The sequence below is a fragment of the Leptosomus discolor genome, chromosome 7 (assembly GCF_034619465.1).
Source record: "Leptosomus discolor isolate bLepDis1 chromosome 7, bLepDis1.hap2, whole genome shotgun sequence".
Taxonomy (NCBI): Eukaryota; Metazoa; Chordata; class Aves; order Leptosomiformes; family Leptosomidae; genus Leptosomus; species Leptosomus discolor.
In genome coordinates, this window is record NC_141397.1 from 61,242,382 (window position 1) to 61,530,739 (window position 288,358).

The 288,358-nt window shown below is 42.3% G+C and overlaps 2 protein-coding genes across 3 annotated transcripts; one reads left to right on the forward strand and one right to left on the reverse strand.

The window, feature by feature from the left end:
- Positions 1-5,367: 5,367 nt before the first annotated feature.
- LOC104343032 (uncharacterized) lies at positions 5,368-194,846 on the reverse strand. Its single transcript, XM_086468615.1, has 35 exons — positions 194,701-194,846; positions 190,692-190,826; positions 189,946-190,055; positions 188,360-188,464; positions 93,755-93,877; positions 73,765-73,887; positions 66,796-66,921; positions 59,224-59,346; positions 56,456-56,593; positions 54,277-54,399; positions 53,594-53,716; positions 52,499-52,657; positions 49,809-49,940; positions 47,401-47,529; positions 46,924-47,052; positions 45,993-46,127; positions 44,861-44,995; positions 44,288-44,413; positions 42,044-42,172; positions 40,314-40,445; positions 37,107-37,235; positions 30,573-30,701; positions 23,493-23,621; positions 22,850-22,975; positions 21,684-21,812; positions 21,327-21,455; positions 20,130-20,261; positions 14,751-14,879; positions 13,762-13,887; positions 12,957-13,085; positions 10,615-10,743; positions 10,170-10,298; positions 9,376-9,501; positions 6,492-6,620; positions 5,368-5,447 (listed from the first exon to the last, which is right to left on the reverse strand). Exons 1-35 carry the CDS (start codon positions 194,844-194,846, stop codon positions 5,368-5,370), a joined length of 4,461 nt encoding a protein of 1,486 aa, XP_086324741.1.
- A 42,856-nt stretch (positions 194,847-237,702) lies between these two features.
- Positions 237,703-269,954, forward strand: GOLIM4 (golgi integral membrane protein 4). 2 transcript variants are annotated; one of them, XM_009949462.2, is made up of 16 exons: positions 237,703-237,889; positions 252,462-252,536; positions 253,986-254,035; positions 254,780-254,833; positions 255,332-255,482; positions 256,809-256,891; positions 257,481-257,564; positions 260,456-260,623; positions 261,433-261,765; positions 262,999-263,237; positions 264,461-264,540; positions 265,041-265,153; positions 266,348-266,515; positions 267,249-267,317; positions 269,361-269,441; positions 269,796-269,954. In XM_009949462.2, the coding sequence occupies exons 1-16, from the start codon at positions 237,703-237,705 to the stop codon at positions 269,952-269,954; spliced, it is 2,094 nt and encodes a 697-aa protein (XP_009947764.2). The 2 variants fall into 2 exon arrangements, with proteins under 2 accessions (XP_009947764.2, XP_086324389.1); XM_086468263.1 differs by having other exon boundaries at positions 265,041-265,152; positions 266,341-266,515.
- Positions 269,955-288,358: the final 18,404 nt, after the last annotated feature.

Sequence of the window (288,358 nt, forward strand, 5' to 3'; positions counted from 1 at the left end):
TCTCCCAGAAGCTAGCTAGCCATATCTGTCCACTTTTTCTCTGACAGCTTGATATACTGTCCCCCCTTTGTTACACATTTTGAATTCAATTTAGCATGCTACTTCCAATTAACCAGCACACACTTATTGCATTATTTGGCATTAAACAGGCACATGTGTTCCTTTAGCTCCTGCCAATGTGAGAAGACAATACCCTTAAGGTGAACCTGGCTATTTGTTCAGCGAGTATTAAGCTTTGGGAAGTGTCCAAGAAGGCTGATGGAAGCCCGCAGGTGTGTGGTTTCAAATGCCTTCAAAGTGTTTCATGCCCAAGTCTTCCAGAAACGTTACACTTCATAACCATCCTCTTCCAGCAAGATTTATGCTGTGTTTTGAATATTTCTAATACTCTGGAGTCTGAGTGCCAGAAACCTCTATTTATCAGGCTCGGTCACTGGACAAGTTGCTCTGGTCAGGGATCATATATAAACCCACTTATGTATAGGCCATTATTTATTCTATACAAACTACTAAAAGCAGGTGTGATTTCAGGGTGTTTGCTCTGAATGTGAATTAGTTTAACAGAATAAAGTTTAACCCACAACATAAGCCTATTGCTTCAAGACTATCAATACAGAGAAAAAAAGAACAAGTTTTAATGACGTTTATATAAAAAAACCCAGCATCCTTTCACTATGATACGTGTACAACAAAGTACAGTACAGTTTTGAGATATGTCTCACATTGTTTGAAGAGGGGTTACAAATTCACAAAGACAGAGTATTGCTATGCAAGTGCTTATTGAAAGCAATAAAAAGAACAGAATACACAATTTATGCTCTACAAGTCTGAGATTTGGTGTTTATCACTGAAAATTGCTTCACACAGTGTTAGAATTTAAAGCTTTGACCCCGCAAAAGAATTACCAGGCAGAGTTGCAGCTCATGCGTGGTGCTGTTGCAGTCAGCCACAGGTCAACGTGAAGGAAAAGTCCTTCAAGAACTGGGGACTGAGAAGGTTTCTAGCCCAACTATAAAAAAAAAAAAAAAAAAATAAGACAAGGACAGGAGGATGGCATTTTCTTGGGCCACCAGTTCTCTCAAGGACCCTTCCTCAGCTTCTCTTTGCTCTGATGAGAAGCTAAACTCTAACAGAAATGTTATTTGTCACTGTTAGATCAACAGTATGAAGCCACGATGGCTCCAAAATGTGTCTTTGGCTCTTCTGGGCAGGACATAAAGGTATAATTTCCATGTTTGTCCCGTTGGCAACTCCTGATACTATGATGGTTATTACTTACACAAACAGAAATCTGCAGCCAATCAAAATAATATGGTTGGCAAGAAATCTGGGCAAACTTTAATAGCTATGGTTCTTCAACATAAAAAGGATAAAAGTAGAATAATAATTTTTGGCAGGGGAAGCGGGGAATTTTTAAAATTCTGATTGTTTTCCTGTGAGGATAGTGTTATAAATACTGAAGTCTAACTTAAAACATGTTGTTCTGGTTTCATGAATTCACATTGAGCAAGATTCTGCTAGACCCACCGAGTTACACTCAACTCATTTCCAGTCTTCTCAAAATGAGGTTATCTGGAATACACAACAAGGTAAGAGAGTGGGATTTGGCACAGAAACTGCATGGTCGAAATAATTTAAACGTCTTTCTGAAAGGAGTTATCTGTGCATGCAAGTGTGTTACAGTGGAATACACAGAGCGCTCTTTTCAAGAAACCATAATTAACTTCAATCTTCTGGGAAATGGAGAGCCAAGAAAGGCATTTACCAAGTAGAAGATGGACATAAATTTAAATATAAAAAACATTTTCACTTTCATTTTCAACAAGCTCCAGTGCTATGTTCAGGCCGTATCAGACTGACAGTTTTTCACTGGAATCTGATGAAGCAAATAAGCAGAGTGAGATTATTTTAGTAGTAATTAAACTCACTTGCCACAAAATGAATCTGTGGAAAAGCTAAGTTAGTATCTTTTCCATTAAAAAGTACATGCTGCCTAATAAAGACTATTTTATAGGCACAGAATTAGATAAATCTGTTAATCTGTAGGAACAGCATCAAAACCTATTAATGACCTCACAAGCAGGTAAACTTCCTTAATTAATGGCTAATGATGTAAAGTTCTGGCTCCTCTTCTAGAAAACGACATCCTGTAAAAATTTTCCCTGCCTTCATGAAAAAAGTAAAAACCTTCACAAATTGAGAACGAAGAAAAGACATTCAGAACTACTCCATCAAAAATATTTGAAATATTTAATTTTGATCTTTACCTTTATACGATGACACTTGGTTTTGGAACAAAGTCATATTAAGCCCCAAATCAGAACGATGTGTGTAACAGCACTGAAGTGAACTTCTTTCCCCAAGGCAATAGCACAAAGAAACTAAGAAGTATTTTGAAGGAGGAATGAATAAAAAAGACTATTGCATATGGATGGTTTTGTATGACGTGGCATTTTCGGATTTTAAAAAAGTTTGCTGAAATATTTCCCAGGCAGATCTACTTGGGCCTCTAATTCATTGGCACAGGCTCAGTATCAGTCACTTAAAATACGTGTTTCATCATGTATCGAAAATTGTGACATTCTTTAAAAATACTCAATACAAAAATCTTTTATTTCCTTTATACTACATATTTACAATTCTATTATCAATGTACTGTGGAAAATGTAAACAAGCATACACAGGTGTAAATAATATGGCTTGAGAAAGGTTTCCCCTTCGATTAGCTGCTCTAATCACATATCAGTATACATAGATAAGAAAAAACCAGTACATTTCATAAACTGCTGTCAAACAGCAAAGTGTAAGGTATTGGGGTTTATGCATTAGCTGCTGAGTAACCATACCAGTCACAGGGCATCTTTCCCTAAACTGAAACATCCAACTTAGTGGAACGAGGCCAATGGAGGGTCACTGAGGTAATTGGGGCTGATACAGTTGGGTTTGAGGGCTCAGGGTTTGCTCAGTCTTCAGAAGAGAAGACCCAGGGGAGGTAGCACTGCTGTCTGCAACTGCCCCATGGGGGCTGTAGATGAGATGAAGCCAAACGCTTCTCAGAGATGCACACTGAAAGGATGAGAAGCAGTGGACCAAAGTTGAAACTTAGGAAATTCTGATTAGAAACTAGGGAAAAAAAATTGTGAGCACAAAATTTTCAATGAGACGGGGGCTCAAAGAAGTGGAGGGAACTCCATTCTTGGAGATGTTCAGAACTTAACTGTATGAATCTCCAAGCAACCCCATGTAACTTTGAATTTGAGCAGGCTTTGAAGAGAAGCCTGGACCTCCAGAGGTCTCTTACAACTTAATTTACTCTATACTCTACGAAAAATCTTCAATATAATGCAATGCTTGCATTATTATTGTAGTTTGGCTCTGTGGTAGATACATAGCTAAGATCAAAATATGTCAATTGCTTAACTCTGATCGTTCTTCTCCAGCAGTTGCTGTGACTCTATCTAATTGTCTCACATGCGATTTACCTTAACAAGTTCCAGTTCAGCGAAATTTGCCCCAAATTCATATAATTGTAGGATCAGACCCAGGCCATCACACTTCCAAAAGAATATGTAAAATGTCATAGCTGACAGTAAAGCCCTGCTGAAAGCTGCACACTTCTAACTAGTTTTGGGACAACAATTTTGTCACATTTACATTGAGTAAGCTTTCCAGTGACATTCACAGAGCAATAAAGCAGAAATGACAAGGGATCAGCACCAGCCCCTGTGATTTTCTGACTGAAAGCACAGTTCGTTAATTAATTTTGACACATTCACAAATATCTTCACTGTGTTTAGGATGCCTTTCAATACCTATGAAGTGATGAATAAGAACAATAAGACTTCCATGAAGCTTGAAAAATACCTTCCAAACCTGTATTGCTTCCAATAGGTCACAGTTTGAATTAAACTCCCAGGTGTTCAAGTGTTCCTTGCTTTGTACGGGACTGCAGATGTGTTTAAGACCTGAGGTGAACCACGAGGCAAAACTGTTACTTCACCTACTTGCTATCCAACCGCAACAACGACCATCTTTAAAAACCATAAGTTAGCATCAATTACTGTCATTTTGTCTCTTCTAAGACAACAATCTCCTCTTGCAGAGTTGCAGTTTGTTACGGTGTGTGAATGGCAGCGTGAACACAAGACCTGGCCCTGCCTGTAAAGCCCGTGGCCCTGATGCCCTTTAGTAAGAGCACTTTAGATATAGTCAGACTCGACAGGTTACTACATAGATTTTGTAACTCCTAACCTAAAGAGAGGTATAAAGAGGCACTCTGAAATCTTTTAGTCTGGTTAACTCAGAATATTAAAATAGAGAACATTATTTCTTTATAATGTCATGGTCCTATATTGAAGGCAACCTGTCTAAACAGGCAAAATAGCACCAAACATGTCTTTGTTCTATAAAGTGACCAACAGCAGCTGTTGAAAGGTATCAGGACATTTTAAAGCTGACAAACTACTGTGCAGTAAAGGCACATAATCCTTTATATAAAGGACACAGAAATTATCTTTAAACATCTATCCTTGCTTACTATCTGCTTTCTGCATCCAAGATAAAACTCTTTTCTGCAGTAGGAGGTACCGGTTGATGAGAAGCGCTGCACAGTTTGACTTGACAAACCACTGAGAAACTCAACTGGCAAGATGGGAGAACACAGAACGCCAGAAGAGTCTAACAGGCGACGTCATGGTCTTTGGAAGATGGATTCGGATATAAGCAAGATACAGATGGAGATCTTCCAATCAGCCAGCCCACACTAGAAATGCAGTACATATCCTTAAATTAACAACCTATCAAGGACTGTGGTGGATTCTTCCTCAGCTGCAAGTTTAAAATCAGATTGAATGCTTTTCTAGAACACACAATGCTCTTTAAAGCGGAAATAATTTGGTGAATCCCACTAGTTTCTGTGCAATGGGATTTTGCAGTGAATCCATATTGGCTTCATAATCCATGAAATGCTCATTAAACTTCACGCTGGTTGTCAAGTGGGTTTAGAAAGTCACTTATATGTGGTGTGGCTCACTGCATGTCGGTATGTTACCTATACTGCTTGTCCTGATACTCTTTGGAGCTGGTCTTATGAAAAACACGTCCAAGCTTTCAAACAATGAATTATATCATATCTCAGAAAGAATGTCCAGAGCAGATTAATGGAAGGGTAAGAGGCTAGGAATAAATACATGAAACAGATTGAACTTTTTTTTTTCAAAAAGGATCCAGCTACTAAACGGCCTCTGTAGTCTTCCATAAGAAGTGTGAATACTTTAGTACAATTCAAGCTGAATTGAATAGCTATTTTCATATCCAAATTCAAATACCGTCTGTGCATATAAAACAGTTCATTTATTAGTCCAAATGTTACTGTTGTAGAGCTCTTGGAAAAATATTCCCTCTTTCTTGAGTTTGCTCTTCATAAAAAGGAAGCTTTGGAGGGCCACCTAGAGAATTAAGTAGAAACATGGTTTCAGGTCTATATAACATAATACTGAAATATTATCTAGATTATACACTTTACACTTAAATAGTTCAATAAATGGTACTCTTCAAAAGAAGGTAGAGGATTGAGTTACACCGGCCTCCTCACAGAGGCAGAGAGCAGGCGAAACAATGAAACATCTCTCAAACGGGAGGTTCCCAAAGTGTTTCCTAAACTAAAGGCAGAATTATATGATATCATCATCAAGCCAGCTGTGATCAGACTACAAGTGGGAGGAAACTTCCACTCAGTACTATATCTCATCAAGAAGAGAAATGATCTAAATAAAAAAACCCAACCAAAACCCCAAACCCTTTTGTGATAGTGCGATGAGTGCTTTAGCATGCTCACAAATCAAGCTAAACCTATTTTCCAATGTTTTATCTACTTATCTGGTTTATCGCATCTCACCATGCTCTTCAAAACGTGACACCTCTACAAAAAGTAAGCAAACACGGTGGCACACACAGCAAGTAAACCTCCTTATTCCGAGGCTGTGGATATCAACAATTTCAGGGCAAGATTTCATACTGGCAGACGTAGAAGAGTGTACCGCTCTCTGGCACAGCTGTGCTGGAGGCAGCCTTGGGAATCCCTGAACAGGCTGTGCAAGATCTCCACAGCCTGCTCTGAGGGGAAGAGATTGCACTGAGTCAGTGCAGCTTGGCCAAGACCTCACAACCACCTGGAAAGACTCCTGGCATTTGCAAGGTCTGCTGGCATTTGCACCACCAGGCGCCCGGACCCTTAGGGGAACAGCACGCACCAACACAACCCTTCCAAGCAAAACTGTCACTATCGCAGGCTCTGAGTTTTTCACCAGAGATGGAAATGCAGAAAGGCTTCTGCCTCACGCAGCCCAACACAGAAGCTGTGGCAGCTGCTGCTGAGCACCACATTTGCGTGGTGGGTCGATACCCCTGTCCAAACGGTCCGCTGACCACTACCATGGTCAATTCCTGAGCTCTTCCACCAAGAAAGGCTGCAGTTCTCCAGCTCGTGTTACCTTCTTTGCAGGTTGGCCCCATCCACGTGGCTGGGCATACGCAGTTCCCGTTGTACGGATTGCACCGGGATTTGCGGGCACACTGGCATCGCAAGGAGCAGTCAGGGCCGTAGTGGTCCGACCTGCATTCTGGAAGGACAGAAGTGTTTGGAAGAGGGTGAATGCTCCCCCTAGTAGTTTCCCTGCTTTCTGGGATCAGGAAGCTTCTTAGACACCTACATCTGTTAACATTAAAACATGTCGTTTTGGAAAGCCTTGCAGTCTTCAAGTTTTGTCTACTACATTGGCTGCACAAACTGCAGCCCAGCTGTCCTAAAGAAGTTCCCGGAATGGAAATCATTACTGGTGTAAAAACAGGGGTTGACAGGCCAACAGAAAAGATCTTGGGGTCTGCTCTGGAAAGTTACTGTCAGCATCCTGGATCCACACTATCTCCTGCACCTCTCCACTACGCGGCTTGGCCGTCTGCGTGTGCCAGCAAAGAGCCTTCACTCAGAGAATGTGAAATTGAACATTAATCCCTTTTAGATATATATTCTTATGTCTTACTTCGATTGCACGATTCTGCTGCCTCCTGGCAAACTAAACTCTCAAAACGTCTCACTTCCAAATACAAATACATTTCATACCGAGGCTGATAAACCCTCACTGCAATTTTTTTATGCAGCCAGAGTACAGGTATGAAGGAAAAGTTACCAGCAGGTCATAAGGCAGGGTGATAAATACACTGTTAACAATAGCCCTCTCTCCCTCACCTTGCTAGAAAATCCTGTAAATAATCAAGGCGCTTGCTTTCTCACACAAGCACCATTAGGTAAATAAAAGTGCTGCTGAGCCCTGCATCAGCTGCAGCCCCAACACGTGGGAGAACTCTCCCTGAGCGCTCAGAGCTTGGCCTTTTCAATTAGGAAATGTTATGAGAAAAGGTCTCCTCAAACACCTCTGGACCTGATTTTAATTTATGTAATACCACATTTTCATGTTAATAACAATGTGTATTTAAGACATCTGTTTGAAAGTCTGCAATGTTAATTTACTACAGAAAAAGAGCGCCCATAAAAGTCTGTTATATTCTCTCTCTCTCTTTTTTTTTTTTTTAATTAACATTTTGCCTGTTTAATGGGTGCTTTACCAGAGTTCAAATTAAAATCAGGCCTTTTATCTTTATGGCTGCTGCACAGTCACAGCTGCTCACAGTTATATCACAGATGAACTGAGCCTAATTGAAAATAAAAATGCAAATAAAACCTACCCCATAACAGCTTTTCATGGATGGGGGCTACCCTAGCTGATTCAAGAAAAATAAAAATGACTCCTAGAGTTTGCAAGAAGCAAAACTTCGGTTCACATTTTTGGTGCTGAGCTTCCCCCTTGCGTTCCACTTCTGCCTAAATTTCGCTGGAAAGGCCCCTGGATGCTCAGTGCCATGCTGGCTGTGGGGGTGGCTTCGGTCTCTGACCACAGGACAGTGTGGAGAGCGAAGTAAATAATTTTCCGTTTTAATTTTGCAGGTTGCACTAGCACTTAAGCTCCCAGCAATTACTTTGCACTAATAACAGGCTGTTTAAAGCTTTTTCCTGCCCTATCCTAGAACAAAAGAGGAATTTTATTCCCCCACTGTGATTTGGGGGCTCAGGAGGATTACGGTTCCTGGTGTGAACCTACAATAGCAGAACATGGATGTTCACTCCTTTTTATCTTGTTTGTCAGAACTTTAGGATCACAAATCATAGAATCATACAATGGTTTAGGTTGCAAGGGACCTTGAAGATCATTTAGTCCAACCTCTCTGCCATGGTCAGGGGCACCTTCCACCAGACCAGGTTGCTCCCAGCCCCATCCAACCCGGCCTTGAGCACTGCCAGGGAGGGGGCAGCCACAGCTCCTCTGGGCAGCCTCTTCCAGTGCCTCACCACCCTTGTAGTGAAGAATTTCTTCTTTATATCTAATCTAAATCTTCCCTCTGTCAGTTTGAAATTGTTACCCCTCATCCCATCACCACCCTCCCTGACCAGGAGTCCCTCCCCACCTTCCCTGCAGCCCCCTTTCAGCACTGGAAAGCCCCTCTAAGGTCTCCCCGGAGCCTTCTCCTCTCCAGGCTGAATAACCCCAAATCTCTTCTTACACTTGTTTAAACCGCTGCAGTCCCTTTTACTCCCGTGATTACCCTGAATTCACTCTGCCATAATTGTGACCAGAGTCTGGCTCAAGATCCTTGCCTACGATTGCTGCCTCTCAACCCTGCAACCACCTCATCAGGGTACAGGTTACAAAATAATTCTGCTCTCTTGGGCCAGCCATTTCACAAACACCAAGTGCCTGTGCTGCAAACGAGGGTATTTTATTTGCATTAAATGTTCTGGACTACTGCTGAACCCCAGGGGCAGGCATAGCCACTGCAGCTCCGCTACCTTCATCCACAGGGATTCCATCCTGCAGGGATTTCACCCTGCTTCCCAGGGAAGCAAACCCGGAGCAGGACTGCGTTGGTCTGAAGAGAGGGACAAAAGTCCGTGTGACAAAACACTAGGCAATCAGATCCCTTTGTGCCCATTTGCACCCTCTGGAGTCTTCCCAACCACGTCTGTAAAACTGTGGGCTTCTTGGTATATTCTTCACCAGCACATGTTCTCTAAAACTCAAGGCAAATGACATTTTACAGCTGACCCATAAAGAGTTTTCCTATCGGTGTATCAATTAAATATTGACTGAATCAAGAGGTACAGCCTGTTGATAAAGCTGTTGATAACCCCTAAGAGTAATTTGCTACAAACAATGTGTTCTTGAATACCAGCAAACGTCCTTTTCACAGTTACGCTTAGACCAACAGGTCATATAAAGTTTAACTATACATAGTCCAGCCCTTAGAAGATATTACCCTTACCAACGTCACATTTGTCTCCAGTCTTCCCAGGTGGGCAGAGGCACTTCCCAGTTTCTGGATCACAAGGAGCATCTCCGCAGTCGCACCGGTGCCGGCACCTCTCTCCAAACCAGCCCTCGTCGCAGCCTGATGGCAAGAGTGCTTTTTTAGATGCACATTTGAGCAGCAAGACGTACATGCAGCCAGAGGAGTTTTTCCAGGATGTCTCAGAAGAAAGCTCATAAACTCTCCACTGAAGCGAGTGTAAATGCCAAGTTTAATGAAGAACTGAACATAGCAGAATAGGCATAATAGATGAACTCTCTTTATGTTGGGTTTGTCTACTCTAACCTATCAAAGGTATTTGTAAATCTATCCCAGAAATGTAACAGGCACTTATTTTCATTTTTAATTAGAACTCTCTAGAAGACCATACCATAACACTCAACAGGTCTGATGTGCTCCTATTTAATAATCTTATTTGGAGTTTTAGAAGCAAATTTAAAATCAGTAAAAGGAACTTATTTTTAATAAACGACATGTGGAACTCATTGCTGCAAGACAACATGGAGACCAGGACTTTCACCATATTAATTGAAACCAGATTAGTTAATTTATAAGGAAATGAGAACACCCGGCCGTATAACAAGTAAACAATCCCAAATCTAGTGTTATATTCATAAAGCTCAAAATATGGAAGATATTTGTAAAACAAAATATGGAAGAAGTTGTTCTGAACAAACATTTGAGTAATGACATGTGAGTTTTGGGGCTCTTTTTTTTTTTTTTCTTTTACATCAGAGGGTCACAAATACCTTTCTCGCAGTAGACACCTCGATAACCCAACGGACAAATGCACTGCCCTGTCACTGCATCACAGCTCGCTCCATTTTTACAGGCACATGCATGAAGACAGCTCAGCCCATAAAATCCAAGGGGACACCCTGAAAAATGAAAGTATCAGATGAAGAAGGTTTATGAAGAAAAAACATACATCCCTTTAATATCCTCTGATTTCTCAGCTACGTTCCCTGAGCCAACAAAAATGATATTTATCATTGGCTCTAATAATGCCATGTGCTTTTAAACTGGTACCACCCCAGCATCAGAGGAAGGAAGTTGCTCAGATCTGGAAGCAGTCGGGTGATTTGGGATGCCCCAAAAGTTTTAACTGAAACAGCAAGGTGTTTATGTGACTACTCTGAAGCCCCACACCCCATCACTGTCGGAAAAGTGGGCACCCGGGCTGCCCCCACTTACTGTGCTCACAGGAGTGGCCATAGTAACCCTCGGGGCACTGGCAGCAGCCCGTGAACCTGTCGCAGGTGCCGTTGTGCTGGCACGAGCAGTCCAAGCTGCAGCCAGACCCGTACTTCCCTGGGAGACATTCTGCTGACAGGACACAGACAGAAAAACAGGAAAAGAAACAAAAATAATCAGTGACTTCACTTAGAAAAGCTCTTACGCAATAGCTTGTATAGCTGAGGTATGACGTCCATGCAATAAGTCAGGCAAGGAGAACGTTTGTTACGAAGACACAACATTTGTGCACAACTACTATTTGCATAGTTAGATGAGAAATCTTTTATGTTATATGAGTGTTCGAACAGCAATTTCCTTGTACTTTTTATAGCCAACCTTTTTTAATCTGTCTCTTCATGTAATCAGTGTTGAATCCACACCATGTGTTGTAAAGCCACATAGTAAATGACATAAACGGTATTGTCTAGTTTTTCCATATCTACAGCAATATTTCCTTTTAGGCACTTAGAAAGTGTGAAAGAAAACACTAAGCTTTTCCTCCTCTGTGTTATCACTGGAGTTCACACTATTGCAATTCCTAATACAACCAGAAGGATCTCTTTTTCACACATAGCAACAGACTTTCCATGTAAAATGAGATATCTGCTTTTACAGAACTAAACACATCTCAAATTACTGAAAGCCAAGTCATGCAAAAGTGACTGTGCCAACATAATTAACCTAAGCATCATTTCTGCATAAGTTAACTTCCCACTGCTGTGATAATTTGAATCGGGATGGACCAACTTAAATGAGCGCGGCTGTCCAAATAATCAGATTCATAATTCTGCAAATGTCAGACAAGATCTTTCAAGAGCATCATATCTAACCACTAGGAAAAGAATGCCTGATGAGCTGTCTTTGATTTCTAGTCAAAACACACTCAAAACCACACTGTTGTGGAAATCAAGGCTCCAGTTTCCAATAACTTGACTCTCTCTGTCAAAAGACAAACAATGAAGCTCTTTCCAGTAACACACAGTCCCTTACATGACACGTGCAAGTCTGCCCCCTGTGCTGGACTTCAGAGACATTTTATCTAAGCACATCTATAAGGCACACCCACAATCCCCTACTCCACATGGTGACACCTGTACGACCCTGCTGAGGCTTTGCAGCCCAAATGCAGCCTATGGGTGGTTACAGAGATTTTTGAGGAACAGACAAATAGAGATGAACACAGGTGGCCTACGCAACATGAAGTTTGCCAGTTACTGATAAACTGGGATATTGATAAAGTGGGATTCATCCTGCGAGTGGCACCATATAGTTAGCGTCCTTCCTCTTCCCCCTGCTCCTTCTCTGCACACATGCATGCACAAAGCGGGTCTCTGAGTCTTCTCAGGTGCCAAGTCAAAGAATTGCACCAAAGAATTCTGTAAAAAAGCGTCATTTCTATATGACACTTTTATATAGGGACACTCCCCTGTAACAACCAGCTCTTCATCAAGATATGTACAGAGTTTGAGGTGGATATTCTGTAGACGTCAGGAACAGAAAGGCTGCAAATGAAAGCCCTGGGGTGTGTTGGGGAGACTGCATTGTGGCAGTTGTGATGCAACGATGACATTGTCTTGAATGCAAACTCAGAACTAACTATATATTTGATGTCAAACCAGTGAACTCATGGCTTCCTGAACATTTAAGTCCATAGCTATACATTATCTCTTCTTTGGAGAGATAAATTGGAACAGAAATGCGGAATGACTTTTGGGAGATGGACAGAAAGACGTGGAAAAAACTCTATTCTGGGCTGGCAGGAGGGTTTCTGGAGTGAAAACCGACCTTATTCTGTTTAATTGTGCTTTGTCTTGTGTATTGGAGAGCTGTCATGGAGAAGTAAGGGCGAGATAGCAGGACAATCTCAATTGCTTTGGATAGATATTGTCAGAACTGTACTAGCAGGGAAGTCAACACATGTGAAGTTCAACTGCAGTCCGATGTCAAAGGGAAGAGAATAAAAAGACAGAAAGGAGACGTGGGCTTCTGCTGACCTTGGATAAGCACATGAAGGAAGATAAAAACCAATGTTGTGATGAACAAAAGATCACAAAATTTGGACAGGAGAAGAAATAAGAGTATGCGCAAAGGAATTTATGAGAGTTACGGAGCGGGACTGGTGAAGAAACTGTCTCTGAAACAAGACTTAAAGCTCTAACTAGAGGCAGCCCCACAAGAGAGAAGCTACAGAGATGAATGCAGCTGGGAGGGAGTCTGCTTAAGCAAAAATTGTCCCCTTTTGTGGGTCTGTAGACACTGCTTGAATGCACACATCCACTGTCACCAAAGCGGAAAATTACCTTTCTCACACAATCGTCCTGTCCAGCCGAGCCCACAAGTGCAGTTGCCATCCACGTGGTCACAGATACCACCGTTCTGACAGGTACATGTCAGGTGGCAGTTGGGGCCATATTGTCCCTGGGGACACACTACAGAGAATTAACAAAGTTTGGAAAAAAAAAATAAATTAGCCTCCCAAAAAAGGATGAAGGTGACTGGGAATAAATACAAGAACATGCTCCCCACAGAGTATCCCAAGTGCCTGGTGTTTCCCGAGGGCTGTGGGACACCCTATTCCATGCTTATTAGCAGTTTCATCCAAACACTCTCTGTCTTGCCATATCTCCTCACTTGACTTCACCCCACATTTACTCCTCTTGCTCTCCTCCCTTTGTCCCATCTCTCAACAACTCCTCTTCAGCAAATTCTCTCCCTTCGCTTTTTCAGCTCATACAATTTGCTTCTAAATTTCGTCCCATCCATCCACAGCTGTCACACTGCTCATGTTGTGTGGTACCAGCTACCATTTTCCCCATCTTTATGTTCTGTCTGGACTGCAGTCTCTGAAGGAGTCACTTCAGCTTTGTGGAGAAACCAGTGCAACAGTACCGAGTGTTGTGGAGCAAAGTGGTGAGATGTGGGCAGGATAAAGGCAGGGTGATGGAGCGGAGAGGGACAGGGGCCTGAGCACAGCAAGCTGCAATGTTATCAAGCAAAAGCACTGGGAAATAGAGTTACAAACAATGTGTGGCGCTGAGTTTTATTTGCTGGTTGTTTTAAGTATGTGCCCAACTGACAAGATGACCTTCGGTCCCGCTTTGTTACCTTGCTGACAGCTGGGTCCCATTTGGCCAGGAGGACAGGTACACTTGCCAGTCCGTGGGTCACACTGACCTTTACCACATGCACAGAACAGGGTGCAGTCCTTTCCATATCGATTTTCAGGGCAAGCTGAAGGAAATAGAGTCTTTTGTTAAACACCCTAGGTATCCAATGCCAGTTTTCATTTTTTAAATAGGCAGGATCTTATAGATAGAGTTGGCTTTGCTTTTATTCCAGCTAACACATTTCAGAGCAAAAACTATGAAACCAAAACCCATCCAAAGTCATGACTGCTTCTTCCTCTGAAACTTTACTTCAGGTTATAAATATAATCTGTGGTTTCATATGGAACATTTAGTAGGTCTCCTACCAAAAAGGTGAGCGTACAACTGAAATGTCAGCTGCTCATCCAGCTAAACACATCTTTCCTTCCTTAATATTGATGCTGCCCTATACTGAAGAGTAAAGCTATAGGCTACTAAACATTAAAACACTGCCTTTCTGTGAATAAGCTGAAGAGAACTTCACAACTTTGGAAATAACACAGAAATTCAGCCACTCAATTTAGCTCTGAAATAGAGAAGTAAGAGTAGGGTTGCCATGGAGTCTTCACCAGCTTTGCCATCAAAAAACTTGTTCTTTTTTCCCATTTATTGAAACTAATGGCACCACAGTGTGAAGCAAAATATTGAGATAATTTCTCAACCTAGAAATTTTGGACAGGAAGTAGGAACTTGAGCAATTCACGCTGAGCTGGCTCTAGAAATAAATTTGGGCAAGCAGGTTGTAATCCTGGGATGAGCGTCCTTGCTTCTATGCACAGAGAACAGAGGGAAAATACTTTGCAAGAGAGTTTTTACAAAGCTAGAATTCTGATTTACAATTGAAGGAGAAGGTAGCTGGGATCTGTCCGTTTTTCTACTGACAAGCTCTTATGCAGATTATTCTCTCTGCTGATTTTTGAAAGAAGACGAACATGAACGCTGGCTTACTTTTACTGCAGTCGGCTCCAATGAAGCCAGGCGCGCAATCACAGGTTCCTGACGCAGGGTCGCAATGGCCTCCATTCATGCATTTACAGGGGTTTTGGCAGTTTGAACCATAAGTACCTTTTGGACACCCTGTTTTAAAAGAACAAAATAGCAATTAGGCCATGTTGCTACTGGGCCCATCGCATTTCATGTCGTAAGCACTTTGTCGCTTTCAACTGAATTTAGGTTTTCATTCTCAAACCCTATTCGCTTCCAGAGGGCCAGGAGTTGGCATTGACAAGCAGATGGTTGCCTTGGGCAATGCACTCCTTGGGGCAGCAAGGCAGCCCTGACTTGCTACGTCAAACCCCTAGAGAGCCAGACCGACTGCTGCTGTGGAGCCTGGTGCGACTACTCCTGGCTCTGCCGGCTCCTTCCTTTCCTCATATGTGATGGGAGCAAGAAAAGTAATCCCAGTTCTTCAGAGGTTTTCCTCTTGGATTTCTGTTCCAAAACAACCTGTTCCCCCTTTCCCTCCTATGGCAGAGATGGAGAGATGGAGCCCTGGTCCCTCTTCCTTTGGGCACCATCAGCTGGGTTTGCCTGAGATAGTGAGAAGCTGTGAACCATCTCTTGCCCCTTTTAAGCAGTCATTTTAGCTGACCGGTTATGGATACTGGGGCAGGTCTCGTCTTTTAAAAATGTTTAAAGTGGAGAAAGTTTTTTCTCTTGTATCATCTGCTCTTTCCATCCAAACTGCAGTTGGCATTGCTGTGGCACATCTAGGGGGCTGTGGATGGAAGACTATGAAAATGTGCACATGAGAATAACATGAAATTTCAGAAGACACCTTCTCAGAAGACAGATACAGGAGAGATATGCTTTAAATGTAAAGCCAGAAAAATCTCTGAGGAAAAAAACCCAAATGAGCTGTATTTTGTAATAACCAGAAAAAACATTAGATCTGGATTGATTGCTGAGCCAATATCACATGGCAATAAGCTGCCCACGAAGAGGTCTTCCAGGTGGTAGCAAGTATTTCTTGTTTCTTTTTGGACAGATAATATTGAAGGAGGGCGGAATATAGGTTCAGAAAGACATGAATGCACCTGCCACACTTAGCTCATGTCTTCAAGATACTCTTTTAGAGTGACGGAGGCTGGAATGAGAGCTGGGCAGAGCTGCTAGGCACGTGCCTCCATCTGTCAGGGTTGCCTCCAGCATGCCACCACTGAACTGTGGAGGTGAAGATTGCTCTCCTAATTTTCTAGTGTACTGGAAGAGTCAAAAGCTGGTGCTTTTAGAGGAACATGTTCATCATTGAACAGTTACACTAGTGCTACTATCTCTACATGTCACTTCTTCGCTCCTTCCTTCCTTCTCTTCCCCTGGCAAAAGGAAAGCCTACGGCTACTTTGGAAGCCGCGTTGAATATGTATTTGCACACGTCTCCAAGCAACAGACCACTCGCAATCTGTGTGTAAATAACTTGATGTATTTTCTCTCTTTTCTGAAGGCATGAAAGCATGGTCTGAGTGGCCGGAGAAATCTCTGGATTTTTTGAGCTATTCAATAGAGAGGGAGAGTTTATGGTGAAGCTTTAAAGGGATGCCTTTTAAAATAAAACTGAATATTGGCTGCTGCTCAAATCAGGATAGCAGATCATCAGGACTAAACAGATACACACTTTTATAACATGCAGATACTCTCCCCAGCCCTTCTCAACCACGGCTTCTCCTCAATGAATACTTCCTCATCAGTGCTTCCATCTGTCAGTATAGAAAACCTGTTTCATGTGCAAACCCTGGCATTAAGGACTGAGCCCTGCAACATCCATTTCATTTCCATGAAGACATGAAGTTAAGGACACACCCAGATTCAATGATTTAATTGGACTCTAAGTGAGTTTCTCTTTTCCTCCTCCCTTTCCTTTTGGTCATCATTGGGCTTTTCTCTTTTTTTAATTCTGTTTCCCACACTCCCAAACACATTGCTTCTCCCTGGCAGTTGTTCCTCAGCTCAAGACTAGAAAAAGCTGCTCCATTACTAAAAGGGATGCAGCAACTTCCCCCTTACCAATTTATTTACCCTTGCAGCATTTTATTTATTCCTATTTTATTTATTCCTGTTCAGCAGGGAGCAGCACAAGCAGGGCAAACACATCAGCTGCGACATTCACGTGATTATTAACAAGGCCATCTCATCTGTTACTACTTTGCAGAACAACTTCTACGCAGATAGCTAGGGCAATTTACACAGTGTCCTGCCATTTAAGTAGGCTTTGCCTTTATAAAGAGGGTTAGCCTCTAACCACCAGTTATCTCATAAAGACATTTTCTAATTTAACAGTTTCCTGTGCATCTGACTTAAGTTTTTCTGAGAACAGCAGGAGCAGAAGCCAGATTTCTAACTCATATCCTGATTTTTTTCTTCCTGGTTGGGGTGAGTTTGCCACAACCAAGAGCTCCTAAATCTTTTCATACCAACTGCAGACATTAAGGCTTTTCTTACCAATGTTACTAATTGCATTGTCAGAAAATCACTTCTGAAACATCCTGTTACCTACAGCTTGAAGATAAAGCTGGTGAGGTCTTTGTGGCTTAGGGTTCACCCAGCCCAGTAAGTGTCACAGAGACATAGCATGGGGTTTTTATCCATTACAACACCACTTACTGCTTTTTATTCATAATTTCACTCAAGCACATCTGGCCCATCCACCGAGTTATGGACAATTGATGGGAACCTTATTGCTAGTTTGTCTGCTTCCTCTGGAACCTGCCAAGAGACTGTTTCAGCTCTTCACTCCAAAATTTGAGAACATGAAAGCCTCGTTGCTCTTGGCTCCTGGAAATTTGACTTCCCAGCCAACTACACCTTTTATAGACACTTTCTTGAACCTTTTTTTCACAGTACTATAAATATAGCAACAGTTGCCAGAAACCATTTCCAGCATCATCCAACCACATGTTGACTGGACTGAAGCCCATTTCACATCTTTGGGAGTGGCTCCCTATGCTGTTTTTAATACTGTATCAAAAGCTTCTTCATCCTGGAGCCGCCCCAGTTCTCCCTGTAGTGAGGACGGTGGGAACATGGAGTATTCCTGCCAAGGCCACGCTAGCTATCCTTGGTTATCAGACAGTCACTTCAGAATCAGGTCCACAATCGCTCACTCCACTGACCTAAGCCCAAAAATAACTCACACTTAAACTGTTTTTCTTCTATTTTTGTGTCTGTGTATGCAATGGTCAGAGCGGCATAGGGGAGAATAGGAAAAAAGCTCCGCATAGATGCAAGACAAATTTATCTCTCTGTGAACCTCCACCATTCCATTATCTCTCCAGTAAACATTTATCAAAACTCTATTACATGAGAATTTGCTGTGCAAGATACTGTGTATTTTGGGAATCTAAGAGAACACAGCACCACGAAGGCTCATGTCTCATATGCTATAGGTTTAATTCTAGTTACACAGAAGTCCGTGGCAAAATCCTCTCTGCAACGAAACACAGATTTCACCGTGTAAGTAATTTCTTTTATATCAGAACTTCAGTGTAATTATTAATGTTTTAAATTTTAAAATTCTGAAATAAAATCTTAAGGATCTAAGCAAGCTGGAGGACATTTACTATAATCTATAGAGATTTAGTACTACATGCACAGGTAATGACTACTGAAAGATTGCTACATAAAAGTAATAGGCTAACCATGATTAAGTCCTTTAAAATGATGCTGTTAAATAGTTGATTTCCACTACTGCACTACTATAATATTTATTATAATCTAATGTATAATGGATCCAGATGGCTCTAGCCTAGATGTTGAAGGCCAGATATCGATCTCACAGCAAGAACTGATGTACAAAGGAGGATAGAATCAATCCTTACATTTACATTTATATTTTAAAGAATAACTTGTGATGACATGATGGTAGTACAAATGCCCATCTCCAAAATGAGTTTCTTTCCTATTTCTACTCAATGAATAAACCACAGGTTTAACGCTTACTAGAGCTGCATATATTGCAGAGGGACTTTGTATCCAAATTGTCACCCAAAAAAGCAAGCAAACCAAACAGAGCTGTGCTGGATTCCCAAGAAAGGAAAAATCAGCATTTGCCAAAGAAAGAAAGGCTGAGCTTGAAAGATGACAGCTTTTTTTTTTTTTTTTTTTTTTTTTTTAAACAAGATTATTACAAGCCATGGAGTAAAATCAAAATTAAAGTTGTAAATAAAAAGGTAATTAACTGTCTCCTTTATTGGACACTTTGGTACATGTTTCTTATCAGTTGTCACATTCCACCAGAAACAACTTTACAGATGTCCTAAAATACCAGCATGAGGCATGTGGATCTGGGAATATTTTTTATGATGGAGCGTTCGGCCAATTGGCATTTTGTGCTCTACGCTAGTCACCATTTTTCAATCCAGAGTAACAATTTGTTTGATTTGATTGTTCCTCAGAAGGCCCTACAACTTAAGTGACTTTATGAATCACTCAGATTTATTGCCAATAGCAGCTTGTTGTTTTCTTATAACCATTTGTCGTTACCACGCAGAGACTTCAGGAAGTATTTTGGCCTAGTTATTTTGAAATGAAAGAGCTACATAACATCCAGGTGTAGCTGAAGATGAGAGGTGTAAAATGCAGAGACTGATATTAATATTCTTCAGTGTGGCATGAAAACAGAAAGAATTTAGCTAGTAAATGAGTCTGGATTGTTTTTTTTTCCTCTTTTTTTTTTTTAACAAAAAAAATAATTTTTTTTTAAACTAATCCCTTGCAATAATATGGGTACTTGAGGCGCTGGAGGGAGTGCAGAGAAGGGCAACAAAGCTGGTGAAAGGCCTAGAGAATAAGTCTTACATAGAGCAGCTGAGGGAACTGGGGCTGTTTAGCCTTAAGAAAAGGAGGCTGAGGGGCGACCTTACTGCTCTCTGCAACTACCTGAGAGGACCTTGTAGAGAGGCAGGTGCTGGTCTCTTCTCTCAGGGAATTAATGATAGGACAAGAGGGAATGGACTCAAGCTGCATCAAAGTAGGTTTAGGCTTGACATCAGGAAAAATGTTTTCACCGAAAGTGTTGTCAGACATTGGAACAGGCTGCCCAGGGAGGTGGTGGAGTCACCGTCCCTTAATGTGTTGGAAGGTCGATTAGCTGTGGTGCTTGGAGAAATGGTTTAGGGGTGCACTGGGTAGAGTAGGGTTGGTGGTTGGACTCGATCTCAAAGGTCAGTTCCAACCTGAACGGTTCTATGATTCAATTTTTATTTTTGTAAAGTAAGCATAGGTTGGGTTAATTTATCTCAGTCAATGCTGAAGGTACCGACACAGACGACCTCAAAGCACGAGCACATGCTTTTGCATAACTCAGAAAGCGGGCAGCCCAAAGATACTCACGGAGGTTGCACTGGGCCCCGTAGTACCCTGGGCGGCATGCACAATCGCCGTTCACCGGGTGACATTCCTCATTCTCAGCAGAGCACTGACATACTTGGTTACAGTTCTTACCATACGTGCCCGGTGGACAAGCTTGGGGAAGAGGAAATGTAAACCAATAAATTAAATTTGTCTTGGTAAATATAGCACTCAAACAAAGAGAGAGCTCAAATTTATTAAATAAAAACCCTGCCTACAGAATGACGCTCTCCTCCGGGACTTTGGATTTATTACATTTACTTGGGAGTTACTTCAGTGCTTGATTTTGTTTCGTTCAGTCAATTTGTGCCCAACTGTCAAGGGCCAGATACAATTTTCTTGTCACTAGAAAAAATCATAGGGAAATGTCAGGTAAAATTGACTAAAATAACAGTATAATTCACAAGGGACCAGGCGCGTGGATAAAGACATTCTACTTTTTGCAGGGAGTTTAAACTTGCAAAGCCGCTGTAGCACCAACCTCTTCAGAGGTTTCATTTTGCTTTTTGACAGCCACATTGCTTACAGGTTTTGGACCTTCCACGTCTAATTCTTACATCTCACTTCCATTAAGTTGCCCTGATTGTGGGTCAGGATTTAGAGTGACCCACTCCCATACGGAGGATACGGGAAACCAATGTCAGTTCTTTTTTGCGGTGGTTTTTCTTTTTGCTAAAGCAGTGCTCAGGCACAACATTGTAAGGAAGAGCAAAGTCAGAATTATGCAGCTGGGGTCACAGAATGAGCCTGCCTTCAAAGACAGTTCCAGACGGCCAAACTCAACACTGAAGACAAACCAGATAATGACATTTCCATGAGCTCTGACAGTAGGAATAGACGGTCTCTCACGGGGACAAGGCCAACGGAAAGCAGAGCTGCTGCTTTACCCACGGCACAGTGATGGCTGCGGGCAGGAGCTGGGCTCTGCTGGCACCTCCCCAGTCTGTTTTGATCCAGTTTAGCCTCCAGATGCTCCCGACCAGCCAGACTGCACCAAGCGCAGGAGTCAGAACCAGCCAAACCATCTGGGTGAGGGACAAGCAGCCCTTGTCTATCTTCACTGCTGTGGGGTTGTTGTCTCCTCCCTCTTCAAGCATTATAGCATCAGGTTTTTATTTAAGAAATTCATTTCTTAATTAATTTACAAGGGAAGTATTTGCATTCTTATAACAAACTTACTTTTCTCACAGCTGTGGCCGGTGAATCCTGGAGGACAGCCGCACTCGCCCGTCAGGTGGTGGCATGGGGTACCGGTGGGACACCGGCACCGCTGGGCACAGCCCGCGCCGTAGCGGCCGGGCAAGCAAGCTGCAATGGTGCAACCGATCCTTGTTAGGACACGGGGCAGGGGCTAGGCAGGATGGTGCAAAGCTACCCCCCTCCAACAGATCTGCTGCACCCATCCCCTCGAGCACCTCCAGCCCAACCCCCATGGAGCAACAGGGGGGTGAAAGGATCCTGTCACCAGCTCTAGATTTGTGAGGAACGTATGCACCGACCTGAACTTTCCTCCGTAAACGCCCCGCAGACACTCACGTTTGTCACAGTGCCTCCCTCGCCATCCCCTTTCACAGTGACACGCTCCAGTTTGATGGTGGCAGGACAAGCCGTGCACGCAGTCACACTGCTCCTCGCACTGCTTGCCAAAAAATCCTGGGGGGCAGACTGCGAGGAGAAGCAGAGAGAGCAACAGTTCTTCCTGCTGCATGGAGAGCATCCGTCAGTGGCAAACGAGTCAATATGGTTCTTCTTGCACATGGCAATGGATATTTAGAAGATTCCATGCCCAGAAAATATCATTGAAAGAGAATATGTTAAAAATATTAAAAGCATTTAGCGTTGGCTATTAACGAATCTGCACATGAAAGTTTGCAAAGACTTAGTCATAGTCTAGAGTACAAATCCAGATGGTGTCTACAGAGATGGCGATGCCATTCACTTTTACACAATCATGTGCAGACAGAGGGACAGCTGTTTGAACAGTGAAAATATGCTGTGTCCACGTACTGCCTTCCACCTCACAGGTCTCTGCAAAGTGATCAAAGAGAAAGCAAGGCCTGAAAAAAAAGGGAGGTGGGCACTGTGAAGGCTTTACAGGCGGTGGCTGAGGCCTTGTGAGTCCTCAACACCTCAGGAGACATCAGAAAATTGCTTGTGGCTTGCAAAAAATCACAGTACCTCAGTGGCTGAGCCAAAAGCACTCTTCAAGTCATCTGATACCTACTGCTTACAAGATTTCTATTTCAGGGATTTACATGGCTCTAAGCATGCCAGACAGCTATGTCAAATCTGGGCAATCTGAACTATTACAGGCCAATTTTCTGAGCTCCCCTCAACAACCCACAGAGACGTAGCAGCATGTGGCTGATCTGGCAAACTCTCCTTACAACTCACTCCCTTTCGTATGTTCTTCCTTGTACCCGTACGACAGAGAAACACTTTCATTTTCTTAGCAGGCAGGGAACAGAAGCAGGAGGAGATAAAATGATTTGGACAAGGGCATGTATTTGTGGTTGGGCGGAGACTTGCCTGCGGGGCTCCCGAGACACACGGTGAGTGATCACACCAGCATTATTTCTTATTGGCCTACAGAATATTGGAAAATTAAGATACAAAAGAGAAATGGACTTCCTACTGTGGAGACAGAAATGTCTGATTATAGAAGAGGGTGTTAAAGCTTCCACAGAAGAAACTGCCCTTACCGACATCACAGCGGTCCCCAGTCCAGCCGGCACGGCAGATGCATTTCCCCGAGTGCTGGTCACAAACCCCATGGTGGCAGCTACAGTTCTGTTCACAGCCCTCTCCGTACCTCCCGCCCCGACACTCTGAAATGAGATGAGGAGACTGGTGGGGGGCCAGGCTGGAGGCGCTCCAGGGACAGCACACTTATGCCTCTGAAACGTGGTGAGCCACCTAAGCTGGTCCTAAACACCGTCAGTGAGAGAGATTTTGAAGCCTCCATTGACAAAATTCTCTAGAAACACATTGTTCTCCTCTTGGAGGATTTCTTTTACTTTTTTTTTTTCTTCTTAAATTGAGTTCATTACTTATCTTCCCTGTCCCCAAGGGACAGAGAAAAGTGTATTTGCCTCCTCTATCCAGCAAGTTTCTAGCAGCGTGGTACTTTCAAGTGCCAATACGTTATCTCCCCTGAGTCTTTTTGTTTCTGACTAAAGAACCCCAATTTTTCCAACCTCTCCACACCTGGTGCTCTCCAGCCCTCTACCCCTCCCTTCTCTTTTTTTTCTGGGCTGTCTCAAACCAGACCTCACCAGAACTGAATTTCCTTGCAGAGCGACTGAAACGAGGCACTGGAGGGTGGGAGAACATGATGAGACTCACCCAGCTCACACGCTATCCCCGTCCAACCTTCGGGACACCGGCACTCGCCCGTCACGTGGTCACATGTTGCCTGGCCATGGCAGACACAACGCTGTAGACAGCTTGCACCATACCATCCAGGAGGACAGGCTGCCAAGAGGAGGTAGGACAAAAGCTTCCATTAAGAGGTGCACGAGAAGGACACAGGTTAAACACAACCTTTCCCAGCTTACAGCCCTTCTTGCTCCGTTGGTCATGGAAATGCTGGGGGAGGTACAAGAAAAATTGGCCCATGACTGACAAGGAATATTGTGTCTGTCCAGCTCTGGAATCTGCAGAACAAGACAGACATGGAGCTGTTGAAGCAAGTCCAGAGGGGGCCATGAAGATGGTCAGGGGGCTGGAGCACCTCCCCTGTGAGAACAGGCTGAGAGAGTTGGGATTGTTCAGCCTGGAGAAGAGAAGGCTCCAGGGAGACCTTCTGGCAGCCTTCCAGTGCTTAAAGGGGGCTACAGGAAAGGTGGTGGCAATCTTTTTAGCAGAGTCTGTTGCAATAGGACAAAGAGTAATGGTTTTAAACTAAAAGAGGGTAGATTTAGACTAGATATAAGGACCACATTTTTTATAATGAGGGTGGTGAAACACTGGACCAGGGGTGCCCAGAGAGGTGGTAGAAGCTCCATCCCTGGAAATATTCAAGGTCAGGTTGGACAGGGCTTTGAGCAACCCCATCCAGCTAAAGAAGTCCCTGCTCGTTGCAGGGGGATTGTGCTAGATGGCCTTTAAAGGTCCCTTCCAGCCCAAACTATTTATGATTCTATGAATTACACAGACCAGTGTGAAACTCATCTGGGAACCAAATAGAAGTGAATTAGCTGTGACCCACCAAATGGCCTTGAGGTTTTCTGTTCACACCTATGAAAAAACCCTCTTGGTTCCTATCAGTTTTCTCAACACCAAGAAGTGGAGTTATTGATTTCCCTGTCTTCAGAATTTCTTTGTACAGTCCTCTTAAAATCACAACTCCTTTTCTAATTGATCCTGCTACCCACAGCTGGCTGATGACATTTCACAGTTGATCTAATTTTCATTAAGCAAATTTATTAATTCCCATCACAACCAGTCCCTGTGGATAGAACCTAATTTTTGGCACAAAAAAATACACACCTCTATCACGTCCCAGAGGGGCATCTTTTTAAGATGCTAGCAGGAGCAAGGTCTCACTCTGCAAAAGCACAGACACCAGAGGATGGCTCACCCAGACTTTACCTCCTTACTTCCAAAGAGAAAAGAAATCCCCAAACGTATCATTGAAGAGAAAGGGTATGTTTGACAATGTCTTCATATTTAACAACAGCTTTTTTCAACTTTTCCTTCGGTTTTGTATTTGAATCCTTCATGCAAACCAGAAAATTTGAAGTCGTGTCATACATGTCAGCAAGAATGGTTTGCTGCCTTTCCAATTTTTTATTCCTTCATGGAAAGAGCTCTTCGTATAGGTTTTAAAGGGGGACCTACTTCATTTATATATTCCTTTACCTCGGCAGCTTTCATCCCCTTTCCCTAACCATCTTCTTGGTATGCTGAAGGGCAGCTGCTACTTGTGTGGAGGTGCTGACTCCAAACCTCAGCTCACCCAGAAGCATCCGCAGCAGCGTCCCCAGCTCCGTGGCACTGCTTAGACACCAGGTACCTCGCAGGGGAGCCACAGAAAAAGGAGATTTCTGCAACAGGGAGGGACAGACTTTTTCTAGTGGCTTGGATGCAGGGGATTAGAGCGTGTAACGTAAGCCTCAGTGCAGCCTTTCTCTGCCAGCCTCTTTTCTTAAGGCTCCTTGGAGTTGGGCTTGTGTTTGAGTCACACGTATTGGTCTAATTGCCAAGGCTGGAAGTCCCAATGCCTTTCACATGTTCTGGATTTAGCCGATGTCTGGAACAGCGTACGGTAATGATGAGGATCAGTCGGGCGCATGGGACGGTAAAGCAGGCCGTGGAAAAGGAACGGTTTTGTTTCGCTGTCATAAATGAGAGTTTTATGGACCTTTTCTCCCTTAATCAGACAGCCTTCAAAACCAGCTCTCTTTCCAGTTTATGACTGCTTCAGCCCACTCTGCCTCGTGTACACCAAGCTCCGAACCCAGCCCCTGCAACGCCGCGTCTCAGATTTATTTAACGGACTGTGCTGCGTTATTGTGTGGATACAAATCCAATGACAACACAGGGCAATGAGCTGATAATTAACACACCAGCAAAGCCCCCCGAGCAGAAGTTTTATTTTTCCTCCTATAATCCTCTGCCAGGGGTTTGAATTTTTGACTGTACCTTCTTGGCAGGCGGCTCCTTTCCAGCCCGGGCTACAAAGGCATGTCCCAGTGATGTGATGACAGAGCGCTCCATTGTGACAGTGACAAGTGCGGCTGCAGCCTGGCCCGTAGCTGCCCCCCTGGCAGGCTGCAATGAGAGAAGTCCATAAAACGCCATCAAGAAGCATCAAAGGAGGCATCGCACAGAGCAAACCTGAGACGCAACCCAGCGCCAGGGAAACCAGTTTGAAACTGGCTTCCGACAACACACTTTTCACATCATAGGAGTGTCCGAGTCCATATATTAACCATGCCTGACACTAAATAATGTGGCTTAAAAATACGTATCATAGCACATTCTGAAGAGGTTTTTACCGAAGGGCAGGATCGCTCAGGTGATGGATCAGCTGTCATCCCCTGCCCCGCGGAATGTCTTTGTGCTAAACTAATGGTCCAGCAGAACCGCCAGCTTGACAGCCCAGGTATTTATTTGCATCCTGGTAAGAGAACTGACAACTTCATTGTTTTCAGTGTTCATTTTTCACAGCTGGATGCTTTCGCTCACCCAGAGTCCCATTCTTTGGTCAGAGAGGGGTGATATTTTCAACGCATTCGGTTAAGCAGCCGGCTCCCAGGTGAAAACTTAACGCAGCCATCTCGCAAATGTACACTTGCTGCAGCTCCGTTTTCAGTGCTGCTGCCTGTGAAAAATGGCGATAATAAAATTCCCGTAGACCTCCATTGCACTGGAGATTTGGATAGCTTTAAATGGTGGAAAACAGCACTGCTACCCTGCTTTCTTCAGATATCGCCCCAAAAATATGAAACAAGTTGATGAAGTTGGATAGCCTCCTTGTGCGGTTTCTGCGCCTGCCTTGCAGAGGCTCTCCTTCACCGGTACAAAGCTGTCAGAGCCTCTCATCGCTGCAGCGCTGCTGGCATGCATTGGAGAGCCAAAAAAAGCCCTGATGCAGAGGAGTGTCCTGTACGTGACATCTCCCAGGATCAGACCCAAATGATGATTTTTCACCAAAACCTCTACGCCTTTGAGGGTGACGCTGTGCAGAACTAGACGCAGTGCTGTGGAAGGACATCTCCCTGGGGTCCGAAGGGAGGTGTGAAACCATCCTGACCTCAGGGGTGAACTCGGTTGACAGTATCTGAACCATTCCCAGCCCTTTTCTTCCCATCTGAGGACTTCCAGCTTCCCAACACGGTTCTCACAGACACCATTTCCCCCAGGACTGCCTTTCAACAGTGTTCATTTTTGTCATCCCTTGGACCCGTTCCACAGTGAAACCACGAGAAAGTGCAGGAGCTTAGTCCCATCACAGTTAAAAGTTTGTTCTGCAAATGAGGCTTGGTTGCCAAGTTAAAAGTTCAGCCCATCCTACGGAGCTCTGGCTCGGTTTTGGAAGCAGAACTAAATATTTCCACAATACAGACCAGAACTATATCATAACCAAGCCAAAGGAAAAACCAGCTCATAACCAGGTCCCCTGATTGGTTACTAGTGGTTCGTGTGAGGCTTTTGGAGTATGTGTGCAAAGCTCTTGTTATGCTTACCAAGAAGATAAAAGAGTTTTCCAGTGAAAATTCTGGTAAGAAAGCAGTAATTTCTTGAGAAGAACATTTTAATTATTCTGTTGGGTGGATACAATCTTTTTTTTAGCTTCTTGGTAGGACAATCCTGATTATCAAAGTATTTTTCTGAAGGTTAAGATAACAAGTGATGTATTGAAGCTATTTTATGAAGTTCCACAACTGAATGTACAAATGTCCCTGGGCCCTTCCTCTTTTCTTCACGACGCATAAAAAGGGGAGAAGCAATAGGAAGGTTTAAATTATTAGACTGCTTCCTGCTTCAAAATTTTCCTCTCAGTGCCCTTCCACTATAAGAGGAGGAGTTACTTGTTTGCAGTCTTTAAAATCCCATTTTGCACACAGAGTAAGGAACGCATATGACTGGAGGTTTTCTTCCAGACTAGAAGTCAACACCCACTGAAAGCTTCAGGGAGCACAGGGAAATGGTAGGCACTAAGATTCTATAGGGTGCCCAGAAGCTTTGATTTCATGGAGCTCCTGTGGGTTATTCTCCCCAAAATAAAGTTTTGGCTTTAAAAGAACAGGGAATTTGCAAAGTCAAGTGCTCACACACCACGAAATATCAAATCCCTGGTTATCAGCACCCCTGAGCAGAGACTCTGGCAGAGCCAATCTTTCTGTACTCTTATTTTCCAAACCAGTGTGGTCTCTCTTTTACCACAAGGAACTACTTCTGTGAAGATCCTGCTGAGCCCCAACAGCTCCAGCAAGAGGTGTTTCTGACGCCTCTGACTAACAGAATCAGAGCAAAACGCAGATGCTGAATTGTATTCAGCTTCTAAAGACCACATGCAACATGAGATTTGGGGGGATTTGTTTTTTTTTTTTGATACAGCAAAATTTGGATAAGTTTGTATACCGAAAGGAATGTTACATCTCTGGCAAAGAGATACCAAGTGGCAGGTCCTTACTTCTGTATCGCTGAGGCATCACGACATTCATTTAAAAAAAAAAAAATAATAGGCAACCTAAACCTTTTTCTTGGAAACCTAAAATATCTTAGGCAGACACTCAACCCCAATAATAAAAAAAAAAAATCACCAAACACAAACTCAAGCTGAGGCAGAGCTTGCTTGGCAGATTTCATCCCAGATTAATATAATTCATTTACAAGTAATTGAAAAACAGAGTCTTGTAATGGAAAGCGTTAGGCAGCTTCAACAAAAGGCATTACTGTCCGTATCACCCATAATTAGGTAACAGTGTATAAAATGCACTGCATGGCCGGCTTAAGATCAATTCAAATCCCATGATGTCAAAATTATTCCTCAATATCCTCCAGCACATTGCCTGCAATCTGATTACTGGAACATGAGTGCTGTCCTTCCAGCTGCTAGAGCTGTAAGTCCCAGGAACCAGCAAGGTGAATATTAAACACCCAACAAGAGTGGGGAGTGGTGAGCTGGTATCTCCGACCCATGGTTGCCTTACTCCGAGCAGCTTCGGAGTGGCACGGCCAAGGTCCAGTCTTAAAAATCAAAATAAAGATTCAGCGTTTAGCCAAGAGAAAAGGAGGTTACTCTTTGCATCGTTAGCTGATCTCACTCTTTTATGTAGAGGCAAAGGAGACCTCGAAGGCTTTGGCATCTTCACCAGCATGAGGAATAAATCAACTCAGCATAAAGCTCTAAAGGCTGCGGTGCAAGAGAATAAATTGGTTTTTTTCTCATGCGAGAAGAGTGGGGCACAGAAGGCCTTTGACAAAGAGGTGCACTTCTTGATCGAATTTAATGAAATATGTAGGAAAAAAAGCTTCCCATCGCTAACGCAGTCTAAGGAGTGGGGCAGGGCCAAGGTGACACACCGCTAACACCGCGGCTCAGCTGAAGGGCAGTACAAGTGGGCTGCGATTGAGAAGCCAACATCGTACCTGTTCAGCAGCACTTCTTCTGCTCTGCCGTACGGCTCTAGGGCTCTGGCTCCGCATTTATTTCATGCTCAGCTCATTAACCTACACCCACATGGAGTGGAGTATTACCACCACTGTCTTCAGGAGACAGAGAGCCCAGCATTCCTAAGAGGGGGCCACAAGGAGGCAAAAAGGACTGCCACGGTGCGATGTTTGCAGAAATATCTAAAAAGTGGAATGATTCACCAGCGTTGACCCTCCTGTAAATCGAAAGAGCAGGGGATTTTGCAAGAGAAGCCCTTTCAGAAGACAGGCTGTGTTGCATGGTGGGGACAAATGAGGCGAAAACATGAAGAGCAAGCGCAGCCCTCAGGCAGGGCTGGTTATAACAGGGTGTGTGGCTGCAGAATAGAATTGTTTCAATACTATTTCTCCCTATTTTCTAAATTAAACCATTTTTTGTATTGCAGAATTCTGCAACCTATAGATTAAAAGAATCTTATGGAAGCGTTCACTAACAATGACAGATGGCTCCTTGTGGAGCTGCTTTGGACCCCAGCTCTACAGCACAGTCCTGCAGAGAGCAGTTGTATTTTCAAAAGGAAGTATAGACCATGACATCATCCTAAAGTGAAACTAGGAAGCTGAGAGGCTAAAACATGAAAATCTTAAAAAAAAAAAACCCGTATTTTTTATGCTCGGTGGTATCCATATGCAATGCCATGTAGCTAAAGAAAATAATATAATTGCCCATTAAATTTAGTGTACAATTTCTCAGAAGAGCCAATTTCATATATGCATACACACAAACATACAAAAAAACCCTTATTAGCTAAAAGACTGTGGGATAAGCCATACTTGTGAAAAATCTAGGAAGTTAATTTTTTTAAACAAAGAACTTTTCTAAGAATTAGTTTAAGAAGTATTTTGTCATGCTCAAATAACAGACTAGTCCCAGCTCTGATTTTTCTACTTTGTGTATCAGTAACCTGTCACTTCATAATTGACAATTAGATGAGATACACCAGATAACAGATACATCATTTTGTCTCTTCATTTTGCACAAAATAAAAAGCAGAGATTTATCATAAGGTAGAAGACAGCTCTGCTATATAAACCCTGATGCTTATAATGTTTGAGAAGTGCCAACAGCAGTTAAAAAAAAAAAAAAAAGTTGATTATTTGCACAGCTACCAAATATTGTTCCCTTTTTTGGCATCTTTGGAAAGGAATGTGACCTATCTAAAATTGTACCCTGCCAGGTCATCCTACATTCCCAGAAGGAACCCTCGTTAGTGCTGAAAGGGTTCGTGACCAGGGCTGGTGAGCACAGCCCATACTTACGCTGCTCGCAGGTCTCTCCCAGCCAGCCCGGGAGGCAGCGGCACGTTCCCAGGACATGGTCGCAGCCAGCAGCATTCTTGCACTTGCACACCTGGTGGCAGTCAAGCCCAAAGAATCCATCTGGACAAGCTGAAAACGCAAAACATTCATTTTTAGGGGAGTTCCTGTTTCTTTTTTGTATAAACTCTAGCTCAGAGATCTGAAGACATGGGGCTCTGCTTGTCTTTTCATGGATGCTTTGTCACACATCCGTGACTATGCTTAAGAACCCAAGTTGCTTCAAGGGTTAAGCCTGCACTATTCTGTTACATGCATCTCAGAAAAATGTGACCTGTTTTACACAAGCAACAGATTCCTGCATAGAAAAACACAGCTGAGAATATTGAAAAGCCATAAAACAGGAGGGAGAATGGATCTGGCTTCACACAAGCCAGTACTTGCGCTTCTGTAACGTACAGAGCAAAAAGGAAATAATCCAACATGATGCAAGACTATGGGACTACCCCTGATCATCTCCCTGCCTTTTGAAATGCAAAACTTATGCTCCCATTTACTCTCCTGACACTTTTCTAAAGATTTTTTTAGCAGCAAACACAAGCCATAGTGGTGTAGTTCAGTGCTGAAATGAAAACCTGACAGAGAGAATGAACAGAGAAAAGCAAGACAAATTAAATGGAGCAAAACAACTCCAGGCAGCTTAAGGAGCTCAGTACCTACATCTAGGACACGTAAGGGAGGGCAGCCCTATGGATTCGATTTACATCTGTACCAATGTTGACAGCAGTGAAAATAAGCCGTCGGTGCCTGTTAGTGGGCCACATCATACCCCAAATGCTGCATTACAAGAACGTTAAGGCTGCTATGCAGAGTTAGGAAAAAAATACTTAGGAATTATGTTGTCTTTGTGGCCTTATGTGTGTGCTTGGCTTACGTAAGTACATGTATAATTATGTTACACTACATGATAATAAAACTGTAGATATACAGTTGTATGTCATTCCTTCCACAGAACCCCTGAATCACTCAGTCTCAGGAGCGACGGTGCTCATGAAATGAGCAGTTGTTCAAAAAACTTACCTCTTTGTCCTCCTTGTTCAATATAAACTTATATTTAAAACCCAATTCACACAATTCTACCATGACATCAGAACAACTGACGTCCCAATAGAACTTTTTGATGATCATCATCATATATGCTACCCAACGACTCTCCACTAGTTTCACAGCTCTCTACCCGCTCAGAATAGTACCTTTATCCACATGCACCTTCCACTGCTGGACTCTTTTGTCCCCTTCCTTGCCCTGTCTCTTCTTCACGCCCAGGCTCTTTGTCCCAGTCTACTCGTACTGCCTCTTCCAGAAATGTAAATTCAGTCCTCTAACAGAGAGCACTGCCATCTGCTTTTGTTACAAGGGGGGGAAATTCCATATCCGTAGATACAGGCAAACCTGGACCTTCAGACCGCGACGGCCATGGCGTAACACACTGCTTTGGCTTCTCTACTCTCAGAGCTCCTGCTCAGCTTGTGACTACGCGATTCTTTCACCTACACAAACTCAAAAGGCTGCTCTTCCCTTCATCCTGTCCAGACTGCAGCTTCTTCTTTGGCAAAAGAGGCATTTCAGGCTTACACCACTTTCCAAATATGTGCTGTCTCAGAAAAACAGAAGAGTGCCTCACACCGATATAAAACTGTAACGCATCTGCCTTCCTCTGTTCAGCAGAGAGCTGTTATCAAGTTGTACGGAAGAGACATCAGCATGTGGTTTCCATCTTTATGCCCCTATTTATTATGGTTCAGTAGCATGTATGGCACAGCATACAAGAATGGACTTCTACTTAACCCTAGGCGACTTCAAAGGCTGACAAAGAGGGGTTTTTTTTTGTTTAATGCAGGGACTGCACAGCGTTGGCAGCTATGCCTACACATGCATAGTATTTATTTTTCCCTTTTATCTTTTTCAGACAGAAATCTTGCTGGGCTGTCTTACGATAATGATTAACTGCTGAAATCCCAAGAGAGGAGACCAGTTAGTCTGTCCAGCAGTGGTGCTGACTTAGACAGCAGTTCAAATGCAAACTTTGAGTGCTGCACTTCACAAGGGCTACATGTTGCTGTTATTCATGCACCAGTTAATAAACATACTGTAGGAAAAGGCTGCTGCCTTCAATTTGTGGGATAATTGTGTGGCATTTTGGGGATATTTGGTCATTCTTGATTCAACCCTTCAATTCTCCTGTTGGCCTGATCCCATAAACTGGACACGCGCCTTGAGTCATACGACACATACCAGAGCAGCAGGAAACGAAATTAAACAAAATCAGTGCGGTGAAGACACTTGCAACCTTCAAAGCGGGAGCAGCGGATGCTCGGCACTTCGCAGAATAAAACCGGTTCTAACAACTGCCTTCCCAAACAGGAGCAGAGCAACCCCGGGGCAGGGTGGCGCGACCCGGCTCGCTCAGTGTGGCACGGCACGCTTGTAATAGAGCGTGAGCCTGGCCAGCGGATGCCGGCACACCTCGATTCCTTTGGTTTTGCCAGGTGGGCAGTTGGGCTGCCTGACATCAGAAGCCTGTGGTCCAGGCTTTCTGCATTTATTTGAATAAAACATTGATATATTTAGCTATTTATTACAAGAAAGATTGGGTTTGGGGGTCAGTGTTTCTTGTTTTGTTTGGTTTTGTTTTTTGTTTTTTTTTTTTTGTTGGTTTTTTTTTGTTTTGTTTTTTGTTGTTGTTTTTGTGGGGGTTTTTTGGGTTTTTTGTTTTTGTTTGTTTGTTTGTTTTATTTGCCAATTTAGCTGTAAGTGCATTAAAACCAAAGCCCTGCAGCAGCGGGTGATCACAACAGGAATCTTTTCTGGAGAAAATGCTACTTTATCTCTGCTTTAACAGGATAGAAAAAGGACTTACAAAGCCATCTTTTGCTACAATCACTACCTTTGCACAGTCCAGGAATGCTGAGGTATTAATTGCTGCTTCAGTTCAGGAACAGGCAGAGCCCCACAAGTGCCTCAGGTACCTTCTTGTCCCTCCTCTCAGATAGGGAAGATATCTAGAGGCATTGCTAGCATCACTCTCAAGGAACCATTGAAAATGATTCATTTTCCATTGGTAATGCTAGACCTTGCGAAGAACCGTACAGTGCTTCAAGTTTTCTAGTTGTAACACTTGCTACTTTTAAGAAAATGCAAATGGAGCCTTTCCTAGGTTGTTCAGATGGCCTGCAAACATTTCTTAGTAGAGTATTTTGTTTTCAGGCTTAGATGCAAACATTAGCAAAATAGCTAGTTCTGCTTCTTTTTACAGCTCTTTTGAAAGAGTTACAAGAGTTACAAGATTCACAAGGTTCATTTTTCCAATGGGTTGAGTAGAGCTGAAAGATGAAGCAGGCAAGTACCACCTTCATAAATGTCCAATTTTCTTCCAGAAAGCGGCTCGATAGCTTTATTCTTACCCATCATTATTATTATATGTGATCACACCACTACTGGAGAGGCAGCAGTATGGCTGAATGATACCAGGCAGAGATGAAGAACAGCTGATTGAAGCTGACTCAGAGCAGAACCGAGATGCTGGTGGACAGACGAAAGTACTTTGAAAAGCGTGAGGTCTCTTGGCAGCATCCTGTGGCTGAGGGCACAGAAGGTCAGCCAACTCCTGAACAATGCACAGCAAGGGCTCACAAAACAGCAACCTGGAGCAACAGCATCTCCTGCTACTGCTTAGCTTGGAATCTGTCCTGTGCTGGTGGACAATGACCTGGCTTTGGGTGTTAATCTGTTTTACTGACAGGCGACGCGTCGGTACATATCAATTTGCAGTGAATATTGCAAATATCTTCCCAGCCACTGTCCCCACCCTTCATGCTCTTTTCAGAGAACACTGTATCACATACAAGGTCTTGGGTCACACCTCCAAAATACTCAAGTCCAGAGAATTGAAAGGTTTGCCTTGATTCAGTCAAAAATGAAATATGACCAAAGCATCGCCCCTGCCTCAATCACCACGGCACACTCAAGCATGATGGCTCTTTTCCCTTAGGTTGGCTTCCTCACTAGGGGATGAACACTGGTTACTGGTCAGGACACCGCAGCACGTCAGCCGGTAACACAAATGCTTGAAACGGTGAATACAGGTTCCCTTGACCATAATGCCATAAACCCTCCAAGAGCTTTTTACAGTTGCTAGTGTGCATCCACAGAGGCAGAGTAAGCTGGATAAGCGTGGTTAACCTCACCATAAAGAGAGATACTACAAAAGCCCAATGCTGAGACTTAGCAAGGGCTAAGATTACATTAACAATGCTCATAAATGATAAGAAGACATTATGGAAATTTGTGGCGAATAAAGGACTTGGAAATGGCCACTGAAGTGGTGTTTCACAACAGGGACTGGCACGTAAACCTATGAAGCCCTACTTCAAGCTGAAGGTGGCAAATTAAGGAAAAGGAATGGCTGTACTTCGTTCCCATCTGAAAAGAGAAATCCCAAAAAAAACCCAAAGGCAAATTTTGCGACTTCTGCAATTTCAGCTTGAACCTGTATCTCATGCTGCCACAACGCAAAATACCAGAAGCAACATCTGCAGGCTCAAACGTGCTCATTGTGCAGGGGTGATATTAATTACTAATTAATTATTAATATTAATATTAGATTTTGTAAGGTACTGTCTTCTTCTTGGACTTTGAACTTAGAAGGCTGCAAAAGTTCAGTTTCAACATTTCTGTGATGATGGAAAAGTCCTTCCCAGCCCTGGGATGAAGCATCAGCAGGAGGTGAGGAGTCCAAGGCAACTCAGGTGCACCGGGTCTCAATCTCTACGTTCCTGTCTGCATGGCACTGAGCTTGGCCAACGCGGGTGGATTGCCAAGAGGACGGCAAAAAGCACATTCCTGCCAGAAGGAAATCCTGCCAGTCTCCGAGTCACTAAAAACAGAAGCGCTACAGCTTCTCAGAGAAAAGGTGCCAAGAAGGTTCTACCAAGGGCAAACCACCCACATGTTTTCCTCCCTCTCCATCTTTTGGAAGCCACCAAAATGTTCTGGCTGAAATTTTCCACGCGAAAAGGTAACACAGATCAGCTCAGAGCAAACACCCTGCCTGCTTGAGAAAAAACACATGTAGAAAACAGTGTCTTATGAATGTTAAGCACTAAATTCTACTCTCCCCTTCAAAATCTTTTTTCAGGAATTTAAAAAGATAAAAATGTCCAACGTGACTGATTTGGAAGTTGAGATTTGTATTTCCCCCCCTCCAATAGATGTCACCTAGGCTTCTCCATGTTCCTCACACCTACTTTGGCAAAGGATATTTAGCCTCTTTGTCCTCATTTTGATTCCTGCTGGAATGAACTGATTTGCAACAAAATAAACCGTATTGCTTTTCCAATTAAAAAAAAAAAAAAAAGAAGGATAGATTTATGACAGCAGAGCTCAAGTACATCATTTTAACAAAGGGCATAGTGACAGTGGAGATGTCATAGATTATGAAGCACACTTTGCAGCACAACTTTGAAAAGAGCATTTATTTTGTGCAATAATTCCTGGTAAGAATGAGAGGGGAACAACAAGCAATATCTGAACCCCAGTCAGCAGGGTGCTTTGCTGCATCACCGGTAAGGCTGTGGACCACCACCCTTCCCATCAGAGGGCAGCAGCTGCCCGCGAATGCTGCCGCTTCCCTGTAAATTGGCTGATAAAGCTGCTTTCTAAGTACGATAATCGTGACTTTAGTTTAATGATAGTCATTTGTAGAATCTTCAATCATTTACACTTAAATAACTTTCATAGTGTCTGACTGACTACGTGATGTTTCTGTTGTATCCAAGACTGTATTTTTTTTTTATGATCTGCACAATGATGCAGCATGACAGCCACCTCCTTAGATGATGCCACAGACTGACTCACAATAATATATCTAGGGAATCCAGCTTGACGTTTTGAACACTTTACCAAATGATCAGGTAATAGAAAATGATCTGTTGGATTTATTACATTTAAAAGTGTATCTGTTCTTAAAGAGTTCCTTTGGGATGATGCACAGATCCACGTTTTTCTCTGAAATGTTAGAGATGCACTAGGAACAAGCAAGTGTAAGGCAGGACAAGCATCTTTCTGCTCACTTTTCAAGTGGTAGGATTCTGCTTAAAAAGACAATCTTCATAAAGATGTGATACAGGAAGAGTCTTAAGCATGTATCTAATTTTAACCACATTAAAATACGTGCCCAATGCTAGGCACCCAGCAAAATGCTTTGCTGAATTAGGACAGAAACACATAGTTCAGTATCGTCTTCTAATTAAGTTTAATGGTTTATTGGGCTTTGAGCAACCTGGTCTAGTGGAAAGTGTCCCTGCCCATGGCAGGGGGGTTGGAACTAGATGGTCTTCAAGGTCTCTTCCAACCCAAACCATTCCATGAGTCTATGACTTAGATCAGGCGCTGTAAATTGTAAAACCAGCTCTCTGCATAAAAGAAAAACCTCAACATCTGCATAAACCCGAAAGGGACCAGAGGGAGCAGCAGTACCTCTTCCACAAAAGGTTCCTGTCCAGCCTGCTGTGCAAGTGCAGGCTCCACTCACGTGGTCGCAGGCAGCTCCGTTTTGGCACTGACAGTTGTACTTGCAGCTCGGGCCAAAGGTTCCCTTGGGGCATCCTGCAGTGGAAGAATCAAAACCAGATGATGGGTTAATTCTGGAGCAGATGAGGGATCAACGGGGAATTTTTGGGTACATGGGAATTCTTACTATTTGCAAAAGAAGAATCAAGGCATAACGGTAACACCTTAAACTGATGGGATTAAGTGTTCTCCTTGGGGTCCAGGTAAATTCTATGATTCTATAGGCTGGGCTGTTTTTATTAAGGTCTGTTTTAGAAAAATGCCAGGATGCTGAGAGACCAAATTCTGCACAGAAAATTACTATCATCTGATAGTTGCAAAGGCTGCAACTTCACAGGTTCTGCTCGATGGCACTCTGCATGCTGGTCTGGAGTCGCTTATGTGCACATCTCCTCCGGGACTTCATCAGCCAGAAAAGGGAAAGCCTCCAGCTTCTGCACCTCCTTTTGAGGCCCTATCCTCCATTTTCCCGCAAATCCTCCTTCCCCAGAAAGCTGGAGAGAATATGAAATGTGGTGGCTTCCTTCAGAAAGCTCCAAACTAAACGCTCTGTATTTTACTTTCAGGCTCTGCTTTGAAAAAATCAAGTGAAAACATTACATCTGGGGGACAGATTAACAATTACATTTCCACAGCAGTTAATGTAAGGAGGTTTAAGAGATTTGCATGGTACTTACTATCTGAAGAAAGAAAACAACATTCGAGAACGAAAATAATTTCTTCCAGGATTATAGGAAAATCAATTAAGACTAAGGCCAGTTGCCTAATTCACATTAGATATTTTGGACAGGCTGAAATAGAGAGATATACTTGGCTAAACACAGTATTACAGGGCCTCTACTCTTGTTTGAAGGTCTTGTGAATTCCCCTTTAAATATGTAGATTATTGCCAGATCTCTTCTAAAATTGTACGATTTTAGCATTTACATCAACAAAGTGATTTTGAGGCAATCTGGAAAGAATCACAGAGAACAGAAAACAATGAGGATCCTCAAAGACAACTCTTATGTCCAGAATAAAGCAGTGGGTTTGGTGCTGCCTATCTGGTACCGTAGGTGGGCAGTGATAGGAGCTGGCATGCATTTGGTTGCTCCTTCAGCTTAGTGACTTCTCTACTAACTGGAGCCAACCCCTGGGTTTCTTATAGAGGCTATAGGTTGGGATGGGAGACAGAAAGATAGCAAGGTACCTCAAGTATGTCTTTGCCTTCAACCATTTGTGTTAGAAAATTGGATGTTGTTTAAATGCGGAGATATTTGAGTATATTTTCTGCACTTACAGGTGAAATTCAGTCCCAGTGTTGAACCAGTCCAAAATCCCATTTGCATCCCCTCCTATTCCCAGATGATCGTGCCTCATGCCTCCTATGCTAGTTTAACGAGTAAACACATAGAAGTGCACTTGTGCCTTAAAAGCTTGATTTTGCTCAGTGTTTACTTTTCACTTGAAATTTCAGCCAGAGTCCACAGAATCTACACAAAGAAAACAGTATTCCAGTGCAGCAATAGGTGTGGGGGGGTCTCAGCTGAGCTTTCTTCAAACCTATGGCGTTTAGCCTGGAGCTGAGGCTTTCAAGGTGATGGCAACGGGTCAGTACACTTCACAAATGATTTCGCAGTCCACATCACAGAGAATCTGCCCTCCACTCGAGCAGGAGCCGGCTGCTGCCGTGCATGCCGAGATACAGCCACCTGAGCTGCCTGCAAAGCCGCAGAGGGGAAGAGCCCGACCTGCAGCAAGAGGCTGGAGATGCCTCAGGAGCAGAGGAGCTCTCTGGGGATAGTAAAGATCTCACCTCCAAAGCAGCATAAAATGTTTAGGGAAGAATTACGGCTTTCATAATCTTACACAAACACACACACATCCATTTTTATACACGTGTGTGTGTGTATATATATATACACACACACATACACACAATTAAAGTGGGATAAAAAGCAGATGAATAAAACAGAAAATGCATAGCCAGAACATCATGGGTTGCCAGATGTTTTGTCAGTGGCAATGGCTTCACTGATTACCTTGCCAGAGAAGATTACAACCAGCTATTTGGCTCCTTTCTGTCTGCAGAGATGCTGTTTTGAGAGAGGTCAAGAGCGAAAGAGAAGTGAAGCTGGCAGCTCTTTCTCTGGGAGCTGGTTTTCCCAATTACCTGTGCTTCCATTCCCTCTGCGCCAATAGCAACAAGAGCTCTAAGATCAACTTTCCAGGGTTTTTTGTCTTAGGTCAGTGTTCCAGATTAATTGTTTTGACATTTCTGTGTGACACCAGCAGTTAATTCTGCTTACACTACTGAGACTGTTAGCTACATCCGTGCTACTGTAAGATTGTTAAACTAATAGATAAAATATTTTATTTAACAACATCTATGTAATCAATAATAATAATAATAATAATAATAATAGTAGCAGCAGCAGCTGCTTAACTATGCAACTTATTGCCACAAGATGTCAGCTTGCATGGAATAAAAAAGGAAATAAGCACATTAACTTGAAAAAAAAATCAAGTTGTATTAAATATAGAGATATTCCTTCTGTCTCAAGAAGCTCTTGAGTGACAAATTGATGAAACCTGGGAAAACATATCGAGAGTTATCTCTATGTCTGGTTTTATCCTCTTAAGGCATCTGCTATTGACCTCTCAGAGACAGATCAGCGGAGATCATGGGCCTCTGGTAAAACCATTGCTCATTTTTGTTGTTAATAAACAGATCTTCCCGATTTTGCTTCTGTTATGTACACGTGAAGCACTTCTATATGCCTGGCCTTAAAAAAAAAAAGATTTATGAGGAAAAAGTCCGGACCTAAAACTAGATAAATAAATCCAATATGGAAACTTTTATGCCACAAGCCAAATACACATCAATTCTATCACTCACACGAGGTCTTAACTTTAAAAATAGCTGTTGAGTCCAAAACAAGTCTGGAAATAACTTTTCTGGAATCCAAATTAGGGAAACTATCTAACCCCGATGAAACCCGAGAGCCCTGCGACGCGCCGGGCAGACCGGAGGCGGTACAGGCTGGAGGTCTTCCTGGAGGGAATTATCAGGAAAAACACAATTTCCGCCGCTCGGTTTTGCAATTTCCCCATGATGACAAAGCGGCAACTTACTCCGTTCGCAGTGTTTCCCAGTGAATCCCGGCTCACAAAAGCAAGAGCCGGTGACTGGATCGCAGCTACCGTCGCTGTTATTGCAGACACACGTGTTTTCACAGCGCTGTCCCCAACGGCTACTGCTGCAGGCTGCAATATAAAGCAGTATTCACATCGAGAATCAACTTGGAGCTTGGCGAACGGATTATTTTACATCTAAATGAGAGAATAGAAACGATGCAAAATGGCTCCTTAAGATAGAGGAGCTCTGGACTAGCTTCTCCACTGAAGCTCGGGGCACAAATCAACAGAAATAAATACAATTTTTGCTGATTTATTTCATCTGAAAGTAGGGTTCCGTAGGCAGAGATTATGCCATCCATATAAGACCAATCATTCATAGTCAACCCGCATCAATTAATCCACTGTCACAAACGCATAATTTCATGGAAATAAAATATGAGCTGTTGACTGACTAGGCAAAAATCTGCATAACCAGAATAGCTAATGGGTAAAACAAGACAGATTTGTGAGCATCCTCCATACGATTTCCTCAAAATGCTGGGAAATGCAATAAAGATACAGAGAAATCTCACAATCTTTATTAAAGCAACTTGCTGCTTTCATTCTAAAAAGCACTGACATGATTGCAATAATGTACTACAGCCTCTCCTTCCTTTCTTGCAAGGATAAAAACGAAAGGGCAACAGAAACCTGGTTTTGGAGTTGGGCAACTGTTTCATGCCTGGTCTGCAGCAGAGCTGCCTTACTGAGACATGTCTGCCAAACAACATTTCTCATACCTTTTCCGAAACAGAAGTAAAAGCTTTTGCTTTGCCATGGTCTCTTAATTCTTTACACAGCTTAGGGAGTTATGGAAAGCTACCTAAATGGCTCTACGCATTACCAACTGGTTTGATTTTTAAAATACTTGTATTGGTGGAAACTTCAGATTTTCCTGGGGTTTCCTTCCATACTGGGCCTGAGAAGCCGGGTCTAAAACTTATTGCTGTCAACACTGGCAATTAATTTATGTGATTTCATGTGTTTAAGACCAAGTTTAGAAAGAGGTTTGTATTCTGTTGGCTTTTTGCAAGAGGGATCATAACGAATCAAGCAGAAAAGCCATGAAGCAGGAACAGGAAAGAATCAACCATAATGGCTTAACAGTCATATGGTGCTACCCAAAAAGGGCAAATCCGCACTCTTCTACATGGCCACCAATACTGAGAGCGATGCTAAAGTCAACAGAAGGATGCTCTGCTCTTCCAGGGAACACAATTTCTCCCAGCATTTATATTCACAAGTTAAGAAGTGACCTTAAGGCACACAACTGTAACATGCTACTCACTTGTAGAATAAATCTCCCCTAAACAAAATGAAAAATTGAGAATTAATCTTGAAACTAATCTGCGCTGGAAATGAAAACCAAAACTGTCAGTCAAAATGCTGACAGGACAGATGGTATTGGGCAAAGGGATCCACAGTGTTGAAACAAGAGCTTATATCAATACTTTGCGCTTCATCAGCCATCTATTTCAATACAGTGAACTTAGATAATTAAGGATTATAACCACCCAGGCTGTGCAAACCCATAAACACACAATTTCAGAAGCAGCAAGATTAGCAAAAGTATATTAAAAAAAAAATGTAATAGACTAAGAACAAACAGCGCTGGTTCTTACATTTGCAGTTAAGTCCCTGGGAGACACTGTGTGCCCTGTGGAGCGAATAGGTGTTTGACTTACGGTGTTTGCAGTCGTGGCCAGTCCAGCCGGGAGGACATGTGCACTCTCCGGTGACGTGGTGACACTGAGAACTGCTGCTACAGCTGCATAACAGCAGGCAGTTCTGTCCATAGTAACCATCGGGGCAGGCTGAAAACAGATGAACAGACTGCAATTTCACCTAGGTAATAACTCAGGCACAGACTGGTCTTTTCGAACAAGACAGCAACAGCTTGCCCCCTAAAACATACATTAGTTGAATCCAGAAATTAAACCTGCAAAATGAATCTGTAATTTGTACACTAGGTGTCTGGGGCAGAGTCCTGTAAAGTGGGAATGGCCTGAGTGACTTTCGGGTCCTTCTCCTGCACATCAGGATCAATCAGAGGAGGAAAAAAAAAAAAAAAAAAAAAAAAGAGCACTGACAAATCTTCATCAAAAGCGATTTTGTGACTAACAATGAGAAAAAAACATGCCACCACTGAGGTCTTGCACGAAGCAGCGCTGTCCCTGAGAGCCTGTCTACGCCAGCACAACGGCCATACCCAAGCAGCCTTTCATACTGGGTAAGGAGCCGCGTCACAGTAGCACAGGCCAGTAGCCTGAGCATACCCCCATGGTCTCTGGTGGATCTGAAGTGACAGCACTGATACTACTCCTTCATCTTCACGACTATTTAATCCTGAATTAGCTACATCAAGGAGTTTCGTTGCGAACATAACCTAAGAGTGATGCCATAGGGGCCAACTGTCCAGCAACCAGAATTACAATGCAAGTATTGTGCCTATTAAACATTGTATTTCTAAGCATACATTGCCATAAATTAAGTCTAATGATACCATGGATTTGGGGTGCAGTTTAGCCGATCATCTGCACTTATCCGTAATCTCTGTCTGGTAAATAAGGTCAAATCCAACCTGGGGAATTCCTGAAGCCGAAGGGTACTTTATCTTGGATCAGTGTGTCTAACCTAACAAGCATCTCGCAAAACAGCAAGAAGGCAGAAATCAAACTTTCCTTCCATGGGGAAGGCCACTGTGAGGACTTACAGGCAGAGCAGGATGCCCCAGTGTAGCCAGGGGGACAGTCGCAGGCTCCAGTTTCTCCATTGCACTGTCCCCCGTTGGCGCAGGGCTCACAGGAGGACTGACAGTCTGGTCCCCACTGGCCAGCTGGGCAATCTAGGAAAAAAAGCACATGAGATGTCCACAGTGCCATGTTCTGTTTCAAGGCAGTTACAGATTTCTGCCGTTACCCTGAAGAATTTAAAAATAACCATAAACCTAAGCTGGATAAAGGGTTGTTATATTATCTTCAGAGACCTACAGCGCTGTCACATTAAACCTTCCGAAAGAGTCAACACGCCCCAGCACACAAGAACACAACTAAAGAGAGACCCAAAGGCTCTCTTCTGACTTCCATCACGGTCCATGTTTATTGGTTTGGTTTCTGATACAGTAATGTCAGGAGTATTTGGACACATCCGAAAAACTAATTATCGCACTCAGCAAAGGGAACCTGCAGAGGACAGCAATCTGCAGACAGATGCAGGACAGGAGGGCTCTGCTGTATTTTTCTTCGGCTCAGTGAGGGACAGGATGGTCATCCAGTCCAGAGAAATGTGAGGTGGAGCCCAGGTCTCCGTTCAGCTCCCCCTCCTTCACCAGGTTCCTGCTCTGCGGAGTGGTGAGCCACAAGGCAGGTCCACACAGGGCAGATGCTCCTCAGGCATGCAATACCCAGAGCTCTGCAAGGGGAAGAGGGGCATCCTGTGGCCCCTTGGTAGTTCAGGGTCCTTGAGACTTGTTTCATCCCCTTACTTAATCACCCACAACGAGGCTCTCCTTTTTCATCCCTTCCTCTGTTCCAGGTCCTTCGCTTGCTGGCTCCACAATAGCTGTCTTTGGCCAAGGCCCTTCCAACAGCTCCTGAGGCACATCGGGTGCATACAGCAGCGGAGACCCGAGCTCTGCTCTGGAATTCAGAGCTGCTGCAGTGCCCTGGCATCGCTGCCCGACTTGCACAGCCCCAGCCCAGCATACAAATCACTACGATTAATCAGAGCAGAGACGGGTCAGGGTAAACGAATCGTGCTCCCTCCTTGACAAGTGACCCCACGTGGTGGATGTCACATGTTCTGCACCAGGACTTACCCTTTACCCATTCTTGCATTGCAGCAGTTTTGGTGGGAAACAGAACAATCCGACTTCTTATTGCGTCTGTCAAAGCCAGACACTCACTACCCTAGTCCAACACCAAACACACCTTGCTCACACGTAGCACCAGTCTTCCCAGCTGGGCAAATACACTGCCCCGTCTTTGGATCGCACGGTGCTTCTCCACAGCTGCACCTCTGCCTGCAGTTCACCCCAAAGCTCCCAGGCTGACAAGCTGGTCAAAAGAGACCCAAAGACACAATTAGTGTGACGAAGCATTTTGAAGACATTAGAAGGCACCACCAGCCGCAATTTTAAACTGAGCTGTGCTGGTACCAAGAGATCTATGTTAGCATCAGTGTCTCAGCCACCAGTGGTCTGCAATTAACGGCAACAGGACTGCAGAAAATCTGTGCCCAAAGCTTTAAAAGGAACTGTAGGTTACCTGGACAAATGTTAGTCTTAGTAACTGGCCTCAGCCTTGTGCCTCGACCTTTGCAAGCAGAGTGACACTGCAGTTGCCAGGCTCCAAATACCAGTCTGGCTTCAGAGGGGAACTGCCAACTCGTATCAACCACAAATGTACCTTTTATTTCCAACTTCTCTATCTGAACATAAGTTTCCCAAGTAAGCTTTCCCATCCAAACTGTACTTCCCAGGGCAACATGCAGTGAGTACCTACACAAACGGCATTCTTCTCCATGAAACCCAGGTGGACACAGATGTTCGCAGACTCCTGTCTCATGATCACACAAGACATCAGCAGGACAGTTGCACTTCAGTTTGCAACCAGCCCCATAAAATCCAGGCATGCACTCTGGAAAATGCAAGTGGACACAGAAAATGTATAAGAGAAAGGAAGAGTTAAGAAAACTGAACTAAAGTCAGAAATTTGCAGAAAATCTATTATAATATACATTTTAGAGGTGCTGATAACGAAGTGTAAATACTTATTAAGCACTTGCATGGATGTTTCAAAGAGCTTACTGCTTAAATACAACCCAGAAACACAGTGGCGGAATACTTAAGGATATATTCAATTACAACCATTACAGAATTACTCTTCTTATCTGGCTGTACCTTCTGCTGCTCTCTGCCTTGGTGCAAAGCCAGTGCTGGGCGAGGGATGCTCTCCCCCAGAACTGAGCGTATCACCAAGAACGCTAAATATATTAAATATCGCTACTATTGTTCTCCACCAAACCCCCCAGAACTTGTGTCATAAATCTGACACGTTCCTGCCTGCCCAGAGAGGAATCCAAAGGCAAATCTTCATCGCGTTACTCCACGACTGTCTGGAGAGGGCTACTGAGACATGCAAACATGAATGTGGAATACAATTCTCTTTGAACTAACCCCCAAAACTACAAAGAATAAGTTGAATTCAAAGACCTGCAAATCTGAAGGAAAAGTAGCATTGCTGAAACAGTTTATAAATAGCCCTGCTGCCATAAAAGACAGGTTTTGCCACTTATTTATGGCAGAAAAAGGAAAGAAGAAAAGCGGAACCGCCCACAATCTTCATTATTAGGGCTGTATCAGAATTTGGTTTCTAGGTTTCTGTTGTCATTTGATCAGGCTAAAACTCCTGCATTCTTAAGCTGTATTCCCCTTGATGTCCCTGTAAGACCTGTGAAAGCAGGCACTCATGGCATTTACTGTATGAAAAAACCACAGACAAAGTAATTAGGAGAATATGAATATATTTGTAGCAGCAGCAGCAGCACCCGAACAAAGCAGATGGGAGGAAGAATGAGAAATAATGCTTGGACAAAGGAATAAGCAGACATGGGGAATCCAGCTTTCTATTATACCTTTCTGACACTTTTTGCCGTGATAACCAGGCTTGCAGGTGCAAGTCCCGTTCCTCGCGTTGCATTCCAGCGTGTGCTCTTTCACGCACTGACACTCCTCCGAGCAGCCAGCGCCGAAGGCCCACCTGGGACAGGCTGCAGCCAGATGAAAAGGAATCATTAGCTCTGTAATTATGCATGAGTTATTTGAAATTGCACACTGCTGCAGAATGCAACTGCTGCAAAAAAGCAAAACATTAATTTTACGTTCAGCCAATACATCCACGTTCCTATGACAGTGCCTATTAATGTGTGGGTGTGTAAAATATAGTTTACATGATTCCTTTAGTAAGCAATTAATTTCATTTCAAGCGATACGTGGTGAATGCAAGAACAAGAAATGTTTCAAAGCAAACTTAAGTTTCTGAATGAAAAAATGTTTGGATACACTCCAAGACAAAAGCTTTCATAAAAAAAACGACCCAAAACACATAACTATTTTTCAATCTTGCATAGACGTTACGAACAGAACCTGTAAGGGCAAAGAAACTTGACCATCTTTTTTGCAACATTTTTCTTTTGATTCTTTTTATTGCTATTTAACATTTCACCCTCACACCCTGCCCCAACCAGCCCTGCTCCTCAGCTCCCACTCCAATCAGACTTTCTTTAACCTCACCAACAATCCTAACGTTAGCCTGCCCATTCCAACCCAACCCTATCTACAGTCCTCACCATTGTGCATCAGTAAATCTCAGTCCTTATGGCAAAGATTAATTGCTAGAGGAAAAGGTTAATCAAGTTTCTGGGGCTTCGCAACAGGCGTCAGAAGTCGTGTCCTCCCGCTACTCCCAGCTCATGGCAAAGCCTTGCTCATTTGGTATGTGGAAACTTTTAAAGACTGTTCCATTGTGCATGTGTTAAAAAGATCTGAAAAATTATGGGGACTTACTGAGGTGGCAGAAGCGCCCGTAGAGCCCGGGGTCACACAGGCAGGCTCCATAGAGCCTGTGGCAATAGCCGTTGTTGGCACAGTTGCACGGTTTGTTGCAGTTCTTCCCAAAGAGTCCTTTTGGGCAACCTTTTGAGGGCACAAACACAACAGGGCAGCAGGTCTTAAGTGTTAAAACACAAACACCAAACCAGCTCTCTCTTAATTGGCGTTACAGAAAAGACCACGCTGACCTTGTGGCTGGCCCGGGGCTCTGCACAGCCCATCCTTGCAAGGCCCTTGCTTTCTCTCACCCTTTGTCTTTGCCTACGATTTAGCCAAAAAACCACTGCGAGGCCAGCCGCAGGGTTATAGTACATCTCACACCACGGAGACCGTTCTCCTACCACGCACAATTACATCTAGACAGAAACAAGGGGGAAGAAGGGGTGAGGTTTGAGGCACACGCCGCAGCCGGCAAGACAAGGGGAGCCATACCATCTTCACAGAGCTTGCCGTGCACGCCGGGCGGGCAGCGGCACTGCCCCGTGACGGGGTCGCAGGAGCCTCCGTTCTGGCACTTGCAAACGCTGGCACAGCCTCTGCCGTACGTCCCCGGGGAGCAAGCTGCGGAGAAAGCAGGGAAGATGAATGGGCCAAGACATCCTTGCCCTCTGCTAGAAACGAAGCAAAATAAGACTCCGGTCATCCAAACTGAGCAAGGAAAGAGGCCCTTTAGTCAAGCAGGCTCTAAACAAAGTGATCTTCTTTTTATATAAGGTAATGCGCATCTGTCTAATATTCACTAGGTAATTTTAAAGACATCTGAATTAACCAAGCTTACTTGTGTGAAGTACTAGGTGATGTATCCAAATTCTCCCCTGCATATGGTTCCCTCCACACAATGCATGAGGCTCAAAAACCATTGCCTATAAACTACAAAGCTTAACAACCAGAGCACAGTTTTGAATATTTTGAGATAACTATTTTAAACATTCCCCCCCCCCCCAATACTATTATAAAAATAATAGTGTGTTTTTCTAACATAGTCTCTTAAATTCCCCAGAAGTTCGTGGCAGAAATGGATCCACAACCGCAGGGGATTCTTTCCTAAAGCCCTCAGCGCTCTAGTGCAAAGCAAATTGTGAAACGAAGCCTCACTCCACTGTTTGCAGCCTGAGCTGGCTGAGTAAATACAGTTGCTGGAGTCATCTGACTTAACTGACATTTTATCAATGTACATTAAGAGACTTGACATTTCACATCAATTTCCATTCGGCTTCTTTGGCGCATTATTGTGAAAGATGTCCTTGCCCATGGCAGGGGGCTTGGACTAGATGATATTTAAAGGTCCCTTCCAACCCGGACCATTCAGTGATTCTATGATTATTACAGAAATTCAGTTCTAGTTTTCTCATCTTACCCTAAACCCGCGAACTATGCTGTATGCTAAGAAAGCGAGAGAAAAGAGTGAGAGCAATCACATATGGCCAATTCATACAGGTTATATATTGCATTTATCACTGTCAATGCCTACTTCATCCGACTGCAGGTTTGGCTCAATACACAGTCCCATTAAAGTTCTTTAAATTCCAGAGGCGAATTCCACCAGATTACATGCATGGATATCTACCGTAAATATAGAGCAAAAATGTTATTAATATTTATGAAGCGAACTAAAGAATTTGTATCCTGTCTTGAAATTTTTATAATCTATCCTGAACCACTAGAGCACCATGAATAGAAGTAAGAATATCCTAACCTGATAGCTTGAACTGTCTTAGGTAGACGAGAAATTAACATTTTAATCCTCTTCACTGCCATTCTTGCAGCTGTCCCCAGTGTTTACAAACCAAACCCACGATCAGTCTCCCAAAATAACTACGGGAAGACCGTTGGTTTTAATCATTCGCTGGTTTTTCTATATTTCTGTCCTTGCGATTATGCCTCCTGAACAATCTTGATGGTGATTAACCTGAAGATAGCTGCCTACCAATGCTAAGTAATAATCCTCATCTTCTCTTTGTCTCATCAGCGATAGCACAGACTTTCTGAGTGTGATGGGCCACCATGCCATACACCATGAAATGGAGGGACCCGTCTCAAACACGCAGAGGGACTGTTGTGCAAAGTCTCAGCAAAGCAACATGAGTTTTGCCAAATGACAGATGAAGAATGGTGCACGGTACATCAAGAAATGGCCGCTCTGTCTTTCCAGTTGGTTTTGACATGTATTTCTGAACAGAAAGACCTTCTGCCAGGAGGCAAGAATAAGAAGAGTAGAAAGCTATTACAAAGGGCACTGGCTGACTTGGCAAGAGAATTCTGAAAAATACCATTTCCAGTATTAAAAATCAGCCATCCCAAGAAAATTATGTTAATAATAAAAAGAATGAGAAGAAAAACAAAACCAAACCCAAGTTTGCAAACAAAAGGAGGGGGGGGGAAAAACCAAAAAAAACAACCAAGCAGCAATGTCTTGGGATCTTATAAAAGAAAAAAAATCAAATTTAGCATCTATGTCCACCCAGATTGTCACACCACCTGCCAGGACAGACTTCTGAATGTCAGCGAGGCAAGTTGTGCAGCAAAGCAGAGCAGGCAAACCTTGGCATTTTTCAGCAGGACAGCGAATAGGAATGAACACCAACACAAATACTTCGGCAGGGGCACCGTGCTGTACTGCACCGGAGGGCAGAGAGCTCGCCGTTTGAGGGTTCGTGTTGGATATTGTAGCATCCCTTACAGTTTCTCTTTAATGTGCCACATTACAGTAAAATTTTGATCTGTGCTCCTCAGAGCGCTTTACAATTTAAAAGCACAACAGGTTATTTCTATTTCCTACCTATCTTGTACTGTCACAGTGCTAGGACGACGTCCCCACCTTTCAAAAACACTGTACTCACTTTCGTTACAGATAATGCCGGTCCACCCAGGTGAGCAAACACAGCCACTGTGTTCACTGTTACATCTGCCTCCGTTCCGACAATCCTCACAGCTCAAGCTACAGTCACTGCCAAAAGTGTTATCAAGGCAAACTGAAATGAAAAAGCATACCGAAGGTTTAGTGAGCATCCAGACAAAATACTTTCACAAGATCTTACCTGTTCTTCCAGACGCACAAGTGTAAAAAGGAACCTGCACAACACTGAGTCTGAAAACAAAGTATTCATTGTTGTTAGCGTTAATGTTGGTAGTGTTGCAAATATCACTGAGTCATCCCAAAAGACGGTCCCGAATGGGAATTCCCAAATTTTTGTCTTCAAATTTGAGAGTCTAAAAGGAAAGCTGGGACTTCAGCTGGCATTTACTCCTTTAAATGCTGTAATTCCCCATCAAACAGCAATTAAGACTACTTTTTAAGAGCAAATATTTTGCCTTCAGAAAAAGTGAGTTTGCACCTAATGGTTAATAATATTGCATATAACTAAAAGTATTTCTTGGGAGAGAATCTCCTTTTCTCCTTCCTAGGCTCCCCTTTTTGTTAGTCTCTCGCAGTAGGTGGATGTGTTGCTATTTAAGCACAGTCCAGTGATATTTTTAACAGCATAGTTTGAGTATTATTCTGGGAAAACAAAGCACAATATACATTTATCACTTCCTTTTTTCTTCATGAATATGAAAAAATGGGTTAGTTTATATAGGAATCCTCATATGCAGATGCATTCTTCCCTCGCATTCCCCACCACACTTTTCTCCCTTGCACCCAAATACCAGCACACACACGGGCACCAGCCTGTTCTTGCTCTGTGGGGTCTATTGAGAAAGGCATAGAACATAAATGTTCCTCTCTGCTAAAACATCTTGGTGACATTAAGATCCTATCCACACGGTCAGTTTATTGCCTTCAAGGCTTTATGGTTGTGGCTGGAGGCTTTTTGGAAGGGGATTTTGAACACGACCTGAAAGCGTGCTGGCAGATTATTTCAGCTAACAGTAAGTCAGCAGGCTGGTTGCTTTTCACCAGCAATTTTCTATGTGAGGCCAGATTTCCTCTAGGTCTCAGCACCCAACTGTTTCTTTTTCTGTAGCTGAACAAATGCCCAAGCTTTCAGAGACATTCAGAATCCCCGTGCTCCCAGTTGGAACAGGTTACAAATTCATACTTCAGCAGATGAATACAGATTACCATTAAAAACGTCATGCTTCTACGTTAAAAAGTCATTCAATCTATAGGAAATAGTTAATTACTTGCACCAACTTATTATTTAAATCTGTATTTTTATAATATAGATAGCAGCAGGAAAATATGTCTGAAAGTATAAGGAATAAATCAACATTTGGGAGGTAAAAGAACTTACTAAACCATTAAAAGTTTCATTTCTCCCTCACCTTTTCCTATAAACCCTCGCGTGCTGCAAAGCCTTAGCTCTAGAAAAAGTGCAGATGCTCAGCTGTGACTGATAATACCCAAATTTATACGGCTAAACATAAATAAAACATGCAAAAACTGGTCAATAAATATTTGATTGTGGTTTCTAGGCCTGATAATTTTGCCTGTGGTTATCTCATTTATCAGTTTCCCAATTGGTTACCAGTGTTGTTGAGTCCGGCTGGATGCTATGTGATTTGGGAAATCTTAACAGTTTTGTTCATAAAAGTAAGTTAATTTTTTATTAAAGCCAAGACCAGTTCCTGATTTTTGCCTGTAGGGCACAGTCCTCAGATGAGTAATTAGAGCTCATACAAAAATCACGGGACATACATAACGAAACCAAGAAATCTCATGCCTACCTGGTGACCCACCAGCACGTCCTGCGCTCACCAGAAAGCACAGGGTTTCAGCTCATAATACTCTTTAAGTGCTGAAGTTTCCACCTTCAGGTGGAAAGACTGAAGTCACTCACAGCCCAGGTGGGGTGCAGAGCTGCTCTGCGCCCACTCCCGTGACTGTGTGTGCTCACACGCTCTGTCTGCCACGAGTTGCCCCAAGCCCTCGGCCAGCCTGAGCTCTGCATGGATAGGTCTGTGCTTTTCCTGGAGAACATACCCAAAGCATCAAAAGGGACCTGAATCTCCAGAGGGTTGTTTTTTCCACAAACAAGAATGCAAATATCTTCAGCAGAAAACCCTCCAATTATTATAAAAGGGCTTGTAAACAGGCACACGTGTCCCCACAGCCCCCTTTCCTAACTCTAGGAGAAAGGGCTTGCTCTCAGTAGAGCAGGCTTTGGTGGATTTTGTGCATTGGAGTAACCCACGCAATTCTCTCACCCCTGGGATGAAGAAGATCCCTCTCTCTGTGCCTCCGGGGCTTTATGCGGACCATTTTTTTCCCCAAGAAGCCTCCCATTCCTCGCTTGCTGTGCTGCTCACTTTTCCCCTGCCTCCTTCTGGATCCCTGCCCGTCACATCCAGGCAGCAGCAGCCACAACCGAGGAGCCTCCCTGTTCCCTAAACATGTCCATCAGGGATGGGGTGATGCTTCCTCCCTACGGATGTTCAGGGCAGGCAGCAGGACTAATGCTCACCCCTCCTCTGCTCCTCCTGATGGCTTAAGCCCAGCCAGCCCAGCATCACCCTCATCCCAAATCCCCTTTCGGAGACTATCTCCCCCATTTGCTGCGATGGCTAAAAGCAACGCCCGTTCACTCACCGACCCTGTGCACCAGGGTGAGCTCTCCTCGTGGGTCTTCATCCTCGTAGAGGGCACCGAGCGCGTAGCGAAGGAGCTGGGGGGCACCTCTGAACTGCAGCCCCGGAGCCCCGGCGAACCCCGCTGCCTCCTCTGCGTCCACCTCCTCCCCTCCTAGGGCTGACACACACACACATGCGCCATCAGGACCTGTCCCCAAGTCCTCCCCTGCGACACTTTTCCATATTTTTTTAAATTTTTTTTTAAATTATGTTGGTAGATTTTCCAGCTGCACCCCTGTGCAGTCTGCGCAGCAGTCACAGCTGATTCATTTTCTCATCTCTATTTATAAACAGTTTCTTCTATCCAAAAAAGAGAAAAGGGTGGGGGGAAAAAAATAATCTTTCCCTTTCCTCTCTTCTGGAAACAAACTCTGATCCTAGAGAGTCCAAAAAAAATTAAACAGGGAGTTTAATTTTCCTCACTTGAAGTTTGAGATTATTTTTAGTTAATGAAGGTCATTAGTCTAGCTCATTTTGGAGATGACAAAAATAGAGTGAGGCTGGCTGTCCAATTTATTTTCAGAAAAACTAAAATTTTAGCCTTAAAGTGATGGGAAATCAGCTGGCTTGCTTTTTGGGGTTGGTTAAAATATCAAACTCTGCCCAAGGTTAGCAGGTACTAAACTTGGTTATAAAATTAGGTTGCTAGGCTAAACCGTACTGGTTACACTGGCAGAAATCCAGAATTAAACCACTGACTTTAGTGGAAAACTTGCCTTGTTCAAAGCAAAATCTGGCTATCTTTCTTCCATGGGAAGTTCATCGAATAGTGCAAGAAAACTGCCAAAATAGTATCTGTTTCTAAAACATGAGGTTTAAGTTTTCAAACATGTCCAGGGGTTTAAGTGTTCATCTCCCACTAATCTTTGGCAAAACCCATTACTTGAGAATGAACTTGGGATCCACTGTTGCAAATCGCTCTACCCTGGCCACATTCAGGGATGGCTCAAGTGGGGCCCCTAAAATCCCAGGATATGTGAAAATCTCACTTGAATTCACGTTTTCAGTCAGTGGGGAACACTTCAACAGCCTTCAAAATGTAAAAATAACTTACCGATGCAGGACCACCTGTTAACACCAAGTCTGTAACCCTCCTTACATGCACATTCGTACGACCCCAGAGAATTAACACAGAAATGGTCGCAATTGCCGTTATCGAGACGACATTCATCCACATCTAGAAAAAACAGATATAAATGCTGATTAGGTGCAAGTACTTCTGCTTGGAGAGTGCACTCTGTGCCTGGCTGCATCTGAAAAATTATTCTGCGCATAAAAACCCCCTGATTTTCTTAGTGCTTTGGGGCTCTCCGTTTCTCACTAGTATTGGAGATATTAAAACATTTCAGGTCAACATGGAATAGATTATTTCACCTGTTTTTTCTCAAGTGAAAACAGCTGCTTTAAGCTGTTAAGCTCAGTTGATCCTTTGGTTATTTTGAGGGCTCTCCTTTGGTAGAAGCAGACTTTAACACACGTCAATATACACTGTCCATGGAGAGAGGAGGAAAAGTTCCTCTCTGCTTGCTCGTCTCCTACAGCCCTACTTCTCCACGCTGTGTTATTACTGTAATTCCAAAGTGGAAATTATACATTTGTAAAACCTTATCAGCAAAGTTGGCGTACGGTCGCTGATTCTCTTATTAGGGAAATGCCCACAAAGCCCTGGGATGAGCTTTGACAGCATTTCTTATGCTGTGCTTAGTTAGACCGAGCCACCGGTATCAAAGGACTCACCGTCGCAGGCGCAGCCGTCGGCGCTCAGCTGGAACCCCGCTTTGCAGGCGCACTCGTAGCCGCCCGCGTAGTTGATGCAGAACTGGGAGCAGCAGGACTCTCCGGTCTCGCACTCGTCCAGCTCTGCAAGGAAAGGGCAGCTTGCTCAGAACCTCAGACACGGTCCGGGCTGCCGCTGCCGTTTTGCTCAGTAGCTACCGCACTTTTCCGCACGTGCCTTCCTACGTCTTCCTCTCCCTTCGCCCACATAAAACACTGTCTGAATCCTGACAGTGACCATCTTCCACCTTCTCCCACAGCACCCAGTACCCTACTCGATCAGGGAGAGGTGTCTTTTCTGCAAGTCTTAGCTGCCACGAGGTGATTTACGAAACAGAGAACAACCAGGACTCACCAGCCCACAAATAGCATCTGTTTAACAGTAATTGACATTTAACCATGCGGACTTTTTTACGTTGAACCTTATTCAATGCGAGCTAAGAGTGAAACAACGCTCTGATCCAACAACATATTTGCTGGACATCAGCAGCTTGCTAGGTGCAGTTGTTGTTTTTGATAACTAATTGCCCGTTGCCTTATCCTGCCCTGTGTCCATCCAGAAATTGGTATTGTTGACACCGCTGTCTTGGTGATTAGATAGGAGAATCGAGCTGTTATCTTTTTACTGCAGGCTCTCAGCTGATCTCAGCCCTTGCAGCCTGCTGAGCAGGTCGGTGGCCATTCAAGGGCCACCTTGTCAATGCTGAGTCTGCAAAAGGCTTTTGAACGTTACCCAGACGAGCAGCCGGGGATGGGAAAGGTCAGTGTCTCAATTAACCTTGGAAGGAGTACCAACATTATTAGGAAACACCAACAGGAGAAAGAGGAGAAAGAAAATGTAATTAATCAATGGAGGTGAGGAGGTCAGCACGAAAATGATTAATGCAGGTTATTTGGACACAGTGTTTTCCAGAAATGTCACAAGCTGAGCTCCTCTGCAGTACATCAGATGATGCCTTGCTCTGGGGTCTAGCAACAGTCCCTTGCCTGTGCAGGAATGCGAAATGTACATCCAACAAAAGAAGATTTTTGCTGTTAAGAGCAGCTTTTCATGTCCTCAGCTTTGCCAAACCTTTCCCCTGTGCTCTCGCTTCCCTCGCTGTGTCCAGAGTAACCGCTTCCCTCTGAAATCTCCATCAGCAGACACTGAGCTGGGGCTTGGGCAGGAGGCTGCTCTGCCTCTTCTCACCCGTACACAAACGGGACTGCGTAACCCATCCCACCCCTGCAAGGCTCTGGGTCCAAACCTGCCTCACTGACTGACTTCTCTTCTGCTTTTTAACCTCCAGCATCAACCACCCCTGCAGACCGCAGCGCTTTCCTCCTCCCCTGCTCCTTCCTCTCTCCTGCACTTGGCTTTTTTTGTCGCAAGACTCTGCTTGTCTGTAATGCCTCTCACATTCACCAAAGCTCCTGCTCTCTACTTCTCCTCACGTCTCACTATACTGCTTTGTGATGCCTGCTCTTCCCCCCACCCCTTCTTGGCTATTCTTTAAAATTTTAATGGCATAGTGACAGCAAGCCTAAACCAGACCGAGATAGTCTGCATAGCAAAAGCCATAAACAACAACAACAACAACAAAATCACATCGTAAAGTTGTTTAAGACATGAATTTTTAAGCTCTTCTCTTGAAATAAAAACAAATCTAACTCTATTGCTTTCACTTCCTAAGTGAGACTTCTCACAGCCAGAAAGGCAATCTCATCATTGAGCAAAAACTCCACAAAGTAGAGTTTGCGCATGAAGCGCTTCAGAACAGCGGTGCTATCGCTCCCAGCCAGAGCTCCCACCCTCTTCCCAGCTGCTGGCTGAGGAAGGGAAGCAAAAAACATCAGGCAAGTGATGCTTGGCCTGGACAAAATGAGATACAGCAAGTGGGGATGCACCAAAGTGTCATCTTCCTTTTGCGGGGCACAACTCCTTCCTCTTCTTCATTACTAATCCCAGCCAACACGCAGAGCAACGCAAGCCGGAGCAGCGGCTGAAGAAGTGCCAGAGGATGGTATTAATTAAAAGTTGTAGAAGAAGGGAAGGAGATGGGAAGGTATTTCCTCGAGCGACAGCTCTCCTGCAGGCTGCCGTTGCGAAGAGACCCACCACGCCTCCTCCCTCGGAGAGGCAGCCCTCGCCATGAATTACCCGCGCACGTTTTGCCATCAAAGTCGAGGCGATAGCCCTCGTCGCAGGAGCAGCGCGGCCCCGCAGTCGTGTGCTCGCAGTGGTGAGAGCAGCCCCCGTTGTCGTCCTGGCAGCTATCGATAATTTCCATTTCGATGCCTTGCAGAGAAACAAAATCAAAAGGATGTTAAAAAGCAAGCGCAGGGGGAGAGCCACTGGAGGATAAGCCTTCTGTAAAAAAAGCATCCATAAGCCAACTGCTGTAGCAGGAAATATAAACTGAGCTCCCGCACACCCCCGAGAAGAGCGCATTTTTGAGTCACTGAACTCCGGGTATTTGTCTCCTTGTGTCATAACAGTGGATGTTCTTGACTTTGGTAATGTGAAGCTGGCTCACCGTTTCAGCAGTCTGCCTGCTACGGGAGCGGTCACAGGTTTCCTGAGATTTATGCTTTGTTTGAACGCGATGGCGAGGTTCTGCCCTTGCTCCAAAGGAGGAAAGGAACCATCTGAGGAACGCAGGTGATCCACCTCAACCCAGACTGCTTGTGCTTTCCAAAAAAGCAGCTTTTGGGGTTTTTTTTTAATGCAAATGGCAAAGAGTTGGATTCTGAAACATCCACCAAACAAAAACGCCTTAAAACTTTCATAGCAGAGTCCTGTTGGCGAGCCTGACCCCTAACCACAAAGCAACACCATCCGCAGGTTCTGAGCCTTGGACGTCCCTTCAAGGGGGCGCAGGGCAGCTCCTCTGCTGAGACTTTGTCCCCCTGCAATTAAGACAGGGCGGTGGGACGATGCTGTCGCCAGCCCCCTTCACCCTGACAGACCACCCCACCCTCCTGCACTTGACTGCAATGAACAGTCCTCAACATTTTGGCCAGGTCCAGTGGAAACCCTCAGAGAGGAAAAGGACTATCTGTCCATCTCCTCTTCAACCAGGTACTTCATTAGAAGATTTCTTCAGGATCAAAAGAAACCATAAGCTCGGTTACAAAGTTTCTCTTGAAGAATTAGATGGATTATCTTGTTACAGAGCTATTTAGAGAGGAATTAATTTCCCATACTATGTAGGAGAACTGAGAAACCCCCTCCCCGCTAAAGGAGCCATCGTACTTCCAGAAGCACCCCAGCTCAGAGCAGTGGCCATCAGATCTGGCACAGAAGGAAGGCATTTCCCCACTGCCGCAGCTCACAGACACATCTTTGTCGGTGACGCTGATCCCTTTTCGTGCCCCGAGGGAGCAACCTGCCTGCCAACAAGAAATGCAACTCTAGCTGGAAGAGGTTATAAATTAAGAGAACGTATATGGAGGGCTACATTCTCATGCGTGGTATGATTATTTGCACCAGGGAGAAGAAATCTACTCTCCTGTCCAGTGTGTTAAACTAGGATTTAGGAAACCCAGCAATCAAACGAAGAATCTGACTTTATATATTATCTTCATCATTTACTTTGCCTCAGTTCTTCATCAGTAAAAGTGGAATAACAACAGCTCCTTCCCATGCCACTGGGGAAATGAAAGAATAAACAAAGATTGTAAATTGCTCAAACACTGGGATAATCCTGATCATAAATATATGCAGAATGTTTTTATTTTTATTGTTTGCTCTGTAATATTGTACGTAAGGCACAGAGAAGCGCCATCCCCTGAGATTTGCTGAACCTCTAGAAAAAATATTATGAGAAAATCACAATGAAATCTAAGTGGTCTAAACTACTTTTTTATCCCCATAACAGATCATTTCATGTCGATATATTAATTGCATTTCCTCTGCCATTGCACTACTCACAGTTCCCCATCACCTATGAAATAATTCTCCAGGACATCTCTCACATGATTGGTTTTGGAGTGTAATGTATGTCAATGCTTCGAAACTGATTTTCATTCTCATTAAGTATTTCTTACATACACATTCTTAAAGAAAGCATTCATTCTCTGGCATGCAGCATATTTTCCTCAGGAAATTCTGCTGAAAGTTCTTGCACAGCATTATTAGACTGAACGATCTTTCCCCACCTCTTTTCTAAAACAGGTCATGCTTTTGTCTGCATTCCAGTGAGCTTATGTTAGGTCCATAATAACACCAACTCTTCCACATCACCTCCTTTATTAATCTAAATTTGCCCTCAAGGACAGCCCAGGGATCACCTATCAACTAACAGCGCTGGGAGTCAGTCTCCTTCTTGAGAAAAGTCGTGTTGATTAAGAAACCCCCGCTGGCAAGAGGTAAGTATGAGAGGGAAGACAACAGGGCTCAGCATCATTTTAGTTTGGGAAATTTTAGTTGTTCAAATATTTTTTCATCCCCAATCTTGGGTTCCCCCCCCCCCCTTTCTTTTTTTCAAGCATCTACTTAACAGTGTCAATAATCTCAGGAGAAACAAGTAAACCCAGCCAGAGAAAGACAAGAGCAGAACATCACGTTCGTTTTCTTTTGCATTAGATCCAGCATATTAAAAAACTGGGAGAAGGAAGGCAGGAATGAATACATTTAATAGAACAGCAATATTTTGGTCACTCTGGAATAGAATTCACCAGACTGAAGATAAACCAAGAGGGCTATTTGCTCTTTGAAAGGCAGTAATTAAGGTCTGTGAACACAGGCTTAGGAATGTTTCAACCTGCAAAACCAGCAGTAGCAGAAGATGAAGAAAACAGTATTGAGCTTGAGCTTTTGCATACATTTATTTTGCTGGGAGTGCTAATCCAACTGAATTAAAAATGAAGCACAGCAGTTTGCAGGTAAGATAGGCTGAAATGCATAGCTGTAAAAGTGTCACTTACGGTAGCACTGCTTTCCATCAGCCCCCAGCTCAAAGCCGGGATTACAGACACAGGTGAAGGATCCCAGAGTGTTCACACAACGATGAGCACACCTGGCTCTCCCTTCTGCACACTCATCAATGTCTACGAAGCAGAGAGAAAGGCAGAGACATTCATTTGGATATTAAAATAAAAAAAATAATTCTGCTCTACACACACTTGGCTGCATTTCCAATTGTCCACTGAAAAGAGCATCTTGATATTAGTGTACAAAATACAGCAGCTGATGAATGCAGGAATGCTGAACCTACAGCATTATTCTCCAAAATAACCTTTTTTTCCCTAAAGACTGCTGACCTTGTACCTCTCGATGTAAATACATACAATATCAAACACCCTATTTACAGCATCAGGAAAAGCAGTTTGTTATTCCTGTAGCAAGAGCAACGGCAAAAGCAGCCAGATGAAGAGCTCAGAAAAAAGTCCTGTCTCCCAGTACCCTAAAATTATCACTAGGTCCTCACAACTATTATATTTAAACTAATAGAGCAGGAAATAGCTGATTATTTCCTGAATGCCAAATGATTTGGATTAAGTGGTAGCTGGGTCTCAGCAGGTACGATGGGAGACAGATCTTCTCTGTCACATCTCTGAATCCTTCAGCTACCTCTACAGAATTCCAGCAGGGAGGTGCCTACTCTAATCACAGGAGTTTCACCCCAACTGTAAGAAAAGAAAAAGGCCGAAGAGCTGTAGATGGGGAGACCGTTCTTCACCCAGTCCTCTGTCAAGCAGTCTGTTCCTCAGCTTTACTCTTGCTAGTCTGTATTTCGCAGTTAAATCTCACCAAAGGCATCCATCTTCCTAAAAACTTGGTGGAAGTGCACGAAAATATTTTAAAGGAATAATAATTGGGAAAACAACAACAAAAGCTTACACTAAAGACCGCTGCTGTGGAGCACAGCTGCAGAAAACACCAGCCTCCTTGCAAAGGCTGGCGGGATCCTACCCACGGCAAACCCCGGCTCCTTTGCTTGTTCTGACGTTTTGCTTGCAAAGCACAGATTATTCATCGCAACGGTCCTGGGTCAGTCTTGCACACAGGAGACAACGCTCTGCTGTGCAGCTCCTCACCTTTTACCACAGATAACCGCTTTCTAACAGGATTTTTTCCTCCATATGTGCTGCAACCGGTGCTGTACTGATGGCCCCTTGTACTTGAACACAAGTAGCTTTATGAATGCAATCAGCCTACTTGCAAAAAGAGGCCCCAGGCAGTGCAAACACCACACACCAACTCATGAAAATTTCAGGATAAATGACAGCTTCTCTGAAGCAGCAACGTGAGTAGCTGCTGTTTAGATTAAAATGGGTTATTTCTCCTTTTTCTGTAATTAATTGTCACTTTGCAAGTGTAGTACGTTGGGAAATGCTGTAAATGTTCTTTTTTTCCCTGCTTTTTCAAGTAGAAAAATAAAAAGTTGGAAGACTGAACCACAGCCACCATCCTGCACATGTTTCTCCATATCTTGTCAATACAGTTAATAGCTAACGTACGACATTTTAGTTGCCCACTGCCTCCTCCTAGCTTAGTTTCCAAGGAGTCAAATACCAACTTGAATTTTGCAAATGACATTGAATAATTTCCAGGAGAAAAAAACAAACCAACAATAATTGCATATCCATGGTAAGTCATGATGCTTAATGATTCAAAAGACTGTTGCCATGAGGTCAGGAGGAAAATTTGTTCCAATAGATAACATGGCGGATTACCTAGTGCTTTAGTTTATACATAAATTAACAGAATTGTCAACATGTATCTGAGATAAAACGAGTAATGTGCTGACCCTAGTATTAAACCCACTGCTGTTTCCACCTATTACTCACCAGTGAAGTGTCTACGCTGCTTGAAAATACTTTGCTTTTTCAGCAACTTTACTCATGAGTAATCCCAGTAAGAGAGGGGAATCGCTGAGGTGTGCAATGCTACTCAAAGAAGGGCTTACAGGCAACTGAGTAAAATACTCAGGGTAGGAACTAAGTATTATGCAAAGCACCCAGCATCCTCCATACGTAAGACAGCAACTTAAATATTGGCAAAATGTTGACCAAGTTTTCAAAAGGAGTTTAAAATTAGTGCCTGAATACATATCCAGATCCTTAAAAGGCTGGTAAAAAATCTGTGCACCATGAAGTCCACAAGCGCTTTGCACTTCATAAAACTGATAAACTATCTAGCTTCCAAGCATGATATTGAAAGAGAAAAGAAGGTATTTTGGTCTCTAATTCCCCCACATTTTGGGTCAGAAATGCTTTAAATCCTTTTGAAAATCCCAGACTAAATACAGGACTTTGGACTTCAACTTTTTAAGCTCGTCTCTTTGGAAATCTTAGACTTCGTGATTTCTTCCTTCACAGTAGTTCCTCTATTAATATGGAAACAGTTCTCCAGCTAAAAAGCCCTTTGAATTCTAAATAGGTTTTCAGTGACCTGGTTCAGAGTGTTACTTGAACCAATTTTCCAGGAGCTGTATCTGGGGCATTATTTTAAAGGGACCCTACAAGAATAACACTACAGCATCTACAAATCCAGTTGCTAGAAAGCATGATTTAAGAGATCACAGAGCAATTTTCATTACTAAAATGGTCCTTCAAGACTATTGGCTGACATAAATATCAGAGAGGACTGCTCTTTCCAAATGCATACATATATTTGTATAACATATTCCTATTCATTCGAAGCTCGGTGAGCCAGAGCACTGATTAATACCTTTCTTCCCAATAAAGAGTCCACAGTTTCTTACCTAAACAGGACTTTTTGTCTGCAGAAAGATAATGCCCCGGATGACACTCGCATTTTGCAATTCCTCTCTCATTTTGACAGATTTGTGAGCATCCTCCATTCCCACTTGTGCAGGGGTTTATCACTGAAACCAATTAGAGCACACTGTCAACTTAAAGGTCACGTTTTTGCCTGAAGATAGTCTTACCTGCCATCGTTGCAACTAACAACAAAGATTACTGTAGCTGTAAGAGATTAGATTGGAAAAAAAAAAAAATTTGACAGAATTTGGTGTATAGTAAAGCCATTGTTTTTCTGTATGCTATTTTCTCTGTTACTGGAGAGTATTTTTCATTGAGCAGCAGCAATGCTTTAAACAGCGGGAAACTGGGCTTGTACTACACCTTGGAAGTAGGACAAGAAAAGCACATTTTATCCTTATTTTGCTGTAACTGAGCAGATTTCAAGAGCTGCTCTAAACAATAGCAATTAACACTCCAATATGTGTAAACCCATAAACACATACAACGGTGGAGTTTGCCATGGAACAATGTGTATTTAAAAGTCTCTAGAGGAAATAAATGCTGAAGAGCCCCAAAAGACCTCTTTCAGTCTGAAACCATATGCCATTCGTGTTGTACATCACAATTTTTTTCTTTTTTTTTTTTTTTTCTGAACAATAACATACCATTTCAAGGATAAGCCACTCTAAGTGGCAAGTACTTAGAAACACATTTATAAAGTGCCTACAGAAGTCTCCACCTCAAAGATTTCACTGTGTTTTATGGGTTTATTTCTGGAACACGTACCTGCTGGAAGCATACTGATGTATTTGCTGAAATAAAAACTTTGCACACACCAAACCAGGCCTATTGGGACTGTTTGGACAGCTCTGATTTGGGTTAAGAGGCAGAGTTTTCATGCCAAAATCTGATACTCTGCACAAGGTTGAGGTTTCAGTTCGGAATACTAGTTACACTAACACATTGGTGAATAACATTATGTAGGTAAATTTAGAGGATACCTTTGCAAACGTGCCCTCTAAAGTTCTGCAGAGTTTCAAATAAAGCTTTTTACAAGTTAGGCCTATTTCCTTACAATTCAAGCTCTAAATGAGTTTCAGCATTTTACCAATTATTGTCCAATTTGAGACATTTGACCAGTATTGCTCACTCGCCTCCAACCCAACATCTCCTTCGCTGGCCATATCAAGCTCTGTACAAGCCAACTTTATCAGGGCACCAGGAAGAAAGCCAACATCAGTTCAACAGCACTGGCAGTGGAGTCAGGGTGTTTCAGTAAACCTGGGGAAGGGTTGAAGGAGTTTTCCTCTAGACCTTGCTGCTTTGTTTTTCCAGTGGCTAAGCACATATAGCTATGCAGGAGAAGGGAACAGGAGAGAAGGACTTTATTTCATATAGATACATTTAAATATGGGGTGGGTATTTTTCATTTCCTCCAATCTTCACTTCTCTGTGTAGCCAGTGGCTTTTTGTGCCACCATTTGGCAAAGGAGGATGTTGCCCCAGAACACTTTCAAATTCTCTCATTTCACCTCCTGCCATCTCAAGAACGTAACCGTTCAAGTCTGCCGGCTGAGAGCTGGACTTGACAGTATTTTAAAAAAGAAAAAAAATAAATCACTGTTAAGGATGTAGAACTGAAATTTTCTGTTGGACTTTCAACACGATAGGTTGCAAATAGGTTTCCAAGGGACAGCAGCACTTCATCCTTCATGACACTTTCAAGGCTGACAACTTGGCTCTGCAGTTCGACAATTTGCAGTCTACAAAGGATTTAGCTCCAAGCAAGAACTCGTTCCTTGCCAATATGAAACATTGAGTTATTTGCTGATTCTTTTTCTATTTGGTTAAATTAAATGAAATCACAATTAAATAGCATCTGTTAAACCTGCATATGATGAAGTTTTTCAGAGCATCTAAAGCTTTAATTTGAGAATGATTACAGCAGAGTAAAACTCGTAATACTCTGTGACACGGCAACAAGCAAACAACAAATTAAAGGGTAGACGTTAGTAAAACATAGTAACTTGAATAAAGATAGCAGCCTTGGAAGTCCTTAGACAAGACAAAAGTTTGCAAAGGAAAGATCTTCAGGATATAAGGCAACCACCGATTGACTTGTTTTCCATTGACATATCTGTTCCTTCCTGTTACAGGCAGGTTTCAGGCAAAGCTAAAACCAACACATTAGTGTTCTTTTTTCGATACATTTGGCTTTCATTGTTTGACTTAACTTCAGTGGATAACAGACTCCCTCCTACAAAGCTCTATTCCAAGCTGTTAAACACTATGCCAAAAAAATTAACTGGAACTGTTTCATGTCCTAGATGCCCCAGGACATCCGGGAACCTCATCTGAAAAAGCCGTGGTGATGCATTGATCTGGGATGGCAGCAATGTTCTCAGTGAAGTGTGAGCATGGCTCTGCATGCGCTGTGAACCTTCCAGACCTTCACTGCAAGGCTGTAAAGAACAGGGTCTCCATTCCTCTCTGCCATGACCTCTAGAGCACCTAAAGAAAGAGGATTGGGCCTTATCAAGTTAATTTTCTTGCTTACTGCAACCATGACTTTACACTGGAGAAAATATAAAGTGGTAAGGAGCAAAATTTCCTTCTCATGCCAGGGAAGGTTAGGGGTGGAAACAGCATTACTTATAGAAGGGAAACTCCACGTGGCTTGAGAAAGATAGCCATTCTTGCCAGCCCTGGGTAACCCAACGGAGGAATAACTCTAGCACCCGTCCTGTACAGCCCATCCCCTTCTACGAGTATCACAGCCACTGCTGACCACATCCATACATGTCTCACCCCTGGAAGCCGCTATCTCACCACTTCATCTGATGCCACACCACTCCATCCCACCAGTTTGTCTCCAGGCTGAAGGCTGCACCACCCTGCTAGGTTTGGCCATTTCTGTACGGCCTTTCAGGGCTACGGGTTGCAACTCTAGCTCCCAAGGAGTCGTCGAGGATGACTCCACACCTGCAGCACAGCTACACCTGCTGTAGTAAATACCCTCATGACTCCAGTTTCTTCATCCAAACTAGAACTACAGCAGCCACCCTTTCTGGTTGGAAATTAAAAGCAGCCAGGCTTACCTCCTCCCACCCTTTCTATTTAAAACATATCTCATTGCCAACCCAAATGCATTCATGGCTTTATGCTCGTTTGCTCCCGTAAAAATCGTGTCTACAAGCTTAACCAGCACTTTTCTCTCCCAGGTGTTTATTCACTAAGGTATTTCTAGGAGAAAAGCATCCTATTTGGTCTCCATTTTGCCAGCCGAGCTCCCCTCGCAAGACAGATTCCCCTTCCTCTGACCACAGGTCTCCTCCTGGCAGGGTTGCGCTACCATATTCTGATTTACACCATCTTAAACACAGGTAACCAGACATACACGTGAACTCCAGATAAGATCTCACCTGCAGACAAAGCTGACCTTGCCCCTTCTCCACTGTTCCGTAATTATGGGCTGGTGACGAACGGCTGCCTTCAGTGGGTGGCTGACCCTCATCAGCCCCACAACGCGAGGGAGGGAACAGCCACAGCTGCCCGTGCAGCGGCAAAACCTCAGCGATTAGGGGACCGAGACCGCTCGGTTTGCTGCTGAGCCGAACCAGAGCACAAAGGGGCACACGATGGTTTGAACCGCTCCATGACCGCCCAAGGGACAACTTCCACCTGACCAGGTATCATCACACTCAGACCATGTCGATCCAACAATCCCAACCACAACGCTATAAACCCCCCCCCAAAAAGCTTTACGTGGGGGTCTGCAAGCCCAGCTGGCTTGGCCGAGGACATCTTGAACGCCGGAGGCAGCGGAGGAGCGGCGAGAGGTTTGGAAACGGGCTGGAGGAGTGCAGAGGAACGCCTCTGATGTCCTGGCCCCACTAATGCTCTCCTTTCCCGACTCTTTCTGACAATCTCAGGGACAAAAACGCAGCCACCCCGCGAGAGGCGGAGGAGAGGTGAGGTGGCCGCGGATGCTCGCTGAAGCGCAGCGGGCGCAGTCTCTGCGGAGGGCGGGACTGGGGGAGGCCAAAACCAAAGGCCAAGCGCTCGCTGCACACAGCATGAGCTGGAAGCAAGCTGAACAGCAGGATTTACTTACACTTTATACACAGCATATAAAATCTCCGAGCAGAAGAGAAGCCATATGGAAACGGTTTTGTGACAGGAATTTTAGCGCAATAAATCCATAAATTTGGCCCTATCTGTCTCTGGCATATTCAAGGGTACCATGTGTGTGCGCTTGTGTTGGGGAAGCGGGGGGTTGCCTTAAAAACTGATGAATATGTTAAGATATATGAGAATAAAAAAAAAAAAAACCAACCAACAATCAAACCCAAAGGTAGCATTTCTGCTCTGCTTATGAGAGTGTTTGCTTAGAAACCTGAAGGGGGGAATGAATAAATCAGACTGTGATTAGGAGCAACACAAGCCAAAAGCAGATAAAGAAAAGGCTTTATGTAGAATAAAACATGGTATATAAGCCAAGTCTACGTACAACCTAATGAGTAATAAAACATTAGAATTAAACCACGATTAAGTTCTTAACCTGTGTCATCATTGTCAGTGTGCAACGAACAGCCAGAGGTCTACGAGGCCAAAATCTTGTGAACCAACGTGAACATGTGTCATTTTAATTCTATTAATAAGTAACTCCTAAAGCTGCTTTTGCCACTCGGGGTGAAATATGAATGAATACAGAGACCCAAAGCACTATCCTGGGGTCTTTTAAATTGCCTTTAACGTGTGTCTCCAGGCAGGCAGCGCAGGACTTACCTTCACAGGATTTGCCATCCCTCTTCAGCTGGTAGCCCGGCTGGCACTGGCATTTATAGCGGTCTTCAGCGAGCTGAACGCACTCCTGCTCGCAGCCCCCCTTGTTAACACTGCAGGAACTGATGGCTGGAGCCAGGGAAGCATTGAAGGAATGCATGTCAACAACACAAGAAACTTATTTCCTATTTTAAATACATAAATGACAGTAAAAATACGCGAACCTGGGCAAACAGCTTTCATAAATGCACATGTGCCCGTCCCCTGCGTGATTACTCCCCCTTGCATTCCTGGTGCTTGTTTGACACAGCATCCCACGTCGGTGAAAGCCGTGATTCCAGCGAGAGGCAGGTGAGATCTAAGAGCTGTAATGCTGACTGAAGTACAGCCAGCCTTTGATCTGACAGCAGCAAAGCACTCGAGAATCCACTGAGGTAAGGAAGGGGGGAAAAAAGAGCGGCCCTACTGTCACTTACTCATTCACTTTTCTTTCCCTGTCCCTGCTATCATTGATTAAAAAAAAATTATAATAAAAAAGTCTTTCAGGCTGATTTCCTCAGCCCTGTGCATAGGAAGCTGCAAGTGACAGGAGTCACAAGCTCCGCAGGACAGACTTACAAAGTAAACCGTAAGGAACAAGAGGCTCTTTAGTACATCTCCAAAGCTGCTGCTTCTTTTACCTAGACAAATTAATATTCTTTTTTTGTTGAACATATATCCCCGGCCTCTGGAGAAACGTTTCTCCTCCTGCCAAAATACATTAACACACACCCACACCTATTCGCACACTGCATATAAAAATAAGATGGATCGTTTGAACCTGTTATTGTGCTGTACGTATGGAAGTGTGAGCGTGTGACTACATCTATATATATTTTAGCAGCAAGGATGTATTATGTCCTCTATGAGAAGCTGAGAAGACTACTTGGTCCTTCACGGAAGGCATGAAGCTCTGGACCCACAGAAGTCAGCAAAGAGATTTGATATTTATTTTAGGAAAACTAATATTGAATCATTTCTCTATAATAGACATTGAGAAAACATGAGCCACAAAAGCTGATGCAGGACGCGTTTCACCCTGTGCTACCAATTAGCAAATACTTAGTTTGTGCAGTCAAGCATGTGTTAAAAAGACAAAAAGAAAAGCAAATTTCTACATTATCACGGGTGCATACACAGCAGTAGCCAGGAGGCACCTCGCTGCACGCTGGCCCCGACCCTGGCATCTGATCTCCACCTGTGCCTGCAAACCTCCCGCCCGGTTAGCGACGTAACTTGAAAGCAGCTCGATTTCTACACAGCAGACCCGACACGCTCAAAGCTTCCTGCTTGCTGCACATTTGTATCCCAAGACCTGTTTTTCAGCAAGAATATTCAAATTGGATGAAAACGCTTCAGAAGATGAAAAACGCCTTAAATCGGCTCTAAGTGACAGAATATACATCTCGGTTTTTAAAAGTGCCATTTCCTTCCTCCTTTTCTGGGCATAAGCCAGTTTGGATGTAAGGGGAGATAAGCAACAACCTGCCGTACCGATAACGTCGGAGGCTTCGAAGCCAGAAGGGGATGGGCGTGAACTCCTGAGCCGAGAGCCGTGCAGCCGGGCCCGGCGCGGGGCTCTGCCGGCAGCCGAGGAGCGAGGGATCACGCCGGAGCGGCCACGGCTGGGTTTGTCGCGCCCGCTGCCGAGGCATCGCACGGGCTACGCGAGAGGAGGTGCCAGACTGGATGAGAATTGCTGCCGGGGAAGGAACAGGATGAATTGTGCTTGTGCTGCCAGGCACCGGCAGCGCATCTTTGATCAGAAAACAGGAGAGACTTGGCACGTCACGAGTCTAATTCCAGCTCTCGTAAAAGGACTCGTGGCTGGAGGCCTGAGGGCGTGCGCGGGGTTCAGGCAGAAATACGCGATGCCCTCCGCTTTCAAAGGCTTAGCCTTGAAGTTTGGTAGAAAACCAGTGCTGCCGCAGGGTCCTGGCTCTTCGCCGGCGGCTGGGGATAACGCCTGGCGATGCTGAGCAGGGAGGCAGCATCGCAGGAGGGGGGACGGCAGCGGGAGGCATCGTGCAGGAAAGACAAGGATCTGCCAATGGTTAAGAAATATGCATTTCTTAACCCTTTGTTTTATATAATAAAGGCCATATTTATACAAAAAACGTGAGTATGAAGCCATATGTATACGTGGCAACCCTGGGGTTAGAACATGCTGTATCTTCCAACCCATGTTTTCCACCACCTGAATTCCAACCTTATCAACGTCAAGAAGAGCAACTTCAGGCATACTGTGCTTTTACCTATGTAGAAAAAACATAGATTATAGATTTCTAAAGATATCCACTTTGTTACTTCCTCTAATAAGAGCCTTAGTGTGCAAAAGTCTCCATAAAAACCTGCATTGCCACAGCTTTGCTACATAAGACAGACATCAAGATAACAGCTGGCACCAGAGATGAATCAGGGTCTAAAGACCGCACTCTGCTTTCACTTCTAGGAGTTAAAATTAGAATAAATTCCAGCGAAGACAATTAATTTATGTCAATCCAAAACCACAGCCCGATACTCCAATAAACATGTTCTCTGTCTGACTCTCTGCTTTCCAGACACCAGCCAGTTAAACTTTAATGAAGTTAAATTCATTACAGTAAGATAATCAAGGCATCAAAACCAAACAAAAAACCTGAACAGTGTTAACCTTTGGTTATTCTAATTACCTAATATGTAGTGAGCGTTCAGTCTGGCACATACATCTGAATATGAATTCAATATTGAGCAAAATTTGTGGAGCCAAAAAGCTAAGAAAGAGAAGCAGCGTTGAAAAAGATGGGATTCCAGCATGGCACAAAGCAAATCAAAGGATTCAAGAAGAAAGTATTTTAGTTCCACACACTAGTTACCACTGAACAAGGCAACCCATTTTAGAGGTTGTTTGCCTTAGAGTACAAGCAGAAGTCTCTAATGAGAGCAGGAGGAATGACAAACAATAAATAGGTTTCTTCAAACCACGCATATTTTAAGGCTTATACTAGCGGTGGAGGAATAGACCCCCAGCAGTTAGTCAGGATCCCAACCACACTGCAACGACGCGGTAGGAGGACTGGACTCGCTGGAAAGAGCTTGTGACAGAAGTTCAGCAATCTTCCATGCAATCACACAAGAAAGCAGCTTATCTCAGGTTTTTGACTCTTCAGATGTAGGCTGAATATCTTATAAGAAGATAGATCCACTTCCTTATGTATGGGAGACTTCCAAGCCATCTAGGCTGCAAAATCTGCTTCCCCTCAAGTGATGTTGGCACTTTTGCTCCCACAAACATAGGGTTGCCAAAAAGAAAAAGAAGACATGGAAAGAAGGAACTTAACAGGAATCTGGGCTGGGTTTATCTGAAAAACCTGTCTAAAGGGCGGCTTGTTTACTTCTGCAGCTGAGACAATCACCTTCCATAAACGGCTCATAGTCCCTTTTTATTCTTAGTATGTGGGAGAGATCCTTACATCCTCTAAAGCATCCACAGAAGAAATATTATTGCTAATGCAAACCCTGTTTGAAATGCTAGATGTTTTGTCTAGCTGCACTAGGTCAAAAAAGAGCTGCATTATTGGGTTTACTTCCTGATCGGATGAGTGCTCAAAGCTGAACGTATAAACTGGTGCAGCAGAAGAGGCAAGCTCTACAACCCCAACAGTCAGGGCAAGCAGTTAATGCCCAAATCCCGATGCTGGGCACTCCCTAGTTACTGGTTTATATGAAATGCTTCTCTCTGTCCTCATCAATTACCGACTGTCTTGTGCTCCAATGCATGAGAGCTTATTATATCCATTTATTTTGGTGTCCTGTCTAAACAGCTGAAACCGAACTCAATACCCTCCGCTCGGTATTGTGTAAATCCATTGCCATGATAGCAGTTCTCTCTCAAACTTACTCCTGCCTCTCATCTTATGATTTATTTCTGTTTCTCCTCGATAGTTTCTAAGATACTGCAAACAGAACTGAACTTTTTATTAAGTATCTTTAATAACTTCTTGTGAATATTTACATTTGTGAAACAAAAGCTCGCTTTCTGACAATGTTCATAGCTAGGACAACTCCAAACTGAGCTACTTCATTATTATTACCATGAGAAAACTTTATTGTTCTATGTTTACAGAAGGTTTTACATATTACACAGGTAAATTAATTTAATTGCCATATTACCTACTTTTTGTGGTTATCATTCAGTTCTCTCACCTTTTTCCCCCCAAAGCCAATTTAGCCCTTTTTTTTTTTGTACAAAATTCCCTCTCCACCACAGCTGAAAATGAGACTATTCAGAGCCAATGACATAACTCAAACATCCCATCTTTCACTTCTGGGTCTTCTGTGGTCAGATCTGACCAGAGAGAGATGAATTTCTCTCGTTTGATTCACAGAAAAACACTAGTGTTTCTAGTTAAATACGAACCACTCTGCTTTTACACTATTTTTTTCTCTCACACTAGTGTTTCCTTACCCATTCCTCCACCAACTAAGGTAATCAAGAAAAGATTGAGACTGCACTATTTTTAATTGAAGTTAATTACCAAAACACTGAAAGTCTCTGTAGGTGGTAAACCCAACAAACCTGAAAGGTTAAGTTCCTTAAGTAAAAAACATTTTTCCCACAGCTTGAGCACTGGTACATCTTGTATTCTAGTTGCATCAGTAAATTTATTGCTGTGATAATACCAGAAATGATTGATGACATATTTGGCTAATGTTAAGTACAACCAAGGGACTTTGTGTAAGAACCGAGACAATGACCAAACTGTGAGTGAACTTATTCTGCAGATGTGGTCTGACCATACTTGACTGTTCTTCTCATATTACCTAAGATCAGGCTTAAAAATTTGAACAAATGATGTCCTTTTCTTCTTCTCAAACGACAGAACATTTTAATCCTTTTTGCAGAATTCAACAACTTGACTTATGTACTGATTTAAAAGCAACACAAGGACAGTATATTTTATTTTATTATTACTATTATTCTTAGCAACACGCCAAATTAACACTGCATGTCTTGTTTCAGGGCTCAGAGTCCAACCTAAGAAGCACAGGGTTTATTTGTAATGGCAGAGCTGCTAATCCTCTCCGCAAGCACATCAATGGCCATTGTGTCACGGGCTGAACTGCCGAAATCCGCAGCGCTCTCATTTACATGAGCACACAACCATGCTGTAAACCTGTGGCTTTTCACCCGAATCTGAAAAAACCATGGTATAACAGCCTTTGGGATCATATCCACCCTCTTCCTACTGCCTTCTTCTAATGCCTGTTTCTTGGAATGGGATTCCTCTGACCAACAGCAGATGTCTGCCAGGACAACTGCGAGCATCGTTCAGCAGAGCATCTGAGACGGGACCTGCAGCCAGCCCTGCTCTATACTTAGCATCAGCAGAAAGGGGAACGCACCTGCAAGCAAGCGTTCATGAACTAAAGCTCTTCGACATGAGAGCTTTAAAACTGATTTAAAGAAAGGCCATCAGCTTGGTCTGCGACTTCTTTTGGTGTTGGCTTTCATGTGTTGTCTTTTGCTCGGGTGTGCTGCGGAGGAGCCCAGCACGGGTTTTGCCGGCTGAGCAAGGGAAGTTCAGGATCAGTTGTGACAGAGGTGTTACAAACAGGACTGCAGCGGATGAAGATGTAGCCCTGATGTACAGCAGCAGCGCGACCTCTTAAAGACCGATGTAGATAAAGGAATGGATCAAAGGGCATAGGACTGCTGTGGGAACAAGGAGCTTTCGCGAATCTACGGCGCCCTAATTACCAGCCCACAACACCAGCAGAATCTAAGGGGAAGTGCTCAAAACTCTCAGCTTCACATGCATGGGTGCCTCCTGCGTGAGCTAAAAGGATTAGCTCAAGCTAAACATTCACGTAATGTGCCTTGGAGGAGAGTTTTCAGCTCACCCCATCCATACTTCTCACTGTGCTTAATAACTAAAATGTAAAGCAGACCCAAGCAGACAATTCTGTATTACTGTTTTAGCTAAAAAATTCATCATACAGCAAAGGCTGAAGGGAAGAGGTGAAGCGTAGGGCTGCTGCTCTTCACGTGCTCTCTGAAAACCAGAGAAAACCTCTGAGCACATACTCAAATATTTCACTAGTCTTTTAGAGATCCTTCTCTAGCTACCAGTCCATAGCATCATATTCTGAAATGCACCCTAGTAAGTCACAAATTTGGCCTCTGCTCTTGATCCTCCCAAGAGGATTTTCTGCTCTGCTCACTGTGGCACAGTCACAGAGACTTTACTTCATCATCTCACCCTTCGACCCAGTTAATGATATCCTCCTGCTTCTGCTCATGCCACCACCTGGGAAAGCTCATGGGGTCCCAGCCCGGACAGTCTGACGGACACGCTCACCCACTGTAGATTGGGTTAAAACCAACTTCAGGGTGGCAACCACAATCTTTTATTTTGTCTTTGTCACTGAAGACACAAGCTGTGTGTTTTGGGACTGCTTGGTCAGAAGAGAAGCATTCTCTGCCAGGAGATTTCACTCTCCACTGTTTGTACCTCTTCAGAAAAAACAGGCAAAAAGACTAAGTAAGAGGAAGAGTAATGGGGGCAGGAAAGCCCAGGGCAGTGCTGGAACACGCAGTGAGATGTGGTGCAAAGAAAAAGTGCTCAGAATTCAAAAAAACATTTTCATTTCAAATGAAGACCTCTTATTTCTTTAAAGCCTGCTGCAAAAACAAAAGAAATTTTCACAAGACTGCATCACAGAAACAGAGGACACTATCACGGCTTCGTTCACAAAAAAAACAGGAACAAATTCGGAAATACCTGAATTCTCAACAAGCTGCTTGAACTGGAATGGATAACGATATCCTTTGTGAATTAGTCAAAACTCACACTGGGGAAAGTCTATGAACCTTTGCACTTGTGCAAAGACAGGTTTAGCAGAGAAAAACACGTCTAGAAGTATGTGAAGTGCTTGTTAATGTTTACTTACCTATGCAAGTGCGCCCATCGGCATGGAGCCTGTATCCCACCCGGCACTGGCAGTGGAAGGAGCCGTACGTGTTGACACAGCCTTGCTGGCAGCCACCGTTCACCACCGCGCACTCATCCACATCTAGAGAAGGAAAGCAGACGATGAGCATTACAAGACATACTCTGGTTCTCCTGGATGGCACGTAGCTCATACATAATGCAACCATCGCGCTCAGACTGGGTTTGTGTTTACTTCGCTTCTGCGCTGTAAACGGAGCAAAGAAAATTGAAATTTTATGGTGTTTTTCAAAGTTCCCGCAGGCGCTGCCTCTGTAATCTCTACTTCTGAAGCCCTTGTTAATTAGAGTGATCTGTGACATGGCTGTTTCCTTGAGGCCAAGAGAAAAATACAGGGAAAGAATTAAGGTAAGATAAGGCATCTGAGCTTGTAGGTACCACTGGTCAAACATGTGGCTTTTGTAAAAAACTGCCGTATGAAGATTTCCTTTTGCAATCAGGCCTTTAATCCTATTAGCAGGTGCTCTTGAGGGTACAAGCATGTACAACTGGCACAAATGGAAAAAAGCCAAGCAAGAGCCCACACTTTCAATCAACATTATGTTTTCAACCACTGAGTACACAGACAGCTTTTAGACATTACATTTAAAAAGAATGTTGATTTTATGCTGCATTTTTTGTGACTTTTGTCCCTTGGGCTTCCTTCTGTTCACCTGAATTTTCCATAGCATCTTCTCGGACGAGGTCCTGGAAAAATGATGTGATTTCCTGATTTCCAAACCTAAGCAGGTATCTTTCCATATTGCATGTTTTAGGGGATTACATTCAGTCAAATGAAGAGGGAAACTAGCATTAAACCAGCTTGAGAATGCTGCTGTAACATTTAATCTAAAAATGATGGACAATGATGAACAAAAAAGATCAAGCACAGTTTAAGTAAACAGGCGAAGGTTTAAAAAAGACCCACAAAACTGAACTTCCAAGAGTACCGCCATAAGCAGTTTCTGCACCTTTTCAGCAGCACTAGGCTACTGTAAATAGCATTTGATAGGCATGTTGACACCATTACCTTAAAAAAACCAACACAGAAGTCATTAGAAATAAGGGTCAGTTAGTCCATTCCCTGTCAAATTTCCACCCAGCAGATGTTTGCCTAGAATTTGTCTGTCCTTTCCTCAACAGTCCCCAGGGATGGCAACTCCACCTTCCTCCATCACACTCAGGGATGATGCTGGTACGAAATTATCCTGACCTCCAAAGTCATTCTCCTCTTGCCGAAGCCAAACCTCCCTTCTGCAATAGGCATCTATAAAGAACCCACCCACCCCGCCTTCAACACCAAAGACTCCCATTGATTTATTCGCTCTTTAGATCATGTTCTCAAACCATCTCAGGGATTTACCCACCCAAGCGGGGGTGGACGAGGAGACTGGGATTTAAAGAAATAAAGTGGCTGCAACGAGAGACAAGTCTGCTGTGGGGAAGCAATTGCTGCTGCGGGGAAGCGAGCTGGCTGCGGAGCAGAACACAGCAACACGAAGAGGTTTCCCCCCCGTCCCGTATTGCACTTGAGGAACAAGCGGTCTGGCTTTCATGTTTTTTGCTGTTGACATATCTGCTTTGCATTTAGCTTTCATGGTTTACGTTTTTTTTATGCTTATTTTGTTTTAGAAAAATCTAATCAAAATTATACGAAAAAGGAAGTTTTAAAAATTACTTAGAAGTGCACAATGTCCTGGTCCGAAGGAAGTGTATTTATAAAGTTAAATTTTACTGTGAATTTCACCCACCTAAAATGAAGTGGCTAGTGTTTAAATTCAGACCATTTGCTAACGTGTACCACTTTTTAATCCTTCTGCTGTATTTGCTGTTTTATTAGACTGTATACTACATACATTTCCTACTGCCTGCAGACATCTGGAATACGCTTTTTTTAAACAGAAGTTTTGCTTTTTTTAATGTAAACGGTAAACAGAAAATGTTATTCATCTTGTTGAACCGTATACTGTTAAGAAATAGCCTGCTGAAAAATGCCAGGATGAAATCAAAACCAGGAAACTATTTATCTTGAGTATCACAGAAATAAAGTAAGGAAAAAGGCTCAGAAAAATACAAGGAAGCAGCTGAACTATATAGTACGCCACATTCTAGTATTTATACCTCAATAAACTCAAACACTGGGAGCTTCAATGTGTGAATTTTATAGGCTACAGTCAGTTACAGAATTTCTCTAATATCCAAAATACAGTTTTTAAGTTAGGATATCAGCACTTACAAAAGAGAAAAAACAGTCCAGCTAATAAAAACAAGCACTTGAAGTTAGTTCTATTTGTTAGTCTCTATTTGAACATTTAAAGAAGTGACTTAGTTTACAGGGGAGCTCCGCACCCAGCAGCTCCAGCACCCGCTGCAGCTCTTCTTTCAACAGCCTTTCCCTCGCACCGGCACATCCCGAAAGGCCATAAGGCAATTATATATATTGCTGAAAGGCAATATAATTAGATGAAAAACAAGATCCCCTAAAATACTTGTATATACGAACTACACCTAACCCCACCCCGAGACCCTGCAGTAAGTGGAGAGGAAAACAGAGGTGAGACCAACAAGCCTGCCACACAGCTCCACACCCATCTTCCCAGGACGCCACTTGAGCAGCAACTGTGACGACAGACAATCCTTTCTAGTCTCGGGCTTTGCCTGCAAGATCAATATTTTAAGGATTATATGTTGAAAGATTCCTTCACGTGCTACAGATACAATCAAGAAAAATGCAGCACAGTCACCTTTCAATGTCTCTGCATCTTAAGGCCAGGAAACAACTTTGCCCCCAGTTACAGAAGAAAAATACCTTAATTATTTTGTTTGGGGAGCAGTCTGCAAAGTAGAGACTAATCTAAATGCTTGAACTGCACTTGAAAGTTTTAAAAGTCTAACCTATTTAGTCTGTTATATTTAAATTGCTATACTAGTGAAGGACATATATACCAGGAAAACAACAGCTTATGCTGTTCTAGGTACAGAAGTAGCTGTTTCTTTTTCTACATGGGAATAACTATAGAAATATAAAATTACTCTGGAATTCTGAAGTTATAAAAACACAAAAATATTCTAGAAATATAGTCATTCTATTGTAATTCTAGAATATTATGGGATTACAGAAGATTGTATCTGTCTAACAACACACTAAATTTGGATTAGTTTCCACTGCAGATCAAACTGAAACACCTTCACGCTCAACTTTGTCGTTACGATTTAGGATGCTTATCTGAATAAACCAAATTTGGAGCCATTTATGGCTTGCTTATCACAAGTCAGACCTCGATATCAGCAATTCCCACAAAACAGAGGGAGAACAATCCGCTGAGACGAGAGGCGAGAAGCAACGTGAGAATGGTGTCCCGTCCCCAGGCCATCTTGTGAAGGGGACTATGCGGCTGGGTGAGACGAGCAGGGTCAGTGTTTTAATATCCTCCTTCTCACCTATGGAAGACTTCAACAGAGACGCACTTTTGTGGGACTCCCCACTGAAGGTATCTCTGCTTTCCACGCTGTCCGTGTGCAGCACGTGCCCCACACACAGGGATTGTGTCCCCATTTACCCAACTTCCATCAGGAACAACTGGCAGGAATAACCTTATGGTCAGCCCTACAAGCCAAAAGCCAATGTTACGTGTTTCCAAGAAGTTAAGTATTTTAGCCACTATGGCATGCACCTTTTTTAGCTCTTTATGCTTCTGAAGTCTGTGCACTTGGACTGATCTCCGTGCACCACAACTGCACACCGACCTTTCCTCCACCCCAAAAGTCCTGAACATGGGAAAAGAGGATGCAGCATACAACTGCACAACCCCCTGCCAGCACCATACCCTTTCCAAGGGCAGCTCCTACTGATGAAGTTACAGATTTTGAAGTCCTCCATACTCCCGAATAAGGGCTCTGCTAATCCACAAGGAAGTTTGTCCCCAATTGATTTGATAGGCCACGTTGGCAATAGTCTGATTTCCCTGACCAAAACCTGTTTAAAAACAAGAGCTGTATGATTGCTTGTTTGGAATTCAAGGTCATCACATTAGTGGCTTTTTTCATATCATAACTGAAACGTTTAGGAACGGGTATGATCAACCAGTTCCTTAAAAACAGACAGGTATGTTAAACACAAGTAATTAGCAAACCTGCAATCACGTTTTTATAAAGGAAAAATACAAACAAAATGTTGCCAGATCGATTCCCTACTAACAAACAGCTTAGCTTTTTAAGCCATTAAGAAATGTAAACAGCATGTAAAACTAAATCTGAAAAGAAGGAAAAAAAAAATAGTTCTGGTGGCAGCAGGACTGAATGTTTGCAGAATCCTCTACTTTTTAATGATCTTTCCCCTCTTTTCTGGCCATATTGTGCAAGACAGAATTGTGAGCTCAACGCCCAGTTTTTAAGTTGTCCACTTGCAACACCCCAGCATCCCTCGCAGGTCAAGAGCAGGCTGCAGCCACAGCTCCCATGTCTCCAAACGGAGGGGACCTGGTGTTGCCAAAGGCACTCGTGCTTCTACTGCAGACTGGGTACATCCTTAAACCTGCACGTAACAAATACCTGAACAGGCCTCCAAAGGCACCTAGAAATGTCTGTCTATTTTAACCACTGGACAGCCACTTCACACAATCCCAAGTCCTCTTTGCTTTTAAATCCTTTTCTTCCAAGGAATTTGTCTAGCGATTTCAGCAATGACTGCTCCCACAATTAATGCATCACCCGCTCTCCCATAGGTCTGCAGTGGTGCATGCATGGCCCTCTGTAGGCATGTACATGTATTTGGGCTCTGGTGCAGGACAACTGCCGCTTCACATCTCATATTGTCTGCAGAAATACTGAAAGGCAAATCTGCTTTTCTTTCTAATTCAATTTATTTTTTAAAGCACTGCATTCCTCACAAGGCCCTTATTTGGAACTTTCATCGCTTTCCACATGCCTGCCTTCTGTGCACGTGTGTGCAGCTGCTCCAAAAGTATAAGATGAAACAGTTTTCTAATACTAAGTTTATTGCACACATTTCCTGCTCATATATCAAAATACAGCCTCTGCTGCAGACCTGAGTTCCTTTCTTTGGGCTGGCCAAGCCAACAACTGCACGAACTTTCTGAGAATCCCCAACGGAAGGAGAGATGATGTGCCAAGGGTATCCCAGGGACAGCATTCACATCGAGGACACTCTGTCCAGAGCACCAGGTGAGGTCTAAGCAGACACAACGTGGCAGAGGAAGGTTTACCTCTCAGCTAGCTTCACGGAGCCAGTGGCATTTCTTCTGGGTGACAAGTGAACAGGTTTGCTCTCTCTTGGCTATAAAAACATGCACAGATTGATAACTGTTCAAAACCAGTACTTTCTGATAGATAAGCAGATAAAAAAATTCCTCTTCACAGTGCCCAGGCACTGCTGGAGAAAGAAACCAGAACAGGACAGTACCAACCCTCATCACTTGAGGACTCTTTATTTTAGTTTTGGCAAAAACTAAAGTAAAGAACAACATGAAGAGAGGCAGAGGCCAAATAGTTGTGAGCATCAGCCATTCCACAAACACCAGAGATTTCATATGGATGAAAAGATTTCTGTCCAGTTGGGAGCTGGTGTAAGAAACATGTTCTGAGTACACGCTAGAACAGTCACCTGCATGCGGAGACCCAAAGCACCACAAAACCATCCGCGGATCTGGCCCAAATGACTTTCTCAGAAGCCTAATTACACCCTTTGTATCAGAAGAGTAAGAAATGCTACATGAAATTGGAATGAACGACACATGCACTCTTCCATTTTCCAGTCACCACAAGCCCCCCCAGCTCACCGCAGAAAGGCTGCAACCAGCAGAAGCAGGGAAACACAAAACTCTACTTGCATTTACCTAGAGGATGGTTTATGCCAATGGTTTTGAAGTCAGATTATAATTTAAAAAATTATAGTAATTATTTATTAAAAAAAGCATGAACAGAAAGAGGAAGCATGGTCTACTCTTTGCAGCATTATTTTAAAATTCAGAAAAATCAGGGGTTTGCCCCTCCTTTACCCAGGGTCGTTGCTCTCCACACAATATTAGGAGGATTAGTCAGTAATGATGGTGATAGAGAAATAACGAAGGGAAGGTTGGATCTTCTATAAAGAACAAGAAGAAACCTTGAGCAGCTATGTCTAAAATTATTGCAAGTGGATAAACTGTTCAACTCAAACATTTATTTGGAAATAAGTTAAAAATCTGGCTCACCACTCCCTTGCTCTGACTGGCTCTCCTCATCTCTTCAGCTGCAGATCATTTAGTACATCTGACACGAAAACTCTCATATTGTTTACTATTTAACACGATATTTAAAACCAACAAAGATGTACGACAGTGCTTTCCCTTCTGTTATTTGTAACAGTACTGTGATTAGTCTCTTTTATATATTCCAAAGGATGTTTAAACCTCACACAAGTTATGAAGTGAAAATATCATATGGTCTTTCCCCACTAATTTACATGGTGGATGTTACACATTAATTTAGTGTGTTTCTAAATTAAATAATTTAAATACTTAAGGGAAGGAAGGGAAACAGGCTTGGTTCCCAGCCATTCATAAGCTGAACACAAAAGTCAAATTACTTCTGTAAAAGCAAAACATAAAATAAGACCCACTTTTACTATAAGTAGATAAATTTGACAGATTCAGCTCACAGCTTCCTTTAAATCACATAGTCTCCCCAAGTCCCAAGTTTGAAAATGTTCGTAATTTGACAACCAGCGTGAATCGCTCACAAATGTGCTCACTATTAAGCATGACAATTGGCTCTTGAAGCACAAGTTTTAAAAATTCTCTCTCCTGTTTTACTAACAGTAAAGTGGTTTTCAAGGTTTGAAAGTTTGATTGGAGGAGTTTTGAAACTCCTGTTGCTAGAAAAATATTTGTTCAATTTTTCCACAACGAAGGAAGTTTGACATTAGTGTCGACTCTAGGAAGAAAAAAGACAAGTTTGAAGTCTGGTCAAAAACAAAGCCTAAAATTCCACAAAGAAAAGCAGAATTTCTGTTCATTTTAATAGAAAACATATTTCTGTTTCATTTAACCAAACTGAGCAGCAAAGAGGATAAAGAGCAGTTTTTGATAGCTGTGAGATTTTAAATTGCAAAACCCCTAGTCTAGGGCTTTTTTTATGCTTCACAAAAACCCCACAAATATGCTACAAGCTCTTTTGAGTAGTCTGCTAGAACCTGATGGTAAAACACCTTCGTGAAACAGCTTTCAGCCCAGATAAATGTGCTCCTGCGGAGCCAGCTGGGTCATTTTGAACTGTTAGCGCTCCTAGGCTTTTAGTTTTGCTCCTCGGCTATTTGTTTCTGCCCTTTCCTGGCCCCTCCACTGGATTATATGAGCATCCATTGTCTGCTCCGGTTCAAAGTCACCCAGGTTACCTCCAATCGCTGCTGAAGCTTACTTAAATTTCAGTAAGTCGCAGGTGTCCAAGGCAAACCTGCTACAACAAAATTAATTAATGGAATAGCTTCAGCAAACTGTACTGAAAGGAACACGCCACATCTGATAAAAGACTGGTTAAAAGGCATGCCTAAGAGATTCCTCACCCAATTTAGTCCCCGTGAACCGACTCCACAATGGAAGAGGATCCTTGTTAGAGAAGTGTGTTTTCCTCTGCGTTTATTCTTTGCCCAGGATTAAGGACAAAGCAGGTTGAACCAGCACCTGTTTTGGCAGGGCTATCCAATTAGCCATGCACAGAAACGGGCTTTCCAAGTTATCTGATTATTTACCTTCCCCTGAAAATCGATGGCACTAAAAAACCCGAAGATTTCTGTACCAGGTTTACTGCCTTTCAGTCTGTCACCCTCCTTCAGACCTCCCTGGTGATTCAGTCACATCGGGGAGAGGAATTTTCTACCCTGTAGTTGGTACCTTGCCCTTGATTTCAGATGTTTTCCAGGTAGCTACAATGACTTCTAGCTGTGACTAGGTTGGGTTTCCTTTCTCTTACATCTGGTTTATCTGTTTTTATACTGAGAACACCAAAGGACAGAGACCATGGCACTGTGAAATGCTGAACAGCACAGCCATCTATGGGACTACATCTGTGTCGGGTAATAAATATTTATGCCCAGGTCTGAAGGGAGATGCATTTCCCGATGACCGTTTTCAAGGAGGGAAGAGGACAGAGGCAACGCTGAGGCATGGCTTTTTGGGGGTATTCACGGAGCAGCTGGGGAGGAAAGGCAGAGAGCTGCTCCCAGCACACGCGCCCAGTGCGAGCTGCCCTACAACCTGCTTTCGGGGAGAAGACTTCTCTAAGCACTGAAAGGGACAATCCACCCGATCAAGCCTTAAAGACCTGGATTTAATTTCCTGATCTGTCACTGGCTTTATTGGAAAATAAGTACATGAATAAATTGCTGTGAGATGTCACGCAACCCTGTTAGTGGGGGCCACAGGTGATTTGAAAGAATGACATTGATTTGCCAAAGATCCTGGTAATTTGAATTCACTGTCGGGACAGGGGAGGAATATATCAGGGAAAAAGGTGCTCTAAGACTTGGGGTTTTTTTTAATACTGCTTTCGTGTGAGGACTGGCACAACGCAACCATTGAAAGTGGTAAGTTTTTCCTCACCAATGCCTGGATCCTGCAATCACATTTCATTTCTCAGATGTTCCTCAAGAGCAGATCTGGACAGAGTGATGTGCAAAGACAAAACCGGCCAGTATCTGTACTGCCAATCTCTGCTGACTTTCAATGCCTGACATGCCAATCTCTCCTGAGATATTTAACAGTGGTTTAGCTCAATAAACAGCCAAGAGCCCCTCATCCACAACTCTATATGCAAACCATATGTTGCAGTTGAAAACTCTGAAGATTATAATTAGAACTGTCCATTCAATTTAAACAAGGTCAAGAATGAAAACTATTTCAAATTCAATAAACAAGCCTTTCGAAAGTGTAGACTCTGTGAAGGACAAGCTTAACAACTTAATTGACAGGTAAAGCTTCATTTCTAATCCTCATTTTGATATCGTCTGTAGCCTCAGGAGTCAAAACACATCACTGCTCAGTTCTCAAAATATGCAGAGAAAATGAAAATGTCAGTGGAATGAAAAAAAGGAGAAGCATCTGTTTGATAGCTGTGTAAGCCTGTGATATGTAAACTGCTTTGGAGTCAAGCAGCCCTAATTAGAGTTTCAAGGCATTCTTCATTAAATATATGCACACAGCCATATAGATATAGATATGTATGAGTTTTGAGCAATTAATTGAGGCCAGATAATTTGCAAGAAAAATCAAGGTATAGAATTAAAGTAAGGAACATGGTAATTTCATGGACAGACCTCAGACAACACTGTGATGTTTTCACGCAGCCATGAAGAAATACTTTTCTCCACCTTTCCACAAAGCAGATCTGTACATTTTCCTCCACTCTCGGTCTTGAAAACAAAAAAAGAACGATCCATTTCTGAATCTCAGAGTAGCACACAGCATCTCAGCAAAGTAAAGGCAAAGAGAGGACTGATAGGGTTACCAGCCTGCACAGTGGGGTTATACTAATAGATATTTTGGCAAGTGTACACCCTTGACGACTCCAGTTCACATCAATGTGAAACCCACACAGATGGACATAAACTCTCAGTGGAAAACTGGTGCCAGGATAAGTGAATGACCACATGAAATAACAAGGGAGTAGAATCTGAAGAACGACAATCCAGACAAATGCATAACTTATGACCTTAAAAAATGTTTATACACTAAAGAAAAAAGCCTCATTAATTTTACTGCTTCCTGTAGAAACAAAGTGAATGTACCAGCTGTAAACAGTGAAGTTGGAAGAGGACATTTTGCTTGTGCGCTGCAGCAGTGTGGGCTGAAACACAATGATTAAAGTTTTATGTAATTTCTGCTTAGGAGAAAGGCTTTGAGATCACTAGCATCAGCAGCTTCACCGCGATGCTCCTGCGAGTTTTTCCGACACGGGGCAGAATAGCAGAAGGAAAATTTGTTATGGGCTATCAATTTTTAAATACAGCTCCTCAGCACAATTCGTTTCAGCCATGCTGGGAGGCAGGAGGGTGGCAAAGGAGGAAAGGATGTCTACAAGGAGACGTACTTAAGTGACAGCATGATAGAGCCCAAACTCCTTGCGCAGATTCAAATCTGAGGTGTACTAAGGAGGTTTATACGTTGGGCCATCAGCATCTTCTCTCGGCAGGAAATGACAGTTTGAAAAAAACAGTTATGGAATAAAAAGAGAGAAATGACTGATCTGATGGGAACATCTGGTTTTTGTTAACAGCAATATTAATGCCCGCTTGCTGAGCTCAGTAAGGGTCTTTACTACAGTAGAACACAGAGAAATGCCTTTTCTACACCCAGTAGGTAAAATATGCAAAAGAAAATTATAATCATGCAAATACCTTAATAATCTGATGTTTCCAGCTTACAGTGCATATGCTCTGCTGGTCAGAAACATGAATGCTATTTGTGACAAATGTCCTACTTGGGATGGTAAAAAACTTTAAGACATCAGATGGATAGACTCGTCTGGCAAACTGACTGGAACATGAGCCAATCTTGGGAATAAATGGTTTGGGAGGAGCAATCGCCAGCCAGAACTGTACTGTTCAACACAAGACAGGCGTGCAATGCTGGCACTGCGCTTGCGGTGACAAGACTGTGCGGGACCGGGAAAACAGGGAGGGGAAACACACCATTCAGCCACCAAAGTCCATCTCTCTGCCAAGCTCACCTAGACAAGACCACAGCACAATTCACTCCATTTCTGTAAAACCAGCTCACTGCCATTGCTCTACAGTCATTAGCTCACAGGGTGCCTCCTCAAGAAGCCGCCACAAGCATCGATGCCCCGCTGGAGCTATCACAACTCCAGGCTGACCTGCAAGATAAACCAGCAGCAAGCAAAAGACAGCACGTTACGCAGATTTTCTTGCTCTGCTTCCTTATGACATACATCAGCCGTGACTCTGCAGAGATGCAACCACAAGAAGAAAGAATTGGCATTAACACGTCCCAAACCTGCCCATACCAACTTCCAGAGCTGGATCCTAATGAACAATGTCACCAGGCACAGAAGATTTTTTTTTTTCCCCTCCTTTTTTCCTCTTCCCAAGATTAAAAATGACACAAAATTAATCACTTGATTGCTCCATTGTTATTAGCTGGTTTTGAACTCCTTGGCTGACATTGAATCTCTTTCGGGATAGTAACTATTAACAAGGTTCTCAGGTGGGTCTTTCAAAGATTCGGTATGCAACAACAGCAGGTTTATTTCAAGTTGGTCTTCTAATAAATCCCAGTCAAAGCCCTCAGGTACTCATGTAATTGAAGTTTGAGTAATCCAATATGATGTTGATCAAACTACTGATCTTTTAATAACGAACCGTGGCCTCCCAGCAGTTGCTATCTTGCTGACAGTCATGTCTGGATCGCTTCCTTTGGGCCAATGCTTTGAACAGAGAAGCTGACAGATTTCTGTTTGGTTTAGATTTTATCACAAATTGTTTTAAAGCTTTTTAAGGATATATCAGATAGCTTGTAAAATCCACAGGCATTTCAATAAAAAACGGGATTTCTATTAGTTGTTCCAGTGAAGACTGGTATTAAATGCTTCTAAAGAGGAATGTAAACACCACTCAGGAGTTGTACTTCTTCCTATCTCTGTATCTGCTGTTAGCCCTTGTTTATGTAGCCCGTGGGCCAAGCTATAGAAAAAGCAGTATTTACCCTGCACAATACTCTCCACTGAAAGGCAAATGCGCACATTTTTCCTCTCATAATTTCCATTTAAAGTATGAATTGGAGGTTTCCAAGCCTTGCCTTTCTACACAAGAATAATTCAGTTGCAATTTACATTTTCGTGCGCTCAAAATGAACACCAGGATGACTCATGTGCTGTTTACAAGATGTGTGTATTTGCTGGTAAATACCTTGCTACAAACAAGCTATAATTTAAGTATTCAAAAATCTTGCTTCTGCATAAAATTACTACGAACCATAATTTTGGAGACCATGACCAGAGCTTCAATTTCAAGCTTGCAAAGCTCTTCCTACACAGTGATTCTTAAAAGTACGAGTGTATTTTATTCTCTGACAACGGCAATCATTGTATCTCTGTAATTGCGGAAAAGATTACCTAGCTCTTAATTCACATTAGTCAGCTGCAACAATACCATGCTCCTTTCTTTTCCTCTGAAATAAACTAATTATTGTCAATCAGCCCAGTGGAATGTTAACATTCTCCATAACCTGTCTTTCAGAGGTAGTCATAAATGCTAGAAAGTAGCTGATATAAACTAATCAGAGCCCTAGAAATATCTCAAAACATATTTCCACTGCAGTCTATCATTTTTGTCATATTATTTCTAAATATTATATTTTGTCTGGACAATAATAGTCTTTTCATATACTTCTATAGTGCTTTTCACCTAACTATTCAAAGCTCTTGCATTAATTAAACAACACTGAATCCCTGAGTGTTGTAGCAATTACTATAATATTTCTAAACCTTAAATGTTTTCACGATCAAAAGCTGATCAATAAAGCTTCATGCATCGAGCAGTTTGGACAAAGAAAAGTTTTCAGGCCACTGTATTTGCTCACGCCCAGCTTTCTCCACAAACTCACAATTGCAAGAACTGGAGTCACACGCAGAGAAACCGTGAAGGGGGTGACTGTCATTCTCCCTGCACTTCAGGCAACCGCTCCTTTCCAAAGATAATAGCAAGTTACAGTTCCCACTTAGTATTTCCTTCCAGCTGGTAGAACCCATATGAGGCTTTTCAGATCCCGGAGGAAGACACGGGAGCTGGAAGCCTTGGGGAAGCAGCCCATGTGCCGAGTCTATAATCAGCCGTGACGCACGGTGAGCTTTCAAGCGCCATATGGACTAGACCAGCAGACGCCGCAGAGATGGGACTCTTCGTTTGTTGTTACCTGGGAGGCCTGTGACATCTAGAAACAATTTTTCCCTTTCAATCTGTGTCAGATCAGCGATCAATAATTCATCTGATAGCTGAAATGCAGAATGGGGTACCAGTTTTCTGTGGTTTACGAGTAATACTGCGCTTTTTAAAAACCAGGCTGCTTTGGAACACAGCAGAAGAGGTGCTGCAGGAAACGTATGACATGCCGATAAGCTGCACTACACCCATCCCTGTATAATCCTCACATAACCTGAAAATTAAACTGCCAGTTTCATGGTTTGTTTTTGCAAAAGGCTGCTATTAAAATGCTGCAGTTCAATTAAGGATTCGAAGAGAGAAATCTAGACACTAAAAAACCTCCATGGAAAAGAGATTTTTCCTTCATGGAAAAAAAAAAAAAAAAAAAAGCTTTTTCCTCCTTGGAAAAGAAGAGAATTACGATGATTATCTTGAAATAATCATTGAATTCTTGAAATAGAAGTGGCCCCAGTCTGCCCCAAGAGCCAAGGCAGGTAGGACCCCTTCAGCTATTGCTTTGGAGCCTCAGATCAGGATACTGCTCTTGACACCGGCCGTTTCTACTGACGTGGTCTGCGTAAAACTTCTGCTGAAGAAGTGACTGAAAACTGACTGTGCCTGTCCTCAGCTCCGATCAATAAAAACATGCATCCAGGATAAAAACGTGCTCACTCTTCAATGGCAATATTCACTTCGGAGGAGGCTGCCATAACTGTTAGTTCCTCTAGCCTGAGGGATATCAGATGTGAGAAATTACGTGGTTTAGCTCGCAGACGTCTTTGTTCAGCGTGTGAGAGAGGAGTGGGGAGCCTTCAGCAATCCTCAAGCATGACTCAGGAAAAACCTAAACAAGTGCAATTAAAACTCATAAATAAGTAAGTTATCAGAGAACCAGATGCTCTTCTCAGCTAAGACTGCCACAGAAGCGCTCCGAAAATAGGCTGGAAGTGTCTGTTCTGGTCCGAGTGATGCGTCTACCCTTCCCTGATTGAAGAGAACCAGGTCAGACAAAATGACCGTGATTTTGCCGAGTTTGGTATACGATACATTTTAATAAGATTGAAAGGGTTCACGTGTCCCCAGCGTGTAATTGAGCGGATTAGGCTTGGGAGGGCTCACAAAATGAGAGGGGACTGACCAAACCCACCCGCAGCATTCGCTACGTGCCGACTGCCGCTGCGAGCCTCAAATGAGGCCACCGAAATTCAGCTCAGGTTCCTGCCTGCCTTGGGCTTGCCATTAATCTGGGTTCATTTAAAGAGTCCAATAACCTACAGTTAACGTTACCTTATACTATGAACCTGCTGTAATTCTCACTACTTATTTTGAGCACATTTTTTTGCTGTAGTACTGCCACGACGAGACAAATGTAGAAAGATGACACTATTTGCCTCGGAGAGTGCAACAGCTTCTCGCAGCTATTGATCCCAGCTGGCTCCGAATGCAGCACAGGGGTGCGTCAGGAAGGTCAGACCAACGACCTCCAGCCTTCATCTCTTCTCGAGAGCCGGAGACAAACGCCTAAAACCGAGAATTGGCAATTTCAAATAAAATTACTCGGGAGTAGAAATAAAATTACATTCCCAATCAAGATTGCAAATGTAGCCATGAGAGTCTTCAGTAGTTTCTGCCCAGATCTTCTCTGCAGTCACGCACAAACATCAGGCAGTTCTCCTGCCCAAATTCAACAGTCTCCAGAAACCCACAGAAGTCTGACTGCATAATGCTAAATAGTGTTCAAAATGCACAATTAATCCTTAATCTTAGTTACTGTATTTCCCTTTATAAGAGGAGTAAGGCAACCCTTGATTTTTTATCAGCTGGAATCTGAAATCAAAAGCAGTAATTATGCTTTTTATTTGTGACTGAAGATAGTGATTTGACAGGTAGGAGCAACCATAAATAAACAATATTTTAATACAGAAACAGTATTGCTTCTTGTTGAATTCACTTCAAATGATCAGGCATTTAACAGTGTTCTAGATGTACAAACTAATGCAGAAGAAACTGTTTATTCTTTGGCTTCTGACAGAATGCTTCACAGCTTTTTTTATATTTTGAAACTTCAATACTTGGAGTTTTCTGGCTTAGCTGTAAGAACCCTTGTTGGAGTCCCCGGGTACACAAGAGCAGCTAACAGCTGGTTGGAAATACCAGAAATGAGGTTTTGTCCTCTTTTCTCTCACAATTTTTCTTTTTTTGCCTATTTTTTTTTCTCTTCCTTTCTGAATTGTTGTAAAAAACCAATACATTAAAATATCTTAGTTATGACAATTGTTCACCCAGGGTCTGTTAAGGTCACAGGATGGAGTTGTCTGTTCCCCTAATTCTCTGAGGTGGACATTAAGTGGGCACGATAATTGAGTTATTAATAATTAGATAATTGTGATACAATTCCTGCAACTGCTTTTATTTCCATATCTCAAGACAAGGTTTTGAAATAGAGAAAGATGAAGAAGGCTGGGTGGCTTCACCTCATCTAGCAGTGCCTGCTCTTGATTGATTTGAGTTCATGCGGAGTGGTACTTGTTGTACCTCTAATCAGAACTGATATATTTTTCTTGTTGTAAAATATAATTTATTTTCCTGATTCTCCTTTTGTTGAAGTATTCCTGAAAATAACTACCTCTGCGTCATGGCATGCCATAGCATTACGAGTCAAATGCAACTTTCTGAGACAAGACAAAGCAAAAGCATCCCGAATCCCTCCGGTGGACTAATTCATTCTGTTTTATTAAAAAATAAATTCATTAAAAATCTCCTTGGCATTTCCCTAGAGGTGCACGGTATCATGTCCTTCCTTTTTATTTTATTTTTTTTTTTCCACAGGACATAGCAGAAGCCTGATGCATTGATTTGTTGGGCGAGGGAAAGAGTCCAAATGCAGAATTAGCACGCTTGTTCTCTTTGACAAGAACACACTTTGACAAGAATAAGTTAAACCTCAGACCTACAGACTAAATAAATGCTAAGGACCTTTTAACAAACACTTTCTCTTAGACAAATCCCTCAGTATTCCTTTTAGCCCAGCTATTAACTCTTCTGTGGCAACTGTGTTTGGAGAGTTCCCATCTGACCTGGGATCAGGCTAAACCAGTGACACTGGTGACCATTACATTACTGGGGTAAACAGCCGTGGCCTTGCAAAGTCACACACTGCCTCTGGCCGCAGCTGCTCCAGAAGTCCCTCTGGCAAAAGTCAGGAAACCTGAGGTTTGACCGGAGCCCCCAGGGAGGGCGTTGCAGTGACTGCAATATTACTCTAATCAGTAAAATAAAAGCTTCTTTTCATCAACAGCTAATCACAGGACTTCATTTGTCTCTGACTTCCTTCAGTTGCCTTGACAGATGAGAGCACAATAATATAAATAAGAAATGACAGTTTACCAAAGAAGGTTAACATAAGGTCGTGCCTTTTTTTAATTTGACTTCTGGAGCTTATTCATGTGTGAAAACGTACTTTTGTAGCTGTAGTCTCAGCATCCCTTACAGATCTGGACTTGTGCCAATAATTTGAGTTTTTAAATGGTATTTATGTTCAGAAAATACAATTTCTGCTTTTTCTGATGTTCAGGTAGAATTGTTTCTCATTATTATGAAATATTAAATGAGAATATCGACATGTCTCGCAGCATATCTAACTGAAGTAAGTCAGTGTTACCTCTGCTTAACAAATAAGGAGGTCCTGCACACACACACACACACGCACATTTCCTCTCCCTTCCTCAGACCACATTACAGCTTTCTGAGCAAACCCACCCACCGACACTGACCAGACTGCCCCCAAAACAGTGACCACCGGTACAGACGCATAGAGGACAGAATCAGACTGACAGTCATACACTAGCAGATGTCAAATATTAATTTGCTGTATTATTTGTGCAGTGATTTAAATCCAAATCCTTTCTCATCATTAATTTTCATCAGACACGTGAAGAACAAGAGGTAAGCATGAGCCTTCTGTCAAAATCTGCAATGCCTACGCAACTACCTGCCAGAAAATATTTCTCTGTCAGATAAGAAAACTGAAGTTCTGTCTCCATGAACACTGGAGAGTAAAATCTGCAGTACAACATGCAAATAATTAGTTTTGAAAGGCTAATCAGTTCACTGCTCTGAAGGACCAGGCCTCAGAAGGAGCGCGGACTCCACAGCGTGGGGTGTCCCAGCCTGTGCTGCTCAATCCCCTTCCCCATCTGGCTCTAACCAGCTGCAGAACCATCCGAGAAAGGGAAGATTTAGTCAGTGCTGATAGCAATAACTTATTTTAAGATTACCCTGCCTATTTTATGCTGTTGTCTTGTTCATATTCATGAAGCTTGTGTCTTGCACACACCTTTGACACCCTAGAAGACAGAGATGCTGAGAAACCTAAGCTCATTGTAGCTGTGAAATTAGGCCTTTGGGTCTCCTAAAATTGCCCCCCCCCCCCAGCTATTATTGATCAAATCAGCAGTACACTTCATTATGTTGCTGGATCAGTGAATTTTTATCCACTTTCCCTTCCTTAGCATTGAACAGCTACAAACGGCTAAACCCATTTTTTTTAACAAAAAAATTTCCAGTTATTTCCTGACAACATCTTTTCTTTCTGTCAGAAGGATGCTCTACTTTGAGTCTGAAAAACAGGATCAATCTTTGCACTAATAATGACTTACTGAATAAAACCTGTGCTACTACCATGGTGCTTTTCTAACGATACACCTTATTTGTACCTTAGCTTCTAAAAAAACCTGTACACCAATTGATCATTTCAGTCACCAGTGAAATAAAACCAGCCATGAGACGGATAATGGAAGCAGAACAATAGTACACATCTATTTAACGCTCGAGTTTAGACTAAGGGGTAACATAAAGCACAATGATGCTATAAAGAAAGAAAGAATGTAACCGCCCAGAACAACTCTAAGCCTTATTCCTCCAAAACCGCTGGCTAACCTGAATGAGAAGCTGTTTTACTCTCATCTGCAAAATGACCCCTTTGAGCAATGCAGAGGCATCAATAAAACACCAGTTCAGTGTCACGTCCTGAAAGACCAGCACCTTCCAGCAGCACACACAGTTTTGTTTGGAAGTTCACTTTTCCCCTACGTGGTAATCAACCACTCAGTTACTTATGTTGTAACATCTGATGGCTACAAGCTGGCTGAAGTTAGCCTTCTCGCAAGCCGGTATGGCCACGTACTCGTCGTCATTATCATCTCCACAGAAATTCAGGCGCAACTAGAGTCACCACCACGTTCACTTTGTTCTATGACTTCAGTGTTTCCAGTTTACTGTGTGTTTCCATTTTTGTCTGAAGATTTCAAAAAGCAGCTTCAAAACAGCTCATAATATATTCCCCTGTAATTCCTGATTAGACAGTATATAGTACAAGAATCAAATATCTTAAGCTCTGTTTGAGTTTTTAAAGAATGTCAAAATACCAGAATTTAAGGTATCTTTTAAGAATAGAAGAACCCTGCAGATGGAATACTAATGTAACTAACTTATTAACACAAAACTATTTTAAAGGAAACGGGTCTCTTGCATGCTAAGCAATTTAGGATTACAATGAGCAGGGCCCTTGCTTTCAAAGACTTTGGTTTTGGACAACTTTTACATAGATCTGAAAGCAGTAAGTCGTCATCAACACACAGACCTGTACACTGGTTCATGGGCATATCACCAGCCAGATCCCAAAAGAGGTAAAAGAAGGCTGAGGTGAAGTAGCAGGAATCTGAATCATGGACAGTATTTCTGGCTTGAGCTCCCAAAAGACCAAAATTAAAAGCATGGAGAACCATAATGAAAAATGTCAATCAAAATAGAATAACCATCTACAGCTTATTTACACTGTCAAGCAGATATCAAATGACAGGTTGCTGTGGAAAATAATTCTACCACCTTCTAGCGAAAAAAGGAGTGCAGCCAAATAAATTATAAAGTTTGGATAAAGCATATGACCACAGCCAAGAAATACATTGCTTTGTACAAACCCTAAGAACGGAGTTGAAGGACAATGGATAAAATGAAATCCCGGAAGAAAAGAATTTGTTAGATACTACACAATAGGAAAAGCCAGAGAAGATGGTTTCTTGTGAAAAGATGATAATACAGTTCATGAAAACCTACCTAGCACCTTTCATCTTGAGATAATCAAAAAAAGGTCAATGATATACTCACTGCAGCAATGAAATGCTATCGAGGGTGCAATCCAAGCACACAGCCAGGGCCCACAAGATCAAATGGCAGCGAACATTCATTACCTGTGTTAGAGGAGAGTTCAAGAAGAAGGAACCGCTCTGGCCTGCAACACAGCACACCTTGGCTACTTCACACCTCATCTCCTCTACCTTTTGCAGCATCTGGTGATGTAAAACTCGTAGTGACTGTAGGTCAACAGATCAGATGGGCTTGTTTACACCCACTCTATGTTTACCAGTGCATCTTTAAGAAGTCTAACCATATTTCATTATGTGTTCCAACACAAGCTTATGTGATGTTTTGCTTCTGCACAAAGTCAAGCTGTTGCATAAGAAGAAATTTTACCCCATCATGCGCTAACTAGACTTATATTTCCCTTAGGAAGAAGACAAATAGGTTTACGTAGCATGTGGTTTTAAATCCTTTTTTATTCAGTTAATCTCTAGCTGTGGAACTGTGATTGAAATGCAAAAATGTATGTGTATTTTCTGATAAGAACCATTTTGTTTCACAGACAGACAAAATATTATCAAACATATACACTTTCTTCAAGTTTTTAAATTGATGATGGAAATTCCATAATCAGAACATGGCACAGCCAATCCAGGTTAAGTGATAACATTTTTTAAAGAAAAAGAAAAACGAAAACCCAACCCTTTGAAGTGTTCTTACAGTTACATCTTCATAATCCAGACATGAGAAGATCTGCACTCTTGACAACTCTGAGTATACGCTCTTCAGCTGGCTCCAGATAAAAGCTAACATTTCCTTTTCCTTTACAGTGTCCTCTCTGATTTCTTAATAGCAGTGAAACACAGTACCAAAACATTACCTCCACATGATTTTCCATCTTCCTCCAGTTTCTGGCCAGCTGGACATTTGCAGTGGTAGCTGCCGATGGTATTACAGCACTGGTCGTGACAGCCACCGTTCTCTGTGGTGCACTCATCTACGTCTGTCAGAAGAAAATATACAGCAGTCAGTAAAGGGTGGGCATTGACCACGTTGCCTGGTTATCTGAGGACAATCGTGTATGATTCTGATGTGAATGAATGAGAAAGTTACCGAGACATCCAGCTAAGGACCCTGAAGGCAACTGCAGGAGCAGTGACTCCCAGCTGTGCCCCCCAACTCAACCAAGAGGTGCAACAGTGGGATTTTCCTCCCCTACTTCTGCGTAAGGTAAGCTGCAGAGTCCACCCAGCTCCAGCTGCAGGCTCTACCCAACTCGCCAACTTCCCACTTCTGTGCAACAAGGCCAGGAACAATCTTTATACTGTCATTTCCACCAGGCTCACTTGTCTAGCCATCATGGCAGAGATGAGAAACCTCTGAAAAATGGTAGTATTTTAAGTCAATTAACGGCCTTCTCTCCTTCCGATACGTGTGCACCAGCATCTACACACATTACTTATTCACCTGATCAGGTCAGTGCTTGCCTGCATGCAAAAATAGACCTTTACACATTATAAATGAAAAACATTAAAGAACCGCATAAATAATTAAGTGAAGAGGGTAGCCAATGGCAGAGAAAAATCAATAGCAGAGACATTTGCTTTTTAACCCATGTACTCATATACCCGACGTAAGAACGTCTGAAGAAATGTGATAGAAATCATCAGGCCAGTAATGCCGCTCTGCTGAACAAGATCAGAGACAACAGATGGTGTGGAAGTATTTCTAAGCTAGAAAATTTGTCAAATGGGACAGTAAATGTAACAAAACCAGTGGGTATTTGCTGCACTGATTTCACGTGTTCCGAAACGCACACTCGTGCGATGCTTTCTTGCTTGCTTTGCTCTCTCTGAAGTGTTAATGTCACAGAGTCACATAATTCACCAGTGCAGGGGTAAGCAGGGACAGCAACGGACCTGCGTAAGAATAACGCGCTGTGGGTGTCCTTCCTTCAATTTTTTGACAAATATCTTGCACTGGCTTTGTGGCAGAGCCGACCTTCTTGGCATGTTGGAATGGGAAAGCCAGGGCTAAAGGGACACCCCACGTTCTCAAAGCCCGGCATGAGGACGCAGGTGACAGATCTCACATCTGCAAGGCCTTTGGCACTGGTAGAGATCACACATCACGTTTAGGCTAGAGAGCAAGAAAAGCAGGAGGAGGAAGATCAAGCAAGAGCAGATAAGCATCATCGTGACTGAAAATCGCAGGCGATTACTTCACATTAGCAGCACTTTGCATCCGCAATGGGGAAATGAGTTTTAAAAAAACTAATTACACTCTGGTCAAAAGAAATACAAAGTGCTGTAAAGTCAAATCTAACAATGAAAGAATTTCGCACTCAGGCAAGAGAGATGAGAGCCTTTCAGCTGCAATCCTCAGCTGTTAAAGTCTACAATTTACCAAGGTTTGCTAGTTCTTCCATGGGCTTGTGCTTAACTTCTTCAGCTCGTTTCTGATCCTGGCTAAAAACAAGAGGTTAAAAGAAATTTTGGGGGAGGTTTAGACTATTAAAAAGCTAAGAAAATTGTATCACGAAACACCAATATTTACTAAAAGGCAGTTGAAGAGGCACAAACTCACTATCCCCATCCAATTTCTCTAAGGCTCTAAATCCAAGTGTGATGACTGACACAACAAAACTTTTTCCTCAGCGATACTGAAAAACACTGGCAAGCAATATTACAAAAAACAATAAATTCAGTTATCTCAGAGACACACAACAAGCCAAATTCTAACTTGCATGAAGTCAGCAAGGCTCTTCTTGATTTCATGGGAACACAATTTAGACAAACTTTTCAGAAGAAAAACACTCCCCTCTGCCCAAAAATGCAAAAACAAATCGTACCAAAATAAGACATTCGTCTGTTCGTTTCTCTTCAGCAAGAGACAGAGAGAACATATGACAAGCGACAGATTTTAGACATATTCCTCAAAGCACTGGAAGAAGGCACGCTAGCGCTGAGCATCGTGCAGAAGATCGACAAAACAGGCGTGTTCCAAATGATTTACTCTCTCTGACTAGCAGACATCTTGATGTGCCTTGTGGTAATAAACAGTAATGAGCCACATCATAACCCTGCTCCACAGCTTTGACTTCTACTTATACTAAGGGTATTGAAAACCAAAATATAATCTCTTGCTTTTTTTTTAAACAAAATATTGGGAAGAATGACTTCATTCTTCTACGCTGTGTTTAGCACCTACAATGCCACATGGCCACCTAGCATGAAACATTGGCTAAGTGGTGCGGTCTGTGATATACAGCCAAACTTATTAACACCAGTGTCTGTATTTTGAACCAAACTATTGGAAGAAAACCTTTCTAGCTGAGGAGCTAATCATCATCCTCTTGATTTCACTAGGCTATAATACATTTGGAAGTGTATAGTGCTATTGCATACTAATGTATGGAATGTTTTTCCTCTGGATTGCAGCGTGTTTCTATTAGCAATCAGAAATCTTTTCCTTTCTTGTTCAGCATAAAACGCTGGGGATCACTTATGGCATTTGTCCCCCCAAAAGTATTGGTGCTATATGACTGATAACCTCATCTTCTTCTTCGTGCTCTTTCCAGGATTTCCTTGTCTCTGCCTCAATACTTCTTTTCATCGTCTGATGACATGTTTTCATCCATTTCTTTGCTCCTTCTTATATCGGAAATCCACTGCTTTTTCTATTATATGCCAAAACCATGAGTTTTCATCCACATGTCTCTTTAAAATAAGTATCTCGTTTAAAGCTAATCATCATAAATCAGAAACAAAATGATAGTTTATTTATAGACACCAAAATAAGCTTTTTGATACAGCTTTATCCCTAGTATAAAGCACTCACATTGGAAGGAACACACTCACTAGGTATAAATTGCACCAGTTTTAACCTTAGTGTTATGAAAATTTGCTCTCTAAGCATCTGCATCCTTCGCTGTACTGTCTCCTGTACAAGACCATCTCCATTGTCTGTACCCTGCCAAGTTGTTTTGCACAACTCAGTAATAAAGGTCAGATGTTGCCTCAGTCCAACACCAAAATAAATGATCTCAATGTGAAGTAAGAAAGAATGTGTTCTACATTTGTAAAAAGACAGTTCCTACAGATCTTATAAGCTGCAATCAGCTGTCCTATATTCCTAAAACACAGAATAGTCAGAATTTTAAAATCCAATACAGCTTTGCCACTGTAAAAAAAGGGAAAAAAAAACCCAAGATAAACAATTCTGTCAAATGATAAATTTCTGTCTGCTTTTCGTATTCAATGTCACTCAAGGTTGCAAATATATTTGCCTTTTGAAAAGCAAGAAAAACGACAGAAAATTTCTGACATGTAACAAGTCTGCCAGGTTAGGTCTGACAAAAGTTCAATGTTATCAAGACTATCAATCCATCTGTAATGACATGCTGTAGGCACTTCAAAAAAAAAAAAATGAATGTGATGTTTGCTACTGCAATGCTTCACATTTATTTATAGAGCCAATGTCGCAACACAAAAACATTATCCATGGGACATACACTATGTGAGCTTTCAATCCTGCCATGTGAAGTCTTAAGGAAAAAGAAATTGAAAAATCCCTTCATCTAGATTAACTTGATATTAACTTTATATATGGTCTGTCTACCATACATATGGGGGGGAAAAAAAAAATAAAAAAATCAACAGCATATTTTAAATCCACTGTTACTCCAAACTGTGGATTGTAGACATGTGCCTGCATCCCACACTCCCTGCACATGTGGTGTTACAGAACAGCGCTATGTGAAAAGGTATTCTTTTGTCTAAAAATCTAGTCAAGTAATTGATATGTAGGGGAGCACGAAATGGACCGCCTTGGCCCGATTAAACATGCCAAGGAGCTATGTGCTAAATGGAGAAGGACTGATTCCAATCCCTTTACTTCTCTACTCTTGTTTAACACAAGGCACTCCCTATCTGAAAACATCACACAGCAGGGCAAGCTGGAGACATCCTCAGCTCCAGGGAAAACAACCCTTCACCACATTCTTATGCAAGTCTAGATGATTTGAGATTTCCTACAAATAAACAAAAACTTGATATAAAAGCAGACACTGGCCAAAGTGCTTTTCATTGGTAATTCCAATTTTAAATCTAACAGAAGTGACCGGCACTATCAGCAGCTCTCAAATGCAGCAAGTAAATGCCAGGAAATCAGTCTGAAAAGCAGAAATACCTTAGGGCAGAAGTGTCCTCTACACACCTCTACGCTGAGCTATAGGTGAGGGCTGCAGCTCTGCAGGTTCTCCATATGGAGCTGAATTCAGCATCTTTAAATACCAGTAAGGGATTAAGCCTGCCCTGACCCCAGGACTGGACAGACTTACTGAAGGAGAAAGCATCTGCACCGAGCACCAACGGCCCTGCAAGGGGAGGCCGTTGTCCTGCAGCAGAAAAACAGTGGAGTGAATCACCACTTCATTGTGGCAACAATTTGTAGGTTTAGGTCTATGGGACACACCGGCTAACACTCTGCCAACAGGTTAATGTATTTTTAAATATATTTTACCTGTACAACAAGTTTATGCAGCATGCATTAGTATAAAGATCCCTTTTTAAGGTAACAAAGAGAATCTCATAACCAAAGTCCAGTATTTAAAACCTATTTTCCAAGGTTTCTACATTTGTCAGCTGTATATGAGCAACAATTTTATTTACTTAACGCAGCCACATGCAAACTTGCCATTTCAGTGACCAGCCTTTGGGGCTAACCTGTGCTCTGACCCGTAAGTTGCTGACTTCAGTGCATGGCAGAGCTCGCTGGACTTGTAATAAATCACTGAAGCGGAATAAAATCTGCAAAATCATTCACATTGTTATTGCAATACAACATGAACAAAGCCCACCATCATGGAGAGAGGAGGTTATTTTGATTAGTTTAAAAGCGTTAGGCTAACACGCCATGCTTCAATTAGAGGTCAAAGTAGTGACAACTATTTATTTAGCAGGAAGACAGTATTTCGCTAATAACACTTCTCCCCAGTTGGGATTTTCTCCTGAAGACTATGATGAAGATGGTCTGATTTCAGGAAATCTAAATGCTAAATATCTTCATCTAAGAAAGAATTTTGATTACTCTCGCTAACAGGCACTGGCAGCTTCTATTGACTTTAACAGCAATTTAGAGACGTAAATTCCTAACTCAGAAAACGTAACTCAAATACTTTCAGGTACAAAACCCTCATAATGGTTAGAATCAAAGCCTAAATATAGTTTATAACGTGCAACAAATGCACCTATGCGTGAACCTTAACGTATTTGAGTGCCTGGTACGCGAACAAAGGAGTACATATGCAACTGTATTACAATTTGCTTTTATAAGGAGGTGTTATAGGCAAGTGTCTGCAAATCATAATGCACACTTGACAACTTCTTATTTACACATCTAAATAATTTGATTCAATTTTAAAAAATTGCTAAAGATCCAGCGAATAGGAAGCTCCTTAACTTACGGTTTTAGACACCGTTTTTTAAAATTATGGCCCAGATGGTCTGCAACCAAAACCGTATGTCTGAAAGAATCCTGAAACGGGAGAAAGTTGATTTGAACTTTAAAGGCCGCTCACTGCTATGACGCAACACAGTCCACGCGAATGCACACGCGCATACGTCATACGTAAATACAACGTAACGAGGAAATACACTGGACAGGCCGTCGAGCACAACGCTCACACCCCAGAGACAGCATTTCTCTTTTTCCTTCGTTTTGTGCCAGAGCTTTGTAACAGTTGTCTTTGAACAATAATTGTCTCTAAACATAAATTACACCCATCACTTCCAGCGCTAACCATAAATTATCTGCCTGAATAGAAACAAAGCTGCTCATTCTGATAGTCAAGCGCAGTCCTACACATGTATTGATTAAGCACTCTTAATGCTTTATTAGGTTTTCTTCCTCCACAAAGTCAATAACAGGATGAATATTTCTTCTTGTGCTGTTATGAAGTATCGTAAATCTGAGCTGTTATTAACAAGCGTCTGATTAGTGGAGCAAACTTATCTGAGAGTTTGGCACAGCCTCTTCGTGCGTAAACTCCCAGAAGACACCCATCATTGCCACTGTCTCCACTGGCAGCTGGAGTACTTGTGCTTTCACAAGTTATCACCTCCTCTTTTTGTTGGCTTGGTTTTTTGCCCTTTTTTAAAAAAAATAAATTACTGCTGCACTCATTCCTCTCTATCCCCATGTCACACTCATACACGCAGAGAACATCAGTCACGTAACGAACGCGGGCATGGCCTGGTTTCCCGGGGATGCGGGTCTGTGCCTTGGTTTGCTTTCTTCTGTTACTGAGGCACTAAAAAATTCCATTTCATGAAACTTAGATGCAAACCCAAAAATCAAACAAAGCCCCTTGTTAAACATACTTCACTAGTATTAATTTTTCCTTATTAAAATCATCTGAAGAAAAAACCAAACAGATTCATCAATCATTTGCACTTGCTCACATTAAGAATAACTCCTTTGAAGTCAGAATAAAATTCAGTAGAGGAAAAAAGAGGCTGAAAGTTTAAATAAGTGAAACAACAAGCTCTTAAAACCCAAGATGCTGGCAAGCACTGCTAGGTTAGACTAGACCCATAGTTCTCGTGCAACAGCAGAGAACGCTTAGTGCCCTACTGCAGGCACAGAGATGGCCTGTTCCACCCCAAACTCTGCTCCTCCTGCTCTCTCCTAACCAAAGACTAGACTCAGTTCTGAAAATTGGCATTTAAAAGTCCTTTTAAAATCTCCGTCGTTGGTTATGGCTCCTCCATAACCATACACATGGCTGCTCTCTCTTTCCCCCCCTCCCCTTTCTTTTATTCCTAATGTCCTGATCATCAATAACATTTTGCAACACTAACTTCCAAAAGAAAATTGTTGTGTGAAAAAATGCCAGCTTTGATTTTTTTTTATCCCTCTTTAAAATTCTCTATCAAGCAGGAACAATTATCTCCTAAAAGTGAAATACAGGACCCAAATCATGCACAAAGTTTTCCTTTCTACACCAACTAGAGTAACTAAAATGAGAGGTTGGGGTGAAAAGAAAAAACAACACAAAACAAAACCCAAAAACAGTCTCAGTACAATGAAATCCTATGAGTGCTCATTTTTAAAAAACATTTCACCAGACAAGGTATGAATAATGCAACTAAACATCCCAGAACATCTGAATTAAGCAACAACAGACTAACGGATGCTAATTGACAATGATTGGAGATGATTGTGGAGTACGGCTGGAGCTATGATTACAAACAGAGCTTATGCATCCAGCCCAAACCTCAAGTACCATTGCTGCAATTAAAGATATTTTATCAAATTAGACAAGTGTTTGCCTTTGCCTGCTATGATGGTTACGAGCAAAACATAAAAGAAAGCACCGTTTGCTGTACTGCAACTTTCCTTCCATCAGAGCTCTGCCGAGATGGATTTCTTTCTGCTTCGACGTTTTATGCCACAAAATGGAGCCTTTTTAGAAAGAATTCAAGACCCTGCACTGACATCCTTAAAAGCTCTTGCTTTTGTCTAAAAGTGCTTTTGCCCTAAACCTGCATTCTCTTTGCAGCACATAAGTTCCAGTACCAACAAGTGCTGGCTATGCACACACAAACAAGAAATGAGTTTGAACTTCAAAAGTTTGATTGTACAATATAAGCCCTTACATATTTTGCAGGCAGGTAAACATTCTTGAAAGATCATTTCCAAAGCAGCAATTATTAGCAAGACTTCAGGACTCTTAACAACCAGATTTCTTTTATGCTTCGAGTGCTAAATCCCAAGCATAAGCTGCAAGCACCAGCCAGGCGGTTGACTCCAGCCAAGCCAAGTCCTGGTGCCTAAAGGGGAGTTCACAAAGTGCACCCTGATCCTCAGACAGGCTTGCATCTCACTGCCTTCTGCTTTCCTGAGTAAGAAAATCAGTAGAAGATATCAGTCACTTGGTCACAAACCAAGGCTGGTTCTTTCCCGGTATTTTCTACTATTCCCAACAAGAAGTCCAACTTTCCTCTCTTGCTCCTCTAGAAAATTTACATGCAGAACTTCTGCCTTTCCTCCAGCTTCCTACAATCTCCTATAAATCAGGTCATCAGAATTGAATAAGGATACAGAACAAACAGGTATGCTAGGTCATTTTGAAAAGCTTCACATTTACAATCATTAAGTCTTGTAAATCTCCATAGGAACTAGTTGCTTCCATATTTTTTAAAAAAAAACACCACAGCTATGCAAAATTATGGAACTTCTCAGGCCAAGACAGCTGGGGAGTGACAGCCAGTATATGTAGGTGTAAATAACATGAAGGTACCCATGGGTTGGCTAGTGCCAACATCTTCAGGACCAAACAGAAGGTCAGAGAGACACAGCACTGGCATCAAAGAAGGACATCAAGGAAAAAGGCGGCAGCTCACGCATTCGGTTCAACCTGTATTTTTAAGAGACTGAAGATGTCACGTCCTAAGAAGAGCACCGCGATAGTCCACCACATAAATAACAAAAGTGGAGATAAAGACAGAGCTGTACATTGCTGGTGCCTTTCAGACTCACCAGGATAAAAGGTGAACGAATAATTTCAAACAGAAATAAATACACTTGCTCCAGGTAAAACCTGTAATGATGGGCCAGATTCTATTAATTCCGTGGCAGCATACTTTGGTACCCATGTGCAACGTGGGGTGTTTAAAGGCTCTGCTATACTGGTACTTGAAAATCTGTGTATAGCAGGAGTATGAGCAGGGCGAGCTCCAGCCCGCAGGATGCAGGAACAGGGAATTGGGCACTACAAGAAACTGACTTCCAAACGTTCATGTAAAGGAAATTCAAAGCACCATTTTAGCTTCTAGTTATAGAAAAGATGTCAATACATCTTTTTACAAGTGTAGAATAAAGGAGGTGTTTATTCTAGCTTTGTCTCTCTATCTTTATTCTGTACTCAGAAAAAGAAATGATCAGTCTAAGCAAGTGTATGGCTCCTTTTCTCTAAGCCTGTAAAATAAGTGTCTTGAACCCAGAGTGCCCTCGTTTCCACTGCAACACTGTGGAAAAGGGACACTTGAAGCACTCCTCAGTACGTTTGGGTCCTTCAGTTCACCATGGGGCAGGCTCTCACCCGGTACCAAACACGATCCGACGCCACACCAGCAGCGTGGCCAGAAGTGTAGGTGCAGAGCGATGGGTGGCACCACAGGAGGAACCTCCCCAGCAGGCGACCTGTCAGACCAGACCTGCCTACAGCCCCTGGTACAGGACCAAAGCCCCAGGTCCAGAATTCGCTGCCTAACGTACAAAAGGCTGTTTCATACAATACTAAGGTCTGAGCAAGCCAACAAATCAAGCAGCTTAAATTTCAGGGCATTCCTATTGTCATAAACCAGTTCCTTACGAACTGTTCTTTTTCATAATATAATTAACCCCAAGACTAAGCATGTGAGCAAATTAGTTCATTTTTCACATGAATAATGAAAAACTTTTTCTTTCCTTTTTCTTTTTTTTTTTGTTCTTTCCAAAACCGTTATGAACTGAAATGAATGTAAAAGATTTCTCAACGGAGAAAGGATGATGTGTGCCCGGCTTCTGGTTTAGAATTGGAATTCATTATTGAGATTTAAATGGAAGCTCTTATTTTCTTTTCTTATTTTTCTTAATAGTTGTCCTTGCCAGTCAATGTCAATCACGGGTAGAACAGACTCTACTCATCATCAGATGTATCCTGGGATTAGATCAAACAGCAACGAATGGCACTCCTCCGCTACCGTCTTAAATGGGTTAAATATTTCTTTCTTCCCATGTCCTTTCGAACATTCTCTCCCACCTTTTGTTTTCCATTTCTAGAAGATCTTCCTAACAGTTATGTGGGCAGAATTACTCACTACCCTGACAAAAATCCTGCGCTAACTATAGTTGTAAAGTCATATCACTTTCTACTACAGAAAATAACTTTTCTGTAATCGTTCCCTGCGCAGCTGAAACACAACCGTACAACCAGGTCACTCGTTTACAAGAGACATAAATGAGAACTCATTATTTGCTTTACACAGACATATGCCATTACCACTTAGCTGCACTCAGTCACTGTGTCTTCTAGTAACTGATCTTGTGTGTCAAGGGCAAAGGAACCCATGGAAAAAAAAAAAAAAAAGATTAAATCTTAATCAGTTTAATTTGTAAAGAAACCCAAGGGAAGTCATTATTCCCAGACTTCATTGCCTAATTTGTCTTCTAATTCTTCTAACTTATCTGACACCAATGGGTGCCTGTTAACTATTGCTTATTGTGACTGCAGGGCAGGTTTGCTAAGGAGCCCAGCACGCCATAGCCTACGTGCACAGGGAGCAGCGCTGTTCGGGGCCGAGCACCTCGACGAAAGGGAGCCACTGGGTGCAGCCCTTTCATTTAGTGCTAAACAGGAGCTAAATATTTCAGGGAGGTCTGGATCCTTCTCACCAGAAATGGCAGTGAGGTGAGCATCCTTTAACTGGAAGGGAATTCCCACGAAAGAATTCAAGCAGGACACTTAAACTGGGTTAGGGGGTTACATCAAGCTTGAAAACAAAGAGACGGACAAACCACTAACTTGCATACAGTTTTTACCAGTGACAAGCTCAAAACAAGGGACAGAGAAAAGATTTTCTTTTTCCAGTGAAATTAACAACGAGTAGCAGAGAACAGCTGCGATTTCTTGGGGCCTTTCCTAGCAGAACAGCACAGAGGTCTCCTTTAAAACAAATAAATCAGGCTCAGTGTGATGGTGTAAGTCAGACACTCTGCAGAAAGAACAATTTGGCAGAAAGCTGCCTCAGCCTGACACCGGCATTTGAACCTGGGACCTTCACCAAGCACATGTGTTCACCACGTGTAGCGGCTGTCGTTAGCAGAGGTAGCAGACTTACTCTTACAGCCTGGGAGTTCTGGTTATGAAAATATGTGATCTCAAGGTTTTTAAACCGTCAAATGTCAAAGGTGATCACAGGCAGAAATTAGAGGGCTGAAATTGTTAATCCTGCATTGCTAAAACTGATTCATACCAGAGCCAGAAAGAGACAGTTTTATGTAACCCAAACTTTACACACTGATTCCCAATACAAACTAAATTTATCTTTTTAATCTATTTGGATGTCAGGCATCTGGTTTTGATGAGAGCCATACCCAGGTTTTTTTCAGGGGGTATAATCAAAAAGAAATTTGCATTTGTGTTTTCAGCAAGGCATCAGTGAGATGATGTCATTAATTTAAAAATTCAAAGTTACTACATCAGTGGGTCTTTTCAAACATGATCATTTTACACTTCAAAACACGCGTTTCACTACCCCTCTCCCTGCAAACAGCAGACCTAATTTTTTTCATGTTCCTCATTATTAACAAAGGATATACCACCGTAAAATCTTAAACACCACCACACTCCTATAAAATTGTTGGGTTTAGGATAACCAACCATATTTTTTGAGCAGCAGTAAGGTCAAAGTATTAAATCTAATACTCTTAAACAGAACACACTATTAGAAATAAATTCAAGTTCTTAAGGTCTTCTGTAAATGTTCAATAAATTAAAGACAGACATCAAAGGGCAAACACTATTAGGGGCAGAAAAATCCAAACATAGAGGCTGTGCAGAAATAAATACATATCTACCCAGCATTTTCGTGCAGCACACGTAACTTAGGCAAAGACAAGTGTATTCTACAGACACATGTATTGTTTGGAGTCCAAGTCCTGTTTTCAGAAAAGCGAGGAAATAAATCAATAAATATGTTTGCCTTGATCTTTAGCTCACTCTTACAGACCACGCAAAGTGTCTAATTTAACCAAACCTCTTCAAACCAAACATTGCTGGCTCTTCAACACACAGAAAAACAGTCGTACAACATATATCAGAAGAACACAAGGCTGAACAGCCTGGCCTGAACGTTCCCGAGACTGGGTGGAGCCCTACTTAAAATCAAGACCTTTCTTGCTATATGCATAAGTCCCTCTCCTACCCTGCACCTAGGCAGGAAAGCGGGGGTGGTGGGGCTATAGGTCAATGCCAGTTCACAGCTCAAGTTTCCACATTTGGAATTTCACCCTTCGGTTCCAATCAAAAAATGAATTCCTCACATTCAGCCCAAGCTAATTACTTTTTTGCATGGAAGAGACAGCCAAATTCATTCTGACGCACAAAAGGAAAGTGTGATATATGAGCAAAGTACATGTAATATAATGTTATGGATGGTTCTGAAAATCTAGCCAGAAACATACGTCGTTTCTATCATCATAGCTGTTGCCAACAGTTACCACCTAATGTTGTCTGAGAGACTGCAGTGATTTTGCGTTCAAAGGAAGAGGCAAGGACTCCGGTATCTCAGATCCCACACTGCCGTTACTGATGGCAACAGTGAATTTTTAACAACTGGAGAACATTCCTAGAGAAGGCAGCAGTCATCTTCATCACGTGGGATGCATTCACTGCTTACGTGGATTCCCTGCATCACTTAAAAAACAACACACTGCCCCAAAATCCTGAAAGTCGGCCGTGAAGCTTTCTGGTGAAGGAATTGATGCAGCGAGGCCATCAAGTTGACCTTCAACTACAGGAGACTTAAGTTGTGAATTTTGCTTTTTCTGTGTTCACTGTACCATCTCTTTGGCCCACTTAGAAGCTTAAAAGGCTTAATTTTGCTAAATACTTCTTCTCTAGGGTGCCCACATTATGAGCATTAAAAAACAGTGAAAAGAACTGATAACATGTGGATATTTGATTTTTTTTTTTTTTTTTAATGCGGGAAAGGTGTCAACAGTGACCCACCCAAGTAAACTAAAACCTGGTTACTACACTAGAGCAAAAGACCACAGGTTCAAAGACAGGAGAGGAGGAAATTAATAGTTTAACTTGATAGGCAGTCTTCTATGTAACATAAAGCTAAGAAAGATTATCTGGGAGTTTTAGACAACCTGAAATCATTAATGGAAATTGTTCTAGCAACTGGCCTTTTTACCCAGTAGCCAGCCATGGTTAGTACAGCTCACAGTTCACCTTCCTACTGGATATTACAGGGGTTTTAGCAAGATATTCTGTGGTGACAAATCCTGAAGGCTCAAGAGACCCAGCCCCAGCATACGCCTCTGCCGGATCTGTCCTGGCTCTACGCAGGATCAAGTCAAACGTCCCCACTGCAGTGCAGTCACCCAGATCCAGGTGACTCTCAGTCTTTGAGACAGCGTGGACGAGCAGTCAGCAGAAGCAGGAGGATGAGAGGACAGCCAGAGCCCAGAGAGGAAAGACAGCAGCAAAAGCAGCCAAGCAGAGGAGTAAAAAGGGATTTTGGCTCATTTTCTGTCACTTCTGTCCTCCATGCTGTGAGACCACTGATCCAGCTGCAGGGAGGCATCCCAGAAACCTGAGTAAGGCCATCTATGTACTACTCTAGAAGAGCTTTGCAATGCTTCTAGATGAAAAGCAATACTTAAGACACCTGCGCCTGATCTACTATGAGAACACTAACACTCAGAGGTGGCCTTGGCTCTTCTGACACGCACATACCCAGCAGGAAAACTCACAAAATAAATGTTAATAAACATGCTTACCAGAAGATACAAAATACCTTCAAGAAATGCTTTGTTATTGCTGAAAATAATTTCATACTTCAAGTGATGAAAAAAACCCAACGTTCAGATCTGTCTGCAGGAACCGCACCAAGAACAGGAGCTCAAAAGGCAAACCAGAGCAGTAAGTGTGGCACAAAGGAGATAACGTGGTGGGAATGTGGCTGCCTGTCCCTGTGGAGTCCCACCGATCGCAAGCTAAAGGCTGGATGGCAGCAGTTGCACTGGAGAAAAGAAAGGAGCTCAAGGAAAGATTCCCCTCCATGATGATTGTTCTGACTTTCTTTTGAGTTTGACCCACCATGGAGCAGATGATTGCTGGTGTAAAGCAACGAGGTATGCTCTGCACCCATGAGAGATGCTTGGACACCTAACAATGCCATACACCTCTGAAACACACATTTTAAAACACGGTTCTTTTTCCTCTACTTTATTCCTCTTTTTCTTTTTTTAAGGGATCATTCCTCTCATGCATTGTCAGAAAAACCAAGAGACAGCTTTTCCAGGATGAAATCAGTGGATTTAGGAGAAGATCAACAATTCTTGCGAGGCCAATATTTGGGCTGTGACCCAGAGAGGCAACATTCCCCTGTAATACAGACTTCATGCTTAACTTGCAATAACCTTCTCCATCCTCAGGCAACAGTTCTTCACAAAGCGCAAAGTACTTTTGAGCATTTTTTTCCTTATTTCTTCCTTTCCCCCCATCTCGTCAGCCATACACCTCTGATAAATTAAAAACTGTCCAACTATAGTTTTGTGGGGTTTTCCCCTCAAATGCTAAAGTATAATTATAAGATGGGGGGAATAAAATTACAAATTCAACCAAGGTCATTAATGTACAAAATGCAAATTGTCTCCCATTTGTCAAAGACCCTGGGGAAGTCTAGAGATAATTGAAATGATAGATGAACAGAGGAGACTAACTGCTAATGGTCTGTATATCAATGAATCAATGTCACATTTATGAAGGGCTTTGGGAAATTATTTTAAATACTTCATCTATAGCTGAAGTTTTGCCTACTTTTTCTTTTTAATGCTGAAAAATTAATGATAAAGTTCAGTTTATAGTTACACGAGTGTAAACCTGCAGTAATTTAAGCTCAATAGCAAGATATTGAAAAACTACTTATGTTTGTGCCAGAAATGACCAAATTTCTCAATTACCAGGGCTTATGGTGTAACTAAGGCAATATATATTTCAAAGATAATCAAATATTGGACCAGCCCTCACCCTCAAAGCATTTAAACTAATCTATTTTCCTGTGCATCTTATTTCCTCCAGAATTTGAATAAATTGGAAAAACAGGGAATATACATAGCACTGATTCTCATGCTTATTTGTTTTCCTTGTATTTTCAATTACAAACTGAACTGCTTAGAGCAGGGAATATTTGCAGATGTATTTATGGGGCACCAACCAAACAGGAACAGGGAGAGGAGAAAGAAAAAAAAAGAAATATTCCTTTTTTGAACAAAAAGTGAAGTGAATCTTGGAGGTAACTCTGGTACAGTTGCACCGAAAATCGTATTTTCGCTTCAAAAGAGGAACTACTACAAACCAGCAAGTCACTCTGCAGAGTCTTCTCCCAGTTGTGTAGGGAGCCATGGGACATTAGTAATAAATAGGACAAGGAATAAATAAAAAGGAAGTTTCAAATGTTAAGACACCATTTTGGTTGAATCTGTAAATAGTTTGGGGAGGGGGGACATTCAGAGGGTTTTATTTTGTTTTTTATTATTCCATCCCTAGTACTTTTCTGCTTTTCTTCCCACACAACAGGAAGGGTTCAGATGAAGGAAAACCAGTAGGACACCTGCAGGCTTTTCTATCCAAAAAAGCTTTTTCTAGCAAAAAGAAATAAATCATCACATCCCATCTAAGTGGCAGATAGCAGTACACTGAAACAGGTAGGCAGCATCACTACAAAATCACCTGAATTAAACTCCTTTTCATTCCCGCTCTCCCCAAAAGAAATCGCATGGGGAGACACGGAGAAGAGGTCAGATTTTATGAACATTCTGTAGGATTAAGAGAGATTTGCTTCATCTGAAAATAGTACCACGATTGCTCAGCTTGTGGAAACATGAACTAATCTGGAAATTACATCTGGATTTCCCCAGAGTTTGAATAAGCTGGGTATATCTAAGAGATACAACTGATTCTCCTATTACAGGATTTGGCACACGAAGCAAGCAAACGAATAAGGCTTTCAAGAAAACATTGCCGTCAGAGGGAACTTTGCTGCTGTCGGAGGAAATATAACACGTATGCATTGCAGGTAAAGAGTTCACACTAAATTTTCTAGTCATTACACTTACAGCCACAAACATTTATAAAGAATCAAGAAGTCCCATCAAGCTGCTGAGAAAAAGAGCAGGGATTCCCATGTGTTGGAACCAGCCTTCTCGATTATAAAATATCACTGGGGATGATGGAGATCTGGACCAGCTTCCTTTAGGATAACAACAAACCTTGAAGCAAAAAAACTGATCAGAAATGCATGATCCATGCAAAAAAAGGACCCCCCAAATCCATCCGCTGAGAACCAGCACTGGCCATGCTGACTGGTTTTTCTAATATTCTTCAGAATAAATACTCAAAAATAAAAATCTCCATAGAATGGGGCTAGTATTGTTGGGTAAAACAACATTTGCAGCGCCTGTTTTCAGGAAGGGAGGAAGGGAGAAAAAGCCAGCAGCACAAACAAAACAAGGTATCTTACTAACTACTAGATGGTCTTGGGAAGAAAGTCTGATCTGGATGTTGCAGTTGGCTGGGAAGGCCTGAAAACACATAAAAATAGTGTCTGCTCGATGCTGGTTTGTTTATATAGATGTCCTTTCTCCCCTCACCACCCTTTAAAAAAAAAATCTTCATTTCTCTGTCAGTCTTCCTTAGTGTGAGCTCAAACCACTCTAAAAACAGTAATGTAACATCTTGCCCTAGTTAAACATCTATTTTTCTCCTTCTTATCTCTTACGACAGATTTACCAATTGGTGACTAGGAAGGGGAGCAGGAGCGAGTGGAGGGGAGCAGGAGCGCTCCCTCTCCAAGGCCTCAGAGCTGCCCTTCCCTCCTGCAGCCTCCCCTGTCCTCCCCAAATCCTTCCCCCAAGAAAGAAGCACAGAGAAGAGAGAGCAAAAGGTCTCCAACAAAGAGTAAAAGCTCCAACAAGGAAATGAAGTTGAGCTTCACAGAAATAACAGCTTTCCAGTGAAGGCGGACATCAAGTGATTTCTCCGAGCATCTCAGATCTGCTGCTTTCTATCTGTGCTGAATTTCCAACTGGGGCTTCATGGAGATGCTAAAGGAGCAAGGAACTTGGCCTTTTCAGGGGAACATTAACTCTCCACCACCACGGGCTCTAGTGCTTTGCAATCGGAAAGGGGCTATCAGTCAGTCATTTCACCTCGCAGGTGAGGCTCAATTAATGACTCTCTTCAAAGTGCTGCCTCTCTCTGCTGTTGTTGTTACAGCTTACTAAGTAGCCAATTAATAAAATATTCAATTCCTCCCTTTGCTGAAGCACATTTGTTCTGCTAGATTTTAATTTTTTGAATGAGTGAAATACAAGTAAGATAATCTACATGAGTTGATGATACAGTACAAGTTAACTGATCAGTAATTCTGCGTGAGGAGATGCCTATTCGCAGGGAACAATATCTACACAGCCTTTCAGGGACATAATTACTCGCAATACCAGAGTCAGCACACTCTCTCATTTTTATTTTTTGCTGTTTTACAGATGTGTCTCTCTCAAAGTCCTAAGTGAAAGCAGATTACCTGCCGCTGATTACCCAACGCATCCACAGAGGACGGTAGGGGAAACGTCTCTCCAGTAACAAGTTTTGATTTGTGGATGAAATTCCCCTCTTAATTGAGCCACGCTTCTTTCACTAACCAAGTCCTGCCGAAACCCTTGGATAAATTTGCCTCTTTGTAGCGTAAGTTTTCCTTACGTCATATCCTCCACTTACTTTCTTCTTATTTCATTAAGATTTTGAGTTACATCTAAAAACCGTTCATTTCAAATACTCATTATGGAAATACTGCAAACCCAGAAGATGTCACAGTCATTTCTTTTACAGCTTTTCTTTTTGTAGGCGACATTCATATTGCAGAATAATTTAGACAGTAATTTAATCACAGGGTTTTAGAGGTCCAGCAAATGTTACATTTACATAATGTCAGTCTTTCAGCAGATAATGTGGTCCTTTGCGTGTGTTAAAAAGACGACATGGCTTGTTAAGATCATGTTAGTACGTTTAACCCAACAGATGAATGGCTGGTTTGTTAATCTGCCATATATTTCTAATTTTCCTAAGGATGATTAGCAAATTCTATTTAGAGTAAATTCACGAGCACCCTCATCCCATCAGAGTAACAAATCAAAAAGATTATTACATCTCAGGGTCTAGAAACTCCATAAAATGGTCACAAGTCCTTGCTACACAGCAAATACCAAAACTTCCCTTATATAAATACTACATTGGTTAACGTTTTTGCTTATGCCTGCTTTACATGTGACTGAAGTTATTAAAATGTGCCTCATAATCTAAATTTTACAACATTCTCATAAGGAAGTATGAGTATTTTGTAGTTTGAAAATGTAATATTCTTCTTTCTCTTGTCAAATTCTGCTAAAGAGAATGAAATGGGATAGAAGAAATATGATTAAGTTTCAGTGTGGTAATGCTACTGCCCTGGACCCCCAAAAGATAAAATAAAAGGTGGTAAATCATCATTTTACTCAAAGAGAAATAGCATGTCTGCACAAGTGATTTTCAAAAAGTACTACTGTGTATTTAAGTTTAGAATAATAACCTAGTCAAACAGCATCTCACGAGCCTTATCACTGAATACTTGCATTTAATACTGTATTTCTGCCTTTTTATTTTGAAGTTGCACATCGTATCCTTGCTACTTACATTAAAATTGAAATCTCCCTTTTAATTTGTACAAGACCAGGATTTACAGCAAAAAACCTGTTGCATCATCTGGCAAGCCCATGCCACTGTAGGATATTCCCTTATTTGCCGTTGCCTCACTGGTCTGTTTTCAAATGTACTGTAACTAACCACAGACAAAAATCAGTAAGCCAAATATCACACCTGGACCTGACAGCACATTTTGATCATTTACTTGTATTTTGGAACACTTTCACCACCCTTTAAAGTAGAAATGTGTTTACCTAGAGGACAAATTCATACAGTCTTCAATCAATGAAATACATAATAGACATCCAGAGCGAGAGAAGCTGGACAGCAAGGTAGCAGAACAACATGAGAAGAGAGGCGCTCATTATTCTCCTTGATCCACTGAACTGACAATTGTTACCAGTCCTACTTCTACAGCGCAGAGGAACACACACTTTCTCTCCTGGCATGAGATTTTGAAACAGTATTTCATTCCTAAAACTATTTCGTCTCATCATACACTTAATAATAAATGGAAGCACTGCCCCTTCCCCCATACCTTTGTGGTATCCTCTCTCTGCAGGATATTGGAGGTACGGCTGCAGTCCTTGCTGCAGGCTGGTAAGGGACCTAAGTTCAGTTGTGATGCAAGGGACAGTATAAGGGAAAGGAAGGTACAGCTGTTCTGTAACAAATTTGGAGAACAACGCATAAAAATGTCAAGTCAGTAGTTTGCAATCTGTATCCTTTATGAATTATTTTTATTTATTAAAGTAACTGAATTGGGTTTTTTTCCATTCGTTATTATTTTTTAAATTAAATCCAAACAGCATTCAGAAAAATAAAGAAACTCTACCCTTTGTTAGACAATTGTTTATCATCTTACCAATGAAAAATGGAATTGGTTAATTTGCATTAATACTTAGATGACAAAGTTCTAAACCCACCAGCATTAAATCACATAGAAATGTAATCATCACTAAGGTTAAAAAAAGGATTATTTGCTATTGACACTTAAACACAGCAAGTTCCAAATTTAGAGTTAAGACATAGCACCGACAGGCAACTCAGAATGCACTGATAAGTTTGTCATCCAAATGATAAAATTCTAAGCTCAAAACAGTTCCTTTGTATATTCTCTAACATAGTTTGTGTTATGGCACTAAGACTGAATGACCCATCACCAAATGTATTTCCTTACTCCCGTCCTTAGGCAGTTTAAGGAAATAGCCTCCCAGCGAGAGGCTGGATTTCCCTGGGTCAGAAGGTCCCACCAGTTGACCCCTTCGTCACAGGTATCACAACTTGTGGGTCTGCACTAGGAATGCTTTGGAGAAAACATGTGTGATGTCAAACTAGTCCAAAAGTCAACATATATATTGACGTAAAAGGAGATCTTTAGTGGCAGAATCCTTAAAGTTCTCTACATCAACCAAATAATTACATTAATAACTAAAAGTTTTCCTAATTAAACAGCATGAAGTGGCAAATACTGATGTATTTTCATCTCCAACATGTTTTTTCTCATTCTTCTCCTTCCAGCCCCTGATACTCACCTGAAGAAAAAAAAAAAATCTCATCTACTTGGAGTTATAAAAACCCCCTGGTTTCTAAATCCAAACAAAACCTCCAACTCTTATACAAGAAAGCAGTGAAAAGTTACACAAGTTACTGCAAAATGTTCTCATTAGCACTTCTTTAGGCAAGAATGAGAATCAAAAAACATTCTCTGTGAGGAACGAATGCCACAGCTGTTTGTGGAGGCTATTATAACCGTATCAGTGGCTTCTTGAATTTCATAGCCATGGTTATACATCCTTCACTGACAACTATCAGTGAGCTTAACTCAAAATAAAAGCCTAAACCAGGATGAAAGCATACACACAATGTTCTTACAAACTGAAGAAGAAAAAGTCTCAAAAGGTCAGATTTACTTCGTGGTGAATATACTCAACACACAAAACACTCTGATTTGTATTTTAACCCTAGTGAAGCCACGAAAGGGTAAGATGTGAAGCGCAGATGTTACTTATGTATTTTCATTGTATATCAACACTGCACGATACAGCATAACAGAGAACATTTCACCACTTCTACTTTGCGAACAAACCTCTCCAGGAACAAGGAACTGCTTTGGTTTCTGGTACCAAACGGTCACACCACGTTATTGGGAGCCAGCTCCAGCCTCCACCAGTGCCGAAGCTGGGATGGGCAACAACGATCTGCCAGTGCCAGGCACAGGGCGTGCAACCCGCCTGCCTTCCCCGAGAACCCGCAAGTACGAATAACTGGCAGCTGGCACCGAAGTAAACCTTGCACAACGCTCGCTAACACAGCTAATCTGCCTCTCACTGTAAGAATGAGTCACACAGTGCAAAGTGAAGCAGCGCCTTTATGACGTATAGGTTTTTCTTACACCCAGGTTACACATTTAATCTGCTATTTACTGAAGCCTCCAAGCTTGGCAGTAGAGGGAGACTGCACGATTGCCAAAATAATTGGAGAGAATTAAGACTAGACAGTGCAGTAATGACAAAAACCTCAGGAGAGATCATACAGATGTTTCCTGATGCTAAGCATAAACTATCTGCAACCCCAACTAGTAAACAATAAACTAAGTGATACAAGTCCCCACCCAGCGCAAAAGGGGAATACTTTAGTGAGTCGATGTGTAAAACACCTCCCCTGCTTGCACTGTCCTGCACGAGGCACACAAGCCTCTGGGCTGGTGTCACAGCAAAGTCTGGAAGATGTCAGTCTCAAATGGGCAAGGCAACAAACAAGATCTGTGATTTAATTAGGCCACAACTTTATTAACCTATTTCTTCAGGGAACTACCAGCGATAGCTCACACAGTGCAGACCATGATTCATTTTTTAATCATTTCTGTCTGGTAAAGAGCTGTGTCAACGTTTCCCTCCCTCCTCCTCTACACAGCCGAATTCCTCTGAGTAATACCAAAGGGATCTAGGTGTGGGTGGGTGCCTTTACTATTACCAACCCCGTGCTGTACCCCACTTCTTTTTAAGGACAACACCGGTCCCCCAGAGAAGAAGTACTTCCACAGGCAACATGCAGGTATCACATAGCTGTTCAGCTCCTCCTTGATCCCAACTGAGTGTAGAGATAATTAACAGTTCCCTCTACAGAATTTTCCCACTGGGCAGGTAGACATTAATAACTTAAAAAAAAAAATCACACAAAATGCATTTTATTCAGAGGGCAATTATACATTCATATCACTCCTGCTGCCTTCTGGTCCCGTCACCGCCTGAAGGGCAGGTCTGATAAATCCCAGGAAGTCCTCCGTGTACAGTCCCCTTGTCAAATCCCAAATTAATCTTCTTTATGTGGAAAACAAACCCTTCACAGGGCTCTTCCTGGGGGGAATTAGTCCATCGGGTCTTCTGCTGGCCAACCAAGAATTGCTTTACCTTTGAGGTACAGCTGCAGATTTCCAGATTTCTTCCATTTGAAGACCCGGTGCACAGTAGGACTAAACATTAGCTCTTATCGTAAATTTTTTTTTTTTTTTTAATAGAAAGGCTACAGCCCAAGACACATTCAGATGAAGACATGATGATCAACTTTTATGGCACTTGCAACTTTTGGGCCAAGTACTCTGCAGGCAGAGCTCCAAAGACTTCAGAGTTACACCAACAGAGAATATGTTAATTGTCTGGCCAAGAGCATAAAAAAAAAATGTTCTTGTTATTGTTGTTGGAAACCTAATGACAAGCAATTCATTATTGCACTGTAATTCAGTGCAATTTATTGGTTGATTTGCTGTGAGGGATTCTAGCTACATACTAATACACATACTATAAAAAGAATGCAAATTCAGTAACGCAAGTCTAAATGAATGAGAAGTCACATTTTCTCACAGTTTACAAGAAATTAACCTTTAACGTCTTCCTCTGCTTTGGGAACAGCACTTGGCCAAAAGCTCTTACACTAATAAAGCAGTGACCCATAGTGAAGAATAAATGTCAGAGTGAAATGATAACAGCAAGCCTATTTGCCAGAAAGTGGTAATTTATAAGATTTTAATTTGAGATCATCATGGGGGGTCAGCCTTATCAAATAATTCAAAATGTAGGTCACAATTATAGCCCTTGAAGTGTAGTTCTGCTCTGAAATGTGACTGTAAAAATGGCATGTTTATTATTTCTAAATGATTTCTTTATCAGATATATTGAGTTTACAAGTAAAATGGTAATGGCACAGATTTGCTTTTTGCTTTCTCCAATTTTTACACTTGTGCAGCTCACTGATTTCAGCACTTATTTCTGATTTACATTACCCTGAAAGGGAAATCAGACCCCTCAGTTTCCCACCTTCCTGCTTAAAGTTCTGCAGAGACAAATTATGTCCTTGTTGTTCCCAGTGTCAGCAAAAGCTTTCAACAAATTTACACATTTCTAAGCTAACTGGAATGTAAAAAACCCAATTCTCTCAATAATAAGGAAAACAAAATGCAATCCACCTCTCACTTCAGGCAAATTCCTCGGGTGGTGTGAGTCAGAGTGGCTCCAACAAAATCAATGGAGTTTGTTAATGTACAGCTTTCTCTACAGCACTGTCTCGTGGCTTTGTCGGCTCTTCACAACTAGCAGCAGAAGGAGAAAAGGCATTTAACAGGTTTTTAAGTCACCCTGCCCAATCAGTAATGGTGCAACGCTAATACCTGTCTGGAGTAGATCGCTAGGAATGGCTAGAATCCAACACACGTTTCAGAATGATCCATACATGGTCCAAGAAGAAGGAAAGAACCACCAAACACATTTCTTTTTCTCACAACATTTTTCACATCTATACCTCCCGATTCAAGGTGGATTCTTAAGATAACACAATGTAGTTGCTTATTACTCCCAGCTCCTCAGTGTGTTTTTTCAGAGGCACATTTGGGGCAGCTCTCAGCCAGTTTCCAGAGAAACGAAACTAATTCTAATGAAGCAACAGAATGAAACAAGAGAAGGGTGAGCGAGGCCCACCGGCTAGAGATAAGTGGTTTTGCTCCACCATCGCCTGTGCAGAGGTATGGAGACAGGAATGCTGTTTATGTGCAGGAGGGACCTTGCCTGTCAATAGTACACACAGTGAGTCAATTTGATGTCGCTGCTGCTGAGAAGCAAGTCCTATCCATCCTGTCACACCTTGAGAACTTGCTGCTTTGCTTCTTTGTCCTTTAAACTGCAATGAAAGTCATAAAGGCTGAAAAAGCCCTTACTCCTCTCTTTGGCAAAACAAGCTGTAAGCATAGAGAACGAACCCATCAAGAACAAGGGGCTGATTCTCCTTTCCATTACACAGCTTAGAATCAATCAGAGTTTGAATAAATCAGATCTTAAACACAATGTAAGTGAGAAGATCACATAAAATACCTCCACAGCCTCCATTCAAAATAAGGTCACATGCTACTTTTGTCACGTCCTCAATGTTATTGAATATTTTTATTCAATAATTATATTTCCACAGTAATTCCATCTTTTGACATACTTTTTCTGTCACAACTCTCTGTAAACCAGCATATGCATTTGTAAAACTCAATATTGACATGCAAATAGACAATCAAAACTGAAGTCTGTATTTGTCTGTCCTAGAAATTGTCACGGACTAAAAATCAAGGCCAACCATTAGAACGTAGATTCCATGGGATTGCTGAACTCCACAGTTTCAACAAGTAAAACTCTGCTGTTACTTCAGAATACTTTTAAATGGATCCCACCTTCTCCAAGGTATATTCCCAAGAGAGGTAATAACTGGGCAGTTATATAGACTGAAGAGCTGGTGGTCTGGGGGTGACTACTGAACCCAGGGAAGCAGAGCACTAAGTATAATACCTTTCAGTATAGATCAAGGTAGGAGAAATGCAACAAATTATTCCTTACAGACAATTTGTTGCTTAATGGCCTAAAGCAATACCCAGGGCTGTTAGAGCTGATAAGGCAGTTCTTAACCATAGTAACAATCTATACATTGGGATTAATGCTACCATAAAGTTCAAGCAATGGTTTATAACCCCAAATATTGGCAGAAGCGACCAATTTTCTGTCTCTTGGAAGGCAGAGTATCTTGCATTAAATAAATCATAATTCAAAAGCAAGGGAGGGTGGGGAGAAAAACTCCTGCCCTCCAAATGAATAGGTTTCACTTATAGTACACGTGTTTGAAAAGGCATAGTTACATGTCAGGAAAGAGAACATGAAGTAACACACTGAAAACACCTTTCTGCTCCTTTCTCCCAGGTTGAGTCAGCGTTCAGACAGCACTTTAAGGCTGACGTGCATAGCTGAGCAGACACAGAAGAACAAGCCTGCTTTTAGGAGGCAAACGCCTGGCAGTACTTGTTCTTTCACAAATACACACGAAACGATTGGAGATCTTCCAGAAGAAGCTGGTATTTTGCCTAATAATCTACCAACAAAAATAGTCTGAAAAAAAACCCATATCCTCTTTAACGGTACCTGTCTCTTCAAAGCTTCAACGTACAGTCCAAAGCTCTTGAAAGACAAAGCGTGAAAACCCAAAGGTTGACAGTAAGAATCAAAATAAGCCCAAATTCAGTCCTAATAAATATTGCGCACTATTCAAAGCTTTTAAGAAACTCCATTGGGGTGCCAAATCCCACAACAGCAAGCTATCTCATTAAATTTTTAACATTCAACTTCTGATCCAGACTGGAAAGAACTCAGTAATCATCTCTCTCCAAGTCATCTACCCCATTTGAGTTTCCAGATGGGTCTAGAGCAGATGCAAGTTCAGGAGCAGCAAAGGCTGGATTCCTATTAGAACAGCTTGCTTTTTCTTACAAAGGATCAAAACCAGGTTAATTGATATTAAAACAATCTTTTAAGTTCTCCCATGCAGTAAAAACTTTGAAATGAAAGCACAGTCTGTTTCAATTAGCACATCTGAATATTTTGTATCTTTGCTTGCTCTGGAGAACAACAGAGAGGGAGTTGGCAGCGTTGCACCATTTCATTTTATCCCTACTGCCTCCTTGGACAGTGCTTGCACTGGTGTTTGTCTGTGATCAAGGCTTCTATGTACTGCTGGCATACAAAAAACACCCAAAACAGCACGTGGGGTTTTTTCCCCCTTTTCTACTGTAAGATAAAAAAAAAAAAAACCAAAACCAAAACAAACCCAACACAAACCCACATTTTTAGTAGGAAGCTTTCAAAAAATCTACTGGCCTTTTGGCATTTCAGCACCTTGTGGATCACCTTGCTACTTTCTTCTTCTTCCGTGGCTACACTACTCTTGCAAACCAGCAGTAGGTGTGGAAGTATTTATTATTGTATATTTTTTCTGTACTGATCATCAAAGGATAGTGAAAAGTGTCTGTGTGCAGAGGGTGAAAGAGAAATGTAATTACTCCTGCTTGATCTGTTTATTTCAGAAGTGGGACACAAGTCATTGCCATGACATTTTCATTTTCCTGGATACACGACTGGATTCTAATCTCATTTGTGCTGCTGTAACTGCAGGAAGATCAACAAGCTTTCCCCCCATTTACATTTTGGTAAGTAACAGCAGGAATCAGGCCTGTAACCCTTGATCGTTAATTCTGGTTCACCTCTTGCATGTAACAGTAGCTGTCAAAAAGATTTTGGAAAACTGTCAATCTCTGGTAAGAGATAAAATTTTGATTAATAAAAATAATTTAAAGCTGAGTTTGTTCTATTGGAAAGAGAGGTCATTGGCACTATCGTGTCAAGAAGCCAATATTTTTTTCAAACACATGGTATTCTTGGGGGAAATCAAAGCAAAGTCTGTACAGGAACTCCTGCCAAGAGAGCTAACAACTCCATTTAACAAAACAAAATCATCCTGATGCTGAGAAGAACTCTTTCCTTAACAAATAAAAATCAAAGCAAAATCCAAACCAAAGTAAAAAATTACCTCCATGATCAAATCAGAAGCTAAGGACCAAACTGTGCGTGTTGAGGGAAGGGTAGTGTGCGTGGGAGTTTTGCTTTTAACAAGCAAAAAGACTAATGGAAATCATCAACAGTGAAAATTCAGTTATCTGAGCTTCTGCTCAGCTGTTCCGTGATTTACCGCGAAGTTGCTTAACAGATTTGTGGCTACAGCTCTGCTCAAACTGAGAAAGTCAAGAGAAAGACTCCGTAGGAGTTGAGATGATCTTACTCAGCCTGACTGTCCCTTTATTTGCATCTATTTTATGTAGGTGCTCTTTCTCTGGTACCAGTTGTTTGGGTAACACTACTACAGCTAGCGCGCCTGAGAGCGGCCAAAGACTCGACGCAAGGGTTGCAGTAACCAGGTTACCGCACATGCAGATCTGCAAAACGTCACTGGCCTTGGCAGCTTTCATTGATGGCACCTTTCAAAAACAAAACCAACCCATAGAGGGCATTCCTGTACCGGGCTAAGTGTGCTTTGGTGGATGCTAAAGATCCTTTCCACCTCCGACTAGCCATGCTGTTATACCAGTGCAATGCACAGAGAACAAGGTGGTGAAGTATCCCATCAGTTCGCAGATACACCTCTGTACAACGCCCCTCCTCAGTTTTTAACTTGTGATAAATTTCATGGAGACACAGAGACATTTGCTCCGTATTTTCATTTGGGCTCCCACAGATGCAACGCAGCGTCAGTGAGGGTCACCTCCAGCTACGCTCAGAGCGCGGCTCTTGTACTCCGAATTCTCAGATTGAAACCTAAAATGCCTTTGCGTCAAGTTTTCCTTGTTCAAGTTACTAGAGGCTACGCCTAAGAAGAAGAAAAAAAAAGTCAAGATTCATTCTGTGATTCTGTGCTGCTACGGGTATGAGTATGTGTACATGTTGCAGATAACTAACTAGCTACATGACAATATGCATTGGAGATGAAACCAAAGCAAATGCCAGCATGATATATTGTGTCAGTAACATCAAAAGAGAAGGGGAGGGGAAGTGAGTGTGAAAATCAAACAGAGTGCTTGGGAAAGAAAGCTAATTTTGAGTTTGATGTGCACGAGTGACACTCATTAAAAATTGACGAGTGCATGTGAGAGGATGCCACCTGGGATTATGCAACTGCTAATTAACATTTAACACCATTTTCTAACCTTATAAAATATTCTTAGCCTGCTGAAGGCTTCTTCATAACAAGCACAATGAAAAAAAAACTACAAAACCACCCAGCACCTAGCAACAGCAAATCGAATGGGAAAACTTTATGAACTTTTTAAAGCAACACAGGAGACATGAAGGGCTTGCTTAAAGGGCCACTGCCAAGGCAAGCACAGCCTATCAACAGGTGAATGAACACCCGCGTCTGTGCCCCTGCTCCTTCTCAGCTGCAGGCACACAGCTGAGCCCAGCAAAGGGACAAAGGAGCAAAGGGACAGGGCACTGGTTACAGGTACCGTTGGGCGAACGCACCTCCTGGTGCAAACAGACCCCGGACTGGCAGGCTCCCGCTGTCCTGCTGCTTCCACAGTTGTGCTGATGCTCCTGCCCGTAGGATTCACTGGAGTTTCATAGAATTATTTACGTTGTAAAAGTCATTTAAGATCATCAAGTGCAACCATAAACCCAACACTGCCAAGTCCACCACTAAACCATGTCCCTAAGCACCACGTCTTTCCAATATCTCCAGCAGATATGAATAGTAAATATTTATATTAAATTAATATAAAATCCAGCACATAGGAATAGTAAATATTTTCCAGCACAGCACCTGATTTCACCCTGAATAACACCCTCCTACTTACTCTAAGCCACAGCTGAGAGTATTATGCAAGGTCTCTGACCCTTGAGATTTAGCCTGAGCCTTGCAATAGCTGCTAGTTCCTCCCCCCCCAAAAAACTGTCTCCCAAATTCATGCCACTACCCAACAGCCAAATCCTGGTTTCTAGTCCTTTTTGTAACAGTGGTCAGAGGAAATACGGACTCCAAGGCACCTAGCATCTGTCCTTGCTGTAAGTGCACATGGCTTAGGGGTCCCAAAAGAGTAATTTTGAGAACCTGGGTAAAAAGTACTGGAGAAAAGAGGAGAATAACTGAAAAGAGCAGGAGAAATTAAGAGAGAAAGTGGACAGAAGGCAAATAAGATGACAAGACCTGAGCCTGGTGGAATGGATCATTGTAGTGAGATGAAAGGGGCACATTTGCTGATTCAGCACCAAGTTTAAGGAGCCTGAGAACTTGCACTTCAGAGCATTTAAAAAAAACCTAAGCCCAAAGCAACAAAGTTTATAGATGACATTTGGGTTTGGCTATTTGTGCTGTATGTTTACACTGTGCACTTCATAGTTTCAACAAAGAAAGGAGACCAGATGGACAAACCCAAACAGAGCTCGCTTTTACAAAGCCCAACGCTCAGCCGTCTCCGCAGATCTCGCTGTGGTAACAATATGGTTCTTTGCAGTTACGAGACATTTGTATAAACCCAGGAGCCTTCCAGACTTTTATGTGTCCCAGAAAGAAAGTGGGTTTTTTAAAAGATAAACATCTAATGCTGTGTGTGTACACTGTAACTTTATGAAAAAAAGATGGCCCCACGGTATCTTAGATATGGCCCTAACTGCAGAATGCTGACATATTTAGATAGATTAATTAATACATTGGTATTCATACAGCATGCCCAGGAGGATTCTTGTGTCTTTCTTCACATGCTTCCAGATGAACTTGCTAATGGAATGGTTAAATGCTTTCCACAGAGGCAAGACAGAGATTCTTCCTCTTTTCACTGGGAAAAAGAGAATAGGATTAACTCTTACAAATAATTCTTCACCACAACCAAACCCTTTTAAAACAGAGTAATACCTCCAGCACTTTCACGTGTGTTGCAGTTTAACCACGTTCCTTAAGTTTCATAGGTACCAACAGCTATTGATGTAATGTAATTTATCTATGCCCAAAAGGTGTGACGTGTTGCCTTGCAGTTCTCTGTTACAATTAACAACTACTGCGGTACTTCTGTCCTGGGTAATGGATAACAAGTACAACATGCAGTCGGGGAAGACTGAGCATACAAATAAAAAAAACAATAAAGGATGTTTCTCTAAAGGAGAAGTGTAAGAGGGAAGAAAAAGGGCTCAGTAAATAAGCAGGAGCGATGTTCCAGCTACAACAGAAGACAACATGAAAGAGCAAGACCAACAGAAGATAGTCGGGGGGCAAGCAGCATTAGGTATTGGCTTGGCAGAAGCAAAGCCCGGAACTGGCAGAAAAGCAATTTTTTATTTAAAAGGAGAGGGTGTTTTTCTTGCAGAGTTTGAAGCAGTGCACTTCCAGATGGGGTTGTCTAAGCCTGCACCTGCAGCTCCTGCCCTTCTGCTTTTATGGGGCGGTGTCAGGAGCAGGGACAGCTCTGGAGTTCCTAGAGCTGTACCCGGAGAAGGACGTCACTGCACGTCCAGCCAGAATGAAAGGCTGTAACTATATAAACTGTACAGCAGATTCATTGTCTAAATAAAAGACAAAAGGATGTCAACACACGGAAGAACAACGAAGGATGCCTAGGATAAGTGTTCTCTCTATAAATAAGAACATTTGCCTTTATCTAGGCCCAATGCAAACCCCCCCCCCCTTCCACTGTATTACAGTAAATGGGTTCCTGGACTCAATGAGAGCACTCAGTTGGACCCAGGGCAGGACTGTGCTTCATGACGAGCATCCGTATTAATTTCCGAGTGTGCCTGCCCTCAAGTTCGGATTTACAAACCCAGATATTTTGCTGGCTTCCTCCTTATGACTTGCAAAACCCGCACGGAGAAAACAAAGCTTAGATTTTATTTATTTAAGATTATTTTTTGTCATTAAACATCATTGTTTTAAAAAGTTAAAAAGTATGGCCTTTTCTGAAATGGTCCCTTTTTAAAATGTAAAAATATACTTTCACATAAAGAGATAGTTATTTTGCAGAAAACCCAGAGAGATAAAGCTTACTGATTGCCATGAACTGTCATCTTCATAGTGAAAAGAAAAAAAAAAAAGATCAAACACAGACTTTAAAATCTGCCCAAAGCTCCTAACCCTTAAGCTAATAAAAGAAAAACAGTAAATCAGCTTTAAAAATATACTACCCAAAACTTTATATTCCTAGAAAAGCATGTATCTGAAAACTATTACACTGCAAATATGAAGAAAAAAATAAAGACCCTATCTTATATGCCAGAAAGAAATACAGTAATTAAAAGAAAAAAAACAACAGGCTTGAAAAGCCTATTCAAAGAATAAGGGAGTAAGTTATTTTGATTGCCAGTATGCAGATGAGGAAGGATACAGATAAGTGGCATGCAGGGATGTGTTTGTGTTGTTGTTTTTTTTTAAACTATTGCCAGAGCCTTCCAATACATGAACTTTCTGGTTATATTAGAGTAACATTTTAGGTTTTTCTTATTTCTTTATTTTCTAAGCATTCGAGTTTAGAAAGCCACTGATAGTGAATTTTGGGGCACTCTTACAGCAAGTGGCTTGTTTTGTTTAAGATTATTGTCAACAATTGATCATATAACCGATGCTTATACTTTCCATACTTCCCTTATTGATATGTTTCTGTCCATACCCAGAGGCAAACCCAAACCCAAAGACAAGGAGTGGATTTTCCTGTAGCAAAATGCTGATTACTTGGTCCACCATGTTTGCCATCTGCTCCAAGGGGCACCAAATCCAAGATCCATTGGAGTAAGAGATTTAGAGAGCTACACCTGCACATGCAAATATGATCAGATTCACAACCAGGAGAAATGCTAACATGGATTTACTGTATTCCACAGGAAACCAGAAAAATCACATTCACTGGGGAAAAAAAAACACCTTTCCAATAACACTGGACAGGCACCGCGGACTCCGATGGCTTCCTGCCAGTTTTACCTCTGGTTTATTTGCAGTTGATAACACGGCAACAGTTTGTTGGAAATTTCCATGCTAATTGGGTAAATGGGAATTTGAGTAAGTCTCTAGCTGTACTGAATGAAAACTCATATGATTTGTCCAGCAAACTTAAACAGTGAAGTTTTGGTACTGGCAGACAAAAAAAAGGTACAGCCGTTACTGTAGGACATTTCTTGATGGACTTCTTGTATAAAACCAGCATTCTCAAAAGGAAACCTCATTTGAGTTTTCTAGTCTTCCAGAAGAAAATTTAGGGAAAAGTAGGTGCAGCATAAAAAATGTGACTCTCTCCACCTCCTAAAATTACAGTAACACTAAAACCAAAACATGATGAATTTATAAAGCAGTAGGTTATGTAAAATTGCAAAGGAAACAAAGTTTTTCCTATTTTTACAAAGAAGCTACTCCCAATGAAGCCAAGGTGCTTTCTGCAAAAATATATATCATCTATGCAGCAGCAGGAATAAATTTCATTTTGTTTCCAATCACTGTGCCTTAAAATCTCCCTCAGATTTATGACTAGCATGACAAAAAGGAGGGCGAGACTTTAAACCCTCTCTGCTTTACCTCCACAACAACAAAAAGTAAGCTTGATATTTGCTAATGCAAAAGGGCCCTTACTACATTTTATTCAACTTTTCGCTGTCATACAACTTGTTGCGAGCAGGGGAAAAGCAAGGTTGTTCGCTGCTTGCCGTGTGTATAGCATTTTGTGTAAGGAAACAAAGCACGTACACAGACAGGGGCGCGCATCGATACCCGGCGGTGACGGTAGCCACACAGCCCCTGAAACCAAGTATGGGTCGCCTTAAAGCTTGCTTACGAGGTCTTACCCACCCTTGATTTCTGGAGCCATGGGGCGGCTTTGGGCGAGCTGCCTCATCCTCTGTGGAACACAGCGCGGGGCGAAGATGATGAGTGTGACATCTGTCTGCGCCGAGTCCTTATGGATTGATTATAAAACAAAGGGGTTTTGGCCAAGAAACACATATGCCTGATCTAATGACTTATATTTCCTGCACAACATTCCTCTTACATCATTTGTACTGTCTCCGCTGCACTTTACTGGGACTAATAAACATTCCACACTTACTCTGCAATGTATTTTCTCCCTGCAAGACAGCCTACTTGCTATTAGCATGTAAACTGCACACTTGCCAGTCAGGCTAACCTCATCAATCTTGTCTAAGGCAGAGGAGCTTGTACACTCTTACGATATTTCTGGGATTGCACTTTTAAGTTATTCATCCATTTATTTGAAGAAAAGAAAAAAAACCTTCAAGATTTCATCTCTAGGCTTCAAAAATAGGACATATTAATGGAAAGAAAAAGGATCACTTGAGTTATTTTTAAACCCACACTTGAATTTTTTAACCCAGAGGAATCCATTTTTGTGTTTCCCCAAAGAATACACTACAATTTCATCCCTGCTTTGAATTAAGAAAACAGACTGAAGGAATTAAGATTTTTAAAACAACTATCAAAACCATGCCTTGGATTTCTGCGTTTATGCGCTCTCTCAATAATGACTAGCAACTCACCCCCCGAGGAGCAGAATAAATTAAGCGTGTACCATATTAACACTGCTTCTCATTCTGGGGCTGACTTCAATACTCCTGCCTGCCCCTGCACTGCGTGGAGAAGATGATCTGCTCCACGCCTTGAAGAACAGGGCTCTAACCGCACGCTGCCAGCGTGCCCTGCGAGAACGGCAGTCTCTGCCAGGAAGAGCTTACAGTCGAATCAAGATGAGGAAAGAGGGTACCCAAAGTGTCCCTGATGCTCACAGTCTGACCTGGTTCAGCACCCTGGCTGGCTGATGGCTGGGGAACGAGCACGTCGGGAGGGGAAGGAAGAAGTCCCCTCCTCTCTTCATATTCTGTTGGGATTTCCCCGAGACAAAAAAATCGCATCTGGGCCACAGGATACAACCGTTACTGATGGGCACAGGATTCGCCTAGTCTTTCTGAAGTCATTTGTACTTTTCTTGGGCTCCACAGCCAAATCCCCTCATTTTGCATTGCTTGAAAAAATGTGATTTTTCACTTTCTCTAAGAAGGAAGCATGGGTAGCTTTGTTTTGCAGTAAGAAGGGAAAGACAGAGACAGATTATGAGCCTTGCTCAAGACTGCACAGGAAAACCACCAAAATAATAAAAAGACCTGCTTAAATTTCACCTCTGATATTTTACAACCAGTTCCCAAATTCCTCTGGAGGATTTGTGAATGAAGAATTTCAATATGTTGCCCATGCCTGAATTAACATGAGACTTCATTAAGCAGAAGCAAACCCGAAACCTGAAAGATTAGACCTCAAAAATGCAAAACCAGTTGCCATTTCAGAAGCTCCGTTCTTTAGCAGCGCTGCTTCCTAGCAAAGGTTTTCCAGATGATACTTCACAAACCGAACATTGCTCACAATGCGAACAAAAGCTTTCACTAGTAGGAGGGGGAAAAAAAGCATCCACATTATTTCATTCTGAGGAGTGGCTGTTGTACAGCAATTACTTTGCATAAAATCTTTCATAATGAATTAAGAACACCGCGTTAGTGCAGCAGCCAGTCTGACATAGCAGGCAATCCATCACAGAAATGATTCATAAATTAAATCATCCCCAACTAAGGCCTTCACATATCACTGTATAATAGCTCCTAAGGAGTCATTATGGGTATTCTGTCAATAATGCATAAACTTCACGACCCTTTTAACTCCTACCGCCCCTCAGATCCACACCATAATAGCCCATCACTCCTTCCCCCATCCATGATTGCTGCACACTGTTTTCTCACCCCCACGGAAGTCAATGAGAGTGCTGTCATCGATCTCCAGCAACAGAACCTCTCCTTCCCCTCACCTTAATTTTTACAAACAAAGAAACTCAAACTCAGCAGTGCTGCCAGGGCTGGAGCTGCATGCAGAGGACACTGAGAGACAAAGGAAATGAAGGATTAAATACCCACCTTGCTTATGTTGCCAAAGCTCTGCCCAAACCATCGTTTGTGTGATCCACAACACGAATACAGAGGTGGGTTTGTTCGGTCAGTTTAACTGCTACTGATTTTGTTAATCCTTCTCAATTTTCTGCTTTTGCGTGCAATTTAACCAGTAAGAATTGATAAAGCCAGAAGAGAAAGTCCCATCTGACATGGCCTACGTGCCTTGGTGGTTTTCTGAAATGTTCCACCATAGCACCACAATTACCAGACAGAAACGATGAACTATCTGCTAAGCACCAGCGCTGCCAAGGCAAAACCAGCTGGAAGGCACCTCCTGTAGTGTAAAGAACCTCGGAACCATTTCAGCAGTTACCACCAAGGAAAGGTTCTTTTCAAGTGAAGTGTTTTACATCAAGAAGCAAGCAAAACTAACTTCAAATCTGAAATGTATTGGTTAGGGAACAGAATATGAAAGAAACTGAAAGTGAAATTCCGAGTCTGACATTTTACAGCCCTTGTTTAAAGAGAGCTGTTGTGAAAAGGTTTCTTTTGGTAGAGGAAATATCATTGCCAAATTCAGAAATGAGTGTATCACTACAAAATAACAGCAGAACAGGTTATACATTCACTAGCTTAAGCACTACTTCACAGAAGGAAACTGTTCTTTCTTTTAAAAACCTGAGTAAGTTAAAAAACCTCTTTTGTTACGTACAAGAAACCATCCTGCAACTTGGTAAGAAACAACACAAAAGCAACGGTCCAAATACTGCAGAGTTTTTGCTTAGAAGGAAGATTTATGAAAAGAGAAAAAAAAAAATCCTTTTTCAGCACAACGTGTGTACAAGAGAATTTGTATTTCCAATAAAACCTCTGCCCAAAACCACTAAACAGTTCGGAGGGCTAGTTGAAATAAACAAAACCTAAAATTCTGAGTTTACATTAGGGTGCCCTTTACTATGTAGCATAGCGTAAGTCGGTGTAATCTGCAGCTGCATACATCTAGTAAAGCAGACTAAAACACAGCCTGCCTCATTACTGTAGCTTTTGCAATTCCATTGCTATTCATCTTACACCTTGCCGAGTTCACTCGCGGATCAGTCACATCAATTACTGCTTTACGCTAGGAGGCTCTGGTATTACCTTAAGGAAAGCTCTGTACATCCACATTCAAAGGCTGCCGAGGTGCAGTCGTGACTTAAACATTGTCATTTAGTTTTCACACACAACAAGGAAACCCATCATTGTGAAAATGGGTAATCAGCCAAATAATCTTGCATTCACTTCAGTTACAAGTCTGCAGCTTATAGTTCTAACAATGGAGTGAAAGTGTTGGGGGGGGGGGTTTTGGCAGTAAATCTTATTTTCAGTTTAGTGGAATTTTCAAGAAAAAAAAGAACAAGAATGAAATGAAGAATACAAACTGTAAGGAACCACACATATGGAGGTTTTCTTCCAGTATTACTCTTCGGGATGGTTTAGATATTTCTCTTTCAGTGATTTTATGCATGGTAAGCAGTAACAGTAACCAGAAATATTTTCATTGCACCAGCCTTCTGGATCCACTGGGATAAATCACTTCTTGTAATAGTAGCACCAAATACTTCATGTCATTTTAAACCTCTGGATGCCTAAACCCATCCTTTACTTCACTAGTAATTACTTTTGTAGAAAAAAAAGAAATATTACCTGCTTGACAATTTAAGCCAGCACTGACACATTAATCTTTCTCTTCAGGTAGTGTCTCAGACTGAGTGTCCCTCCTAGCAGCAAAGCCCTGGCTTGGGGAAACGCAGGCGGGTGAGGAATCCTGACACCCCTTTCAGTCTGGTGCTGGGGAAGGTCAAAGACACGACTACTCGCATTGTTTCCATCTAAGAGTTGTCAGATTCGGTACAAGTTGGGTTTTTTTCCTACCACTTTACAAGACAGAAGAATTAAAATAGTTTATTTTCATTTTTTCTGTGTTGTTTCCATACCTGAACACCATGAGCCTTGAACTCTCCCACAGCTACTGTCTCTGTGCCAAGGCTGTCCCTGATGCTCACGCTCCTTTGCATATACAAACACACACAAACGCATTTTTCACAGGATACATTAAATCCTGAAAACCACCATTTCCACTAGCGACAATTCCAAGAACTCTGACTTTTTCACCTCCTTTCATTCCCATAAAACCAAAGTCGGATTTCTGTTGTGACAGGTGTGGCACAGAAGCTGCCGCCGAACCACAGGATACACGAACAGGACGGTCACACCAACACAGCACCAGCAGTGGGTGCAGCAGGGACACATCCTCACGTGTGGAAACAATGACTGAACCTCAACAAACGGAGCCAGAAGGATTTACAGGAGGCGAGTATCTTCCCAACGTTGTGCAGCAACGTGACAAACAAGGACACGGCCTTGGCTCCAGCTGTCCTGTGGGAGGTTGGCACCAGCATCACAGTTCAAGTGAATTTGTGTGCTCCCTAGGACTCTGGTTTTACACCTGACACAGCTGCACAGGCACTGAAGTCTCTCCATTGCTGCCCTTAGACTATCAAGCTGATGTCAGAGTACATGATCAATAACTTTTTTAGGATTATAAGTGGTGGGAGAAGCAGCCGGGCAGATGGCCACGCTTCAAGGGGAGCAGGTTTGGGTGGAAGCGGGGGAGTTTCTGTTGTTCTCTGTGTGTTTTTTTAATATACAAATATACAGACATGGAGCCTGACTCAAATTCTAAAGCCTCACAGCTCCATAATCCTGGCTGCGCTTCTGCCCTTCCTTCAATCACCTCTTTGTCACCTGCCACTCAGCAGCAACTGTTCGGGTGTGAACTGTAAACACCGGAGCTGGCACCGCACAGCCCGATGCAGCAAGAGCAACCCTGAAAACTATCCCTGTGCAGCCGCGCACCGATTTGTATGAGGAAAAACAGCTTCATAGTCAATATAATTTCAAGTGTACTTGGTGAAAAATTACATCCACAATTCAACTGCATGTTAAATTGAGTTTCCTGCAAACTTGGATCAAAGAGGTATTTATATCTCTGAAACAGAAGACAACTGATTGCATTGGAACGTAACCACTTAACACACACATACTACTTGGGCTACTTAGAATGAACTTGCCCAGAATAAGAATTTTCCTTTCACTGAATTTATTGTGTACCCAGATGCATGGCAAACCTTGCTTGATCTCTCACAAATGCAATCCACTGGCTTCACATCTTTACTTCTTATGTATTGACTTTTTTTTTTATGCCCTTACCTGGCCTACTTCCATTTATTAGGAACATATAAAAAGTGATTGCTTTCTATAACTCTTCTTTTAACAATGCCTCCAGCCTGAAGGCTTCATGAAGCTAGAAGAAAAGATTTATATGTAATAAATTACTTAAATAAGTTCTGTCTTCAATAAAAGAAGTAGTATATTTCGGGTAACAATGACTTTCCTAGTGAAAGGGAAGATAAAAGTGTATTTAATAGGTATTCTGATACCATAAACTAGAATACAATATTTGCATGCTCAAACATATTACAGAACAAGATGCTAATTCAAACCCTACATTAAGAAATTACTTACTATTGTAAATTGGAATGCCAAATAAAACGACAACCTGCGCTACTACCCGCCTGGACACGATCCTGTGCAACCTGCTCTAGGGCAAACCTGCTTTAGCAGGGGGGTTGATCTCCAGAGGTCCCTTCAAACACCTACCATTGTGTGATTCTGTCACTTATATAGCTACACATTCTGGTTGGCAAAGAGAATCCACTTAAAGATTTAATTAAAAACCCCAAAACACACACACGCTTATTATTGTTAGAAGAGGAAATACTGGAATGAGATTTCCTGCCTTTGTAGCACATACCTTCTCTCTCAAATATCCATTCACAATTTTCTCACAGGAGCCCTACCTCCACACCCCATCGCTCAGTTCACAGAATGGTCTCAGCTTTCATACAGGGAAGCTAAGTGGATTAAAGCTTATTTTTCCTGCATGGCTTCACCGCGTCTTGCCAAGACTCTTGCTTGAACAAAGTTGACCTAAATCATACATATTTTTAAGATGATTTTATGTGCACAAAGACATAAATAGATCACAAAGCTATACTACTTAGATCCATTATACTAGAAAACAACTTGAGATTCAAACTCCATATAAGGTTCTAAAAACTACTATCATGTATGCTGTTATGTTTTTATTTCAAATGACAATAAGTCCATTTTCACTGTAATGGTGGGTTGACTTTGACCAGACAGTTTAGGATCAGACTAAACTAAATTTAGACTAGGTCTTAAGTTGCAGTACCTTCAAATGTCCAAAAAACTGTCCAAACAGAGTTTATACTCACATCACACAAATAGCACAGCAAGCGTGGAAGCCAAAAGGACAACAGCGCTTTCCCAACAACAGGAATAAAATAATATTGAAATAATCTAATACAAAAACTTCATGGGCAGTTTCTCCTAAATTATTATAAAAAGCCTCAGTCTATTACACTGATAGAAAAACTTTCTAAAAATTTGTTTTAACTTTCAATACAGGGAAGGAAGATAATGGTAATAAGACAAAGGTTACAAGACGGCTACAGTAGGTTAATTCCAGTATTTAATTCTCTTAAAAACAGTAAGTTAACAATCTTATAACTGCTGAAGATCAATTTACCACTTCTGGCCAGGCAAAAGGTCTGAAAGCGTGTCCTGGATCTCTGGTCACTTGTTTACAAATCAGGAAAGGGAAGAGAATGAAACTGAAAATACAATGGTAGTCTGAAACCAAAAATATGTAAGGACTTAGACGACATGGCTGGCCTACGGCAGCAGAAAATTGAACCCGGTTACCCAGAAAATTCTCACAAAACAGGCACTTCTGGTTAGCCAACATGGTCCCAAAAGGTCCCATTCTGTCCTACCTCAGTACACTTGCATGGTTCCAGGAATACATCAAAAGAAGCAGGTTTTAGTTCAAGGCTTAGTTTTCCTTCCTAGCCTTGTGTACTGCTGACTAGGTGTGGCACAAAATTCCCTGCAAACCAGATTTGCATTTGGCATTTAAAAAAAATTATCACAAACACCCCCCTCTCCCCGTTTTTCCCTACATTTTTGTAGCAAATAAGTATATTTTTCTACTACCAGTAACTTTTTGAATGCTGAAATACTGTTTCTTTATATAAACACAGTGCTCTGGGAGATGCCCAGGAGATTGCCCCATTCCCAGGAGATCTTTAGATTTATCTTGATCAGTTTATTGGCTTCCTCCCATTGATTTCCATCAGCCTAGCAATTTCATTTTGAACCTAAAAACCCTGATGATTTCTTTTTCTTGCTGAATGTGTTACTGGCCATACAGATCCTCCTATCAGAGCTTTCCTAATGAGTATGGGTGGATTTGCTTAGCCCTGAGAAAAGCCCAACTCCCATTTCCAGCAGTGTGCTGACTGCAGAGCTGCCAGCAAACAGAATCTATTTTAGTTTCTTCCATCAGCAGGTTGGACTGTAAATACATGCAGGAAGTAGGTCTGCAAGTAAGAAGGTGTCATCATTACATACTTATTTTCAGGATAGCGCCAGGCTTTAATATCTTCATAATCATGATACCATTTAAAAGCTGCCCCAAGCTATTGCCAATTTCTAGCGGACACCCATGCTGAGCAATAATGGCTTGTACTGTGATAAAACAGATTTATTCTCAATATAAATATACTTACTGAAACAGCTTTTCTTAAATCTTTATTTATGAGACACATCAGATAGCCCAATAAATGAAAGGAAGTATTTCTGTGTATCAGACTTTTCACTTCATTTCCTAGGAAGATTACATAACATCATCGATACAAGGATCACATTAAGGGCTACATATTCTAAACAATAACTTCAGAGAAAATAAAACACTACGAAGAAAGGTATCTCTACAGAAATCCACGCAAATATCAGTCTATACGCCCATTTTGGCTCTAAATTGCACAAATGTAGCTCAGACTTCAAAAGGAAAGGAGTCTAGTTGATGGACCTTCTGAAGACATTTATCTGACAAAAGACTTTCAAACTAGCCCCCTCTCCCTTAAGATATTATCTTTATAATGTACTAGAGAAGCCCTAGCCTTCGATATTCACCTAGCAGTACACTGGGTTGTGTTGAAATTAATAAATAATAGAGCCACTAGCAACACACTATTGATTTTTCTGCCGGATTTGTCTATCTCCTCAGAATTTTAAGAACTGTTTAAACAGATATATCCATTATGTGTTGGAAAGAATTTCAAAACTCCCCAGTAGGGCTGTAGTTGATGACATATTGACAGTATCTCAGACTGAAATAATTTTGGACACTCTGCTTATATAGTCTGCAGATACAGAGCCAAAAACACCCAGTTGAAGGGTAAAGCGAAGGTCAAATGCCTAAAGTGCTCACAAAAAGCAGCTATACTACAACACTAGTGCTTTAACCCTTCGTCATCAGTTCGTGAAGACAGAAGCAATTCCTGTTATCAACTGTACAAATAAAATTACTAAAGCATCAGACTTTTTCCATCAAAAAGAGTGCCCTAAGGACTGAGATTTTAACTCTGCTGCTAAGTAACTGAGGAGTTCTTATCTTCATTTGCTAATATAAACAGAATACCTTCACTAATTCCCCAAAGCAGGTCCCAACTCCTCTGCAAAGTGTTCCTGAAGTTCTTTCCCCGTGTTCTGCTTCTATTGTGGTACAGTTTAAGAGAACATTTAATGCACTCAATCTTGAAGGCTTCAGATTTTCCATTTGAAGTGCACCAGAACATTGTCACCTTGCTAATAAAATGGAAAGATGTGGTTTCACATCCATTTACCAATCCCTTGGAAACAAAAGTAATTTTTTTTTTACGTTTTAATGCACTAGTTTATAGAAGAGCGTATAAGTTTTCATTCAACTTCGACAGGAGACTAAAACAAGAACATGTTAATCAGCTGCATAAATGCTCCTTCTTGTACTGTTCCTATTTTCTGCTCTTTTGCTCGAGTATAAATGTTTTCCTTATTATGGTCTTGATTAAGAAGTTTGATGTGCTGACCTTGAATATCAAATTAAGCTCCACGCTGCAAGCAAAGCATCCTATCTTCTCTAGTGGCTTATAAACTCATTAGACACTTCAGACAGTTTTAAAATTTGCTGACACTAAATTCATTTAATATGGAACAGAACCATTAAGATTTATGAGGCAAATTTGCAGTTAAGTGAAACATGCAATCTCCAGGTGATTTCCGCAAGGATTCCCTTCCATCGAGGTTCCGCCTTGTTTTTAAAACAATGCCCTATTAATATCAGTCTGTTAATTGCCTTTTCATTTTCCAGTCAAATGATCAATACAAAAAAAAAGACAGCAGTCTGACAGCTGTTGGTATGAATTCGAGCCAGAAAGGCTACAGCACTGAAAGACAGCGCTCACTTGGTGCCGTATGGCTCGAGACAGTTGTGTTGCACACCATGCAGAAGTTCAAAAGGAATAACTTCAGTATAAAAGTTCACTTGCTGTTGTACAGTGAAAATAATTTATTTCAGGTGCCATGATCTTGAAGCTGCGGGATCAGAATTTTAAATCTTCTTGCCACATACATTCCCCAAGGGCATGCAAAGTGAATCAAGGCTCTTTTTTTTGCTTTCATGAATTCTAGACTTTAACAAGAGTTCACAGAGGAAAAAAAAAAACCACACAATAAGTTCTGAATATCAGTCAAGCCCTGTGTGCCTGGTCTTTGCTTAACATGTTTTGTTTTCATTTTGGTAGGATGTGTTTTGTTTGCATTTAAAATGGGGCATTTGATATGAAATATGTCATCAGCTAAAAAGCAGCTCCACCAACAATGCCAATCTCATCTAACAAAAGAAAGTTAATTCAGCCATTTGTAAAGACCCTTAAAGGAGATGCCAGGATGTAGAGCCTCCTCACAACGGGAAGGAGGGATGAGGAGAGGGAAACATAGGGTAAAATTTATTATTGGAATACTATTCTCACCAGATTAATTTATCTGATATAAGGAAAAGTATATGTCACATACCTTCGTGCTGACAAGATTTAACTAAGCAGATACACTGCAGAGAAAGGGTCAATATGGGGACACAGAGGCACCTACAATACCCAGCAGCCTTCCCTAAATACTCAGATGAAATTATTCTCTCTCATCTTCCACATGGTGTGCGACACAACAGTCTCAAGCCGTATGGCACCAAGGATGCTGATGTGCACTTCTGCTGCCATCCTGGCCAGGAACCCAGAACAGCAGCAGCTGCCACAGGGATGTCTCTTCTTTCACATTGATCATTTTGCTAAATACCGAGGATCAGTGCAGCTGTACGCATCACAGCTCCAGGGTGGAGGCTGTGTGGCTCACATCAAGACTTTCTTGGAAGTCTGGTATCAGTCTGTGGGTTATTTGTGAGAAGAGGATCCAAAAATCAGAGTGGTAGACAGGATGCTTAACCAACAGATGCAACCTTGAGCACAAAAATACTTCTTTTTTTGGCGGAGTTTCACTTAGAGCCAATTCTGCCTCAAATAACTATTTCAAAATGGAATACAAATAAGCAAAAATCTGATATGCTGCTAAAAACCATGTATAAGTGCTTGGGGCAGAACGTTTACGTAAAGAGTGATTCAAATTGGCCTGAAGAAAGAGGGTGGCATCAACAGAACTTGATATCACTGTGCAGTTGACTTCTCTGTTCTTACAGCTGTTCGAGGGGAAGCAGATATATCTAACGTCGGCATTAACTGCTGGAGCTGCAATTCAAACCAGGATGGCAAGGTGGAAATAGGGGTCATGCATTGACCTTGTAAGTAAAGAAAATAGGGAGTGTAATTTCAGTCCACAAAAGACCAACATGCAAATATGGAAGGACAACAAAAGGACTGTATCCCACGTTCAAGTTGATATTTCTAAGACTTATTACAGAAATGAAGTTTTTTTCAAGAGTGTCACACAGCTAACGACATCAGAGGAGCGTGACCTTCACTAACCCAAGTAAAAGCAAATCTAAACATAGCAAATTAAAAGATGAGGTGAGAAACAGGAAGAGACCACCAGCCATTTCTGCTTCCTCTTGAACCAGAAGGTAAAAAAAAAAAGCAGAAAGAACTGCACTCAACCCTGAATGGGGGAAAATACATTCGCTAACATCTTCTATTATAGCTAATCTTTCCCTGGGCAAATACAATTAGCTTTAACATGCAACAACAAAGAAGTCTGTCTTTCGGATTTTGGCCGCTGCACATTTGATAGAGTACCCAGTAGTGTTCAATTAATGTCACAAATCTACTTTCTGAAAGGTAGAAATAATGTATTGTGGTTTAATTGCATGAAAAAAAGAGAGCAAAACAGCAAAACACAACATGAAAAGTTGCACCTTGGGTCCATACATGTCATACAAAGCAATCAAGATTTTTGCCTATATTTTTTTTTTGATATTTTACACTTCATCTACAGCAGCATGTCTAATATTTTTAAATGAAATGTCACCGTAACCAAAAATACCATCTTCAAATAGAGTGATATATTTGTCCTTTACCCCTTTTTCTTCTCTCCTGTTTAACGTTACAGTGCTTACATTTGACACTCCTGTTAATGATCATCTGCTTTTTTTCTACAATAACGTCACAGGATTCACCTCTCCCATCGCTCCCCTTCCCAGATTTATTGCAACTTTATTCCCCAGTCACTGCCTAGTGCCACACACAAGCTGATCAGTCACCTGTAGGTGTTCTGCCATGGCTTGCATGAGCATGAAGTTTCCTTTAAAATTTTTAATTGAAACGGAGATACAAAACAGGATCCAAAGTGGAGTGTGGCAGGCTTAAGAGACACTCAACTTTTCATCCTGTTCCGCAAGGGAACAGCAATTGCCCAACGCTTTCCCCCCTGATATCAGAGGGCTGCTTTGCTCTATTTCCAATAACTTTCTCCTTCATGGCCAACTCTATGCAGAGAAAAACGTTCCTGTTGGCATCAAGGCAGACAGACTGGGCAAGAAAAGGAATAGGATTTCTTACCTACTTACTTTTTCTATTTTTTCTGCCGATTTCCTGAAAAAAAGCAGATACTTAGGCATAAGAAGTCTAAGATCTATAATAATTTGTGCTCTGAAATGTTTTAACTAAACACAATGAAAAAACAAGACTTCCATCACAACAGTGATGTTCAGTCTCTGTTTTAAATGAGAGCTGCCTGCACATGGGTCATAAAACAAGAGAATTAATAGTGGTTTAGCCCCTCAACTCTTCATTTCTTTGAATTTATGTCTGGTACTAAACCAGGAAACCAAAACCCAACAGGAAGAGATGAGGAAAGCCTTGGAAAAACTAAGGATCTGCATCCACTGCCAGATGGTTTAACAGCCACAGCACTGAAAAAAATATTTAATGACAGTAAAATCTGAAACAAAGATACAAATACTAGAACATAAGGTTTTTAAAGCAATTGCTTAACAAGTTTATAGAGGGATTAATAAGACACATCTGCTCATGCTAGCTGGAAATCCTGTCAGTGGCCCAAGGGCTTTCTTCCAGTCCTAAGTCTACATTATTTGATGGGAATCTCTTAGTCTTCAATGCATTTACCATCAATGCTGTCCTGCAAGACAGGGAAACACCAGTCTTTCCATTTTACCAAGGAAAAGGGGAGACTGAGGGCCATGTCTGGGCTCACAGAGGAAGGAGGGATCTGCTGCCCCAGTGAGTAGACATGACACACTGTGATCTCACATGGCCTCATTTCAATCTTTCACATACTGCTGAATGTTTCCTCAATTAAATGCCTCTTTTCTCTACAGTGAAGTCTCAAATTCCACACCTACACTGGCTGCTGCTAGACATCTGCATACCATGTGCATTCAGAATTATCCATCATCTTCCTAGAGTGCTCGAAACTAATAGGAGTTGTGCTTTCAAGTTCTCCCAGGCCTTACAACCTCATTTTACTATTTGCTTTAGCAAATACCAGCTGCTTGTTTTTTTCCTTCCTTGAGTTAACACATTTTCAACCCCCTCCCAACCTCTCAGAGGGATGCTGTGTCCCTCTGTAACAATGTGATCCCATGAACACTAATCTCATCCCACCACCCACTTTCCCCTATGTGGTTTAATCTTCTCTGCGACGAAGTAATTAACTATTCTCCTACCTTTTCCAAGATCAATGAATCTCAGTCAGCCCTCATTAGTGTAACTCTTATCATAGCACACAATATGACTCTATCAAAATTATTTCCTGAATCGTTCATACCCTTCTTAACAAGTCAGCAGAAGCTTCTGGATGGAAGGGTTTCAAATACTGCTATGTAATGTACAGTCTAGTTTTGCCAAATCAAATTCTTCCTTTATCCATCCAAGAACACAGATGTATATAAAATTTATGGTATAAATTGTTTTTAAGTCTGTAAAGGTGAGCTGCCTTGGCTTTTTTTTGGGAGGGGCAACACTCAACAAGCAGGCATTGCCAAAAAAAAAACAAACAACAGAAAAAGAAAACCAACAAGGACCATCTTGAAATGGTCCATATCTTTTAAAACCTGGACTTTCAAAAAAAGTCATCTTTTTATATGAATATCCGGATCTTGGGTTAATCTACAGCCAAGTCTTAATCACTTGAAATTTAGACACAGACATCACCAGCTGGGTTAAGGATGTACCACAGCATTCTTGAACTGTATCCTTCATCTTAAAACACTAAACAACAACATACTGAAGGGGTTCGATTTTCATTTCATACTCCAATACTGCTGTCCTCCCAGGTTTCTCTCTGTTCTCATCAGTCTGCCTTCTACAAAGGTACGTTCATAGGGGGAATAATAGGGGGAAGGAGAATCATGCTAGATGGGGCAGGTATTCAATCTCCAAGCACAAACTTCAGAAATCTTCAGTGCTTCGCACGCTGCTTTGCAAATCCCCAAAAGCCTGAGCCAGCCTCCATGAACTTACGTACACCAGGTTCTGTGCTCAAAACCACTTGCTTCTCTCCCACCCCAAAGGAAGACAATTTTATTAAAGGAAGTAGCAGAGTGCCTTAAACTAAAATTTAATTCTAAGCTCTTTATAAGGTAATCAATCAGGCATTAAACACAGCAGAAAAAATTAGCTGCAAAATTATCTAGTCCTCCAGCTGCTAAGGATTCATAACCGCCTTCCTGTTTTGCAGCCTGATTCAAGCAGTGAGCTTCAAATCACAGAAATCCATCTTCTGCCACTAAGGAATGTTAAAGCAAACCAGCCGCCACGCCTGCACCCGAGGGTGGCCGCACACCGGGGCAGCCCTCCGGCAGCGCTCACCTTCGCCTCCCCCAGAGCAACGCTCTTACGAGAGGGCAGAAGGAGATGGAGATTTTTAAGAGCTGGCCCTTTTTCACTGCTGGGTAGACCTGAATTTGCCAGAAAGGTGAAATCCCCCATTTAAGTTACTAGAAGTACACAGGCTTTTTTTCTAGAAAGTCCTGCAAGGACGTGCCGTCTGTCCGCCATCCTGTTACTGCCCGTGTCAGAGACCCCTTGCAGGTTAATGAGAGCCATGGATCTGACATTCCTGTGTAGCACAGTCCCCACTTTCTTCAGCAAACTGGTCCAGCACAGCCAGAGCAGACCCCCAAAAAGCCACAGAAATTTCAGCTAGCAAATTCCGTTCTGATCAGAAACAAACCTGTGTTTATCTCTAGTTCATTTTAATCCAGACTAGATTTCAAGGTGCCTAGTCACACTTTAAATGCAACAAATATGTTGTTCGTTTTCTTTCTCCCAAAAGTATATTAAAAAAAAATCTGGTAAGGAAAAAAAATAATCAATTTTTTATCATGAGGCAACTTTAAGTTAATTTAACAATATTTCATGATGATTGCACATGGATTCTCAGACTGCCAACTACACAAGTTACATTCCCTTTACATTCTTAAGCTGCACCTTGGGATCTGCTCATTGGTTTAGTCTCTTCAAGTTAGGTTGGAAGCCTTGCTTGCACATGATTGTTTTTTCTCTGTTTGTCATATTTTTACTTGAAAAATTAACCCATAAATGCTTCTAAGTGTGATCAGTACTTCTGATAAAATCAGAAGGTACTTAGTTCTATGGTGGTTATTGTTTTATTTTTCTTTTAAGACCTAAACTTCCCTCTCCTAATTAATTCAGCAACAGGATTTTATAGTTCTCCTGGAGGAAGGAGGATTCCCGGTAGCTCTCTGTCCTGCAGAAGACAGAGATGCCTCTGTGCACACTTTGTGCCGCTTCACTGCATCTACAGCTACTCTTATCTACAGCTTAGGAGTGTGTTTTATTTAGAACTACGAGTAATGCAGACCTCAGTCACCATATCTGCCTTTCTATTTTTTTAGAATCATGTATGATGCCTTTAGGAGCTGACGTATAACAAAGAAAATCAACTTGAAAGATGATGGTCCCACCTATGCAATAAAAGAGGGAGTTTGAGGACATTCATTTCTTCCTACATTAGTGACAAAGGGATAGAAAGAAAACTCTGCCAGCAATCAGCAACGGAGAGCTGGAGGGAAGAGCCTAATTTGAATCCTCAAGGGAAATTAAACATCCCAATTTAGATTTTAGTTAGTTAACAGCATAAGAGGGCAACAAGAATACAGTTTGGGGTTTAAAGGTGCCAAAGCCCACCACCTACTATCTTATGCCTTTTACTTCCAGGACTAGGCTTTTGTTCAATACAGAACGAGACATAATCCATGCTCACCACACTACCTTCAAAAGGAATTTCTGCCTCATCCTGTGCCTTCCCATCTAACTGCTAACCAGATCTGACATAATTAAGCTTTAAAACCAAGGCCACCGTTAGGTTGTCTGCAGCAAGTCTTCCAAGCTTATAAGGTAAACTTCCTTCTGTTCTGTTTATTTTTTCTAGTCTTGGAATGTTTTGTCACATTATAAGTTTTAAAAAACATATAAATTTTCGCTGTGGGACAAAAGGAAGAAAGATTCACGTTACATATTGTGCACTGCTTTGGAGAGAAGAGGTTAATCACTATTTTTCTGTTAGGAGAACACCAGAGAGTCAGTGCCTTTCAAATGCACTTAACAGCATGATGGACATATCTCAGAGAGAACAGTGGCCAGTGAAGAAATAACGAGAAGCAGCAGCCTACAGGCTAAAGGCAGGGTGAGCTAGTGCTTGACTAGAGATCAATACGTGCTGGAAATCTGGTGACAGAGGAATAGATGTCAGCAGAGGAAAAAAAAAAACATAAATTATTTAGACAGTGAAATGATGTGCAGGAAGACCTGAAGACTTGGCAACAATCATGCAAGAGGACAAGTGGAAAGCCACTAACACGCCCTAGAAGTACCAAAAGGCATTCTGGTAAGCAGGGATTTTTTCCAGTCATCGTTAACTACCCACTCCACAGTTCCGAGATCTTCTAAGCACCTATAGAATCTCTCAGAAGAAAAATTTCAAAAGGACAACTGGAATTGTGCTTTATCAGGATAATACTTCCAGACCTGTCAACAGCCCCCTCACATACTACTCAAAGACTAAGTTTTCTTCGGAATTTGCTCACACAGCAGTGGAAGAGGTGGCATTTGCTTGGGAAGTTTATGTCCCTCCCCCAGGAAATGTTACTGAAATTATTTCAGAAGATGCAAACGGGTGTGAGACCAAGGAGAAAGGAAGCGCACACAAAAATGACCGTATTCAATTCTGGGTCAGCAAAAAATCAAGCTAGGTTTTAAAGTTTTAGTCCTGAAATAATTAAGATCTTAAAAATCTTTTCTGCCTTGACGAGAGAAAAGGTTTCCAAGTAGCTCTGTAGCAAGGTGTGAGTCGCTTTACATACTGATGCAGCATTAAGCCTATTTAACACAAAATTCACAATTTTCAGGGAGCAGTTGTAAGTGCCAGCATTCCCACAACTTTTATGTTCTTTTACGTTCTGTAGCACTGGCTCAGCTCACTGATATAACACCAACAAGTGCATGAGAAAATTCTCAGGAGTTATTGCAGAACCATACCTAGAAACCAGAAGCTGGGCATAATGGTTAGCCACAGACAATTGAGCATGTTTCACTTATCCTGATACTTAAGAGCCAGAGACACCGAGTGTGCTGGTGAATAAAAGAACATCTGCCTGATAACATCCATTTCATGTGCGAGTTACAAGTTTTAGAGAGCAATTACACAGCATTTTTGTTTCAAATCCAAATCAGATGTTTAAACCATTCTGTGATTGCACAATTATGTTGTTTTACGAGGCAACTCAAACATCATTTAACAAGATTTGAGTAGCACTGTGTATTTTCAATTTATTAACAAAAATACAGAAGTCAAGCCCCCAAACATGACACGGAGAAGCAATGGAAGGACTCACATGGGAAGGACCCATGAGAAGGACTCATGTCAGAGAAGTCCATGGAGGACTGTCTCCTGTTGGAGGGACCCCACGCTGGGGTAGGGGAGGGCTACAAGGACCCCTCTCCCTCAGGAGGAAGGAGCAGCAGAGACACCTTGTGATGGACTGACTGTAACCCCCATTCCCTGCCCCTGTGCTGCTGGAGGGAGAAGAGGTAGCCCGGGAAGATGGGAGGGTTGGGTGGAAGGTGTATTTTTTAAGACCTGGTTGTATTCCTCATTATCCTTGCTGGTGGTCATTGTTTATTAAATTGATGTTTTCCCCAAGTTGAGTCTGTCTTTTGCCCATGATCACAGCTGGTGAGTGAGCCCTCCCTGTCCTTTGTCCTGACCCTCGAGCCTTTTTGGTTGTATTTTCTCCTCCCCATCCCTCAGACGACAGGACAAGGGTGAGCGAGTGCCTGCAGGGGGCTTTCGTTGCCAGCTGGGTGGGCTCAAACCACAACAACACTGGGCCAACACCACTCCCCACCTCAACAGGAATAGAGATGCTCCCAGCTCTCCTGCTTTGTTATTGTATGATTATTAAACCTGCAGTATCTGCTGACGAAGCAGAGGCACAAAAGGGAGCCGAGGCAGCTCATTCCTACCAGCTTCCCCCTGACTCTCATCTGGTGAGGCAACAGCAAGGGGCAGAAGGGCCCATTGCCACAGTGCAACACAAATCCAAGTACTAGGAGAAGCAGCTGCAGTGAAAGCTCTCCATCTTTGGTCCAGACTGGGCCTGTCATCTTCAAATCTAGTCAAGCCATGCAGTGAATTGTCATAGAAAGTCGGAAAGGTAGACACAAAACCATCAGCCCTCTATTTGGGTACTCAAAGACTTTCCAGGACCTGTTACAGCAACGAGCCAAGAACTAGGAAAGGATCTAAGCAGGACTGAGTCCCCGAGTTACTTGAACTGCAGTACAGCCCAGCGTTTTCTTAGTCGGACTTTATCCAAATGTAAAATTGGGAAGGAGAATAAGCCAGATGCTGCCTTGGAAAGGATAGAGGCTGAGTAGACAAACATAATTCTGTTACTCAGGAATTAATTCTCACCAAAACATATTTCTGCCACACTGAAATTGTAATATTCATCTTCCAAATCCACAAAACTCATTCCAAGAGTATTCAGTACAAATTACAGCCTTAAAAAACACTTTGATTTATCACGTCTCATTTATATAACCTCCTTCTACAGTCTAGAGCTAATTTAGTGTTTTCTAACAGAAGATTTCCAATATTATTGTACTGAATTAAGCAATAGAACTGAAAATTCTGAGAAGCCAGCTCTCAACTCCTAAAGCAGTGCTGCTGAACAGACAAACAAGAGTCCAAATGCTCACTTGCACCTCTCAGTGTTCACTCTAGAAGCCCAAACGATCCCATGCAGGAAGGACCAGTCATACTTGCAGAAGGATGGGGGCTCCAGATGTTCACTTTTAAGGTGAACCTCATCATGTCCTTCTAGTCTTTAGCAAGATATTTTAAGACTAGGCTTTTTCTTAAGAGGTCATGAAATACATCATCTTTGCTATATAACTTGCACTCTCAGCAACCAACTACTCAGTGCAGGTTTTAGTCTTCCATCCCCACTAGGACCTCTCTTTTGTTCTCATGACTCCCAAGGGCTGGCAAACCAGAATTCTGAAAAACTCCACCAAACCAGTCATGCTTGCAGTGAAAGAGCAGGAGAAGCGAGCAGCAGCAGCTAGCAGACCAGACTGAATAGTGCACTGTAAAAGTCTTGGCAAAGTAGAAGGATCACCACTAAAATCTGGCTACGGCCTGCCTAATCACTTGACAGCACATGGTGGGAGACAATCAGGGCTGCTGCGGGGAAAACGTGGCAGAAATTGAGGACTGCAGACATACAGCATTCGGAGAACAACGACAACCCCAACATCAAAGATAATTATACTCAAAAAAAGTTGCTCGCTAATTTGTCCGCCGCTAATACTCTTAGCAAAGAATCATTACTCCATCCAGTTTTACAGAGCAAAAAAAAGTCTTTAATAGAAGCATAACAACTTAATGACTCCTCTACATTTAGGAGATTCAAGGTCCAAGGAACAGTACCAGTGAAATACATACTGTGTTTCCTTTTGTTTCTCCACCAAGTACATTTTCATGGGCAGAGTATGCAGACCTAATCTGCTTTCTACAAGGACTTAAAAGATATATACCATAGGAAATAATCCTGCATTAGTACAGGGACAGACCAAATGACTGAAAGGTCATCCAGAGCTCTAACTTTTAACACTGATTTTCTGGACTTTCAGTAGAGGCTATATGAGCATACATAATGGGAAAACTCATTTCCTCCCGAGTCATCTTTTATTTACCTTTTTTCTCCTCACTGCCTTACAGAACTAGCTTTGCGACTAAACAATTTTGGTAAGCCTTGCAATCAACAGGATTAAACAGTGTGTGTTGGGTGAACTACAGACAGAATTCATTTGTCAGATCCCCAGTGCCCTGACTTTAATCAGGGGTAATAAAGCCAGCAGTATTGCTAATCCAATCAGCAAGTCCAATGAAAAAATAAATTTGTAAATGCAATTCAAAAACTGCCCTTTCACTGTGCAAAGCAAAAGTGCAACGAAAATATCTCCCTTTTTCTCTCTCGTTCCAAAGGACCCTAATGAGCAAAAAAGGGAGGAAGCAGAGGACTTGCATATCAAAGCCCGGTTGTCCCTTGAAATCCAGCTTTAATTATTAATATATGTGATGTGCTGAGCAAAGACAACGTGTTTCAGGTCTTGCAAGCTTACATTGCAAAATGGTGTGGTGCAAAGTTACACCACTTAAAACCAGGTAGACCGCCTTTTCAAGAAGTTTCTCCTAATAAATTGTTTATCCGAATACTGTCTTTTTCTGCTCTTTTCTGGGAAACGGTTTCAAAACTTAAGATATTTCTTCTCCCGGGAAATTGTTCTCAGTGAACAGCTGCTTCTGGATTCCATTTGCAGAGGGGCTCCAGCTCAGAGCACTGGAAACCACGGAAGAGCTGCAAGGACTGAACAGGCGGCAATGATTAACGGGTGCTGCTGGCACAGGCTGATGCCAAGGGCTTCTCCAACTCACCTCCAGTGGATGCTTATGGCAGCACAGATTTAAAGCAAAGCAAAAACTGAGGCGTGTGTACATTACGACTCTAGTTCCCCTGTCCTGTTCCAGCAGTTGTCACTATTTTAGGAAGAGCTATAGTAAATATTTAAGTTAGTAATGATATGCTTGCTCCAATTATTTATTACATGCAAACCAGCCGGTTGAGGACTAAAGCAACTACCTCATGGGGGGCCAGACTCCCAAATTTTATTTGAAACTGGGGTTTTTCCACGCGCAGCAATCTCACATTAAGAAATTCCTTATCTTCTTAATGGCAAGACGTTAGCTTCACAGGCAAATCTTAACGAGGGCAATGACTAAAATAAGAAACATTTTAGATGTCATACCTTTATGGTCAGACTTCTGCAGCACCACAGCACTGAATGAGCACTACGGACCTCACCTACCTTGGCCCATGTGCCTCAGCCTGAGCTGCATCCCCGTGACTATTAACTTTTGAAATCTAAGCTGTAAACAACATCCCCGTGGCTTTTGCATGGTCAGAAAATCTGGTCAATGCCGATCTCTTTCAAAGCAGGTATTTCCCTTGAAGCTCCTCCTGTTTTTATGGCCACAGCAACCCTAACTTTCTTCCTCTGGCTGATACTATTTCAATGTAAAACAACGCTTCATAAGTAACATGTAAAGAAGTCTGGCAAAATTTGAGACACTTGAATATGCTTGTAGGGACACCTGTCACTGTATTATTTGGCTTGGTTTTCTTCCTCATCAGGCACCGTATCTCCAAGCTTTGAAAAAAATAGAATGAAATGGATGCCTTTCTTTCAGCCTCACCTTCCACTTGTCTGTGAGGGTTTCACTGAGCATGGTTCCACAGGTATGTGAATTGCCTTTGTCTCTCCAACCATTTTCAAAATTATAGACTCCAAGAGTGTGGCTGAGAATGGACAATTCCTTAAAAAATCGCTATCTAAGCCTCAATAAAATCTCCCCAAAAAGCACAGATATCAACAGGAATGTAAAAAATACATGCCAGAAGTAACATGGGTCAGGAGCAAACCCACACCTCACTACAACATTAGATGCTCTGAGACCGTCACGAGAACCATTTTCTGGATGAGATTTTGAAGAGGCACGGTAATTGTTCAAAATCGCTAAAGAGTGCAAAGAAATGCTAAGATGAGTTTAGTGACTCATCTTTTAGTGACTTGTCATTAGTGACAAGATGGTAACTGTAATGCCTTCATGTGTTGTTTTTATTATTAGAAGCTACATTCTCACCTATATGATTGTTACTTTAGCTGGACAGGTTGTTCTAGACAACTAAGCAGCTGCTGCAAAATAACCACTGCTAATACTTTCATCATAGCAATATCATCAACTTGTGCTCTCAATCTGTTGCCTCCACCTGTTATTGTTAAGTTTATATTTATCTTCTTATAATATCTGGGAAAAACTATCTTCCTGTTACGTAGTTGTACATTGCTCAGCAAAACGGGGCCCCAAGCGTGACTGGGACCTTTACACACTTCCAAAAGAATAACATTTTTGAAGTTCTCTCTGTTGCTACTGACATGTGATGTTACAACCGAGGAGCTCCAGCCTGGGGGTTAATGCATTTTCATAATGAGAGAAGCAAAGAAGTTCATAAACACTCCATAAAGCCCACAGGCACTGATGAAAAGCAGAACATACATCAAATATAAAACGTTATTCGGGATGCCAGCCTCTTAGCAGGTAGGCACTGCCTATCTGAACCGATATTTTTTTTTTGTACTGATGTTGGTTTAATGAAGCAACTTTCCCTAGCTGTTAAAAGAAAAAAAATCACTGTCTCTTCATTCTCCCTTATTATCATAGCCTGTTGATCACTGCAGTGGATGCTCTTTTGGTCCTCTGAGACACAGCAGGAAGCCAACACACAAGCCATGGGTTGCTTGAAAGTCTGAGATAGGGGCTTTGCATCAGCTCTTGAACAAAGGTATGTAGTTTTAGGAAGAGTGACAGACTGTCTAAAGCTGAAAAAAAAAAAAAAGTTGTCACACATGACAACCCCAACCCAAGTCCATGACACCCAGCTTACCTGTGGAGCCTACTCAGAGACAGGGAACATTGAGAAAGGTTTCTGAAATTCTCTCTAGACAACAAAATTATTTCAAATTTTCCCCAGACAACGAAATGACTTCAATTAATCTTTACACTGATAGACTGTTTCAGGGCATATTTGTAAATGGCCTAGGGAACAATAATTAAGCACTTAACTTGATGAACAGCAGCACTTTTTTGAAACCAGTCATTAAAAGTAAGGACAGAGTTACCTGCCTCATTGTTTAACAAGATCTATTAGAATAAAAACATGAAATAGTAACCCTAGAGGAGAAATCATTCTTCATAAAATATTAGATGGTTACATCTGGTTTCCCCAGAGTTTCTTTCCTGGCTCTGAATTTCTTTGGGAAGAAGGCGGCATCTCATTACCGCACTTGCTCTTTTAAAAGAACAATGCTGGTGATTTAGCTGAACGGAAAACATTCCAAGGAAGTGGGTGACCTCTATATCCTTCTTGGGCATAAAAATCCAGAAAATATACATGTGGGTCAGAGTTTCTTGGAATTCCCAATTAAAAAATATTACCTGACGTGTTAAGGTACATAGACACCACACAGGTGTGTTATTCATAAAGCATTTTTTCTTAAGAGCGTTTTTCTAATGCTAATCTATAATTACTCAAAATCTTATTCGTTTATAAAAACCTATACGTTCATTAACACACACAAGTTCTCCAAGACCTTTCATGTTGTCAAGCTTCAACAAAAAAACCCTACCATGCTTCAATTTTGAAAAAAGTTGGTTGGAATAGACAAAGAAATATTTCAGTCATTTAGTAGCCAGTTGCCTTACCAGTCTGTTCTAGATCAGATTGAAGAAAAGTATCTGAAGACATAGCTCATCCTTATTAAGCTTCATGAAAAATTCTATTTGTTTTTTTTGTATGACCTCAGTTAGGTTATGGGGAAAACTCTACTGACTTCTACTTGTGATTGTACCAGTATGTTCCTATAGGGCCCATTAAAAGCAAGTGAAGGAGAGAAGCATTATCATTATTATTTTCAAATCTCAGTTCCCTTTGTATAACAAGGTCACTCCAGTGGCATCCGAAGTCTCTTTTCAAACACAAAAAGAAATTAATTCAGCACAAGAAAAAATAATCAGTCAAGAGGTCAACTTTCTCACTAAAGGGACAATTAGAGCCTGGTCTATTCCCAAAGTAGACAGTGGTAAGACCTAAGAGTATTTGGATCAAGCCAAAGACAGGAAGAGTAAAGAAGGCCTGACCTGAATACACATTTCAGATTTGTTTCAGTTTATAGCATCATTAATCTGGAGGGGGGAGGAACTGTATTTTAGCTTCACGCAGGTTTGGCCTCTAAGATCTCATTTATGCCACACTGCATTTTACTCAATCCAAAGCACTTTGACTGAACACTGAAATATTTACTACTGCCATAGCACCAGTAAAAGACAAACTGGTTTTCTGGAACTGACTGAACTTTGGAAGACTGTGGGCAACATTTTACAACGCACAAGTTTTATTTTCAAAGTTGTGAAGCTCACATACACCGAATCACTTCCCAAATGGTTTAGGCAGCCAGCATTTCTTAAAAAAAAAAAAATATCAAGCTACAGTAGCTACCTGTTCTTCAGGAAAGTGAGCAAATCACCCTCAAATTAGATATCCTTTGATGGCATAAACAGGCACAAACCCTGCATAAACTGGCATATAGGATTTAGAAAAATAGCTTAAGATTGGGAAATTTAGCTTAATTATTGCCATTTTTACTAAGTCATTGTATATCCACAAACGTTGTGCCTCAGTTTCTCCTGCTTATTACAAAGTCTATATAACCTAACTGCCATGTGCTTAGAGGTTAGGCGGTAGGGAGGTGTCATTTAAAAAAAACAAACCACATTACTGTATTGATGCCTACAACTTGCCCCCAAGAAAGAATAGGCAGAGAAAACCAATGTGGCGGTCAGCCCTGAAATTTCAGTGGCTCTGCAGCAGTTTGTATTAACCGAGGAGCTGCACAGATGAAACTATATTCTGTACTTTCCTCATACCAGAGCTTTTAGTGGGAAAAGCAAAACATCCTCGAAGCTCTAACCTTGTGTAAGCGTGAAAGGTTAACAGCCAAAAATCAGGCCACGTCATGACAGACCGAATGAAGGGAAAAGAAACTTCCTGGCCAAAGTAGTTATCTGCTCCAGAAGTAGAAAACAGCCAAATGTAACACAATTTGCCCCCAGAAGATAAAGTTTCTGGTGTCTGTTCAATGCAAAGGCTTGTGCTTGTTTGGCATAGTACTTTTTCTTGTATTTGTTTCCCTTAGACCCTGGTGATCTTTCCTGTATTCAATTGCTTGGCTCTATTTCTCATCATGCTGTGTGCTACAAAAGCAACTATTCAGGACTTGGAGGTGCCAGAACTCCTTATCTTGAATTTTAAGGACAGATTGCACTAACCTCACTCACACTGAACAGTATTTTACACAAAGTCCCCAAGACAACCAATGCTACAGAGTATGGCCCAACAGGAGCAGAAATATCACAAGTGATCAAAATGTTTTCTTGGCACTTCATGCTGGCTGTTAAATATATCAATGCAATACAAAAGTTTTATTGATAGTGGAAGTCTCTCCCATTTATTACCTAAGAAAATTTACCTAAGAAAATCCACTCTTACATCAGAACAACAGGGCAAGCAGCGCTTGTAGAAATCTGTTTGTATTAAGTATTCTTACAATATTTCTCTCTGTCTGGATTGAAAGCTCTTGTAATATTCTGACCAAAGCCAAAAGGGGAGGCTAGATCTTTCTTGCTTTGGAATAGATTCAGGTACCAAACCACAGCGGTTGCTTTTACTCCAGAGAACCAAGTCTTCTAAATTTCCCTTTGCTGGCAAGAATTACAAAAAGTAAATCAACCTCTACAGAAGAAAAAGGAAACACAACGCCATTTCCAAGAAAACAAAATTGCAGGACCTCATCTGTCACGTATCAGAAAGCAAGATGAGCAGAGTAAGCGTCCATGAGCACACAGACACACACAAACCTTTCTGCCTCACAGATGGGGCTGACTTGGAGCTTGCCATCCCCAGCAAGGTCAAGCTGGCAGCAGTCCCTGTGATGACTGGACTACAGTCCAGCCAAGCATACCACGAACAAGCTGCCAAACAAAACACAAGCTCTGACATACAAACTGTGCCCATCCGTTGTTTGCAGGTGAAAAACAGAAACACGGAAATTTTGCAGTGAAGTTAACTTGTTCATATTTTATTCAAGTCTGTCTACAAATTGTTTCTTCATCACTCTGTTGAATCAAAGGCTACAGCAACTTATTATGCTTAAGATGAATTTCTAGAGACTCTACAGCTGCAGTGCACCTTACCTGCCCCTTAAATCCCATCAACTCCCTCACAGATGTTCCTCTGAATGCCAACAGGAACTAGGGCACTTACCAACCCCATACAGCCAACAAAGCAAAGGCTTCAGCTAAATAGAGTGAGCTAAAATTGACCCAGGGGTCCTAGCAACCCACAGCAGTGACAGAAAAGCTCTGTAGGCTACCTTTTAAGTAAAACCATCCATGAAAGTATAAACTTTGTCATAACGTTTTCCCCCCTCCACTGGTTTTTTGGTTCTCAACTTCAGAAATCATCTTAAGTAGAATTAGTGCATGTATGTGACCCAAGAGCTTTTTTCCCACCCCTCATGTTACTGAAGAGCATTTGATGCTATCTCCACAAGATTTTTCAGCTCCAGAGATGAACCTTTTTGTTGAATCAAGGAGATTAACATCAGTATTCCTTAAATTCATTTGAACATTATTTTATTCAAACATCATGCTGGGGTTAGCTTTATCATTTATGATTTTCAGTGAACTTTAAGTAGGATTGTACGCGACTTCAGAATCACAAATTTTCTATTTCTCCAGAAGTATCATTTGTTTAATAATGTATCTTGTGGCTTTACAGAAGAGAATACATGCCATTAATTTGAACCACCACATTTTATTTCTTTGTATGAAATAAGTAATGCTGAGAAGTACCTTTAGAGACCAAAGAGAAGCACAAAAAGACACAACCTGACTTTAAGTTAATCAGCTTGTCTAAAACCAGCACGAATATTATGGTATCACCTAGAGGTCTCAGCTGTGACAACCTGTACAAAAGCAAGCAAAGTGCCTGACAAAAGCAAGTGAGGTGCCTACATGGCACAGCAAATTGCCATTTCCAGCGCCTCCTACGAGCTTTGAGTAAGTTAGCTCAGCTACCAGATGCAGCGTGGCTAAATTAGTTAGAAAAACAGCAACAGGTAGTCTGGGGGAAAATCCAAGCAAACACAGCTGAGAGCACATAGCAGGGTGAAACTGTCCCCATTCTGAATTAGTTCAAATGAACCTGAAAGAAGTCGTAGGAGGTGGAAAGCAACGATACAGCAAAGCAAAAAGAACCCACCAACACACACTACGCAAAACAATCCTACAGAGCCAGGTCTCCTGACTCCCCTTGCTTGTCCTATGCATCACTCCCACAACCTACAGCGAAATTCTGCTAATGAGTTATAAAAAAAACATGATTCTTGAAGTTAATGTATTTCTGCACTTTGCAGAAGGGGCTTTGTGCTAGCACCTTCTGTGGGACCGCAAAAAAGATCATAACGCTCTTCACAGCTACAGATCACTATTAAAGTCGTTCCACAGATGTTGCTTTCCGATGAAAAAGGGCTTTCTAAAATGCCAACTTTCTCTTTCCCCTTCCAAAAGGAGAGGTTTTGGCTTGCAGGATTAGCAACCCCTCTTGCAACTGCCTGGATCCATCAGGCAGTAAAACCTCTGCTGGACCTGCCCCTGCCCACCTCCTCCTCCATAGTGCCTGGGAGCTTTCCAGGGGCCATCACCCTTTCTGCAGGGTCTGCCCACAAGACAGAAGGCTATTCTGTTTCCACTGCAAATATTATTCGTTACTTGTCAAAGGACAACAATATTTGGTACTGTGTAAACACAAAGATACTTTCCTGAACAGAGAATGTAGACTCACTGGCTCTTTACGGATAGGAAAGATAAATAGATTTACTGAATATAGATGGTACCCAGAACTAACCAAGCATTAATATCATGAAATAAGAACAAAACAATACCAAGCAATGGCCTATACAGTTTTTACCTACCATAAATAAGAAATGAAGGTCTTTGATATGTAAAATATACAAGAAACACCCTTGAAGACTTGAATTAATTTAAAAAGGATTTTGTTTAGAGTCACTTTCAACTCCTACTGCTTTGTTACAAGCCTCAGGTCTTCATTTTTAAACAATGAACCCTTTGTATTCTGTCACACAGTCACAGTAGTAAAAGCCAGATGTGAACTGCAGAGTCTCATTAAAAGCATCATTGCAAAGAGGTGATGGAAGCTTAGAGGACTTACGACCAAGCGGGGAGGTCTGAGATTTCACTAATTTTTTTGGTGCAAGAATATATTTTCAGACAATAATGCTGTCTAATGTGAAACAGCTTTTGAGGTTTCAAATAAGTACAGTGCTGAGAGCACCACTGTTTGTAACATCGTGGTGAGAAATAAAGATAACCAGCATTCATTTTGCTGACTTTATTCAACACGTGCTGAAAGTAACTGCAGTTCCTAGTCAAGTAAGTCCTGTACTCCCAATGCTAGTTCCAAACACAAACGGCTTTAACCCAGGTTACAGCTAACACCTCACCACACTGCAAACAACCTCATTTTACACAAATTCCCTTATTAGAAGCCTGAAGTGGGAACAAAGACTGCTCTCGGCTTGGACAGCATGATTGAGGATCCAGTAACTTAGAAAGCAGCTTCCCTACTCCCACTCTGGGACAAATAGAAGGATCCAGAGCCGATGTTTCACAAGGTTTTATTCTCTTTTCACAAGAAATCATGCTTACAAGGAATATAAAAAACGTGGACTGAGTAGAGTCAGGGCTTTAAAATGTATCTGGGATTTGTACTTGTGACCATTCTGCATATTGCTTATAGGGAAACTTTTGTTGGTAATGAAAAGGACGCCCTCTTAAAGATGGTCGTGAGATCCTCGAGAGCACTTTCCTGGCTCAAACGCCTAAAAACTCGAGGCGACATTTAGCTGAACAAAAGCGTACACAGTCAAAATTACCATTGTACATTCAGATTCAGACTAGGTAAGTCTAACTTTGTGCCTTGTAACAGTCATTTCAGTAAAATAGCATGTTACTTTCCTAGAGAACACACGAAAAGTAATTGCACCCCTGTTTTCCTAAATACTCATTCTATTTTAAACAAAGCCACGTCTCCCACCTTCCCTCTATCTGAGGCAAAAAGAAGACAACGGACTAGAGAGAAACTGGGCAGATTTAGCAATTCAAACTTATCTCCCCTTTTAGGAATAATAGAAGTGAATTTAATCGAGAAAAACTGTATCGTTAGTATGTGCTTACAGGCATTCCCTTGAGCTTCCAAGCTTGGAGAATGGTATGAGTAATCATATCAAAACTGTAAACGCCAGACAGGGAGAACGGGAGCTGCAAGGTCTATGACTAAACACCAAGATAAGGAGGAAAAAAAAGTTTCATTTTCACATATGTAAGTCCATTTTTCTTTCAAAAAAAAAAAGTGTTAAATTTACCAGCCTTCTCCGCGCCACTGTTTGACTCTTCCTGTGTTAGTTCTATTAACCATGATTAGAAGAGATGAAGTCCAATTCCATTCTATGTGACAAACAAACAAAAATAAGTGAGGAATGAAATATTTCTATCTGGTAAACAAACTGCCACAAAAACATCAGAACCACCGTCAGTGCTAGCAGCAGCAGCAGCAAAGCAGAGATTTCTATTCAGCCTTTAGCTTTGCTGTAGCTATCTGCAATACTTAACATTTTCTTTCACTTTGTAGTAGGCTGCTTGAAAGTTAAAATAATTCAGTGTTCTCTATGCAGAAAAACAACAAAACTGTATCTTATTATAGCAACTTTTTTTTTTTTCCATTAAAATGACTGCCTCTTAAGTTTCACATAGAGAAACTGTCCTGAAAGTACCACTACAGGAGTGACAGAGAAAAAAAAGTTATAGGGATTTAACTAGCAATTCAAATCCGAGGAAGATAGGACATACAAATTTTAAAATGAAACCCCTCCCTTTTAGTGAAATGTCATCTAGATCATCCTTTTTTTTAAAAAAAAAAAAAAACAGAACAAAACCAAAACACAGAAGCCAACAAACAGTTTACTGGCAGATGTGGATCAGGCACCGCATCGGTATTATTTGTTATTTACAGCTTGCACAGGCAAAGCATATTAATAAATATCCCCTTTGTTTACAGCATGTTACACCTTCCAGTTTGCAAGTGTTCGCATAATATTGCAGTAGCTGGATTGAAAACACTGCACAGGGAAGAGATCCCTGACCCAAATGACGGGACAAATTTCTCCTCTGAGACTTCCCACACAACACAGAATAATTCTGAAGCACCTGATAAAACAGAGAGGCATCCCTTGGTATGCAGAATGAGGGAACACTGCTGACAAAGACAAATTTCCTACAGATAGCACACGAACGGGAAAGCTACTTTCACCGGGCTGATGATCATAGGGCAGATTAAGAAAACACTGAGCTACTAATTTCACCCAAGCCAGAATCATACTCAGCTAAGAAAAGGTACATTTGTTTCTGAATAAACGAAGTGTTAGGCACGCAACCAAAGCTTGCAATTAGCTACCAATTATAACACCTAGTAATGGCATAGTCGTTGGACTAAGCAACTGAGATCATCATCATTTCAGACAACAGTTCCCACAGAAAAAATGTTTCTGAAAAAAAAAACAAACAACAGAGTATTGGCACTTTCCAAGCAATAGCAATTAAAAGCAATTATAAACACAGAATTTGCTTTTCTATATAATCATATTCATTCAAATCTGTATGCTCGCCATATGAGAGGAGGGTCAGGCAAGAGACAAACACGCAGAGAGCTGCACAGGTCAATTCAATTTATTTGAAAGTCTCAGTGGACTTCCAAACTAGAGAAACCTTATGGAAGGGGAATGTTTAAGCTGCACAGGTCTGAAGCTAAATGTATTTTAGCTTTAGAAAAGAAGATATAAAAAAATTAAATGATGAGGCACAAAAGATTAATAGTTCTGATCATTGTCGGGCATTTGATTAATTTTCTCAAACTGACAATGCAGGGAAAAAAAGTGAAGATCAAAAAATTGTTAGCAACTGAAAAACAAAATATTAAAAGGAGAAATAAAATGTGAGGACAGACCCTGCTGCAGATAACAAAAGGGAGCAAACATCTGCCAGTGAAGAAAACGCTAGATTAAGACCCACTCAAGTACCCAGGGTAGCTTTTCCAGTTAAATGAATTGCTTGAGATTTGGTTTATTGCTCGCTTCACCTGTATTTTTCTGCTTTTGAAATGGTTTTGCTCAAAGCAGGAGCTAGTTTGCCCCTTGCTCTTACGTGGATTTAAAATTCTAAATCTGCTTCTCTATAAATCTGAAATTCCAGTTATTCCAGTCCAATTATTTCATCGGACTCCTACGTACATACTTTTGAATGGACAAGCTAATTAACAAATTGTTTTGATGCTTTAATGAGGTAGTCTCCAGGTCCTTTAAGGATTAATTGCAGCGGGGAGAACAGGGTTGCCGTGCTTTCTGTCTGGGTGGTATCTGGAGTGAAAAAAGTTATTGCTACATCTTCTCTCGTCTACTGGGTACCACATCACCATCCTGTCAGGCAACCTGCTAATTTGCACATCATCTGGGTCTGCCTGCAGATCCCAACTGCCAGATCTGGTCTGCCTACCAGCTTCGATAACAGAGCATTCATCTGGATCGCTTAACTTCTCTTTGAGGCTCTCATCATTCTTACACATTGACTACTGCAAAAAGATTTTATCGCCTTTTTTTTTTCTTTTTTTGAGCTCGAGTGTTGCTATTTCCCTTGCTCACATTCATACAGATATGATATGTATCCATACCAGTCCAGAGGAGTGGTATTTGCAGCCAGATCTCAGCGCTGTTTCTTCTCCTGGCTCCTCCTCTGCGACATCAAGCATATTTTTTTTGCCTTACCTTACGTTCCAAAGTCCCCAGTAGCTCTGTCACATCAATCAAGATGTCAAACTTCATTACCCATACAATAAAAGTGAAACCAAACATCTCTCCTTGCATATTGTCTTATGTTGTCCCTCACCTTGCAGGACCAGACAGGGACGCAGCTCTCACTGAACAAAACAAAATCATCGCTCACCTTCAAAAATCCTTCCAACAACTTACTTTCTTACTAAAAAGCTCAACAATTAGGTCATGGATATGACAAAGCCACACCTTAAAGCAATAAATAGTTTAAATTCTCATGAGTTTTCTAACTCCCTATCTGTTAGTGTCTGTTGCCTTTTAAAGTTAAGGTGTAATTTGTGGGTGGGGATAAGCAAAACTCCGTTGTATTTTCACCACTCTGAGGACCTCATCCATGACTAAACTTCACAGTGATAATGTCAAAGTGAAATACTGTCAAAAAAGTAAAGTACTTCTTACCACTGCAAGTTAAACAAGCAACAAATCTACCACATTTTATCTGTAATTTCAACATTTCAATATAAGCCCTGTATTTTTGTCACTCTTCTTCCTCAAATGATGAGGAATATGCTCCTCTTCCTTCTCCTGGCCTCCACCCAAACTTTCTGCTTTGTCACTACTGCACATTGATATAGCATGTATTGTATTTTCCAGCGAACCAGCTCAGCCCTCTCCAATATCATGCTCTGAGGGGCGGCGTACTTGCTTATGCTAACATGGTTTTATTATGCTTATGAATATTTTCTAGTCTTCTAGTGTTACTAACTATGAAGTAAATGGAGTGTGCTGGACAGGTAGGGTGCATTAATCTTGCTGCCAGAAAGAGTCAGAATTTCTCATTGGAAGCATCTGGTAAAAGCACACTAGAGGCCTTGAAATCATGACTGGTGATCTTACTATCTTCAAAAATATGAGTAAAAATACAGACTAACTAGATTTCCCAGAACCTGTTTGCCCAATAGGAACCATCTGCTATTTATTGACTCCTATATACCCTGATCCAAAGCTCATGAATCCAGCAGCAGTCATCCACCCTTTGTCTGCAATGGTCTTTGCACTAATCCAAAGTAGAAAATGAAATAAAGAATGTTAAAATGGGCTTTAACAGCCTATAAAATTCTTCCATTATGCAGTTTATGGCAAACTATTATCACTACACTTTGGATTCCCACAACGAGTTACTTTCTTAATAGCCTCCTGAGAGCATCACAGATCAGAGTCAATGGTTGAAAGTTATACAGCAAACAAGAGACAGCTCCGAGTCGGCATTTTATATTCAACAGCAGCAGAGGTGCAAGGGAATTGACTTGGGCTCTGTATCCCCAGATGGTTTCAGTAACGAACCTAAGCAAAAGTAAGAGAAGAATTAAGAGTTCCTCTCAACTTGACTCAGCAACGCCTGTATATTTTTGTCCTCTGAAAGCGTATATTTGAGACATTTAAATAACAGCAGATGTAGCTGGTGCAGAGCAACAGATTTTCACAAAGAGGAGGAGTTGTAAAAATCCTATGTTCTGGACAGCACACCGTTACTCATCACAGACAGCAGTAATGGAAATAAGGACGACATGAATCATCTAAGCTGCTCTCCAGGAACACACTGGACCATCCTACATAGGCCATAATAACAACATTTGTTATTCTACAATGGACTTCTAGATTAACTGTCTTATCTGGTTTTGTGATGCTGTGCTTGGTGCATTTCAACACAGCAGTCCTACAGAAGGTAAATCATTTCACCAGCTCTCTAAAAAGAACGCTATAGCGTATCTTTAAAGAAGTACATACTGACCAAACCTCTGTCATAGTTACAGACTCTGCAGAACACTTCATTTTCACCAAGGAAATTTTGCCATTATTGGGGAAGACTCTGCTTGAAATCCGCTATCTCTGAAGATTAAATTGGAAGAATAATTTCAACTGAAAGTCAGGTTAGTATGAGTGCTGGCCAACATTTATTACAGCTCTAAATCACATTCTTTTATAACTGGTAACCAGCGATGAGATGTAGCATTATCAAGTCAAAGCACAAAGAGGAAGAGGCTCCAATATGCATAAACTCTTTGGGAATTTAGCTTAATGATCTTTATTTTTCCTAGAATTTGGGGGAATTTGCAGATGCAATGCAACAAATGCTAACATGCAGAAAACTGTTTTCTAGATTTTTATTTATTTATTTTTAAAGGACGGCAGCCACAAAAGTACAGCCTTTGAAGAACCACAAGAACCTAAGTACATTAAGCACAAGGTTACTAGAGTTTCTACAATTCTTTCCACAACTACCCTTTCTCATTCTGGTTAGCTATGTAACAGTTGTCAAACATCTCATTACAAGATAAGATCAGATTTATTTCAGAAACTGAGGAACAGACAAATTAACTGACAAACCCAAGAACAAATAGGCAGTAAGAAATGGGATCAGAAGCTGCTTTTTATAATCCGATGAAACACATATCTCAAAAAAGCATCATTAATGAATTTTCTCAGAAGAGCCTTTGAAACTTTGTTCTAAGAGGTGAGCAATACAAACAACTAAAAATAAAAATAAGTGGGTATAAAACCTAAAATATCTTCAGCTATTTTCAAATCTCTGGATACAAGAGAAGAACGACATAGGAGGATAAAACATTACAAGAACAGCTCAACAGACAAATGTTTCAAAGGAGTTAATAATTTACAGAATGTTAGAATAATGGCTTGTTGAAGCCACTGGACAACTTTTAGAGCCATCAGTGGGTTTGGTTTTTTTTTTAATCCAATGTATTGGCTCAGCTCTCCTTGAAAAAGTAATTTATTTTACTCAGGAAATAAACTGCAAACATGATGCTCTCTTTGAAATCCAGTACGAACCCCCCCATTCTGCTGCAAGAAATGCTGTGGGGGCAAAGCTACGTTTCAAATTTATTAATGATTCCTCAAGCTGTTATAGAAATGCAATTGTAGCAAGGCACTGTCTAGTGACACGGGTCTCATGCACACTTTCATAGGAACTGGTTGCTGAGGTTACCTAACAAAGGAGTAACTTGTACATCCAATTCCCTCTTTACAAAGGCATTACAAAACCAGGGCTTTAAAACACAACAATGCTCGCTAAAGCAACTACTGTGCTTTATTTACCGCATCCGAATTTAGAAAACACTATCTCGTTTCTTCAAATACCTGTTGGCCATTGTACGGAGAATCAGTTCTTCAAAGAGCACATAAAAGAGCTTCAGCTGGGGAAGCAGAACACTATAGTTATAAAACAGGCTTCAACTCTACCAACTACTTAAGAACTTATAGCATATGCTAAATTCATCTTTAACTTCAGTAGGGCGATTGAGTGCCCAGTGAGACATCGAGGGTGACAACTTACAGACTTACGTACGCTTTAATACCTCTAGTCGGGACTCTAGTCAGACTATAATGTCCTTTGGCTTTCAGTAGCAACTCCAGAGAGGAACAGATAACCTAACTACATTTTTTCAGACTTGTTTAGCATGTTGCACTCGCTGTCAGCCTCAAAAACCATTGGGCTATTTCTTCTCTTCAAAAGTACAAGAATTAATGAGGAAAGCTGATCATCCAAAAGAAATAAAAAGAAAGGCAAGTAAGAGCATTGGAACATGATGCAAGTGAGCAGGGACGAAAAGTCAAGCAAGGAGAGAGGAGAAGGCAAAGGGAAAAAGAAAAAACGAAAAGGTTTGTTTCCATAATTAAAAGCAGATTTCAGAAGGAAATCTCAGTTTCACTACAGTCAATGAGAGTTTTCCCATCAAGTTTAAGGGAGCCATGACTTCACCCCCAGACAGTTATGAAGTACAACCAGATACTACTTTTTTTAAAAAAAAATAAAAAAATCAGAGGAATAAAGTGAAAAATCTTTGGATCTGGCAAAACCCGGAACAGCAGTTGAATATAAATGAGGAGATAAATGATGAAAAGTGTGTTAGAGCAATTTTTCAATAGGTTGGAACAAAACAAAAGTTTGCAATCTTACTGCACATCGCCGCCATTATTTTTGTGAAACAAATTAGAAAAATCATGGTTTGGTATGGGTAGGTGTCTCTCTGGATGACTAAGCAATCTGAATGGATTTGATGAGCGATTCCTACAGCATGTCTGTGAAGCGTACACATGTGTTTGTGTTACACATAACCACATTTGCTAGAAAGAGACAATATTTAGATAAACAATGTCAAAACAAACAAAGCACTTCATTCAGAATTTATCTCTTTTTTTTCCTTAATAAATTCTCTACTAGTATTCTTCGAAAAAACTAGTTGCAACTGTATGTTCTCCTGCTTTGGCCTCTTAATAATTTCAGTTATGACTGCACGTGTTGTTCTTGTGATAGTTTCACAGATGGGATTTCTGCCAGCCTTTAACTAGACCACTTAAAAGCATTTCTGCGCCTTCTTGGCCTTTATTCGAGGCAACTATGGACAGTAAGGCTATGCTGCCGTGGTCATTTTGCATCCAGCACCTTTTCAGACACATTCAGATGTGCTGAATATAGCTTACACTGGGTCCCAGCCCAATATACATAAAGCAGTACTGGTCCCAGTATAAGAGTACTGGAAGAACACTGTGTACCTATGCAGTTAAAGGAACTGGTCCTACTTCATTTATCTGAAGTGCTCGAGTCTGTATACAAAGAAGCAGCAACTTTAAAACGAAGAAACAAACATGGTCAATAGAAGATGTTCTTACTATATTTGGTTTCAAAACCAAAATGAGTCTTTTCTCTCTGTAAGCCTTCTCTGTGTGGTATCTTTTTTTCAACATTTGTCATTAACACAAGCCTCCTGGTACATGTCACAGTGCTTAAAAACTCCAGTTCAACACTAAGGAATGTGTTCTCTATTCAGAGCTCTAAAAGATTATAGAAAAGGCTATTTTTCAAAGGAGTGGTATAAAGAACACTCAATAATTCCAAATACATGAGTTGTGTATCATTTATATGATTAAATCAGTAATGGCACATATGTTTAGAACTGGCAGGCTTCACTTACTGAAGGAAGATATTAAAAAATTAAATACCTTCATTTCATTGTGCTATTCAGAGGGTGTTCTTGCCTCTTCTTGCCAAATACAGTCTGAAATCTAGATTAATCTCATAAATCATTTCCTGTTGTAAACACCTGAACCATGGACCAGAAAGGAAATTCATCACAAGCTCTTCCCACCTATTGTGGCATTCTCAAGCTCTCTAATGAAAAGATCTCGGGCTCCGAGAACAGCCTTTTATTTTCTTTAATGGTTATAGTTTAATAAAGCAGATATAATCCAGAAAGGCTTTAGGAGAAGATATCCCCTGGATAAGATCCATGTATATTTCAGTTTTGTCTAATAAGAAAAAAAAACTGTTTTCACTCTTACATGACAAAAATTTATGATGAACCAGTCTTGCAAACCATTCCTTACCAGAGTCTTACAGAGTCTTGACAGCATGCCCGTAACAATTACGCTCTCATCTGCACAGATGACTGATGATCACAAAGGGCTGCAAGTCCAGTGCGTCTTACTGAACTTTATTTAAACTCATCACAGCCATATAATCGCTCTGGAGACCTCATGGAATTTCTCTCATTTTACTTCCAGATGCTTATCAATAGGGCTGAACCAGTAACGAGGCTTTCACTGACTTTTGCTGCTTTATGCTCCAGATGATCAGGGACTTTGGGAATGCAGGTCTGCCAGAGCACTAGGCAAAACGGTACCGGACCCTGCTGGTTCAACCAGCAATCTGAATTAGTGGGAGGTATCAGGTCTACAGGAGATACTGAGGTATAAATTAACTGGGTGTCTTTCCTTGTTCCACAACATACAAGCTAGGTACTTGACATAGTATCTCCACAGCAGAAGGAAAAAGCTCCTTCTCTTGAAACAATTTCTGCCACAAAACCTTTTACAGACTGGTTTTCAAACTCTCCAGTTTCAATTACATAAAGTGACTTCAGACCAGGGCCAGTAAAGCTGCTCCTGATTTACAACGATGGAAATAGAGGAAAGTTTTGCCGGAGAGTTCACAGAAAGTTAATTGGCTGAACTTACAGGCAGAGAGTCTTTCTCCATCAGACAGCTACAGAAAATATAGAATTAAGAACAAAATGGTCCTCTGAACTTTTGAGCACTACTAAGGCTACAAGACAACAGAAGGGGAGACAACAGCAAGTGTTCAGCTCCAGCGCTGACCAAGTCAATCCCCACAACGATCATCCCCAAAACTAAACGCAAAACTGACTGCCAGAGGACAGAGATTAATGTCTATTTTATAGATGCTCTCCTGTCCCTGCTGCATTCTCCCCCCATCCTTCCAATGTTTTCTCTTCCTTTGCAGCCATCATTGCCAGGTCCTTAAGGTTTCCATGACTGCTAGTGAGCCCGAGGAAGAGAAGAGGGCCTGTGGGGCAAAGGGTGAGTGAACGACTCACATGTAAGTATGTTACGGAGGAAAGAAAGCCACCAACCTGACAGACAGGAGCTCCAGACGTCACAACAAACTCCCGTTCTTTGTATTACGGTGCACTACGCACAATAAGGTTGGCAGCAGTGGGGCAGAAGGACAATTGAGAGAACTGTCTTAAGCATTAACCTTTTTTGTCCCCCCTCTTGTAAGCCAGGACAGACTCAAAACCTGCACCCACTCTGCTGCCATTCCCAGTACCAACCCCTGGAAAAATGGATAAAATCATATTCTAAAAACCTCACACACGACATTGAGGATAAGTGTTTGAAGTTCCCACTAAAGTGAAACAGATGTTGGAATGCAACAATGGAACTAAGAGTTGCATCACAGCACAGAAATTATTTTAAAGAATTATTAAAAAGTGTTTGGAAGACAGGATATTTCTAGAATTATGCCAATTTATAATAAGTTGAACATTTAAACATTAATATAGAACAGAGCTGAAGGCTCAACTCATTTCTATTGACTGCAACACACACTTCTCCAGAAAATGGGTGATGAGAGAAAATGTGTTTTCTTTCAGTGCCAGACATGCACACGGATCTGACACTGAAGAAAGTGTTTCACAATATTCCCCAGAGGCTGCAGGCACGATCCAGAAACCAGTCCTTTAAGAGCATTTAGTCATAACACTGGTACTTTGCAAATAAATCAAAAGCAAATCAAAGCGGCCACAGCATTAGACAAGACGCTGCATAATTTTGCTTAGGACCATATTTACAAGTGCTGGGAAGAGTCTACTCCACTCTTACTACAATTTCTTTGACTTCTAAGAGGACTGGAGTTTAGAGGGAGGGGTGGTGGGTTTTTTCCTTTTTTAAAAGTGATGCTGTAAATTCAAATCCTGGTAACCTTGGAAACAGCCTTTCTCCTCAGATATGTCTGTGTCAATTAAAGTAATTGGGACACTCCAGCTAATAGCGCCTAGATTTCAATATCCAGGCTAGTGCTGAAGCATTAGTCCTAAAGGACTCTCAACTGAGAAACAGATCCTCTGAAAAAAGATTGTCTCAGAAAGACTCTTCTTTTTTTGTAAGCACATGTCAGAAGCCTAGCTGGGAAGAGGCTAGCTTTAAAGATTTTCTTTGTATGTATACAGGTTGCACAGGGACTATTTAGACGTAGTGAACTTGGAGTTATTTGTACATGTATGTAAACAATGCTGCTGAGCAAAGCAGAGAAACATCATTTACCTAGCTTTAAGATCTTTCACTAAAACTCCATGGATTTACATAATTAACCTTCTTTCTTACCCTTTCTGTATGTATGTGCACATATATGTGCGCACACACACACTCCCTCCCCTCAAAATTACATATTCATTAAGACAATTTATACACACAGCAGATTCATGAACAAACAATATTGACTTCATTAAGCATCTTGGGCAATCCTAAAAATTGGACTAAAACTTACAGAATTAGCACCTTGTAACACAGGTGGCTGGGGAAAAAATATAATTAAGAAGCTGTTTGGAATTTCTCACGGCATCTAAAAGCAGCTTGTTCCTTCTTCCTTTATCGAAACCAGAAAGACTTGTTTAAAAAAAAAAAAAAGGAAGATTCTCTAATGGAATTTGAAAGCCACACAGCCACCAATCAATCACTCAGTTCAATGACATGCATCACCACCTTTCTGCAGATCTACAGGTACACTCTCAGAAAAGGTTTTTGCTGAAGTAGATCTTGAGACCCACTCCCCCGCACCCCAAAAGAAGGCATTAAAAAAAATTCTTACACAGAGGATACCCGCTGCAAGAACACTGACACGCAGCATTGCCAATTAAAAGGTACAGACATTTTAAAGATATTTGCTCATTTTTGCATACTAAATTATTGTGCGGCAGAAAGTGAATTTTAGTAGATGCTTTTGGTTATTACGCAAATGGTAAAGCGACTAGACCACATCTAACGTCTGCCCTTTCCATCCCTATTAATAGCAGGGAATCAGAGGAAGAATTAAGCAGTATTTGGGAAAAACTATCCAAATAATGATGGTTTGAAACTATTATTATTGGGTATTTCAGTTGTCACACATAATACTGGCAAAGGGAATAAAATAAGAAAGTCCAAGCTTCAAGGAATCTTTTCCTATATGAAAGAGCTACTTTAAGTCTTTTCTAAAGCCTAGATGATCCAGACCTTCCAGGCTGAAAGACCAAAAGTGACCAGCAAATACTTTATTCAGACCTAGGCTGAGGTGATTAAGCGATGCTTTGATACTGTTAATAATGGAAAAGGAAAAAAGGCGGCCAAAGGAGTGCAGTAGCTGCGTCAGGACTGATACATACATGCGCTGCCAAAGGCATAAAAAGATCAGAAAAATAAGTCCAGAATTGGCCGCCACAACTGTTGTTTCAGTCCCTTTGAGATTTAAAGTTGTATAAATAAGAAAGCTGTAATGCAATATGGAATAACTTGATCAACAAGATTTAAAATGAGAAGCGTACAAGCCTACAGTGGAACAGCTGCCAAACTGGACTTGGGACAGCTCGACTCTAGAAGGCCATTTTTCAGTTTAAAGACTGCAGTAAGCAAAATCCTGAAATATTATGCCTATAAAACAGTTTGGAAATATGCTGTAATAGTCAGTAAAACCAGTGACGGTAATGCAAGTTTCAACTTGCTACTCATTACAGTTTGAACGTGGAAAACACAGCCTAGTCACTGAAAACCTAGACAGGAAAGTTTTCTGTCACAATTTATAATAATGTAAAAACTTGTGTATGTATTCTCACTCGTAAGATGTAAGCTAAGGGTCCAATTTTCCTTCCACTGAAGGAAGTTAAGTTTGACATTCACACCAATAGCAGCAGAATTAGGTTATGAAGCTACAATTACATATAAACAGCTGCCTGACAATTGTGTTGCAGAATAAACAGAAACTCAAAATTAATTCAGGGTAATTATTTACATAGGCTTAAGTGAGATCAGCATTGTGGATTTTTTTTACTTGGTGAAGATAATTTTTATCTTTGTTTTACTACCGTCTTTTACATGAATAGATGCCGAATACTGTATATTGCTTAAAAACATTTCATATTTTAGCCTAAATATGTACACTCAATTTCATTCTGAGTCAAAGTGCTTTACTTGGTGTTTTATTTAACTAGTTTTACATTTAAAAAAGAAGTCATTCTCAGCAGAAGAGATTTTAATGCTGTACCAAGTCCATTCTGTTAATCATCTAAGAGGCCCACTACAGTAGATCACGCCAATCAGATCTTCCAGAAACATCAGCAGAATTAAATACACAATAAAGGCTATTGAGAATTTTCCAAGAAAAACAAGCTTGTTTATTTTTAGATCATTCACTGAAATATGTATCTTCGAGAAAACCCATGAGTTGACATCAGATTCTGATAAAACACGGAGGAGGCCTGTGCCAGCGAAGAGCATAGCTGCTCAGCAGCTCATGCAGGTGGCTGCTAGAGATCCCTGGTGGGCAACAACCCATAGGAGCCCACGTGGAAGGGTTATAGACCCAGAAACCACAGGATTTTCCTTCAGTCACAGAACTGGGACATTCTTGGGAGACAGATGTCCCCTGCATCTAGAAGCCACGCTGGCCAAGGCCCTGAAGCAGCCAAGCTGGAAGGCTTGTGCAGAGCCAGGGACACGTCATGCTGTGTGACTGCACAGCTCTTCATTTTACTGATGGGTATAATAGAAGTGGCAAAGATCATTTCAGGTTTATTCAGCAACTGCCAGAGCAGGTGTCTGCTCAAGTTATACATGTACTCTACCCAAAGCAGAACGATGGAGATCTCCAGGTCCATAAACACTTGAATTTTGGTGCTCTGTTCTGGAGTAGAGCAGGATCAAACCAAAACAACTCTCTGGTCTTGAAAACAATCACAGAACAGAAATATTGTTGCCTGGCCAGCCATACACTGGCACATTTTCTCTCATGCTATTTGCAAAGGCATCTGCAATCTCAGCCCTCACTGTCTCTAATATTCAGTATTTTGTTCGCTTCAAACCAAGTACAGGATGATGAAAACTCATGCAACATGATGGTGCCAAACGAAAATCTGCACCACCATTAATTGCTACACGAGTACATCAGATCTGTCATGAACAGTGACATGCCAGGCATAACAAGCATCTCTGAAGTCAAACTCCCAGCTTCACTCTGCCACAGAATAAAGGATGCTGATGACAGATGGGCAAAGTTAAGCAAGCCGTTCGGCCAAAATCCTAGATACATGACTGTAGCTGCATTTCACTGCCAAGACCAGAACCTTGGTTTGTATCAGAAACCACTAACTTTCTGGCTTCAGTCAGGAAAAAAACTATAAAAAATTAATGTTATAAATAATAAGAATAAAAATGAAACAATCATCCACTCTCTCCTGGCTCCTACTCCTAGTTTTCTCCTCTGGCTCCAGGACTATTCCCTCTGCCTACATAGTCCCAGATCCACGTAATTGCAGAATTGCCATTCCACATCACTTATCACTGCTATCTACCAAAGTCAAAACTCTTTTTTTCCCCCCTTCTACCTGATTATTTTTTTTATCCACTCCACCTGAACTAGCTTGTACATTTATTCTGCCCTGCTGACTGGGCACCAGCTTGGAGTCACTGGGCAGAAAGGTTCAGCCATACCTTCTGCCTGTGAAACCTAGCATCACTTCTACTAGAAGGTGATCATTTCTCATTTACTCCACGGGGACAGCACATCACTTGCCAAAACTATACTGAAGCTTCAAAACTTGCTTAGGGTGCAGGCAGTCAGGAGGGACCCTGCCAGACGGGTCCATCATACAACGTGTTATTCTACCACTTTGCTCCTGCTCTCCCAAATTCTGCTGGGACACTTTGTTCCAGGTTCACACACCTTAACCTGATGTTGCATTTTCTCATTAAGAGTTCCCAGCGATTTCAGTGGGAGCTGCAAGTAGCTAAGTATCAAGAAGATCCCCTATTTTACTGAGGTTAACTGTGTGTCAAGTCCTCTGCTACCCCACATCCCTCCCTCAAAGTCAGCAGGGCTGAAAAGAATAAGTCAGGGTAATTTCAGCCAAAGTCTCTTCAAGTATTCCTACCTGTGAATTGTAACAGCAAGTTGCAAAGTACTGCCATTTATATAAACTTGCATTTTAAGCTTAAATCTATTCTCAGTAAGATGAAGACAATGATTTACTTAAGTATGAGAAAGAATGAGATCATTACAAGTACACTACAATCGAATAAAATGGCAAGAGAGTTTTCAAATGGTTTTTTGATATTGGCAACTTGTGTAGACTTACTTTGTTAGCCATTACCATCTGGTCAAAATGAAAACAATCAATAATACGTTTCTACTGCAAGAGAAACCTACCATAGCACAATACCATATTGTGGTGTGCATTAAATCAATAGACCTCCTCAGTTTTAATGTAGTTGTTGCAGTACTTTAAAGAGAATTTTGAAAGGAGTGTTTTTTAAACCACAGAGTCTTACTTCATTGTGAACACAATAGGCTTTTAACAAGTGTTTCTCCATACAGATGAAATTCTTTTTACAAAGGAAAACATGAAAGATTCAGAAAGGCTTTGCAATTATTTAAAAAACCCTCAAAGTTCTCTAACACGTAGCTCATAGATGGGTAAGGTGAGGAAAAATCTGGGGGCTGCTTGCCCCCAGACATCAAACAAGCCAAGGACAGACCCTTAAAAAAAAAAAAACCACCAAACTTGGATGTTTTAGGAAATAATTTCAGCCCCTCTGTGCTCAGAAATACAGTTTGTAGGATCAGTCATCTATTTTTCAGGAATATTTTTTCCTGTCTGTAAGCCCAGATGCAGGGACCTTTATGCTACTCCATGAAGTGCTGCAAGAGTCCTAAGACCTACTAACAGTTCCTTCAACAGAAAGCCAAGGAGGACAATTGGGCTAAGTAGGATGTGGAAAGGGTGCCCTGATGCACAGATAGGACAGTCAGGAGTCTGTCTAGAACATGGTTTGCATGTCAAAACCTTCACATTTATCCCAAACAAGAACACACTGTTCATCAGAAAAGGTCAAAAGAAACTTTGAGGAAGACTGGTTTATATTTTGACTTCTAAAAGCAGTACTATAAAAAGTAAGGAGCGGGGATTAGTCTGATTCAGGATACTGAAGGAAGAGGGAGAAAGATACACATGACTAGAACTAACAAAGTGCTTTATTGCGCTCGTCTAGCAACATCAGACAGCAATAAGACAGGAGAAGGAAGAAATACTCATTTACCTTCTCCAGATTTATGGGTTCAGAGTATTTTTGGTTGATATCCATCACTGTGTTCATTGTAGGGAATGTCTGATTTTCATCACTGGTTTCAAATTTGCTTTTTATTTAAAAAAAAACCCCAACCACAACAACACATGTTGCAGTAGAGTATTCCTACTAAAGGTATGCCAATACCGCACATTAATCCCAGCCACTAAAACCTGTAAATCAGAATGAAACTGAGCCAGGGAAAAAAAACCCTACAGTAAAAAGTCCTTAAACTTGCAGAATTGCCTCAGACTCACTCCTAGTGACTTAGAGAGACTGTCTGTTACTGGTTCAGCTACTTATGTACAACCCTGAGTCTTTCTGTAACAATCCATGCATGCACAGGTAGGAGAAATGCGAGGAAGAAATCACTTTAGGAAAATCTTACTGCCCTATTAGCCACTACTGTCTCTGCCTCTATCTGGACACATGAAGAAGCTTTTTTCCATAGACAGACTTTCCACAAGTTGCTTGGGGGGTCTCTAGATGAATACCAAAGCATTCACTCTACACTTGAGTATCTAATTTTCAAAGGACCTGGAAGAATGAATCATGACACTATTAAGATGATCCACCACCGTCCTGAGGAAAACAGCACGGGAAGTAAACCAAAAATACGCCACCACCCTAGTGATGCTCCTTAACCTTTAGATGTGGATTCTCTGCATAAAGTGGATTCTCTCACAAAAAAAGCACTGTCAACTTATCCTTCCCACACCACATTTGGACTGCCTCTTCACTGCCTCCATTTGACACAGGCCTGATGTGCAACCAAGTCAGACTTTCATTCATGTCAGTATGTGCATAAGGTGCTTTTGATCATCGAGGCATATTTTTGCAATCTAAAAGCTGGCTGCAGATTGCAACTATCAGAAAAACATACTGGTTTTGATCTAATTTGCCTACATACAATTTGTTGAAAGGTTAAGTGCTCATTTTCTCCAGACAAATAAAATAAACGTGATGTAGAGTTTAAACATGGCTAAATACCTGCCTCCCAAAGCCTTCAAACAGAAGGTATGAGAGGCCAAACGCAGTGCAAATAGCTTCTGCTAGGCTGTGGAAAAGCAGAGATGGGACAAGTGCTCGTACAGAAAAAGTGCTTCCACAGTTCTGTTGGTGGGTACACTCAAAAGCCATTTCTTCCTTAAAAAAGCCTGTTGATTCTTTAAGGCCTGGAGACCTATAGTAAGGCCTATATAGTTCTCAGCTCCTCTGAGGAAGCACTTATGCATTAATCCTAAAGAGCTGAGTCAACAGGAATACAAGAACAGGACAATCTTTTGTAGTGGAAGGAAAGACTTGGGGAGAAACAGGCCAGAGGACATCATGCCATTTAGCATTTGGCTTTGCAGATTTGAGTTGCTGGCACAGCAACAAGTCCTTCCTGGCTCGGGAAGAAGACTAGGTGCTTCACATATGCTCTCCAGAATTTCTGTACTGACTTTAATCATACTCCAGTGCAATAAAAATGCAACGCAGAAGACATATGTTCCACAGGAGATTGCAACACACTCTGGCCCATGTCCTAGAGACTCTCAAATAAACCTACCACTGAGCCTTACAGCTTATGCAAGATTAAACACAGAAGGAAAGCAAGGAAAGACAGTGCAGTGGATGAAAAGGTGATCCTGAATTGCATTGGCAGCAAAAGGACTTTAGAAAGGTGCTGGCTTTCTGGACAGTGATGGACAAAGAAGGGACACTCCGTGCCTCTACTGGGATGACAACACAACAGCATCAGAGCAACCCCCAGTCACTCTGCTCTTGTACGATGAGGCTATATTTATTTTCTTTTCCCCAGGAAGGTGTACAATGCAAGACACGTGAGCCACATTGCTGTGGACAAGTGTAATAACCCATCCTCTGTCCTCATGCCTCACTGCATCAAAGCTGTGTAAGTCATCAACTAATTTAGCCTGTAGACATTAGGCTGTCATTAGGGAGAGACTGGCACATTTGTCAAGATAGCATGCTACGTCGGCAAGAGTTCTTCACCATTACCAGTTAAAAATCTAACAGGTTTCCTGTTAGCACTGAATAAGGTTAATAACGACCACACAGAAAACCTTTGAAATGGTGACAGAAATATAGGCCGCCCAACAGAGCAAAAAAAAATATGACCCGTTTAAAACTACTAAGTCAGGAAATATGATATTGGAAGGGAATAAGCCCAATAAAATAAATCAGGTGATAGTTACTAAGTACCTGTGTCAGGATAAAGGGCAAACGAAACTCAAGGCATTATATCCAACAGACTGTATAGACAGAATGAACTGCATTGCAGGCCAGCCAGAAATGTTTGTGCAAGGTAACTGGACTGTAACCTTCACTACAACGAACCATACTTCAAGCACATTCAACTCCTGAATCCCTGAGCACAATGCCACCCTGACAGTGTATTCTCATGAGGCTATAAATTTGAATGTGCTGTTCCTACACACACTTTCCACTTGATACTTTGATATGTCTATCAAAAGTAAAAGATACTGGCATTGAATATCTGCGTCTGAAAGCCTACGTAAATGAACATTCATAAAGAGGGCATGAAAGCAATATATCAATTAATAAGGAAAATTTGCTCTGACAGAGTAGCCCTGTTTCAAGAACTTCTGGTTAGCCGAGGCCGTGCCAGACCACATTTAACCTCACAAGGTTCCTTTCCTGCGAGTTCTCCCCCACTACAACCTGCACATCTGAAACTTCACAGATATGGGGGATCGGATATTTTGGGGTAGTTCCAGCTTTTTTCTTTAGACAGTTTTCCTTATTCATTTTAAGACTGTAAAGCATGCAGAAAGTCATTCCTGGGATGCAGTAACTGAACTCTGCCAAGTGTTGGAGTTCACCGACTGGCTAGCTAGGCTTTTACAGCAATAGCATGCATGTAGCATACTGTAAGTTAGACACAACTTTTTTCTCTAATTAAGACAGCATGTTTACATTACAAATGCTTATTTAAGAATATGCAGGAATTTTGAGCAAATGAGAGAAGAGTCGGGTACTGACCAAACCTCAGTTTGAACTGTTCTAGACAGAAAACTACAGATTTTTCTGAAATCTTAGTGAGTTATGTCACCCTTCATACACTTTTCTAAATTGCTGGCTAGCTTTATCCTTCATCTCCAAAAAGCTGTCCATATTCCATGACAAGACTGATGGCATTTCAGTTGTTAGTGAATTGTTTCATTTGCCACCCCATTTTCCTACAGAATTAGATGAAACCAAAAGAAAATGTTTTCAGTGAAATTGAATTAGTTGCACAACCCAAAAATCCTAAAGTATTTATTCACATATACAGTAGTTCATCAGCTCTAAAACTCTCGGCTTTATTATGTGCTTGTCAGAATAAATGATAATGCCAAGTGGCTGGCAGGATAATGAACAACTGCCATGATAAATGGATCGTCACACAAAGCTATCTGAAATACAAAGATGATGATGAGAGGAACACTTAGAGCTACACCTACAGTTTCTCTTTTTCCCAACTTTTCCCATGTGTTGTGCAATTTTCTTGTGTCTCGAATTTACTTGGCTGGAACAGAGGTGGAACATGAAACAAATTGTGGCTAAATTCTCTAGAGATGTGAAGTACAACTCCACTGCAATCCATGTATAATTGTAGTCATGCCACGGATGAATTTGCCCTCCCTGCAAAGAATTTAGCAAGCATTGTTAATATATTCATTCACTTCACGGTTATCGGATTTGCCCACTGATGAACATCTGTCTGTTATCCATCATCTTCCTGTTGCTTCACACACCATATAAAACTAAAGGAAGATTATTTCAAGTGGAGATCGTTGCTTTACTCTGCTAAAGTCAAAAGTCATTCCAAATTCACTTCCCAAATACATTCATATAGTACCACCTTCAAGTCAATGAAAGCAAGTTTTAACCACAAAGCAGACAAATCAGGGAAAAGACCATTTAATTGAACTCTCAACTTCTTTGACTGTGCAAAGATCCAGCAGTGATACACAGCAGACCCCAGTTTGGAAAACATCACTTCCATAAACAGTCCTGATTTATACCAATACCACAACTAGCAGACAAGGCTATTCAGTTAAACAAGCATAACACACACTTTCAAGACTTTGCTGCACAGGGTACAAAGATCCAAAATGAGAACAATATTCAGGAGGCTTAACATCATATTGAGTTTGACATTCTTCCCCACCCCAAATAAGTTACACGTACAGTTTCTACATTATTTACAGCATAAACATGGATCTTGAGGCCATAGGTGGGGGGGGGCAAGCATGAGGGGAAAAAAAAAAAAAAGAAAAGTCTTATTTGTACCTGCAGGTACATTGCAGGTTGGGGCAGGGGTGCAGGAAGAAGAGATGGACGGACAAGTAAAAGACTAGCCCCAAAAAAATCTCAACTGAAATGGGCTATTTTCCCTCCCTTAGCTAGCGTTATATTATATACTAACGGGATCTCTAGTATTCACATGTGAAGTAAACTATGTAAGACATCTACCATCTCACAGACCAGTATTGCCTCCCCTAAGTCCTGTCAGCTTTTCCAAGCTCCAAAACAGTACGAAATTACAGTGAAAGAAAACAGATTCAGGTCAGCAACCCTGAACACAAAAGCTATGCTTGCAGTACGGGTAATAGTGAGAAAAGCAATTGCCCGTGAATTCTTGGTGAACCAAAAGCAATTAGATTTTACAAAAAAGGAAACAGTTAGAGATATGTTTTCTTTAAAAGGACAGCACAGACATAATTTCCATCACTTCAGTACCTTACAAGTGATGCACACCATCAGAATCTCTCAAACATCTTAAAAACAAGAGTAGCCACTTTTATTCCAGGTGGCCATGAAATAAGTTTGGCCTTCTCAACTTAGAAGAGGTTATTCGAAAGTACCTGAAAAAGCAGAAACCAATTTTGAAATAACTAGATCTAAAGTTTAAGTCACAACTTCAGGCTTAGAAAGCAGCAAGGACAGAAAAAAAACAACCACCAAGGAAAAGAAGAAGGAAGAATGATCAAGGCACTCAAAAAAATAAAGAATTTCAAAGAATCACAGGGCTAGCACCTCTAGAGACCACCTCATCTGTAGCTGCTTCTTCCTCCACACGGCAGGTAACAGAGCATAAGTAACAGATATCTGCCTAGGCAAATAAAAGCTGCACTTTAAGCAGTGTAATTCAATGCTTCATTATTGGGGAAATAAAGGGGACACCTAAGAATGGGCCTAAGAAATTCCATGCAAGGCTCAGCTCTGAAACAGTCAAGTCTGGAATTTGACCAACTTCCATAGGTTTTTACGTGCCCAACAAACCATACCTTAAAACAGGGCCTACTTTCAGGGAACAGCAAGTCTCACGGCAGAGAAAACAGAACAGGATTTCCAGCATTCCAAATCATTAGTCGGCCCAAAGTTTAGGCAAGCGTGGGAAGTCTGTCAGGAAGCGACTGTGACCAATGATGCTGGAAAATGACAGGAGGGAATGTCTGAACCAAATAGAGTTGAAGAGCTGCTCCACCATTTGAGACTGTGATTGGGGTTTGTACTGTAGAGTTACAATCATTTTAGAGATGCTAGGAAGCCTTTCTGAGAAGCAGAAATGTAAGCAAGAGTAGTTAAGCTTGCATCGCCCAATTAACATGCTGATAGTCACATAAAATAAAGTCCTGATGTGTTTTCTTCTAAAGCTAACTTCTAGACTGATCATTACCTACAAGTAACACTAACATTAAGCTTATATCACAACTTTCAGAGATTGATCAAGAACATTATAGGTTACATGCCCATATCACCATTCAAATACCACCAAAACTGCTGGGAGTAAAATAGCAACTTGTCAGTGATACAGCAGCATTAGAATGGAAATTTTTCTAACAGCTGCTAGGGCAAATCCTTGTGTTATAGATGACACTCAGAGTCTGTATACATACACAAAATAGTGCAGGTTTGATCAATAATGTCTTCTCCTGAAGACACACCAGCAGGCAAATAATCCAGTGACACAGAAGATGCAGATTTGCCTTCCTGGAGAAAGAAGTCATAGCAGCAAACAGTTTTTGAGGTGTAAAGTGCCATTGGTGAATGGCACCAACACAGCCAAGTCTGAAACTAGGCATAAAATTGACATCAAGCTTAAAATTTCTACGTCATTTAGATCTAGCTCTTGTTCCAATCTGACTTGGAAAATATTTCAAATTGCCTGTGGAGGTTGTAGCTTCTAGTTTTAGTATTTCAAGACTCAAATTCACTTTAGAAATTGAAATTTTCCATTCTGAAAAATAACAGCTTAAAAAACGAAAATATGAAGTTACATATTTCAATAGGCACTACTTATTCCATAGCATGTCAGTCGTGGTAGTCGATTACTGACATAGCATTGAATAAGATAGCAAATAAAGTGAAACTTCAAGGTGCCTTTAACAAATGTTTAGCCTTCTCCCATCCCTCTCCCTCTTCATGTTCCAGACAGGGAGAGTGCTTACTTCATAGGACTGCTACAGAAATACAAACAAAATCCACTAAGTATTATTTCCTTTCTAACTTGTTTAGCCACGTGTTAATCACAACCGCTACCCAGCCTAGACTGCTCAGCATTACAGAAACTACTCATAATACAAAACACACATGCACACATGTTGCTGTTCACTATGTTCGGTCATTAGACACTCTAGGACTTTTATTTGTGAATAGTCTCATATTTTTGGGTGGAAACACAGAATAAAATACTGCATGCCTGACATATCTGAGCAAGAGCCAGAGAGACAAAAAAAAACCCCACAAACCTCATACCGCAGCCTCCCTGGGGAAATCTTTGTTCATTTTAATACTTGTTCAGTCAGCTGTCTCCGTGAATGACAAGGTTTTATCTCTAATGTGAATGGCTTCGAAGGCTACTTGCATTATCCATTCTTCAGCAGCTGCTGCTGAAACCACAGGGTTGCAAACTTATAATTAAATCCAGCTGCCACTACTGTGAGTTCAGTTATATCGAAGTGAGCAGTAATGCCTCATGGTTGCTGGCAAGATTCGGTCTCCGTTTCTAGACAATGCAATTAACTCTTTTGCCCCTTTTAGATGAAATAAACATCAGCACTGAAGAATGCTGTTAAATGACTGTAAAATAGTATTTATATAAAAAGAATTCTGTTGCAGTCATTAGACCCGAGAAAACAAATTTCTAGGTGGATGATGGCTAACAACAAAGAGCTGTTTCCTTAAAAGCAGTGAGAGGACACCCATGGAGACACGGCACAGGATGGAAGGCATTTCCTGAAGAAAGGAGGTATGACAGGATACACATTAACAGATCTACTCTTAAGCCTTGAAACACAGCCTAAAAATAAAGCCAATATCAAGATCCAGCTTGGGAGAGTTACAGACAAGGGCTGGAAAGGAATCAGGAAAGGTCTTCCTTCCACGCTAAGATCATTTCTTGAAGGCTACTGTCCACATCTTAAGTCAGACTTAGAGATACAGTCCTGACCAAATAGCTGTAGCTATTCAGCAAAAATAATTAGCTACCTAAATTTGACTTTCTCGGTGATAATCCCTGCAGTGCTGCTCAAGAAGGCTCCATTTCTTCACTTTTAGTGAAACATTGCAATGACCATGCCTCAACAACATTTCATGGGAGTCAAAGCAATCAGCAAGGACATGCTAGACTAATGCTACTGAAGTAGAAAGCAACAGCCAACTGAGCTTTGTGAAGAGCTCTCTTATTTGTACCTCTTTGGAAACACACAGCAGGCCACTCGCTTCTGTGGATGAGCGAGAAAGCACAACAGAAGACAGAAGCACCCGACCTCTGACTCCAAGCGCAAGAAGATTAAAGAAAGGGCAGAGCTATCTGTTGAGAGGAGAATGAGATGCATAGCAATCATCTCAAAATTCACTCTGTAAACCTCCCAAAATACATCAATAAAGATTAAAAAAAAATTGCTGGATCTTCTGCCAAAGCAGTTAAATCCCTAGGTTCTCTAGATGCTTTTTTAATAGAGGGGTTGCATACAGGGCTACATAAAAGCTGCATGAACTGGGTGTTGGCAAAAGTCTAGCCACAGTACCATGGGCTAAACTCACCTGTATTACCTGACCCAATCGATTGTGGTCTAGCTCAGATACCTCTGCACTGAAGCAGGCAGGTTGGATCTCCAAATAAGTTTGCCCGTGGTCACAGAGGCCAGCAGGAGTCATGAAAGAGAATCCAGATGTTTCTAGAGACTCAAGGTCTGCTCACTCCCCTTTTGATAGGGGAAGGATGGGTGGGGGGGGAACGTACCTGTAAGCATCTCTGCACAACGTTCATCTCTGCTACGGTTTGCAACCGCATTTCCTGAACCAAATAACGGCTAGCAGCTAGAAAGTAAGTTTTCTTCCATTATTTTTTACTTTCACTTTTTTTTGCAGCAAGTAAGAAGTAAACAGCCTTTTCTACCAAAGACAATAAGGGTGAATTTGCTCTCAAGTGGTTATTCTTAGGTTCATTTACTTTTGACATCTTTGTTGGCTGTTTCACTTCTGCCGTCTGTCTACCTGTCGCTTTGTACTAATGGCTGTGAAGCCCAGGCACTCAAGAGCATTTCAGCAAGATGGGCTGATTATTATATCCTGTCAAATCTAGGTAAGAGCCAGTCATGATTTTTCAATCAGTGTTTCACCATTCCCATTTTAAAATGACAAAGCTTTTATTCCTCCTAGCTTCTTAGTGGCTACTTTAAAGGGCTTTTTATCTGTAGAGGTTCATATCTTATCAATGCCAGTGTCACCAGCTGCAAAGATTAGGTGTGTGCAAAGAGGGAAGTGCATGCAAAGGGAAGGGCAAAGAGGAACAAACAGAAAGGTTGGAAGAAGCCATGCTTTTCGGTTTTTGGAATCCTTCATAGGATCTTGTTTGCAACTGTAATTAATCTCCGAATCAACTGTTATAACTGTTATCCATCATTAGAACAGATAATGTCATTTTATCTTAACCATAACTTTTCTCTTGAGAGATTATAGATAGCTTGGACCTTCTTCAGCGTTTTGGGCACAACATTTGTCTTTTGCAAGTCTCTGCACAGAAGATTCAACTCATCTTTCTCACGGGTTTCTAATCAGCTCCAGCTCTGCGACATTTTATATTTAGGTCCAGTGTTACATTTGTATTAATTTGTGACTATATATATGTCTATAATTTATTATTCAAATCACAATCTGTTTTAAGTGTCAGGATATCTAGCAGTTGCCAGCAAAGTGCAGAATACAGGAGACAGATTATAAAGGCACATTACCATGAGACCAAATCCAGAAGGTATTATTCAATGACAGCAGATGACTTTTTTGATAGACCTACATGTAAGGGTTGACATTGTACATTAGAAACAGATTTTTTTTAAAAAAAAGAAACTTAAAATAGTAATTTTTTCCCTTTTAAAACATTTAAAAATCTAATGTGAAATTCATACGCTACATTAAGGCTTAGGGGGGGGAAAAGAAAAGAATCAATCAGCACATATTTGTTTCTCAGATTTTTCAAGGCAATTAGATCACTGAAGTGCTGAAGGTCTCCAACTATCCAGCAAGACCAAAATCTGCTAAAAGATGACATTAGAAGACTTTGCTATGGCTAAAATTTCATTAAAGTTGATAAACCAATTATGGACTGAAAGAACAAGACACCAGTGTTTTCCCCTTTTTCCTACAAGAGAGGATTAGATCGATTGGCTCTAAGTAGTGCAGGACATCACAGAAAAAAAAACAATCAATTCAGTTCAACTATAAATAACTGCTCTGATTAATATACTAATTTTAAACACCAAAGCTCTGTTGGCATATTCTCTCATGCATATACTTTTGATTAACCACATAAAATTGCCTAAAGCATTTGGTTTACATGAAATCCTTTCTAAACTCAATTTTTATCCAAATTTGCTCCTGCTAAAGCATGAATTAAAAAATCATGCAGTAAAACAACAACAAACAAAACTCATCTACCATTTCCAAGCACAAGAAACATGAAAGCATACTAAAGTATTTGCTTAAAAAACAGTCTACATATATAGTGCTTTTTGCTGGTTACTGAATGACCAAGTTAAGTGTCAAGCTCTTATGACAGTTCAAGGGAGGAACTGGCTTTGTGCCTATACTTTCCTATTGTTCTTGTGAACTCTCAAGCTGCTTTGACAGAGTTGAATATCCCCATCCCACTACTTCAGTCGATTCTTACCCTGATACTCTTCCAAGCCATGTAAGTACTGTCTGTCTTTTGAAGAATTACACCAACCATGTTTATGAACGGATATGAGACCTGAAATGGTTTTTGAAATGCATGGACTGCGTACTTTCATCATTCAAACCTTCCTCTCTACCTTTTGCCTCTGTGTTTATAGAGACTCTGGATTTCCATGCCATCAAGGAAGCTTTTAGTGCCGTCAGGCTTTTAGAATGCTTCTGGAAGGGCCAAACCTGGATTTGTAGACCCTGTGAGGCTTCACAGCTCCCACCCGAGGCAAGAAACAGCCAGTGCCGTCACAGCAGCTTTCACAGTCACCAAGCGGCAGATCGCACAAGCGGCACTGGAATGAACACAGTGGTGACACCAGGACACCGACTCAGCCTTGACAACTCCAGGCTGACAGAGGCCGATTTTACACTGAGGATTACACCGAGAAACACAAAGGCTGCGTTTGGTATGAACTCACCTGATGCCAGCGCGCTACAGACCACACCAAGGAAGGCGAAGAGATGCAGACTAAGAGGACTAACACAGTATTAACAGCAATATCTTAATAGGAAATAAGATACTGATTTTTAGTTCATGAGAGGGGAAACTTGGAAAGGTCGTCCTTTTTTTAGGCTGAGCATTTTTCAACACCTCCTTTTGGGTTGGCTTTCTTGCCCACAGGACCCCTCTACACAGGTTAAGCATACCACTTGCTATGCCACACAAAGACACAGCTAGCAGTTTAAGCAAGGGCAGAGCTGTCTAGCCAACTGAAGTAGGACTTTAAATCCTAAACCATCTGAAATAAGTTAAATAATGGGGATTTTTCGAACGCATGTTGGACAATAGAACACTCAACAGTGGGAAAAAAAAAAATCACCCAAAACACCTTTGAAATATTTTTAAAGAAACTGTGAAGTCTTCAGTGTTGGAAAGAATTACAGCAAAGACATAAACACTGGATTCTCAGATCACTTCATCTAAACCAAGGGCTTCTGCATTTGTAATATGACCAATTTATATTAAGATTGTTTAAAACCTAGACTGCCTGCTACTTCATTGAATTAGAACAATTTACTTTAGAACTGGCTGAGATGTCAGCAGCGTCTACTTCCTTAACACAACATCAAGCATTAGTTGCTGGCCACAACCAACCTGCCACATGAGTAGTACAGACAAAGCACCATCATACGAAATTGCCTCATGCTGCTTGTCTCTCCTGGGTGGTTCACTCGTGACAAACAGAAAGGAAGCACCGCAGTCTACTCTTTGCTTCTGATGAGATGAAACACGTCAACACACCTCGTTAGCTGTGTTTGTTGTTTAAAAACACACTCACATTTTCAAATTTCACTACTTGGAAGGGTTTCAGATACTCTAGTACAACGGCACTGTTATTACTTTGACAAGTGCTAAAAGACGCTCATTACCACAGCCCCTAACGCGGGCACAAGCAGTTGCACAACTTTGAAGTGCTTCAGCACGTACCAAGCCAACAGGATGCTCTCAAGCTGCCAAGAGCTCACACGACACTGGTGCCATATAAAGGACCAAAAGCATCTACATCTTCATATTTGCTGTCAGCCAGCGCTTCTTAATCACAAGAACAGAAGAGTATGGCAGCCAAAGAAAAAAGGTACAGGATTGATGGATCACTTTTCCCAGGAGTTGAAAAGCAGCAGAGGAAGAACAGAAAAGCAGGTCCCACTAGGAGTGGAGGATGATCACAAGGTTTCTTTCTACCAGAGGATAGGCACCTTTCTATCTTGAGCAACCTAATCAGTCATTTCTGCTTCCCTTGCCATGACTGGCTCACTAGCATTTCACTAGTGAGAATGAGTCATTTGGAGCAGGAGAATGACTGTGCTAGGACAGAAAGAAAATCCCTGCTAATCTGCAAGGGATAAATTAGAGCAATCTGAACATAAGTTATTTCCACTTTCCCAATGGGCTAACGGGAAAGTTTCACATTAACAAATTTTGTCTTTGGTAAAACTGCATGGGACTCGTAGCGAAAATACAAAAACAAAGTGCCAGAACCCCTGGCTAAAGTGAAGGTCTTGCTATCAGCAGCACTGCATAAGCACGTTAAGAACTGATCTACCCTCACAACTCCTCAAACGTTACCTTGTTCCATCAGGAAACAAAGATCCATGAAAACTAAATCCATCTCTGTGGGTGTCTACATTTAACCTGTACCTGAGGCTGAACTGTAACAGTTGCTCTATCACCTGACAGCCCCTCACCAGCCAGGGAGGGGAATTGGGGAAAAGGGAGAGCAGACCCATGGGTAGAAGTGAAACAACTTTAATGAAAACACCACCAATACCAACAGAGATATACTTAGCCACCTGAATATCCAGTCATCACAATTGACCAGAGAGCAGTCCTCAGGAGAAGCCAGAGGAGCAGAAGGAACTTCACAAGAGCCTCCATTCCTCAACCCCCCCCACTTTATACTGACTATGACAGGATGGGATGGGCTACCCCTGTAGCTCACTCAGGTCATTTGCCCTGGCTGGCTGGAAGCTGCTAACACCCTGCCCGGCACGGCTGGGCTGGGATTCTGTCCCAGTCAGACCAGGACAAGAGGTAATAGATCCACAGGAGTTTTAAGTCTCACCATTTGCTATTTTAAGGGACTTACAAGGAATGAAAATTTGTAGCGCTGTTCATGGATACATACTGCCCTGCAAGGCTTGTCTAGGTCTTCAGTCTCAAAGAAAAAGAAAACAAAGCATCTCTACAAGAAACCAGAATGGCAGACAGGGCATTAGTCAGAAGTTTTATCAAATAACTCCTTGCAGGAAGAAATATTTCCTAGAGGAAAATGGAAGAAAACTTTTTCACGGTGAATGAGAGTATTTTCAGTTGCTAGAAGATACATCTGAATTCATGCCATTTTAATCACTGGTTTAAAAAACCCCACACCCCTTTGTTCTAAGTATTTCTGCAGTGTTAACTCTGATCTACCTGGACTAGGAGGTGCTGACATTTTTGTTTACTAGAATCTTTATATAGTTCAATATCTTAATAGCGTGTGACCAGAGCTAAGGAAGAGATTGACAGCTAGTCAATGAACTGATGAATATCTATCTCATAAGCATTTTAGCTACCCATGCGGCGGGCATTTTGCCTTTATATACACATTCCAATGCTATTATCTTATGCTTAATTACTTAGGTCTCAAAGCACTTTACAAAGGAATGAGCCATCATCATCAACATTCCATATACAAAGAAATTGAGGGATAGTGGTATAATTTGCTAGAAGTTATTGAACTAATATCCAAGGTGAGTGGCAGGTAAAAAACAAAGCTCATGTATCAGGTGAGCACTGTATTCAGCAGACCACACTGCCTCTCAAGATGCGGTAAATGCTTCCCAAGCACACCATCTTTAGTAATCTACATCAGGCAGTGTAAAAGAATTTAAAATTCCATCTGTGTTACAGCAAACATTACAGTGTAAAACTTAAATACATTGACGCTTAATCTGTTAAACCCTGGAATATTGTCTCTAGCTTTCTTCAAATGATTAAGCTAAGATGACAAACATCTTGTCGTCGTAAGATGACTTTCCTGACAAGTCTGCCCTGGTCATTCTTCACTTACTTTTAAACATATTCTGATAATATCCATCACCTCAGAGATGCTCCATTGCAGTTATGGTAGTCTCTTGCAAAACCTTTGTATGCTGGGATTTTGTTTCAGTCATGAAATCACAAGACCTGTTCAGTTCTCACTCTTGCTTTTACTTAGGTACTAAAACCAGTAGGACACACTTGGTAAAACCAGTAATAACTTGAGGTTTGACAACAAAAATATTTAAGAGTCAAAACCAACCCCTCGTTTCGCATTGAGTAGTTTTACGTACACGAGGAGTAAAGTTACCCTTGTTTGGAGAATTTGGAATGCTTTCACTAGTTGCACGTCCAAGTCCAAGTCCCAGGGCTGAATTAAACAAGCTAAATGAAATTAATTTACTTCCATGTCCAGCTCAGGTGGCTAGCAGGCCTTGAACAAGATTACCGGGACAACTAGTGAATAGCAATGAAACCAGCACTGCAGCAGACTATTCTCGGCATGGGGTTTCACCATTTCTCTTTTTTTGTTACAAGCCTTCCTTCCCTTTCACCGGGCTCAAGAGAAATGGGAATCTCAACTGCCAAACAAGTTAAAAAATAGAAAGCAATACAGCTTGCAAGTTTACATTGTAATTGATATAAGTCCATTATTACAAGACAAATTGCAGCAGACAATGAAAGAGACAGCTCAATCTGTTACCGAATCCTTGTAACGGCTATATGAAGAGCTCGACCACTTCACTCGTAAATCTTCCTCCCAAGTTTTTACTGCTGCTTGTGTGGGTAAAATAATAAAACTATGGAGTGAAGTATACAAGAGATGCGGTAATGCATTTCTAGTCACAATTACATAAAGTTTGTTACAGAAGCCATACCCCTTTCAGCATCTAATCAGAACTAATGTCATGTTACAGGCTGCTAAAACACCACACGAAGTCGTTAGATGTGATCATACCTATTGTGAACCAGCATCTCTGCTACAGATTGTTACGATGCACTGGGCTCTCCTAAGTCAGTCCTGAGGATCTGTCACAAGCTTCCTGCAGGACAGACCAGGACAAAGCATGTAGCAACCTGATTTTCAGGAGGCTGACCTACTTACTAACTTAATGGCAAATATAAACTCAAACAGGAAAAGGCAGCTTAGAAGATTCTCAAGATGTACGTTCCCATTTATTTTTTAGAGCAACTAATTTTTATAATAATTTCTTGTCTACTGTCTGTGGATTGCAGTGCCCAGCAGGGAGATCATGAGAGCCACTGCACAAGTGTAACTTTAGAATTAGCGGTCAACACAATGACAGAACCAGAAAGATGGTAAGCAAAGAGGTTGGAGAGGGGGAGATATAAAATAGGATACATGCAACAATTTTGCTCCAATGAGTGCAAGCACAGTTATGAAATGCCTGCGGTTCCTCCGCTGTCAGGAGATTGACAGGGAGGCCACAACACCAAAAGCGACAGAAACCAAGATTGCAACCAAGGATTCCCGACAGGCAGATTTCTGCCAGTAGTTTGTGGTCTCATACCCAGTTAGAGCCTCTTGTCCCCTGTAAAGCCCCTGAGAGAGCTACCTGAACACTCCTGCCAAAGAGACAATTGAACAACGCAGTCTAGAGGCACAAGCAGCGTGCCTCTGTACCAAAGGCAGCCCCCTTTGATAGCTTCACATTCCATAGTATAATCTTTTCCACTAACATTTTATAGCATATGCTCCAAAAACAAACTGTGGCTTTCCTGGCACTCATCTGTTCCACCAAATCCTCAAAGCAGAAGATGCTGGTAGGGGAGATTCCTTTTCCTTTGGGTTAAGTGTTGGAAGGAAAACAGCTTATTTTACAGGAAGGCTACACAGGCAAATAGGGAGAAGGGGATGGACCAGCTGTAATTATCATTTAAAAACCACAATATATTATCATTAAGTAATGCAGTCACATTCAATTCAAGCTTCTTTAAGAGTACAATATTCCAACATTAGACAGAAAAACAGACTATAGCTGCCAGTTCCACACTACATTCTCTTTAGTTTTGCTTGCAACCAATATGATACAAACCTCACAAGCATCTGACTGGAGACGCCTGTAACAGTTAAGAGGCCTTACACTCTAAATTACCTTGCTTTTGTTAGGCAGCTGAATGGTCCCATAACACTTCTTCTGAAAAGGGGTTTTTTCCTTCAGAATTTAATTTATAAACCCACTCCTGCCAGGCTGCGATAGCAGCTACTGTATAAACCTGAAAGTGATGACTACTGAAATTCCGTTCAAACCTCAGGAATCAATAGAAAGCAGACAAACCACCAAGATAAGAGTTCCACCCAAGAGCAAAGAGCAAGAACTGCAGGATACCTTGCATTGTTTTTACAGTGTCCGGAGTCACCAACCTGTGAAATGGAGACAGCGCAATCTCATTTCAGTTCGAAAATCTGACCTGTGCTATCCACGTGCTGCACTCACACAGTCTGCCTCAGTGCCGTAGGCATTTCCAGGCAACAGAAGGAGACTCAAAAGACTAGGGAAGCCAGTTTAGAATTTGCTGAGACTTACATTGCATTTGGTAAAAGCTTATTGTACAGGCTCCCCAGAGATCCTGATCCTGCTTACCTTGAAGCAGCAGCTCTTCTGTAGGTCAATAACAAAGCGACCTGCGTTGGTGTCACTCTGGTTCATATCAAGTTACATATATAAACTCGTTGCTTCTAAGGGCAGTAAAGAAATACACAATTACAGCAGCTCCCTTGGAGTCTGCTTAACTGAACTGATATTGTCTGGAGGCAGGTGTGGGCACACTGTGGCCTGAAGTCAGCAGAAGGTTCATTGTAGAGAGCTCTGTTTTATTTAAATGCCTGCTTATAAATGAAAAGTGTTATCTATGACCAGGCATCAATGATAACAACCCTGTTGCTGACTTTCTGCATTTCCCACTTACCATGCCTGCTGCAGCTCCAGCTGCTTTATTGCTTTCACTGAGGGGGGCTGCTACCCATACAGACACAGTCGCTTTGGTGAAGCGAGCCCGCGCAAGACCCAGGCTATCACATAAGCCTTGGTGAAGCCCAGAGATGAGAATATGACAGAGGGTACGAAGCAAGCATGATACAAGGCATGTACCGAGTACAGAGCTGATGCAAGGTGTGTGTTGAGCACAGAGCTCCGCTTTTCAGCTCTTACAGGGGTTGTTGTAGTCGGTTGTTACGTTCCTTCTCACTTCTATTTCATGACAGACAACCCAGGTGAGGATGTGAACATGTTAGAATATAAAAGTGAAAAACCTAAATATTCAAAAATCTGCCTTTCTCTGAACAAAGCACAATGTGATTCAGTTGAAAAGGAAATTATCATTTGTCTAATACAAAAGAAACCCTTTATCCTAATCACAGCCTACTCTGAAGGAACGACTTTCTCTCCCCCCGCCCTGCCCCCCCCCCCCCCCAGCCCTTTAAGAACCCAAATGGATGCATTTCTATAGTTTTGGAGAGCTTTACACAGTACATGATAGTCTTATTTCACATAAATTACAAGACAACCCATTGTGGGTTTATCAGATTGTGAGCCAGTGTATGACAGAAAAAGATTCCCGTTGTGAGTGGGTGATAGTTTAAGTCACATAGACTTTACACTATGCTAGAACACAGCTATTGAAATTAAAGTTTGGTGCATGAATTATTTCAAGAACACTAGGAAATATTCAGTAGTGGTCTGTAAAACCAGCCTTCCTACTTTCAGATGCACCAAAAGACATCCCATGAATAAACACATTTGGTTCATTTGCTACATTCTCTAGCTGCTGTCCAACGTGTTTTGACTCAGAATTTACTCTCACAAGGGTAAAAGCAATGCTGAGAAATTTAGCAGGAGCATCACACAAAGGCGCAGGTTCAGAAGCAATGCAAAGATATTCCACTGGACACCACTGCTGATATTCAATGGTATTATGCACTACAGAAACTCATCCTGTATCAACCAAATTAAATTTTTATCTCACACTGTTAAAATTCAGTACCGAAGAAGGCAAATTCTGGAAAAACAAGAGAATGACCAAGCGACCAGAGTGCAGAAAATGTCAATGTTAATAAAACATTCCTGTTTTGACAAATACCGTTAAATATCGATTTTACCTAAGCACTAGATGCATTTGAGACAATTGAGGTTTGACTCACCATACTGGCAGCGAGGACCCTGAAATCCTGTAGGACACTGGCACATCTGGGATCCCGCTTCAGAACATTTCCCTCCATTGAAGCAAGTGCCGACCGTGCACAGCACTAGTAACAAACAGAATGAAACAGGGGGGTTTTGGGTGGGTTTTTTTGTTTGTTTTTTTGTTTGTTTGTTTTTTCTTTTGTGCCAAGAATGCTCCAGAATGGCTTCTTCCTGTCACAGTCCTGCTGTAACAGGAACTTTCAAAGAAGAAGAAATCCAGCTTTTTATTTAAGTGGAAAAGTTAGACTGCAATAGAACTTGTTATCATGGGTATAACTATCATGTTGAGATGAAGAAATTTAACTTTAATAAAAATAAGGCTAAGATAATGCAGTTTAACCTGAAGATGCTTCACAGGCAGAAGACAGTTTCTTAGGGCTCAAAGCACTGCCTGAATCCAGGATGAAAGAAGAGAGGAACTGCTAGAGAATAATGCAGCAGTGGTTAAGAAACACTGGTGTACTAAAAGATGTTATATATGTCCAAGGGATTTACAACACTTCCCTTCCTCCAACACAGAACATTATTTATTTACAATAAACTAAATTCCGCATACTTGAAACAAACTTGCAAAGAGAATCAAATATAAAAGAATAATTCAACCACTTTGGTGCCTTAAAGAACTCAAAGCAAGTCTTCGTTGCTCTTTCAGGAAGAAAATTTTATATTGCCACTGGTGTTCAAATACGTTAAATTCCTTTACACCAGAGATAATACAGATTGTAAACATATTTTTGACTTCTTACAGCTAAGCAGGTGCACACTAAATATGTAGATTCAGGCTGAAACTAACAGGAATACCTCTCAGGCTTGTTTTTGTTTTTTAAATACAAAGAGACAATCATAAAAGCAAGCTTTCTGAATGCAGCCCTATGAATATAAAAAATACATAGGAACAGATGTTAGCTTTCATACAGAAAACACAATTACTGACAAAACAGTAACAAAACTAAACACCGAGTAGATTGCTATCTTCTACTCATGTCTTGTTAACAGTGGCTAAAGTGCTTCCTTGTAATTTAAATTAGATTCCACCTTTTAGGAGAACATCCAACCATGATTGGAAATTACCGATAGGACCAGGTTCTCGTCAGATGGAGAACCGTAGGGTAGAAACAATTGCTTCAACGGCAACAGCAACAGTGAAAGCGCCAAAACCTGTCAGCCGCCGGAATGAGTGCTACGTCCAAGAAACAAGCGCCTTACCCAAATTATGCAAAGAAATCTGCTGTAACAGCAATAAATTTGGTTGGCCTGTCAAAGCCAGGCTGGCACAAAAATGCTGCAACAACTATAATCAGAAATTCAGTTTCCGTTGTTTAGATTAAAATTAGAGCTACTCGGTACTTCTACCTACAGAACAGCTTCTGTAGTTTTAAAAGGAGTTTCCTTCCTCATCGATAAATTAACTCTTTATAACTGGAAATCCCAGTTATAAATAGCAAGGAACAAACCTCATGTTTCTAGAGCTAAGCATCAGTAGGAAAGTAAGGCCCAAGGATGTCACCTCTCTCGGTTTGTCACAATTTTGCCATCAACTTACAGTGCAAACAGCCAGGTTCATTGTTGTGTTGGACCCATCCAGGGCAGCACTTATAGACAGTCTGGTGCTCCATTCTGTACACCTGCTTGTAAACTGTGTAGTACCCAGACCTTTGAAGAGAATAAGTTTAAAAGAACAATCACAACTCCTATTCCACTTATCCACTTCTCATCAGTACAAACTTCACTCAGGTCATATTTACTACACACATTTGCAGCCCCTATCAGTAGTTCTTGTTAAAAATGAAGCAAATAGAACAAAACGCATCCCGCTAACATCAAATAGCTCTAATATCCTATGTTCACATATTTTTTGATGAATTTGTATTCAGACTAGTCAAAGGTGAGCAATTTTGTTTTGCAATCGGTTTTGGCTTTAGCTGTTGGGGGAGTCAGATCTCCCATCAGTTCTAAGTACATGACAGAAATAGAACGAAGTTCATTTTTCAAAGTAGATGACTTGACTTAGCCGGGCTTCACCTGAAAAAGGATGAGACAGGACCATTTTGTTATAATGTATAATTGTGATCTAAAGCCAGCCAAGAAGTTCATGACTCACCCAAAACACAGTCACATTTTCCACTCAGTAATAACAGACTTAGAAGTCTCAGCAGGACACTATGTCCATAACTAAGTCGCACACATTTCAGATGAAAGATTTTATAACTTCTCTCACAAAAAAAGTTATGAAGATTTTGCACTAAGTTCAGTAACCAAATCCATTTATAATGACAGATAATGTATTACCTTCTCTCATAGCCCATACACCACTTCCTCTTCGTGCAACCTTGTTTCCACATTTTGACCATACGACTAAAGGCTTGAACACACGGCTGTTGGTGTCCTACCAGTGCCAACTCAAACACAGGACAGACATTTGGCCTTGAAGGAAAGAAAGAGATATACATTATTATTTCTAGCACAAACTTTAGAAGGTTAGAGAAATATATATAAAATTAACTGTTACACAGAGCGTAATAACACTTCAAAGCAGACTTTATATTGCGATTTAAAAATACTGTAGTTCTATTACTTTTTACCCCTTGAACTGATCAAAGAGCTCTCTTGCTAAAAACACAGTATCCATAAACACCCGACAAACCACAATTTCGGAACAAGACATTAACAGAGCCAAGATTCCATTAATGTATTGATTGCACAAGTCATCTTCGCCGTCTCTCAATACCACCAGTCTATGGGAACCCTACGGCACCTCACAAGCCAAGGAGTAGATGACTGAAGTGAGGGAGCTGGAGTGGCTCTGCCTACACCGAGACCACTGGAAGCCTCCCTGTTAGGTCCTGTACATGCAACAGCCCCTATTTCGGCTGACGTGCCAGGGTGGGAATCAAAGACTTGATAACTGTAAGCACTGACCTCCACAGCTCAAAGCTACTGAAGAGGCAGCCTCTGTCTATACACAAATGAAAACACAGGGCCTGCCTTAGAAAACAGTAGGAAAACACACAATGAAACTCAGGATCCACACAAGCCAAGGGAAGATTTACTATGGATTCAAGGGCAGATAAGATTTATCTAAACTACTGCTGTGGAAAATGTATATTCTGTAAGAGCCCCCCTTTGCTATCATTGCCCTCAGGGAAGCACATGAAATTCGTAAGAGGAAGTATCGTTGTTCTCTGCTGATTATTCCTAAAATAACAAGACCAAAATAAAAGCGTTGCTTTGTAGGATGATATGCAATCTTCATCCTGCTACCCAGCCCCAGTTACAAAAATAGCAGGATTTCAGGAGGAATGGAGGGTCAAAAAAAGGGCACGTGCTGATGGTTTTGCAGAGATTGTCAGCCTTATTCTGTTTTCTTTGCCCTGGTGTAAATTAGGAAGTGCTGCATGCCAGAAAATAACTACATAAAACACTCAGGGTCTAACCAAAGCCACAGAGCATGGGGATTTTTGTTGTCTTAAGGCAGGGGCCTACCATAACAAAAATGAAATTTATTCAGTGATTTTCATTTTTTTTTAGTAGTTTACAGATTTTAAGATAATGATTAAAACATCAGTTCCCCAAGATAGCCTGCTCTAGCTGGAGAGGATTTGCAAGTTTAAGCCTCAATAACTAAAACACAGGGGGGAAACAGGGACCTTGTATACCCGCTCTGGTAAGTGGTAAACAATGTTCAGCAGTTGTGTCATACTGGCTAGCAGGCAAGTCCTTCCCCGAATTTCAGTCTGAGACCCCTCTTCAGGCTAGAGAGTAATGAAGAGAGTAACACACTGGCACGTCACCAGAGGTTTTGAATGTATGTGCTATAAAACAGGGGGGGTTTTGCATTACTAAGATAACTGTTCTAGCACAACAGCTGCCTGGGAGTTAAAGTTAGCGTTATTTACACTGGATACTGTTAATATATCATTCAAGATTTTTATCTCGGGGACCCAAAGTACTTTACAGCTCCCTATTATGTCTGTACACCACGCAAGGTAGCCTTTCTCATAAAAAAGTACATCTTTCATCTGCAGGTAGTTTACAAATATCATTAAATTAAGCCTGTGCAGAACAGGAAAACACTATGAGCATGATCATTTTCACTGCTGAGCTACATGCTTGGAAGAAACCCTGACTGCCTAGATCAAAGCCACTCCACAATATTCCCAGTAGCGTGCAGAAGACTCTCCGCAGAGTCCAGCCGTCATGCAAAGCACACCCAGAATGGGAGATCCAGCCAGGTCTCCCAAAGGAACTGCAGCTCCCCAGCTGAGAGGAATACTTGGGACATCCACCTCAGGGTAAAGATGACCTTCACCCAACAAGGACACTCCAGTAGAGAAAGAGATCAGATTTAAACACAAACCACCCACCCCCTCAGGGATTCCAGGTAGCCTACATAAAGGATGTTACGAAAAGAAAGTCCGCAATGTATATTCTGGTTGTCTTCTCTCACCATGAAAGAAGAGTAAAGTGTGCATTTGTACTAGAAAACCTTATCTTAACAGAAACTAGTTTCCTAAACTAGAATGCCTGTTTCTCCCAGGCTTTGGAGGAACTGCTCATCTCCACCATCCTAAACCACACTTTCAGTGGATATCCCCTCCCACATTGCTCCATCTCCTTCCCTCCTCCACTGCACAGCCCATTTTCTAGACTGCTCCTTATTTCCCATTCCTTGAGTTTGCCCTAGCTGCAGTGCCAACGCCACGAAGCAAGACAGGAGACAGCAGCCGCGTAGTTTCAGATTGCCCTAAATTCCTCCCGAAACCACTCTTCCTCCACATTCCCATGTCGTCTCCATCACTCGGCACTCCTTCCCACATGTCCCAGCTACCCCTTCCTCTCAAATTACCTCACCATTTAACATATTTTGTTGAAGTTCAGAGCAATTGTTCCCAAGCCATTCTTAGCGCAAAGTCTGCCGTTTGTTTCGCATCCAAAGGAGGTCTTTGTATGCCCAAAATCTTGCCTGCTTTTTTTCCATTACGTCAGTTGGTCTAATAAAACCCTTGCCTTACTTAGCAACCATGCCTCACTTAGCAGGCTTTTTAAAATGACTCTCCCTCTAGTGAATAGAACATCATGTACTGATAATTCATGCATATCTCCTTTTATTAGAATTGCCTAAAACTTTCCAGATAAAGGTACTTTCATATGCATCGCTCTTCCATAAATAAAAAAAAAAGGGAGAAGCTGACAATTGTTGTAATGACATGCTGAGCCCATCCTATAAATTCTTACTCATGTGATATTGCCATGTTTCCAGGAATAGCTGTATTGACTTCTATGATACAGTTAATAGGAACAAATGGCACTCACGGAACAAAACAAACCAGCAGCATAAAGTCATATGTTTATTAAGATTTATTCAAAGTAACCCATTCCTCCTAGATGTCCTTAGGAAAATTTAAAAGGCAGATATCAAAACCTCTGCTACACTATAATTAAACTGCAGCAATTGCATAACATGTAATCCTCTGCTGGCAAAGCTGGGAAATAAAACATGCCCTCTCCAACAATTAGCCGTCTTCACAACTCCCCCCACACATACTCAACACACCAGCTTTTCAGCCATCTGACTCAATGCTCTTTGATACGTTACCTATAAACTTAAGAACAGTTTCTTGAACAAGACTACAGCTATTGAAAACACAGTTTTGTACTATGGCATTCTAACAATTAGAGGCCATCTAAGACTAACCTGAAACCTCAAGTGGATATAATGGTATATTCGGAGGAAGACAGCTCTATTTTTACTCTCATGCCCTATGCATTTAGAAAATATTTCTTAATGGGAGTTTAAGTGTTAAAGCAAGCAAAACACACAAATGCATATTATGTTCTATGATTTGATTGATATACCAGTCCCTTAAAACCCTTTTATACTGATGCTCTGTTAGCCAAGACTAACACGAAGGCTATTATTAGCTTGTCAGTCTGACTCGGGCAAGCCAGAAAGCTCTCTTTTAATATTTGCATTAGGAGACTGCCCTTTAAACAAAGACAGCCTACACACTTCCAGCTCAAGACTTAAGATTCTAATGAACAGATAATTAGACCAACACGATGCAAGAACAGCCTTGGCTAATCATATGGCTGTGATGCCTGTGAACCTCTGCACAACATGAAAAGTTCAGAGAAAATTAAAAGCATCTCCAGGCAGGACATAATTCATTCCTATGTTTGGAAAAAAAAAAAAAAGGAGCATTATCTTCACACGAAAATACAGTCAAAAAAAGCAAAAGCAGCAAACCAGCTAAAAAACATCAGAAGATGGCAAACCTGGCTCAGGAGGTTCCCGAACCTCAGGTTACTGAGGCAGACACAGTTACTCAGGCAAAGTCTCACTGCATGCTCATCCCTTTTCTTATTCTCCTCACTAGCTATTTGTTGCCCATTCCAGGAAGCAGCCCACAAGTCCAGTGGACTCTGGTCTCGCTCGCCCAGCATCTCACACCATTTGGACACACAGACAGCACCTCTGAAGTCCTCAGTGAGTCACTGGCAGTTGTGGTCATTCATCCCGAGCTGCAATTCTACATCTTCCATCTCAAGCTGTCATCACCACCAGTATCACTTCAACCAATCATAGAATCATTAGGTTGGAACAGACCTGTGAGATCATTAAGTCCAACCGTTGATCTAATACCACCATGCCCACTAAACCAAGCTCCCTTGAGAGCCTTTGCAGCCTTCCCACAACTTGTGGTAGAGAACAGATGATAGAAACAGCACGTCTAGAACCTCCCAAGTGAGGATCTCTGCAGTTTTACCCGTGCCCATGACTCTACAAGTTTGAGAAGGACATCAGAGCACCTAGCTCTTTTGCACGCACTCACCCAAGCAGAAATAATTTTAGCTAGCAACAGACGGGCTCTTATGATGAAGCGCACATGGTTGTCTCATGGGAGCAGAGAGGCAGCTTTCTGAACATACTCCTGGCACGTGTGGCCCAAAAGGGGCAAACAGGTGAGGAGATGGGAAGAAAACCGAGCACACAAGAGCTAGAAGGGGAACAGCTCTGTCATTCCAAACGGTACATCATATCTGACAGGGATATTTTCTTATTCTGCCTAGCAGGATCCTAACACTGGCTCTGAGTGACAATTAATGTAAATCTCTCATTCTATCAATCCACTTTTTTCCAGCTCAAATCAAGAAGCTAAAGGTAGGTAGATTTAATGGTAGTGAGAGCAAACACACATCGAGATATCCCTAAAGGTTTCTTTCAACAGCGCAAACTTTAAATCAAAACATTAATGAATACAAAGCAAAGAATGATTTGGCTGTCTGATTTTAGGTCTATCCACAGAGACTAAGTGAATGACACCACCTTCTGCACTAAGCCAGAAGGCTGTTAGCATCTTCCTAAAAATGAGATGTCGCCTGCATTGCCTCAGCTGAAGAATTTGCAGCCTGAACACTATTGATCTTCCCATGAAGCAGTCAATAGATGAAACCTGTCATAAGCAGCGACTTGCCAGAATTCTGTTTTCAAAACACTAATTGGTGAGTGCTCCTTCCCTTTATGCTGTTATCAAAAATTTAGAAATGCATAGTCTACATGCTTTTCCAGATTTCGTTTTAAGAGATCAAATGAGAACCTTTCTTAAGGAAACCAAGATTATAGTCATAATTCTCCACTGCTGTGATGACAACTAGTGACTTTACTCTAGATATCACAGAATCACGGAATGTGAGGGGTTGGAAGGGACCTCAAGAGATCATCTAGTCCAACCCCCCTGCCAGAGCAGGACCACCCAGAGTAGGTCACACCGGAATGCACCTGGACATTGATCAGAACATTGTTGTACATTGCTTCAAAGCTTTGGCTAGAAACTTCTCAGGCTAGAAAATTGTCCAAATCTCCTCACACCTCCAACCATCCAAGCAAAAAATCTCCAGCTTCTTACAAAGAAGACTTCTAGACCTTTCTGCAGGTTGGCACCATGCAGAAACACGCTTGTAGAGGAGAAAAGGTCAGCAACGCGCTGTCGTATGAAAACAGGATGTTGGTTAAGTCTGCTGTAACAATCTCAGTCGAAAAAGAGAGAAGAACAAATTTCACCTGAACACAGAAGGGGAAAAAAAAAAGTCAAATTAGGAAACAGGCCACAGAAACGAAAGGCCCAAAGAACAAGTAACTGATATTTATTTATAAAGAAACAAAGATAGAAATAAATTTTGTCTCTAGATATATATTGCTTAGTAACAGCAATAATTCACAAAGCCTAGAATGACAGAAAAGTTTTTTCTTCCTTTTTAAACTGCCAAGCTCCCCTTCCTACCCTAGATCTATTTTAAGGCTCATTTCCCCACATTTCCCAGATAAAATTAATCAGAACTACCAGAGACAATTAGGACATCCTGCTCCTTCGACCACTAATCAATCCCTGCTCTCTACTGATCCTATATCAATATTTGTGATGTTTATAGGCCCTCTGGGATATGGATTGTAAGCACCAAGCTCATTTAGATTAGGTCTCATTATCACTACTGTTCTCTGGATCTGTGGACGAAGGTCCACCACAGAAGACTCTCCTAAGCCCACGGGTTACTAATGCACCACTGTGTCTTATTCACATCCTCTCTCTGATTAGATGGAGCAACTAAATAACGTGAGAGTTCTTTCAGCCTTTGTGCATTGCATCTAGGTTAAGAGCAAATCAATACGAGATGATTAATTACCCACTCAGCTATTATAATAACAATAAGATTTTTAGTTCCTACTGCTATCAAAGTGCAGCGTCTGTCGTTTAGCTTCTGTTTAACTATCCTTCTCCCTCCCTCAAGACAGAATAATCTATTCTGGTTAGCAAGAAAAGCAGAAGCTAAACATGTGCATCCAGATCATTTAACTATTATTTGCCAAGTCAACTTTTTTTGCATTTTAAATCAGGGACTGATTTTTCTTTCTTTATTTAAATAGCATCACACAACCTCAGTCCCCAGCAACATCCAGTGTTATAGTTTCTTCTACTGGCTGACCTCTGCAGGCACCAAGTGGTGTCTGCAGGATCAGGTAAAGCATCAAGTCCAGCACATACCCACAGAACGGCACATACAGCGTCACCACTTCAGCATACAGCTCTGATAACCTCCAAGTACCCGTCTTCATTCACATGCAGGGGAGAGTGCTCGTGACTTGTATCTACTGCACCCAAAATAGTTGTTTATCCCAGAATACGGCTGCTTGGGCATGAGTCTTATGTATAACAAAGAAAATTCACTACCAAAATAATGGCAGAATAACTACAGAGCCTACCTGATATTAGTACGTTCTTCACTGTCAGATGCCTTCTGCACACCTCCAGATTTCTACACTGGGGTTATTTTTAAACAAGTGACTTAAAGGACAGCATCCAGGACAGGGTCTGCATCACTGCCAGTGACCAGGCCTGCCAAGCCTCGCACAGCGCCGACAGACCCTTCTAGCAGGCAGACCACTTTACAGACAGCGCAAGTACCTTTGTCCCAAGGAACCAACCCTAATGTAGTTAGAAAACCATACGGGAGGTCACATATGAGGAGGCTAAGAAACAGTTTGCATGTACTCAATGTTAAGACAAAGTAAATAATTGTCCAGAATTCTGACAAACCTGAGCATTAAAAAAAAGTGAATTTATGAGAGGAAAGCACCCAGTAGCAGCAGTCGTCTCTAGGTGACATTTCACATGAACTACACCCATCACAAATATCATGCCACTGCAGAGGAGGGCGTAATAGAAGTCACCACAGTAAATCTGCCAGGTACACACACCTGAGCTTCTTTTGGCAAGAAGGCACAACAGGACCTGATGTTAAAATATTAAAATGAAAAAATCCCTGAAATGTGTCATACCACTTACATCATAAGGAGAAAAAGCTCATTTTGGTTTACAGCAAGTGCCATCATTGCTTGACAGTGAAACTAGTTAGAAGGTAGCGAAATCCTCAGTTTCAGTTTGGCAACCAGTATCTAGGAATTGTTCACCACTTCTCTGGTAGATGTCAGATTTTAAATTTAGAGCCAAAAATCTCTTTTCTTGAAAGCTTACTTTTGAAGTAACATGTAATATATGCAAGAAAAGTCCCTACATGCCAATGCTTTAAGTGTTAAAATATTCCAAGTCTTTTACTCCCCTATAAATCCTTAGCTTGATACCACTGATGCAAATACCCACTTGATTTATTTAATTTTTTTTAAAACATTAAGCAGTTTTGATAGAGCTAAATATTTTATGAATTCTAGCCACAAAAAAAAAAAGCATGGCAACTAACAAGCATGCATTAGTGGATTAGTGTTCAAAGTGGTAAACGGGAAAAAACCTCAAACATTTTGTATCTTTCTGATTAGAAACTTATACTGAGGTTCTAAACCCACAGATTCCTGGGGCAGGGGGGACACAACACAGGTCTTGCCTCACAAAGAATACAATTATCACAGATAAGTTTGTGCAACTGTGTTTTTCACCACAGCTGATGCATGTCAGGCAGGGAGAGCACCAGCAATTACCAACGGAAGGATTACAACCTGAAGAGTATTGTAAGGGTTGAGGTGTAAAACTCCTTTCCTATATATAGGACTATTCTCAGCTGAAAAGCCTGGGCCCAAAATACACATTTCCTAATTTCAGATGTTTTGATGTTGTTACAAAATAATACAAAATACCTTAAAATTCTCCTTCTCAGGCACAGTCCAATATATTATGGTATATTTTCAATATTGAATTAATTTGTGTACGTAAAATACACAGTCTGGGCATGGTGTCCTCTACTAAGCAACAATCTGAACCAAGTTCTGCTCTGACTTAAAGGGAAGACAATATGACGTTTCTACTAAAGAATACAAAAAATAAAGAATATCAGCAGTCTGACTTAAATAGCATTCCCTTTTTCACACACATGAGAGCAAATATTCATCCACAGGTCAAAGGCACTGTAAGAAATACAGCTAAGTGTACAGCTCAGCTTGTGTATGAATTGTGTCTGAAAGCACACATGTTATGCAAAAGGCAGAAATCTCAAGTTTCCCTCCAGAACAGTTAATGACTAGTTTTAAACCAAGACTAGCACTGAATCCAAAGTATAAAACCAAGAGTACATATGTTCACTACGCAGTTTTAAAATGCTTTGATTTGGCAGTAATGAAAGGAAATTTCTTTCTCCTCAGAAATAAATTAAAAGCAATAGATTTTAGAGAGAACATAAGCAATAACAGGCTTGAATTTCAGAAGGAAGAAATCTACTAAGTGTGTTCAAAGAGAGAAGGTATTTAATTGGTGAGTAACACGAGACTGCAATATGGTCTGTTAACTCTCTGAAAGCCAAAGCATTGCTCCCATCAAAGGAGGTTCTGCTGACGAGTCCTCCAAAGACTAGGTTTTACATTACCAGATAATCTTACCCTCTCCTCACCAGGGGGTTTCTTCAAATGTATTTAAAATATTCTATGTTCTCTGTCATATCTAGATCACGGCATGCCTAGAACTATGATAAATAAGCAGTGCTGGATATAAACAATGCAGAAGAAAAGCCAAAGCAAAAACCAGGCAATTTTCCTAGAAATCAGAAATACTGCAAGCACACAGTACATGCACATAATAAATGTACACATAAAACCCACCACTATATCGACATTTCACAATGCAGCACAATTAAACCTAGAGAAACACTGACAAGTTCTCCGCTCTTTGGGTACGTTTTTGAAGAGCAATTTAAGCAGCCAAATCCCATTAGAAGTGAATGGGAGCAGGGGCTCACCTACCTTAAACGTGCAGATTTGAGAATCATACAGTACCTCTAAGTTATCGTGATTACGGGCCGCAAGTTTCTAAACCTCTTGGAGGTACATTACGTGATGTCTGATATGAAGATAAAACCAGAAAATATTTCACAGCCAATCACGACATCAAGTTCATCTTTGATAAATACAGCAATTTCAGGCTATCACATTTTATGATCATGTACTTTCACGGTCTTACGGCTATTTCAGAGTTTAGGAGGAAGTCTCAATCTCATTTTTCTCCTGAAGAGCAGCAAAACATGTCATAAATGAGGAAAAGAACTATGGCATGATGACATCATTCATTACCTTTAAGTCTTCTGCCCATGAACATACTAGGGGATGAAAAAAAAAGCCTTTACCATCTGTTAAAAGACTAGAATCAAAATTAATTTTCCTCTAGAAACTCTGAAACAGAAGCTCTAAGTGCAAATTCTTGAAAATTGGGATTCTGTGTCATAATGCTGACCAGCATGAGCTCTATCTGGTGGCAAGACGCTGTAGTGCACAGGCTAGAAAGTATTTTTCATTCAGCGTGAAGTTCACATTCGCAAAGATGTGAAACAACTCAGTCTTCAACATTTATTTTTCTTTCCTAGAAAGAACTTCCAGATATTGAAGGACTGGGGGTGACAGGAGGAGGGAGGGTGGGAATGAGGGGACAGGACTGCCATACCTTTTATGCCAAAGCTTTTAAACCATGCTTACTAGAATACATTATCCAAACCTCAAAGGCTGGAGGCAGCTACTATTCAAGAGTACTGAAGGTTTACTGCAACCTTACAGATTCTAGGCAGACAGGACTGGGAAGAAGTACCAGAGGTTTCAGCTGAAAAAACCTTGTTCGGTAGAATTCAATGGTCTAAATCAGAATTTGGCAGTGACTCTGGGTTGCCAGCATCACTTCAACCACGGTTAAAGAAAAAAAAAAAGATTTGATAAGAAAGACATCACTTAATCTTACTTAATGTAAGATACAAATTTAAATACACCGGTGGCAAATAAGGTCCTTATTTTCACTAGAAAACCTGAATTTTTTTTTAGCTGTCAAATCTCTGAACATAGGGTATCCCATTCAAAGAAATGGAAGGAGATTCTACTACATTGCTCATTTCAGCTCCAAAAAGTAAACATACTTTGAGCCTTTATCCAATGATAGGAACACAAACTTTCCTCACACCTGCAAACTGGCATCACCGGGTGCGAAAATACAGTGTATTGCCTAAACAGCAAATACACCAAGACAATTTCTCACCACGAAATGATTACACAACCTACTTTTCACATCATTTGGACAGTACTATGACAAAATTCCAGGCTCCAAGTTTAAACTGTATCACCATACACTTTATAGACATATTTTTTTGTGTTACTTTGTTTTCTGCATTGCATTCCAACATATTCAAAGTGACATCCAATTACTTCCACTGTAGCAATCAAAATTCAGAAGCATCTTTTCGTGTCAAAACTCTTTGTCCAACAGTAGTTTATCTGGAAATACAATCCAGCCCTCAAAAAAAGTGAACTTCTCCTTTTTAACTATACCTAAAAAAAAATTTATTTATATCGCTTTGAAATAGTGTTCACAGCCATATCTGTTTGCAGTGAGGCACGGTACAAAAATAGTCCTGTACCTCTGTAGCCCAATAACAGGGACAGTTAAAGGACCAAGTTTACTTGAGTGTTGCAAATGTAGGTACCATCTGAATGCTAGATTTTGCTCTTGGGAATATGATTTATCTGGAGGAGCACAAGCAAGCCTACAGCGCCCCATAGAATTGAAGAAGCTGGAAAACAGTTACTCAGCCAGGAATTCAGCTCTAAACCCAGGTGTTCCTTGGAACGTGACCAAATTTACTTGCCTACGGGTAGAGTGAAAGTATAGAACTGCAACATTAGAGCAGTCAAAACCAACTAAACCAAGTAGTCCTATTCCAAGATCGTGACCAGGTCTTCTAAAACCAAATCAGACCGTTTAGATGTCATCCTGGACCTGCAAAACCACCGAGCAAGTCAATGGGCTTAGTGTTGACAGGGACGAAGTTTATCTCGTGACTTTTTCAAAGAAGTCCTCACTCACGTGTCCCTTGGGAACAGAAGAATCCATTCTTGATCCATGTCTCAGCCCTAACTATGAAAGACAATATTTATTACACAAAGGGTGTTCCTACCACATACCTCATAACCACTCCTGCCTTTTGCTCTGCCCTATATAGTTAACTATGTAGAAACATCTGTACTTCCAAAACTTCTAGTAGAATATTTCTCTAGGAGAGAATTTCCCACTTCTGACAGCAACTCAAGCCTTTTACTCTTAGTCCCCATTTCTGCGATGTCCCACCTACCCCCAGTCTTCTGGGAAGCACGATCCTGAAAGCACACTCAACACTGGATAGCCACACACCACACTTACAATGCCATTACAGACCCCAATTTTGAGCTACAGAGCTCACTACAAAGTGAGCTGCTAAAAATGTGCTTTTTATGATGCGAGATGGTTAGTTCCTCGTCCCGATGCCGAAATCGCATGCTTTTTATTTGTTCTCTGGTTGTTCCAGTGTTCTCAAGTTCTAATACAAGATCATCAAGGGCTAATTGTCTGGAAACGTAGTTGATGGAAATAGCTAGTCATCCTATAATCTGTTCTACATTAAATCTCCTCAGGGGGCTTGGAAGCAGCATACCAACATCCACACAGATCCCTTGCATTTTTAGCTAGGAGCAAATACTCAAGTTAGCAGCAGAACGAAAATAATTATGAAGAATATCCTGTATAGCCTCAGCCACATAAGATCTCAAATCAAAACAGCAGCAAATGCTACAGAAGAAAGCACTCAGCACGGTATGTTCCAAGGGATACACTTGCTGTTCTCAACCCATTGACCACGGATGACCAATGTCAAAAGAATAAAGCATAACTACTAGAAAAAGGCGATTAGTGAAAAGCATCCTTTTGGACATTTTACTGTTTCTTGGCGACAGCTGGCAGGCTTACTCCTTAGGAGTATGACATCGTGTATTTCTGCTTAAATCAAAGGGAAGTCCCTAAATGCTTTAAGTTTGGAGTAATACCTATACATGCCCTAGGTCAGGAAAAGCAGTAAGAACTAGAGTAATTGCAGGAATATGCCTCTTGGGAAAGGCTCTGCCACAGGTGTAGGGGGTTGGGTGAGGTTCTTTTTTGATTGCTGCTGGCTAACAGGGCACTGCTGCTCCCAGTGACTCCAGCCCAAGGGTCATATCCTCATGCAGTGTCATTTCCAGAAGGGAACATTTCCTTTATTCTTTCAGTGATGCTATCTTTAAAAAGCTAGAAGCATACAAAAATTGCTTGGAGGCAATTTGCAGTTAACACCACCTCCAGCTTCAGAAGTGCAGAATCACAGTTATTACTGATGTCAAATGCAAACAGATTAATGTAGGCCAACAGCATTCTTCCTCATAATAGAGTAGTTGCTTATAAAGAGGGCAAGAAGCACGCCTGAAAAACACAGAGCACTTTTTTTGAAAGAAAAATGCTTTACCAGAAAATGAACTTGACTTCTTTAAACTCTGTGATGGATACTTAGTGCTCTAGGAAAATGGAGTAATATAAACCACCTTAAAAGCACTTCTAGTAAATACATACTTACAAGGTATTGCATAGAAAGCCAATGAGCAATAGCTTAGAAATTTCAATTTTGTGACAGAAGAAATAACTAAACTAAAAACCAGATACAAGGCAAATTAATTATAAAAGGGTGGGATAAAGTTAAGTTCAAAAAATAGGAAAAGAAAAGAGGGTAGACATTAGGGTACACACAAACATCTGAAATAGCTGTTGTCAGGTTGCTTTGGGGGCAGGGGGGGAAGGACACATTCCTTAAGGGAAAAAAAAAAAAAAGACAAGAGCAGCTTTAGAGAGAAAAAAGGTGTCCAGCACAAAGCAGCAAACAATCTCCAGAAATTTTATTTTCCATTTCAAGGAGCAAAAACTTTAACCGTAAGATTTTTGTGCATGCTGTCAGCTCTTCCACTTTAGAATTTGACCAGGAAACTACCTCTTGACAAAAGCGTTACACCGCATTCGCAACAAAGGACATTCGTTGGTCACGCCGTGCAGAACACCCCATAGAAACTCCCCTCTGCAGAAGCCCCAGGAGGCACACATGTGGCCCTCACTCCTTTGTGCCTGCAGAGCAGCAGGGCAGGCAGCGGAGGGACGCCTCCCATCGCTCTCACCTCGGGCTGCTCGTGGGCTCTATTCCCCCGGACTGGATTCGCATGTTGTTACTGGGATTTTTCTACCGCTGTTCTCCCCCAGGTAAAGCTCTGCGGACTAGAGCAGCTGGACCAGGCTCAGCTCTGCCATCCCTTCGCTTTTCAAATGAGAAGGAAAAACCAGACTCGGGGATACCGATGCCCTCCCTAAAGCTCGCTTCAGACCCCGCACCCAAGCCGAGCAACCCAGCCCGCCCCGCTGCCCTCCGGGGCCGCACACCTCCCGGGGAACCGCTCCGAAAAGAAAAAAAAAAAACACACCCCAAAAAAAAACAACTCCACGGAGCAGAAATCCCCTCTGAGGGGTGGGGAGGGGGGGAACTCGGGGAAGTTAAAGGCGCCCCCAGCTAAACTTTCCTTCTCGCCGCGTTGAACCGCGATGAGCGCCGGGCTGCGCCCAGCGCTGCGGGGGGACCCCGCCAGGAGCCGGAGCGGCGCAGGACCCTGCCCCGCCGCGGACCAAAGCTGCGAGCCCCGGCGGCGCTGTGACACCCCCCCAGATCCAGATCCAGACCCAGACCCAGATCCAGACCCAGACCCTCCTCCTCCTCCTCCTCCCCCCGGCCCCACTCACATGCCCCGCTGCAGCCGCCGCTCGGTCGCGCCGCTCGCCCGGGCGGCCAGCGCCCAGCACAGGCAGAGGCACAGGGCGGCCGGCCCCGCTCCCATCGCCCCGCCGAGGGCAGGGGAGCCGGAGGGCGGCACCGGCACCACCCGCCACCGCAGGAGCAGCAGCAGCAACCCCGACCGCTACCAGCCCTCCAAATCATTTAAAGCGGCGGCCAGGCGCGCCACTGGCTGGGCGGCCCCGGCCCGCCCCCGGCCCGCCCTCTTCCTCCTCGCCCTCCTCCTCCTCCTCCTCCTCCTCCTCCTCGGCGCCCCCTGCCCGGGAGCCGCTTAGTCCGGGCGCTCCGAGCGGGTCGGCGCTGGGTCTTCCCCTCCCCCGGCTCTGCCCGTGTACTTACAGCCTCGCCTCTCCTCCTCCTCCTCCTCCGCAGCGTCTCTTCGGCTCCCCTCCTTCCAAAAGACTTTCCTCCTGGTCCGAATCCCTGCTGGGTACCACACAGAGAGGTGGAGAAAAGGAGGGATTTGTTTTCACGGAGTAGTATGTGAAGTTACACACGTGCAACCTCATGTTCGTGACTGTTCCCGGTTCTCGGAGCAGAGCTGGCCACCCCCTGCACCCTCTCCCTTCTGCCCCTGGATGCCAAGCCGTTTCTGCTTTACCATGGGAGATGTACCTTACCTTCTCTTTTATTTTATTTTTTTTTCCTCCGCTGGTCCTTCTTTGTTCTGCACGTGGCGTCCATTGCAATTGCATCTGAGCGCTTCAGAGAGGCAACCGTGAAAATAAATGCATTAACATCATGAGGGAGGGACAACACCACTACTGCTGAGAGTTAGTGACAGCGAGAATGTAAAGCTGGGAACGGAGGAGTGGTTTCTTAAATCCCCGAGTTTCCTGTTGTTCACTAGACCACCCATCCTCTCATCTGTGTGATCTCTCCAGACCTCTACTGCTGTCAGGAGGCAACTCTTTCCCCTTTACCGGTGAGAGAAGGGAGATCAACTGACCTGGAAAGGGAACTGCGCATCGCAGCAAATAAAAAATGAGAAAAGCACACCTTGAGCGTTTTGTGATCTCTCCAGACCCTTGCTGCTGTCAGAAGGCAACTCTTTCCCCTTTACCGGTGAGAGAAGGGAGACCAACTGACCTGGAAAGGGAACTATGCATAGCAGCAAATAAAAAATGAGCAAAACACATCTTAAGCGTTTTATGATGTAACGTAGGACTCAGGGTCCATTACACCACAATTTTCCGCTCTCTGGAGACCCATGACTAACCAACCACTGGGCTGTGAATGAGCAGATGGGCCCTGAGCCAAGCGATGCCGAAGACAACCGCGATTTCCTTCCACTCCAGCGGAATGGGCTTCGTCTCAAGTTGCTCCAAATCAGCTCCCATACGAGTTTGTGACGGAGAGAACTGCACGGGCACGCTAACACCCTCACGGGTTAGGGGTCAGCCTCGGTTTTACAGTGCATTAATTTGTCTTCCTTTCGGTCCTGTAACAAGATACATCGGCTTCTCCTTTACACACGCTTTACAAGTATAGTTTCCTGTACGGTTTTTATTTTGCAAGGCCTTTGCTAAAGTAGGTAAACATTTACCAGCTACAACAAGAAAGCTATTTTCATATTGTTCATTGCTTTGAAGCTTGCATTGAACACGATCCCCTTGAGATTTTATCAATTGATTTCCTTTTCATGGTAAAGAAAACATATAGCCTTTATCTGACCCTAGAGCAGATTAATTGTACCCTGAAATTTCCACTGAATGGCTAAGCCTTTCTTGCGTCTGGAGTAGTTTTAACTCTGCAGGACCTTGTGTTGAGCTAATCTCATTACCTCCTGCAGAGCACATAGTTTTCTAATCATTTTATTTCTTAAACCCCAGAAAATCTTTCTTCATGAAATAATAGACCTCCATTACATCAAGGCTGAGTGTCCTAAAATGTCATCCCAACCTGGATTATTTTCAGGATCACATCATGGCAAAATAGCAAAGGATCTTATTGCTCAGCTGTTTTTTTTCCAGGAGAAGTAAATCAATATTTAAACAATATTTCCATTTTTTCCATTGTAAAGAACTCAAAAATGAACTGCTCAACTTTATTTTTCAAACCCATATGTGATCGTTGCAAATTATACACCACACTTATGACACCCAGTTATGAAGAATAATGGAACAACATGCAGGTTGGGAGGTACTGAAGTGCAGAGCATCTTACTCGGTGAAGGCCACTTAATGGATGAGACCTTTGCCTGGGGCCACACGGCAAAATACAGCTGCAGCTGAAGCCTGAAGATGGAGCAGTGTAAAACGTCCCTGCAATCTGTGCAGACAGCCTTGCAGGCCTCGCTTTAGCAGCTATGGCACTGACGTTCTCCTGAACTGAAACGTCAACCCAGCCTGCACAACGCGCCCTTCTTACAAATATTATCTCATGGTTTATCCTCAGCTGTGTTCTAATTGCGAATATCCCGCAAAGCTGTTGACTTTAATGGGGCGATTCACATGAGTAAGAGTTGCAGGGAACCAGCGTTGGTGAAAGCAGTTTCAAAGGCCTACTGGGATAATTGATCCGCCTGTGGCCAAATCAGTTAAATCTTCAGGCCTGACGCAGATTACACAGGAGTAAAAGCAGACTCGTTTATTCTAGTTCTTACAGCGGTAACGGTGGGCTGTGGCAGGAAAAAAAAAGGGTAGTGGACACAGCATCAGTGACTCCTTTATATTCCACATCCCTGCCGTGACCAACGAGACACACGCCTGCTGGCAGGAAGCTCATTTGCTTTACGATCGTGCGTCTTTGATCTTGACACCTACGAACCACATCGTGGCCACCACCAAACCAAACACTGGACGTGCTGACAAAAGAGTTCCCTTCCTGACTGGTGAAAGGAGTAAATTAAATTGCCTCTTGCTCTGCTCAACGTGAACGGAGCGGCTGAAGTGCCGATTCCCCTTGGTGGCTTTGTGCAGGTGAGCTATAACCTGATCCAATCGCACAGAACACAACCGGTTAGAAAAGCCAGCTCATGCCCTCCATGGGGTACTGACGGACTTTCTGTGGGGTGGAAAATACGTAATTTTCATTATTCTCCTTTCTTACTGATCAGAAAACTGTTCTGACAGATTCCAGTGCGATCCAAATTCAGCACACTGTTTACAACACTGTCCAGATCATGAATGCTGTAGAAAAGCTGGCATCTCTCATGAAGCCCCATCCTATCCTCTCCATTTTAAAGCATATTTCCCTCCCCATTAACATTTTAATTTTGATTTATGATTTTGTCTTCCTACAAAGATGTTGTGAAAGTTGTTGTGTACCCCCAAGCATGAATGAGTGTGCCCACAACTTCGAGTCAGTAACACGCCACCCCTTTTCTGTTTTCATTCTTCTGTCTCATTCTCAATACTTCGATTTCCAGTCTTTTTAAATCGCGGCTAGTTACAGGGTTTAACATTCCCTTCCGATATAAAGAAATTTCCGTGCAGAGATTGTAATTAGGAAGGCTGTGATGTGTTCTGTTATTAGCAGGAATTGTGATTTTTGGAGTGGTGGGTTAATTGCTAATAACCATATGCAATGCTTCTCTCAAGATGTTTCCCATTACAGTAATTAACTTAGCAGCTGGGGTAACAGACATTTACCATTTGTCTTCACAGTATCCCTGATTTAGGAGTGTTTCAAAACCCTATTTGGACTTTGTTTGTTCAATTCCCAGGTGTAAGATGAAGAAGAGGGGATGCTGAGAAAGGGAGATTTGGAAAGAACACGCTGCAGGGATAGTACCTGTTTTCAGATGTGAGCTGTCTATCAGTGTATCCTCAGGAATTCCGAATTCTTCTTCACTAGTCTCAGTCTTGGACCACCATTTTCATCAGCACAGGGCATGGCAGAGCAGCTTGAAACAGGGAATGTTTTCAAAAATGTATTGATTACTCTGTTGCTCAAATTAACCTGATTAACCTTTAGCCTTCTTGAGAATTTATTAATTGAAAAGTGCAGAATTTCTTATTGCCCACTCATATCCTTGACCCCAAAACCCCTATGGTTTGTGATATTTTTTTTGTCACGTTTCATAATCAACTATATAGATATAAACATTTTTAGGTAATTACTTCCTTTCTATGTTGTCTCACTGGAGTTCCTTCTTCCACAATAAGCAGTAAAAGCCAAGCCAGAATTACAGTAATATTTTTAAGTGTATGGCTAACCTGAAACTTAAGAAGTAAAGATGTTCTACAAAGCCAGACCACATGACAGAGCAATAGCAGTTTTGTTGATTTAATTCATCAACAGAATATATTCAAAGGATTTATTTTGCTTACCAGATAATTTTAAGGACTTTTAGGACCACGATGCTAGATTTATCCCTTTTTTAAATTTGTTCTGGCCAGAGAAAATTCTGTATGATACTGTCTCACAGAAGGATTGTAACGCCCTTAAAGACATAAAGCAGCATACCAGGGCCATCGGAAGCTTTCTCTGCCACAACGAATTGGCGTTGCTCCGTTGCAATGAATGGGGGAACGCTAATTTACAGTAACTGAGGATCTAGCCTGCGTTGTTAATCATAATTATGGAGTCACTTCGGGAGGAACATTTTCTAAAGCAGTTGGGTAAGACAAGAAAATTAAGTTCAAATTATTTTCTTCCACAGGAAGTAACAGTAGTACATAAATAAATACTCGGTGTTGCACTAGATCTTTAAAACATATAATAGCTTTCTGGCACTGCATCGTTCCCCAATATTTTTTCCTACAGCAGCACGTAATAGTAAGTTTCTGATAATAGTGCTCACAGACAGCCTTGATTATAACCACTTGTCAGGGAATGGGTAACTAGGAAAATAACACCATATTCAACTGTATAAAATGCTGCCTGAAATCCATTAATACAGTGATAATTTCTGCTAATAGAAGCCTCCGAACCCCTTCCATTAGCTCCGAATTGAAATTCCTGCTTCATTTCTGTCTTTCTGAGCATTTCTGCCCTCTGACCCCCTCTTCCATTACTTGGTAGCCCCACAGCCATCCGCAGACATCGGCTGCCACAAAGGGCCGAGCCCCTGCACGAAGCGTAACGACGAACTTGCAGCGTGTTCGAGCAAACCTGGCCGGGGCTGGAAGCTGGGACCCCCGCGGCGGCTCTGCCTGCATCGCTCCGTACGGCCAGCACAGGTGACAGCAGAGGCAGGACGTGTGGGGCTCACGAGGTTTGCCTTGTGTGGGAATTTACCCTCAACATCCTACTCGTTCATCCCGGCACTTCCACCCTACCAATCCAACAGTCACCAGCTACGCTCTCCCATTTGCCCAGTGTAACAGAAACTTGGGTTTTCATTGATGTCAGGGATTCATTCAGAGGAGAAGGCAGGAGGGGTTGGAAGGGAGGGGAAAAAAACGGGGTCTGAACAATTTGGCCCCATGGCAGGCTCTCTAAAAGGGAAAACAATGTTCAAACAAAGTATTTCTTTTTGACAAAAAAAGTAGAAATCCATTGATATTCCAGTCAGGAGTATATTTCTGTAGGGAGCTATTACATCCAATTGAGAAAATAAAATGTTACCCGCATTCACAATTACTTATACAAAGACCACTGATCTCATTTCTTAGCTTTTCTCTTTAGCATTAGTTAACCAAAACCCTAGCAAGAACACACTATTGACAATATAATCCTAAATTAAGTTTTATGTTGGCACGCAATAGCAACTGGGAGTACATTTATCTATTTCTGGATTTGGGATAATGACAATTAGCCAATGAGTGGCTAATCCAGTGTACTTGTGTACACTCAAATTAAAATCACACCTTTTGGGGGGGACTTGCATCTTCTCTGACCTACACAAATGAGAGCCACACGCGACTCAAATAAACTTAATGGAGCTATTCCAGCCTCATCTCAACACAAAGAGAAGAATTAGGTTTAGAAACTTCAGAGCAGTCTACTATTTTGCAGAGCAGAGCAAATATTACAAAATATTTTCTAGGAGGAATTTTTTTTGTTATTATTTGTTAACAATTCTCAGTGATCTTGTTTTGGCCCTGCTGCTACCCACCTGAAAAATCTGCAAACAGCTCATTCAAAAACTTGGCAGAGTACCTGCATGCTTATGTGTTCAGAGAAATCAAATTTGGGGTCTTCGTGCTAGGAGTGTTTAAAGGCTCATCAAGTCGGGAAATACAAAGAGCCCTTTGAGACTTGAGCCAACCAGCCGTAGGTAGACAACACAATCCGATTTTTGAATCGTCTTGATCATCCAGAGTGTAGGAAATTTCAAAGAGTTATTCTCTAAGAAAACTGAAACAAATAAATGCAAAAAATATTACAGTATGTGATAAAAGAGGTCTGTTTCACCCGATGATTTTTTTCAGTTAGTTCATAGCATAGTTCAGTGAGTGTCAGGGCTGTACGAAAGGGATGAACTCAACCACACAAAACAGGCAACAATAACACTCCAGCAACAGCTGTGTGTCAACCTACAGTCTTAACTAGCACTAACACTTCAAGCATTCTAATTTATCCTCTGGGGACGGCAGCCCCCTCAAAATTTGGTTTTTAGATGTTAAAACTAGTAACTCTCATCTACATCACCGAAAACGCGGTTGCAAAATATATCAAAGAAAAAAGTGCCCAGAAGTTGAATTCTCCTCAGGGTTTCCCCGTCCCTTTGGAATTGCTTATGTATTTCAGACGTGAGCTGCTCGGAAAGCCTGTATTTTCTCCTTTGTCTAATAAGCACTAAGCACATCACGGGTACTGAAAATACTAAAATTCAAAGGAATAAATGCTTTGTTTGTTTGCTTCCAATTAGGAGCTAATGAAATCCCAGGAATACACTTTCAGGTAATTTGTCACAGAAGAACCGAAACTCAATCGCGTGTTTCTCTGTATAACTTTCCTCTCTGTCTGTTCTGCTGACACAACTAGACCACACTTCATTCTCAGAAAGACATTAGAGCATTACTTTACAGTTTTTTCTTCTAAATTACCTGCCTGGCTACTGTCACCATTGATCTCTTAAGTCCTTGACTGAGTAATCAGTCAGACAGCTAATTAATATAGTGGCTTGGAGGGAAAGAGGGAGGGAAGGATGAAATGAAAGAGGAGAGGTTTTTCCTTATTCTTCATGTTTTATTGCCTTTGAAAGGTGCTTTATCCATATCATAAAGGAACATTTGTCTGTGCTTTTTTCTTCCGAGAGACGGTTCACCTGCTATAAACGTACTTACCAACTATTAACAGAAACCGGGAGAATTTCATGGGAATGATGAAACTGAAATGTAAGCAAAAAGGATCCAAGATTTTGTATTTATTTTTCCCCTATTAATACTTACAGACTGCAGTATGTATTTTGAATGAGTAGAAACTGCAAGACCTGACCCATATTTTCAGATGTTTCTAGAACTAAAACAGATGTTTTAAAATTCAGACAACTTTGTCCTATTTTGATAGAAAGAGAAGGGTTTTTTTCCCTCCTTCTCTCCTCCTGGGTCCCTTCCCCATAGATAAGAATGACCCATGTGATCTACAAACCTAAAAATTTATCCAGATTTGGTTTTAACCGAAACTGGCCCAACTCAGGTGCCCGAACATATTGTTTAAACACCACCACTCAGCTTGACTTTAGTCTGAGAGCAAAGACATGAAAGGGAATGCCTCATGCTAAAATGTGTATTCCGACAGTACTCATCAGGGTCCACGACTTTAAAAAAATCATAAAGGCATCTTTTTCCCCTCATGGTGCGGAAGCACTTTGCTGCAGATCCTTCCCTAACTCCTAAACTTTTCGTAGGCTTTCTTTTCAAACGTCAGGTCGGGAAGACGACACCTGCATGCTGCAGCTGAGGATATTTGCCAGCTTTTCCCCACACTTCCCTAGCAAATGTTAGTAACCAAGTTCTTTTAAAAGAGTAAACGAACCATTCAGAAAGTTAGCAGTAGATACAACCTGTTTTCCTAACCATGGATATTTGAGAAGCATAGAGGATTCTTGTCTTTGTAACAACTATGATACACAAAAAGGTATTTAATTTCCTTTATTCTTAAGGAATCATACATATCCTGGAACACATATATAGGTATTTCTGTATTGCAAGGCAGGATTTAAGCACTGTTGTCTACAGGGAGCTGATGAACTGAAAATGGTTTAATAAGCTTTCTTTTTAAATTCTTAAGGGAGACAGATATTAGCATCAGCAGTATTTGTTGCTAAATGCAAATAAAATCATTTTGAGTATGGGAATTGCGCTGACCATGCTTCGTGGAACAGCAAGCACAGGACTGCAGCAAGAAAGCAGTAATTAAATATTTCACACATGCCTGCATGTCTGTTTATCTACAGCTTAACGGGTTGTACCGTGATCATATCCAACAACAACAAAATGGTGTTGGAAAGGAATCCCCGACTAATAATTCTGTGCCTATTATTAACTTGTGGAGAAACCCTCACTGCTACAAAGGCTTACACGAAAAGTGTCTGAGAAGAATATGTAAGTCCAAAAAGCAGTCTTCACTCCAACAGAATCAGCATCGAGCGGACCAAGTACTGCAAATCAAGCATGCTTTATTAATTCAAGACAATAATAAATTAAGCACCTAGATACACGGAGGGAAAAGGCACTGTCAGCAGTTACAGGCTTTTTAGGCTGACCTCAAAATTTGTCTAAAAATCAAAGATATTTCTGAAGGTTACTATAATTAAAGATTAATGGAAATGGTATAAAATTCTAAAAAGTTTATGAAGCTAAATCATGCCAAATGAACTCAACATTCTTCTTTTATTATTGACTTTTTAGATGCAAACGCTAATCTATGCAGACTTCAGTGAAGCCTTTATTACATGTGGAAAATTATTAGTTGAACCTCAAGCAGCTTACTGTGCAAGAAAAGCTTAGGAGGGTATAACGGTGAGTTGTGTTCAAAAGGGAATTGTTTAGTTATGAGAAGCTCACTAATGAATCTTACACGGACAAGTTTTGCGGAAAAAAACAGTACTATCTCTGCACATGGCAGAAATGATAGGCATAACCTCGTGAAGCCTGCCGGTGAAAAGGTGAGAGGTGATGAAGAGAATGAGAATATCGTGCTGGAAAACCAAGATGACTTTGAGGCTGAAGTAAGACCTGGAGGAAATCGAAACCCACAAGAAGCTAGATGATACACTTGGGGACTAATAACAACAAACAATCTTTGCTGTATTTGCCACGAGCCACAAAGAGAAGCAGCAGAGTCACACACACAATTCGTTAAGCCAGTAATAAGCCAGTAAATAATAAAAAAAAGAGATTAGTATGCTCCCAGAATATGGCGATATGTTACCAGTAAAGATACAGTGCTCCTACTAGGAGGCTTTCTGAGATACCACATACCATTCTGATTATTCAGGAGTATGAAGAGAAGAATTCGCCATGATGCAGGTATGGAGCAGGCCTGTTAGGATGAACAGGAGAACAGGCAGCCAGGAAACTAGAAAGAATTTGATCTGTTTACACGAGCAAAAACAAGGCTTGTTTAAACTAGCAGAATGAAGGTTGGGGCAGAAAGCGAGATTGTTCTGTGACTGCTCTCTTAAGGCACACTACGAAAAGGGGGGTGGGACAGGATAAATATCAGGGACACACAAGAATGTCGGCAAAGCTGAAGGACAAAGCTGGCATAAGAACAAGCCAGTCCGAACTAGCCGTACAGGTATGTTTAGGCAGCGAGTGTCTGGAATAGCCTCTGATACAAGCAACGGGAACAAAATAAAAAGCTAGCGAGATGGTGGAAATCTCTAAGTTCATTAAAAGAATTCTAAAATATGTTTTTATGTGATAACAGAGAACTGCATTTGGTCGCCAGGCGGTGCCTTTCAATCCCACGTTCCTTGCTGCTTTTCAGCCTTTTAACTATGAATCCTATCGCTACGACCATAGTGTGCTGCAGCCTCAGGTACAGGAGTAACACACTGATTTTCTTCTAGCAACTCCTGTGCTAAAAATGGGGGTCTGCCTCAAGTAACTATAAGAAATAGCTTTGGCGGTTGCCAATTTAACTAAGTTTCAGTGACTTCCAACAACTAAGCCTTTTGCTCCTTGAAGTGGGAATAATCTTTTTTGTTTGAGTTTGGACGCAATAGAATCCTGAACCTTGCTTGGGGATCTTTAGCCTTATGCTAATATAAATAATAACCAAAAATGGCTAATTAACCCTGCCGTTACAGCATGCTATGATGGCTTCTCTTAGGAGAGAAATATATTTATCTTTTAGATCACAGGAAAACATCTAGAGGCTGAATAAAAGCAGAGGCCAGCTACAATTTCAAAATGCAAATTTGCATGCACCCCTCTAGCGTGATAGCACAGGTAATCACCCCAGTGGTGTCAAGGTAGTCCAAACCTGCTAGCTGAGTTTATTCGCAATGTTATTGACAATGGGAAACGATCAGTTTTTACAGTTTAGTTAGAACTAGAAAACCAGCATGTGTCACCCTTATTTTCAGTACAGCAGCACCTTCTTGTAACTACGTATTTACTGAGAAGCCAGACCTACCAAGATTAGCACTGCAGGGCTAACAGAAGAACAAGACAGCTTCTATTATATCTTTGTACACCATCAGCAAGTCGTCTCCTAAATTTTCTTTACAAGACCTTTATCTCCGCAACGATGCATGCAGGAAAACAGACTGGCGATTAATCAGCCATTGCAAAGTTGACTTTGCAGATCCAAACAGCTGCAGAACAACATCTCACTCCTACCATGCCGCTCCTCGCAACTGCATTTTTCCCACTTTGCAACTGAACTCATGGCAGGGAAGTTTGACAGAAACATTTAATTTCGTTAAACTGATAGGGTAGACAACATTCAATTAGCTTGTGTTATAGCTGATAATCTGGGCCAGGGCAAAAGGCAACTGACATTCAGAGCTTGGTCCGGACATGATATGGATAAAGGCGGATGCCTCTGCAGCTGTGTTGCTCCTCCCCTGTCACTTAACTATGTCTGTGTTGAACTAGGTGGCAGCCCCCCAGGACATCTGCCTCAATTACCAGGAATTACAGCAATGTACTAAAATCTAGGGTGAAAAGCAGTTTCTCTTTGTGTACATCTTGTTACAGTTCTCGGTGAAAATGGAATTTGCTTCCTGAACTGCTACGGTGTATTTTGGCTGTTGCAGCATTACTGAGCTGGAATCTTCAAATTTATGGTGGTTTTTATATTTGCTGTCTTTAAGTGTTGAGCACAGCAGTGATATCATTCAGATGGACATTATTAACAGATAAACTATTCTGTCCATCTTAAGGCTTGTTTTCACTTACTTAAAAGTCAGTAATGCAGCACAGGAACCAGAATTTGATAGCTCAGGCATTAAATTTATATGGGACATTGGTTTCTTTACTTGCTCCCAAAGCTCGCAGGTGACCTGGAAGAAGTCATGAGGAGTTGTAAAGTTGTAAACAAATTACCTTCAGGCTGTTTAGCTCCTAAAGTAGAGTTGCAGGACCTAATATTGCAGCAGAGAAGAAATGAATCCTCAGCATCACCAAGAAGGAAGCCATATAAATTATCCTATAAAAAAATACAAGACAAAGACGTGTCCTAAACCTCACCTTCCTCTGGGCTTAAATACTGGCCTATGAAAAAATAACTACGTCCATCTGGAATTCGCAGTCTGGGATTATTCTGATCTTTTACATCAAGCGACCACTAGATAAACTGGCGATCTTCAGAAGAGGGATCAAGATGAAGTCATGTCTTTTTCAGCTCAATGCCTCCTTCTGCTCCTACACCACACTGCACTGCACTGAGGAGCCAGAGCCTGCTCAAAGCAGCTCCATCCACCTACATTCCTGTCTTGGTTTCCTCTGTCTCCCGGCATTTCTCCAGAAATCCCCAATTTCTCATCCCTATTTCTCCTTCGTGCTTCCATAGAGGAAAACTGGCAGAAGTACAGGAAACACTGATGAAAAATCTCTTCTTTTGAACTGTTGGGCAAGACTAGAGACCTGTATCCTGCAGCATAATTCCTAACGAAGATAGATACCGGCTTCAGGTCTTCTGGAGAGGTTATCTCAGGTAGCAGTCTGCTAGAGGGATGTCAGCATGGGACAGGCAAAGGTGCTGAGCTGAAACAGAACGTTAAGCACTAGGGAAATACCACTATCAAAAACACGGCCATTATGAGCTTCAGGCTTGCAATTCTCACCGTGCTGACAGGATTCAAGTACCTGTATTTCACCTCAATGTTCTAAGGCACTGGGGGGTTGTGTTTTAATTTCAAATTTCCCTTTAAATTCTCCCTGCCTTGCCAAGGTGGCCTAAGGACAAATCCATTAATGCATGCAATATGCCGGTATATTTACATTATGGGAGTTATGTAAGCAGGTAGAGCTCATCAATAATTAAAGGCTTTGTGGGTAAAGTAAGATGTGACCATTTTCTTCTTCTAGCTTCTCAGCATTTCTGTGCAAATCACACTCTCCATATGACTTTCTTGTGAATAATTTTAAGGGGCAAATTTTAAGGGATGATGGTTCCAATCCTTCCACCTACAGAAGGTTGGTGAGGCTCTCTCACTTATTTCTCGTAGAAACAAGAGGAATTACCAATGTAAAACAGGAATTAGTAAGGGAAGGATCAAGCTCTCTGGTTCTATTTTGATGACAGTCTGTACAAGGTGTAATAAAATCAATAGTTTCTCTTGCTGAAAGGTTTCTTTCTATCTACAGCAATGACAAGAGGATAGTGGGCAAAGAGCTCTATTAGCTGTTCTTTATGAATCAATCACACTTAAAAGCAATAGTCAGTATGACAGCAACTGCACAATGGCCGAATATTTTTTTCACATAAATATCCTGAATTTCAGAGAAGAGAGATACTTTTAAAGAGATAGGAAATACAGTATCTGTTTCTCTAAAAATCAAGACAATACTAAGCATTTATTACTGAAGACACCGAGATGAAAATGCTCATATCCCTAAGGGGTAAAAACCAACATATAAATTCAGTCCACCTGAACAAGAACATTAGATAATGATCAAGATTGATCTAAAGCAAAATTTTAAACGTCATATGAGGAAGTTCAAAATTCATGAAGCTGCACTCCTAGAAGGAAGCCACCATGGCTTGTCACTTCTGCTTCCAAACAGGGACTTTCTCTCATCCACAGTCTAACAAGCCTCTGATCCTGAGTATCTGGTGAAAGATGAGAGCTGATCCAGCACAGAGCCATTGTCTCACACCAGACGAGAACCAGCTGCGTTACGCCTCCGTATTATATCTAGATGCATCACACAGGGGTAATTGGCAATTACAAAGTCACATTAAATGGTATGTAGTGAGCTATTTAAATACATCAGAAGCACGTATAACAGAAGAAAAAAATAAAAATATATCGGGTAAAAAGCATATTCATGCATAAATAATGAGGGGAAAATATGACAAATCAGCTTGTTCTATTGTATCGCATTAAAATTTCCGTACAGTCTCAGTAGCGTGGAAAAGCAAACGAAAGCCAGAGCAAAGAAAGGAACGGTGCTTGCAGAATTATTCCTTGCTGACACTGGGTGAGCTTATTGCGGCTCAACAGCAACCATGAAAGCACGATCAAGACCAAAAGAAACTCTGGGTAACATGGCCCCACTTCTGTCGGAGGTGCAGGGTTTTTTGAGATGCTATAGTCAAGCTACACTGTCGCTTACTTCGAGAAAAAAACATATATATGTTGGAGTCACAGACAGAACGACTTTGTAAATGCGGACAGCAGACTGTCTTTTCACGCTGTCATGTTTCTTTGTTGATATCTCTGTTTTAAGATCAGTTTGCTCCATGCATCACCAATTGTTTTTTGCTTTCTCACAGCAGGGAAGGCTCAGTTAATCCATATGTCACAACAAAAAATTCAGGCTTCTCTTTGATAGGAACCAAGCATGACAGCAATCTATTGAATCTATTTGGACTATCATTTCTTCCAAGTTAATTTATTGACTGGATGGCTTTCAAAAATAATAGGTCTCTTTCCCAAGATAACGAGCTGAGATGTGACTCATGAAGTCCGTGTGAGCACACAGACAGACTAATTATAAGAAATAAACTAATAATAAACGATCAGTCTCTAGAAATCAGTATCTGTCGTGATATACCAGTCTAAACTTCAGAGAACATGAATGTTTCCACCTGTTCCCCACCGCAGTGATTTTGTTTTATTAGCCTTAGATATGTAAAACAGATTTATTGCTATTAAGCCTTAGACAGATCAGGTTGCTATGAAAGTACTTGATCTTTGGGGGTGGGGGATGACAGTTTTGCTGAACAAACTCCAGTTCTAGCATGTGGTTATATGGGGCAAATGCTATCCCACCAACAGTTAGTTAGGGTCTCAGGACCCACAGATTTATAAATCAGAGCATGGCAAAGCGAAGCATCCATGCAACCTTTAACCCCTTGACCAATTTTTTTCCCCAGTATATTTCACTTTAAGTACATATACCACAGCGCAACTGCATAAACAATGGAACTTTCCTATAGCATTTGTGGAATAATTTTAACAATTTTTAACAGCTAGTTTCTGTCACTCATTTCCCCGTTTCTAGGACAGATGATGGACAGGACACAGCCACATTTTGACTGCAGAAAAAGCATACTGAAGAAATGCGGCATACTTCGGAACCATGAATTATTCTCACACAATGAAACTTCTTCCTCTAACAAACAAAATGCCCACAATCTTACCTTCCAGAAAAAGGGACTGTGCCCAACTTGTGCTGAAGCTGTAAGAAAGACTGTCACTACCTAGTCCAGCCAATTTTTAACTCTGGGGCTCCAGAAGAAATTTTCATACTGCAAAGAGCTTTTCTGGCATGTTTATGACATACGAAAAGATGGGTATTCAAAAAAACCTTCACAACATTCTCCTCCTTTTAGGTGTAAACCCAACAGGACTTTGTATGATTACTGACTACCTACGATCATTCTGGAGTATTCAGCCACAAAAAACACTTGAACGCTAGAAAATTCTGGGCCATTGTGTGTTTATGACTCTTTTAAGGCTAGCACTTTTAAGGCTGACCCTGAATCATCCTGACCTTTACTTAGCTGTTGAAATATCTATGCCTTACGTTACCAAGGAAAGAAATTGCTGCCGTAAAATGTTCTTGACCTTGTTCAGCACATTCCTCATGCCATAATCGACTTGCATTTAGTTGCCAATACAGCACAGTCCATGAGTTGAGAGATGACAAATGAAAGTTGCAGAAGTTTCACTCCAGGAGCATTTATAATTTCTTCTAGGAATTAAGAGCTCCCTTCTAGTAAGTGAACTGCAGACTGCTGTGGATGCTTTGTCTTTTGCTTATATTTCTATGAATTATTATGTGATTTCTACAAGCACACTTCAGCATACTGTACTCACATCAACACTTCCTAATGCTCAGCGAAACTTTTGACAAATACGGTCTGTTCTGGGGAGGTACAAACAGTGAAAATAATACGGAACTACAGAGTCATCATTATTTTCTAAGCCCTGTTTTCTCTTTAGCACAACAGATGTCCATTGAAAAGAAAAATATGTTTCCAATGCTTTTAAAATTACTAGGATTTTTCCTCCACAAACATTTCCCATAAAAGCTGTTCCTGAGAAAAGTGAGTGACCAACAGCCCCACTTGGAACCGCCCTGGTGAGCCCCCGTGTACACAGATTTCCACTTTCATCTCTTTGCAGGGCCCTGAATAAGGCCTCCAGTTTGGGCAGTTCCCAGTAAAGGTGGGACTGGAGAGTAGTAAAATGTCCATTCAGCAGAAATGAACAGATGCATTTTTATTTGTGAAATAAAACCTGGATTTTAAGGGGTGAAATTCCGAGACACAAATAATCCCACGGTGCCACAGCAACTCTGTTACAATGGGTTTTAAACCAACGTGCCGTAAATATTTGTGTACAAGCCAAAAACGCCGTCCAAGTGTACTAAATGGATACCTAGTAGGTCATTTCTAACTAGTGCAGGTCAGACAGTTACCTGTTGGTTTCAATAAGCTTTGCAAAAACACCCCTGTGTCGTGGTGTCCCGTGAAGTAACAAGGCGACATAAACCAAAGCGCTTCGCTGACAATGCAGACTTTGGGCGGTGTGAATCGAGTTTGCACTGAAAATAAACAACTCACCAGCACACTGAGAACGGTAGGTCAGAGAGAAGCAGGACGAAGAGCTGGGGTGGGGGGAAGAAGGGAATTAGAAAATCAGCTGTGTACAAGCACTTTATGACTTGTTTCCACTGAAACTCTACGGATTATATCGAGGTAATAAAGATAGGCTATTATCACCTCACTGGGCACTTCTTTAGCGTGTTCATCCTGCGGGTCTCAAAACATTTTACAAACCTCTGGCAAAGGCTGACTTAAAGGTCTGGAAAAGTTTTCCTGAATGTTATCAGCAATTTATAGACAGAAATAAAAAAAAAAAAAGTCAATAAAAAAATCATAGCAGTCAAGTATTTTTTCCATTATTAACATCTAGGGATACCCACTGAGGCAAAATCAGCTGTGAAAAAACATACAGTGAGAGATTAAATTTCTATAGTATAAATAAACAACACATGGGAAGAAGCAAATGACCATCCTTCACTCACAGTGAAGAAAAAGGCAATATGTGACGTGTCCACAGTCAAGCAGAAGCAGAAATAGGACACTCGGAGCAGAATTATCTTGAGGCCCCTGCCAGTGCCCAAGCCACAAGTATAGTACAATATAATGTTCTTTTTTTTTTAAGATAGTAAAGGCCACGTGACTAATGCATGGAAGGGTATCAGCTGATGGGAAATTTAGATGAACATTAACATGCAGTTGCTGTTTCTTGTTTAGTGACACAGTGAACATCTTTGACACAGACATATCATCGTAGACAGAGCCTAGTCTCAAGCAAAGTGGAAGATTGCCAATACAGTATTTACTACTTTGTGGAGGAGGAAATGCTGTTGCTCCAAGCAGATAACCTCTTCAGGTAAACTGATGTGTAAAATGCCAAAATCTGCCCAATGCAGATAATTAAAAGATCATCATAAACAAAAAAAAAAACTGGTTTATTGACATGTGTACCAAATGGCCACGCTCTGAAGACAGTATGCCTTTGCGACAGTACACTGGTTAATTCATCTCCAAACCCACAAGCCAGCTCAAGCCAGCAGAAAGCACACGTGCTTTTTAAACTAGAGTTTTTACCAAGGCTGTTAGAAACAGATCGGAGCAGTGCAGAATAGAAGCACTAACATATTATAGCATCTTGCAGATCCTTTTCCAAGAGCTGATGAGTGTTCCTTATCCACCTGGAACTGCACAAGCACCATAGGTGTGCGGAGAGAGGAACAGACAACCCACAACAGCAGGTAGCTGTCCTACAGGGCAGACACAGTCCACCTAGCAAGCAGAATCCCTTCTGCTATAGATCTGTAGGGAACCTGTGGCACAAAACAACCAGGAAGCCAGGGACGGATTGATGAGAGCAAACGGCTTTCCACAAAGGTGTCCTGGAATACAAAACATAGACGGGTTGAAAGATCCTCTCACAAAGATCCTTCAGACCAGGAGACTTTTTCAGGACCCAGCACTTCCATGTATCCCCATGAAAGAAATACGCTGCCTTAGGGAACTGTGTAACCAGGACTCTTTTTTTTTTTCAGGAAGTTTGAATATTTGGGATTTAGTTCAATCTCTGTAGTCAGCTTTTGGAGAACTTTTCATTTCATTAAGTCTGAAATCTAAACCAAAGTGGTTTTACTGCCTCAGGACTTAGTTTTGTCAAAGCACACCTTGTTGGGTCCAGCCACTCCCTCTCCGAGTCAGACACAGCCATCGCCAGTCTCGATCGCAATGAAGATACAGGGCAGCCAGAGGACTTTTTTATGATCATCAGTGACCTGGTGCCATCTGGTGGACACACGCTGGAGGCCCACAGCATCGCCCGCTACACCAGCACGGAACACGGTCACACAGCAGCCCAGGGTAGAAGGGACCTCATCATCTGGTCCCACCTTTCCATTTTCTCTCTGAACTGGATTTTGTGACAGAAGGACATCTGTGCTACTCCTGTGTCTTCTGTAGCCCACAGGAACAATTAGGCACAAAACGTCACGGACTGAACAGCCACATAAAACAGTGTTTTCAGAATTACGCTTGCTTGAACCTTAGGATTATATTCCTTACAGCAGTAACCTAAAGCAGAACACATGCTGTTGCTGTCGGGGAGTCACAGAGGGTAAACAGAACAGAAATTTAAAGAAGTCGTAGTTAAAGGTCATCGAACAAGGAGAGAAGAAAGAAGAGGAAGAATAAATCTCAAATTGGCTCCAAGTTTGGATGCCTGAATGGCAGAAAACAGAATTACCAGAAAAAGCCTTGTGTCAGAGAGAAGCCCCAGATGGATTGCAGTATTTTCTTCTGCAGCAACCAGGGATGCTCTGCTTCTGCTGAGAAGTTCACGTATCAGTGCCATCCATGTACTGTGATGGATAAACACAACGTAAAAATGGAACCACGCCTGAAGAGTTTCAAAAGCAACCAACCCATCACGACAGCGCACGTACCTCTATCAAGTAGAACTGTGCTGTGCTAACTGAGAGCCAGAACATCGCAGCATTTCACCATCAGGCTGTACTTGTAAGACGTATTTCTGTCACTACATATTCTCATTACAAGGTGTTAAAATTGGCTAACAAATATACTGCTCCTTTTTAATGTATAACACAACCGTACTTTAGTCAGTGTTTCTTGCTTCATTAAAAAGTAAACCAATTTCTCATCAGCACAAAATAATTGGTGCAGTTGATTTGCATACAGAGGCTTCCATATCCCTGCCCCCTCTTGAAACGTGAAGTCATATTTCATTGAAAACCCCCCAAAAGCATTATGTACTCACTTCAAAGGAGTTTTTATTCAGTATTGGAGAGGTTACTAAGAAGGATTTGTTGGATTTGTTTCTGCAAATACTGCCACAAACACACTTGAGTCATGTACTTTTGTGGTGCTTATTGTCATGAAAAGATGAAGTTACAGGTCACGCACCCCTCAATCCAAATGGAGATTCCTAAAAAAGCTTGGATATGCTCCTTGCTGATGAATATGCAATCAGAAACATATAATATGGTATAACGTAGGTGGTCTTTGTCCAGAAGGCAGCTGCATTCTAGAAGGAATATAGAAAATACGACACACCAGGGAACTCAGAGTAAGGATTCTTTTAGTGTGTTTTCTTCCTTTTAAAAAGCTTACTAATGAGCTGGGTATCATCAGTTAGCCTGTTTGCATCTTCTTTTTCTCTCCCCCATCATCCTCTTCCTTTCAGTTGTATCAGCATTATTGGCCATTACTAGACGGGCTCTAGTGATGGAGATACACTACTTAAAAGCTCTTCACTGCACATTCATCATGTCCAAAATGAAGCGCTCATACCCTGTATTTCGTAATCCCTTTTCCAAATTCGGTTCAACAACAGCGTCCTGATCTCAGGGGTCAATATGGCCTCAAAGTAACGCCCGCATAAACTTCAAGGCAGAGGTATTTACAAGGTATTGGGCAGAGAAGCAGAATAACCAAAGCACAACATCAAAAAAACACCCCCTTTTTCCAGACTCAAACTTTAGGTGCAAAGGAAAATAAATTAAATCGGCAGAAGCACATTCCTAATTGGTCGTTTCAGTAAAAGCAGCTCGTTATTTGAAGTGAGAAACTCTCCCTCAGCCTACAAAAAACTGGAGATTTACAGTATGATCCCCATCTGGCTTGGGGTGACATCAAGGCTTTTCAACGTGGTATCCGAAAGAGTCAGAAGCCCATTGGTTACGATATTAATATAGTGTGCAGAAGCCACGGTCGAAATCTTCCTTCCCCACATTTGAAGAAGACCGTAACCTCCATCTGCCATCTCTCAGGTAAGTTTTATCTGTACACGACCTTGTTGTGGACTCTGACAAGACTTATCCCTCCATCTCAGAAACAGAGCTCTGACAAACAGGGTTTTTTCACGTAGGAGATCTTTATGTTAGAAGCAGCTCAGATAAAAAAGGCCTGACTATTTGTGCCTGAGCGTAGAGGCTCATTTACTTCACTGTTTTTAAAGGCAGGATCCCAGTCAATGTTTCTTGTAGTCAAGGAGAATATGAGTTCAAAGGAATTTAAATTGTGTCCCAACAAAGCAGTATGGCACGGAAACAGGACAGAAAGCTTGGATGCACGTTCTGGATCTGTTTTAGAAATAGAGGGTTTGGGGCCCATGCAGTACTAAAAAGGTTTCCAGTGATTTCAAGACCTACAGCCAGATCTCTTAGGCAAAGTTTCCTATTATATAGGACTGCTATACATATCCTCAATTGCACAATTTCCTTAGGAAGTGAAAAAACCCTCACAACTATTACAATTAGTCTGTGGCTTTGCAGTCTGGCATAATACCTGGGTAAGCACCAAGCAGTTGGAACACACTATGTAGCGTTTTACATCTTTGCATATAGAAGTTGTGACTAGCGGTAACAGCTTTGGCACCTTCAATAGTGGTTATTGTCGCCAGAAGAAATCCTGTGCTAGCTAAAAATATTGGGCTTATGCCACTCACGGGTTTATCATCAGACCAGACTCTACGTATGCATTTCCGAAGGCAAATGACATCTACGTGCTCGCTTCTTTACCGCTTCTCATTTAACTGAGTTCCATTTCTTGCATGTCTTCCATTTCCTTCACGTGCTAGCCAGAAGCACCAATCTCTGAGCTGCCTACACCAAGGAAGACGTTTACTTAACTGCTTTAAGCAATTACTGGGAGAAAGAGAGTGCTGGCGCTTTGGGAAGAGAAGGGGTGTTAGGGTGAGGCTAACGCAATAGAAGAGACAAGCTCCTTCGACCTCGTGGCAGGAGAAGGAGAAGGAGAGGTTAGCTGTGGGAGAGAGAGATCTTAATAGATGGTGCAGGGTGAGAAAACGGCAATAGCCATAAAAGCAACTTGTCTGTTAGAACCAGGAAATGTGGATGTTCTGGGTCAGCTTTTGAAGCAACTTCTAGGTTTCCTCTAAGGATGTGAACTGAGAAGCCAGAGACGGAGGGGTGTTGAGGGCAGCCGACTTTCTGCACCAAGGTGTCTGGGTGCCCAGTTGTGCTTTTGTCCCCCGACAGCACCCAGCACAACAACCCAGCAGACGCTGTAGCTTCCATACACACACATGCAGCTCACCCAGAGCACTCCACTCTCCCACAGAGTTTACAGGCCAATATTTGCCAAGCAGGAATTTTGTGGGAGTACTAGTTTGCCTGAGAAGGTAGTTAATATGCCAAAGATCAAGCTTAAATCAAATCCTGCTCTTCTGGAACAACTGCTTTCCCCAAAAGTGGCATCACGGAGTGTCATCCAGCTGCTGCGAACCTTGAAGTTTTCAGCTGCGTGTTGCATCACACACAAATGAGCGAACATGACATATTTGCACGGGTTTTGAAGTGAGCTGTGAAAAGTACATTGCTAGCAGCGTGAAGCTAGTAAAGTCAGGGTTTTACCTGTTCCCTTCAAATAAGGAAAGGAACCTGTTTTGAAGCAAAATATCCTAGATACCACAATTCCCACTCAAAAAATGGAAACTTATTTTCCATTTTAAATACTTCACTTTGCTTCAGACCAGTGCCTTTGATATTTATAAAGAAATATTGGCATATTTGGGCATGTGATGTGTCCGAAGAGGATGGATAACCCTGGCTGATCCTGAGGCTTCATGTCTTCAGAAAATCATAGAAAACCTACTTCTTGAACTAGTTTCAAAATTTGCACTGAAACACACGAACAGAGCCTTAAAAGAGAGAGTATGCTGACCTGAGCAAAAAAAAAAGATAGATTCAGAAAGTTCAGTGAGCCCACTCTAATATGTCTCCAAATATCATTGTGATAAACGCAGTAAAAAATTCAGGTTTTCATGATGAACAAACCAAAGTGAGGTATGAAATTTATAGTACGATCTAGTCTATGATTACTATAGTCTGTGAACCAAACTCCGTTTATGTGTCCCAAACCAGAGACAACCCTTTCCTCAAAATACCCTGCAAAAGTGAAAAAGTGAGAGTCTCACTTCAAAAGCTCTTCAACACTGTAACAGCAGATCAAGTGTATTTTAATTAGAAAAAGATTCAGACTGCAGAACACAGGTCTGGCTCTGGACCTAAACTGCTCCAACATGCAGTCTGGCCGTCATATTTCAGCTGGAGCCTCTTGCTTTTACTATGGACATAAAGATGAAAAAATTCTCCACTGTAACATTGGTGTGAGTCCAAACTGACGATAAAACTACTAGAGTTTCTTGGGATTTACTCTAATAGGAGGTTTTATCACTGCATATCAGCATTAGTCATGCATTAGGTTATAAGTCAAGTCAAAACAAAGCAACCACATATTAAATTGTGAAGTCAAAAGAAAGTAAAAGTGAAATCTTGAGATTACTATATTCAATAATCTGATGGTGACTTTAATAAAACCAGTATGTCACCCAGAAAACTGTCTGTAGGAATTCAAGTCTTTGTTTTATATACATAATACACATTACATAGCATGCTCCTCTTCCGAGAAGTGAAGACCTTAGGTAAATATATATGCATACTTGATTTGATTAGGAATTGCGCTTTTAATCAACCATTCTTAAGGGTAGGAAGTCAGGAGTTATTTACCTAGCTGTAACCTTCAGATTTGGACATTTCTGCTACCCGAAACTGGAGAAAAAGATCAGCTTCCTAGCAGCATGTTTTTTCTACATGCATTATACGAACTCAAAAGCCATGTTGCTTTGTTGCAGCAGCCTTCTCCATTCTTTGAGGCACTTTACAGATAAAACAAGTTAATTTTAATCAACCAGGAAGTTTACCTGAGTCAGTGTAGCAAGCACACCATAATAAAATACTATTTTGACAAAATTTGGCAAATTCACTCTCCCCATTGCTGGTACTTGAATGCTAAAATATCCAATAATGTATCTTGATTTCCAATTGTTTTGGTTATTTTACCCCTTGGAATAACACAGCTCTACTCCAGATGTACTTTAATCTTCCTCACTCCTTCTGCCAAATTTCTATTTTCTGTTTTCCATTTGCTTAGTGCTCTCATCATGAGCAATACGTCTGTGTCACTTCCTCCCTGTATATTCAGGCTTTTTCTTGAATCATACAATATGTAAGAAGAAAAGCCAAAAGGAGAATGCAAGATCTTTATGGTTGCTATTTTTAAATACAGGAACTTCTGTGGGGCTGTTTGAACAGGAGATTCCTTTTGAAGAGTAGATAATAAACAACACGCGCGGACAACTGCTCTTACAAAACCTCGTGTCCCAGCCCTCCAGCAGGTCAGCGCGAGCAAGACACCAAAAAGCACAAAATATCGAAACAACAGGAACGTTCCCCAGTGTACGCGACGCTGTGGGGATTTGAGATATTTGCTGAAACACATGGACTATCAGCAACGATCAGGACCACCGGGTTGCTGGTATCTCTTCTCTCTCCCCCTCTCCTCCTCAAGGATTGGCCTGACTCAGGGTAAAGACAACCTTGATTCCTACAGCTGCAGGGCTGACTGCCCCATGAATCAAAACCTCCTCTCCTCAGATCAAGGGCTGAATAGGTTGGGAGGAAGGGAGAGCCCTTTTGAGCCTGGAGACGAGAGCACCAAGGAGCCCCAGGGCCAGCATAGAGACGGGGAGCTCAGTCCATTCCCAGTTGTTCTTCCCAGGACTGTGTGAATCGCCACCCTCTTAAATCACAGGGCACCTTCCTGAGGGACCTGATAGCAGTTCCTCAGTCTGCTGGCGGTCACCTGTTGTAGTTCTGAACCCCCACCTGGGGATAAGGTTCTCTTACATTTAAAATAGAACGAGTGGAAAATAGCAAGAATATGTTCACGGCATACTAGGCTATTGTACTACGAAACAGCAAGAGAAATCTAGGTAAGTCTTTGGGTTTCTGCCAGGATATAAAGGTATTCCAGCTAAGAACTTCTGTCGCGTTAAATGGTGCCATGGCACCAGGCAGAGTGCTGGGGTACGATGACGACTGTACTCTAGCAATGTGATTCCACTTCCGAGGGTGTAATCAGCAGCAAAACACTGATGCTGCTTAATCCTGTTCACATTCCTGTTTTACTGCCAGTTTTCCGTTACTTTTGCCTAAACAAATAGTTTCAACAGAAGCTTATCTTTGAAAATCTTGTGTTTTATAGTTTACTCTGAAAAGTAATGGTAGCTTTTCCTGTCCTTCCAGTATTTATAAAGTATTTTTCCATGTTATAAAGATGCTAGTTGATACCACATTTCAGCCTTTCCCTCACAGCTCACTCTCCTCTACCCAGCCACCTATTTGCATGAAACTTTCAGGAATGTAATATCCGAGATTGCTGCCCTCCGATAAGTCTGCTTGGATCAGACAACGCATTGCAAGGTTTTAAAGAGAACACCACACAAACACCACAGCCTTGGCTGACGGCAGCATGCTTTCCCAAGGAAACTAAATTTAAAAAAAAAAAAAAAAAAATCAAACAAAAAAGCCACGCACTGAGCTGGACTTCATGCCTCTCACAGGCTATTCATCAACATAGCCGGAACACAACAATGTCTGGTAACACAGATGAGTAAGTTTTTCTCTCAAGGCTCATTATTTATCATGCAGTAATTCCATACAAAGGCTCTTAACAGCAGCCATAGCACTTCTTTATTCACAGTGTAAATGTGCTGTGTAAATGCTTGTAAAACTTTATGAGCTCCATTGCCTCAAAGCACTTACAATTCAGGTATGATTAATAAATCATGCACGTGCACACTGTCTCATGTCTCTCCCTAACCTTTCAGGGCAATACTCCAGTTAGTGTGTGTCGCATCACAGGCAAAATGCTCCTCTACACTGACTGAGCAGTGTTGTTAGGGGTTTTTTTTTTTGTGAGCTAACTCTAAAAGACACGAGTCCCCTTGTAACAGAGCTGTACCAGAGACTTAATTAACTTTTCTTTGTCACCCACACATGGTCCACCAGCTGTTGCCTTCATCTCACACGCTCCCTGCCTTGCTTATTGATGCTGCTGAGCACCCACACTCCCATCAATGATTTCTTTATTTCCCAGCCTGACCTCTATGGGATTTCTTTAGGGTGGAAAGCAGCAGCCCGGTTCGACTCAATCTTCCGGAGAGCTCCCACTAGGTGGCACCGACTATCTGACATTCTTTTCTCCACCCTGCGTATGAATTTCCCTTGCTTTGCTCCAGGTCTCCTCTCTCTTTTTGCAGCATTTCTAAGCACTGAGCTCATCGGGTTTAGTAACTGCAAAAACAAACAGCTCCTGGGATCTTTTTTTCCTCTCCTTACAGTGCTGCACAGATCCAAGCCAAAAGCCAAGCTATGCTGCTTCACAGACAAAAAGATCAATTTCCATTGTCATTTCTGCAACTAGTTAACAACCTTACTGGTATAAGCATTAATTACTTCTTTCAGGACCATCTTCATACAACAAGTTCTTAGTGGCTCTTTACTTTGTCATCCTCACTTGCATGCGCACACATAATAAACTTAACCTCTGAATAAAGAATATCCATTATCCCAGACAGACTGACGAGCTGGACAAACTGAGGGAAAGCTGGGAGTAAAACCGATGTGGCAGTGTCCGAGAGCTGCAAGCTGGCATTTATCTTGTGGTAAAAGGGAGGAAGGGGAGAGAGTCCTACACAAAACCCTTCAAAGGGAACTCAAACAGAAACTGAATCAGGCAAAACATGGCTTAATGAGTTTTCGTTAGCAAACAGAAAAATAATAATTCTCTCAACAGGAAGCAGCCAAGAGTAATTCCTCACTGACAGGACTGACGTCATTTTGGATATCTCAGACATAAAATATTCACAGTGCACAAAGACGAAGGATCTAAAACACAGTGAAGAGCTGTATTCCTACCAGTGAAAGGGAGAAAAGGTTTGCAAACCTGGGGAGCGGGATCATTACATCTGTTAAGGTGTCCAGTCACGTACACTGAGCCATCTCAACAACAGGACCACGTTAATCCTACGGCAGCTCACACGGTAAAGGAGAATCCACTCAAATTCTTCAAGGTGTTGGAGCTACCGGTAAGACAAATACTTGCACAAAAAGTAAACGGTAACCAAAAAGCGACCAAAAACCCCCACATATAATAAAGTCCTTAAGATTAGGTGAAAAAAAATGGGGTGAAATGCAGAATTTTCTGAAAAGCAACAAATGAATGGGGTTTTCACTTAAATTAAGGACTTATTTTCTTTAGCTAGAGCTCAGTGAGTTCCTAGATAGCCTTTACAAACTGAGACCTAGACACTGCAAACAAGTACAGATGTGTTTAAGTGTAACTGCTCCTACCGAGTTCAACAGTGACACTTGAAACACAACATGTTACAAATCTTTCAGAAGAAAGCTTAAGATTTTTCTGACAGGTCTTTCTCAAATTCAGCTATTTTCTCCACTCCTCTATACTCTTTTATGCACCCAAGCAAATCTGTAAAATTCCTTTGCACTGGAACTAATTTTATTTCGTAATGTAACAGTAAAGCACTTCCAAGACTAACAATTAGATCAGATAGTCATGCTTTGTGAGAGAAGCCTGCACACATTTTCCTGGTGTGTAAAAGCAGCACAAAAGCTAGAAGTAAACAACTAAAGTTAAAATAAAACTACAATCCAGGGATAACCCTGTCACTGACTGGAAAAACTGTTTCTATTTCTGAGTCTGGCAGGTCATGATAACATCACTAACAGAGAGGGCAGATGAAAATGAATGTGAATATGGCTGTGAAAGTCCTGAGTTCGATTTAATCTCATTTAAAGTTCTTTATCTACATTTCTTCGGATTTTATACATAAATTCCTGAGCGCTTGTTTTCTCTCCTCAAATTAGCTCTACAAAGTAAACAGTTCTTTCCAAACTCTGCTTAAAAGTCTCCATTTCAGATCCCTAAAAAATCACAAAGATATCACAGATACAAACATCAATGAAATTTAAATTAGTTCGTCAGTCACTGCCTTATCTTACAGTGCAACGATAACGGAAACAATGATGAAGATGAGATTTCTCTTTCCTGCAAGGCCAGACAGTTTTACAGCTGTAGGATATCAGACCCTGGCTTTTATTCAGGTGCTGGAAAACCAAGGCTGTGAAAAAACAGACAAGTCCGACAAGACTGGAAAAAGCAGGGGATGGAACAGTTCAAACTTCACCGACCTATTTACTCCTCCATCTGCCACAGCCTCCACTCCGGACAGCCCAATGGGAAATGCACGGGGGAAAGGTAATCACTGGGGATTATTCTATGCATCAGAAAAAAACCAATGTCTGCAGTCAGCATTCCCAAGTTCAGCATTTTCCTCTAGCTCATGAAATATGGAACGCAACTGTTATCTTCTGCAACAGTAAAACGGGGAAGCCCACTTCCCTCACAGAATTTTTCAGCTAGGACACGGGATTCCCCAGTGTTACCACGTGGAAAAACCACCGGGCTCCTGGGTCCAAACCGTTCTCATATTTGCACGGTGCTCCCCCAGGAATTAGATTTTTTTTCTCCCGTTCCCACCTCACTGAAGGCCCAGCCCCATGTCTGCTACGTGCAGTTGCTCACCCTGCAAAGCACATCCACCTGCACGGGGCAGACCCGGCTGTTCGTGTTTCACCGAGCGGTTCCAACTGAGCTGTAGCATCAACAAAACACAGAGGAGCGAAATACACTCAGATCCCTGTCTCGCAGCACATCTCTGCAGACAGGATGCTGTTAGGGAAGTGCCTAAAGGCTCAAATATCCAGCCCCTTAATCGTAAGAATATTCATATTATCAACAGCGCTCAAATATTCTTATTTTTCTTTTTTTTTTGTGGAACGCCAGCCCTCAGGAACACAGGGCTTTCCGATCACAAGTTTCTTATAAGGTGGATCACCGGATCGTTGTTTAAAGTCAACTCATGATTTAACACAATATTTAAATGATTTGGTATCCTACCATTTAAGTGTTTGCTATCAGTTTTTATGGTAGCTGTCATGTTAAGAACAATGGAGCACGTAATGGTACGAGGAGTTTTTTTCTGAGGATTGCAGCAAAAGGCTGATCAAATTCCAGCGTTTCTTAGAAGTTGTTCTGTCTTGACAGGCAACTAATAGCTCCAACACAGGGTACACTGGGATAGTGCCCCTGGAAGTTCACCTGCGGTGCCTGCATGGCAATGACGTAACATGTGGCAACTCCAAGCGCGTCCTGTATGTGTCACAGGTCGAGTGAATCTGTAGATCTGTGGCATCCATAGCTCCATTAATTCCTAGTCCTACTAAAACAGCTGTACATTTTAATGCTTCTGCTGACCTGCATTAATGATTTACAAAGGATAAGGCTTGGAGCCAGTAAAATGACAAGAATATTTACGTCAGGAAGCACCAGAAACAAAACATTCAAAGTCAGAGCGTAGCCTCCTTACTCGTCTCCCCTAGGAACCACCTTTTCTCACCTCAGCTGTTTAAATTATTCCGTGTACCTACGCAGAATTTTCTTACCGGTGTTTAACCCCCAGTCCTATCACGAATGCTGAGTGATTCAGAAAAACGTGTCTCTACCTGCATCCATGAGGCAGAGGTCACTCGTCATCTACTGTTCTACAGCCAGAACCAAGGCACCAGAAAACAAAGGTCAAAGCTGTGTTAACTTTGAGGGTCCAGTTTGGGATACCTCATGTTCAATTTTTTTTTTCAGAATACTAAGTAGCATAGCACTTTCAGGATTAAAACACAGCTCTCCTTGTCCTCACCTCAAATTAGGCCATCAGCAAACAGAGTTCAACTCGTTACCTAAGCTGGACACTCAGACACAGGCAGCTGACAAGTCAGCTGTAAAAAGCCTGGCTTCCCCTAATGTCACAAACTGTGACCTCAGGCAAGGATAAATTCCCTTTTCCCAGGAGCATTCACCTCTTCAAGTCCAACCTTCTTATTCCGTCAGTTCCTGACCACTAATAAGTGACACTGAGCGTTAAAACAATCTTTGTACGCATTAGTAAGCTTCAGTCAGTGGACAAAAAGGTCATTCTTGCCTAAACATCTGCAGTTGGAATGTACTTTGTAGCTGGAGAGGTAATAACACATGCCTTGCCAGGACATTCCTTAACTTCTGGCAACCAAATGAATGAGCTGTGACTTGTATGGGACAACCTTCACTGTACATTTCCATCACTTCGGATCCCTGATCCATCGATTGGTAGGATTAAAAAACCAATAAAATAAATAGAAGACCTGCTGCCTGATCTGTTTAACCGCTGTGTTCATTGGATCATTCTGGAAAAACTCAAAGCAGTTCAATGATCATTTTTATTAGAAACTGGTATCCCTAGCTACAAAATAATCACGGAGTCAAGCTTAGGAAAACTGACAGTGAAAAAGTGAAAGAAAATACAAGAGAATTACGTTAAGAGGAGGGAAACAAACGAAGCAAACAAATAACCACATAGTTCTGTGATGTCCAAACTTACTGAGGACTGGCTTCCCACATCTTGTGGTTAATGGTGAGAACCCATGTCCCAGAGAAATGGGATATTTCTAATATCTCTCTCCTGAACAGATTCTCTCTTATCCAGCTGAGTCTGAGCACATGTAGCCTTTCCTTCTGTTAGGGAACTTACGGGGTTATACTTTACCAATTGCTCCTCTAATTTCTCAAAACCTATAGGAGCTCCGTTATGCTCAACTCTTCTACAACCCGGTTAAATTTGTCTGGAATTGGCCAACGCGTTGGCCAACTGCTTGTACTTACAAGGCACAAACTGACAGGCTGTTTGATTGCACAAGCCTCATTTGCTTAGAAAATTAAGCTAAAGACGATAAATACATGTGTATAAATGCCTGCTCATGAATTCCCTGTTGCAGCCTCCAACCATCCTTCCCAGGGTACAACATGGCCCAGAAAGCACTTATCCCCCATCTTTTCTGATGATACCAGTAACTTCTTCAGTGATTAGTCAAAGTAACATTCCTCTCCTAGCAACTAATTTAGTGCTTTTTAGTGTATTGCAGTCTCTTTTCGTTCCAAACCTTTCTATTTTGGCACTTCCAATTCAAATTCACCTAATAGCTTCACATAATGGTCCCCTGCTCCCAATAAATTCCTCACTTTAACTCTAATTGGTTTGCTCATGAAGAATCACAATTTACATGAGTTGAAGAGGAGATATATCACCAGCTATTACTGAATATAAGTAATATTTGATTAAGCAAAAGGCAGTAGTCATCTGCTTTTTTCACAGCATTTGTTAATGATATTGCCCATTTCTACAAGCAGATAAATTATATTTAAATATAATCAATTAAATGTATTTGGAATAATTACTAAATAACTATATCAGTTCAGTGTCCTCTTAACTCTATGATGTCTATTCATCATAATGATAACCCAAAGTGACTACCCCATTCAGACGAAGTTGCTGATTAGCCAGTTGTTCTCCAGTGCGAAGTGATAACCACTAAAGGCACAGACTGGTTTTATGAAAGGTCCTGTAAGCAACAAGTGGAAACACCAGAAGTTAAATAACTGAATAGCTGCAACGCTGAAGTATAAATCATCTTCACTGATTTCAACGTCTCAGTCTAGAAACAAAGAATTGTCTCATTCTACTTAGCTCAGCCTGAGTAATGTGAAAATGCAGAGGGCGTCTCTGAAGCAGTCTGGGAGAGGAAGGGAAGCTGGAGTTTTGTGTGACACTAGGAAACCCACTGGGACTACTTTGCAAAAGAAATGGGTGCTATAAACCTGCATGAAGATTAGTCAATTTGAAACACTCACGATTTTGATCAAAAGTTTTAAAATATAACTTCAAGAACTTCAGGAAGCTTCTTAAAAGCAAGGGAAAAAGAGTATGCTTTTTTAAAAAGTATCACTATTTCAAAGCAATTACAATTTCTTCCTGGGTGTCCAACTCATAATTTTGAACACTTCAGTCCTCAAATGGAGAGCAAGGCATGCCGTTCAATTAAAAGACAACACGTATAAATCTGAAATACATTTAGACAGAAGTCATACCAGCTTGTGGTACTGACTGCTGTTAATTAACTAGTACACGTGGAATATTTGAATAACGAATTTTTAAGCCTCTTTGATGTAGTTTTTCTTTTAAGGCCAGAATAATGCCTGTGAAAGCCACAGATCAACGAGCCAGATATATTTAGAAAAAATAACTTTGGAGTATGTATTTGATTTTTTTGCTTATTATTACTTCTAGATCAGCTTGAGTCTTGGCGGTTGCTCTCCTTCCCGTAATAAGAACTCTAGTTATGCTAATTCTGAAATCCTAAATGCCGTAAGACCTGCCTCACCTTTTTACGCTCGACAGTGGCATTGGGGAGCACCACACGAGCACAGACAGACTCTGCACCCGAATTAAGATTCACCAGGGGCCTGAGCTCGGCCCTTGGAGAAGGAAAAGGCAAAGAGCAGCAAAGGTCGCGATGTGCAGCACCGCTCGGGCGCGGCCGGCACCCCGAAACAAGGCACGGCCAACGACCTACGGGAAAAATAAATCAACCTGACGAAGAGTGTAAAGCAATCAGGCGCTTGGCTACAAAAAGAGGCTCTTTGGGGCTTTGCCGTCTCAGTACGAGGCCCCCTCAGCCCCAGGAGCCGGGCGTCCCGCAGTCCCCCGCGGGCCCTAGTGTGGCTGCGGGGCCGGGTACCCTCCAACCGCCCCAGGCCTCGTCACCCCCTGCCCCAGCGGCGGTCCCACGCCCGCCACACCGGCTGCCACACCGGCCTCGGCCCGCACGGTGTCACACGCCCCTACTCGGAGCCCTCTGCCCCCTCACACGAGGGGTCCCGGCTCCCCCGGCCCTTGCGGGAAGCTCCTCCGCAGCCCCGGCCCCGCGCAGCCCCCTGCCCCGGGTCGGGCCGGTCTGGGCCGGGCGTGAGGAGAGGGGCGGGCGGAGGGAAGCGAAGCGCCCGGCGGGTCGGACGGACGCGGCGGGCACCCAATGCGCTCAGGCGCTGCCGCCCCGAAGGGTGGGGAGAGACCCGCGGTTGGGCCCAATGAGGCCGCGCCCGGAGCGGGACTTCCTTCGGGCATCCCGCGGCGGGGAGCCGCGGCGGAGCGGAGGTGACACGTAAGTGCGGAGCCGGGGAAGTTGCCTTTGTTCCCCCTCAGGTTGGCGGCTGCAGCGGCGGCGGAGCCACCGGCCGGGCGGGCGGGTCCCCGCGGCGGTGGGAGGGGGGGCCCGGGCTGAAGGCGCAGCCTGAGGAGAGCAGGGAGCCGCCCCCGCCCCGCAGCTCCTCTCCCGCAGGCCGCGGTAGCCAGCGCCGCTGCCCGCCCCTGCCGCGGGGACCGGGACAGTCAGCCGGGGGCCGCTCCCTTTCTCCCTCCCGCCGCCGGGGGGCCGGGCGACAGCGGGCAGCTTCGCGGCCGCAGCATGCGGCTGGGGCGCCCGCCCCGCTCCGCGCAGAGTCCCGCCGGCTCCGCCCCAACGCGCGGGGCCCGCACGCAGCGGGAAGCCGCCCGGGGTGTCAGGGCCGCGGCGGTGCCCAGGGGCTGAGGCGCTCGGCCGGCTCCTCCATCCCTTCCTCCGTCCCTCCCTCCCTCCTCCTCCTCCTCCTCCTTTTCCTCCTCCCGGCGCGGGCCCGGGGCCTCCGATGTCGCCGCTTCGTCGTCCGCCGCCTCCAGCTGCCCGCTGCTAAGCCGTGAAGGGCGGGGGCCCCTTGGGACCCCGCCGGGGACATGGGCAACGGGATGTGCTCCCGAAAACAGAAGCGGATTTTCCAGACCCTCCTGCTCTTGACTGTGGTGTTCGGGTTCCTCTACGGGGCGATGCTCTACTACGAGCTGCAGGGCCAGCTGAGGAAGGCTGAGGCCACGGCGCTCAAGTACCAGCAGCATCAAGAGTCGCTCTCAGCTCAGTTACAAGGTACTTACCTCGGCAGGAGCCTCTGCCGCCCTTTCCTAAGGCTTGCAGAATACCCTCCTCCTCCTCCTCCTCCTCCTCTGGGGAAGTCAGGGCTCCACCTGTCCAACCTCTGACAAAGTTTTGCTCCTTATGCACTTCTTCCCCTTCTCTCCCTCCAGCCTGTGGGGTTTTGATAGTTGAGCGTGCGTAGGATCCTGGCCCCGCTGAAGTCGGTGTGAGTTTTTTGCCTTGGACTCCTAGAGAGCTCTCATTCCATGCATTTTATAGAGTGACTGTTATTCCCAAAGGGACTGCGCATCACTTGGCAGTTCCTGGTATAAATGGAAACGGCAGGCATGCTGCCTGCTGCTCATCTAGCAGTACAGACCACGTCCAGTTCTGGGATGTTTGCGTGCTCCTGTGTTGTCTTAGCAGTATTAGTTTTATGCTGCTGAGAGAGCACTCAGCTGCAGTAATGCAAGGTTGCAGTTCCTGGGCAGCACAAACCTTAAATAGCTCCAGGAGGGAGGAGAGGAGTATTCTAATAAAGCATTTTTTTAAAGGGTAACTTGACAGTAAAGTTCAAGTAAGGTATTTGGATAAGGCTATTCTATTACTTTTGGAATGACTTTGAATTTCTTGGCTTAAAGCTGCCACATAAATACAGATCCTTGTGTATCTTGGCTTAAGGATGCACCGAACGTGGGCGTCTTGTATGTGAAGATGAAAAGATGCCGATGTCTAACATCTGCACGTCCAGAAATCAGATGCAAAGCGGCAGATAGATACGTGTGAAGCATCAGTGCTCTGGGAAGTGCAGGACCCTCAGCACTTCCCTAGTTGTCGAGTGCAGGGTTATCGGGTCAGCATATGCAAAGTCCAGAGGCAACTTTCAAAAGTCTTTAGAGTTTTGTTTCTTAAAACTGTATAAAACAAGAATAGGAGTGGTCTGCTCTAGCAGCTGTAACAGTACTTAACTTCAGGGTGATCGTCAACCATACTTTTTACTGCAGAAGCACGCATAAAAGCATGCCTAGAAGCATACAGTTTTTATGCAGAGAGCGTGGAATTGGGCTTATGCTGTTAGGTTCTTACAGTGATTTGTTGGCTGAATATGTTTGGCTACGATCTGAGACCATCGTTACTTAGTATTTCAATTTCAGGCCATTTCCAGGTAATGCCATGGAAAAAATTTGACAGAAACCTTCATTTTAGTTATGAAAAAGGTGTAAATGTTTGGCTGGGAGATGGGTATGTGGCAGATGGCTAAAGGGCTACTTTTGCTAGGCTGTATATTTGCCAACAGTATTTGAAGAGGACACAGGAACATCTTGTTCTCAGGCTCAAGTTCAACAAATTAGCTTTTTGTGTTGCTCTGGCTATACCAAAGAGGAGCATGCAACAAACTTTGTCCTAACACAGAGGAGAGATTCTCTTGATCAGATAGATTGGATCTGGACTGTTAGTTTAAACTTCTCATGTCTGAGACATTATTTTGAGTAGCCATCGTCTGTCCAAGCGAGTTCATGGAAGCAGCAGGGAACTAATCGTCGAAAAAACGTGGTGCCAGTGCTGCATTTTATATAAGCATTCTCTTGCTTGTTTTGGTGTATCAATGAGAAATATAACATGTGGAGCAGAATCTGAAAACATTCATACATTTGATTATCAATGCAATAAATTCATACGTTTCTGGGACCCATGCCAATGTATCAAGCCTGTTATGCAGGAGATCTTATCTATGCCTAGTATGGTAGCAGTGAACCTTGTTTAAAAAAGATAATTACTAGCAATTAAGTCACAGAATACGAGGAAAAATATAACAATAAAATTGGTTCTTTAAATTTTCCTGCATTATGGCAATAGCTGTTACACCTAAAAAAGGGTAAGGCTGAGAGCCCAGAGACATACTAAACGCAGCAGCAAGCGTTAGATGCCTGATCTCCCACTGAAGCAAGTGGAAGCTATATGCCAAAGGACTTTGGAGGATTTGGGCCAAATGAGCTAGAAATAAACTTTTCTTCCCTGTCTTTCCCTGTACATTTAATGACTCTGGGATGGCCTGCCCTGGGTAATCACTTGGATCTTTGCAGTTGGAGTTGATTAGTGAGGAGAGCATTGAGAATTCGGAACCTGTGCCTGTGCCCAACTCGCCCAGACATACGCAGGCGGCATGCTAACTGGCGATGTACACCACCAAAACCATTTCTGAACCTTTCCTATTTAACTCTTGGATGTAGAACAACAGGAAGGAATTTTCTTTAAACAGAGTCTTTCAAACAACATAAAATGCTGACAGAAAATCCTGTGTTTGCAGGTGCAGTGTCTGACTGCACTTTGAACTTTTGATTTTTAAATGCCCTGGATTTTAAATCAACAATGTTTCTGTTGCCAAACAAAAACCCCTAAGAATATCTAGGCTACATCTCTTTGCTGTCCTTAACAACACAAGAGAATATTCGAATGTTATTTGTTTTAATGAGAACAATAAAATGTATCAATACTAAAGCAGTGCGACTTATCTTTTCCACACAGTGTAATCAGTTTCTCTGTAGATAATGGTCTAGAGACAACTTTGGGGCCTGACGTCTGATGGGAGCGCTCTGAAATCTTTTAAATAAGAACCAGTTAAAGGGTGAGGTCACTGACACAGCATGCCAGGAGGAAAAGAAGGTGCTGTTATCAACAGTGGTTGATTTCTTAGTGTTTACACCTCTCTTCTGCGAGATTAAATAAGACCTTAAAGCTCGTTACGAGCTGAGGAGAGAAACGAACCTTGGACTTCTTGAACAGCCATTTAATCAGTAGGTTTTTAGTGTTTGGGGTTTTTTTGGTTTTGTTTTGTTTTAAAAAAAGGAAACTTCTTAAAGTTGTCCTTTTGAGGATCCTGAGGCTGTATTGTGCCAGGCTGGCTGTGCTCCTGGAAGGCCGACTGGAGTGAAATGCTTGGGTGACAGTGAAATATCGCCTGTTGTCTGAATTTTGATTGGGTTTTGTTGTGACTGCTGGTGCCTATAAAGACAGTTGCTTTCCTAGCAGTACACAGAGGAACACTGTTAGGGCTTCTGGGTGAAACCTGAGTCAGTTTGTAAATGCTTAAGGATCACAGGCAGCTCCTAAGTTTATGTATAAGGTTGCAGTTTTGGACCTGAATGCCTTTGTCTGCCCAAAGTCTTAAGAAGAATCCTCAGATGTAGCTCAGAGTGTAGCCTCCCTTCACTAACTGCTGTCCCCTCTACTATTTTTCTATCTCTGTGCAGTTTTTTAGGTTTTTTCTCTAGGTAGGTAGTAAGGCCCTTCCTTTTGGTAGTTGCCAGTTCTTCATGCCTGAATGAGCAGCGCTTTCTGTTTTTGCTTGAAAAGCCAGACGTCTTAGATTTTTATCTTTTTCATTGCCTTGTTTTGCTCAAACGCAGCACGTGAAGCAGGCTAAATCTTCTGTATACATGGGAAGACAGCACTCTTGTCTACCAAGTACAGATCAATGAAAAATGGTGCAGGAAGAGGTCTCAAAATCATGTAACCCACGCACCTGATCTGAAGAGGGCTGCTTATGAGAGTTCTTGTGGGAAGTTTGCTTTTTCGGGTGTTCACAGCTTCAGCTACTGGGCTGAGAAGTATTTCTGCCTCTTGAAATAAGACCAGGGTGCGACTGGAAGGATGGCAGACTCGGGGAACACGATAACTGGTTTGGAGAGTCTGGGGTCTTAAGCTCAGTCCCTTTAGACAGCTCGCGTTGTAGAAGATTTTGTATTTGAAAGCTAAACTTCTTACAAAAAAGAATGTTGAACTTTGGCATTTTTGTCTCTTTTAACAAAGTTTTGATGGACACGGAGAAAGTAGGGCTGCTTTTGTAACCCACAAAGGGAGTACCGGAGGCAAAATTTAGAGATGACACAAAATTTCTTGGCTGCTAAGAAAATCTACAGTCTGTTATCTATAAGGTCTTTTGTAGAGAAGCTGATCTTCCCAGTAAGCTGATTATTTTTGAATCTCATTCTCTGAGCATTATATGTTTGGAACATGAACATAATCTTATTTAGTACTTCCTAAAATGATACAAACAAAACTTACCGCTCTTTGCCTCCTACAAAGGTGTGTCAGACTATGTCTTAAACTCTTGGCCATAGAGGAGCAGAGTTCAGTTGCTAGAACAGAAATGCACTGACAGCTGTAGATGAACCTGATCGTATCTTTGACTGCTTCAAGATTGAATGTATCTACAAGTGTCTTTTTAGCCCTTACAGCTTCTGCCTCTCATCCTCTGGGTATTTAATAACTCCTTGTGTACTATTTTAATCTGTTTAATCTGTTTTAATCCCTAATCCTAATAACAGCCTACATTTAGTGCCTTTTACTACCTTAATTTTCCTGCTCTAAGAGAAAGAGTCTTAACGTATCTGATGGATTCAGGCAATCTGTGCAGGCTGAGACCATGCTATAATCTTGGGAGCTAACCCAGCAGGGACTCTGAACGTGAGAGTGTGGAGCTTGCCCTGCTGTAGGCGAGGTGTGGATTTCCTCAAGGCTATCTGATCCAGCGCTAGAAAGCACCAGCTGAAAAGCAAATGTCCAATTCCTCTGGGCTTGTTGTGTCATTTGTCCTAAACCAAGGTCCCTCCTTGGAGGTGACCTGCTAGAAGTTGATCACATCTATAGTGGCCTTGTGTGTAGAGACAATGCTAGATCATACCTCTGTGTGACTTCAGTGGTTAATATTTATTACGTCTGTCTTCGTGCTAGCTACGTAGATGCCAAAGCTGTTCTTAGTGAAGTACGTACAGATGTGGATGTACTTCACCACTCACCCCTCTTTTGTAGTACTCTATTTGAACTTGTACCTTAAGTTGGCAGAGCTGGGAGGAGCTAAGAGTTGATAACTTGTTTTCCGCATCCATCATACAAGTAGAGCTACATCTACACAGCCCCTATATGGTTTGGTTGCTCTCCGTAATAACAGCAGCCTGAATTCCTGTCATTCCTGTTAGTTTCAGATTGCACGTAACACTACAGTGCTTATTTTGATTGTGTTTTGTTGCTGTCTGGGACCTGAAAGATCTGTGGTAGCTCTAGAATAGTAGAGGTTAGTTCTCTGGGTACTCCTGGCACGCGGGTGTACTTCAACACCAAGTCCAGTATTTGTAACCTCATCTAAGAATCTCTCTTTTGTACTTCCATTCACTTTTTCCACTGGCTGTTTAATGTTCTAAATACTTCAGACACATTATATGTTTGAAATTATTTGTGCAAAATTTTAGTATGGAAGATCTATGTGCTGTAAATGTATATTCCTATATGCATTTGTATGTATAAAATGTATATTTAGATAGATATATGTCTGTTTCGCAGCTGAACCTGAAGATTTCGGGTTATCTGTAATGATCAAGATTTCTTCATAATCCAAGTACAGAAAAGGTGCCAGAGCTTTGTTCATTTCAGTTAACTCAGGGAGCTGGGTTGTTGCATCGAGGTCCATAGTGAGTAAGAGTCGCAGCAGCTGAATTGTGTGACTGGAGTGAGCAGATGCCTGTATCTATATTTTTTCCCCATTCCTGTAATCTGTGCCCGAATGCCCTTAAATCACTTTCCTCGTGGACATAGTAGTTCCAGGATAAATTTTTGCTAGCGCTGCAATGCTGCATCTGCACCCAAGTTGGAATCTGGGCTGAAGATCGCAGAGCATGGAGTCTGAAGGAATACGAAGCAGCATGAGGTAACAGGGTGGGTTTGTTCCCTGGGTTTTGTTGTTCCCCCTCTCCGGTTTAATATTGGGCTTGGTAGCTAACAGACTGATGCAAGATAGAGCCAATATCCTGAACCTATTTGTTACTGATGATGTTTTAAGCCTTTTAAAGCTTGTGAGTGGTTGATCTGTCTGGGTTTATGAACACTTCAGAGCTGAGAGAGGAGGAGGGAGGCGAGATGGGCGGATGCTTTGGTGAATTTGTATTCTGGCTTCTTTGACAGTCATCTTCTGTCACGTATTCCTAGCAGGCAAAGGTTTGACATCACCTAAAACATCATCAGCTTTGTTGGCAGGAGACCCCTAGAGAAGCAGAGGATGAAACAGCCACGGTCACGATCTGACAACTACAGCTGCGAAGTGAGCCCGAAACCCTGTAGTCAACAGCGTAGTTTAAGCGATACCTAGCTGTGCTGAGCACACGGCGTGGGAAGTGTCAGGGTCGCTGGACTTTGCAGTCGTACTGACAAAACTTTTAATATCTGAGAGTTAGGCACTCCTGGAGTGGTTCAGTTAAGATTGTTGCTTTACTGTTAAAACCAAAGCCTAAGCCACAGTTACTTCTTTGCTTCCTACATGAGCAAAACTCAGTTCTTAAGTCTTACAATATGATGTTCCAAACCCATTGTCTCATTGGGCTGGTTGTTTTGTTGGGCAGGATTCAGGCTCTCCAGGCTGTGTATGGGTGGGGCAATCTCATGAGTAAGGTTTCCACCCATTCTGAGATTTGAGTGCGCATTATAGCACCTCTTATGTAGTGGTGAGGATATTGCCAGCCATTTGTGGCTAAAACAGTTCACTTTGCTCATTTTGGAATAGGATCCTTGCATAGAAGAAGTAATTAAATCTGTCCTACTGTAAGTCAGGTGCTGTTTTGAGGTTTAATGGTGATGAAAGCTAAATAATTCAGATTACTGAAGAAGTGAACTATACAGAACAACTAGTTGAGGCAGAATCTTTTGTTGGGTGATTTTTATTTTCTTGGGATTTTTAGGATTCAGGGCCATGAATTTCTAGTCATGTTGGAGCCTGAGGTGAGCACTTAAGGAATTCAGCCTGTTTGGATCTTGTTCCCTGTTTAAAGAAGGGTCTTCTGGGCTGGGTGCAACTCTGATCTTTTTGTGGTGATCTAGCATAAACCAAACTTCCCAAGGTTTTCTACTGTATATCATTAATTAAGAAATAAAAGAAACTGCAATTACTCCACCTCTTCCTCTGCATTTCCCCCCCCGCCCATGCCCCCAAGGTATCTGAAATTAGCTCGCGTCTTATATTCCTGAGGTGACTCAGATCCCTGCGTTTGGCAGTCGTTTCCAGCGCGTAATTACGGAGATGTTGGGAGAAGTATGGCCTGCTTGTGCTCCTGGAGGGCATCGTGAGCAGCCTATCCCTATCCGTGCCACCACGCTGAGCAATGCCGTTTTCAGTGTTTCAGTTAATCTGTCGTACTCGGATGCATGGTTTGAGGCTTGACAGTGATCTTCTGTTACCAAAAAAATAAATACCTTATGAACCACTAATGCAAGGTATTGATTTCTGTCTGCAGTTTTTTGAAACATAACAGCTGGAGCTCCAAGTCCCCTGTGTTAGAGTTCTCGAGAACTAATTTAAGGAAGCGGTTTAGCAGTTTTGTAAGGCGATAACTGTAGCTATTACATCAGGTTTTGCTATATTCCATTACGATAAAAATGCAAATACGTGTTTCAGTTCGGAGAGACCGTTCAAACAACGTGTGTGTGTGTATATATAGACCAAGTTCTTTTTCTTCAATGTCAATTTTGCACTCGTTGGAATATATATTTTTTTAATATAGATCCTAACGCCATGTAGATAGTATCACTAGACTTGTGTGTAAAATGAAAAAAAAAAAAGTCTAAAACAATTTTTGAGGGTAAGAACAGGCCCTTGTTTCCTGGAGCTGAGAGGTGAGCAGACCCAGATATTCAGAGATGATGTGAGAAGGAAACTGTTGTCTCTGCAGCTCTTCTGAATGTTTGTGTGTTTTCTTCAGAATGATCTGGTGTGTCACGACAAAAATGGCAGAATATCGGAGAGAAGAAAATCATGAAGAGGGAATAGAATTTTTTTGGAAGTAAATCTGCTAACCTGGAGAATTTAAGTCTAAAATCGCTACACAGGTTTTGTTTAAACTATTTGCATTTATAATCACTTTAAAAAAATAGTCTTTAGCGTAGATAGGTGCATAGAAAACAGCATATGCAAGGTGAGACACTAATCTGACCCAGCATGTCATAACCGTGGGTGGCACCAAAGGCTGGAAGAAACCTTTTGTGGAGTGTGCAGGAAATCTTGTCTGGGATGGAAAACGTGATCACTTTCCTAATGAAAGTCATGTCTGAAACCTAACTGTTAGGGATTAAATATTTAATCTTGTTTAATACCTCTTCTCAAACTTTTATTTTTAGCAGCAGCTATTACAGTTTGCTGCTTCGACATGATAAATAACTCCCTATATCCCAACAGAGCTTACAATTTGTTTTTAAATCTGTTGTTTCCTAGAGGTGTTATTGACTTCTAGGAAAGGGAGTACGTGAGGCAGGGTGGAGTAAAAGGATTCTCTTAAATGTAGATGTTTACCCCAGTTTAGAAATTAATTTTCATGACATCCTTATGATTGAATAGAGGCCACAACTATTTCTTAGAAGGATGTGTTTCTGGGGCAAACTGCATTAGTGTGCCAAATTCCCCAGCATTCCTCCATTTCCAGAACTGCAGTCAAAGCAAAGCTTTTAAGTTCCACAACACTTCTCCACTTTGTGCTTCAGATTTCCTCTTTTCTTTTTAGGGGTGCAAAGCTGTAGGTGTGGTAGGCATGTGAATGAATGTTCTCACGTGGTTATCTGAACTCTCCACGCATTCCAGCTTCTCTCATGATTAGTTCTGATACCTTGTCTACTGTGTTACCGAGCTCTGCAGTGTCAGTGTGGGAAAAACCCGTGATAGAAGGCAAGTTTCAGAGAGAGCATCAGTGATAATTCTTGTCCTGGGCAAGGCACCAGGGAACGAGTTGGAGTCCGTAGAGCCAAAAGCAGGATTCTCACAGCTGTAGTTAAGGAGTCAGCTGGGAGCTTTAATAGATTCCCAACACTCACTGTCATGTCAACTACCAGGATCAGGTAATTTCCAAACTGTTGGGATTTTTTTTTTTTCAGAAAAATTTACTCAGAAAAAAATTCCAGTGTTCCAAGATCGAAAATGTTACATGAAAATGCATGTAGTCGCTTCTGTGTTGTCTTTGGGTAGACCTTATCTGATTATTTACAGCTCAACTTTGACCTAAGTGCAGTCAGTCGATCAGGCTCCATCTGCAGCTCTGTGTGGAGCTGTTTGAGTGGTAGCGGTGCATGTCGTTGGTGTGGAACCGCTGCAGCGGGAGCACGGTGCAGCAGGGATGTCGCTCCGGTGTGCAGCTAGCTGCCTGCACTCGAGCTGGTCAGACCCAAATCTCCCTAATTTGCTCAAGTCCCATTCCCCAGTTCCAGTTTCTTGCTGGAGTACTAAGTCAGAGGAATGGGTTTCTTTTAATTGCTAGGTTACTTTTGGTGCAGGATCTCTGAAAGAAAGCAGTAGATGTTACATTTTTCTCCTCGTGCGACTGAAATCAGTCGTAGGTCTATGACGGACACTACAAAACCCCTAAATATGAAGATCCAGATATTAAATACAAACTTCTCTTTAAAATTATTAATGCTCTGAGCAACACAAATGACTAGAGAATTAAGTCAAAGCAGTGGTTATTTTAAGCACAACTGCTGATGCATGGTTTAGCTTGCTAGAAGGAATTCTGCTCTTTCGCAGTGGCTGTCTGTAATTGGACAAAGCTATTACTTGATGGTTCTTAACGTGAGTAAATTGAAGAGTGTAGGGGTTTGCTTTAAAGTAAATGTAACTGTCATACTGCCTGTAGTTGTGGTTTTCAGTGAGCAAATTGAGAGCAGTCCGTCCCTGCCTGTATGCAAAATTGTTGCATAATTAAGCCGGGAAAATGCTTGTTTTTCACACACAATCGGTTTCACATTATCTTGGCTTCTATTTCTGTCCTTGTATAAATTCAAAACAGAAAACTTCAAGGGCATAAAATATGAAATGGCTTCAGTATTTTGTTCACTATATTAAAATATATGGTTAGTGTAACGTCATTTTCTTGCGCTGTACTTAAAACACAGTTTTCCTTGTCTTTATTGTGGGAATACTTCCATTGTGTCTTAGATACTGGAATATCCATTTATTGCTAAGACTCTCCTTTGAGAGTCCTTGAAATAGATGGAGTGCACACTGTGTCCAGTATGGGTTGTACTGTGGTGAGGAAATCCTAATACTTGTTCAGGAGCTTCCCACAGTTTGATAATCTGTTTCTGATACGATTATCGGTATTGAAATAGTGGATCTCCTTGTTTAAAGCCAGATTCAGTGACTTAATCAAACACAGAGCTGGAAGCCTGGGGAGCAGGTCTTGCTATATTAAAAAAGTGTTCTCCCAGCATGAAACGTTAGCACCAAGTGAGTCAAGAAATATCTTGTGAGATCAAAATTTTAATGATTGTCATTAGACTGGGAAATCTCTGCTATTTCCCCGTATTGAAGGGATTCTTCCTTGGCTCATGGAAATGCTTTACTCTCAGCAGAAAAGCTGCTTGCATGGGTTCACATTTTAAATGGCTCTGTTTGCAGTGAGAAGAATTGGAAATTAACTGTGTTCTTAGAGCAAGTCTATGTTCTACAGACCTTCATAGTGTTACTAGAAAAGTGCCAGTGTGGCTTACCACACGCTGCCTGTTCAGTTCAACTCTGCCACAGTCTGAGAGAAAAGAACATTGACTGTTGCCAAGACTACTGAAATCTGCTGGTTTTAAATGAAAAGTAATACTGTAAGCTCAGAGAAAGATTGCAGAATTGCATAAGAAACAATAACATGGGAAGTAATACAATTTCTTGCGTCACGGATATTCAAATCCCAATCTAATCTTAATTTTCCAGTGTGTAAGAGAGTGGGAGCTGGGGTATCTTAGGCTCTGAAATCATGCTTCTGACAGACCAAAATACCAAAGTAACGCAGTTGCAAAATTGCTGATAATGTAAAGTAGGAAATAATTTATTTTAAATATACAATAATGGCTTATTTTGCTTAATAGTAGTTTTATTGCTTAGAGGTGCAAAGCAAAGAGAAATAACCATGACTGTTAAATAAGCTTGCTTTCATCACACCGCTTGACTCCTGTGTTGCAATTAACGTTCAGCAATGGTCACAGCAGTATAATCTTCTAAGAACCTATAGAGCATCACACCCCCCCCCCCCCTTTCTCCTCTGCTTGCTTTTCTGTATGAGAAAAATCTTAAATCAACGACTTGACTTAATTGGGATCAATTCAAGAGCTGTTAAATATTTCCTTGTTGAAGGTGAAAGGTGTTTTAACTAGCTGTGATGTTACCAGTTCTGTTTCTGGGCTCTGCTCTTTGAGGCTGGATCATCCCTCTGTGAGTTTGTTGTTCTTTGGTCACTCGTGTAGGTTACGTTATATCGGTAACTTCAAGAATTAAACTGATACCTGCGGTTATTCTGAAGCTTGGGAATAGTGCGTATTAGCCATTAGATTGGGTTTTTCCCCTTCTTTTCATACCATTCTATTAAATATAACATAGAAACAAAGTTCAGTTGTTGGGCAAAGATCAGTACAAAATTAAGAACTTACCCTGGGAAAAAATGGTTTGTGAAATGCCCTGTCGGTGCATCACAGCAGCAGGAATTTGTCAGGTTCCTTACATAGATTCAACCCCCCAGCTGGGAAACCTGTAATAGAAAACATGTTTTTTCAATGTATTTATTTCTTTGAGATTCTTGCTCGGACATCTTCTATCCAGGCTGATAGTGAAGAACAAGAAATCCCCTGCTGTAGTAACAGGAGCCTGGTAGTTTGGACTCTTCTTGGCTAGGAAGTTCCTGACTGCTGGGAATAATTTATGTTTATGGGAGATGAACTCCTGTATGTACTTAAAAAAATCTGACCTGCAACCTACTCTTAATTTCTTAATCATTATTCTTAATCAAAATCTTCATTCCATTGCACATCATGGACTTTTATCAGAGAAAAACGTTGCTGGACCAACCAGTAAACGAACTAGAACGGGAGAGGTGTAGGAGGAAGCTTTTCTTAGCCCTTTTTGGCCATCTGAAGGGCTGTTTTAAGACGTTACCAGCTTTGTTGCAGCATTGCAAAGGTTAGCCCACAGAAGGTGGCCGTGAGGGTGCCCTGCCTGGCAGAGGTGTAGAGACATTGCGTCAAAGGGCAGGGTGAAGGCAGGAAAGCCAAAGCTCAGCAGAGATGTGACGAGCTGTGAAAGGCGCACAGCCCCGTGGTCCCGAAACCCCAAACTCCTGCATTCTCCCGCTCCTTTCTTCCTGCCCTTTATTACGGGTTGGTTGTGCAGCGCTCTCCCCCCTGCCTCTGTGGAGGAGCTGAGGAAGGTACGGTTGCGGACAAAGAAGTGAAATGAAAATGTAACCTCGAATCCGTTTGTGGTTCAGTCTGTTTGCCAAAATGCCCATTTCCAGCCTGATCGCATGGGAGGGGAAGCCCATTACGCATTTTCATTTCTCTCCCGAGTTGCTATGCTACAACCACTGGTCCTTTTGCAATGTAATTCGGCATTCACAATTTTCGGTGCCTAGATAAAACCATTACTGTAATGCTGCCGTTTTTTTCCCCTCCTCTGAAAGCTTACTTGCTGGTGACACTGAATATTCATTACCTGCTTGTTTTGTTGCAGAGGATGTTGATACATTAGTTCATCTTGACTGATGCCCTTGACTTTAGAAGATAAATAGCGAAGTACAGAGAGATGACAAGGATTGATTAGCTATCCAGTTTCTAAGCTAAATTGTAAACACTTGTAGATAAGCCAGTAGCTAAAGAGCCTGCAGAATGCACCTTGGTGGAATTAAGAACATGTTTTAAGGTGCGAGAGTTTTCTGTGGCTGCCAAGATATAAATAAATCTTTTTTTGATGCTTCCTGTTGAAGGCTTATGGTCACCAATGGTTTACTTCTCAGAAAATGAGTTTCCTAATTTTGAAGGAAAAAATCACATGTTCCATTAATAGAAATTAATAATTCTTTAAGAGTGCAAATTATAAGTTGGACAGTGAAAGGTACTTGTGTTAAACCGAGCTTGAGCGGTCGCCTCGGACAGTCTGTAGGAGTCATAAATTGCTGGGAGACAGTGACAAGGAAACTCACTGTGTGTAGTCCACGTTGGGTACCTGCTCTTGTCAGGTCTTGAGGGGTGGCATGGTTGGCCTGTTGGACCATTGATAGGACCGAGAGTGGTTGTCATACTGCAAAAATCTAGAAATAAGGTTGTCTCTGCTTTCTGTGATCAAACCTGGAGAGCAGTCTGTCCCATGCCATGCCACCCAGCATTCCAGGTCACTGCCAGTTGTCACTGCTGCTCTCTTAAAAACTGTACAGGCTGGCGCTGCCACCAGACGAAATTGTTACGCCCCCTGTCCCCAACTGCTAGGTCCTGCTGTCCCATCACCCGTAACAGTGAGAGCGAAGGACAGCATGAGAAGAAGCAGCAGAACCACCTCTTCTGGTGGCAGCATTGGCTCAAAGGGCTTGTAGAATTTGGCAAACACGCGCAGTTTTTTGTTGGTGACCCTGCTGGAGGAGACAGCGACACAGCACGTGACACCTGGCGTGACTACCGTGACCTGAGGATGTTCAGGTTGCACTACGAGTGGTGCCCCCAAAACCTCAGCTTGTTGGTTTTTTGGCTGAAGCGCTGTACGCAGACCATTTATTCATCTCTAGGCTGTTGTGTGGGTATTTTGACTCAATTAAAGAACATGCATAAATGGATTTAAAAATCAGTGAAGATTGAATTTTACTCTCAAGCTGAAATGATGTCCTGACGAGCAGTCTCTGGTGCCCCAGCCTTACAGAGAAGCGTGCGGTTTAGCTTTATACTTCAGCTATCTTAACCCTTCAGCTGATTTATTTTGTTCTTCTGCCTTATCTCCTTAACTGGGGGGTGAAAAAACCCCTCCAAATCCTTCTCAGCTTATATGGATATTGCTTCAGCATATGTGTACTTGCTGTCAGCACGTGCTTACTAAGCAATGCAGGACGTTCTACCTAAGCGCTTGTGCAGTCTGTGGGTCTTCAACAGTGCTGTGGTGTAAAAGGATACTGCTGCCCAGGCTTCAGAAAAAAAGGAGGTCACAGAAAACTGAGTGGTCCAAGTTTTTGGAAGAATTTAGGAAGGGATCTCGGGTTCTCCATGTCTTAGCCTAAGCAGCCGGTCTAGTGTACTACTGCACCTTTCTAAGCCGTCCTGCTCTTGGGCATCTCTGTTCCCTCCTTGTGACAGTTTGTTTGCTGCAAGGATTTACAACAGTAAAGTTGTCCTGTCTTACTTCCTTGTCCCTTCACAAACACGGCAGGAGAGAAGGAAAGCACGGGAAAATGTGTACCTGCACACCTAAGGTGGAAACAGGATTTGGTAGCTTTCATGTAGATCCACCAGAGCTGACTGTCTGCCTAAACAAATCACTCGCACGGTTGGCACGTTCTGTGTTTATGCAATGGAAATAACCCAGAATTCAGGACCAATAAAGCATGCAAAAAAAAAAAAAAAAAAAAAAAGAAAAGAAAAGAAAAAAAAGTTCCTGTCCCAAATGATACAAACAGTCCTTTATCCTATGACCTCATTCCACTTGTATTTTCCTGGTACATTCTGTGCCAATGCTCTCTGGGTGTGCTGGGGGTTGGTGGTGTGTTTTGTATATATTACTTTTAAAATGAATTGTGTACAAAATTTCTCTTTTCAGTTGTATATGAGCACAGGTCAAGATTAGAAAAGTCATTACAAAAGGAAAGGCTTGAACATAAGAAAGCGAAAGAAGGTAAAAACGTGCTTTTCACTTTGACATTTAAGATAACTTGATTATTTTAGAAAGTAACTTCGGATGTATTTTGTTCAATTTTAAACGAGTTGCCAATGTATAACACGTTAGCAGGACCGCCTCGGCAGATCTGCGGGGGTCTTTTTAGTACCTGTTTTTAAATTTGATTGATTTATTTATTTAATCTTTTTAGAAAGTAATGATCTTTTTAGTACTGTGTACAGATCACTGCAACATGGCATAGTGTACACGGAGAATATGTGTATATGGATGGACATAAAGCCAGCCCATATGTGGAGTACAGGCATGTGTAAATCCTGTTCCAGCATGCTTGAAAACTTAAAACCTGTACTGAAGCCATGGGATCTTTTCCTGCATTCCATCAGTGTGAAATTAGACTCTGAATTAGTATTTTTACACATGCTTAAGGGTAAACGCATGCCTACATACCTTTTTCTGATTTAAAACGAAGTTGTAGGTGTGCGTGAGGGGGAAATGTTGGCACATGTGTTTCTTACACGTCTGCCCTTTCTGAACGAACCTTCAGCAGAATGCAAGCCTCTGGGCTTCCTCTGAGTCTTTTGTGGCTCTAAATTCACCGCAATTTTCCGAGGAGAGCCTGTATTCTTCCTAAAGCTGAGGACTCGGCTGCTGAATTAGAACATCTCCTTTAGGAAAGACCAAGGTGGTGTAAGAAATTATTGGTACCGTGCAGTTCTCGATAGCTTTCTGGTGCCATCTAGTGTAGAGCTGCCCTGCTGCTCTGCAAAGGGGAGTTGCATTTTCAGATCCTGAAAAGAGGATCAAGGAACAAAAGGGGAAATTTTTGTTTTATTTAAACTTAGTCTAGACTTTCACACTTCTTGAAGTACATACTTGTTTATTCTAATACATGAACTCTCTCAGTAGAAGCCCAGCAGCATCCTTCAAAAAGAGAAGGACATTTATAATCGTGTAAATACAGGTATAAATCGTGTATTCTTGTAACAGATGTAAGTACCCATCTGTAGTCTTGAGCCTGTACCCCCTATATCTCACACTAAGATGTGAAACTTTTTTTAATGAAACTATTTTGTGAAACTTTTTTTAATGAAACTATTTTGTGAAACTTTTTTTAATGAAACTATTTTGTGAAACTTTTTTTAATGAAACTATTTTGTGAAACTTTTTTTAATGAAACTATTTTGTGAAACTTTTTTTAATGAAACTATTTTGTGAAACTTTTTTTAATGAAACTATTTTGTGAAACTTTTTTTAATGAAACTATTTTGTCAAAATTTGGGCATTTTGTTAAATTCTCCGTAGTTTTTTTGAAAATCTTTTGGAAAATTGTAACTGCGTAAGTATTCAGCTCTTAAGAGAATTTATGTACGCAACAGTTATGTCATTTAAGTACTGATTGTAATCTTCCTGGTTCTTTTCATCAGAATTTTCCCTTTTATGTTGTAGATTTTCTTGTTTATAAACTAGAAGCACAGGAAACACTAAATAAAGGAAGGGTAAGTCATCATTCCTAGTATACATTTTTAATAGTTGATGCTATTTGAGTTGCAAGAAAAAGGAAATGCTTTGCAATTACACTGCTCAAAGGAAGAGGTCTCACAAAATGCTAATTGAAAGAGCGCTCACTTATTCAATTTCTGCTCTGCATGCGTAAGTGCTCTGTAGTTCCTCATTATTGGAGCTGTAATAGAGATCCTAATATGTTTCCAGAAAATTAATTTAGAAAATATCCTCCTGTTTATATTATAGTAGTTCAAACGTGATGTTACCATTTTTAAGGGGAAGGGGGAATAATAAGGCGTTAGAAATCTTTTTGTAGCTTAGTCCACAGAGAAAGGACAGTGACAAATTTCTAACATGTGGTCTTTGAACTGGAAAGTATAAAAACACCAGGAAACTTTGTTTTATGTACCAAGTGCCAGAAGGAAAGCTGTGTTTGGCAAAGGACCCAGAGACCTGTAGAGAACTCTTTATATAAAGCAAGTAAATTAGGATTTTATGGCTACTTCATGTTGAAACTGGGGAGCAGTTTGTGAGCTGAGTAACAGAAGTTCAAATCCATCGTTGCTGCAGTAAGTGCACAGTATGTAGGTGCTTGCTGTGTTCCAGAGCAAGTGGAGAGATTAATTTGCTTCCTGGGGATTAACGTCCCTCGGCTTGCGACTCCTCAAGAGCCGCGCGTGCAGAGGTTAGAGGCAGGACAGTAGTGTTCTGTTTAACGCTGGTGTCTTGTTTTGCAGCAAGACTCCAACAGCCGATACAGCGCGCTGAGTGTGCAACACCAGATGCTGAAGGTAGGTACCTGAGGTAGCAGAATACCAGTGTCCTGTGTAGGCAGATGCGGCCTCACCAGCTTCTGGTAGCTCACTCCAGAAATGTCTGTACATCGATGGGGCCTTCCTCTTACCACGGTACTGCTAAAAGATGATTTACTGCAGGTTTTCCTAGTCAGGCTTTCCAGTGGGTAATTTAATCTTTTCAAGTGCAGTTACTTGTATGAAATGCTGACTTCTTACGTAGTTTGGCCTGTAAAGGTTTTCTTCGACACAATCAGCAGCTCTCAACGGGACAGTGCAGTTGCAGGGTGAGGTGACGTAGCCCTAGAACAGGAGACTGCTCATCAGAGATCATTTTGTGTTTGGAAGGAGCTGCGATATGCATGCTTTGAATAATAAGCTGCTTGTTATGAATGCTTCCTGTTCATCTGGACTTACTTAACAATTCGCCAAAGACAATATTAGCCAGATAGGCAGATACAGAACTGTTCCAGTGTCCCAACTTGATATTTGCAGAGTCAACATGAAGAACTAAAGAAACAGCACGCTGACCTTGAGGAAGATCACCGAAAACAAGGAGAAGAGTTTAGCAGAACATTCAGTGATCACAAGGAGCGATACTTACAGCTGCAGCAGGAAAAAGAGCAGGAGATCTCTAAGCTGAAGGGTATATGTAACCTGGGTCTGTAACCTGCCTGTGTTAGAATGTGTATTTGTTGCTGTGTTTTGGGGGATGTGAGGCAGAAAGGCGTTTTCTCTGTTCTCACTAACAGGTCATTCATGCATCTCAGGCCTCCTGATAAGTTACATTTTATTGATGATTTTCTGTGGCCTCTTTCTGAAATCTGTTCATCTGTGTGCTTCCTGTTTCTATCTAGGTTAGACAAACAGCAAGAAACACAGCACTTAAAAGCCTGTCAAGTGGTTCAGCCAGTCTTTCATTTTTAGTTCTGAGGCTTCTATAAACCTGGAAAAATAGGTTTGCCTCTTTACTCCCTTTTTGTAATTGAAAGGCAATCTAAGAATGTTTGCCACTTGTATCGTAGATTTAATTGTGCCTCTTTATGAAATTACTTTAGATACATCTTAGACCACATTTTCTCTCTATATCAGCTTCTCTGAAACATGTACCTGTACACTTGGATGATGAAGTATTCAATTTTTTTATTCTCAGCATCCAGTTTCCTATTAAAGAGGTTCTTTGCAGTTTGCAGACCCCTTTAATCACACAACTGCACAGAACAAAAGGACGGGGCTCTCCCCATCGAGGGCCTTCAGCCACTTTCGGACGCGTGTCGTAACCCATGAGTTACTTGTGGAGCCGTCTGCAGCTTTGCCTGCGCAGCACTTTGCGGGCAGAGGCTGGGTTTGTTAGTTCTGCCTTGGCACCGCACCGGTGAAGTCCCACAGCTAGCTCTGCGACGGGGCTGGATCGCCGCCTGGCAGCTTGGAGCGTGGGACGAGCTTGCCTGTGCCTGCTTGCGATATTCCACATCGACGTGATGTAAGAAGCTGGAAGAGAAGGCCCTCTCCCTGGTCCCAGAAGTGTTTTAAGTGTACTGGCCATCTGGGCGCCTCTTCCAAAAGAACAGCTTGGCCCTACAACATAAAATTCTCACTCGCCAGATGCGCTGTAGGGGAAGAGAGGAGGGCGGCTTCCGCTCTGCCTTTTAAAGATTCGGATTATCATCATGAATTTTGCCGTCCGCAGTCCCCAGCGTGACCAGTGATGCATAATTCCAATTGCGTACTGGGTGCACTCAATGTAAAATTTAACCAAATTTTACCATTTTCTGCTTGAAAACGTAAAGCTTTTTGTAGGGCTGAGGAGAGGTGTAACATAAACAAACCATACAATTACTCCAGTCCATTTATACTGTAGGAATTGTGTAGGATTTTATGTAGTTTGCATTGACAGTCTTAATTTTGGTGCTTCGTCTAGTATTATAAATCTGACAGGGTTTACATTCTGTATGTCATTTCTTTTGAACAGAATCCCTGTATAACTTACGGGAGGAGAACAGACAGTTGAGAAAAGCTCACCAAGACATTCACACCCAGCTACAAGATGTCAAGGTAGGCTTTGCTTTGAGAGGAACTTTCCAAGACCATTAGGCAAAAAGAAAAATTTTCCCAAGTTTTAGCAAGCCAGAAATGAGCTGTGCTGAAGACTTGTGGTTTCTGTTGTTTGGCAAAAAGGAGAGGAATATGGCTGAACTGGATTTCTTGGTTTTTGCCACCTGCGCTTTAGGTATGTGCTCACTTAAAACAAGAGACATATTTAGTATTGGAATTGGAAAATTGATTTTGCAAGTTAAGAATTGTGTTTTGGCAAACTAAGCTTGCTAAATTAATGTTTTCCAGCTTTTTTTTTTTTTTTAAAATTTTTTTTAAAAAAAAAAAAACGTTCATGGACATCTACTCCAACTTTTAACTTTGAGTTACGCAAATCCTGGCCTCCAAATTTTCTTTCCTGGCGTGCTTGCTTTCTGTGTCTGTTTAATATGCATTCTGTGTTAAATAAATAAATGCTGTCATTCCAACTCGGGATTTTTCTTTTTGAAATAAATTGAATTGTCCTCCTAGTTCAAAACCCCCCAGGCTACCTCATTTACATTTAGAATGAACTTTGTGTGAAACGTGTAACGTTCTTCTTTTTGTGTAGCAACAGCATAAGAACTTACTCTCCCAACACAACCAGCTTGTAGTGACACTGGAAGACCACAAGAGTGCGCTAGCTGCTGCACAGGTCAGCAAGGAAAGCAGCTTCCGCTAGCTCTAACCTTCCCAAAACTCGTCTCTCCCAGTGCAGCGGACTGTAACGTTGTGCATGGGGCCTTTCGCATGGGGGATTTGCCGCTGGCACCGCGCTGCTCACCGCAGGGAAATGCATGAGTGAAAGGGTTGCTCTGAAGAAGAAGCTGCCACAAATCATAGGGCTGTGGGAAAATCAAAAGCTGTATTACAGGCCCGAGAATGCATGTGTTGCTGCTAAGAAGAGTATCTCTGCTGCCATGAGAGCTGTCGAATACCTTTCTTTCTCTGTCTTCTCTGGTAGAACTGACGTTAGTTTAACATCCCGCGCTCTGACGTTCACATGTATCGCTTATAAAGACCTGGGTGCAGGTATACTGTAAAGTCTCTTTTTCTGCGTGACTGGAAGGTTTAGAAGGCTACATACATCAGTGCAACAGAGGTAGAGGATGTGTGGAAGCATGTAAGCTCCAGGTGGAACTCAGGCGAGTTAAAAAGAAGCAGCAGCATTACCTTTCTTAAATGTCATTTTCAGCTGAGCTATCTGGGAAGCACAAACTTTGCCAGACTATTGGAGAGTCAGTCAGCTGTGCCAGTACAAGCTGTGTGGGCCACAGGGAGTCTGAAAGGAGGAGCGATGCTGGAGCAGAGGAGTATTATTGGTGAAAGATCAGAGGGAGAGGCAATGAGGCAGTGTGAAGTTTATTCCTGACTAATTTTTTTCATTTCAGTATTTTCACGGTCCACAAAATCATTAGCGGCAATAAAAGCATTGGATCTTTTTTTTTTTCCTGGTTCTGCTTGTTGTGCATGTCAATATGTGTAGATACTCAAAAGATAGGGAACGACCAGGGAAGTCCTTCATATGAAGAATCCGAGTTCCCAAACTGCAATATGCTGGCAGTTAATTTATGCTCTTCTGCCACTGGCCATGTCAGCTCCTTGATACGTGTTTGCTGACATCTGAAACGCCACCAGGGCGGACGCAGGGGTCTGATTTAAGGTCCACCAAATCCAAAGGGAAGCTCCATATACTTCTCCTGGCTTTGAGGCAGTTCTTTAATTAGAAAACCCGTGTCACACAAAGCCTTTCTATCTGCAAGCAGAATGTGGCGTTCATGGTATGGAGAACCTTTCCTTCGAGAGAAGGGTCTTGCACATCCTTTCAGAACAGAGGGTATTTACTACAGTTGCACAGTTTCTCCTGCAAACCAGCTACAGGAAGTTCACAAGGGATTATTGCTTAGAAACCCAGCTTGATAAGTGACCCCTCGATTTCTATGTGTATTCTAGACATTAAATATCAGTAATCAATATCGCACTAATGAATCTGTGACCTGAATCTTTAAGGCATTGTAATTTTTGTACTTTTCCGTAGCTCAAACGGCCAGACAGATTCATTATATATTTTTGTAAACCCTGTCTTTCTGCCAGCATTAATACCATTTTGAGCTGTGGCCTTGAATCACAATGTTCAGCTTAGTGGCTCGTGCAGCGGAGCAGAGTACTTGAATTCTGCTCTGGACGTGCACTGTTTAAATATCCTGGTGTATTCGTCTCTCTGCGTGGTCAGTGGGGAGGGGGGGGAGGGCGAATCAACACCTGCATATTAGTCTTAAGAAAATACTATTCTTTCCTTTAAAACTTCTTACTGGACTCTCCAGCAGTTAATCAGGGAGCAGAAGTGTCCCCCTGGAAAGCCAAGAGTAATTACTGTGCGTTCTGCTTTGCTTTTAGGCCCGTCTGTTTTAATGGATGCCATAGGCTTTTGAAGAGGCTTCGAGGTGCGTCTGGCTTCGGAGCTGTTACGCATTGCATCATGTCAATCTGTAGCACTGTGGATATTGTTTTGTATGAGGATTATGCATTGGGCAGCAATGCATCATGCCTGTCTGCTGTACTATTGATTGCTATGATACCACATAACGCACACAGTGACATGCGCAGTCACCGAGTGGAAGCTGTAGCCAGCTTTTAACCTGAATTTTAAAAATTAAATGCATTTCTGACTTCAAAATGGGGAGTAAAAATACCCACCGCCTCCACTGGAGCAACAGAGAAACCCTCTTGTGGGGCACCATCTTTCGTATAGTAAGCTTTCATAAATCCTGGCCATCCCAGAGATTTTACTTTACAAAATAATCTCTTTTTATATGTCTGCCCTATAGACAGGGACTGGTGTATCAACCAGTCTGGAAGCTTATACTGGACTTTAAAGCTTTTTGAAAGTATCCTCGTCTTGTACAAAGTTAAACAGCAAATCAAATTACCACGTTTAACTGTTGCATTTCAGGAAGACTTTAGAAATTTACTTTTTCTCTCTTTTTCTTTTCTTTTTTTTTTTTTTCCTTGCTCTTCACCAGCCATGTACTGTGACTTTCTTTGTCTCAGTTCTGTATGTTCGCTGTTGTCTTATGTAACACCTGTCTAAATGTTGAGGATTTGGCATTTTCATGACTTGTATGTATATTTTAAAATTACTGTTTCTAAGAGAACTGCGCTTCTTTCTGCGAGTAAAAGAGAAGTTGAGGTGCTCTTGATTTCCCTCGCTTTAGTCTGCCAGGAAAACTGCATCATCCCCTCTTGACAATTTTCCTGCTTGGCATGAATAAAACAAACCTTTGTCTTTGTCCCACAGAGATTTTCTTCTACTGTACTTCGTATGCATGTGCACTGTGCCTGGAAAGATCGTGATAAATCAAGTGTTATCTGGTGTGGGGAAACAACCAATTTTAAAAGCTCCCATCCCTTCTCCTCCCTGGTGTTTGCTCTAATGTGAATACCGAGTCTTTCTACCACGTGTCTTGCCAGCAAGTTTACTCCGAGGTGTCTGCGTTTTGTTAAGAAATGGATTGGGACGCGCTCTAATTCACGTGTTGACTTTAGTCCCAGGTGGAGGAATACAGGCAGCTGAAGGACACGCTCAACAAGATGCCAAGTTTCCGACAGCCGGAGAAGTTGGAACGACCCGACGAGCAACCCGAGGGGCGAGCAGCATCTCCCCGCAGTGACCTCCCAGTGCCCCACGAAGCTGTGGCTGAAGAGCATAAGGAGGTATGAAGTAGTGCCTGGCGACGGTCGCTGCAGGAAAAGGTTCTTACTCAGCAAAAGGCTGGCTGGGCGCTTGACTCCCGTTGGAGGCGTGTGTTGAATGGGACACGTTTGTCAGTTCTTGAGTCAAGGAGCAAGGAACAGTTTCATCTTGCTGAGTAGTAGGAAAATATATTCATTATAACCTTTTCTCACGTGACTGTAAGTGCTCTTAAAACTAGTTTATGTAGGCTGTTTTAAGAAGTTGCTAAAAACGTTAATTCTTTTGATTAATAAGCGGTTTCTAAAATTTTAGGTATCTCATGTCTCACAGAAAAGCTCTAACAAGTTCTGAAGAAATTGCCTTTCCACATGCTTTATCAGCGGCACACTTAAGTCAGTATATTTAAAACTGGCACGCTATCCCATGTTCAAAAGGAAAGCAAAGCAAAGTTGCGGGTAAAGTCTGGACGTGACAATATCAGTTGTGGTTTTGTTTTACAAGAGTTCTTGGCCGGCGGAACCTACAGGAAATAAAAATACGGAGCTTCCTGTGTAAATAGAGAATTGTGATAGTTTTGTTCCACTTCAGCTAGAACGAGGCTTAACCTACTTCATGAGGCAATGGTACGACACCTTGCGGAGCCAAGAATCGGGTCTTGGTCCGGTTTGGCAGGAGGGGTAGGTTGTTCCGAAGCAGGCGTTTGGCTCTCCTGACGACAGCTTCGCTACTGCAGGCTGGAATAAAGGCATTGGTGTCTGGTCCTTGGCTCTCTTGAAAATACAAAATCCCGAATATCTTGTCCACACACGCTCTTGTACGTGTTTTGCAGAATGAGAAGCCAAAAGAGAGAGAAGAAATAGATACCCAGGAGAAAGAAGACAGAGCTGAGCCTTTTCACCTGCAAAGAAGGGCTAATGAGGGCCAGCATGCCAAAGAACTAAATATTCAGGAGCAACAAGAGGCTGGAGAGGATGATGAGCAACGTGTGGATCAAGTTGAAGAGGAGCGCAAGAAAGAACTTGAAGAGGAAGAAATGGAGCAGGCAGGTCAGCCTGAGCACTTAGAGGAGGAACAGGATCAAGTACCAGAAGAGCATGAGTGGAAAAAACAGGAACAGAAGGAAGAAGAAACCAACATGTTGGGTGATCATCTTCATTCAGAGGTAAGGAGCTCTGCTCTTTTCTACCAATCGATTAATCTGCTGTTCCAGTGGAGGCATCTCTTGTTGTTCGCCCCGTATTGTGCTCGCCTGTTTCTGAGTAAAATCAGTGTCATGTTGATAGAAAATTTGGGATTCAAAGCACTCGGATGCATAGGATTCAGGTTCAGCTTCAGCGCACACCTGCTGCAGTGCTTGCCAAGTGCAGCTTAATGAACGTTAATTCTGCTGAGAAAAAGCAACAGATGGGGGAAAAAAGAGCAGTCGGGTTGAATCCCATCTACTTTAAATTTGAGTTCCGTGGTAGCTGGTGGGAAGAAGATAGAATGAGACTTATCTTCAGCGCTTTGAGGGAGAGCTGCCCTGCCTTCCTAATTTGATGCATCTCAGCAAATTGCAGTGTGTTTCCTTGTCAGATATACCGACCTTCGGTAAACACATTTCCATCTATCTTGCTGTCGTTTGACAGGAAATTTTAACTGGAAGCTGAACATGACTAAAATAGCCAGTGGAAATCAGTGCCCAGCAATGGCAAGTCCTGCTCTGTGCAGCTGTAAATAAAACTAGTAAATCCTGGATTTACACTCTAGATCCGAGTGGAAAATACGCCTTACTGATCTCATCTGAGGCTTTGTAAAGCCTTAGCCTCCGAGCAGATTCACTGTCCAACTCCAGTGGGACGAGAAGCCGTTATTGGAGAGATGCGGTGGGTTTGAGCGGCAGCAACAGGTTAATCTGTGAAACTGGAGTTAGGTTACGTTATTGCTGACTGAAACTTGGGCAGTGTCTCACTTAAGGCTCAAAGCAACCCTTACTGAAATTACCAGGTAAATCAATGGAAGCGTGTTTGCTGTCTTAACTCAGCCATCAAGACTTCCTTTTACTGGCAATATGTTGGAGGAGGGGTTATTATTATTACTGACGTGTAAAAAAAGCATGGCTTCCCCAGGAGGGGTTATTATTATTACTGACGTGTAAAAAAAGCATGGCTTCCCCAGCACGTTATCTCCTCTTCCTTCCCCCCATCCTCCACAAACACCCCAACGCTTCCAGTGTGCGTTAAAAAAAATAATTGAAACTTTTAGCAGAGAGAAGAAAACTTAAAATAACTTTGCTTTCATTCTGCCCGTTGCGTGTAGCACCTGCATCGTTTTCCCTCTCGTCACAGGTTTCTGCGTGCTTGTTCCTGAGCGTGGGAGTGACGGTTAATCGATCCCTAACACGTTTCTTTGACAGATAACATCCACGAAAGCTGTAACAAAAAGACATAAGCCAGCTTACGAAGAACAACTAGAGCAGCAACATCTTGCAGCCCAAAGAGCAGAGGAAGCCAGCCAGCTCCGAGAGCATCAGGAGTCACTGCACCAGCAAAGGCTGCGAGGACAGCTATTGCGGCAGCAGCAGCTTCACGAGAAAGAGCTTCAGCTGCAGAAACAGGCAGAGCAAGGAGAAAAACTCTATAAAAACCGGCTAAGGTTAAATTCTTTTACATGAGTGTGTCGTGCTCTGTGCTCTAGGTTTTATGGCTTCCACCACACCACCTTTGAAAAGAAGGTGGTTTAGTGCTCTAAACCGAGACTGCCCAGAAACTAAATTCAGTGAGCCTCATCTTCTTTCCAAGGATAAATCTGATTGTTCTTTTAAGGGGTTTTTCCTTCTTTTTTTTTTTTTTTCTCCCTTTTACTGTGGAAGCCTCTGAAGTCTGGAGTAATGGGGGCATCTCGCCATGCCCGTGCATGGGAGAGGTTAGGGGCTTCTGCCATACAATGCCCCTTGTCTTTCAGTTAGTGATTACTTTCTGCTAAGCAGCGATTACGATCTTGTAGTGCTGAGGAGCTCCAGTATCAGAGGTGCCTCAAGTACCTAAGCTAAAGTTCCTCTTACGTGTCAGATGCTGCTTTTAAGTAATTCCATGAGGACTTTCTGGACAAGAGTGACTAGTATTACTCACATTGTACAGAGAAAAACGTGATTTCGGGAGAAACCAACACCCTTTTAGTGTCATAAAGTGATTGTGAATGCAGTTATGTTCATGAAATTGTAACTTCTACATGCCTCTTACCCTCTCTTGTCATATTTCCTTACGCTTCTGCTTGGTTTAAAATTGTTTGTGACAATTGTTTGTCTTTTGGTACCTTAAGCCCATTGCATTTTCTTTGCTAAAACATTGAAATATTATTAAGTTGACCTATGTCCTAAAAGGATTTTGGTATGAGAGAGCCTTTCATAAAGTGATAGTCAAAATATTCAGTCCTGCAAGAACACCACCACAACTAAACCCCTCTCAAGATGGAAGCTAAAACTGCTTTTTCAACAAAGTAACGGATCCGTGTCGTCTGTCTTTTAAGACCCTTTATCTGAGAGGTTCCTTCCTTCCAGTTCATAGTATTTGTGCTTTGATTATAGAATATACGAGCTTAGGACTTCTGAAAGTAAAAGGTGGATCCCACTGAGATACAGAGAAATACAAGCACAGAAGTTAGTATGGTAGGACAACAAAGTCTTTGTTCTATAAAGGATATCTTCTTTCAGGAAAGGTGGTGTGAAGAGATACTAGGTAATAGCAAGCTAAACTGGAACCCAGTCTGGCAGGAGCTGGGAGAGGCAGAGACGCAGTAGGGTGGTTCGTTGGTTAAAGCAAAACTACACTTTTTTTTTTTGAAACTGAACTGATGTCTTTGCATTTAATTTTTCTCAGCCAACAGGCTCGTTATGACAACATGGACCATGATATCGTACAAGGGGAAGAAGAGCAAGGTATTCAGGAAGAGGAAGGAGGTAAGATAAAATGTACGTGCTTGCCACGTTCACAAGTTCCCTGTGTACTGCCTTCTGTGCAAGATTTTAATATTAATTTCATATCCAGTTTGGATTCAAGTGAAATATAAACTCACAATTTAAAACCAGAAGCTCCCATAGTACTGGCTGAACTGAGTGAGGGAAATACAGGAATTACTAGAGATCATATCCACATTCCTGAAGGGAAAAAATGTCCTTTAGACTGAGGTACTAGGACAGAGCTTTGTGGATCTCGGTAACATTCCCAGCTCTGGCTGTGATTTTGTTTGATCTCTGCAAATGACATAATCCTTCAGTGTCAGTTTTCTCCTAGCAGTAAAACAATTTTGTTAGCGTTACATGTTGAGGTAAGCTCTTTAGAGAAAGGCTGCCTACTTCTAAGAGCACCTATGGAAGCTAGTATATAGGAGACTTAACTAGCTAAGTTAAGGCTAACTAGCAACTGCTGTAATACAATAATAACATCAAAAATTTGTCAGCTTATGAACGTGACAACCAGCACCAGGATGAAGGTGAAGATGATGATCAAAATAATGCAAATGAACAGCAAGGACCAGAACATCGAGTAGAAAACCAGCAGGCTGATGAATCAGTGAGTATGAATTAAGATGCTGTGGACTGCGATCGTTACTGAAGGGAAAACCCAGAAGTCTCTCTCAGCTAACGCAATTGCGTGTTACAGAAATAAGATGAACCAGAGGGCTGCTAGGAAGACAAGTTTGACGGTTTAAAACCACGTCTAAGATCTATTTTAAAGTTGTCCTTACTGATTTGGGAAGGAGTCAAAAAAAAAAAAGGCTTCCTTGTTGGAAGCAAGTTGCTTTTCTACAATCCTTTGATCTGTGCTTTAGGTGGAATAAAGGATTTGGACTTAGCTGGGACTTGAACAGGTAAACTTGGATTCAAAAACCCGACAGGAGTAACTCCTCGGTGGTCGGTCACAAAGAGCAGTGACGGTATTTTTCACGCTGTCATTAGTTAAGAGGGTGAGAGCCAACTCAGTCACCACTGAAACCAGCTGGAGTCAGTACAGAAGAAGTGTGAGACCCTGAAAGAGGACGTACCTCAGCACTGAGCACAGCCACGGTATCGATTGCGCAGAGATCTGGATGCAGGAGATTCAGGCCTGTGCCTTCCCCCAAAGTTCCATCTTGGTGGTGTGGAACATCAAGCATATCATCTTTACTTCCTTCCCCCTCAGCAAATTAAGTTGTATAGCAAATATTTCTAAAGGATCTTTAACTTGTCAGCTATAAAGGTATCAGAAATGCTTTTACTGAATGATAAGCAGAAGGAAAACGCACATTTTCTGAATGGCAACGTATGGTGAAAAGTGAGTGGTGTGTTGTTTTATTGGACATAGACAAGGTCAGTGTTGCAGGACAGGCTGGTACTGAAAGCTCACATCAGCTCTTTTGAGCATTTAAACACTTCCCTCTCTCTTCACTTGGTGTTATCAGGCCCTGCCGGTTGTCAGAGAGTCCGTACGCCAACGGAGCTTGTGTGAGACAAGTCATTCGATTTGGCCTGGGGCTCAGCAGACAGACACCCATAGTGCAGTTCTGCCTGTGGGCGGTGCTGAAGTGCTTTTTCTTCCAGGAACGGGCACTTCTGTGTTGGGTAGGGTTTCATCTAGTGGCCCCTGATGCCCGTAGAGAGATTCCAGCTGGTTTCGGTGGGTGTGGAGTTGGCTCTCCATAGCTCGTGCTAGGGTAGCTTTCAAGGGAAATGGAATTTGACTGTGAGATACAAATACTTATTTAACGTTCACTTCTGAAAATTACAGAAGGCAGCCATGGAAGATGTGAATCCTGCTGATGACCCCAACAATCAGGGAGAAGATGAATTTGAGGAAGCTGAGCAAGAGAGAGAAGAAAATCTACCAGATGAAAACGAAAAGCACAAGCAAAGCAGTCAGAAACAAGGACCTCCAGGAATGGAAGAGCACCTAGTGGTCAGTAAAGGGAAAGGAAGCATCTCTAGACCCTCTTTAAGGACAGTGTAGCACAGCTTGGTGAGAGAACGCTGAACTTTGTTGGCAAAGATCTCTTTGAAGCCGTGTGGGATGACACGTGCAGGTGGAGGCGGGGAGTTACTCCTGGTGGCACGCTGGTGTGGCTTTCATCGCTGGCTCCACTCAGCGAGGCTCTGCAGCCTCATAGTTCAGGGCCCCTTCACACAAGCCCCTGCAAGAGCACCCGTTCATACCATCTCCGTGTCCTTGCACAGATCCCTTCCGTGCTGCTCCCCGGCCGCCAGCGCTCGGGCAGCTGTCGGTGGCGGTGTCGCTTCCCTTCTGTGGCCCTTCCAGTGAACGCTGCGCGTCTCAACCGCCCTTAAACTGTAAACTCCTCTAGGCAGAGATAATCGGTATTTTTATGGCATTGGGCTTTAGTGATGTGACTATTTCATCGTCTTCCTGCTTAGTATGGAAAGCCTTGCTTTACTCTGTTCAGTGATTTTTATTACAATCATTCTGCTGCCTGTTTTTGAATTTAGGGCGGTTCTAAATCACACAGCCGGGCTGTCATTAACGCTAACAAACGCACCAGGACTTCTCGTGCTATTCTTGTTACTTTAGCTTTACATAAAGTTCTAGTTCTGGAACACAAGAAGCTTTAACCTTCAGTCCTCTCAAGTTACTAGGCATGCGCACAGCACCGAAGCTTTGTACGATCTTTCTGCAGATGGCAGGGAATCCTGACCAGCAGGAAGATAACGTGGATGAACAGTACCAGGAAGAGGGAGAAGAGGAGGTAAGAAAACAGACCTAAGGCATATGTGGACTCAGGTAGCATATAGCACACCGCCGTTAACATTCAGCGTTGGGGTGTTCTATAACTGCAAGATGAACCCAAATCGCTTTGGCTGTGAAACCCGGGAAGTCTCTGCCGTTACTCTGCTGTCCACTTCTGGGCATGTTTAGCGTTGCTCATGCTTATGTGCTGCAATCCATTAGTCTTCCGTGCAAACTGGTATTAATTGTGCAATAATTGAAAAGATGGAGCCGTTCACAACGCAAGGAAAAATTCCTGCAGACCTCAAGCCCTCTGAAAGTCACGGAAAACCTCATGAACTTTGCATCTCTCATTAGGCAAGGCTGCTTCCTTGGCCAGTTCCTTACTCTTTAGCTCTGACTTTTGATTTATCCCTGCTCCTCCTGAGCAATCCCAGTTATGTGAGCCCCTACTATTGGTGGAGTCAAACAGTCAGGAGGCGGTTGGCACGTTGCTTTGAACTCGAGGAGAAAAGGAGGGGAAGGGACTTTTTCATCCGTATGGCGAAGGGCGTGCTCGTTATGCATGGACCAGCATGGCTGCCCTGCAGTTCTTCAATACCTACCTAATCATTTGCTTTTTTATGCCTCATACTTAACGGTTTACAAAAAGCAATAGAATTGGCGACTAGTTGCTCCCCTACGGAGAACACACTTTGTCTAGATTAGCTGGTATGCACTTGGAATTCACCAGTTCAAAATACAGTTACTTAAATCAAACCAGGTCATCAGGAACTGGGAATTGTTGGCCTTTGGCAACTACTTTCTGGCTTACGGGAAGTGATTTAATACATGTCTCATAAAGGACTGTCACCGCGGTGCTTGCTGGAAATCCCAAAGAGGGAGCAGTGATTGAATGAGCAATCAAGAAAGAGTTAAGATGCTGTAATCAGGAATAGTTTCTTTAGTAGCTTGACTCGAATATTACACAACTGCTGTTGTTCAGATCTTTCCCATGTATCCCTCAAAGGGATCCGGGATTGATGGCTGCCCTTCTTCTGGCAGCAATGCCGAACCCTAAAACTTGTTCTCAAGCAGCTTTGCCTCCTGTTGGAAGCAACTGCCAAATCCACTCCTGCTGCTGCTGGTGGTGAGGGGGCTGTTGCTGTTCGGGAGAATGTGGCAGCAGCTGCTCGAGGGAGGGAGTCCGGCCGAAAGCGGCGCCCTCATCCTGGCTCTTCGGGGTAGGCGGCAGCGCTGAGCGGCGAGTGCTTCCCAGCCAGGAGAAACAGCTTTTGTCCGTGGGGAGAGGTGTACGGCCTCACCCTACCCGGCTTGCAGGCCGCCCGGTGGAGCAGATACGTGTGACAGCGTTCTCCAAAAGCGATCGAGCTTCCTTCGAAACACGCGCCTCTTCCTAATTTGCGCCTACCCGTAACGGGCCGTGGAAGTGAGGGGGAGCGCGGGCGGGAAGCCAGGAAGGGATTAGATGGGGATCTGAACACCTGGAAAACAGATTCAGGGTGGCCTGTGCTCTCCAAGGCTAGAGTTGGAAGAGAGGGTTCTTTGCTCCCAGTCCCCCCGTGCTCTTTTGTGGTTCTCCCAGGAGCAGCTGGCAGAAGGGTCGCTAAACTGCTGGGAAAACAGGGACAACGTTACCGTGAAATACTCCTGTTGTGTATCGGAACCGAAACAGTTCTAGGAGTCCACGGTGGGGTGGGAGCGTCAGTCGTGACTCTCTGCTGCGTCACGACACTCTCCCTGTGATGGACAAGGAGAAAATAATATATAGGGGAAGTTAAATCGTGGAGTGGAAATCTCAGTGTGCTAGCTGGGGATGAGAGGGTCTGCACGCTGTAGCTGGAAGTTAAATCTGCTCTCAGGGGCAGGGAGTTTCCTGATTGTTGGGGGGTGGGTGGGGGGTGTGTAGGGGCCTTCCTCCTTGAACCTCTCCCTGCCCTCTCCTCCCTTTCTTTTGAATCTTCATTCTGTAAAAGTGTAGCTGGGAAAACGTGTGCGTTTATGCCCCAGGCTACTTTTTCAAAGGAAATTAAACCGCAGAGAACACCTCTCTGCTTTGTAGATCCAGGAAGATTTGACTGAAGAGAAGAAACGAGAACTGGAACGCAATGCTGAGGAGCCATATGGTGAAAATGACGAAAACGTAAGTCCTGTGGAAGCCCCCAGACTCGGTGACGCGATTGATCGTGTCACAGTGACATTATATAATACGTGCTGTGGCTTGCTTTAGATTATAGCCCTTAAAATTCCATGCCGTCCCAACCTCCTTTTGCTCATCCTTCCACCCCCACATCCGTTCCTGCTGCTTTGGGGGCCTCTGAAATTCTTTTCCTGTTTCTGTCCATCAGCTCTGATGACTGTAGCTGACTTATTTTTCCTCTTCCTTTACTTCATCCATCTCACTGCCCTCAAATAAACTATAAGGAAACTGGCAGTTGCACCAACAATTGTTTGCTTTGGATTGTTTTGTTTGTTTGTTTGTTTGTTTTCCAATCAGGCAGATGAAAAGAATAATGGAGGGGCAGATCAAGAGCAAGAAGTGCAAGAAGAGAACAACCAGAAAGAAATTCATGAGGAAAATTACGAAGAGGAAGAGGAGGAGGAGGAGGAAGGCAGAGCTGTTGCAGCAAAAACTCATAGACGAGGGGAGATGTAGTCCTCTTCTTTTTTTGAAGCACACAAATTCCTTTTTTTTTTTAAAAAAAAAAAACAAAACAAAACAACTTTTTTAGGATATTTAATTTCCAGGAAAAGTTTGTGTTCTACACTTTTTACTTTTCTATTAGATGCTCTCCTATGTTTATATGACTACGGTGTTTTGATACTCTAGATTAGGATTTCTTTTCTATTAAAGCTGTACATAAACAGACATCATACAGGTTTAATTTTTTTTGTAATTCTGGGCGTGTTTTATAAAGGCCATTTCAGATTACGTTTTCACCTTGTCCAGGTCTGACACAGACGTTTGGTCTAATTCCAGATACCTTTGACATCTGAGGGAATATCTAGTGCCTAAACCCAGTCGACCTGAGTCGCGCCGACTCTCGTTGTCTTCCTTGACACAACTTTTATGCCTAATGGCTGGCCACGCCACCCCTCCACGGCAGGCGCCGCGGGGCTGGGAGAGGCCCAGGGCTGGTGTCCTTCGTTAGAATCTCCTGAGGTTCTTCAGATCCTCCAAGAGAAGCACACGCCTAGCTGTTGGCCGGACCAGGCCTTTGATAGGTGCAGAACAGTTATAAAATATGCAAGTTTTACAAGCCTTCAAAATACAGCCAGGGTAACGCAGCTGTTGATTGTGGCAGCTGTTTATATACGGTTAAATTATGCATTTATTTTAATGAGCATGCCTAGGTACTTCAATTACATGCACTACATAGCAGATAATGCAAATGGTGGTGTGCCGTGCTGAGCTGTGAGCTAGAAACCCGTTTAGACTGGAAGATCCGTGATGCCAAGTCACCGCACTACAGCTGTCACAGGAATGAAGACTTACTGAAGGAACAACTTTGTTGTCCTCGTTTAATAGATAAAGGATTTGACCTGAGAAATACAATTACATCACCTCCGTGACACGCTTTCCGGGGACTGCGGAGAGGGTTGAGGCATCTTCACTGAGCTGCCGTGATTGGTGCGAGATGCTGCACTAAGGCCTTCACCTTCTTATTTATTTTTAAGTCTATGCTGGAAGGATTTCTGTGTCCTCTAGTGTGAAAATCAGACTAGAGGCAAATCCCACGGACGTTTGGTTTTTTTTTTTTTGAACAGCAAGCGTCTCTGAGCACTGCATGCCGAAACGTGAGGGTGGGGGGGGACCGACCCAGTAACTGTGCCTTGGGAGGCGACTATGAACATAATCACAGTGCATGAATATACACCATATTTGTAGTGGTACAGACCCATGTTATTTAATATATGTTAAAAGGAGAAGGGGAATCTGGATTTCCTAGGCTGTGCCTCGTTGCTGGAGATGAGGCGCGGAGTAGCTCCCCGTGAAAGGGTGTGTTAATATATGAAAGGAGAGAGTTTGGGATTTTCCCCTTTTTAATAATGATGCCTAGCAATGGGTTTAGTGTAACTTCTTTTTATATGAATGTAACTTAATTCCTTTTTTTCTACTCTAACTCAATTACGTTATGTTTTATAGTTGGTTTCCGTTCTTTGCAGTTTTCCTAACTGTCCCAGACACAGTGCTTACGTTTCCTAGGAATATTTTTGTCAGCTGGTATTTTGGGTTTTCTAGTTACCGTAAATCAGATTTACCTTATGTATAAAAAAAGTTTACATGATACTGTAAAATGTATAATATGTACATAATCTTCAGAATACAATTATTTTGGTAAATTGGCCTGTATTTTTAATGTCATGGTTGCAGTATTTAATTATTTGAGGCATAATAGAACTTGACTGCAGTCAATAAACTAGAATATAGTTACTGATCTTTCCACACGTGCCATGGTTTGTTATAGTTGTCCTAGCGATGCCTTTGTAGTCAGTAGAGCACAGCACTACTGGCAGAGCACGGGAGGGAGCTGGGAGCCACGGTGGCCTCTTCAGGGAAGCAGAGCAGGGTTGGGACCAGCATTAGCAGCAGCTGGGACTGAGGTCCTTCTCCTGCTGGAGCAATGAAGCATTTTAGCTTTTTCTATCAAACGTGGGTCTGTGAAAGAGGAGGAGGGAGGGAGAGAAGAGCCCAAGCCCTTTTCTGCACAAGCTGCTCCCACAAACAGGACCAGGTCTCTTCGCTTCTGCCCCCCCCGTGGTGCAGGAAGCCTTCCAGGCTGTCCATGTTGGGCCACTCAGGCTAGGAGGAGAGCCCTTCCTCCCTGGCAGAGGGAGGAGACCGAGTCGGAAGGTACAGGTACATATCAGACTAAAAAGAGCTCTGTCTTCACAGTATCTCTCTCACCTATAACGAGATACACACTTCAAACGTTTATGTTAGTGGGTACAACGCTGCCTGGGGAGCTGTGGAGAACACGGCCTGTCTTCTGCCACGCTTACAGGGTGGGAAAAAGCCACTTCCAAAGTCAGCTGCAGGTACAAGCTACCAGCACAGCACCTTCACACCAAAATAAGCTGCTTCTTACTTCTCTCCCATTGCTTTGGCAATTTGCTGGCTACAGGTGAAACCAAACATCTGCTCGTATGTTCTGCTGGCTCGTGGGCCCCACCGCTCCCTCCCTGGGCCTGCAGCACGTCTGTTAAAGCAGCTGTGACGATATCCTTTTGTTGGCTCTCAGGCTGTGGGGCTTCCCTTGGATAACTGGTGGCTCCAGCGAGAGGCCAGAGAGACAACAAAACTCTGCCCGAAATGAGAAGCCGCAGGGTAAGGGCTCCTGTTGTCTGTTGTACAAGCCCGTGTTCCCAGCGGATGCAATATTTACTTCAGCAGGCATAACGAGGTCACAGCTACTGTGAACGGGCCAAGGAAGTCTTAATGAAAGCCTGGTCTGTCCTTAATCAAGGGCCTATTCACTTCAGACGAGAGTTACTTGACTGAAGATCAACTTTCTGAGTAAGGCTTCGGGCTTGGCTGACAATAGCAGCGCGCGAGCTCCGCGACGCGCCCCGGCCTGCACTCCAGCAGCAGCCGATGGTGCTTTCCGACGGCTCCCCGGCCGACGTTGCTGCCTGCCAGCGTCTCGGAGCGCACACTGGCGGGACTTAAAATGCAATTCCTCAGTTCTGCCGATGTTTTGTTTTGCAAAGGCCGAGGGCAAACCACGCGAGCCCTTGCACGGCTCCCCGATCTGTGGCTGCTCACCCTCAAACGACTCTTGACCTCTTCGCCTGACGCGCGTCGCTTAGTGCCGGGCTCTGCGGTCCCATCTGGTAGATGAGCTGGTGGTGGGAAGGGGGACCTTAGGTGGCTGGTCCTTATTGCCATAGGATGTCTTCTGGGATACAGGGAATGCTGAATGCTTTGCTAAATCAAGGAATTAATGTGTTCACGTGAGCTAAAAATCGAGTGAAGGTGGCCCGCAGCCCGTGGGGGTACAGAATGAACGGCAGAGGGAAGTGCTCTCGGTTCTGCTGCTCACGGAGCGCAACTCCCGGCGTGGCGCTGTGGCAAAGAGAACTAACGAGAGTCCCACATCGACAGAGTGGAAGTACAAATTCAAAGGGAAGAGTGACATCACCTCAGGGTTTGGCAGCAGCAAGACAGCTATTGGCGTACTGTGACCAGGTCCAGCATCCGCACGTCAAAATACTGGAGACCATTCAGAGACCAGGGTGAGAGTAATGGGAAAACTCTGCTTATAGAAAGAAAGCTTATGCTACAGTCAGCTCAGGAGAGAAATGTTGGGGTGACTTGATTGTGGGCAGCCAACCCACGAGACTGGAGGCCTCAGCCTCCCGGTGAAAACCAAGAGAAAAACCCACAATAAAATCCAGGCTGGAAACACAGTGTAAATGTTTATGGAGTTAATCGGTCATTGCAGCAATTATGTTAAAGGCTGTGATGAATTCTTGATCACTAGACTTCTTTTAAAAGTCTGTCTAGTTCAGCCCCAGATTGGGCATCACGTGAGAAGTCCTACTGCCTGTGATAAATTGAAAGGTCAGTCAAGACGATCATAATGGCATGTTCTAGCCAAAAAAAAAGGACCTTCACTCAGCTTTTCAAGTCTGAGCACGTAAAACGTGTTTACTATGTGCACAGAACTTCTGATTCTGCCACATGCAGGAGAGAAATTTGTATTGTTACGGTCAAAAATATTTGCAGGGTGAAGAGACTGAGAAACCCAAAGCTGTGTCTCCAGAGCAAGAGAAAGAGCTGCCCTCAGTACACCCGACACATCAACAGCCTTCAAGCAGGTTTCCCTTCCTTTTCACAGTTCTTGCTGGTTCAAAAGCAAAATTATTCATTATTTTATCATCATCATCACATCTAAAGGGAATAAAAACCCAAATAACTTTGCCATATCTACTAAGAAAGTATGTTTAATTTTTTTTACTAGAAGTTCAGCATATTAGCGGTGTTTATCAGCAATGCCTCTGCATGTTCCCACATGCTGAAATGCACAACGGTCACGGGCATGTTGTGGCCATGAACGTACGATTCCTTGAAACGCAATCATTGCGTTGTGATAAACATTTGTTCTCAAAGCTGCTTCTATCTGCAGGTCTCAAAGCATTTTTAAAAAGTGCTAAACCCTATCTTAGAGAGGGGCACTGAGGCGAGGCAGCGCAAGTGATTTGGAAATGGTCTTTGGGACCCTCCAGTGAACGTCCATCACAGAGCTACCTGGCTAGAAAAGCTGTCGTTTTCAAAGAGTTGCCTTTAGTAATTAATTGACTCAATTCGCAGCATTTTCATAGCCCTACAGACCTTCACAGGATGCCCACAAACAGCTCTGCTGCTTCAACGTGGGTAGGAGTCCCCTTCCCAATCACCCACGCCAACATCTGAATGCTGCCTGTGCTAACCTGGCCATCTCTAGGTGCCGCTTACGTACAACAGCTGGGAAACACAGTCCTTTCTGCTCAGCGCTTCTTGGTTTTCACAAAATAAACCATTGCTGCCTGCAGAATAATTCAGCTGGTTCCATTCCTGCTGCCCATCACGCTGCCACGGTCATCGGTGCCCAATTGAACTGAAGGAATTTTGATTTCTACCAACATACAAATCACCGGTAAAGCTTTTGAGGAAAAAAGAAAGGAGTTCGATTGGCTACAGCAGGAAACGGCTCAGCCCTTAGCGCCTACGTAAGCTTTCTGCCCCGCCACCTAAACTTTTGGTTCATTTCTTTTTCTGTTTGAAAATGGGCCTCCAGAAGAGCCATCAGTCACCCCGAGCGACGAGCACACGCTCATTTTGCGATCCCGCGGGCAACGCACCGCGCAAAGCGCCGGCAGGTCTGCATCCCTCTTTGGTCCCTCAGCCTTTGCGATGCCGCGGCCGCATTCCGTAAGGACGTGCTGGAATGGTGCTTTTTGGGAACGAGGCTCTTCTGCTCCAGGCTGCAGGAAGAAACGAACATCTCCCTGCGCCTGATACCAGGGAAGAACCAAAATGTTGACTCTCTGATCAGAGGCACACAACAAGCTGTTCTGCCATTTCTTTACGTTTCATTATCCTTTTTTCCAAAAGGCAACTGTAAGGATGTGCTTGCTGAAACATCTTCTGCATAAAGAAAAATCTCACGGCTAGGGATGAGGACTGAGCTCTTGGTGTGCCGCGGGTCAGAACCGAGCTGCCCAGCAAGCCACAAGCTTTGTGATAAGCTAGTTACCACTTCCTAAATGTTTGTAGGGACTCCTCGAGTCTTCAGCGTTATGCAGGAGGCTCAGGCAATTCATCGTGCCATCCACAGAGGATGGGGTCAAAGGCTGGAAGAAGATGGCCAGCGCTGGCCCAGCACTACCTCCTGCTGGGGGCAGTGATGGCGAGAGAAGGGGCCTCCCAATCTCTCTTTTCTCAAAGGAACAAAAATATCTACTATCTACCTGTGGCCACAAAGGCAGGTTTAGGGGATCTCATGCATCAGAGGTCAAACAAATTGAAGGCTCTGTGTTTACTTCAGTATCTCTCTAAAGGCCGCTGGTTTTTACCACGAATTTGCATAGCCCTCAATGGAAATGTCCCTCTCCTCATCGAGGATTTTGGGTTGCATCACAAATAAGTTAACACAGTTTCTCTCCTGAAAGAGCTCATATTCATGTCAAAGCCGACTACTTTACATTTGCCCGGGAGGTGCAATTAAGACCTTAACTATGAATTGAAGTAGAGAAAAAGGTGAGCTTTAACAAAAGGTTAAACTTCACAGGGACTTTTATACACTGCCTTATGTTAAGGGAATGAAAAAAAAAAGGACTAGATGGCATTTTGGAAAAGGCACCATCCTTAATTAAAGAACAAATGATATTGTTAGCTGTTCATCAGAACAAAATAGCCAAAGTTGTGTAAAAATGAGATTATGAAATTAATTCACAGACCATTTGGGATCCATTATTCCACTGGTGTCAAAGAGAATGGCAAGACCTGCGGTTTCTCCCCGAGATGGACAAGCTCAGTCTCTCCTGGCGGGAGCTGCAAAGTCCGTTGCTAAAGCAGTAACCGCAGTGAGCAACCCAGGTCAGCCCTGCGCCAGATACTCCCGATTGCAGAAGCCCTCAGCTGTTTGTGCGCAGGAGGTACTGCGAGTTGAACGCGAGCAGCCCTCCCGGCATTACAGGCAACCAATTTTCTGGTCATTTATTGTGACGGGTGAGAAATGTGATGGCTCCTATCCATTGAGCTGAGATGGTTTGTAATACTGAACAGCGTTTTCACACCCAAGCAAAGACCACCTGGATTTAGCTTTACTAATAGCTCCGTACTGTGATGCCAAAGAATAAAGTCAGTATCTAGGAAGACACAGAGGGGATCAGCGTATTCATTTAAAAGCTGGTGCAGAGCACGAACGGGAGGTGGACTGCCGCCAGGCACCTCAGCATGATCTACTAAGGGCAACAGTGGCGCCAGTGAAAACTGCTGTATCTAAGTCACAGCCAACCAGGACCTGTGCCAGGAGATGAGTATTAAAGAAAGATTAAAGGAGTTCTCCGCTTCGCCGCAGGAACAACCACCAGGTATTAGAAACGCCCGTCGCGGCAGCTGCACCTTTGAAAGCTGAAGAGTGACCTCGCGGCAAGTATCGGAGTTGCTTGATCAGCCACAAAGGACCAGCTTAATTCAGCACCAGCCGTCGTGCTGCAGCGCCACCGGGAACAGGGGGATGTGGCAGGGCACCCGCAGGGGTTGGGCAGAAGTGGAATAACCGGAGACATAGCCAGGGTTACTGTGCCGGAAGGGATGAAGGACATAAACCCAAATGACACCAGATTTCCTTGGCTCTAGTGGCCATGGAGCCATTTGAGTCCCCTTGAAATGCTACCGGTATGTATAAAGAATATACAGGTATAGAGGAATAGATATTGCGTTAAGAAACAGTTTGTGCTGAATTGCATCTGCCTGAACTTGGGGCTAAAGGCTTGTGTAGGTGAGCTCAGTTCTGCGTTTGCAGCTACTGCCCTTCTCCTGCAACCCGAGCGAGACCTTTGGGAATATCCACAGCATGCCAGCCTCTTTCACCGAAGAGCGGTGACATTGCGTGGCGCCGAAGAGACAACTGCGCTTCTTTGCACAGCTTGGGCTTCCAAATGCTCTACGAGGCACGGGGAGAAGTGGTTCCACTTCTTGTTTTACTGATACATGACATGGCCGTGTTATCCCATCGGTTTGCTTGTAAAATCAGAGGATGTGGTGCAATAACGAAGAACGTTGAGACCCTGCGGAGGCTCCCTGGCTGCTTGTGTTCGCTGACCACCCAGCCCCCCCGTTAACACCCCACCTGGGCTCCGCAGCACCCCGCCGCTGCGAGCCTGCCGTGAGCAGTGGGGCTCCCAGCGCGGGCCCTCCTCTCTGCCTCCGAAACCACAAACTCCACCGCAGTGAATGCAGGCAAGGAAAACAGAGAGAAACAAAGAAAGGCGGCCTCAGCCCTCCCAGGAGGGACTTGGTTTGTTCAGTTCCTTCCGATTCCGTAGGGAGATAAAGACCTGCCACATTCTATATTCCCGGGCCCCTATTCAACAGCTTGGCTGCCAGCGAGCAAACAGCATTCATCCTCTGCGAGACAGGGCGTGCATCTAACTGTCAGAGAGAGAAACTGGCAAACTTGGAGCAAATTTTCCCCAGCCCTCGCAAGATGTGGGCCCGTACGGGGATCACCTCTTGCACAGCACCGGTGCGAACGGATTGAGGCATCAACCCTTTTTACACAAATCATTTACAACGTTCTCAAAAAATGACAGGCCCCTTCCTTACTGGCTCTTACCAACAGGTAGCAAACACGCTGGCAGCCAAAGTAATACAATACCTAATAAGAGGATTAAGTAGAGAGGATTTCTGTTTAATATTGTATTAGCAATAGCAGATAGCTTCCCTGCCCGTCCTGACTCCCTCACAGGATACGATGTCCGCGCTTGTAAGGGAAGCTTATTGACATCTGACCCGTCAATAAATCTGTCTTGTTTTTTAATGACCCCAGGAGTTGTTTCCACATGCTCACATAATCTCACCAACAATTTACCCTCATAAATTAATAATTGCCTTCAGGGCCTTTAAACCCTAGCACCTTATTTAGCTCCTTCGCAACAATTCTCTCCTAATTGTAAATCAAGACTCGGCGCAGCGCAGGGTTCAGCCTCGCCAACCACAGCAGCGCGTGACCAACAACCAAGAGAGACACCAAGACACCTTCTGCGCACAACAGCAACTCTGGCATCCGCAAACAGTAGCGAAAAAAAAAAAAACAACCTTCTCGGTGGAAAAAAGGATGATCCTGCGGTTCAGACACTGGGTTTGGGACAAGCGGGGTTGAGCCTTTGCTGCTAAATGCTGCGTATGACATTTGCAGTTGGCTTCCCTTCTGCGTTTCAGTTTGCTGCCTGTGTAAATGGGGAGGACAGGACTTGGTTATCATGCAAGGGCTTGATCAATACGAGTGTACGAAAGATTCATCTATAAATGCATTAAAGCATCCATGCTATGCTAATGCCTCCCGTTTAAACGCCATAAAAACCTCAGTGGGCTCTCGACTGAACCATTAAGTGAATGACAGGCAAATGAGAAATGTCCAAGAACAAAGCAGAATTACATTCTGCTGTGAAACACTGGGCACCTCCTGTAAAAATCAATGGGAATGCAGAGTAGCAAATTGCCAGGGAGACGAGCTTTATTTCATGGCTCATCAGTGGAAATGAATCTCTAACAACCTGTCAGTCCTGACAGCTTGGCCTCTGGAAAGAACTGGCTTCTGGGGTGCTGCCACCACCGCAGCCTCCGTCCCCTGGACCTGCTTGTTGGCGCGGCAGCTCCTCTCCCAACACAGCTGCCCCCCCTCCCCCCCCGTGCACAAGCAGCCCCGTCCTTCAGCACGGGCTGGAGCGATAGCCAGAGGCAGGGACGTGCCCGGGTGGGGTCTGCTCCCCAAAATACTGTGCGGTGGCAGCCAGCCTCTCGAGCGTCCCAGGGCTGACCCCAGCGGCAGCTGCAGTGAGGAAGACGCCGGAGGGAACGTAGCATCCGTCAGTCGAGCCGTGCAAACGCCTTTTTGAACGGTGGGAGGTTTATTTTGAGGTGTCCTGCTGGTCTCTGCCCAACCCCCTCATGCTTCACCCAAACAAGTTCTTCACCCATAACGTTATCGCTCCACTCTAAAGGAGGCGCGGAGAGAGAGCGCGAGCCGCCTGCCCGCACACAGACAGAAACTGGTGACAAGGCTGCGAATGGAAACGGGAGCAGGGCTCCCACATGCCTGGAAATTTGGGTGCCGGTCCTGGGCCTGACCAAAGCAGAAAGGTGCCGTGTGAGCTAGCTGGTTCCGTGTTAGGAAAACGGTGAACACATGGCAGTCATCAAGCAAGACTGGCAGCAACTGCGGTGCTACAAAACACATTACCAGGGGGAAAGATGCATCTTTTAGAGACGTGGGCTTTGGTGACTGCACTGTGCTCACCGAGCTGAATTCGAGGAAAACGCGTGTTAATATGCAAGATGTCCTGCAAACACGAGTAGCTTTGCTGCTCCCCTAGCTTGCTGGCAGAACATTTACCTACCCTTGTATGCCAGAAGGCTAGCTTGTGCCAGTAAATAATCTCCTTCTGGATTACCATACAAATAACTTGTTTTGATGCTGGCTGTTCACTTAGGGAGCATAGTGCCATCCTCCAGATTCGACAATAAAAGCCAACAGGGGATCTACACAAATCACCACTTTGTGGCCGTATCTACAGATAATGGTCTACGGGAACAATAGATAAAATCAAATAAATTACATAAATCCCTGAGGTTCTGGGGGAAAAAAAAAAAAAAAAAAGAAAAGAAAAGAAAAGAAAACAAAAAGCCAGACTCAGACTTCCCCATTGCCCCCTACTTCTTCACACAAGGACATTAGAGCAGGCTTTTTTATCTGTCAGGGAAAAGCATGACGTCCTGAAACCTTGAGATGACAAACCAGCCCAAAACCAGAGTGTATTTTCCCTCCAGCCAAGTTCTTCGCCTTATCCTCTCCCCAGATACTGCCCCTGCCTTCCGCTCCCCCCTTCAAGCTGCCAACCTCCCTACACAACCCACGTCAGGCAGGCACTTCCAGCTCGCTCTGCCTAATCTTTCAACTATTTTCCTTTTCCATAATGTTTTGGGTTTTTTTTTCCTCCACATAATGATTCTTTATTACCCTCCAAAAGGCATTTGAATCTGTTTTCCCAACTCATACAGCACAATAAATTCTCAGGAATTAGGCTAGCTATCAAAGGGCTAATTGACTTGTTCCTTCAAGGGCTAAATTAGGTTTGTCATACTTTATCTGGAAGGGCAAAGGTTTAAAAATGTACTCTTCCAACAGGTTTTGTTCCTCATTATGTATACTGAAGCCTATCCTCAGCAGCCACTCAAGGGACCAAGAAAAGTCAGCTGCTCAGCACAGATGGCCTTGAACTAAAGGTCAGAGAAAAGAGCATGAAAAAAACCTTAAAACCCATCTTGCAGACAGCAGTTGCTGGCTGGAGTTACCTTTCTGTACAGGCTTCACTGTCTTCGCAGTGTCTTCTCGGTATTTCTGCGTGCAATTTAATTTTAGACAGATTTTTTTTTTTTTGATTTAGGTTTACTTTGTGCTTTGAGTGGGTTTTCTGGTATCTCTCAAGAAAGGAAAAAAGTATTTGCTTCATTGTGAAAGGATTGGGAAATATGGACAGCTGGATTAGCTAAGACATCGTATAATGTTAAAGCAGCCTGGGCACTCCATTATACAATAAAAACTTAACAACAAAAGCCCTCAAAAAGAGGTTAGGAGAACTATTTTTCCCTGTACATAACATCCTGATCCCCACTGGCGGCTGAGTGGATGAAAAAGCTATACTGGGCGTTATTACCTGTAGGAAAAACGCTGGGCAAATAGCTATTGTCTAAAGTCCCTTTCAGCTTGTCAAGCGATATCCGAGCAAAATAGAGTATATCATTACTTTGACATGACTGCTCAAATACTGCTCCCAAACCACAGCTTAGTGCTGCTCTGTACAGTTTATTTCCAACGCGCTCATTAACACAGAGGACGTGTGGAAACAGAGATCCCTGGCATAACTGCTGCGGAGCCTCAAACATTCCTAAGACCCACCAGTTTGCGCTACCAAGCTGGGCGAAGACTTTTGGGTACGGGATCTTCCCTTACCTGGACCAGATGAGCTCCGGAGGGATCCGCTCCAACCTGAACTACCCCGCGATGGGACGTTCACCCCGACCTTTCTATATCGCAGGCGTTAGCACCGAGCGGCCTTGCCCTGACCACTGCAGCGTGTTCCAGCAACCAGATACCCCCGTGAGGCAGGCAACCAAACCCGGCTGCCTCTGGCAAGGAAAAAAGATGCTTGATTACAGGAGGAGCGCAACCCTGCAGCAAGAGGGGCCGTCCGCTCGCACAGCCCAACTGAGGGAAGGAAATACTGGTATGACTTCATCCGAAGTGGAGATTAGTGGAGGGGAAACTTAAATGTCATCGTTTTGGAGGAAGAAATGGTTAAGCAAAGCGCAACAAGGAGTTTGTGATAGATACGTGGGGCGCTTTGAGGAGCTGTGCGTGCTCGGCTCGACGGTGTTTGTGGGGAGCTGAATATCCGTGCACAGAAATGGCTCTCTGTGAGTCTAAAGGGAGAGCTTTAAAATGAACATCTAGTTAATTTAATGAAACATAATAAAGGGATTTTATTCCTTTAGGCATCCTATGAAACAGAGTTCTTTGAGGCCTGCAGAAAGCCTTGAAGAATAACTTTGACAACCCAAAAAATCAGCACAAAGAGGGGAAAAAAACCACTTTAAGCCCAAGCTACTTCAGGTAGACTTTTTCAGGCATGCTGGACCCAACAGACTCCACTTTTAGCAAAAACTCAACAAACAAGAGACCCAGAACGGCTTATAGAAGAGCAGCAAATTGCACATGATTGTTACTGTCAAAAAGTTCAACGTTTCTCTGTGAAATCCGTGTTTCTTTTGGCTGTAGTTTGTTCCACTGGAAAAAAAAAAAAAAGAAAACTTGTTCTTTTTCTAATTAATTTTAACTTTTGGCAGTTGCGCTGCAGTTTATTGGCCAGGGTTTGGTGGCTGCTCTGCTCCCTACAGTTCTTATTGTTGGATAGTTCAGGCTGGTTTATTTCACCCAAGACGATATTAATTGCTATGACAATTCTCAGTGCTCATACAGACTTCTGTCTAATAGTTAAGCCACTGCTCTGTGAATATCTTGCCTTCCAATCAATGGCCTTTGTTAAAACAGGATTATACACTGAAAGGAATAAAAGGAGGTTCCGTAGTGAGTAGCTAAAATTAGTCCTAAGGTAGTTACAAAAGCCCCAAGCTTCAGGAATGAACCACGTACCGGCTGGCGACAGGCAGACTTGCCCTTCACCTCTCTCTAGCAAAGGACAAGAGCTAAGTGTGTCTGAGAAACCCTATTCGTTTTCTCTGAAAGGTTGCACCTTGGCTCTCCTGCAAACAACACACCATCCGTATAGCCCTGTCTCAAATTAAAGGATGCATCTCCAAGTTAATTAGAAAAACAATTTGTTTTAAAGAAAGAGATGAATTACAACCTCATAAAAACAACACAAGAAGGCTGGAGAAGGAAGGATGAATCCAGAGCAGTCCTAAGGGAACTCCAGTCCTCCCGGTGCTTTGAAAGGAGGCATTCGGGTACCGCGCGTCATCGGCATGAGAATTTCTCATAGTTATTCCCAGGAGGCACGACCCTCCTCGGGCACACGGCTGCACAAACACACCCCTTTACCACAGCATGCTTCCCAAGCACAGGGATCACTCACTCCAAAGTCAGTTTGTGTTTAGAAACAAAAAGGAAGGGAGATGGAATGGGAACACAGCAGCAGCCTGCTCCTGAGAGATCTAAAGTCGCAGCAGACGGAACAAAAGAGCTCGCGGAGCATGAGGCGCACCCGCAACTCCCAGCGCGGTGGCCAAAGCGGGTGTTTCGGCACGCCGCCCCACGCTGGGAAGCAGGCAGCGCTCTGGGAAAGCAGATAAATGCAAGGAGAGCGTTAACCTTCAGCAACAGAGAGTCTTTCAAGAAACTCGTTTACCAGCTGCTTTTTTCCAGCAAAGTCACATTCAGTAATTAATAGCCCAAGCTTTACGGCCTACAAAAAAGCATGTAATAATTAGCTTACCTTGTTTAGCACCATGTTGTCTCCTTAGTTGTTTCCACTCGTAGGCTGCTCGTTGCCCTCAGACTATGAGGAAGAACTGGGGCTTCAGCAAATGGCCTGAGGCTGGAGGAAAATCACAGTCAGTCCTGCGGGGAAGCGCTTATGCCAAACAAATTCAGTCTCAGCGTTCCCCCCCCCACTCCATACATGCCCTAGCCCTTCATCTACTCTTTTCTTCAGAGCCTCCTGAAAGTTCAGTTCACCGAGTTTTACCTTGTTAGGCAGAGCCCACCGAGGTCCACTGGCTGTACCTGGCTATGCTTCTTATCTGGGCTTTACTTATACGACCGTCACCCTTCTCCTTTGTAGGAGACTGTTGACCTGTATCCTCAGCTTCCCCGAGAGCCTAACACAAACCCTTCCCGTGCTGGGAGGGCTGCCTTATATCTGGAGACAGCTGCATGGGCCCCAGGCCCGGAGGGCAGCGTATTTTTTAATTTGCAGGCAGGGGAAGGAGAGGGAGTAACAGGAAGACCAGTAGCAACTGGAACATGAGCACATCAGCAGTCTGGCTCACTGAGTGATGGGCCTTACAGCATCCATACTGGGTTCCTGCCCTTCAGAGGAATCAGGCGCAGGGAGGAGACGTCCTTATAGAGGGAGAAACGGCTTTTATTTATACACAGATGTTTGTAATTAGAAACAGAAGCAGAGAGTTTTGTTTTCTCCTAATATTGTCACGTAATACCTTTCACTTTAGTCATTTTTAAAAATACCTGGTTTCTTTCAGAGATGACTATTCACACACATTTACTAAGCAAACCCCACTACCCCCAAACCCTGGTCCTTCTCTCGCACTATGAGCTGCCCTGTCCAGCTTGCACATTCTTTGAAGGTGCTTGACGTCAAAACCACACACATTTATTATGTCACATTATATTTTGCTGTGAACGTAGACGTTTGGGATATCTGGGGCTTTTATTACTCACCTGGACTTTTTGCTCTGGTAAGCACAACAGAAGACATTACCTTTCTGGCCATGTTTATAGTCCTAAACTTGAAGATAACTGTGCGCCGAGCACTTCATCAGTCACCACGAAAGCACCGCAATACATCTTCTCAACCGCTGAGGCGTTATCTTGTAAAGCTCCCGCTGGAACGTGCCTCTTGAGCCGTGCTGTACCGTCGCATTTCCAGCCCTTGCCCAGGCTCGCTCTTCTCATCCCGATCTCTGCAGTCCTTGGCCATCTGCCCCACCGCTGTATCCCCACAGCCCAGCTGGTTTCTCTCCAGCACAAACCTTCTCACCAGCCTTTTCCCCATCGGGCTCAAAACCTCCCTCTGCACTGGCCTGTCTCCCTCCTTGGGACTGAGGTTCCCAAATGTCTCATCTCGGAGGATTAGCACTACTTTAGCAGTGCAGGCTTGGAGCTGGAATAGTTTAAACCGAGTTTCCAGCAGGGTTGGTTAAAAAAGGAGTTCCTTTGCCTTCTCTTGAAATACTCGTTATGGCAAGGAGACAGAGACCTGTACCTGCTGTCGCAGCGCCCTGCAGGGCTTTGCAGTGCCACACAATTATGCTCAAGCTCGGACACCTTTCACCATATATATACACACTTCTGCCTTGTGGCCTTGCCCGAGCTCACGTGCGCTGTGCCAACGTTATCCTGCATCCAGCACCCGAACTGCTTCAGGCTTCCAGGCGTCGCGCTGAATCGGGATGTGAAGATCCAGAACCTAAAGGCAGACTTCGAGCAGAATTAATGGTGGTTTTTTCAATACCTGGCAGACATCTGGGGTGTAAATAAACCCGACTGGGATTGTATCTGGAGAGAAATTTGTCCTGGACTTATTCTAGCACTTCAAGCTGACAAATATTAGGCACGCAATATAATAATTATGCAGTCTGTTACTGTGAGGTTTTTGGTTCAGAGTGCTTGAGTGTGATACTGTCACAGCAAAAAACTTAGGACATTTTTATCTAATCTTTGTGGCACGGAACACGATAAGCACTTTGAACACTTCCCTCTGTAGAAATAACATTATATTCCATTTTCCCTACAGGCATACATCTACCCTTTTGAGCTTAAGCTGTGATTTTATAGTTGCATTTGTTGTAACGTTTAAAGAAAAACAATTTAAAAAAAAAAATAGCAGAGGAAAACAGACTGCCAGTCCTTCAAGTTAGAACCAGTGGTAAAACATTGAGGGAAGAAATGCAGCAGCCTTATTCTTTGTCTTTTAGACACTGCTGATTTCAAATGTCCTCCAAGCTGAACACATCCCTCTCTAATGTACCCTGATTTAGACATCTGTCCTCAGGAAGAATTCTGCCTCTTAAAGATAAATAGGGATAGCTCATCCAGAATGGATGTTGTTTGACTGATTTATTCCCACAGAATGTCTTCCTCCACCAACAATTTCATTTTGCGCTCATGACACCGAACGTACCAAATGCAGCGGTGGACCTGAACGTGGCACCGGGAGAAACTGCGGGGCAGGACCAGAGACTCGAGCAAGGAGAGAACAGCTAGGTCTGGGAGGTAACGAAAGGCTTGCAGCCACCCGAGCCACCCTGGGCTAGAGTTCCAGGCTCCTGGGAAGCATTAGCCCAACATGGTGAAGGTCTTTGCAGCCACAAGAGTGTGACTGAGCTAACGCAGAAAAAGAAGCAAGATAAAAGCCAGGAGAGTAAAGCTCAGACATGCATAATGCTGAGAAAAGGTGAGAGCTACGTACTGACTGAAAAAGGGCTTGGAGCCCTGAGCACAGATGCAGTCTCTTGTTTGATTTTCCTTGAGTTCAGAAAAACGGAACTTTGTACATTTTACACAGAAATTCAAAACTGCATCAAAGAAACATCTGACTTCAGCATCCATGCCCCTTAATAGGAGCATCCTTAAACTGGTTCAGTGCTCAGCTCATCAAGAGCAATTATAGCAACCTATTAGAAAGAAAATAGACTCTACGTAGAGTAGGAATGGGAAACATATTATGATAACACAGGGTAAAAATGAAATGATCAGTATGAAAGAGAAAAATGGGCTTGGATATCACTCCCCAAGGCTGACTGCACCGTTTCCTGTAGCTCAACTATTCATGAACTTTCTGGTCATTCCCAATTTGTTACCGTCCACGCTTGTCCTGTCCCTGTTATGGTCATTACCTTTATTTTTATAGCTGCTTTTATGCAAAGCACATGTTGTCAATGGCCTTTCCTTATCTTCAGTCTTTTCAATTACATAATGTAGCATGGTACCTGGCAATTCCAAAGCAAATGTATCTTGGAGGATAGATTATGAATCAAAAATGAATGCGCTGGGACATCTTAATAGCTTGTTTCCTCCCATGCTTCCTGCCAGGGTGCCTCAGCCTGTCTCATACGTGTATCCAAAGAAGATCAAAACAACAGTCAGCATATTCACTAAATTAAATTTGTCTTTTAGTACTAATGGGAAGGAAATCATCAAAGATGACACAGGTTCTTTATTGAACAGCAACACTTAAGTGGCAGTGATCGAAAGCTGCCTTACATAGACCAGAAGGTATTTGATTTTAATCAGTCAGGAAGGAAATGGTAAAACAAACGAATATACTCTCATCTTTAAAAAGAGGTTCTCCAGGGAAAGGGGAGCGTGTTCTGCTTCCCCAAGGTTAACAGCCTCATAGTGCCCTTTTTGTTAACCTGATCCCTGATTTGCGAGTAGTTTCCTTCCTTCCTTCCACCCAGAAGAATAAAGCTGTGCTTCTGCAGCTTTGAAGTCACTGCAAGTTGAATTTAATGCTGGAAAGACGTCGGCAGGCACTTGTGTTTGGTGAGGGAATAAGCACGTACTGAAAGCACCACTCTCCCGGCACCATGAACGCCACGAACAGAAGCCAGGGCAGACAAAATCCCCTTCCTGGCCACAGGAACATGCAAGCTGGTCCATGGAGGAAGAGTTAGGCTGCATCCAGCGGCAGGCAAAGCAGAGTGAGCCACCAGTAAACCGTCAGAGCAGAGCCCCCTGCGCCAGCCGTGTTGTGCTTTGTGATGGTGCAGCAAGCACCACGACCGGCCACGTCACCCGGAGCCTTTCCCACAGCGTGTTTCAAAGGGTGTGCCGGGGATATTTCTTACAGACACACTGACCTGAAGGCTGACGTGGACCTCAAGAAGTCCTTGTAACCGTTCTGTGCTCCAGCACTGCCAGGCTAAACTCTAGGGAATCATCGACAAGTTATTTACTCCGTGTAGGTGCATAAATATGGCCTTGAGCCATTTGCAGGAGCATTCGTGATGATGAATTACAGGCTTAACTGACCAGCTCTGATTCGCCTCTGATGCCCTCTCTCAGCCCCTGAAGCTCAGGTTAAGGAACTAAAAGGACGTTTTTGAAAGGTGGACCGGTGAGCCACTGCTTTCCTCTTCCCTGGATTCACATCCAATACTGGTGCTGCAACGCACAGTCCTGGAGAAGGATATTGGTTCAAAGTCTTTATTTCCTGAGTGATTTAAATAATTTATACCCATATGAATGTAGGATGTTCGTGCTTCACATTCTACAAAGCTAACCTGTCTATGAGCAAAGGGGTGTTGAAATGCTCATCAATAGCTGATGATTTCTTTTCTGTTACAACTTTGCTTCTGAGATCCATGTACTGTAACATTTTCAGATGGTTTAAACCCCGCTCTGGAATTCCTGGGATCATAATAAATGGATTAAATGAAAAGTCTTGTTTTCTCTCTGTTCATGTAAGGAAGCCTTAAACTGTTTCAATATTGCTCACTTTTTATTTTGTACTGAGAGCTTTAGACATAGTGAGAAATGAAGACAGTTAAAACGAGACTTGGGAACACAGTTCTGAGCTCTGTCA

Bases quoted from the DNA above. Each gene is read 5' to 3' on its own strand.
- GOLIM4 (XM_086468263.1), top strand. From the start codon at position 237,703: ATGGGCAACGGGATGTGCTCCCGAAAACAGAAGCGGATTTTCCAGACC. The intron at 254,834-255,331 runs GTAGGTACCTGA...TGATATTTGCAG, and splicing joins TGCAACACCAGATGCTGAAG to AGTCAACATGAAGAACTAAA. The intron at 266,516-267,248 runs GTCAGTAAAGGG...ATCTTTCTGCAG, and splicing joins GAATGGAAGAGCACCTAGTG to ATGGCAGGGAATCCTGACCA.
- LOC104343032 (XM_086468615.1), bottom strand. From the start codon at position 194,846: ATGCTGGGCGAGCGAGACCAGAGTCCACTGGACTTGTGGGCTGCTTCC. The intron at 73,888-93,754 runs GTAATGTTTTGG...TTCCTTCTCTAG, and splicing joins AGATGGAAAATCATGTGGAG to ATGTGGATGAGTGCGCGGTG. The intron at 23,622-30,572 runs GTAAGTATGGGC...TCCTCTTGGCAG, and splicing joins GGGAGAGACCTGCGAGCAGC to CCTGTCCTCCTGGATGGTAT.